The sequence below is a fragment of the Vidua macroura genome, chromosome Z (assembly GCF_024509145.1).
Source record: "Vidua macroura isolate BioBank_ID:100142 chromosome Z, ASM2450914v1, whole genome shotgun sequence".
Lineage (NCBI taxonomy): Eukaryota > Metazoa > Chordata > Aves > Passeriformes > Viduidae > Vidua > Vidua macroura.
Window position 1 is genome coordinate 43235989 of NC_071611.1, and position 271252 is coordinate 43507240.

General features: G+C 37.9%; 1 protein-coding gene across 1 annotated transcript; it reads right to left on the minus strand.

Moving 5' to 3' along the window:
* Nucleotides 1–409: 409 nt before the first annotated feature.
* On the minus strand, nt 410–140664 carry ADAMTS19 (ADAM metallopeptidase with thrombospondin type 1 motif 19). Its single transcript, XM_054003270.1, has 23 exons — nt 140580–140664; nt 138973–139583; nt 111455–111620; nt 104611–104783; nt 103602–103685; nt 102613–102770; nt 93294–93337; nt 62785–62890; nt 50073–50213; nt 49353–49503; nt 42089–42190; nt 39218–39348; nt 37509–37678; nt 34434–34561; nt 33608–33728; nt 31587–31667; nt 25983–26140; nt 25124–25277; nt 22255–22390; nt 19716–19920; nt 17631–17783; nt 2820–2997; nt 410–869 (listed from the first exon to the last, which is right to left on the minus strand). The coding sequence occupies exons 1-23, from the start codon at nt 140662–140664 to the stop codon at nt 718–720; spliced, it is 3588 nt and encodes a 1195-aa protein (XP_053859245.1). The 3' UTR covers nt 410–717.
* Nucleotides 140665–271252: the final 130588 nt, after the last annotated feature.

Consider the following 271252-nt stretch of genomic DNA (forward strand, 5'->3'; position numbering starts at 1 on the left):
TGTTAAAACACTACAGATGTGGATTCATAGGATGGTACAAGTTCTAGGACTGCATTTCTCTACACTACCTCAAACAGTGCAACAGTGATTCAGTGTAAATCTCTACAGTGTTTCATTGATTTAATGCATGTGTTCAAGTATGTGTCCATGAGAATGATCAAAATCTCTACTTAGCTATTTTAATTTTCCTGTTTATAGTATAAGTTACAGTAGAATATCCCCTTCAGTTTGTTTCTAAACCAAATGAACTAATTTCTCAATACATTCTGTAATAACCTATTTAATAATGTTAGCTTGTTCACTTTGACATCTGTTGCAAAAAACACAAGCTCATTCTGACTCCAAATGCAAAAATATGATAAAATTAAAAAGAACTTTATTTTCATATACAACAAAACTATTCAGCTAAATTAAAATAAATTCAAGATAACATGAGTTCTTTTTTTTTTTTTTTTGCAACAGATGGCCTTACTGAAAATAAACATTTAAAATACTAGTTACTATTTTTTTAAAATTCTGATAATGTATAAAAAAATGTTGGCTGTTTAACCAAAACCATTAATGATGTCTGGCAGGCAAAAATAAATTAATTTGATTAAATTATATGTAATCTGATAATATTTGGTCTGAAAAAGCCTGTGTGTGTGTGTGTGTGTGTGTGTGTGTTTATAAATAGTAAGATTGCAAAGAGCTGAGAGACAGCCAGCCTGACTGAGGTCAGCTTTTTTGTTGCATTTTTTGAGCATAAAAGTCCCTGCACGTCTCACAGCATCGCTGATACCACCTCATGTCTTGACAGAGGTTCTTCTCTCTTATCACTCTGCAGTACACAGGCCACTGGTCTCCTAGGCACTTGAATGTCAAAGCAGCTGTGAAAGAACAACAGCAAAATCAAATATACATTACTGTTGCCTTTACTAGTGAAGAATCACATACTAAAAGAGATAAGTACATAAGAAGTGTATCTGGGAAAGAGAAAGGTTTATAGATGTAGATATTTAACAAAAGAAGGAATTCCCCTTGTCCTCCTGTTGTCAATATATTCAACATCAAAAAATTTTAAGGCCAGCTTTATTTACAAATTGGATTAAGTTGCATCGAATTTAATTAGTTTAATGTCATAAGCTGTCTTCTCATGAGTAAGTGGAGCTCATCTTTCTGCCTTGTTTCACTTAGGAAAGACTCTTTACACAGCTTATCATAGAAGGACCATGCTACTGAAGTTGGAACTTTTCACATTTAGTTGTATATATCAAGTATAACGAAGTACTTCCATATGTAGTCTGTAGTACATGGAATTAAAATGGGAACCCAGTCAAAAATGGCACAGGAACAAGATACTGTCCAAAACCCATTGCAAACACTGAAAAAAGAAGTCAATCTCAGATTTGAGTTAATCTCCTCTGCTAACAGAAGAGAAATTTGTAACAGAGTTGGTGGCACAATCCCCATCAGCCTTCACTAGCCCTACTCCCAGTTCAAAAAATCTCTACTGCATGACATGAATAGAACTGGAGGACAAAATTATCAATATATTGAAGAGAAGCATTGCATTATGTATTTCAGAGATGTTAAAGTTTCTACTGGATTGGATTCTGACTCCATGCTGGATGACATTGACTTGTAGATTATTAATATCAGTCCTACATAATCCATGCCATGACAACATAGCCCTATCTTTTTTTTGCACTTCACATTAAGTCAAATTTTAATTGACACTGTATTTTTTGTGTGACTCTTTCTAATTCACTTGACTCTGTGACACAAAGACTCTTATATAACCTCACCAGAGGAAAATCATCGATGATTGGGAGATCGCATCTTGCTTCTGAGAGACCAGCTGAACAAAGAAAGATAAAGTACAAAGGGGAGGAACATTCAAACAGTGAAATAGCAAGGAGAGAACCATAAGCAACAGCAAATTGCAACAATTACTACTGGGCAGAAATGTTCAAAGGTTAAAAACCTAAAAGAGAAATATGCTTCACTGTCTTAAAAGAAGCATTGCATACAGTCTGAAATGCCAGTCTTGTTTTCCACACGGGAGTAATCTATTGGACAGGAGGGTTTATCTTAACAAGCGCTCTGGAAAATCAGCTGGAGAGGGTGTGCTGTCTTACAGCAAGCCTTTGAATATTCCCATCATCCTCAAGATGCAGGTGAATGATTAGGGGAACTAATGGTAATCATCATCAACAATGCACTAGGAAATAAAAACTACCAGAATTAATAGTTCTGTAGTTATATAATAACAAAATTTCTTTAAGAACAGAAGAGACCTGAGTTCTGCCAGGTACAGCAAATCTCTTCATTCAAAGTAATTTTCCTTCACACATCCCAATACATCAGGCATAGATGTAAATTTGAACTAAAGACAAGTGGAAAGAGCTGTTTGTATTTAAAGAACAAATAAGGGCCTCCTTGATCTCACAAATATCAAGAGAACACAGTTTGCAACATTTTTAAACAGAAAAGAAGGTATTTTTTTACTGTAGAAAGATGTGATAAAATTGGGTGAATATATATAAAAGCATATATGTTTATAGTGTCTCTAATATAAATCTATTTTCATATGGGACATTTTGTTCCTTTAATATCATACAGTCTCATAATAAGGTCCTTCCTTGGATAACAAAACCCTTCACCATTCTTAGTTACAGTCTCTGATGTACATACTCAAAACTTGAGGCAGAATGATTAGTCTCTGCATAGAATTTAAATCTCCTGAGTACCTCCTGATTTCTGTTTCTAAACTGGGGTCATCGTAACTGTATGGAGAGAAATATCTGAAAAGAGATTTGTCATCTTTGACTGCTTACCTAACCTGGGTGATGTTATTGTATTAACATTAATTTTCTCATTGCAGGGATGGAGATGACAGGGTCTGTAGGCTGCAGGCTTTTCTGAAGAAAAGCATTCATTGCCATGCCTTCCTGTGATCTTGTGCATGCACTGGATGACTCGAGATTGCATTCCTTTGCCACATGTGACGGAGCACTGGAACACACAGAAGACACATTGATTGGAAAGTTATTTTTGCCGGTAATCAGGAACATGAAATGCCAGTCCATGTGAAGTGAGTGGCTGCTTCTTCAGATGTCAGCATTCCAAGATTTCTGAATTCTATTCCATTAGCTAAATGAAAATCAATTTTAAAAGCACAAATTAATTAATAGTATTAATTGGAGGACTCACTCCAGCATCCTATTGCTGTCCAAGTCCATTTTTTAGAGCCTGTGATGAAACTCAAATACAGCAATGTGTCTGGAGGAAGCAAAGGTTACTCTCTTGTATCTACATACAAATTTACTCTTATTAGAGGTTAAAGTGATGGTAGAGACATTCACAGATATTAACAGGGAGAAGAATTTTTAATAAAGCCATTTATTAACCACAGCAAAAATGCTCTTTCTGCTGAGCATATTTTATGCCTCCTGTCTTTGCATCACATCTTCATGTTTTCACATGTGTCTCACAAATAAAACACACAGTGTGAGACATGATGCCTGGCCTTTAATTAATCTTGACATCTTGTTGACACAGACAATGAGATAAGAAAATAAAACAACTGAGCACTGTAACAATGGAAACATTTTACTTCTATCACAGTAACATAATATATTAGAGTGAAAACGTGAACAGTGCTGCACAGATGCTTAGAAAACCTATTCTAAACAAACAAAAAAAAACCCCAACCAAAATATGGTTTAGCCTTTTCTGATTTTTTGTGAACAAAATTTCATAGGACATGAATTACTTTTCTATCCATTTGACACACATGCTATTTCTTTAACTACAAATCTATTAAAAATTACATATTGGAATTTTCTCCTAGCCTCTAATGATTTTGACTCAAGTACCCAGAAATTTCACAAAGTTTTAAAGAAATTTTCTGTATAGGACACCTTCAAATATTAATCAGTTTCTTGCAATGAATACTGTAAGAACTCAGGCTGCAAATTTTGCCACATAATCCTGAAAATGTTTTTCTAAATAATTTTTATTACATAAATACTGAGAATATATTTCCTTGGGAGGCTTCAAAAAGCAGCTGAAAAAAAAATTGAAATAAGAAAGACAAGGAGAAGGTACTATAACAAAAAATGTTTCCCCGCCACCCTGTCTCGAGATGGAGATGAAGAAGTATAGTTTTCTTCAAAGGATGAATAAACTTTGACTATATGAAACACTAAAGAAATTTTTACTCTTTGGTTTGGTTATCTATGTGCATTTAAGTAACATTTTAAACACTTAACCTGGAAGACTGATTTACACATGCTAAATGGGAAATAGAGGGCTTGTGCCCGCAATATGTGCATCAAGAGAAGGGAGACTCCTGTCTTTTGGACCCATAAGACTCCAAGAGAGGTACAAGAGACTAGGATATACACTTGGATGTTTTCACAAGGGACTGAACTTGTAACCACATGAAATCAAACACTGGCATTTTATAAAGGCAGCAAATGGACTTGATTTTGCTCCTGTTCTCAGTGAGCCAATACAGAACTCCATCTTGCTGAATTAATCAGATACAGCCTCCATGAGCCAAGGCATGTAAAGATAATAAATTATGAATACACATTTGTCTACTCAGTATCAACCACAGTTTAGCACATGAACAAATATATGGTTTATAGGAGGGAAATCAGTTAGTACTGAACTATTTTCAAAGTATGCTATCAAATCTAGTATGCTGCTGTACAATTGCATGAGAAAAGTTTCTCAAGAGAACTCCCTTTCTTGAATTCTCTGCCTTTTCTCTGTGCAGCTAAAAATAATCTGAGTTCCTATAATAGCCAACATTATGCACATGGTCAACATGTAAAAACACACATATACCTACATGAATTTTATCTCCAATAGTAGATGGAACACAGATTTTAATTTTGCCAAAATTCTGGCCATTCTTTGAATTCCTCTCATCATAGTTTCAGAGATATTTAATTTTTGAATATTTTAATGAAGTTAAAATTGAGACAATGGAAAAGCAAAATTTTAAAAGGTGAAAAAAAGGGACAAAACTAAAATAACAACATAAAGAGAAAACAAATGTGAGAGTAAAAGGAAAAAGAAGGTTATATGATGAAGCTAATATGTTGAAGATCTCTAATAAGGAAACATAATCTTTAAATGTTATCATGGTGATAACATTTAGAGTAATATTTAGAGTAATATTGCACACAGTATTACATTTTTTTTTCCTTCAATGATTTATATGTTTATCAACCAGAGTTAGAGTATGTGTGAGCGTGTGGTATTCCTTCAGTCAGCTGCAGAGAAGGAGGATATGGGCTGGAGGACCTGGTACATAAGATCTCCAAAATTCGTTTCTCTGCCCTTAGGTCATTCTAGAGTGAGTAGGTGCAATCCAGCCACTTGGAATACTGGAGGGGAGAATGGGATTTGAAAAACATTAGTCTTTTCCTAACAAAATGGGTTCCAATGGTTTATCTGCTAATTGGTAATGCCAAACAATTCATATAGGTAGGTGCCCTTGTGAAGAGCACTCTGGCAGCAGTCACATCGTCTCTACATTAAATGACCTCTGGCTTGAAAGTTTATTGTGACTGCAACTGACAAAACAAGCAACAAACAGACAAATCTCTCAGCTAATCAGTGTTTAGGTCTGAATTTCTATGGAGAATCTGGTAAGATTTTGGCATTAAAATCTTAACTGGTGAATTAATATACTTTAAATAACTGAGCCTCCACTGGCCTTGATGAGATATTCCAGAGTGTTACGAAGCAATACAATGTAGTTTTCCATCCCAAGATGTAGAGATACTGCAAACAATTAATTTCAGTCTTGCTTGACCTACTTATTAGTATCACAATTTTAGAAACTGACATCAAAGGATGATTAAATGAAATGTCTCAGTTCATATGTGGCAAGGCAGGAAATAGAGACATTTGTGCTCTATGTTCTTTTATTTTCAGAGAAATGTGAAAACTAAATTTTAACAGTGCATTTATTTTTATTTTTTTTAAAAATGTGAACTTACTAAATCTTGTAAGATGCTTGCAGAACATTGGGAAGAAGCAGGGCTACCTCAGTGATTTGCAATCCAAAACTTTTAAACCCAACATGCAAGTAAAGCAAGATTTTTCCAAACACCTATGATTTTAAAATCAATGAGGGATCTGATAAGCATGCTGTGCTCTTCTATGTTCACCTAGCAGCAGCAGCAGCAGTGGTGTCTGACTTTGAAATTAAAAATTCTACCAACTGGAAGCCAGAAAAAAAAAATCTTTTTACCATAAAAGCTCATATTAGCTACTGGCTATGTTAGCTTATATTTAAAATAGTATGAAATAGGGAAAGCTTCAGGCATTTAGCAGTGCACTTGCTAGCTACACAAACAGTGAGGTTTCTTTGTCCATGATGTCTATGTCTTAAATGTGAGTTTGTCTTGCAAACACATCAGCCAACTGTAACTGAGAGCACACACTCAATATAGGAGAATAAAAGTAACTTGTATTTTTCTTGTTTATCCTGAAAAGATATGGACTTGTTCTGACTTCATTAGGAGACACCTCAAGTTCTGCAGATCAGCTAGATGCACCTTAAGAGCAACAGCTGTGACCCTCATTTTGAAACTCATTTTACTGTATACGCATGTGTACATTCAAGCTGAAGCAGACTCTTCCAAAACTGCCTCCCAAACCTGCCTCACCTTTGGATTTGTCTCACTGCAAATATTCAGTCAGAGGTAAATACCTTTCACTGGATACGCGGCTGTCACATTTTAGGTAGTGTTTATGGAATGTATTTGAAACTGTATAGGTTCTCTATATTTCCGGACTTCACATGTTTAAAATTCTAACAAAGCTTTCAATTTCAAAGAAATAAAAAATATTTTCAGTTTTACACATTAATCAGCAAATTTAATCAGAAATAAATTTAACTGTCAAAACTGCTTGTGTGTATATATATATATATATATATATATATATATATATATATATATGATTTACAGAAAATGCCCACTCCCAACCAATATGTAACATTTTCATTAATTCAGCAGGTTTCAGGTTAATTTAAACCCACAGCTTTTTTTATTAGTGAATGAAGAATATATTTCTATCAATCTTATTCCCACCCACTCTATCTCCCACATGTCAGTCTTGAACATGCAGTACTTTATTTTTGTGGAGTTTAATTACATTTTACTTCTCCCTATTCATTTGACCTACACTTTAAGGCCATGTAGCTGATTAGCAAAAAATTCCTGTAGGACAACCATATTTGTAGGTTTAGACTAAATGTTCCAGTACACAGCCAGAGGGGTTTTTTTATATGGCTGTTAATCTGTGCATCTTGGACATAGTCCTAAAGGTACTGTAAAACCATCCAAGCAGCAAGACATGTAAAACATTCTTGTTAAAAATTACAAAAAAATCCTGTGTAAAGATAGTTAACAGCTATTTTTTTAAAATAATTTTTTTCTTAAAAAAAATCTTACCACTCTCTTTGAATTTTGTCCAACTTTTGAACTCCTTTTAGATATAATTTCAAGGACAGAAACCTAGGTGTTAAATACAACAATTCTTACACTTGGCATGCATACCCACTACCCAAGATTCCTTCCTTCTTTTCCCTGCCAAAGATATATATTCTGGAGAGAATACATATTCCCAAGGCCAACAGCTGAGGAAGTTGCTGTAATGTGTTAGCTGCTTCCAGCTGGCCTTCATGAGAAGTAGGAATTCCTAAATTAAGGGAAAAATTGTCACTGGCAGACAGTAATGGTCAAAATGTGTCTTTTTGCCAAGACAACAGGCAATCACTGAAGAGGCTGATACAATCCACAATGAAAAAGCCAATCTGTAACAGTATTAACAGAATTGACTTGGACAATTTATTTTTGAGAATAAGTGGACTGCTCAATAAAGGTTTTACAAGTCTAAGTAGCATTCAAAACAGGCTGACATGCCTCTAAGGAAACTCAGTGATGAGTTTTACTGGAAATTATTAGCAGAGCATTTCTAATCATTTATGTATAGGATCATCAGTTCCAGCTTTTAAGTGGTTTCGACCTTTTTCATGAAGAGAGTGTGAAACAAGAATAGCAAGCAATCAGACTTTAGCAGCAGGATTCGTATTTGCTAACATGCTTGCAAAATCTTCTTCTGTTTTGTCTTTTATGAAGCTTGCATTTGAAGGCAGACAGTAGATAATGTGGTGCATTTTTTTTCAGCAAAGGCTTTGTACTGAGTTTGGCAATATTCTTAAAGATTACCTAAATCAAGCAAATAATCAAATAATCTGCAGTTTATTTAAGTCATTTAAGTCTTTCTTTTTTTTTTTTTTTTTTTTTTTGGTTATAAAAGCATTTCTGAATAGTGTAGCAAAAAGAGGGACTGATGGATACAAGCATAAGATGGAGTCAGAGTTCTCACATGCATCATTTCCAGGAACGTCTTTCTGCCTCTCCCATTTCTGACACACCCAACACCTCAGTATGCCAAATTTAAAATTCAGAACTTGTGCTAAGTTTAGCTAAAAAAGTATCTGCTGTTGGTCTCTTCTAAGTTTAGCAAGTTTGAGTTGTGCCTGTTTATTTTATTTTATAGTCTTGTTTTTCTTCTTCTTCTTCTGCCCACTGCCCCTCCATTTTTTTTGTCTATAGCTCTTCTTTCCAGGGTAAGAAGATATAAGATTCAAAAAGAGATAAGATTTTAAATTAAGACAGACAGAGCTCCAGTTCCCTTGATAAACTAGAGATTGGGGTCCCATAGAGGAAGTCCTCATCACCTCATCTCAAGAATTTGAACCTTTTTTTTTTTTTCCCCCTGAATCCTTTTTAAGGCCCCATATAGAACAATTTGGTTGTTTGGCAGGGGAGGCAAAATTGCCTTTGGTATCAAGACAAGAAACAACTGCAAGTTTATGGGCGGATTACAAAAGGAAATTTATTTTTTCTAGGTCAGTATATATGTATCTATTCTTCAGAATATTATTGACTGTCTACTCTGAATCAATAGTGGGGTTGGGTAGACTTGAATCTGAATGGGCTCTCTGGACTCAGCTTGGAACTGGAAAGTTCTTTGTCTCCATGTGAAACCCAGTTTCCATTGCCCAATTTCTTTCTTGGGTGAATTAATGAAACACAATCATCCACTTAATGGTTTAAAAGCTGGGATTATTCCAATGACAGAAGTTTTTTCTGTTATAGACAACCTGGAGTCCAAACCCATAAAAACTCTCAGACTCTACTACAGCCTGATATTTCCCCTTGATATCATGGAAGGTATCAGCATTTTTCTCTCATCATTAATGACCTATATCAAAGCATGGACAAATCCTGTAATACCATAACAGATCTAGAAAGCCAAGTTCCTCTATGTGCTCCAGATGTATGTACACACCATTTAAAATTTTGTAGTTATACTTTCTATCGATCAATATTTAATACAAAAACACATTCAAGTTTTAAGGCAATTTAAATATATGTGAAATTATTATTTATTCTTATTTAGGTCTTTAGACACACTGCTAAATAGTATTTGATATTATAACACTGGTGGATTTTATAAATTTTAGCCTTGTTTGTGCACCTCTGCCTGGGCACTGCTGCAGGGATGCCCTATTTGCGAGGAAACAAAAATTTTAGCTGTGGATTTGTGGTTGTCCCAGATGCCTGCTTGTGCTGACTCACACATGGATATATTACTGCCACTAGTGCATAGTAATGAACAAGACATTATTACATTACAAACTTTCATATCTGAGATATCATTGCATGGTATTTTGGCAGGAGATGACTGTCCGTTCCTTATGACTATCACACATCCAAACAAGAATCTGGAAACAGTTAAGATTTCATTATATAATTACCTTTATCTTTCTGATTAAATTAGTTGAGTATGCTATTCTGGAATGATGAAAACAAACTCTTAAAATTAACTTGAAATATTAGCCTTTGAGTATATAATTATATTACCATACACGACAATGCTAGCCTGATGCTCAGTAGAAAACCTCGCATGGAAAAGCATAGCTCAACAGAACAAAGAAGTAATTAAAGGATTACAGTATTTCTAATGAAAAGACAGGTCACAGAACCCACTAAGGACACAAAGGAAATTTTAAATGAGGGAAAATGAAACCTCGAAGAAAATACTTTCTTTTTAAAATTTCTATTTCATCTATTTACTTTTCAGAAATCAAAGAAACATATGTCAAAAAGCTCTTCCGTACAACATAGAACTAAGCACTGGCCTTTAAATATGTAGCACTTTCAAGCTTTTCCAGTAGGTTGAATGAATTGAAGAGTTCTTTTCTGATGATGACTTTACTTCCACTCACTGTAGCTACCAAATTTTAAATAATGAAGATCTGAAATAGCAGGTGACTCACCTAAATGGCTATGAAAGATATTAAAAAACCAAAACATAAAAGAACATATGAGTTTACAAGGAAACTGAACTCACAGGACTTTTATTTAACTGAAATACAAGAATAAAATCATAGAATCAGTTAAGCTGGAAAAGACCTTTAAGATCATTGAGGCAAATCATTAACTCAGCACTGCTAAGTTCATAGCTGAACCATGTCCCTAAGTAATGGCAACTCCACTATTTGCCTGGGCAGTCTATTCTAATGCTTGATAACCCTTTTGCTGAGGAACTTTTCCTTAATATTCAATCTGAGCCTCTGCTGGCTCATCTTGAGGCCATTCCCACTCATTCCATCACTTGTTACCTGGGAGAGGAGACTGAACTCACCCCACTACTAACTCAGTGGGAGTTTAGAGAGAGAAAAGGTCTACCCTATGCCTCCTTTCCTCCAGGCTAAACAACATCCTTGTAGTGCTTCTGAATTGTCTGCCCCTTCTTCCAAAGGTCATAAACTCTTTTTTTCTACCCAAGTTACAGCCAAAGCTCTCTGATCAAACAAGACAGTCAGCTCATCTTTCAGCACAAGGGGACATACAACTTTTGCACCTTTAAGATTTCTTTCTTGAAGAGTGTTTAGCCTTCCTGGACTCCTTTGCCATTCAGGATTGCATCTCAAGGGACTCAGTCAATCAGTCTTCTAAACATGCCAAAGTCTGCCCTCTGGAAGTACAAGGTGGCAGTTCTGTTGCCCGCTCTCCTTACTGCTTTGAAAACTGAAAACTCTATCATTTTGTTGTTGCTGTGCTCAAGAACCAATTATTTCAAAAGAATTTTTCAAGATTCAGTTATTTCTTACATTTTTAAAGTATTTTCATACTTTGCCTTATCATAAACTACCAGAAAACAGCAAAAAATTGACAACCCCATAGATTAAAATAAAATAATGAAAACCAAACAATAAATATTTTGAGATAAAATAAGAATTTCATAGAATATCAAGTTTATCACAAGAATGAATACATGAGGCAGTATTTTCTTTAGCTGCATGAAATACAGGATAACAGAAACATGAAATAATAAAAAAAATCCAACAAGAATTAGATCCCACAAGAAAAAATGGATTACATAAATTTTAACAGAACCTAAGTGAATCAGCTGTAAGAGTTATGCGTAAGCAGATGACAGAGTCAGAGATACTGAGGAAAAATTTTGAAACAGAGAGATGACCTTAGATATGAAGATACACCAGGCAAAAGAATACCTAATGCACCAAGTCTGAGCACCAGACCACTTATCTATCTCCTGAAAATACACATCAGCCTTCCAGAAGATCCACTGTTCAAAGATCCCAGTGTCTTCAACAAAAACTAGCAGGCATTTCTGGGAAAGCACATTGCAGATAAAGGATGTGATAAACTTCTCTTCAGCAATTCCCAATAATGGCTTCCTTCATGTATTATCTATGTTATATGCACATGTGTGAATATGTAAATCCCCTGCAGCAGTAATGCATGGCCAAGCACTGTAAAACTCAAAAGCAGAAAAGTTTGGAAATTTGTATCTGCTTGGGTAGAGACTGTACTATAATGACTTGAAAGATATTAGCAGTAAAGGAGGTGATGGAAAGCTGCAAATGCTACTCTCCGTAACTTCTGCATTTGTGTAATATGACATGTGGTGCATGACATAGTTTTTCTCCTTCATCTGGCCTTCTGAGGGGTCACTACACCCAGTCAATCACACTTATCAATTTCAAAGAGTGCCAACATCTGGTACAAGAAATAGCAGCCCCACTGCTTTGCTTATAGCAAAGGTTTCAGTCTGATGGTAGAACCACAGAGTATTGGTGGGAAGGAGCATACAGAAAATTTATAGAGCTGCCTAAAGATTCAAAATCAATGGCTGCATACTAATAGCAACAATATTTGATTCTGAAATATTGCTGGGCAAAAGTAAAAGAAAACAAACTTATTTATAATGTTATCAATTATATATTTTGGCAACATATTTATCATTTTACTTTTACTACCAGGGAGTAAAAAACCCTAGCTTGTTCAAGGATATTTCAGATCTCATTTCTTTTGGAATTTCCTAGACTTTCTCTAACTGTTCAGTTTAAGAAGGTGACTTAGAAATCTATCTTTTCACTACAGATTAGTGTCTATATAGAAGATATCTCAACCTTCTTCCCTGGAAACCACTTTTTAAAATCATCAGAGTTGGAAACAATTTTGTTCAATTGCTGAATGCATCAGTGTTACCCTTTTCTTTCTCTGTCAGGTAGTGTCAGAGACACAAGAGTGTCTCCCATCTGTGGCTGTGTTGGGAGACCTCCTTCTTTCCCGCACTGCTCCTTCAAGTGGCACTGTGCAGCATGCTGTACATTGTGTGGCAAGACTGTGGTTGTACAGACACATTTAAGCACGGAGTTGTATTTGCCTTCACTACATGCTGCCATCTTCCAGGCATCCTCTTCTAGCTATGAGGGTTGGATTTCTGCACATGCACCCTTCTTTCTGCACTATACCATCTCTTGTACTCCATGTTAAGGTCATTTTGGGAACAAACTTGTTCACTTCGTGGTGGAAACGTAAAAGGTAATGTATAATGGTGGTAACTTCAGCTTAAGACCCTCTCCTAGGACACATAGGGAAAAACAGAGTATGTATTAAGAGGTGGATTTAAATTTTTTTTCTTTCTTTCTTTTCCTTTTCATTATTTATTTGATTATATAGTTCTCCCATCACCACGTCACTCATCAAGTACGATGGCGGGAGCTGTTTGCTTCTTTTGTTCTTGTTCATTTGTGCTTTGTTTTTCTTTGAGCCTAGGAAGGTTCAGTCCTGATGGGAACTATTAAGATGTACCACAACTTAATTATTTTCTAATGTAACCACACTTACAGATAATGCAACTTGAGAGACAACAAAACACTCATAATTACATTTTGAGTCCAATTTGGACTCAAACTTCTTACCCTAAAGATGCCTGAAGCAGAAAACCAACAAAGATATCTTAGTAGATCTAAGTGTGAAACAGATACTAGAATTTCCCATTTACATGTGATTTTCTGTGCGTGCAAAATAGGTGATATCTACTTTTAAAATCCTTTCCAGTCTTATTAGTGATTTCTTCTATTATGAAAGATGGTCTCATTCTGTTTTTCTAGAAACTAACATGACATTATATTTATTCCAGCCAGAATTATGCAGTACATTGATCTAAAAAACCCTTTACATGAAAGAAAAGATGTTAATAGGGTTACTATTACAGGACTGTTTAGAAATGTATAAAATCTCCCAATGTCATTTCATTATATTGACACCTTCCATATTATTTGCTCATGCTTTGTTTCTGAAACAAAGACATACCTCATTTGCTGCAAATTAATTATATTTAAGTCAATATGAAAGTTATCGACTTGATTACATTTTAACTTCTATTATTTCACATTGCATAATTGCTTTGTCCATAAATCTACTGATAGTGTTATATTTTGACTCATGCCCAGTACTATTCCATTCCAACAATCCAGAAGAGCTTAAAAATTTTGTAAGGGGATCCAAGGCAAAAAAAAGAAAGGCTAATTCCCTTGTCAGTAAAATCATAACATTAGTATCATCCCTTTTTTTTAATTGGAGGAGATTAGTTGAGTTTGTTTGCTGTGGAAATTTAGAGTCTCTTTAAATATTTAAGCACACAAAATTAAGGTTGAATGTCCTGTGCTCTTGAATAGTTAGTAAAAATTTTGTGGGCATTTACATCTCTCCATTTACATATGTTCTTTGATTGGAGCAGAAGGCAAACAATTCTTATCACTGACATCTGCATTCTCTACCCTTCAGTAGATCCGTTTGTGAAACTGTCTCCCCCTAACAGCTGGAGACTTGACTTCCTCTGACTACACACACACACACGCACATACTTTCTAGGGAGCACTGCATGTAGTTTCTGAAATAAATAATTTGGAATAGGCCATGAATTCTGTGATTCATTGGTGTAAAAACTAAGCAGTTGCCTCAGATGGCCTTCCAGACTCAGTGGAAAAAAAAAAGTAGATTAACCTTTGCTTCGTATTTTTGCTTCTTCAGGCTATAGACAAAATGAACTGCATGTCAACCATTGGGACCACTACCCCAGATATCATATTTGACTCCTCAGCATCTCTGGTCTAATACATAGATACTATTTAGAAATTCTGCTGCTGCTCAATGTTTAGTTTCTACAGAATATATCCATTTTCCAATCTTTTTTACAAGTTATGCCACATTATTTTCTCTGATCTCCTATAGACACATACTATATATCTCTTCATCTTACAAATTGCTGCTCCTAAATTCTAGTTTGTTGTCCAGATTTTTGATCCTATTTTTCCTTGCTGAATGATATAATATTATATCAAAGTTTTAAATTACCATTTTCAATACTCATTTTCTAAATTATTCTCTGTTCCAAAATTCATCCTATTCCTCATGCTTCATTTATTCTGACAGTGGTCTGAAGAGTATGACAGTACCAGAAAAAAAATATATACATTTCCCTACATAAAGTACCATAGACATACCCTTTAAGCACACTATGCTGCTGAAATTTAACTGTTTTTTGGAGAATGACTTCTACAATGATGTGTTCTTTCGGAAGCTGTGCAGATGTGTAAACATGCAGTTCACATGAATTTAATTTCACCTCTCCTCAGCCTATTTGTTTGTACTTAGGTGATGAACGCCTCTGAGCATGATCCTGTCCTTGTATGGCTTTGAAATGGGTAGCCAGTGGACAGTTTAGCAAGGCACACTGTTGCTAACAATACCTTGCCCAGCTGGTGCTAGAATAGCTATGGTCTGTGAGCATTCCTCATTTGAAGGTAACTCACACATATGCCATGGATGGCATTTGCTGGGAAAATAAAATGCCATTGGTAATGTTGCTAGGTACTGGCTCCAGAAGCTCAGTTTGAGCTTTTATTCTTTCCTTTCACATCATACCTATATTCCTCACAAAGGTGGGCACAGAGCTCGAGTGATGTTACAGACAGCAATTTTTAGCATATTGACCCACTGTACTGACTTAAATACCATTACAGAGCTAAATGTTGCACACAGACCAGGTTGTACAGACTTCTTTTAGACTGAGCTTTAGAAGGATTACTATCTCCCTAATTGATCTATTGGAGCTTGGAATTTTGGTCAAATTTTCTTTGATCTTGGTATTGTTAAAACATGGAGCTCAAAACCTATTTGATCTTTATGTGACTAAAGCAATAAAACAAATTAACTTTATTACAGCACTCCATAATTATTAACCATGTTATCTTTTCAGTAATGGTGCAATTCAAGCTTAATTTAAAATTATGTCTTAGCAGTTCAAAGGAAACAGCAAAGCGAGTAAAGATATTAGGCCTCTTGTTTCAATGTATGAGAAGTGTCATCTAAATTTTTCAAGTCAAGTCTTGGCATTAGCTAGAGAGAGCTAGGCTCTGCTCAAAGGAACAGACTTCTGTCAATGTCAAGAGCAATCCTAAAAACTGCGAACAGAGAAGGCTGCATTGAACCTCTGGGTTAGAACCAAACACAGCAAAGATTAACATTTATTTGAGCTTTTTATTTGTTCTCACCATTGCAGACATATTAACATGCATGCCATGACTTCATGTTGCTGTGTACTCCTTCAGTGGAACAGAAGAGTAACAGAGAAAAGAAACTGACACCCAAATATATTTTAAATTAAACTTGTGTCTCTGTAGAGAAATCAAGGTATCTATTTTTTAGTATAAATCTTGGAAAATCTCTGCTGCACAAGTCATAGTCAGACTGTATGTTAACTGTTCAAAAGATTCTGCCAATTCCATAATTCCTTGTGTCCTAATTTTGAAATTCAAAGTGCAGTTTAGTTGAGTGTGTTACAGCTTTCACTCTAGGAGGAGAGCAGGAAATACAAAATTGCCAGTAAATTTTAAACAGGAAGATACAAGTTTTGTACACTCATCTATGACATAGTTGTTTGTGAAAAGTACTGAGAGGATAAAGTTCTTCACTACAGAGGGCACTGGGAACACAGTGTAACTGCCTCAGCATACCGACATAGCCTCAGCAATCCCAATTTGAATGACTGCTTCAATTAAGAAAGCAGATGGTTATTTCTCCATGGTTTACTTCCTACTGGTGCTAGTGCTAAATGAGGCAGGTTTTAACCATAGTTATGTAGTAGAGAAATGGAAATACTAAATGTTATTGCCAAACATATCTTCTTGTAAAAGTAATACTGCTACTGAAAGTTAGATGCTTCTGTTGTTTAAAAAAAATTAATGGTTATACTATGTGCTTTGAAGTAGCTAGTTACTCACAGAGTACTTGCAGCTAATTCTTGGAAGGCTGGCTAGCCATACACTGCTGGCTTTAGTCCTTGTTTCCAGCTCCTACATCACATGAAAGACAACTGAAAATACGTTAAATACTTCTCCATACAAGCAAGTTAAAAAAATGCTGCAATAATGTTAGGTGCTTAAAGTAAAAGTGTTGTGAACAAAGTTATGAAGAGAAACAAAGGAAATAAAAAAAGATTACAATCTTTCTGCTAAAGTGTGGTCGGTGATACAGCAAGAGAAAATCTTTTCAAGGTTCAATTTCAGAATTTCAGTGTGTTTCAGGCTTTACAAATTTTTATCAGATATTGAAGGCCAATCACAGATCTAACCAGTATTGTTTGTTCCTGTTTGGCCTATACTTATCCACCTCTCAGAACACATATGCCAAGGAAATAATGTAATGACAGTTATGTTGAGTGTCCATAATAATAATAATAATAATAAAAAAAAAAAAAAAAAGAAAAAAAAAAGAAAAAAAGAGAAACAGTAATAGATGCTTCCCAGATGCTAAATGGTTTATGTGGAAATTTAATAGGCTAAAGGTGCTACTGTATAAGGCTGGAGGGTGTACTTTATTGGAACCACAAATAAAGTGTGCAAACACAGATTAACGATATATGTGAATTGTAAGCTGCTTGCAGCTGGAGCTGCCTGCAGTTTCTGAAGCTGCTTGTGTGCCTACTGACACAGTAAGATAATACAAATTTGCATTATATTGAAAATTTATCTCACATTTACTTCATATTCCTGATTTTTATTTATATTGTAGGCTCACTGTGACTACCAGTTTAGATTTTTCTTGTTTATAGCCTTATTGTTCCCTCAGCTGGGACATCTGTACACTTTTGATAAGAGTAATTCTTATTAAGAACTCAACTTGCAAAATGTGTGATGCTGGGAGGCACTAGTATCAAGGATTACTCACCTTAGACCAGTCTCCCATTCTCCAGACATAGCATTTGGAATAGTCCTCACAGTCCTCTGCTTCTTTAGGTCTTGTGGACAAAACACATTTTTTGCGTGGATTGGTGCACCTCACAGTCCGATGCCGTACTCCCTTACCACACTTTACAGAGCACTGTTGGAAAAAATGGTTTTTCAGATTTCTACAAAATTCACTTACCCCATTTCATCCCCTTCTATATGACTTCTGCCAGGTCAGCATAAATATTTCAGAGCTTCAATGACCTCCTAACTTCCAACCTTCAATAGCATCAACACTAGATTATTAAAAAACTGAACAAAAATTCCTTATGGGACAGAATGATAATTGATTCATTTTTACCTAAAATTAGATGAAAACATATTTGCTTAAGGAGAAAATAGGCTTTTGAATAACAAAATATCCGAAAGTTATGATAAATGAGTGAAAAATGTTACACTAAAAGTATTAGGCAATCTTCCTTCTTCCAATAAAAGGAAATACAATGAAAGAAAATCACAATAAAGTTCCTAGGAATAAGATATGAAGCAACTTAAGAAAAGCTCTGTTAGTGTCCAACAGCCTTTTTTGGGAGGAGGAAAAAAATGTAGAATGGAAAAGTAAATATTCCAAAACTATGCAAGAATCCAGACTGAACTTGAAAATTCAAAGTCACTATATAGTGAGCATGTAAAAGCTCTTTTCAAGTTGCTCAGAAGGTCCTAATCTATGGGTTTTTCCACCATTCCCATTTACACAGCCAAAAATGATACCATTTCCTTCTCAAAACATTATCACAGCTTTTGATCATCCCGCTGCTTGCAGTTCAAAACTCTCCTCTGCCAAGCTGATTATAACCACAGGAAGCAGTAATGGCTAGCTTCCTACATAATGGTGATAGTAGGAATGGCCATGGGAAATACCTCGCTCTTCAAAAAATATTTATTGCTTCCAACAAAAACATGCTATCTCATTTCTCCTCTCTGAAGTAAAACAAACTGGCTAAATAGTCTGTGTATTTCTTTTACTCATCTCTGTAAATGGATGCCTTTCTTCTCACAACCAGCTCTCGCATCATAAAACTGCTGTACCACACCAGAAACTGCTGTCTCACACCAGAAGTCCTATCTCTACCTTAGCATGTGCTTTTCATCTTTGAAAACATTCTGTATTTGTTAGCTCTTTCTTGCTTGGGGATCAAGTAGTTCTGCTGAGTAGAGCAATTCAAAGAAGGGGCTGCACCCACATTCAGAAGCTGCTATTCATATTGTGATCATAGAGGGATCCATAGCACAGGTTCTAGTATGGGAGGCAATCAGAATTGCCTTTACTCTTTCAATGAAAGAAGAAGTTCCAAATAACCCTTTCATCTTGTCCAGATGGCAGTGAGAACAATACTCTTCTTCCTCCATGGCGAGTTAATTTTAGAAGAAATCAAAGATGAAGAAAGCCAAATGAACAAGCACATTTAAAGATGTGCTTATAAAAAAAAACAAAGCTTTTTGAACAATGATTACATTTTACAGCCATACTTCAGGATGCAACATATGTGAAATTGTGTTATTTACAAGCCCATTTGCCTATTGCTGTTGCTTTGGAAAAAGAGCAGACAAGAAAGAGGAAGGGAAGAAGATATACTTTTTTTGCCAAGGCTCCCCTCAAAGCCTCTCTGAAGCAGGATGGCATCACCCATCTGCTGATCAACATCCCTTGGTATAAAAGTACATCCCAAATGTTTCCACTCTGCTCCCAAGGTCTTGTAGGTGATAAGTGGTTCCTTAATTCTATTTCCCCCTAGTTATTCACTATTACAGACAGGACATACTTGATTATACGTGCTTGAGAACTGGCCAGAAGAGACTGTTGCACAACGTTAACTAGGTAAAATGCAGTAGCTCTACACAGCTGGTTTTCCTAGCCCTTGAACTCTTTGCCAAAATATTGCACGGGGACTGTGAAAAGCATTAGGCTAAGGTGTGCCACTTGATGCTGAAAAAAACCTTATTTCCAAAAAATACCAAGGTACAAATAAAGACTACGGAGTATTTGGAGCATGTGGAGTATATGGAGTATAAATAAATGTAGTACCTCAGACCAAACTCCTGCCTCCCACACTGTCATGCAGTCCTGGCCTTCACAGCGCTGTGCAGAAGCAGGCTTTGGCCCCAGACAATCCTTCTCCCTAGCTCTGATCAGGGTCCCATTTCTGAGCTGCTGTGTGCAGGCTACTTGTCTGTTCTGGGTTCCTTTTCCACATGTCCTTGAACATGGTGTCCATTCTGTCATCATCCATCTGCAAAGAAACATAGGCAGTGTAGTAATATAGAAATCAGGAGGGGAAAAATACCATCACACCTTGTTCTCTTGTATACTATTCTCAGTGTATATACCCAAGACACACACATATTTTCAGCCTCCTTTTTCCTGTCATTTTGTTAATGGAGTATTTATGAATCTAACATCTATTATATTTCATATGGTATTAATGTACATATAAATTCCTTCCCCAGTCCACTACTGCTATGTTTTCAAAGTACTTTCTTCTAATTATAATACCAATTAGAAAATTTCCAAAATATACATCCATTTTAAAGATGACAGATCCTTGATCAGCCTGCCTGTTATTCTCTGTATGTCTGTCTATGTCAAGTGTATGCCAAGCATGTAAAGTCCAGCATTCCTTGAAAAATACTCTGTTGTAAGAAAGAATCACTCAAGTGTAAAAGACTCATTGCCCTGGAAAAAGCACAAAAGCCCAAAATTCTTCACGTTCTTCAGAGTAATGCCTAACAGGGTGCATGGTTTAAATCACAACAGCAAGGAAGGCTGGTGCAGTTTGGCACAGACCACATACCTAGAGAGCAATTGTTTTAGAACATATTTTTCCCCAGATGTTCTATAGATCCAGATTATGGCCATGTAACCTTAAAAAAATCAAACAGTTCTGCCCTTGATGTTCTGTCTCCTGAAAACACAAGAGTTTTCAAGGAGACTTAGTTTGCCAGGAGAGTTTTTAGGAAATGGATATTTAATAAATTTTTTTCAACCTTCTGTCATGCATTTGTAGCAAAAAAATAAAACACTTAACTAAGATTTTTTTTGTTATCTGTCCAGATATATAATTTACAAATCATGACCTGTCAAGATGATGAAATAGACTTTAAGATATTTCTTCACAGGCCAATAGCAAATAAGTACTTATGCAAGTGTATGCTTTGGTAACATTTTAGTTGAAGGCTAGTAATATTTTGTAATCATCACTTACAATGTTTAAAAAATTGGATCATTAAATCTTTCTACATTTGTCAGTACAGCATCTCCATGTATCAATTAGCAAAATTTTAAAACTTTCACTTAATAAGCTGGAAAAAACACAGAATACTGAAAACTTATGGTAGACAATGCCTCAGAAAAAGATCAGATTATTCCATTTCTATCCATTAAATGAACAGTAGTGTTAATAAAACAAAATATAAGTCTTCTCAAATATACATACAATGAAGTAGAAATAATCCCTCCAAAGGATAATGCCCTAGTTTGGGGAAGACCAAATGTCAGTGGTTTTGTCTTACTTAAAATGTATCATACTTCACATTTTATCAATTTCAGTACTTCATCCTTTCCAAGAAAGCTATGTCTTCTAGTTCATTTTACATACTTTCTTCAACAGTATTTGCATTTAATTTATTTTGCATTATTTTGTTTAAAAATGCCATCTACTTGTCCTCCAGATGACTGCAGCAGACTGATCCTAGTGCTTACTCCTGGGGATGCTAGCCAGCTCTTGCTAGTTCCTTTCCCCTCCCTTGAAAGGTGTGGACTTGCTCTAACTTGCTTCAAAAAAGTACATGCAATTCTTGAGGACCTCCTTAATACATAACTTTCAGCTGCCAAGTGGCACGACTCTGTAATGGGCCATTGTGCTGACCTGGTCAGCCACTACAAGGAGCAGGCTGCCAGTTCAGCTTCAGGAACTCCAGTGGTGATGGGTGGGCTTTGCTTGACAGAGGCTGCACATGGAGCTGCCTCCGGCCTCTTGCACTGTTCAACCACCAGAGTATAGTTCAGCCTATTTGCTGATCCACATACAAGGAGTTTCCTCTCATGGAGTGAGAGGAAAGAGAGGAGCGAGGGGCAGGCTCACTAGACTTCAAGTTGCATTAATGTAAAAAAAGTGATTAACATGGATTGATTTCTTTATTTATTTACTATTTAGAGTACCCAGAGTTTATCAAGAGCTTTAAAGACACAAAGCCTTGCTTAAAAAAAAACACCCATTAAAACACATCATTAATTAAGAATATGGGATTAAATCCCATATATGTCTTTATAGAAACACCATTTAAATTTCAGTTTTGTAGCACAGATCAGTCTGTGAGAATACTTCCTGAGGAAAGGAATTAACTGCTTTACTGGATAAGAATTTATTCAGGCATGGTGCTTATGTTCCCTGTTTCATTAAAACTCAGGAGAAACAATTTCCAGGGTTTCTGTTTTCCCTTCATTTTGCATTATAACGTCTTGAATGAATGTATTTACTGCCCATGCATTGCAAGAAGCAGTCCACTGCTTTTACATGGATTTTACGTCTAGATATTATAGTTTAGTTTAACCAAATCACTATTACCTTGTCTGGCAGGGCTGTTCATTGCACTTACGGATCTGTGGTTCAGGTTTTGTTAAATATTTGCACTTCTTGCTGTCCACAAGACTGATATTCTTGTTCATAATCTTTGTGCAAGAGACTGTTGTCTTTCTTTCACCTAGTAAAAAAAAAGGAAGCAGGTTTGTGAGGAAACCAAGAATATGCAAATTGTTAAGGACACAGATACAGCTATTTCATATACAGTTTGGCTAAAAGAACTGCAAAACCAGTGTAAGAAATTCAAAGCTAGCAGGGAATCTGAGAGAAATCCTACAGTTTGTAGGGAACATTGTGAGTTTCTAACCTAGTCTTTGCACACCACCATCAAGAGTTTTCCTGCTTTACTCCTGCAACTAGTTATAGGCCAAACCCTCACTTTTACTGGAATATTATTTTCTTTCTCAACCACTGCAACTCCATCACTGAGCAATGCTTGCAGAAAATTACAAATACGTTTTTTAATTACTACATAAAATGAGGAAAGAAATGACAAATTGTGGCTGGCATTCAGGTAAAGGGAATCAACACATACATCCTTCAGGAGGGAGACTGCACTATTTCCCATGAACTAAAGAGGCCATATGACCTGACCTACAGGGTCAGAAAACCATTTAGGAAGCTGGGTACTTCTGCAGAGATAGAGTGCATACTCTGTACAGAGTCCTTGTCCTGATGGTGGCCTGGACCCTGGTGTCTCTTGAACATGGAACCATTAGAAATTAGAATTTAATGTAATACTGACCACAAGCAGTAACTTGCAATTAGACTGGAGTCTTAATTTTAGAAAACTAGCAATCCTTGCATTCAGGGTTTCAGTTAGAGCCATTTGTTCTTATAGTTACTTTTACTTTGTCTGGAAGTTTACTGGCAAAGGGGCTGTGTGCAGGAGCAGGGCAGGCTTAAGCATGAACATTCACTAGAGGTGAAAAATGAGCCTGTGGATGCAGCAGTTATGTTATAAATACATATTATGAGCATGACCACTGCTGACATTTTTACACAGTGCTTGTGTACATGAGAGCACATACAACTAATCTGTCATATCACAGTGTTTGAAATGTTTAACAATTCTTTCTGCACTTATATATACATCTATGTATTCATATTCTCTCCCATGCAAAGAAAGCTTTTCTGCAACACAGGAGGTCACAGACCAGTCACATACAGAAACATACACAAAACCACATGGCTTCATCAATAGTTTTATCCTGACACACACTTTGAGCATTTAAGCAAAACTATTGATAATTGTATTAATTCAGATTAATGAAAATATTGATGTTAAATTTTAATCACAAATAATTAGACAGGATAAAAGCTGCAGTATTTTGATTTCATTACTGCTTGATATTTAAGCCAGAAAGTAAAAGAAAAGTGAGAACAGTTTTATCTAAAGTAAGAAAAATCATTCAGTAGTATTTCAGAATTTCTAGGGAACTTTGTAATAACTCAGCTATTTAAGACAATAAAATAAAATGAAGACCAGTTACAACAGAAAAAAAAATTTATAAACATTAGAGTAAAACATTTAAATATTTATTTAAGCATTAATGTAGAATAATGTACTGACATACTGCATTTTAAGATTTCTGCAGATGAGAGAAATATTTAGAAATATCTGGTGCAATAATGACAGATCATAGTAGCACTAAAATTATTCTAAAAATACCTTAGGAAACTGTAAAAAGTGTGAATTCACAAGTAAACTGGGATACACTATTAAGAATCAAAGGATACTACTAGCACCATGAACAAAATACCTTCTAGGGAAGAAGCTTTCCTACCAAACCACAAAAACCATGTTTATGGAAACTACAGCAATCTTTCATGACACCAGGATTGTTCACACAGTCAGAGGAGCTAGAACACTGTGTTCTTTATGCTGATGTTATGAGAAGGAAAAGCATTTCCAGGCTTTCCTATTCAATCACAAGGTGCACGGCAGTTGATCAGAGCAACCACGACTGTCAAGGTTGTCAGCATGAAAGACAGGTATCAAAAATCAGTACAGTGTTTGCATACTGACAAACTGCACAAGGTATGAACACATCACTGTACACCACATTTATTTTAAGAAAAGCCCTCTCTGAAGTGTTTTCAAAGTGTAAGTTTCATTTTAAGTAACATCTAGAAAACAGTCTGAAAGACTTTTGTTACATCAATACTGTTCATATTCCAATATTTGTTTTCAGAATCATATTTTATTCTTCTAAAATCACTTTTTTATGTTTAATAAACTTAGGAAAAATATCACATCAGCATACTAATATCTGCTGTTGTAATATTTGTTCCATATGTGTCTGGATCATCCTCAACTCATGTTACTAACTGTACTTATTTGATCTGTGACTGGGATTCAACTTTTCTGTGGTTTGAAATGTCTCTTACAGATCATTTATCTTCAGTAGTTCCAAATACAGAGTGGAATGCACTTTCTATTCTTCTTCTAGCTCTTGCACTTTTATTTCTTTTTGGAAATTGTGTCCTGAATTTGCTTTTTAGTCTAGATTTTGTTCCTTCATTACCATCTTTTGCTACTTTTTATATTTAGTTTGAATCTTTTCCTAGAGCTATCAGAGTATTTTTAATGTAATCAGAAAGCATAAGACTGACATATGTCTACATTGTATGGAAACATACAAACCACAATGAGGATATTTGTTGTGTATTAAATACACAACACTGACCATCAGAATTGTAATTATATATAAACACACAGTGTTTATATATATAGGTGCATATTGCATACACACATTGCACTGTGTATATACATGCATATTGTATACACATATTCATTTTTTATATATATATGTGTGTGTGTGTGTGTTTGTACATTTTTCTTTTATTTTACCTCCTCCACATACAGCATCACAGTCTTCCCAAGTAGAATGTGTCCACATGAAAAGGGGCTCTGGTACTTTAGAGCTCTGATTTTCAGGGAGAGGATCCAATGGGATTGTGTATTCATAGTGTAAACCATAGCTCTGATCGTGGAAGAGCAGCACCTGCAAAATACAAAGAAGGAAAACCTTCCTACATCATAGACGCTAAGGAAGACAAACTCCAAGCTGCAAGTAGATCATCTTGAAAAGCACAACAGAATCACTTGATGCTCTATTGCCTTTCAGCCCTCCTAATGGATTTGCTAGAAGAAATTAATTAGAGTATCCAAACCAAGCCAATGGAAAAAAATATTTTGCTTTATTAAGAAAATTCCTTTAATTTAAAGAATTTGAATTGTGAAGTACTTCACCATCATCTCTCCCTTTTTCTTTATGGTGGCTATTAGCTTTTTCTCTCCTGCGCTGAGACGCATCAAAATTCAACTTTTTCACAGAGAACTTGGTGATTGTAATTCTGGAATGGTGATGCTGTGCTATAGTCAGCCAGAAATTTCAGAAAATCACCTGGAGTTAATTTGAATTTCTCTCCTTACTTGGCATATCAGCTTTTTATGACATTTGGAGGAATGCTGAGACCTTCAATCCTGCCCCAACAACATAAAGATTTCTCTTGGATATAAATGCATTTTTTACAAGCAGGCTGACAGACCTGTCTCCTCACCCCCTCCTTCCCACTTTTGTAGATATATATGTAAACACAAAAGCAGATATATCTTACATAGATCTCATTTTCTTGAGGAGTCTGGAAAAAATATTAGTTACTATGCTATATCATAGGAATCAAGTAAAAAACCTGAATTGTCATACCAGTAAATGTAAGGGTGATGTTGTGGGACCTTTGGCTGATATTTTCTCCCAGAGACCTCTCCGAACATAATGGACTGTGGTCCCAGCAATATTGAATGTTCCAGAATGCTCTATCTTCCAATCACTATTGATTGACTGTTTTCCAGCATCCCTAAGAGCTGTAAAATACATGGAAAAAGCCCAATATAAAAGGTGCCTGTTCAATACTGATTTTCTTCTCCTCTCACTTTCTGTTTGGATAATTTAAAAAGCAGGTCAAATTCACCTAACTCTGATTGCAAAGATATTTATGGATCCTACTTTACATACACTTCAGTTGGTATGTGCTTCAGAAACACCTTCTGGAAGGAATGCCTGGCAAAATTGTGTGTATTTAACATTACTTGAAGTTAATATCAGCATTTTAATGCCTGAGAAGACTGATAAGCTTTAGCATAACTCATAATTTGAACACTGAATTACTTTAAGGCGAAAGGAACTATTCTCTGTTCCGAGGGTGGTAATTGCTATAATCCATAAAAGCATGGGAAACACAATTTTCACAAGAGACTCTTCAAGATTTGTGGAACTAAGCTAAAACTTTTTTAAAAAAAAAATTTTAAAAAACAAATTCTAGTTCAAAATTCTTTCCTCTCTAATAAGTACACTTGCCTTCCCTGCACCTTAGAATTTCACAAGACTTTATACACTTTCACCATGTAATTGCATGCTTCTAATAAATAGGAAAAGCTTGTTCTTTTTGGCTGAATCATTTCTCATGTTGATCTAATTTATATTTAAAAATATGATCAAGCCAGGTAAGATATATTCCATGCACTGAGAACAAAGAATTCTCCAGTTGTAAAATGTACATTTTCTATACTAAATGGAATAGATTCTTCAGCAAATTATTTTATTTTATTTTATTTTATTTTATTTTATTTTATTTTATTTTATTTGGTTTCATTTTGTTTTGAATAATTGTGTCAAGTAGACTTGAAGACACCTTCTGTACAAGAAGTTTTACACGTTTGACTCCATTGAAATTGCATGTTTGGCATCAGATTGTTGTAAGAGAACCTCCACATGTTCCAAAATTCCCATTTTTAAAGTTGTAAGTTAATGTGAGTCACTCCTGTAATCATGTCCTCTCCTATTCATGTTTATACCGTTATGTTTTGTTTCTATGGGAAACAATGGCAACAGGCCTATGGACTGGCAGGAATCCAATTGAATAAGACACCATTGATGTGTACAACTGTAGCACTGTGTAATAGATGTTAAGACTATAAAATCCATTAACACGGTATAACAGTCTTGTACTTACAAGAACCAGTGATTCTACAAGATTTAAAAACCAGTATTTTAGGTTTAAGCATTCAATTGTTAATGGTAATTAAGTTCTACTTAGTGTTCAAACTGTTGGGGCTAATCCTCTTCTCAGTGGAGAAATTAAAAAAAATACACTCGAACATGCCAAGGTCCAGCTGGGTCATGCTGCTCAGAAGGAGCAGCATCCTCTCCCCAGAGAGCAACAGAAATCATTCTGTCTGGTCTTTAAAATGAATGTGTGTGCCATAGCATGCAGATATGTGCAGGAAACTGGAATCCCAGCTCAGAACACAGAAATATGCCAGATCTTGCATCTTCTGCTTTCAGATTCCTCATATGAGTCATTGGTCTTAGACAAAGTCAGAAAGCGTGTCCTCAAGCCTTAAATGTGGATTTGGATTCAGGCAGTGCAGCTTCTGTTCTTGACTCTGTCACACCCCATTTTGTAAGCTAGTTCACTGAGTTTTATTCCATACTGCCTATATTCCTATTCTTCTTAACTTTCGACAGAGGAGTTCACTCTGTACAAGGTAACCCAAAAAAGGAAGAACATTCAGAACACAAGATACCCTCTCTCAGGTAATTCAAACAATTCACCTACACCTGGAAAGACAACCAAAGAAAACTTGGACTGAGAAAGCCTTACCACAACCACAATTTCAGTGCTAAACCAAGGGGACTAATTACAACTGTATCTCTGTAGAGCATAAAACAGCCATCATAACAATGGCATTTAAGTGATGGGGATGAGTGCAATGTGTTTTTAATTACTGTGCTAGGACTATACATCTGTCTAATTTTAATGAGTGTGAGAGGCTACACAGCCTCTCACAACAAATTACAATTCAGCTATTACATCTCCCACTTCTCAGTGGGGAGCAGCAGTGTCCCAGTTCTGGTCCTCCACTTGGCAAATCAGTACCTACTAATAATTTTTATTTTTTTTTTTAATATGGACAAATGACTCTACTGTATTAACTTAATGAATTCTGTTTTCTGCTTTGTTCAAAATATAGTCATATTTTTAGAAAAGTATCAAAGTAATGGCATTTTGACTGACCCTTACTTTTCTATAGAAAATGTAAAAGATATCTGAAATTCAATTCTAAATGAAAGTACATTCACTGATATTTTTTGTCAAGGAAATAATTGCTTCACTTCCATTCAGGTAATCAGGTGTCCCTTCAATCCACATCAAGAACATTAAGACTTGAGATTTAAGTAATTTTTTAAAACAGCAGGGCTAAGGTTGAGTGATTGCTAGTTGCCAGTGTTCTCTTTATTATCCTATCCTTTTCAAAAATGGTGCAATAGTCCTTGTTCTTCAGCCACTGGGGACTTCAGCAGGCTGCCATGATTTTTCAAATATACTTGAGAATGTCTTGATAACTACATCAGCAAGTTCCCTCAGGACCATGGGATGTATCTCATTAGGTCCCATGTATTTGTGTATATTCAGGTTCCTTGGGTGGTCTTAAATCTGAACCATGATGGGAGGAACTTCATTACACCATTCCCTGCCCTGATGTTGAGGGACTTGAAAGATGTGGAAAAAGTGTTTACCACTGAAGCTGAGGCAAAAAACTGTGAAGCACTGCAGCCTTCTCCACACCCATCGTCATTTAGTTTTTCCTGTCTTATTTTTCAGTGTGCATTGTGGGTGTGTGTATTATCTTTACTATCCCCTTTCTGACTAAAAACTTGTAGAAACCCTTATTAATCTCCCCACTCCTTGACAAAATCAGCTCTATCTGTGCCCTAGTTTTCTTGAATGTATCCCCACATATATGAGCAGCATCCTTATATAGTTCCCAGGATATATGTCCCTGGTTGTCCCTGGAATGCCTGTGCATTCCCCTCTTACACTTAGTTTTACCAGGAGGTCCTCACTCATCCATGCTATTCTCCTGCCTTCCTTGCCAGATTTCTTATATGTTGGAATAATCAAGAACTTTTGCAATCTAGGAAAAAGTATTATCCTTAATTGTTACTAAAAACTATTATCCTAAATCTTTAAAGAGCTGCCAGCTCTGTTTTGCTCTGGTACACCCAAGAGCAGTTTCCCAGGTGGTACCATCTATCAATTCCTTACACAACTGAAAGGTCGCTCTCATAAATTCCTGGCTTTAGTCTTCACCTGGCCCATATCCCTAAAAATCATGAGTTCCAGCAGGGCATGATCATGGCAGTCTAGGTTGCCACCAACTCTCTGAACAGCTCATCTCTGTTGGGAAGAAATTAACAAGGTCCAGGAACACTGTTACTCTGGTCTATAGTTTTGATTAAGAAATTATCCTTGATACACTCCAAGAGTCTTCCTGGACTGTTCACAGCTTGGTGTGCTGTTTTTCCAGTAGATATCAGGTTACTGAAATTACTGAGCCAGATCAGAGACTGCAAGCATGATGATTCCTGTAGCTGAAGTAAGAGCGCTTCATCAACAGACTTCACTTGGTTAGGCAGCCTGTTGTAACCTCCCAACAAAGAAGTTTCCTTTGTTGGCCTGGTCTTTAATTTTTACCCCCAGGTAAAAAAATTTCCTGAGGTCCTCTGTAAAGGAAAGTTTTCGACTAAACAGAAATAGTCTTGGCCTGCATTTCAAGACTAATTTCAAGTACAGAACCAAGTATGATGCCACATTAAATTAGCATAAAGAACAGTAAAATAGAAAACCAATCAGAAACATGAAAGAATTTAATCTGTTTTACCTTTTACATTTTTAACCACAGTATTGTGAAGAATCTTGTTTCTAAGATTAAAAACTTAAGCTCTCACCCCAAAATTTTCATTATGCTATGCCTATTCAAAAACTATTCCTTTGCAATTCAAATTCTGATGCTTTCAAAATAACCTATAAATGAAGAAAGTTTAAATACCGTGCACTAGTAACAAAAAAAGGTGCAACAACACAGGTTTTAATTCAAGATGTGGCAACAGACCTGTTACTGGGTCCCTAAAAAGGCTTTAAAAAATAAAAAAATAAGGTATAAGGCTCAACCAAAGATATTGCACAGAAATATTGCAGATCCTCATTCAGATATAAACCAGTAAAATTAATGAAAACAAAATTAAAGTAACAAGCAACTAGGAGCTAATTTGCAACTTTCACAAATGAGCATCATGAATGACATTATTTCGAGGGCATAAAAACAATTTAATTCTTTTTGCCTTTTGTGTGTTAAGGGTAAAATCAGTTTGCTACTTATGAAGAAGGAATAAATTTCCCTAAACACAATGCCAGCATTTATTTATTTTTACATTATTCAAAAATTAGAAAATAATAGCATTTCTATTCTCCACATATGTTAACAGAAAGACAAACTTCAGTTATTGTTTTAACACTCTTACATATCCATATCTGTGGTTCATTGGGGAACAATTGAATATTCCAGATCTCTAATCTTCCTGGGAAGACGCAGGCCTCAAGGCAAACCAGCAATCACCCACTGATAACCTAAACTATTATAATTAAGATTCACTATCTTCAACATTCTCTCATTTGAAGCACTGAGAATACTCAAACACTTCTTAAAATATAAATATTACTTATGAATGTAACTAAGAACAGTGACCAAACCAGGGATTTTTTCATTGTCCCATTTCTCATACTATGCCTCTCTCAATTTAAATTTAAGCATTGCACAAAACAATACCAATTATGAAATTTCATATATTTGCTTAAACTCTGCAACAATGATAACAAAGTGTATTGTCTTACACAACTTCTTTAGACTTCACTAAAAGATAAACATTTTTTAATCAATGAAAGACAATTTCACTTAAATGGAAAATCTAAACGAAAAAAAATCACTGTGATTAAGCTTGTCTATTAGAAGATTCAGACAATTCAAAATAGTGCAAAGAAATAATTTTCTGCTTTTTCAGGCTAATTTTAAAATTTATGTTTGACTTTGTTAGTGAACTGCTACATGATGCCCAGTGTCTTCTTGTTTTCTGAGTACAAATTATTTTATGTTTGAGCACAAAATTCTTTTCAGTAGTTTTAATGTACTTTCCATATGAAAAATTGAAAATGTGGAAGTATACACAGACTTTTTTTACATAATCTAAATACAGTGTTTGTAATATTCTCTAAAAATCATGAAACAAAAGTCCAAAAGAAGACCGATATGAAAAATAGTTCTGTAATAATTTGTTCAGTTCCTTATACAAGTTCTTCACAGATCTATTTTTCTACTCAGAGCTTTGTTCAATGACAAAGGCATGTTTAGCTTGCACTTTTCAGTGTTGAGCAAATCAGGACATTAACACTAAAACATACATAATATTTACCTAAATAACTATGAGCTGGTTTTTCTTCCACAACTTTGATTCTCCTTGCTCCTGCAGGTATTACCAAAGCTTCCACATAACCTAAACATGAGAACAGATGTCCCAAGTTAAGTAGAAAAACAGAAAAGCATAGAAAACTACCTTGTATGCTTTCTCATTTCTTCTCCCCTATTTTGCTTTTTAAGTGTAGCAAGTTATAATTTATATAGCAAGATTCTGAAGATTCTTGCAAAATTGAAGAAAAGATATGGAACTGTGTATTATATGTAATAGATATACAATGCTACATAATTAAAAGAGTAGGGCACAATAAAACATAACAAGAACTAGAGAGGCTTGGATATTGGGGCTGGAGCAGGTGAAGTTATTTCTGGCTAAGTAGTTCAGTGTCATCATGACCACCAGATGGCTGTAAAATAATTCCAACTTCACTCAGCATGCAAAGACAAATGGTATGACACTAAAATCTAAGCATCCTCTTGCTTTTAGCTTGTTTTATATATCTTTTGCTCCTGTCCTTCTTGATTTAACATATTTAAACCCTGTTATGATAGGCTTTGTTTTTGAAATCTATGTATTTGCTTCAAATTGAGATTGCCTCTGGATTGTGTGGGACTAAGAGAGGATGTTGAACAATTTGCTTTAAGTAAAACACGGTGAAAAGGTAACAAAGGTGGAAACCACCGTACAGGCAGGAATGTCATTAATAGAAAACCCCGTATTTTAGATTATCCAGGTAAACTTCACAAAGGAAAAAAGAAATACTCATCTTTTATTATATGTATATATGTGATATTCTACAACAAAATACTTTGCATTTACAATACTTTTTCAATAATCCTAGAACGTGAAAATTAGAGCAGCATCTTTCATTTCTGTAAGAGTTAATAATGCTTTCTAAATTTTGTTTACAGCTTCTTGAGAAGCAAAATAACTTATACAAGCGTTAAGATGGCAATACCACAATATTGAGGATTGACACAGCTCCCCAGAAAAGCTTGAAAGTGTGTGGATATTCACATTAGCAATTGAAGACAGCTAACATAATGTGATTTTATTAGCAGGAACCTTCTTTGCTGTTTTTTATATCTTGTAGTCCTCCAGACTCATCTGGGGTTTGGGATCCTTGATTTGCCTTACATTCTGCTTGAAAGGGTCAGACATAAACATTTGAAGACTAGGCCTAACTTTCTCCTCTTGCCTAAAGTACTGTACTTCAGTCTAAAATCCACTGAAGTCCTTTATTTTTCAAAGATATGCTGTCTGCTTCTAATTACAGTATTTTTGATGTGATTTACTTGCCATCTCTAAATTCTACACATTTTCTACTCTGGAAACTGAAAGTGTAGTGGGCAAACAAATGCTGACAGTTGGTCAAATGCTGTTTCAACAAAAAGATTTGGTGCAAGACACACATTATTAGGATTTCAATTCTCTACTCTGTCAACATTATTGTGCTGGAGCCAGTAAGCTATTCCCATTCACAGGACAGATCACAGCAACATTTGGATATCTGATGTTCATTTTGCATTAGAAAATGAATTGGCTTGTTATGATATGTTATTATTAGAATAAAATAATGAGTAATAAAGAGGTATTAGACTTCTTCATGCATTTGGCTTTATGATTTTTCATTACTCTGGATAAAAAATCATAATTTGGATATTTATTTTGAAGAACATTAAATGAAGCTAAACACAAAAAGAATTTACAACACTCTATTTGCTAAAAATATAAACCTAATTTCTCATACCTCTTAAAAATCACTCTCTCCTATGAAATAGAATGTATCTTAATGTAAGATATTTCCTTCATTTTGCAATTGAAATAATGTGAAATAACTTTGCAGCGAATTTGAAAATACTTCTGCACTCTTATCCTCAATGTCTTATCATCTTAAAAAAAGTTAGATCTAAATTTCTTATGAGGATCTGCATATAGCTTTTTTAATTTCCCAGTGCTCCAAGTAATCAAAAAGCCACTTGTTTCTTTAGTATTTGAAATAAATAAACAGACATTACCTGCTCCTCTGGTATGGTTAAAATCACCTTTAATAACTTTGCATGACTTTCCATTACCATTGCATATACCACAATGATCTTCACGAGCCAGAGATCCTAATATACCATCACAGCCAAATTTCTGTGGGAGAAGAAAATAAAAGCCACTGAGACACAGGCCACGTTTTTCATAAAGTTGCTTTTAGTATCAGGTACCTCACCCTTCCTCAAGATGCCTAGCCAGCATGACCCAGCCCTGCTAAGAATGAGGGTTGCACTAGCTCATGGCAGAGATCTGTCCCATAGAAAACTCTCCTGTGACTTTATGTAGAATGCTGCATTCATTCTTCCTATGTGGTTGGCTAACTCTACCAGCTGCTCTCCAAGAGAAACACAACTGCAGTCTTATCTCCTGGTGGGACCTCTGGCACATCAGACCCACTGTGCAATACACACCCCACAGGCCTTCCTGCTAAGAGAACACAATGTGCCTCTCCTGCATTCTACTCAAAATATGGATAGTTCTTTGCTATGCCTACAATGGTAAAGTGCCATGAATGTCAAAGGACTTTTCTGAATAGGGCATAAGCAGGTCTAGAATATGTAAATATAAATTATACCCATGTTTTGCTAAAAAGCATTCAGTTTAACATAAATTAAGTTTACTCGAGCATCTCCAAATTACTGTTAGACACATTTCTATGAATTAATATAAAGGATAGCTTGACAACAGCAATAAAGTTAATATATATGGGCCTGATATGAAATAAAAACGTTCTAAAGTCTTAACATATATGTATGCTTGGTGTGTGCCTGTATATCCAGGTTCAAAACAAGTAACTCCTACCTGGCATCTACCATCTACACAGACATCTAGTCCATGCTGGCCACAGGACGTCCCGTCCATCACCTTTTCTGTCAGAAGAACAGGTTCATCCTTTCCAGCCGGTGAACAGAATAAAGCACATGGCTTTTCTGTAGCAGCAATGGATGGAAAAATGCACATTATTGGGAAAAGGAAACTTTAGAAATACAGAATTATCATCAACACTCTTGTTAAAACTGATACTTGCTTGTGTGTGGCATGCAGCTACATTAGCGTAAGAAGTTATCTTAGATACAGGGAAAAAAAACAGATTTTGATCCATTTCTTAGCTGTTCAAAAAACTTGAGGTTTTATTCTTCCTTGAGCATGCTGTTGCTATAAAGTTGGCCTACACAGTACTCATGTCATGCTCATTGTTACAATTAAGAATATACACATTACAGCTGTTGGAATATTTTGGTTGTAATCTATACTTTCATTCTCCTATATTTTTGGCAGATCATAAATACTGGTTAAAAAAGAAACTTAACACTTTCCAGACTTCCTAACTGTGCAGGTCAAGAAGAAAAAAATGAAACAACTGACACACCCTGGGAAGAAAAATATATGAATTTATAAAGTTCACATTAAAAAAAACCAGCAAAAAACAAACAAACAAAAAAACCCAACAAAAAACCAAAACAACCCACAAAACCCCTAGAAACAAAATTACTAACATTTTTACAAAGTTCAAGCAATTTTCTAATAAATTTCTAAAATATTCTGTAAATAATTTCTGATTATGAAAGAGCATAAAAATGTAGTAATATCCTATGTATCCATGTATTCCTAATGGCCACATCATAAACAATGAAGTTTGTTTCACCACTGTGAAAGTAACAGCGAATAAAAGAAATGAAGTCTCTTCTCAGTAGTCAACTGAGTACAAAATGACACGATTTTTTCATGTCTTTGTTAGCAAATGTACTGACTCAGCACTTCTTCCTAAATCTGTTGCAGATTTTTAAAAGAATAAAAGTCAATCCTGAACCTGATTTCACTTGGACACAATCTATGCAACTCTGACTTCATACTGACTTCTAGATTCCTGGAGTGCATTTTTATTAGTAAATTAAACAGTTCCAGGAAACATTCAGGGGCACTGGAATTCTACTGTCTATACAGCTGAACTGTAAAACAGTCTATGCCACATTTTTTTGCATTTGCTAACTAGTACCAGCTCAGTCTAGACTAGAAATTGCCATCTGCAAAGGACTGTTTTCAAAAAAGTAGTTTTAGCATGCAAAGGAGCAGCAAAGTACAGACAGAGGAGTTTTTGCCAGCTGACTTACACAACACAGAGTGGTCTGGGCACATTTAAATTACTAAAATTGAGAGCCTCAGGGTATCACTAGAGGACTAGTACAAACAGATGTGATCTATTCTGCCAACATGTGAAGCTAGTCAGACACAAGCCATCTCCAGCTAAAAAGCAGCCTGAGTTTGTGCCCTCTGCATTCCAGTTATCCTCCTTAAACAGTAACCTCAAAGTTCCCTGGGGGCTTTAAGCAGGTATCAGCATTTTTTAAAGGAATACAAGACACTGAACTCAAAGAGACAGTGACTAAACAATACCAGACAACTTCGACAGACTACAGGAGATCACATACAGCAACTATTCTGGACATGGTGCACAGTTAGTGTTAACTAAGAGAGCAAACAATTAAGGATTTGAGAATAATGCATACTGGGATACTGGCATTCTCTGGCTGGTCCACTTTTGTTTTTCCTAAGGGACATCCCAAGATGACAGGATCACTCAGAACAAAAATAGATTTGGACTCATTAACATGGCACAGGACCGTGTCAAGTTTTTTCCATTTGAATGAAATATTATTCAAAGACAAACTTAAACATTTAGATCCTTTAGGATATAAATCTTGTATTCCTGTGCTAAAACAAATTTAGTAAAACAAACCAAAACTAATTGACTTGATAAGTACCTTTGTAACAGTCGGAGAGAATTCTTTTTACAAATAAATGAACTAACATACAAGCCTCATGAAAATAGTATTGAAAGTTTTCCTTTGGCACCCTGAAGTTAGGCATATATTATAATACGTTGATAACAAAACCAGTCTTCAATGTTTTCTAATGTTTTCTGATAAATTGTTTCAAGAGTTAAAACAATTTACAGTAATGAACTCCTTAAAATTTGGTAACACATGCTTACAGTACTCCTATGCCATTCTTGGGTTTTCTTTATTACAGCTTGCTATGATTTTGTGAAGTTCTCAAGTTAACTGTTTTCCTAATTGATGTGTTTTTGTTGTGCTTTTTTCTTTGTTTGCTTCTAATTTAAAGAAATTAAAACACAAGAATTTACAGAAAATTCATTGGGGTGGAAATTACTGTTCACTTTTCTAGCAAGAAGGAATTTGTTTTCTAGTCACTGATGCTTTACACTAACATTATTATTGTAGATAATGTAAGTCTGGTCTTACTATACTTCCATTTGACCATTTTCCTAATGATATAGTATGTAAGCAAGTTCGTTGCATGGAAGCATCCATACAATATGCCAGGACTTCATATGCAATAGGTATTAGGATTTATAGAAATCTTACTGAAGTTTAGAGCATATATTATCAACACATTGCTACCAAATCAAACACTGATATGTGAAATACACCCCATTTTTAACTAGAAGTTTTCTCCTTCCTCAAAAACAAAGGCTCACAACATCTGCATTGTCTCTTTGGCTTTGTAGGTAAAAAATATAACTGATATAGGCATGTTTAATGATGGAGCATTACTCCAGAAAGCTGTATTTCTGAGTCACTTCATACTACAATTCTGATTAAAAAGGAAAAAGCTGACTGGATTTTCATTCAAATGTAGTTATTACCTATTAAGACGGACAAATTCAATAGGAATAAAAGACAAAATATGCTAGAGCATACCTTGTCTATGAAATTAAAATAACTTACCAAAAATACTGGGTTTGAGGTTGGTTTGTTTTAGTTTTAACTACATCTTTCTTGATTAACAACAATATCAACAAGCTATAAGCCATATAAACAGATTATAAGAACAAGGGAGATGGTTTATACTTACCATCATCAATGATAGCTTGCCACTGGTGCACATGCTTCTGATATGAAGATCTGACACTGAAAGCTTGGCACTGCCAGTCCCTAAAGGCAGGTACACCAGCAGGACAAGAAGGATTTTCACATACCCTATACTGCATTGTGGGCCCATGACACTGTCCTTCAAGGCCTGAACTAGAAAAGATAGCATAAATACAACCCTTTACTCTTGGCAACATTTTGTCAAACTTACCATATAGTTTACTTATGCTAGACACAAATTAAAAATGGCAGGCTTTTTTGTTGACATTTAGCATTCAGAAATCACCCATGAAAAATTAAGTCACAGAACAAAACATGTTTGTCTTCTCTTTGTACTGATTACATTACTTATAAGGAGTGATGGGTGCTAAGCCATAATTTACACTTAGCCCCAAGAAAGCACTTGGACTAGTAGGAGTTCAGTCAGGAGAGCCTCAGGTGCAGTTTTGATATAATTGAGTTTTCCTCTATCTGGGCTGAGCCAAAGGGCCTACTGAAAGGAAGCAACACCTGCAGATTTGCTACCTCTCCTTTTTCTAGAAGTGAGGTATTACAGGGTTCAGACAAATGCTTTGTTTCTCTTTGGTCACTCCAGTTGTGCTTGCAGGTGCTAATGAACAAATGCAAAAAAAGAGAGAACTGCAGAAACTGGAGCTCATTATTTGGAACCTTGGCTGGAAAAATGAATTAATGAGCATGAAATTAAGACATCCATAAATTCTGGAAATAGCTTTAAGGTATACAGCTGAAAGTAGTGTTTAGATGGCATGAATTATGAAATAATTCTGCATATCAAAATTTCTGTTAAATCCCCATGCTTTTGTATAGCTATATACAATTTTTCCTCAAAATTCTTTATGCAAATATATGTTTTTAAAACCCTCTGCCTATTTTACACCAGAATCTGCTAAAGAGTCTTCCATAATTCATCATTTCCACCCTTGGATTATTATTTTTTTATAACCATAAGACTCGAGTCTTACCTACTCTCTACTGGATTAGTTCTCCCTATACTTGCCTTCATTACTATACTCTGTTCCCACTCCTATGCCTATATTTTCTTTTCTTTTTCACTTGGTGTATAAATGACAAAAAAAAAATCAAATTGGTACTGAGTAATTAAAAGGAAAACACCTTTTAATTGGTCACTGAGATAGAGTGAAACAAATTTCATTGAAGTGAAAAGTAAAAGCCTTTATCACCAAAGGCAGAAGGTTTTCATTTTCACAGGATAGGGAACCTAAATTCTGTTTTCAGATAATCTATCTAAATGTCTGAGAAACTGGTAGAAAGATCTCTTTGTCAAACTTTCAGTTCCTAGGTTCTCCAGATGAGAAGCAGAAGTCAATCTTCTATAGTTGAAAAATTTAAACACTAGAATTACACACTAACAATATGCAAGTCAGAAATTTTAAATTTAAGTTTCTGTTGCTTCTTCAGGTTAAGCTTAAGAAGAAGTTTTATTCTTCTATTAATGTTATCTAGGGTCTTGACAGAAGCAGAAAAGATGAAACATAGTGTTGCCATGCAATAAAATACCTGAAATACCTATTCTTCTAAGTGTTTTTCAGTACTCATAAAGTATTAATTGCTTAGATAAAGGCCAACTGTATCTTCACGGAGTCCTGTGCTGATGTAAATTTTGTTCAGAAATTCTGATGAACAGCAATGGAAACCTGAACTCATTTTTACCCAGGGCATTTGCGTTGTCGACTGCTGATTCCAGTGTTGCAAGTACGGCTACAAGTGCTCCATGCGCTCCACTCCCCCTCCATATGCTCCGTGAAAGAGATCCGATTGATACAGTCTCCAGCCTTACACCACTATGTAAGAAGTCAACTCTTAGGTAAATAAATCAAGGCATATGCAAAACAATTCACTTCTCCACGAGCACACAGGAAGCACAACATAAACATTTGGTTCAATACATCATTTTCATATCAGTCAGATATATATTTTTGCCTAGCACTTTCCAAAGCTTTTTTATCTGTCCTAGTAAATGCAACAGCCAGAGACCTTTCCATGTTTCAGTGGCCAAGGAGCAGGTTCACTTCTTGTCCACAACCTCAAAAGTAGGCTCATTTCCAGTGAAGGATAGCTCCTTCATTGGAGGTATCCATACTTTGCTGTCTCCATTTTAGATCAGGTATTGCTTAAGAAAGCATTTTAGGGTCCAGTCCAAACCTATCGTAGGGATCATTGTCCAGCTGAACTGTGCAGATGATTACAACACAGTGTCCAGGGCTGTTCTCAGGACTTGCTTGGTTCAGCAGGACCATGACAGCATGACAGTTCCCACCAGCAGGAACTTCATTGTCCCTCATTATCCAGAGACAATTTCAATAGAAAGATATATCACAAGTAACAGAGAAAAAGAGATTTTATTCACCATTTGTATTCAAAGATAAAATGGATGCTTCAAAAAGCTGGTGCTGAGAAAGCCCAGAGAATTTCTGGCATTTATTAAAATAGTAATAATAAATTCAATGATCTTGCATGCATATATCATTTACCAGGAAAACTGCAATTTCTCACTCAAAAACTATCCAATCACTATTGTTATGCTTTGTAACCTATGTTCATATCTTGTACAAATCATCATAAAATGCAGAAATTAGTGCTTTATCATACTATACCAACTTAATATCTGCCCTATGTATTAGGAAGTAGAGGTATTTTCCAGCTTTAGAAATGATTCAATGATTCAGTAATTACAAAGCAGACAAGGATCACTTAATGCCATTAACATCAGTAATTTAATTCATATCTTTTTACCGTTTGAACTCTCAGTGAATCATTGTTACCAAAGGATAACAGACTTCACAAACAAGTTGTATTAATAGCAAATAAAAGGTCAGTAATGTAGTAGATAGACTTCGTCTCTTTTTAGAACACACTTCTGTAACTTTTAATGTCTGCGCTAAATCTTTATCTGGTAACCTTTTCACCTACAGTTTAAAACTGGTCCTTACTGATCAACTGAAGTTAATTTTCTCTCTTTAATCATCACATTACAATAAAGGCAAAATTATTCCACTTTTTAAAAGTCTTCTTGTAGGGTGGCTCCATCTTTATATTACATTTACAACCAGAAAATATAAATTTTATAATGCTCTTGGATGTTTCAAACCAGAAAAGCTCATATACATTTAAAGTTATTGCTTCAGATAAAATACAGATTTTTCTATCAAGATAGCATTTGCCCTCTGTGCAGCCTAAGGGATTTTTTAAAATTCTTGATTTAAACCCCAACCAAATAGTGTTGCTATGCAAATGATATTTCCATCACTTCCTAAGATCCTAAGAAGAGCACAAGGCAACAGTACTTATCTCCACAATACCAATAAAAAAAAAACCCAAAGCCAGTGATTCGTGTAACCTAAACCTAATCCTAGACAGATAATAAAGCAAACAAGAAGAATAATTCTTTCTTATCTTCTGTGATGTTTTGATGATGTATGCTTAGTTTTCTACTGCTATACATAAATAAGTTATCTCTGTTGCCTGGCTCAATGAGCCATTTAAATTACAATCAGTAATTGTGTGTAATCATTGTAAGAGGTTCTACTTTCTTATTCCATAGCATGGGCAGGTGAGTCTCAATGTAAAAATTGTGATATCAAAAAAACTCATGTCTCTTACTTTCCAGGTATTGACAGTATCAACTACAAACTTTATCAGAATTAATATAAGGAAGCAATTGTCATTATTTTAAAGATATGAACAGAAATACAACATGGTTTTCCTTTAGCATGTTATTAGCATATTATGCGAACATTTTATATTAATTGATTGATTTGATTTTAGGAGAATGATGAGAGTCCTGGTGAATGTAATATGACTCAAAGAGTAAATCACTCCTGTGGGAAATGGCTGTCAGCACAGTATCTTGAAAATCCCAAGACATATGTATGTTCTTTCTCTGTTTTCTGTTTGAGGCTATTTATATTAATTTACAGATATATACAAAGAGTACAAATAATTTCAACTGGAAAGCTCTTGAAGGACAATTTATCTAAGTCTGATTGGGTGATCATTTAATTTGTCTGTGATGGCTTGCTTTTAATGGGATTTATCACTCTTTTACATGCATGGGATTACACTCTTTTACATCATATTTATTGATAAAACTTATCCTGAAACGTTTTTACAACAATCTGTATCAGTTCCTTCAAAAAGACTATTTCTAAATCTTAAATCATAGCTGAGAACTCTGTATCTTTGAAAGCTTAAGTTTCTATTTACAGTTGGAAGAGCAACAATTGCATTTGATTCATAAATATGACACAAAATGTGAAGAATTTGAAATAAAACAGTGTAAATATTAAAACATCTGTCTCTTTGGCTAACCTTTTTTTAATTCACTGGTTTTAGGAAAATGTTCTTTTTTCATATCTATATTATAAAATATATCATATATAACACATTCAATTGTACATAGCTTATTTTTACGATAATTGAGGTAAATAGGAACTTTAAAGAACAGAAAAGACTTATTCAGTTTGTTTCCTTAAATGTTAGATGTTTGGTATAATTGATATTGCTTTTCCACCAGAGGCATACCTTTCCAGTGCCACAATCTGTTCCATCCATTGGTGGATCCAGTTTAGTTTTGCATTCCTTCTCACTTTCCACCTTACACCACAACCCAGTGCAAATGACATGCTGAAAACAAAACAAAGAATAAGCATAAAATCTATCTTATGCAAAATTACTTTCTGCATGCAGTCCACTAATGTTGTCTAAATTTACTAGTTTGATGGTACTGAAATACATTTAAAGACATATTAAACATGCAAAAAACCCCTAGTGCGAGTCTGCTTAGACTTTTATTAATTGTGCTTCTCTAGGACTTCCAGGTCCCTCTTGTTTGTGCTACCCCAATGACTGCTGCTGTCATGCTCTTTAATAATAAATAATTCCTCTAGAATTCATTTATTACTCTAGGAAAATAAAATTCCAAAAGTTATCAGACCAGATCTCCACAAAGGAGGACAAAGGAGCACAAAGGATCCCCACAAAGTTACCTGACAAATGAAATATTTTTACTGGAAAGAAGAGAAGGGAGATGACAGGGGTGCAAGTCAGCAATGAATTTTAGAAATGAAAAGAAAAGCCCTCTGAAGTATCAGAACAAAAGAATTTTTACTTTACTCAAAAGAAAGCCAAGCCTTGCAGGATGCTGGCTCACATTTCCCAAATTTCCCTGGCAGCTTTCCCTATTTTTTTCTCTGAAAAGTCCTTCTTCTCCCATGATTTTCAGTCAGGACTGCATTCTCCCTGCTGTCTGCTCCCCCTTAACAATAAACCATGTGGAAGTGAAGAGAGGTCATGTGGGGCTGAACTGTGGCCTGAGTATTACTGCATATGCACAGTGATCCTCCACAATGTATATTGCCCAAAGAGGGGCAAGAAGGATCAGGGGAGGCGTTGCAAGCAGGATAAAAGATAAAAACAGCTGGGTTTTTTAAACTAGGGCTGCCAGAAGACCTGCTTTTTCTGCGTGAAATGATTTGTTATATTGTTACACCCAGTAAGAGTCTCTGTGCCTTTTATAATAGGCATGAAAAACTTGTCATAAATCTTATGCTACCTTAAAAAAAGACTACAAACAGACAAAACACAATTCAACAAAAGATTGACTTTGAACCAAGGAACAGGGCAGTTCCATCAGGAGTCTTACATGTAAAAATGTCTGTAACATCAGTTATCAAAAAAAGAAAAAAAGTCAAAGATTGTAGAGGTCTGAAGCATTGTACAGAAGCATGAGACAGGATGGCAGCAGTCAGACTCATTCCTGACTCATTCTGTAACAGTTTTTTCTGAAGCTGAGCTAGCAACACAACAACCAACTTATGTATCCCTCCAAAAAACAGCTATGGAAGTTCTATCCTGTTGCTGGGTAATTTTAGCAAGCATTTTTCAAGTAACAAACTCTCATTTCTGTTCCTGTTCATTGCTTTTTAAACAATGTAGATGATGACAATAGTAGATGAGATAGAGTATCAGATGTTCATGACAAAGTAGGAAATGAAAGACATACTGTTGGTAGCACTCAACAGAAATATATGTTAATTTAATTGTCCTAATTAATTTTTTTCATATCTTTAAATCCTTATTTATGAGTGAATATAATGAAAGAAAAGCCATCCATATTTATCCAAGTTTTCAAAAAATACTGGCAATTTTTTTCCTGTGTCATCACAGTTTTAAGTATATTATTCTTAGTTTTTTTCCCTAAACACTTAGAGATCAAAGGATCATATGCTTGATTTCACTTGTATATGATTGCAGAATGGCTTACAACAAACAGCTCTTTACAAATCTAGAAACAATTCTTCTTAATATAGAGAGGCATTAAGTCAGATTTACAGGGTTTTGGATATTTTGGGTACCTAAACACAGAGACATACTTCAACCATGTAAACTAAATCAAGAAAATAAAATCAACACCCTTTGTTTGCTAATGTATGTTTTATACATCTACATATTTCTATAAATACTTGTATACCACCCCTCTTCAAACCATGATCTAACTTCCCCAGATAGAAATTACTTTGGGCTTTAAGTGAACTGTATTCTAAAAACACTCACTTCACCAACTGCTAAAATAAGTACTCAATATTAACAGACTTTAATATTCCCCAAACCCAAGAAAAAGGAGGTATGGAATTACTAAAATTGGTGGTTTACATGTAAGGTGTTTTTTTTCCTGGGCTTTTCATTTCAAATCACAAATAGATTCTTTAGTTACTGTTCAGAGTCTGTTTCTGTTGCAGAGATAAGAGATATGGAGATTACTGTCAGCATCTAAGTTCTGACATTTAAGGATTTCTGTATAAGGCCAGGGAAAGACCATAACACATAATATGCGTTTTTCATTAGCAACCTGCAATGAAGCAGATCCAGACTGATTTGAAAGCAAACAGAAATCTGGAGGAGAATGTGGATTTTACAGTTACTCCAAAATCAGGGCACAGACTTCTACACCAGGATTTTACTCCTCTAAAAAGAAACTTTCTTCAGTCAAAATACAGATAGCTAAGCTAACATTCACAGAGGTTTACCAGTTATCTATTATAAGTACAGTTCAACAGCCATTACAGCTTTCTAGATGAGCCAAGGGAAGGAATAGAAATTGGAGATTAAAAACTTATAATTGTGACATTAGCCTATTCACAATCTGTAAAATATTTCTTTATGTGTACACTGGAAAACAAAATATTGCCAAGCACACACAAAGGACTTTTTTTTTGAAAGAACGTGTTAGTCATGAGTTTTTAACAGCAAAAGCTTGTAAAACAGAACATGGAAGTCACAATGCATTACAGAGGTCAGTCCAGTTTTGGAGTTTTGCAGGGGGTTTGTGTCTGTTTCTGTCGATTTAATTAAATTAATGAGGCAGGTCTATGTGAATCAGAATACATTTCCATTCATGTAAGCATACAGAAATAAAGTTCAGTTGAAAGGAATGACCAGAGACAGAAAGGGAATTTTAGAATAGTATTTGTGCAAGGTCAAGTTTGTTTAAAATGTGGTGATTGAGACAAGGACAGATATTTCACCAGGACTGTAGCATTTCCATTACTTTTCTCTTTTTTGTTGTGATCTTTCCCTGAAATGCCTTAAAAATCACCATGAAATATAACCAGTCTCCTACTTCTTTGCAAAGATCACAGCTGTGTTATGACAAGAACTGTTTTAGTGGAACTGACCAGATAGCATTCACATCCTGGACTTTAATCTTAAAATCCGGTATTTAATATTTCAACAATTGCATTAAATTGTCAAGTTTTACAATCCTGTTTAATCAAGAACTACTTCTGGGCCATGATCTCACTATCTATTATGTGAAACAATGTTATGATCTAATTGATTCTTGCATGAGACATCATGGGCATAAAAGCAAACTTGGCTCCCTTACAAGGTAAGCATGGAGACACAGTATAAATCTTGAACCTGGAGATTCACTTATTCTTTTCTAGGGTGTAAAAATTTTACGTAGGATATGAAAGAAAAGGTCTTTGAAATGAAGATGAAAAGAAAAAAATAAAGTCATCATTTATGACAGGGGAGAAGACGGGCTACACTTAGGAAAATGCAGGAGTAGGAACACAGTGGTTCCTTCAGTTCTTTGCTTCATTCATTAAATTAAATAATAAAGAGGAATTCTTGATAGCAAGATACTGCATCGGTCGCATTTTTCAGAGGTTGCCATGTAATGCAACTGTGAATGCAGTCCTGAAGTACCCCTTAGCAATAACAATTGTAGAAAATTGTATCTCAGCAGAAATGCACTATTGATTGTACCAGAGATATTTGTAGAATTAAGATTACTTTTCATCATTATTGAATTGTTTTCTTAGTTAAATAGCTGTTCTATACAAACACAGTTGCTTAATGTAGAACTGTATGGAACTCTATTCATTAAATAATCTTCCAGTCTCAAAAAACATAAGATTGTGACATAGTTCATAATTTATTTTTTACACAGTTTTACTGAAGTGCATGAACTGCTCAGCAAGTAGAACATGTCCAAAAAATCCTGGGCTATAAATTGTTGGATTTACTGACATTTAAATGAACCTTCAAGGAGCACGTTTCTCTCATTTCCTGGCTTGCGAACAACAACTATAACCATAATAAACTTCCAGTTACTGGCAGAGTAGGACAAACTATACAGAGATTAAAGGAAGTAGTCTGGATATCAGGGAATATTCAGTGATTACCTATGCATAATTAAATAATTATTGTAATAAATTAATACAGTAACTATGCAATATGTAATATGTAATAATATGTAATATGTAATATGTAATATGTAATATGTAATATGTAATATGTAATATGTAATATGTAATATGTAATGAAATACCGCATTCAATTTAGAAAGGTATTCTAAATGTTGATTTCTCCAATGGCAGCCATAATAATTTGTACAATCAACACAGAGAAATTTGAGTCATCTTCATATTAAGTAAAATGCAATTATTTGCAAGGTTAGATTCAACATATTTGTTACTTGTATCTAACATATTTTTACTTCTGAAGAAGATGATAAAATTAGCTACTGAGTAACTGTGCTTCACAGTTAGATGATGTTGGTGTTGCACAGTCCATGTGCTAGAACTCATGAAAGATTTCTGGAAAGTTTAAATGGTTTGGTTCTAGCCGAATTCCAGTGGTAACTTTTTTTTCCCCTTTCTTTTCATACATAGGAAAAAAACATGTAAAAGAATGACAACTTTCTTATCCTCTGGGCTGTACTCTATCCAACTGAGTTTCCCCTTCACCATAGAAATATTATTTCTATTATTTAGAAATTCTATATCTAATTGGACTAGCAGTAAACTTCCATAACAAGTGCCTAAGCTTTCTGTAAGTAGCTCTTCATGTCTAGAAACTGAGAATCAAGTCTCTTGAATTTTTTTTTTTTTTTTTTTTTTTTTGTTGGGAGGAAGTTAAGAGTGTAAATTTTGCTTCCAGATAGAAGAACACAGAAGAAAACCAACAAGGTGACTTTACCGAGGTTGGGAAGGAAGCTTTGGAAAAATTCTTTTCTACTCTCACCATGTTTTCTCAATTTTGTCCTTAGTGTCATTTATTCATTTCTAATAGATCCAAGGTTCTTAAAAATTCATTACAGTAATTTCTTCGTTCACTATTTCATTATACAATTTTCAGTTTAGGGTTACCAGTTTTGCAGATGATTTTGGAAAAAATGCAGAAGATTCTTCCCATTGCTGTCTTCTCAGCAACTGTTATTGGGCTGTCTTTTTTTAACTGTTAAGATCATAAGGTCATCAAGTAACACATTTGGTTTTATAACAAGAACTAAAATTAAATTGCAGTTTGTCAGGAAAAAAGCATAGTTGAAACAAACATAGGCCTTTTGTATTGTCCTGCATCATTCTTATGTTCCTTCTTCACAGCAAACTTGGATCATACTTGGATTATAAAGATTAAATTACAAGGTTAAATTTAAAACTAATATTTAATAATATTAAATAGTCTATTAATACTAATATTTAATATTACAGTAAAGTTGTCAGAAAATATAAAGCAATGATCCCAGAGGTAGGAAAAAGCAGACATATTTATTTATCTGAAAATAACTGATTTAGCTGAAAGGTGTTCTCTTACACAAAGAATGTCAGAAGATGATTGAAGATGACTAGAAATGGACAATTAGCTATGAGCACCTACAACCTAAGTAATCTCTGTGCAAACAGTTGAACACCACCCTGGTAATATTCACTGAATTTAATTTCCTAATGTTTCTAAATAAGAATGTAAGCCAAAGAAGCCTCAGAGTTATGATCTCAAAGGAAGAATATTTACTGAATCTATGAAAAAAACACAACAGGCATAGGACAACTTGACTATCTGAATTTAAATACATGAATCAGAACAAAACACAAAGGTAATAAGAAGGGGATTTATCCAGACAAATGAAAACCATATAAAGGTATTATGCAACAGTAAATCTTGACATTTGTCTCTTTCTTCAATTACTTTTGAGAATATTTAATCGTTAAAGAAGATGCACAAGAAATTCTAAACTCACTACCATTTTCTTGTTCAAAATAGGCTTCTAGAGAATGAAAACAAGAAATTACATCCTTCAGTTGAAAGCAATGTACTGAAAAGCAAGACACAGGTTGAAATTCATAAAAAAAGCACTTGGAAGCAATGAAGAATCTTTGTAGAATTGTGACATTGAGATTTACTGTTCATATCCAGAGTAAAAATGTTTTCAATAAGACAGCTAAAACAAAATCCATTAAACTATGTATTATTTTTCCTTTTCTCTTCAACTATCCCACTCTCAGCATGCCTTAGTAGTACATATACTGCAATGTTTCCTTTGAGAATCTTTTAGATAAAGACTAGTTTAAGGAAAAGTCTCTGAAAAAATAGTACTATGTCCAAACTGAAAACAGAAGGAGAACTGAAGAACTAAAGGAGAAAGGAATTATGTTTTCCTGTTTAGTATTCCTAACCTTTTCAGGCTATCTGCCCACTGATTCTGAATAAATTTTATTTCACAGTTCCTCTCATGCCTGCTCCATCAATCCATACTCCATGCTCTTTACATAATTGTATATCATCTTTCCATCTTGTCTTGGTTAGTGTCTTAAAGGCATCAAATATATTTAGTCTCTCCTATTGATGTTAAAAAAGGTTGACTTTTCTCTGTAAAAAATAATTCTTAAACTGCTTCTTCAATCAGATGTCTACTAGTATGAACTCATAAAATTTTATGAAGACCTGTTCAATTTTGTTAACCTGTCTTTTTAAGGCTAATATATAGTGACACTGCTTCACACTGGCATGAAGCAAGGTCAGCAAGCTGACTCAAATACTGGAACTCCTCTTGTCATGGCACTGTACAGCTCCGCCTGGGCTCAGAGGTGCAGAGAGCCCAGTTAACACCACTATTACTCTTCCCAGTTTGCACAGGCATAGCATAATCTTCTGAAGGTCAGAATAGATGTACAGTACCCAAGCCATAATAAAATGGAACCTAAATAATAAATTGCAAATATTCCACTTGCTGCAACAAGGTGTCTTAACGCTATGATATCTTATGTTTCTAAAGTACGAGGGAAGTATCAATAAAACATGCTTCAGGATCTTCAGAAACCTAAAGCAAGACTTACAAGATAAACTAATGAATATGTGCATATTAATTTTTGGAAAGCAAGCGTAAAATCCTTACTTCAAAGATATTATAATCTCTTTCTATCAAACATATGTACAAAAGCTACTCTTACACAAAAACTAGATGGTAGATGCATTTTTTGAAGTACAGACATAGCCTTACCTGCATTTCTTGGCAAAAGGAAGCAGTTGGTCCAAAAAGAATCTGACACTGCTCATCTGCAGTGTACATCATTCCTGGGAGCTTAGAGGGAATAATCACAGAACTGAGGCTCTGAGGATTTGTCTGTACCAGACAGTTACTGGCCTTTGACCTGGTAATATGCAGAGATTCATATGGTGAGAAATCCAAGGGTTTGATTGCCATGCCAACTTAAACTTGCATACAGCATTCAAAGTGCATGGACAACTACAATTTTCTTATTCATCAGCATTGGGCTGCTGCTCATGTTTAAAATGATATGGCCTGCTTCTTAAAGTTAATATGTTCTGTTATTGTACATTTGCAGAAAGACAATATAATTGATCAGCATTTCAGAAAAGTGCTGGACAACATTTTAGCATAAAATTTACTCAATGGATGAAGGTTTTGGTGGCCAAACATTTCAGTACACAGCATATGAATATATAGTAAACATAGTGGCATATATAAAATTTCTATAAAAGTTAATAAAAGTATAATCATGTACAATAAGACATGAAAATATAAAAATCTACATAATTGCTGAAAACATATTTTAATAAATCTAATATTAGATTGTGATGATTTAAAATATTTTGATGGATTTTGCAAAAAAACTTATTATTTGAAAACAGTATTTCAGTATATTAATTGCATCTATTTCTAAATGACATATAGTAAGAGTTCTTCTCTTGAATATACCTGAGAAATCTTTCCAGATCTTCTCTGCTGCACTGAGACCATGAAACATCCCCAAGATTCTGTCCTTTAATCCATTCCCCAGACATGATATGGACACCATCTGCACAGGATGGGTGGTCATTGTCATGGTTTATCCCCATGCTGAATTTTGAAGTTTTTAAAAACAAAACAGAGTGAAACAAAGTAGCAGGTTGTTTTCAGAATTTTTGTAAGTTAAAACTCTTGCAAGGGCTGTAAATAGCTCATATATATTACATGTGGGAAGCCCCTCTTGATTATTTTTTCCATGGTATCTTTCATAGAAGTGCATGGAACTATGTGTAGATGACAATTTTATAATTAAAGATGGAAGTGGAGCTGCATTTATTTGATAAGAAATATTGCATTCTAATCAGTTCAATACATATTTTGGACAACTTTTTGAATTTTCAGAACTGCACAATTGCAAGTTTAATGAATACTATTTCTCTTGTAAATGGGCAACATACTCTTATTTTTTAAGATCAGTGAATATTTTGGCAGTGATTCTATCTTCATTCTATATGGAACTGATTGGTTGAAATTTTATAGAATACTAAAATGATCACTACTTTGATGTGCAATTGTCTCTAAAGAAAAAAAACCTAAATGTGTTTTCAATCTCTTCTTAAAAATAACACTGATGAAGAAATTAAATTGACTTTGATTATTAAGACTTAGCATCCTTATGCTCCCAGTGAATTCTCACATTTAATCACTGCAATGAAAAATTCTACTGAACATCTGTGTTGCATCCTGGATTTGGGTTCAGATTAGGGGTTCTGATTTTTGTTAGTTTGCTGGTTCTGTGTACCCTCATGCATCCCCCATGTTTCCCCCCCCCCCCCCCGCGGTGGTTAGCTCCAGGCTGCCTGCCATGGGAGCTCCCCCCTGCCACTCCCGTGGCAACTCCCTGCCCACTCTTGAGGATTCTGTGTCCATCACCCCATTCCCGTGATCCCACTCGCCCCAAAGCCCCATGTCCGCCCCGCCGTATTCCCGTTGGTCGCTGTGGTCCACGTTATCACCACGGCGTCTGTATTCATTGGGCGGGAGGGCTCCCGTCCTCCCTCTCCCAACCCTATATCATCCCTCTCCCCCCCCAGTGCCACTTTTGTCCATGCAAGGTTGGGAGTGGGCTGCGGCTTCTCCATTGTGGCTCTCGCGGCCAATAAAGCATCCTGCCGCCAGGCGGATGGATTTGGACATTTTCCCTGCCTCTTCATTTCCGCCCTCGTGCTGACGGCAAAGCACCGCTAGCCCACCCCGGAGCACGGCAGCAGAAACACCCAGAAATAGCGGCAAGCACTGGCCCCGGCGAGAAGCCAAGGCACCCAAGCTGGGCACTCGGGAGCTGACTGGGGCTGAGAAAAATAACGCACTGCCGCTCATCTGCTTGAAGCTGCTGTTTCAACTGATGACTCACTGTCACTCTCATTCAGAATTAGCAAACAGAGAGGAAGAAGAAGCACCTAAATAAAACTAAGATTTTCAGAATCAGCTAAGTGGATCATGCTTGACTGATATTACAAGAAATAAATACACTCAGCTGTTTTTGGAGATTTACAAATGGGTGTGAGACTACTCTCCAGAGTATTGGATTTAAAGTAGTGCTGGAATTTTGCAGCATTACTCTACCCTGCAGAAAAGCAAAACTTCAGGTTTAATAAAACTCTATGCCTTGTATTGATTCTTTCACTTACAGACTGCAAAAACAGAGTAAGTTTGCTGTGTCTACAAAAACTGGAGTACATTGTGGTTCTCCTTATTTCACCACCTCACAGTGGCAGATGGCAAAAAAAAGTCTGTCTCCCAACACTTTTATTCTCCACTCTATCCGAAAATCCCTTCATGAATCAAATTATACATAAATTTGCGATTTGCTTTACCTTGTGTTTACTAATGAAATTAATGGAAATATCATGTAGGGTTTTACCTTGCCTATCTCTTGCCTATCTACCTTCCTCTGTCTCTTACACTGATGTGTACACTTCACACTCTAGAGCACTGGAACAGTGGCTTTTGCATAAATTGGATAATTTTGCTATCTGTAAACCATATAACTGAGGCACGCAAATGTGTCTGACTCTGATTTTGGCCTCTGTCTTTTCATGACCTGCCTGAATGGCACAACACAACTACACAGAAGTGCCTCTGCATTTGCCTTACGTTCTTCTTGCATGCCTCATATGCAGAATTCAAGATGTCTCTATCTCCAGAGTTATTTACTCCCATAGGAACTGTGGAGAAAGACACAGGAAAGCTGTGGATATTTAACCTAATGGACTACGTAAGAAAAAATTTTGCTCACAGCTTCCTTATTGCAAAGTATTAATTTAAAAATACTCATTTGTCAGTATCATATAGACTGTAGGATTTTAACTAAAACATTTACAACAAAAATCTTGACAAAATTTATTATATAGTTCATGGCTCCCAGTTATGCAGAGTGGAATCAACACATTTATATGTTATTTTAAATATTTTTAAGACAAAAATTACACCCCCCCCCTGTAATTTCTAATTATGATTATTTCCCTTCACTCTGAAAAACAATTCTTGAAGTTAGACTTTGTCACAAAATATTCTGTAAAGTCAGCCAGAGAAATGTGTGGTGACCTGAACCATGATCTTGACTGTTTCAAAAGACCCTAGCCACCATTGCATACATATATATATAATATATATATTAGTGTATCCCTCTTTTTCCAATCTACTACCACAGAAACATTTAATAAAGTTTATTAGCACAAGAATTCTGAAGAAAACATTGTATTTTAAAGCATGAAGTGGTTAAAACTGTTGTACTTATAACAGCTGTGTTTATCACTACATTAAGCACTAATAAAAAACCTAATTCCAATAATCTTCCAGCACTTTAGCTGTCCATACTTTTGTGACAGTTCTCCTATCTTGCCTTAACATTCAACTGTAGTTCAAAATATCTGTACTAATCCAATGGAATTCATTCCTCAATTCTTTTCCACCTCCAAATTAAGTACACATAAAAAATCCAGAAAACAGTAAGTGCAAGTATTGAAACCTTTGCCTACCTGAATGAATAGGTACTCAAAAATGCCTATTCAAAAGGCAAATACACATTGTAAGTTAACATCAATTAACTAAATTTCAGGACAATATCTGAGAAGTAAGCTAAAGAAGCAACAGAACCTGCTCTTAACAGAACCTGCTCAGGAATGTTTTCTTCAGTGAGTGTTTTTGATCTCTTCTGTAGCATGGTAATGGCTGCATATTTTTATCTGACGTAGTATCAATTACAAGACCACATAAAAGTCAGTGTGCAGCACAACTGACTTCTGATTTCATTCCTCACATCACATTGTGTGTAGTGAAAAAAAGAAGCTGAACAGTCTTATTCAACATGAGAGTAAGTAGTGTAAGCACGTATACCTACTTCTCCATTAACAATCAAGGATATAACATTGCTCAGTGCTTGCAGTGGTGGTCATGATATTTTCTAGCCCCCCCTTGCTGCACATGAAAGACATAACTACATCCTTTCACTGATACAAAGGTACCACAGAAACATGTCTGTGTAAGGTGCTGTTCTGTCTCTTCCTATAGAATGAATGTATTATGACAGCACTCAGCATAGTGCTCCCTCTCCTCTTTCCCACAGCTGTGATCATTCAACCTCATACAAGAGTAGAGCAACACCATGTGCATGTGGGAAGAAGACAAGGAGTTTGGGATTATAAGATAACTTTGTAATAGCCTGAAAAGACACAATTAACAAAGAAGACAGTGCTGTATTTTAACAAGTAGTACTTCATGTCTATATATAGAAATAAATTATATTTTTAAGAAAATAAATGGTATTTATTTGGTGTTGCATAAAAATGCTCTACCCATTCTGGTTAAAGGCTATACAGAGCAGATAAAATATTCAAGTCGGAAGAATTCTATAAAATGTTTTCCCTAAATAAAATATTAGCAATATTTAAGTTCACACTATGCAATTAAACTATATTTTAATAATCTCAGTTTTAAAGTATTTTGACAAAAAGACTTGGTCCAATAAACTCCACTAACAGTATAGATCAAGTCCACTGAAAAAAATGTTTTTATCTAAAAAAAACCCTAAAACTTGTTTAAACGATTTTTAAATGTGATACCATATATAAAACTGGAATAATTTTTGCAAAATTTTTAATATGCAAGTAGAAATATTATAAAGAAACAACATCATTAAATTCTCTGTATTTTGAATTAATAACTTGGGCCACTGAAAGTAGAAGAAAAATGTTAGTTCAATATTTCATTTAAAAAGCAATTCTTTTACAATTAACTACTGTTGCAATTCTATGTGTATTGCAAAAAGGCAATAGAATCTCTCCTGTCATTTTAGAGAACAGCTTATATTCTTGCATTCAAAATGCATTCCAGTGTCAACATACTGAAAAAGTACCAAGTACTACAATTTAACTTATGCTTATTATAGTGGAGTATTACAAAATCAAAGCTCTTTTAAGCCTCAAAAGAAGATCCTCAGTCATTATACTATATTTAAATAAGCTAAATAACGTTATGCACACACCTTCTTGAAATAATTAGGTCTGCATTGCTATTTTATATTTCTTCTCACAGTAGGACATCAAAGTTCTTATGTATCATATGCTATTTTCATGACAATAAGCATTTGCTCAGTCACCCCCCATGCTTCCAGGTGAAAGCTTTTTGTTCTTTATTCATTTTTTTTTTTGTGCTTTGCAAATGGTAGATGATAGTTGTCACCATCCTATCACACATAAAATGCACATAGTGCACCTGAGTAAGAATGATATTGTTAAACCAGAAACAGGCAAAGAATGGAGAAAGATTAAATAGTATTGAAAACTTATTATACAAGCAATTAATTAGGTTAATTCAGATAGATGTGGAGAATTACTTTAGGCTTATCTGTAAACAAAAAGTGAGAGAATCAAAAAAATTAAATAGAACAACTAAAGTTCAGATTTTCATAGTCACTAACAGTGACACAGATTAGGAATAAGAGGTAGATTAAGAAAAGTGCAAGAGCAAGTGCTGGATCAAGGAACCAGCAATGTTCAGTATAATAAATAGAATGTTCAGTATAATAAATAGATTCCCAAATACTAAAGAATCTATTTATTCCAAGTCATATATAGAACAAGAGAATGTTGAGTGCGAATTACAGATCAAGTATAATACTACTAGTATGAGCTCAGGAAAGACTGAAAATTACTAGAAAACTTTCCCCTTGTGAAAGAGAAAGTAAACTTCTGAATGCAATTGCCAGTTTATACCTGTGATGATCACATTCCATTTGATTTGTTAAAAATTCATATTGGTATAAGTGATCATTACACAGTATTTGCAAATTCTCTGCAACCATTATCCTAGATATTTTTCCATTTTGTGAAATAGGTCACTAACATAATAAATTTTATTACCTTAAAAATAAAAAAAACTTTTAAAAGTATTAGTAATAACAAAGTGTTATCTTCCTTATTATTTCCACTGCTTTCTTTTTTTTATCATTTTGCGCAATATTACACTGGAATGATCAAAACTTTTTAAACTTTAAACTTTATTACAATAACTTAAATTACAAGGTTTAAATTACTTAAATTACAAGGTTTAAAAGCTTATATGGAGTTTTATAGTACAATGATTTTCACACAAGTTTGTCTGATCTGAAATTCTGCAGTATCATGAGGACGTATTTCATAAGCAAAAATAACACCCCTTATGTCACTATCACAGACAGACAGAAGTTACACTACTTTCTCAGTACTTTATTTGCACTTTTTCAACAAAATGTTTTATTGCACTGCTATCTTTATAAAGAAAAAATATATAAAAAGACCAGACTAATAGAAGGATTTTATAAGCTGTTATATTTTGGCTTCTTGGTTTTTTTTTAAATCCCAGTTAGAAGGATTTTCATATGTCCTTTAAAACATATGAAGGCATCACAGATGATTGAATAAATGGGATAAGACACAATAAATTAATTATTTAGCTGAAAGTGAAAGGCAATTGACCTGCTACAGAAAAATTATGACGGTAAAAGGTAAAATATGATTTCTTTTGGAAAGAATTTATCTTCAAAGGAAAATCTACCAAACAAGGAAATCTCAATCTTCTTGTTAAAAATTATATTTTCAGAAAAAGTAAAAATAAATAACTTTATGCAGCTATTATTTCCCTTTTGTGAATCATTGCTCATTCTCCACAATGCTGGAAATTCAGATTACATTTTCAGTCTTAAAACAACTGGGTAAAAGTATAACATGTATATTAGTATAGGGATATTAACATACGCTGGACACTGCTGTCCAGCTGACTTGGCAGCTTTTGCAGAACAGCTTTCTTCTCTGTAACTCCAATACTTCTACCACCATGCTTCATGGCGTTGGATCTAGACAAACTAGTGAGCCATGGTCCTTTGACTGAAGTATACAAATAATTTAAAGGTTTGCTATGACAGATATATTTAGCATTATAACATGAAAATATACATTGCCTCTTCCTGAAGGTTTTTTACAGAGATTATATAATACAGAAGAAGTATTGGCCAATACGATACCCATTGTATTTGCCACATCGTTCAGCTATCATAAACTCAGTGAAGAGCTATAAAAAAACAGTTTTTGTATTAACAAAAACATTGACATTGTTATGATCTTTTGTCAATTTTTTCACAGATATTTTAAATGTATCAGACTATCAATTAAGCTTTTGCATCCTGTAGGATGTTTTTCAGTTACTAATTATTTAGTTTACAAATGTTATCCTAAGGAAAATTTAACATAAATCCATCCTGGAACAGTATAGCCTGGTAGCAACACAACCCTTAATACCTTGACAGAGAAAGAGTTGACTAATCTAAATTTCATGTAAAAAAAAAATCCTATCTTTTTACATTACTAAAATGCTGATGCAGTGCTTCTTCCCTGTCTCAGTGCTCCATGTCTTCCTGATCTGTTTCTTCAGCTGTCTTGCTACCAGCAAAAGGGTGGTGATGCTTTATTTCTGCCTGGCATTGCAGTGATGTCATGCAAGAACGTGATTAGAACTGGACCAACAAAACTAATTTTTCTTCATGGTTTTTAATACCAGAAACATTTCGAGTATGAGTAAACATAAATGTGAAGTATGTAACAGACTTCATTATCTTCTGTCATCTGTAATCTTAAATATATTTTGTTGTACAATTTTCAGGCCACTGAAGTTTGGAATTATACACCCATGTGCCCAGTAAGATCCAAAACTGATTTAAGCCAGCATAAGTATACGACTGTGGAACAAAGATGTCTACTTTGATATGGATACAGGTGAAAAAGAGACTATCAATTTTTAAAGAACTTACCCACAAAAGCATGAAAATGAATGTAAGGTAATCTCAAGGAGTTGCATGGTTGAGCATCTAATATATATACTTTGAACTTCATTAAAGTAGTTTAAAAAAATAAAGAAAACCCTTTCAAGACCACTCAGTGCACTGTTGGTTTAACTGCAAGTGTTTAGAGCAGTTACCTTACGGATACTATTCCTGACCTATCAGGAAAAAAAAAGACAGTGATGAAACTAGGGTGATTTTGTATAAATCATGTTTGAAATAGAGAATATGTAATGCTGAAATGCAATACAAAACTAAAGCCTCCTCTAATTTTTATCAAATAAATAAGTATCAAGCATACTTATTACTTATGTCACAGATAGTAAAGCAATACAAAAATAATATAAAAAGAAGAGAACCATAGAATCATAGAATAGAATGGTTTGGGTTGGAAGGGACATTAAAGATAATCTATTTCCAAACCCACTGCCACAGAGAACTTTCCACTACACCACGTTGTGGTCAAAATTCCACCCTGTCTGGTCTCGATCAACTCAACATGGGGAGTGCACAACTGCTCTGGACAACCTGTTCAATGCCTCACTACCATCACAGTAAAAAATTTCTTCCTAATATCTAATCTGAACCTACTCTTGTTCAGTTTAAAACCATTCCCCCTTGTCCTGACACTATGTGCCCTTTTAAAAGGCCCCTCTCCAGGCTCTACTGTAGATTTCCTTTAGGTCTGAAAGGTGCCATAGGCTTCCCCCAGAGCCTTCTCTTCTCCAGGCATGTCCACATCGTATGCAGCTATGCACAAAAAGCAGGGAATTACAACCATTTCTGTGTAAATCTGTCATGACACAAATAAGTATATGGGAAAGATGATTGCCTATATCTGTTGTGAATGCATTTTTAAAATCACGACAAAGCTCAATTTTTCGAACACTACCTGTACTTCTCAAACTGTTTTACTCAAAATTAGGCTCCTGTCTCTACACTTCAGTTGACTTTGATTTGAACAGAAAACTCATTGGTCACAAAACCCAGCCAAAACAGTCAAAGCTCAACATCTCTGATAGTACCTACAGAGAGATTAATATCCATATCTATATATCTTGGACTGAGAAACTCAGCTTTAGACCATTAGCCAAACAGAACAGAAATGTTTAAGAAAGAAACAATCAGAGAGAAATGAGAGCGTCTGAAGCTGGAATAAAGCCACAATGACAAGAATTTTCCCTGCACCTTCTATCCAATAGTCTAAAAGCCCATGGTGTTGCATGGGAGAGAGAAGGAAGCAAGAGTATTTGGGGACAGGTTACCAGCACAGCTTCCACTGACACTGTGGGACTTTTGATAACCTGAGTGAGGATTTCATACAATTTTTTAATATAGTCACAAAGAATATACGCTTTTTGATTATTAACCACTAAATAGGTGATTCAGAAATTCCACAGACTCCCTGTTCATCACTACAAAATATGTGGTAGAATATCCTGAATTTTAGTAACAGTTACCTCTCATATTTCCAAAAATGCTTGTTAGAAAAAGAATGCAGATGTGTATAAAATTAATTCTGAAGAATTCCACCAATTTCTCTTTTAAGTGGCTACATTTAGAGCACTTAATAATTGTAAATTAATCTATTTTGAGATGCAGAAATTTACATCTGTTCTTTATTTCTGCATCCTTCAAAAGGAATCAGAGCCCATAGAGGACCATCATTTAAGTAAAATCATATGTAGCTTGTTAACCTCAATACCAGCAATTCTCACTCTTATCTCTGTTCTCCACACAGAGACAACGTCTTTTAATTAGCTGTTGTTAGTTTTTACTTTGTAATGTGACCTCATTGTGTAATTACCTAATTGCTTAGTAAATTTATTTTAATAAATAGAATATGTTTAATAAAACCAAATCCATTAATGAGATACAATTTTTAATAACTGATTTCACAGATAGAGTTCAAAAATCGACTGTTGACTTACATTAATTCTCAATGTCATTAAAATATCATCTGCATTCAGATACACAAGGCTAGAACAAAGACATTCCATATTGCAAATTGTTTAGTCTGCCATTGTAATATTTAAGAATATTTTCCTTTTAATTCCAAAAACAAAAACAAAAACAAAAAAATCCAACAACACAACACTTTAATAAACATTCATGTATCAGAATGTATTCAATATAAGAGCCCCTTCTCCCAGGCAACTTGCAACAGGACAAGAGGACATGGCCTCAAGCTGTGCCAGTGGAGGTTTAAGTTGGATATCAAGAAAAATTTCAGTGAAAGGAGTTCATCAGAACTTTATATTCATCAATACAATGACAACTGGTAGTGTCTTTGTTTGTATATGCTTTCAGAAAATGAAAATCAACAGCATCTATATTTTGTAAGTTTTGAATCTATTTGATAATTTATGGGCAAGAATAATATTTGTTGTACAGAATGGAACAGAATTGTTTTTTCTTTATCCTTCAAGAAGCAAAATCTTTGAAAAAGCTTTTGGTTCTATGCTGCTGAACAAGACTCTTCACAACAGCAACTAGAATGGTTAAAGATATTACATACAAAACAATCAAGGTAGTAGTTAAATGACCTCAGGATTCAAAAAGAGTCAGTGAAAATTTTCTAGAAAAGATGATGTCTTCAAGGAACTATTTATGACTGGTCTATGGTGAGCATTTAATCTCTGCTTCTGAGGAAGTTAAGAATGAACAAGACAAATCTCTGTAAGAAATATTCTAGATATATTTGAATCTGCACAAGTCCTTTCCAATAGGATCTACATTCAAATGTTTGTCTTCAAACGTTTTTATATTGTCTCTTCACAAAGGTTCAACTGCTTCTACCATCCTCTTTGCAATTGCCAGGACCTGGATGGCAAATAGAGACATTCATGCAGAAAAAACAAATATCTCTAAAATATCACCTCATGCTCCTTGGTGCAAGACCACTCTATTTCAGATTGCGACAGCTAAGGACTCTGACTCCATCATAAAGCAGGGATTTATGCCTTTATGCCTTTGCATCTTTTGCACTGGGGGGATGCTATTTTTTTTTCCTTCTATACACTATGTGATTTGTTACAAGCCTTCATTAGTCTGGATTTCTTGAAGAAATGTCTGGTTCAATCAACATCCTGTCTTTTACACTGACACAATATTTGATTTATTCTTCATTTCTATTTTTTAGAAATACTTATTACATTACTCATAGAAAATTGTGAGGATGTCTCTAAGGACATCCAAATGCCATTATTACTATGAGGATATGATGGCTGGGACACCATCATGATTTGTTTTTCCAAGTTTATTTGAATTAGTACAAAAGGATTTGAAAGCTCTGAAATTTCTTATGTAGCCTTGTAACATTTTTTTTCCCTCAGGATTTATATATCAGCAATGTAAGTTTTATGTTCCTGTAGGAAGATCATGCAAATTCCTTCTCTTTCACAGTCCAGCTGCAATGCAAGGCCATGAAGATATTCCAAGTTTACAAACAAATGCAACATACGTTATAGAGCCTGAACTGTGCTGCAGTCTTGGAAGAACTGCTAGCAGCAACAGTGAGCTTCTCTGTCTACCTTGTTTAATGTACTGCTTGCCATCTAGAAGACCTTAGGAAGTCAAAGAGAGTTTTGATTGTCTTATGCAAGACAAAAACCTTACCACAATGTAACCACATAAACTTTTTAAGATCAGTAGCCCACATTCGCAAATTTGCTATTGCACAATCAACACACCACCCATAACTTTGCAAGAACATTACGTATCACCATTTTTCAGGGAGCATGAGATGATGTATTTCTTGTTGATTGAGATGTCTCTTTTTTCAAATAGGTAATTTTGCAGCAAAGACTTCTATACTCTAAAAATATTTTTATTGTGTTGGTCATAAAGCAGTATATCTTTATTATTATTATATGTGCATCAAATAATTTTCTAATTTACTCTACCAGTGAACTTATCTGCAGATCATAATAAGTGATTGTTTAATTCCCCTTATTCTTGGTTTACTGCCATAGGAATAAGTTTACAGAAAATAATTCTTCTTTTCCCCATTCCCTCTTCCCTCAATACCAGCATACGCTACAGCAAAAAGTAGAAATAGAATTATGTGTAGCTATAAAACACAAATAAATATTTCTTTTTAGGTCTTTCCTTTATTGCAACTATCATGCAAGCAGGCTGGCTTATATTAACCAGGAGTTTTTTTCTGCAGCTATGAAAATGAAAAAAAAAAAAAAACCAACAAAAACAACAAAACAAAACAAAAAAACCAAACCACCAAAAAAACCCTATAAAATATCAATTTCATGCAGCAACTTATGATTGTGTCAATCTTTAAATAATTGCTCTGTATTTGCTTATTTTACACCTAGAAAAAATAAATTAATACAAATATTTTAATTTCTATTTTTTTCTTACAATTAACTTCATTTTTCAACATTAGATGCTAGGATCTCCATTCTCAGGAAGCTTTAACCAAATTTAAACCAAGTCACTTTCAATTCAAAGTATTTGTCCTAAGATACCTAACCACTCCTTTAGTAAAACATCCCTCTCTGTTGTCACTCTGAAACTGACATTATAATACAAATACACAAACACCTGGCACAGACACTGCAGAAAATAGAGCAAATCATACCTCACTTTTATTTTAATTAAAAATAAGAAATTTTCTATTTCTTTTTCTTTACAAGTAGTGAAGCCATGAATGAAGTTCAAATCTTATTAACAGATTTTACTATTGCAAAATATTAATTTTTTACTTTGGGTTAAAATATTTGACACTGAATGAGTAAAAACATCCAGCCCAATTGTGAAATACAGTTAACTTCACTTTAATTTTGCCATCCTTTTGTTCTTCTAAGATGAAAAACATTAATGTTGCAATAACCAATGACTATTCTACACTATAGTGGGATCTATCCTGAGAAAGCCAAATTAAATAACAGCTCTTCCAGCTTATGATCTCATTAAAATTTTTGTTGGCAACAACTGTTAGAGTTGGATCTGTTACACAATACCATAGTCAGCATAGAACAAACATCTTGGGGCACCTGATTTTCCCCAGACAATGGCAGTCTTTCCAGTTAATTTATTTATTTGGTAGCTATAAAGATTTTTGTATTACTTCAAGTCATAAATATTTCCTTAAGCTACATACAATATATTGATACTTCTTCTTCTTATTATTATTACTATTAACAGAAGCACAATTTTTGGAATTTTTCATTTAATTTAAATTCCCTCCTTACAGAAAGAAAGGAAAAACTGAAGTACACAATAAAATTAGTCAAATCGTAGTAGTATTCGATGCAAATGAATACTAGGCTTTAATATCCACATACTTACTTGTGACCCATTTCATGGGCAATTGTAAAAGCCAGATTCAGACCATTGTCCTCTGCAATTATACATTTTCGTTTTTCACTGCACATTCCACTCAGGTATGCTATACCTAGGAAACACAACCACCACATTCAATTATTTTTTGTTATTACTAACTTTATGTATTATGGCATAATTAGACCCAAACAAGACTGAAACCTTGTTGTGGTCAGAACCATCCAAGTATATAAACAGATATCTGACAAAGGTTTACTTACTTGCTTTGCAACCAGTGGTAATATTACCTCACAGTAATGATTACATGGACTGCAATGTACAGAAAATTCATTCTTTAAAAGCATTGCTGGGTACCTTAATGAGATGTGATAGAACACATTTATGGATGTCAGTACTGCTGTAAAGGAAAATAAATGTCTACAACAATGGGAGACAAGTTTGAACAGGTATTTCCTCTGACAGAATAAGAGCACAAGCACAGAGTTGTGCCCCTACAATTATGACTACTAATTACTCATAAAGTGTTCAGCATATTAGTGGTTTTATAAATGTTTAAAAGAGTCAGATGTCTCAGAAGAGTTCACAGGAGACTGCAGCTTGTGAAACATATTTAGTGTAGAAGCTAAAATACCTTAGTTTTCAAAAAACTAAGGTTTCAAAAAAAAATTTTCAAAAAAAATCAAGCCTTAATGGTAGGGTTTTGAGTTCAAGCTCAGCTTCTTAAAAGTAGAGTGTCTCTAATTGTAAAAGCTTGAGGAACATGAAGCTTAATGTGAGTAATGGTAAATTTTTCAGACCACAAACACATTTAGTGGGGACAATTGTCATTGTTCATCATTTGAAAATTTGGAGTAAGCCATCAAAACACTGTTTCAAGTGTTTGGCCTTCTTCCCAGGAACTTCCTTTCAATGAAGTGGTGCCCTCCAGTTCAGCATGTTCACTGGATTTTGCATCTAAAGGTCAAGTTTGAAATGTTTGACAGTATTTGAAATTCAGTCATAATTATCATTCCAATTTAATAAGATAAGCCATTCTTCTTACAATCCAAATATCTGTCAGTCTGTGAGCACAACACTTCACCCACAAGTAGTAGTAAGCCCATCACTATTCTGCCAACTTTTGAATATTGCCCTCAAAAGAACTGGCTGAAAGCTTTTGGATACAGAACTTTTGACAAAAACTGCTGTCCAGGACTGAAAAAAACAATAACAAGTTAAATTTGAATAAGGCAGAGTATTGCAACATTTACTATTTGTTTCCAAAATAGGGAATAGCCATTGGGATACAAAAGAAAAAGCAAACTCTGGTCAAAGAAAAAAATGTAGTCCTTCGAATGAGACCTCATGCTAAATGTAGGTATCACTTATACTAACTTGAATAAAAAAAGAGAAGAAATGCTCTGAAATGTAATGTTTTATTTCAAAAATGTTATGTTGCAATGACTGAACTATAACCAAGAATATTTCTAAAATAATTTTGTGCCTTATAATTCCACAATTATATGCATCCTGTTTTAAGATTTGATGACCCAACTGAAAAAGATAGAAAGACTTTTAATGCTGGAGCTTGAAGTAGTACAACTGGTAACAATAACAGAAGAAGTGAACATCAGGGTCCTGACTTCAACCATCATCAGTGAACTTAAAAATTGGTCCAACAAAATAAAAAAAAATCACTCTTGCCATAGACAAAACCTAGTACTGCATTTTGAAGTGCTGGGAGCAATTCTTTATTATAACACAAAACATTCAGAAATATTCTTCTCGCTGCGCTGGTTTTGGCTGTGATAGAGTTAATTAAAAAGCAGCTGGTAAGGAACTATGTTTTGTGTTTGTGTGAGAACAGTGAGGGTAACACAGGGAGGTGCTACATGTTACTCAGCAGTGGTTACACAGATTCAAGGCCTCTCCTCCTCCTGGCACCACCTCACCACCAAGAGAGCTGGGGCTGGGCAAGACACCAGCAGAGACTCAGCACAGATGACCCCAGATGAGCAGGATATTCCACACCCTGTAGCGCTATGCTCAGCAAAAAGAGGAGGCAGGAGGCTGCCAAGGGGCTGATGCTCTGGAACTGGGCAGCCTTTGTTTGGTTGGTGGTAAGCAATTGTTTTCAGAAGCATCATTTCTCTTGCTTGGCATTTACTTATCTCTGTTATTTTCCTTCTCATTATTGCTATCATTATTACTGTTATTTTTATTTCAATTAGGAAACTATTTTTATCTGAACTCATTGCTTTTTTCACTCTTACCCTTGCAATTCTCTCCTCCCATTTCACTGTGTGGGGAGAGAGCAAGCAGCTATGTGGTGTTTAGTTGCCATCTGGAGCTCAGTCATGACAGTGTTGATGGCTATTCTCAGTTGGATAAAACTTACTTGCTGGGATCTAGAGAAAGAGAATTCCCAAACCTCCCTCTTCCTGATGATGCTCAGTGCTAACAGAAAACTGTATGATAATCTCTAGCTTTCTCAAGGGAAAAGAAGTGCCCTAACCTTCTTCTAACCTCTAAAATGGCAGGTTTTCCATACAACAACGTGAGTACTAACAGTTGCTGTCCACTATTCTGATTGCCCCTCCTGTTTACTCCCAAGGAATTATGAATGTTTCAATTTCATATCTATTCTGCAAAAGAAGCAGTCAGCATTATTAGGAATTTTTAATAATACTCATATATTGATCATATAATACTCATATAGTACTCAAGTAATGCTCATATATATCCTCACATATCGCCAAACATGTTTCCATACTTGGAGTTCTTTGAAGAAAATTGATTATGTTTGAACTTTGTAAGTTTGGCAGATAAAACATAAGATTTAAATTTCATTGAGATTAAATTAAGATTGCTGATTCTAGAAATGCCTGGAAGCATCAAAAGCAATTAATGCTTTATGACTTCTCCCCTATTAACCAAATTCAACCTTTGTACAAGCCACATTCAACAGCAACTACTGAGTGTAAATCAGCCAACTACTAGCTGTGAACTAGTCTTATGTATTGTTTTTGATTATGAATTTCACATGTAGTGAAAAAGAAACTGACTTCAGTAAGCAGCTGCTCTTGCTTGGTTGTCTGTGCATTAGGTAACAGACAGAATTTCTTCTTTAAATATATTTTTATTCACTGAAGCTTCCTGTGGTTTATTAACACAGCTGGAACTGCTCCAAGGTTAAATCCACATTAAAAAAAAAAAGAAGAAAACAAAACCCAACAAAAAAAGAACCCCCCCAAAAAAAAAAAAAAAAAAAAATCAATGAACAATTGCTCCCTTGTTATGATTAAGATATTCCTAGTGAACCCCATAGCCTCAACACACTGTTTCAAATTAAAACATTTAGTATCTGAAAAGTATTAGCTAGAAATCAGTAACTTTATCTCACCAACAATATAAGGAAGGATCTGATTATTTATCTATAAAAAGCTATGGTTTGAAACAAAAAAAACCCACACTTGATTGAATACATGTCAAATGTTATATATTCAAATTACTTCCCTCTGTGGATAACTTTTTCTCAAGTTAATTCAGAAGAAAATACATGCCACATCAATTAGAAGAGTAAAGTTGCAGCTTTGTGCCTGAGGAGAAGCATTTTCTAATCAAATGTGTAAATATCCAAATGAAATAAATGCTGTTTCAAAAAAGTGGAACTTTTCCCCAAGTTATAGCAGTAGTTTATTACTCCTGCTATTAGTGCTACCATTAGAGATGGGCATTTCATTCTACAAACTGTGACAAATGTTCTTGTTTAAATGTTCTTGTTAATAAGCATCTTCATCAAATCACCAACCTACTTATTCTTTCAAATTAGGTGCACATCTACACCCTTTCTGTTGAAAAGTGCTAGTTCATCTGACAGGGATGTTACACTTAACACTTCACCAGCTGAAGTATCTGAACAAGTCTGTTAGCTTTACCTATTCATTCATGGCCAGCTGCCTGTAACATAAATTTCTCTACCCATGTTAAAAAGGCAATTGTCAGCATTGCCCCCAGGAACAAAAACTCCACAGTAAATAAACCCCAAACAGAATCACAGTAAGTGACATGCAGTCAAGCTTACAAACATTGGTCTTCCTTACAGTTACCATAAAACACATAGGTTTGACTGTAATACTGCATTCTAAAAGGCTAAAAAACCGTTCTTTTCCTTGTAGAATGAGCACTGTAAAAATAGAGTTAATATTCTGGAACTCTAACCACCCAGATTACTTACTCATCCCACTTACATTCCTTTTCCTCTGAATTTCCTTGGTTTCACAAGACATTAAAGATTTTTTGTCATGGTATTAGCCATGTGTTTATTCAGAACTTCCAATAGCATGATCTTCATTTGAATTATCAGTGGTGCACAAAACTCACAAGCCACTAAAATTGAAGCATAATTTAAAGCCCAAATACATCTGGCTTTTGATTCACAAATAAATGTCTTAAAGTAAAAAGTACTTTAAAAAATATTTTAAATGAACTGGCAAATCAATGGGCTTGTCAGCATAAAAAACATTATTTAATTGCACTTGATTACTAATCTAACAAATTATTTTTTTAGCAGACCAGATGCTTTTCTTAAAAAGCAGGAGATAAAAGTTTTCCACCAAGCGGACACTTCAAAGTCTAATTTGCACAAGCTGTTCTGAAGAGAGACACAGATGACTTCCAGGAAAAACAAGTTTTGTTAGCTGTCTGTGAATCAGCAGCTCTTAACCACGGCAGTAATCAAAACAAGACAGTTAACAATCAGAAACCTCAAATACAAAATGCAAACAAAGCCCAGGAATATTTATTTTTCTCTTTTTAAGTGAGAGACATAACACTGAGGGCAAATATACCTATATGTGTGTGTGTGTTGTATCTTCACAAACACACATCACTGCAAGACATCAGAAAAAAAAGAGATACAATCAAACAGCTTCTGTTGCATTATTTCCAAATGTAACTTAAATTTTATTCATGTCTTTTGTTATTTTAAGATTTATGTACATCTTAGAAAATCCATGCTTTCAGGAGAACATCAATAACTACACTAATTTATGTGTACTAATAAGTGGGTGGTTTTATGTTTCAGAATAGACTATTAAGCTTACTCTTGCACGTTGAAACAAACTGCTGCACTTTAATCCTTAGAGCGGGGAAAAAGAATAAAAATGGAGAGTGTGTATGCATGCCATACACATAATTGCAAAAATAAATTTTGAATGTGTGTTTATACAGTTTTAGGTTTTTAGTTCTTGTAACATCTGAAGAGTCCACAGCCTGTAAGATGCTATTAGAGGCATAGGACGGCAAAAATACTCGAAGATACTAATTTTCTTCCAAAATGTAGCCCACATGGAAAAAAATTCTTCCAAGATGAATACACAGAGGAGAAAATAAGTAAATTTTCCCCGCTGCCCATTTCTGGCCTTTGCTGACAAGGGATGTAGGGATGCCCTGAGCTAAAGGCTGGCTGCATCAGTACTATACTTTAACAGCCAGCAAAGTACTTATTCTCTGAATTTGGGTATTACTTCTTACCTGCATCTACCTGGGTCCATAACATGTCATGGCAAATAACTCTAGAGTGTATTTGCCTACAACAGTACATATTTCTCTTTTTATGAAGACTGCAGAGGGGGAGTTCTAACTCAAATACAAAGCTCTATTCATCTATTCAAAGTAATTTATGTCCCCCTAGACCTCTGTCAGCAATTGCAATGATCAGCTGAGAAGATCTAATGAATTTAGCAACTCCTCTGGCAGAGGTCATTTACATGTATTTGACATCTTATGTCCCACTGCATACCTTACTTACTCTTGTACTACTACAGTCTTTCAGACAAAAGTATTTATAGACAAAAGAACTATTGTGTCACGGGTTAATAGAAGACCAACATAATGATTTTTCTGTGTTTTCCTCTTCTTTACTACTCGGTCCTAATACTCAGTTTACTCAGCTGATCATGAGGACCAATGGTATCCTGGGTACATTGGGAAGAGCATTGCCAGCAGGCTGAGTGAGGTGATCCTGCCCCTCTACTCAGCTGATGAGGCCACATCTGAGTGCCATGTGCAGTTCTGGCCCCAAGAAAGAGAAAGGGCCAATGCAGAGGGTCCAGTCGAAGACACAGAGATGATTTGTGATCTGAAGCATCTCTCTCATGAGGAGAGACTGCAAGAGCTGGGCGTCTTTAGTCCAGAGAAGAGACAACTGAGAGGGAATCTTATTAGTGAATATAAATATCTCAAAGGCAGATGCCAAGATGATTGTGCCAGACTCTTTTCGATGGTGCCCAGTGACAGGACAAGGAGCAATGGAAATAACCAAAACACAAGAAATTCCACCTCAACATGAGGAAAAACTTCTTTACATTGAGGATTTCAGAGCACAGGAACAGGCTGCCCAGGGAGGTCATGGAGTATCTCTCTCTGAAGACATTCAAACCCACCTGGACGTGTTGCTTTTTCACCAGCTCTAGGTGAACCTGCTTTTGCAGGGGGATTGGACTGGATGATCTCCAGAAGTCCCTTCCAACCCTAACAGTTCTGGGATTTTTGGAGAACTGGCCCTTACCTTTAGAACTAAAAACCTAAAAGATTCTCTGATCTCTTTCCTCAGTGGCAGCAAAGCCCACAACTTCACATATATACACTGAAGACAAGTATTTTTCTTAATATGCATTACCCTGTCTATACTTCCATCTTCTCTTTCACTTCCTTTTCAGTATCTTGCCATCTGTGAACAATTCTTTTTGTCAGTTTTTTACTGAACTATCCAGAATGCTTCAAACCATATGAAAGCATATGCAGGCTACCACTATTCCAAATAGTTTATGAAGTAAGGCAGCTATGAACTCAAGGATACTTTCTTCTAGTGTAAAAACTGACAAATAATTCCCATGTCTTCTTTTTTTACTTAAAAGCCACATACAAAAATTTCTTTAAAATGTAAAGGAAAATATTTAAGGCCATAACACACTGTAACATGGTCACAGTGTACAGTGAGTATACTTTTTAAATCTTTTAATTGTCCCCTTTTTTATTTTTAAAGGCAACATCACCAAGTGGAAAACATGTCCATGAAAATATGCATGAACAGGAAAATACACAGATGGAAAAGAAAACTGCATAGTGTTAAATGAAAAGCAGAAAGTCATAAATTTGGGAAAGTCACAACTTCCTTTTCTCCTCATTTAACCTTCTTTCTGTAATCTAAAGAGAAAAAAAACCCAACTTGAATAGATTGTATATAATTAGTGTTAAAGAGGTCCTAAATGATTCTACTCAGATGAAAAAATGAAAAATTGGATATGAAGTTTTCTGCAATAAAAATTTTCTTTGCTTCATATTTTGTCATACTATGAACATGAAAGAAAAACCAAATGTAGCCTTTCTAAGAAGTAATTCAATTTTCTAAGAAATTGAAACAGTTTAACTTCCTCATGGCATAATTTTCATGAGCTACTTTTCTATATGTTTGTTTTACATGGCATAGAAAATTAATAAGAATCTTGATCTAAATTTATAAATTAAGCATTTGGACCGAAGTAGAAATGTCTACTTTTAGGACTTACACAATGAAGACTTTCAGTTCCTAAATTACCTGGGTAAATTATAAGAGTGCCTTATGAAATCTTCGTGGAACTGCTATATACAATCAAATAAGATGTGACTTTGAAGACACCTCACTTAATTTGGCAACAAAACTGAATGAGGCTCACCTAGTAAAGGGAAAGTTTGTTACTTAAAGAGCCAACAACAAGTTTCAAGCTTAGCATGAGAGCAGCTCTTACCAAACACATGCATAAATAAGTTAATCTTGAGGATATGCTTTTCACTGATGCATTGGATAGACATGACAGATAGGCAGCTTACTTTGAATGATTATCACATGCCCCAGATAATGAGTTTGGGCCTGCTTCCTACCATAAAACTTTATGTACAACAACAAATGTCTTTGTTCTCTACGAAATGGTGAGATGGATGTCAGTGAACTCTGCAGCATACCACAGGAAGCAATTTTAATAAGTAATTCAAACTTGGTTTCTGTTTTACAACTTGTTCTACAATTACATCTTCTTTAAAGGTGGGCAATGTGACAATGCTGCTTGCAAGTCTTTCAGGCTTTCCCACACAGACCCTAAGGAAACACTGCTATGAATGAATTGTCACAATCACTGGGAAATACATAAACCAAAGAATACACTTCCCTTTTACTTCTTTACCTTTGTGACTGCATGCACTACTACTCCAGACTGACACACTTGTGTAGTGCTACAAGGTGCACATGCTATGAAGACTGTATCTTATTCATTTGACTGTCTCTACACTTCTGAGCACGTACATATATTCACTTTTCTTTTTCTTCTCTTTTGGTCTTTATTTAGTTCATCTTTAATTTTTCTTTTTCAAACCTGCTTTTCTTAAATAAACCTGTTTATTAAAAAAAAAAATTACCTTTTAGTTTCTGGTCAGGACACACTTAAAAGAGGTGTGGTTGGCAAGGGTAATGTACTTATGAAGCTGAATGTAGAGAATGACTGACCACAGCTGCTGCTGCAAAGAAAACTGAACCCAAGAGAGACTGGAGAGCGAGTTTTAGATAAATGCCTATATCAGTTTAGTGGATTAACTCCTTGTGGAAATGTTTATGCCTGAGTTAATCAAAAGAAGATGAATGGCTTCTTGAGTTAGCCAGCCCAGCAAGGGGTAAGTGCAGCTCAGCTCAAAAGAGAGTATAAAAACTGAATAATTGACAAAATGAACTTTGAACAGAGCAATGGGCTTGACCAGGCTTTAACACACATATTCCTCCCCAACATCAGGTGATGCTCAGCATCATGGCAGTGAGCCTATGAGGGCCAATAGTGAGAATGAGATTTGTATTGTGATCCCACGGTATATTGCAATGGCTACACAATGGCTTGCGCTGATTCCAGTATATTGTCATATCATTCTGCTAAATCAAAATCCCACATAATATCAAATGTCTTCAGGTAAGTACATTTTGTTTTAAACATTAAACCCTCTTCGTGTGGAATACCTAGTAGAACTGGGTCATAGAATTCTGACCCTCATGAATTCAAAATATGCACAGAGGTAAAAGTTAATTTCTATTATCTTTTTGAAAGATAAAAGAAAAAGTAATACTGTTCTATACACCATCCATACAGAACTAGCCTTTTCTAAAACATTTTCTCTTCCTTGCTGTTTTCAGCTTGAGTCAAGTTCTGTTCAGTTGCTGGAAACTAATCTCATGTCAGAGCAGGCACTAGCTCTTCAAACTATCACAAAACAAGTGGACCGCTGTGAACATCTGGAACATGCAAGTGACTATCTGTGTTTAATAGTGCCACACAAAAGCTTGATAGAGGAGGTCTTGAAACTGAAAATTCTCTCTGAAGTTCTTTTAAGAGACAAGTTATTCCTCAGATCATTTAAAAATAAATTTCCCATTGTAAAAACAGATAACAGGAAAAAAGTATCATGAGACCTGCATTTTTGCTTCTGGAACACTTTTTTAGAAATAAAACACCTGATATATGGGAACAAATCCTCCATGCTTAAACAGCCTGATTAGTGTTGGATGACGTGTATCTGGTATTTGTCCATTCAAAAATCTGTAAGAAATAGAAGGCACATATTTACTAGGACAACTATTTAAAAAGAGTTAACTTAAACAAAAAGAGAGAACAAGTTCATTTTCTATTGCAGTGTCCTGGGTTGACTATATGATGCTTTTATCCCCAATCATCTGTACTGTTTATGTTGAATAATAATTTTTGCACTTCTAAGACTTGTTCTGAGAGTGAAGGGGGGAGACAAGAAGCGCGAAGTTTGTTTTCAGAAAATGGCACTCACTCCTCCACATTCCTGCTCCTCTACTGTGTTGCCTGTGGATGGACAGACAGCAGGACAGAGCTCTCCTTTGCTTTTAGTTAGTTTTAGCTAGCTGAGGCAAAGAAGTTCCCTGGACTGTATTTTTTTTCCCTTTTCTTTGGACCTGTTCAAACCTGCTCTGGACTGAACACCCAGAAGAGCACCAGCAGCTCTCACCTGTGGCCCAGCAGGCCGGGCCAGGGCTGCGGCATTTCCAGCGCCAGAGGGACTGATCAAAGACTGAGTGAACCAAGCTGCAGCCCAGGGAGGGGACTTTCTGAGTTTGTCTCTCTTTTGGAGAGGCAAGAGGTTTCATTGTTTAATATTGTTTAGGTTTTCTTGTTTAGTAAACAGTTTTTTCTACTTTTCTCCCAGGAGGTATTTTTCCTGAACTGGCTGGGGGAGGGGCCAATTGAATCTGCTTCCTAGAGGAATCCCTCTTGGGGCTCTCTCCCGAATTTGTCCTGAACCAGGACACCCAGTATAATTGTAGAAAATGTTTTGGAGGCTTGTAAACTGAAGTTTTTCCTAGGGTATGACTGTAAAAGGGAAAGTAGGAACAAAACTTTCTAGTCTGAATTCAAAGGGACATACCTTTGCCAAAAAGGCAAATACCTGCGACTACTAAGAAAAAGAAACTGACCTCATTTGATGAAGACAACTCTTTCTAATAATTTGTTACAGCTTTTCTCTCAGATGCTTTCTTGCTGCTGCCAGTTTTTAAATTACCTTTTATTTTAAAATTTCATCACAATTCAAACATATTTTTATAAAAATAACATACAGAAAGGCTTGGTCAATTAAAAAAATATATTAAATGCCTGGGATATATGAAAACACCCCAGTATTTCATTTAAAATTTTTTTTTACAGTCTTATCATTTGATGTCATGGGCCCTGGTTTAAGGAAATAGGAAGCACAGTGCACAGAAACAGGATGTTGATGAAAATGCTGATATAAGTCTAAGTTTTAGACTTCCAGGGAACTATGCAGGGGCTTTAAAAGTTACCCTAGTTTCTAAGATCAATTCTGAGGCAGCTTTTATTTTCCAAATGGACATTTGACATCATTTCTGTAACCTTAAAAAAAAATCTGCTGGCCTTAAAATTTGAGTGCATATGTTATTTTAAGATTTAATGTCCTTCGTTATTTGTAAATAGAAAAAACAAAAAAGCAGAAAATACTTATTGCACTCCTATTTTAATGTAAATGCTGTATGTTTATAACTCTCTCTTGCCTCTGATTCTGCCTCTGAAAAAAATTAATTCTCCCCATAAAAAACGTGATGACTATATGTAGTCCTGGAACACCAAATGGTACAATTAGTTTTCAGAACTGCTTCCACTGCTGTGCAGTGTGAGTTCACTTTAACATATTTTAGACTGCTACAAGGCTACAGTTCTATACACTTGGGTCAAAATGTATCAGCATCACAGAGTAAAATACATACTGGAATTAATTAAGAATTATGTCACTCTATCCAACTAGTGAAAATATTCATCCAGGTGATTATCTCTCTTCTTGCCTTCCTGATATCTGGATTTCAGTTCTGACATTCATAAAGTGTGCAGCTGCTAAAGCTGCCGCCATGATCTGTACATCTACACACATTGCAATGCCTTTGAATTCACTTCCTATCTCATTACATCAAATAATTTTTTTCCTGAATCTGTTTCCCAGGCTTGGGTAACATCAATTCCCCCTACCAGTTTAATCTATTCTTAATATATCACTGATGTTTTTCCTGGTCCTTAAAAGAATTACAGCCTTGAACCCTATTAAGCTGATTCTCCTGTAAGTTAGTTTCTGGTGCTTTCTTCCTGGCACTCACATAATTTTCACCCTATAATACATGATTTAGACCTATTTTTGTTCCTGCAACAAACTATGAGGAAAACAAGACTGTCTTGCTTTATTTGCAACTAATTTTATTATACCAATGCTATGGAAATGACCTCTGTTACAGAAACATAAACTTGTTCCTTGACACAGAGGATTTCAGCACAGTAAAACACTTCCTCATTTTCTGCAACCAGAGTGATTCCTGTAAAATACTTCTCAGGTTTTTATGATACACTCAACTTTAAAGTGATATTGTTGCACCCTGTGTTTTGGGTTCAGATTTGGGGTTCTGGTCTTTGTTAGCTTACTGGTTCCATGTATACTCGCGCATCCCTGTGTTATCCCCCCCACGGAAGTTAGCCCCAGGCTGCCTGCCATTGGGTTTTCTCCCCTGCCACTCCTGTGACCTCTCTCCCGTCCGGTCCCCCGGCAGTTCCATGCTTGTCACCTCATTCTTGCAGTCCCACTGGCCCTAAACCCCCGTGTCCGCCCCCGTTGTGTCCCATTGCCTGTTGTGGCAACGTCACCGCCACGGCGTCTGTGTTCATTGTGTGGAGAGCTCCCATCCTCCCCTGTCCCACCCCTATATCCCTCCGCAGCACCCCAGTCTCGGGGCCAGACTCGTCCAAGCGAATCTGGGAGCAGCCACGGCTTCTCCATTGCAGCTTCCACGACCAATAAAGCGCCCAGCCGCAACGTGGATGGGTTTGGACAATTCCCTGCCTCTTTGCTTCCTTCCCTCGCGCCGATGACAAAGCGTGGCCAGCCCCCCCCGGAGCACAGCCACAGAAGCGCCCGGAAGTAGCAGCGGCATTGACCCTGACAAGGAGCCGAGGCACCAAGCCTCGTTCTTGGAAGCTGGTTGGGGCAAGAAAAGTGACACGCCGCCGGAAGTGGCAACCAACGTCGGGGCCGTGGCCAGCGCAGAGTCGTAGCACAGGCAGAGAGCCACCACAGAGCACCCAGGATCCGTGCAGAGAAAGCGCCACAGCTGCGAAGCCACGCCACTGCCGAAACCAGCGAGGGCCACCACCAAGACAAGTGAGTGCGGTCTGCACGGAAACCCGCCGCCACTGCAGAATCGCGGTCCGCGGGAAAAGTGCTCCATGCTGGACTGAAAACAGGAAAAGAGCCCCCAAAGTAAGTCAGTGACGTCTCCGCCACCCATGGGGAAACATGCCGTGTTTTCCCTGTGGGACTGGAAGCATAACTATTCGCAGCCACAGAAAGCCGAAGAACGGACGCTTCCTGGGAAAGAAAACCCTGGTAGCAGTTTCATTTGCAAAGATTTCGGTTTGGTTAGTACTTAGCAGGGAGGGTTCCCGGGCTATACTCGCCATCACTTGGGTGGGCTTTGCCACACTTCCAAGGGTACAGAACATGCAGTGCACAGCGTGAGTGGCGGCTGCCAGGGTCTTTCATGTTTTTTTGGGTTTTTTCCCTCTTTTTCTGCAACGGGGGTGAGGTTGTGGGTAGAAATAGCACGGGGACCATGCTATCGACCCAACAAAGGGAATTTTATACCCAAGTTAAGGGGATTTTATCAGTGAAGGGCCCCTACCCCAAGAGTTCAGTCAAACAGTTTGTACGATGGCTGTGTTTCTCCTTCCCACACTTAACTGCGGAGGATGCCCACAGGGCAGAGTTCTGGGAGCGTGTAGGGGCCAGCCTAGCAGAGGGAATCAACAGGGATCCCTCCATAAAAAGCTGCTTCCCCAAGCTCCATTTATTAATATTGCAGGTTGTAAAAACAGAGTCCGCTTGGAACACGAACCGGGAAGGAAAAAAGCCATCAAGAAAATCCGTTGCTTTCCCTGAAACTGCTTCCCCATCCTCCTCTCCTACCCCTTCTTCCCCTAACCCGGGTGGGCGGGGGGGGGTACCCCATCGATATGAGACGCAGGGAAGCTCCACAAATGTGGACCGTGCTCCTGGCTCCCCTGAGCCCCTCTGGCAACCCCGCCTTAGCAAAATTGGCTACTTCGCTGAGGAACCAACCCCAAGCCCCTTTCCCAATCCCTTTTCCCCGGTCAGGAATCCCAGTTTCGGCACTACCCTGTGCAGTTCGGTTTCCTTGAACCCTTTTCTTTGTTCCCCTGAGGAAGCCGCGGCCATGTGGTTTGGGTCTTTTTCTTCCCAAGATGGAGGGCGGCCACATGGCAGGGCTTCCCCTTCATCCCCTTTGTGCCCATCTTTGACGCCACCCCCTCCTGCTTCCCTGTGGGCGTGGGCACCGCCTACTCAAGGCATTGGGTTGCTACCCCACCCCCTGTTCCCCCTCGGGTGGGCATTCCCTCCTTCCATGTCCTGCCTGCTGCAACATCAGCCCCACCCTCCCCCGACAGGGAGGGTTCTCTCACCTCCACACCATTGTCCCAGGGAGAAGATTCTCCCCGCCCTGTCCGCCCCATCCCTCGCACCCCGCCTCCACATCCTCCTGCTCCTCGGACACCTGGGGGGGGAGGGGGAAGGGGGGGAAGGGGGGAGGGGAGGGGACGGGGCCCAATCTACTAAGTCGAGCAGTTGCTCCGCACTCCAGTCTCCTACACCATGGGAGGAGAGAACCCTACATGGACACCCCTTCCCTATGAATCAGTAAAAGAGGTCTGCAAGACGTTGCGTGAATTCGGCAGAGCAAGCCCTTTCTTTAAGGGCATTCTAAAAGCAACTTTAACATCCAGCACCGTAGTGCCAGCAGACCTTAAGCATCTGTTCAGCTGCCTGCTTGTCCCATCAGAATACAGCCTGTGGGAGAGGAGGTGGAAAAAACTGGCAGCAGACCTGCTTCCCGAAATCCGAGAAGGGCCTTACAGCCTGGATTTTGCGGAAGAACCAATCACCCTAGACCATCTTGTGGGTGAGGGAGAATGGAGTGAAGGGCAACTACAGGCTCAGGGAATTCCAACGGCCGTGCTGGACATGTCCAGGGGTGCAGCAGAGCATGCATTCCTGGGCATGCCCACCAAGGATCCAGCGGTACCCTATACTGCAATTAAACAAGGTGTTGCAAAGCCTTTTGTAGATTTTGTAGACAGATTCCGGGCAGCGGTCGAGAGATGGGTGGAGAGACCCGAACACCAAGACGGACTGGTCCTAGAAGTGGTGCACATGAATGCTAATTCAATGTGCAAGAGAATCATCCTATCACTGCTGGCCTCACCACTGCCGACCGTCGACCAGATCATCGAGGAGTGCACACTGAAAGCACACCTGATGGAGGAGGAGGCCCCAAAGAGACCAAGAGACAAGCTGGTCACATCAGCTGCTGCTACTCCAAGGAACTCAGCTCCAAGGCAATTTCCATCCATGTGCCAGTGCTTCCACTGCCATCAGGAAGGACACTTTCAGGATCGCTGCCCACTTCTAAAAACTGCACCACCTGGGATTGCGGGAGGAGGGAGGGGGGACGGAAACCCCACCATTTCAAAAAACTAGGAAATGAATGTGCACTTGCCTTGCATGTTGATAAAAATGAGGCAAGTCGTGGTGCCATGAGGGAAGCTGCGATTCACCATCTTGTTCCATCTGTAAGCGGCTACCTCTCAACCACTGACATCAGGGAGCCTTATCGGCTCCGACTTACTAATCCCATAAACATTTGTTCCCAGGACTGGTAGTTCTTCATAGCGGACGCAGAGCTTCTATCACACATCTGCCGCTGTGAAACCAGGAGGAAAGAAGACCTTCTGAACTGCAGGTACCTCATGGTTGGGGACACAAAAAGCACCCCACTAGAGACAGAGGTTCATCCGGTGATTTCCACCCTTAATCCGAGGCTCTTCTATCTCGCAGCATGCTGTGTCCACCCCCCCCCCACCCCTTCCTGCCTAAGGGCCAGGTAATTGCACAGGCAATTCCTATTCCTCGTGCTTTGTGCAATGACTTGGAACTCTCAGTCTTTTATGCTGGGAAGTTGGGAGAGGAAAAGCCCCTCATGTGGTGTAAACTCAAGTGCGAGGGGCATTCTACCTATCTTCAGGGGATGCTGGACACAGGGGCAGATGTGACGGTCATACCACCACACAAGTGGCCGTCACACTGGGAGCTGCAGAGCATTGCCATGCCAGTCTTAGGACTAGGCAGGCCACAGCCTGCAAGGCAATCCAAGAATATTGTCCAAATTAAGGGTCCGAACGGGCTGCTGGCCTCAGTATGTCCGTTTGCGATAGATTGCAAATTCACATTATGGGGAAGAGATGCCATGGCTCAGTGGGGGGCCAAATTGGAATTTCTGGCCCCCCAGCATTTTTAGGTGCGGTCACTGAGGAGCGCCCCACTCAGAAATTAACATGGCGCACAGATAAGCCCGTCTGGGTGAAGCAGTGGCCGCTGAGTAAACAGAAACTACAGGCGCTCACAAAATTCATGGAGGAAGAATTGGCAAAGGGTCACATAGTAGAAACAAACAGCCCCTGGAACTCGCTGGTGTTTGTAATTTAAAAACTGGGGAAGGACAGGTGGCGGCTCCTCCACGATTTAAGAAAAATTAATGAAGTAGTAGAAGATATGGGCTCTCTCCAACCAGGTATGCCATCTCCATCGATGCTACCCCAAAATTATAATTTGGCTGTGATTGATTTCTTTCAATTCAAATCCCGTTACATCCGGATGATGTTCCCGTTTTGTCTTCTCTGTACCCTCCATCAACAAAGAAGCCCCCATGAAGTGCTACCACTGGACCGTACTACCTCAGGGGCTTAAATGTTCCCCCACTATATGCCAGTGGTATGTTGTCAGGGTTCTGTCCCCCATGCGTGCCAAGTGAACATCCTGCATTTTCTATCACTACATGGATGACGTACTGATTTGTGCCCCTGACAGCAAGGTCCTGCAAGCAGCTCTGGAGGACACTGTTAGGGCCTTGTCAGCGGTCGGATTTGAGTTGCAAAAAGAGAAGGTACAGTTGCTGCCACCCTGGAAGTACCTGGGCCTGGAAATTAATAATTGAACAATTAGGCCTCAACAAATTCAGATAAGTAACAACCCCAAGACACTGAATGACATCCAGCGCTTGTGCGGATCATTGAATTGGATCAGGCGTTGGCTGGGACTCACCACGAGGGAACTATCCCCCCTTTTTGACTTGTTAACAGAAAGGGAGGGGGATGAGGGTTTAAGTTCCCCAGGAGTCCTGACCCGGGAGGCCAGAGCCGCACTCAAGAAGGTCCAGACCACCATAGCAAGCGGGCAAGCCCATCGCTGTCAACCAGGGCTGCCTTTCCGCTTCATCATCCTAGGTGAGTTACCCCATTTATGATATTCCAGTGGGACAAGGGCCAATGGGACCCCCTCTTGATAATACAGTGGGTGTTCCTTAGCCACAGACAGTCCAAAAGTATCACCAGGCCACAAGAGCTGATGGCGCAGCTCATAATACGGGCCAGGGCTCGTCTGCAAGTACTAGCTGGCTGTGACTCTTCACATGTATCCACCTCCCCATCAAAACATCCACAGGGAAAATGACCAAGGAGACCTTTGAACATCTTTTAAGGCAAAATGAGAATTTGCAGTTTGCTCTAGACAGTTTCTCAGGCCAAATTCAAATTGGACATCCTGGTCATCATCTGTTCAACACAGAATTCAAATTGTTGCCAAAAGAACTACAAAGTAAAAAGCCACTCAGAGCACTAAGGCACTAACAGTGTTCACAGATGGGTCAGGGAAGTCCCACAAATCAGTGGTGACTTGGAGGGACCCAGAGACTCAGCTGTGGGAATCTGATGTTAGGGTAGTGGAAGGTTCCCCACAAGTAGCTGAGTTGGATGCTGTCGTGAGGGTTTTTGAAAAATTTGATCAACCTTTCAATATGGTAACAGATTCTGCGTATGTAGCAGGAGCAGTGTCTAGAGCAGAACATGCAGTCATCAAAGAGGTCCCGAATCAGATCATCTTCGGGTTGCTCACAAAATTGGTACACCTGGTTTCTAACCGTGAGCATCCCTTTTATGTGGTGCATGTGAGATCACACACGGATCTCCCAGGATTTATTGCTGAGGGGAACCGCAGAGGAGACGCCCTGGCAGCCCCAGTACAGCTGGGGGGCCAGCCGAGTATAGTCGAGCAGGCCAGGCTGAGCCATCAGCAATTCCATCAAAATGCCCCAGGTCCGGTATGCCAGTTCCATCTGCGGCGTGACCAAGCCAGGGAAATTGTGGCCTCATGCCCCAACTGTCAGGAGGTATCTTTACCAACACTGGGAGCAGGTGTGAATCCCAGAGGTCTTCTCAGTTGCAAGGTATGGCAGATGGATGTCACAAAAGTCCCCGAATTTGGGAAACTCAATAATGTCCATGTAACAGTGGACACCTTCTCGGGGGCAGTTTTTGCCTCAGCCCACATAAGGGAAAGGGCGTCAGATGTGAGAAAACACCTCATACATGCCTTTGCCACCTTAGGGGTCCCAGCCACAATTAAAACTGATAATGGTCCAGTGTACACTTCCAGGGTGTTCAGTAACTTCCTGCAGGAATGGGGGGTCCAACATAAGACCGGGATTCCTCACTCCCCCACCAGCCAGGCCATAATAGAAAGAACACACCAGACGCTGAAGCAGGTCCTCCGGAAGCAGCGAGGGAATGTGCGAGTGCTGTCACCGCATGAGAGGCTCTGCAAGGCATTGTTTACCATCAATTTTCTAAACTGCTCTTTCGACAGACCAAAACCGCCAGCCCTGAGACACTTCAAACAATGTCAGGAGCTCCAACTGGAAAAGAGGCCTCCAGTGTTAGTGAGGGATCCGGACTCTAAAAAAATCCAGGGTCCATTCCCACTTCTCACCTGGGGACAGGATATGCCTGCATATCCACGCCTTCAGGAGTCAGGTGGATCCCCAGGAGGCATGTCAAACCTTACATTTCGGGACAGTCTGTGAGTCAAAGTAATGCAGTGCCAGTGGATGCAACCAGTGATCCCACCAACCAAGGGGTTGCATCCAATCACAGGTGCCACAGAAAGGAAAGGGACTCAACATCCCCCTAAATAGCATTTTCCATACAACTACCTCAGTCCAGTTATGTCCCCAGTTCACATGTTCATAATAAAGTTGTTGCCCCAGTTCCCCTATCCCCAAACACCCAGGGAAAAACTATCTCCAGGCCCTCTCCACCTGCAAAGCGGCCACCGCAGTCGCCACAGCAGAAGCTGGAAGAAGAGGCCACTGCATGAAGATCCAAGTCAAAGCAACTGTCTTTTTATATATTTTAAAGTGAGGAATTGTTGCACCCTGTGTTTTGGGTTCAGATTTGGGGTTCTGGTCTTTGTTAGCTTACTGGTTCCATGTATCCTCACACATCCCTGTGTTATCCCCCCCACGGAAGTTAGCCCCAGGCTGCCTGCCATTGGGTTTTCTCCCCTGCCACTCCTGTGACCTCTCTCCCGTCCGGTCCCCCGGCAGTTCCATGCTCGTCACCTCATTCTTGCAGTCCCACTGGCCCTAAACCCCCGTGTCCGCCCCCATTGTGTCCCATTGCCCGTTGTGGCAATGTCACCGCCACGGCGTCTGTGTTCATTGTGTGGAGAGCTCCCATCCTCCCCTGTCCCACCCCTATATCCCTCCGCAGCACCCCAGTCTTGCAGCCAGACTCGTCCAAGCGAGGCTGGGAGCAGCCACAGCTTCTCCATTGCAGCTTCCATGACCAATAAAGTGCCCAGCCGCGACGCGGATTGGTTTGGACAATTCCCTGCCTCTTCGTTTCCTTCCCTCGTGCCGACGACAAAGTCCGGCCAGCTCACCCCAGAGCGCAGCCACAGAAGCGCCCGGAAGTAGCGGCAGCATCGACCCTGATGAGGAGCCGAGGCGCCAAGCCGCGTTCTCGGGAGCTGGTCAGGGTGGGAAAAGTGACGCGCCACCGGATGATATGAAAGCGATTATTATACTGTTGCTGAGATCACACTTAAAGAAAATATTCAGGATTTTTTTTCCCATTTTTCATGGGGCGCTCTCTCTTTTATGTGAGACAAGGCAAAGCTAGTGGGATTTAAAGAGGTATTAGTCTGGTTTTTCTTTGATTTTTAACATAATGTATTTTTCTACGGCCAAACCTTTTGCAGTTTGTGCTATTTAAGATTTTTGTGTGAAACTGTACTTTGTTTCACTAAGAGAGAGATGCACTATTTGAAAGTGATTGCTCTTGGGGCTGTTTATAGCATAAAGTACTAGTACATCTTCTAGGAATGTGAATTGAATAGCCAATTGTTCCTTTATACAGAAAACATGGACCACATATGGATGCATAGCTTAGCTAGCATCTTTTGATAAATGAGAACAAAGGAAAAGCTATCTTGAGAAGGGTCTTCCACCATACCTCTTTTCAGCTAAAATAATTTTATTTAAAATTACTATTATCTGCAGATATTCATCCAGTATTTTGTCTACACTGGTATAATTAAGGCTATATTGTTTCAAGCTGTATTATCACATATGATGAAAGCATTTATGCTGCCCCAGTAACTGATGGCACAATCTGATGAGTTTCCTCAAGTCCATGTATCAATGCTCTTGCAAACTGTTTTCAGTTCATAAATTCCTGGATGATTCTCAGGAAGTCTGAGTTCAATGAAAGCAAGCTGAATAGACTGAGAGTATCAGGTCTTTCTTCTTCCAGGGTACTCATTATAACCCAAAATAACGTTTGCAAAGTCTGCAAGATGCAAGGTAATTGAGAGCTAGAATGCAGCATTAGCCCCTGCTTGAGCAATCAGAGTAAAAGGAAGACTTACTTGATGTTTAATTCCGTGTAGAGTACTACCATCCTGAGAACATAAAAACTTCAGTATAGACTCAAAACAAACTACAAAAAAATCCCTTGTTGCCACTTAAATGCCACAAAAGGGAATTATAAAACAGATGCAAACTGAAAGTCTTTCCAAATACTATCAAAGTGTGAGATGTGGCCCTACCCTCTGTTCTATTCTGCCTACATTTGTGGAGCTCTTTTCCTTGTGTTTTGACAAGTTAGATGAAGTTGAATAGATCATCTGCAGTTCTCTCCAAAATATGGAGCACTTTTTGTCTCCTCCTCAGTTAAAGGACTCATGTACCACTGACTTCCAATCCCACTCTTCAAATAAATGTGGTTTTTGTAATCTAATTTCTTTACACTTATTTTCCCCCCACCATTATATAGTTACAGGACACAGAAACTGATGCATTAGTCGCAAGGAGCTACCTTTCTCTCTGAAAACATAGTTCTGAAAACATTTCCACTAAAAAACACCAAGATTCCCTAGTGCACAACACTATATAAAGTTGACTATTCATGCATAACTTTGCAAATATTTCTTTTAAAGGGATAAAGATATTATACCAAGCATATCTATTAAGAGTTGAACATGAGACTAATACTAGCAAAATGGATGCTACCTAGAAAACAGGTATTTTACAGCCATATATGTTTAATGCCTTTAATTTGTAATATGTGACAGCACATTTTATTTTTTTATTTTTTAAATGTAATTGTATGCATGATACATTAAGTGAAGAACTATTCTTTGTACAAACTAATCCAGTAGCATATTCTATATGCTATAATGCCAGTATATACTGATATTATAGCATATAGAGTAACTTATTATTGATGCATGATTATTTACAGCTCCAACCCACATGATTTTATATTTTCATATTAAAAAAAAAAACCATAAAAGATGAGTAGTGAAGTTGTAAAATCCAGGAGACAATGAAGGATTTTTAAGTGCTCACAGCTGCTTGGACCTGATTCAGTTTTTCAACAATTTCAATAAATAGAGTGACACAAAACATAATTCACTGTTTAATGCACTGAGAGGGTCTCTAAATCACTCGTGCTTCTATCTTTTGCAATCTGATTCACAAAAATGATAAATTTTCTCCTGGTGAAAAGATTTTGCCTAATCTTAAATAAGCCATGCCCATTTCTGTCCTCTGCTTTGTGTCTCACTGCCCTGCCTTATCCTTGGCATGAGCATCTCTTGTGTACCATGGCAGTATTGCTCTGAGGCTTCACTCATTTTTCACTTCTGCACCTGGCACGCTTAAGTGAAGGATCCCCACATGAAGTCAAGAAGTACACACTATTCACGAGACAGAGACAAATTACTGTGATAATTACCTTGCAATTTCCTTCTCTTTTCTTTAACACATAATAAATATGCACCATATAATACATGTGATTCCTTTTCCTTATTTTGGAGTGCCTTTTTCTGATTGACACAGGAATTTTGTCTATGGACAAAATTCTGAACTGAAGTTCCAGGTTGAAACATAAATATTTTAAATGCTATTCAGTGTAATGTTAAAATTCTTACATATAGTATGTCTCGCTATATTTCAAATTCCTTTGAAAAAGGAATACCTCAGGTAAGGTGAAACTCAACGCAGAAAACAAAATAAAATTAAAGACATGCCTAGAGATGAACCAGGATAATCTGTAGAAAACGTAAAAGTTTTACTGCATTTTCATAGAAAGAATATGAAATCATGAGGGCCTGTGGATGGTACTGAGGCATATTACACCACCCCTTACTCAAGTCAAGAGCCAAATTCAGAGCTTGATCTTGTAGCTGAATCCACTCGGATTTAAATGTATGTTAAGAACAATGACACCATGTTAACTAAATGAGAAAGAGCGCAACTAAATCTGAACGGGAATGTGCAACAGGAATTAGATATAGGTCTAACCTAATAGTTATTATTTCAATGTAAGAAAAAATCATGTCTAACCTCAGAGATATTTCAAGACAGACGCTATCTGAAAAAGTTTATTTCTTTAGTAACTGAGGATTGATTGCACCTTTAATACTATCTTAACAATAGTGCATATATTTTTTATTTAGAACTATTACACAAAGAAATAGCTATTATACAAATAAATAATATCAAAGACAACCATCCATACCAACATTATCAACAAATACACACAATTATCCTGCACATCAAATGAGCAACATATTTCAGCCTCAAAAATACCTTGAAATAGAACATCCAGAGGCTAATGGAAGCTCAATACAGAATGTCATAGATTTTCTCAACTCTATCTAAGATTTACATAGATTTCATTGTAAAGATCTGAAAGTATATGTAGACATGAAAATTAACCTTCCCATCCTAAACACAGTCAAAGGCCCTACTGCTTCCTAAGACAGACTGTTAACACATACTTAGCAAGAAAGCAGTTAGTGACCTCTGTAGTATAAGCTGAACATCAAAACAGAAAATACCTTTTTTCCATTACATTCAGCTCTCTAAATACATTGGTTAACTTACTTTTACTTTACTTCAAAGTAAAATTGCATAAAATAAAGAAAAGAAAGGAGTTGCCTGCATCAAGTCCTTGATCAATTGTTTAATGAAGACTTGTTTCTTAAGTATGGTAAGGGTCGCTAATTAAAAGCTCAGTGATTATGAAATTGCCATCAAGAGTCCATTCAGACAGATTCATTCTCTGTCACCCTACTACTGTTGAGATTAATTAAGCTTTAAACACTTTAAATAAAGCACTGGAAAATGAAACAATCTGATGTGTTGTAACCCAGTTATTTTGTGTCTGAAGTTACAACATCGCTTGAAAACAAAGGTTTGTATATCTTGATGTGAAAACTTACCTCTCTGGTCTCACTGGAGTCTTGTAATTTATTCCAACTCAGTAAAAGAAGAGGCAAGGTAAGATAGGACTGCATCTTAAGAGTTTTGCCAGAAACATGAAGCTTAGTAAGTTTTAGAACTGAATTTAATACAAAAAGAATAAAGCTGAGGATTGTAACAGCAATGTCTGGAGCACATGTAGTGTAGTCAGCAGTCTGCATTCCTGAGAAACTGCACCAAGCATGCATAATTCATTTCATGTTTTATGACATATGAGGTAAATTCTATTTAATTATTTTGCTTTGGTTTTTCACATTTATTGGAATTCACAATTAATTAGAATCTGTTTTGCTGTACTTACAGCCATATAACTCACTGACAAAACGAAATTTTATTCTGAAGGCTGTAGAAGTCAAAAATTTCCAATTATTTTTTTTAAATCTTGTGTATTAAAGGTACTTGTAGACTAGATACACTAGACTATCTTATGGATATCACTTCCTAGGGAACTTTTGCATTTCTACAGAAGAAAATCAATGTTCAGAAGTAACATGTGAATATTGGAGCTACTGAGGCATTTGCAGCTAGCAACTACATCTGAGCTACAGTGCTTTTCTTTTAGAATAAACAAAAATCCAGGAATTAAATCCAGGAATTAAAACTGAGCGAGGTCTCTTTGGCTAGCTTTTCTATAAAAGCACTTAAAAGATGGTCCTGCTCTCACTGTAAGAGGTGCTCCTCTCTACATAAGTCTGTGAACTATTATTATCATGATTTTGCTGGAAAACAGAATGTTGCATGAATGCAAAAAAAATGTATGCATTGTAAAGGTTATGTGAATGACTTAAGATTAGGTTAGACATTGGAAATCTCTAGAGGAAATCTGCAGATTAAATTGTGAGCCCAGTTCTCTGAATGTCAGCTATCTTACTGAAAAAAAAAAATCCTTAACATAGGAAACATTTTTAGAGTATCTCTTGTTCAGTGGGACAAATCAATTCAAAGAGCAAAACTTGGAGCTTAAAATGCTTTTGCTGTTTTTGCAAATTTTGTCTAGCATCATGCTTGGAGATATGTCAGAGAACATTTAAGACCTAGGAAATTTAACAGACTGTAGTTATGCCTTTGCTGGGAGAAACTTGCTGTAATTGTTTCTCATCATCCAATCTGTCATTCAACTGCCCTCCTCCCACTCTGAATTCCCCATGGCACCAAGAATAGTAACATTCATAACAAAACCAAGCAAATTAATTACACTAGTGATGGATATCTGAAAAAATTGATGGTGTACATCTCTATGTACAGGTAACCTTAGTCAACAGAATTTTAAAATGGTATATACTCAAACAATATTCAGTTACTTAAAATGTAACTCTTTTCACCAATATCCAACTAGTCTGTGAGCAATGCTGAAATGTTAAAAAACCTAAATGTTGCAAAAAATGTTACAAGACTAATTTTTCTAACCTTAACCGACTTCATCCTCTAAGCATTCCTCCTGCACTTCTATCTGCAAGACTGACTGTACTCTGCTATGTACATAGCAGTACCTATACATAGATTCTATATTCCATCCTATATGGTAGTAGTCCTGGCCCATGCCCTAAGGTCAGCTTTACCTGTCTTGTGGAAACACCTGTTTTCAAAAATGCACATCAACTTTAGGACATACCATAAATGACAGGCTCTGGGATTTTTGCATTCCTGTTTGCCTTGACTGATCAGAAACCTTCCCATATTCCACAAGCGACAATACCTGAATAACCCACAATATTGATTTAGAACTGCTTCAAGAGTGTTTCTTCAATAACTGATTCAACAAAAGAGAAGTAACAAGCAAAAAACAAAGCCTAACAAAGACTAACCCTGCCAGCATGGCTTATGTCTGAAGAGTTCCTCTTCTGCAGCCCACAGGCACTTGAACTAGGTTTGAATTAGCAGCATTGAGGGCCTGGGGAAGTCCAGCACACAGCTCAGCATGAGGAGGTTCACTGCAATTCTCAACAGTTACCAGCTAGGCTGAGAGCAGCTGTGCTAGACTACAACAGAGCGGTAGTCTGGATAAGTGGAGGCAAGCCAGATGAATGGATGCAGATGAGGAAGTACAGGTAAACAGACTTCTTCAGTTTACTTCAGCTGTGCTGCTGCCTGTGTTCTGTGCAACTTCTTTGGCTGCTTGTTCATTGGTAACTGGCTCTAAGCATTCAGCTTCAGTATTTCCAGCATTAACTCTCACTGGACATGGGACAGTCTGCCCAATTCCCCATTTCTATCATATCTCTTAATGCATAGGGCTGGTCTAAACCTTTGTCCCTAGGGTAAAAGTTTGGAGGAAAACTCCAAGCTCTTTGTAATAAAGATCGATAGCTTTCATATTAGGATAGAAAAGTAAATAAATCTATCTTAGGTATTTTTCTAAATTGGATTGAAAATAAGTTCTTTCACTTCATTTTGGTTTGTGGTCTTTATTGGGTAGATGTTTGTCTGATTCCTTATTGGTTATGATTTGTATCTACGCCATTGAGTTCCCTTGCAACAGTACAAAAACCTGATGGTGCCTTAATTTTCTGCCTTTTTTTTGTATCTGCAACACTAGATGTTACCAAATTTAGAAATTTTTAATATACTGTATTTATGCCCAAAAACAATCTGACAAGTTTTTAGAGGAATTCTATTTAAATATTGCATTTTATTGGAAAATGCTTTTTAGCAAACAGTTTAGATAGAATCACATGTTTTTATAGCTGTTGTTTTAACTGAAAATGTTATCTAAAAATAAATGACCAAAAAACGAAAGAAGTCACTACCTGAGTTTCAGCAGATTAACAGGGCTCCAAACTGATGCCAATACAAAACAAGTATAATTTTAGAATATTTCCATGCTTGTAATACTGCATGGAAAAGAACTCTCTAGCACAGTGTTTCCTCAGAAGACATTAGCTAGCAGCAAACAACAAATCTAATCCAAAAGAAATATGCCTCAGAGAGTCATAATCTTGATTGCTGAAGTGGAAATGTAGACAACAGGAAGGGAAATTAAAATGTACATACACTTGCTTTATGAAATAGTCTTTCTGTGTTTACTTGTAAGTCTACTTGTTGAGAAAATATCTGTGGATTTCAGTGAGAAAATATCTGTTTATTTTCCTCTCTTAAAGGTTTTTGCAATATCCCAATAACAATTTTCCCTATGAATCATTGCTCTTCTCAGTTTCTTCAATATGATAATACCAAAAGAGTCACACACAGAACAATATAGCATATGCAATGTCCAGTGTGCATTTTATGCTGATTCTATTGCAACGGACTTCTCTGAAAACCAACAAATGAATTACTTCTTAAATTTTTTAGAAATTCACTGGGATGTCTTCACTAGCCCAGTAAAAAGAACAACATTCCAAATCACCAAAAATTCAAAAGGTAGGTTCCTCTGACTAAGTTAACAAAACTCACTTGTAGGAGAAACATGCCATGATCCCAAAACCCAGTTGTCTTCTGGGGGAAAAGAACCTTGGACAATTACATATCTAACACAATCTTTTCATCAGCTAAATTAAATTTAATTCTTATAAAAACATCTTCATATTTTTTCCACCCTCAGAGAAATCCTCTGTTGTAATCATAGGATGGCCCTGATGATCATACTGAAAAATAAGATCTGAAACTTCTCTTTAAACTATAGACAAAGTGTGAGAATCAAAGGAGCAGTATGATATCACTTCTGTGCAGGAATAAGGGACAGAAAGCATACAAATGAGCAGAACAGGAAGGGCAAAAAGAATAAAGAATGCTTCAGACAACCAATCAACCAATCAGAGGAAGCCCAAGAACACTTGGATCTAGTCAATTTTCAGCCTGAAACAACTGCAACAACCCAGAATGAATTCAACAGTGGCTGCAACAATTGGCAATGCTTAAATCAGAATAGCTTTGCAGAAATCAGCTGACCTGGGCTGACTGATACTACATGAGAGTCTATCTTAATGTTACACAGAAACATGGGATTAGATAAGGAAGGTGATTATCTGAGTTACTCTGGATTTACAGTATGAAGTAAGAAAGTAGACCCTCAATTTCCTGGCTACAGCAGAGATTTCCAAACATCTCTTGAAAAGCATAAAATAAATGCATTCTATTTCCTAAATTTCAAGACACTTTGGGGAAATCAAATAAAATTCCTGAAATCATTCTTTCTGTCTACTTTGCAGAACTATAAAATATGAAGTATTAATGAGTTTTGGAATCACAGAATGGTTGGACAGGACCTTAAAGATCATCTAGTTCCAACCCCCCTGCCATGAGCAGGGACACCTTTCACTAGATCAAGTTGTTCAGGGGCCCAACCAACCTGGCCTTGACCTCCCACAATTTCTCTGGGCAACCAGTTCCAGCACTTCACCACCCTCTGAGTAAAGAATTTCTTACCTATACCTAATCTACACCTGACCTTTTTCAGTTTAAAACTATTTCCCCTTGTCCTGACACAATCTGCATGCATAAAAAACTCTTCTTCCTTCTTTTTGTAAGATCCCTTCAGGTACTGGAGGGCCACAATGAGGCTCCCCAAAGCCTTCTCTTCTCCATGATGTTTGGTCTCCAAGATAGACAGATTTTTTTTTCCCTGACTAAGAATGTAGTATTTTGACAATCAATGCAAATAATGTTTTTATCACTATAGAAAAAAAATCTTGTATTTTTCCAACTTAAATGCATTTATGAAGGAATATTTAGAGATTATTACCACATATTTTGTTCAAAATCATTAATGAAATATATTTCAATGTATTTCTAGGGAGGTTTGTCATAGAGTTTTGATTTTGAGTAAATATTTTTTCTGGTTAACAGAGTTCTTGTTTAATTATATCTTTAAACCATTAAATCTTCATATAAATCACTGTTATTTTAAGAGACAATGAAAAAGTACTTTTTGAAGAGTGCGTAAGTCCTTTACTTTCTGTAGAACAAGACCAGAAGTACAGAGAAGTGTGTTATTTCCCACCTAAATACACGAGAACTTTGTCTATATAACAGAATACTGACACTTTCTCTCTCTGGCTTAAGAGGATACTCATGTCCAGTCTGAAAACTGTGAGTCTTGGCATGTAATGACTGGACAATAAATTCAGTATTTGTCTGGTTAGTATCCATCCCTCTGAAAAACAATTATCCAATGTGACAACCCTTTCCAGTAATGAGGTCTGTCCTGTACATGCTCCCTTCTCATAACTTTCATTTCTGGATTGCCTAAAGTGCTACAAAGATCACCTTGACTGCCTCACATTCCTGTACAGTTATATTAATATTTCACAGAGAATTGCTTTATTCCTCTCTTTATGGTAGAGAAAGGTCTGTACTGTGAATTCTTCTGGACTTTTTGAGAGCGGGGAAGGTGAGGCAAGGTCTGGACATTGAGAAATTGTATAGTACATTAGCATGTCTCATTTACTGTCCTTGGCAAATTCTGTAATTTACAGCATGTGATACATCCCTGGAATGTACTGTCTCTTTGTGCTTATAAATTTGTTGCATGAATACAGGAAGATCGAACTGCCCTTCAATTCCTTTCAACAAACTTTTACTCATGATCTAATCTAAAATCTTCCCTTTGGTTTTCCTAGGGGGAAAAAAAAGTCAGAGTAAAGATACCAAAAATGAAACAACCTTCTATATGTACTTTCAACAATTTGGTGTTATAGACCTGTTAGCCTTAAAATAATTGACATAATATATCACTGACAGTAAGATAACTTAAAAATTTCTCTTCAAGGGGAATGTGCAAAGTTTTTCAATACTGTTCCTTAGATGAGCTCCAGAATAATGGTGGAGAAGATCCTCAGAAAATTATCTTCTAAACAGTGAGCATGGACCCACAGTATTATAACTATTTATGGAAGAAATTATACTCTACATTTATGGAAAGGCACTACATTCATCTGGGGAAATATTGATTGAAATTTAAAAAATAAATGATGAAATATAGGGAAAACAATGACTTTTGCTTTTGCTGCACAATTGTACCTATATAGCAAGAACTATACATACATACTGTGGTTCAGTTCCCGAAGAAACCTCCAAACAGGAACACAGAGAATGGAAAATTCCACAATAGCCAACCCACAATACGCCAGATCATTCAGTCAAGGTCTCTACTTCATTTTGCTTATCAATATTAAGAAAATATCAAATTAAAATTCTTTACTTCCTGTGCTTTAACAATTAATAGACTGCCACATTTTCAAGTTTCATCCCAGCTTGTTTACCACAGAACTGTTAATTACTGATACTTGAGTAAGCTTAGTCTTATTCAATTTAAAATTCTATGGACAAATTCAGAGACAAATAGCTCTCCTACTACTTCCAAGCTTCTGCCAAAGAAAAAGCATTGTTCAGGAAAAATCCTTGAATACATTCACTTCAATTCTGAAATTCAGGAAGCAGCCTATTCTGATTTAGATATACTGGAAGTACTCCAGATTTAAATTTCAGTTTAGATCAGCATAAAATGATGAAGACTTCTTGTCACATTGCTTCCTCTTTCAGCTGGAAGTAAATATTTTAGCAGAAGTAAGTCAAAAATAAATGCCTCCATTTATTTTTTCTCTGTATGAGAAACACTCATACAGAATTCACCTAAGACCAATATACCAGTTAGTGAAAGAACACTATGAACTCTTAATCATTTGCTGCTGTGAAACACATTACATCCTTCTTTATAAGGCTTTTTTATTGGTAGCAATCCCACAGACAAACTCACATACACTTGGGATACATCAGTAAAAGAAAAAAGAATAGCAAGTGGTGAGGTAATACAGTTTACATAACAATTCTCCTGAAACCTTTGCAACTGTAATGAAACAGGAAAAAAATCATAAACATAAAAAAATTATAGCTATATTCACACCAAAGATAAATGCATTTCATAAAAAAACAATCATAAGCACAATTTCTTAGCTTCATATTCAAAATTAAAAATAGTAAAACAATTTTCTATTAGTCAGTGAGACTAAAAAGAAAAAAGTTTTAAAGTTTGATCTATGAAAGAGATGGAAATATTGTACTAAAACACAGTATTTTGCTAGAAGCATACACCAATCTAATAGTATTACTAGCATTTAAGATGTATTTCGAATTTTAGCTGCTTGAATTTTACTTATTTTCATGGCTGATTTTGCTGTCATCTTTTATCTTCACATTTCTACTTACATAAAACTATTTTATTATGTAGTTTATGCACAGTCTTTTATGTTTATTTACTTACCAACAGTATCACATGGTTCATCCTTATGTACACAGAAATCCTTCCTAGAATTGGGGGTGAAACAAAAAATGTTAAGCAAGTCAAGCTGTTAGTCGTTAACAACTGTGTAACCTATTTTGAAACATTTTTTACGGCCCAGTGAATAAATACAGAACACCATTATCTCAACAAAGAACAAGGGAAAGCAAAGGTCAGGATTACACAGAGCACTTAAACTCCAGCTTATTCTCAGAGCACATTTTAGAGTAGTCATGTGACAAAACATGTACTGTATATTCAAATTGCATTCCACCTAATTTCTATGTTCTTTTGGGTTTTGTGGTTTTTTTTTCCTTTTTCTGTAAGTATCTTGAAAAGTAACATGTCTAAAGCTAGTCTTCCGATCATTCAAAATGAAGATATTTCCAGTGTTTTACATAAGATTCAAACACAGCATTTAGATCAGTAATAGATTCAGAAAGTTTTTATTCTAGCAAGTCAATAGTTGAAATCACTAATAGGAATATTACAAGAAGCATTTCTGCTAGGGCATGCCCTTATAGTAGTGGAAAACTTATAAAAATTAACTACACCATCTCCAACATGTATTTTAGTCAAGTTATAGGTCTCTAAATAAGAATGCTCTATTGCATAAAGGAGAATAAATATTTCAACTGCGTCTTAAACATCTGCTTGGGATTCATTTTGATTTCACACGTATTTTACTTCTTCTCACAGACACAAGTTATTAAAAGAGCAAAGGGAAAACTGCTTTTTACTAGAGTATTTATAAGTAATGTTTATTTGTTATTTTACATTAAAAAAAAAAAAAAAAAAAGGGCTGCTGAGGTATGCATGTATTTGGGAGGTTGGGAGGGAACCAGTGGGGAAAAAACCAACAAAAGAATCTCAGGTATAGCAATCCCACAAACAAAGAAGTTCTGGTTTTCTGCTGTGCCACAAAGTAAGGGTCTCTGTTTATAAGGAGAGACCATATAAATCAGAGAAATTTAGTTCTTATAATCTGTCTATGAAGGTACACAGATAAGACACACAGATTGATAATGATGAAGACATACATACAGAGAAATACCCATTTTCCAGGAACAAAATGCAGGAATTGTTTGGTGCTTGAAATGAAACATACTGACACTTATTTACAAAGTGTAACTACTCCAAGAGCTGTTTCTTTGTTTCCCACAGACTATTTCTACATTGGTATTTAGACCCAAAAGCAATTTCTAGAAATTGGCAAATTTCTGACAGTTGTTAAAGGCCACACAGATAGATGCACAGGGTTAAATAGCTTTTAATTAACCAGTCACCACTACCAGAAAATTCCATAGAAGTGAAGAAGAATGGCAGTGATATAAATTGATAAAATTGTGAGTAAAGTGATCAGGACAGTCTGGGAATACACTCAAAAGAGCCCGGGAAACTGAGCAAAAGGTGGTGGACAAGAATCTATAAGACACAGACACAGAAGAAAGTTATTTTATTTTTTCAAACCTGCAAGAAATTGCATTAATGCACTGGGTTGTAACACAATTCTTTGTTTTGTGCTGTGTGACACAAGGGACTTATTGTCTTGTTAAGCAACATGACAGAATGATTAGAAATATGGGACTTGAGATAAAGCAAAAGAACATGTGTAAAGACAATCTAAGGACATTGATTGCCTTCCACACTCACCCACCCAACCACCATAAAACTTGATTGATGTATTAATATGAAAAAAAAAAGAAAAAAAAAAGAAAAAGGAAAAAGAGAAAATAAATAGATCATACCTTCAACTGTAAAAGAATGCCACGTTACATTTTAAAACTGCCAATATACAAGAGGTTTCTGCTCATGTAATAGCTTTCTTCTCATATACTTAATGAGCTGTTTTTCTTTTGTTTTCACTTCTTGGCTGAATCTGACTATGGTTATGTTGTGCACTCAGGGTTTCATTATGGGACTTGGGGGAAATGGTACTGCTATGATTTGGCAAGAGGGAAATACAGTAAACCATTCTTAGTTCCCAATTTACACTGAAGGAATGTAATGCCTCCTTTAACTTCCAGGAATATGACTACATTACATACAATTGAGACTAGGTTCCTCAGTAAAGATTCACAGTTCTAGTTAAACCTACCAGTGATTGTCACAAAAACAAAGCACACTACTAAGTCCTCAGACAGATTATTTGCCTTCATCCTTCTCATCCTTTCTCTCAGCAAAGTAGAGCCAAGATACTAAAATTACTGTTACAGCATATAGAAGCTTTAGTGGCACCTTTTGGTAACTGAGTCTGTCAGTGAAAGCAAGAAATGGGTAAAGCCCACCTTCTCCAAGCAGTACCCAGCACATAATGTCCATTACTCTAAATGGTTACTTTCATACACATGGAAGAGAAAATAGGTCCTTACTCAAGTGAAGGAAAGGAGGAGCTTTCACACTATTTACACCTGAATTCTGCACTTGAACAAATTGGCTAACCCCAGAAAAGGATTCTAAGCAAGGACTACTGCATTGTTTCAGAAAATTATGTTTAGTTAGTAGATTTTGGTTCATTACGTATAGCATTAGGAGAGACCTTCATAGCGCACAAAGGCTACTTAATTTCTAAATACAAAGTATCTCAGTACATTGTCTTTGTTAAAATAAATCCTGATGTGTAGGTGGGATGTACAAGAGAAGATGAAAGGAATAAAGGAAGACTAAATTAAAATCCTTATTTTTTGTGAATAATTTCCAGTAATTTATCATTTTAGATAAATTTATTACTTGTTTTTGGCAAGTCAAAATATTCAAAAGATCTATTTTTTTTACTCAGGCTGGTGTATCATTTCTTTCCATATGCTAGATTGGAGAAAAGAAGAAAAAGGACAGGGAACAGTCTACCAGATCTTCATTCTGTTTTCACTCTACTACAATTTCTCTAATGTTTGCCATTTTGAAACATGTAGGTAGCTTGAATAACAGCTGTTATTGATTCCAAGGCTTACAACATTTTTGAGGCTTATTGCTCAAGTAGTAAGTTTCATCAAATCATAGGATTTTTATAATAAATACTTGCAATTAATGGTACTTGTGGCAAGTCAAGTGACATTACCATCAAATTGCAAATGCCTTCACTTGCATTGTGCAAAGTGACTAACTACAATACTGAAGATGTTCTTGTTTCTTCACTTAACAGGACATTCTGAAATAACTCTCATATATAAACAAATCACACATGTACTAAATAATAAATGCACTTTTAATTACAATAATTAAATTTAAAATTATTTCAGTGTAAATGAACAACAAGAAAAAACACTTATATACTATTTATTTGGGAATTTAAATAAATGGAAAATGGTGCTAGTGTAAATGGTATTTCAGAAACTGTTTCTTATTTTGAGGGTAAATCTCAAAGGCACCAGTATGTACTGGTCAATGTATTTTAGGAAAAACAGGAAATAATATACTTAATTATTTAAAATGGTTAACATATCACTTAGGTTTTGTAAAGCTGAATTGAGATTTAAAAGGGTGATATAAATAGTACTTATAAAGCTCACATTTCAATCAGACTGAAAAACAACTGTTTGGAAGTGTGATAAGTAAACTAACAGCTGAATTGAATGTATCATTAACATATCAAAACAGATACAGAGTAGTTAGGAATCGAATGAAGATGCTTTTGAGTGGAGTCTAACAGAACATAGACTTAGCATTAGCATTAAACAACAATGCAGAAGAAAATACAAAAACATTCCTGGTAAAGTTTAAAAATTAAATGAGTTCTGATAGATACAAATAGGAATGAAGACAGATCAAATTTTAAAGATAACTCATTTGAGTAAATTTTCTTTTACTGTAGCCAAAAGTGGCCTCCCAACTTGATCAGACGAAACAACAATAAAAAATGAGTATTTGGAAACAGGCAGTAGAAAGGAACAGCATCCTTGGATAAAGATACAGGAAAATATCAAAATGACACCACTACCTCTGTTCACACAATATAGTGACCAGTTCTGGTGTTTATGCTTGAAAAAAAAAAATTGCGAAGTGGAAAAGTTCTGAAAAAAAGTAAGAGAACAATTACATAGAGTAACCTCTGTAAATTACTCTGAGACAATGAGTTGTGACTTGAGCATTGCCTACCAGTATTTTCACAGGGAGGAGTTTTCCAACAGATTTCAGCAACAAAAGGTACAGAAAGGGTATGGTTGAAAGCTGAACTAAGAAAAATTAGAAATTAGTCCAATTGTCCATTCAGAAAGTAAATAACTGTGCTAATAATCAACTGCTGAACAGTTATCTTCCTTTCTTTAAAATTTTTGTCTAAGACTTGCCTACCTTTCTTAATCACCACAAAATTAAAATGTAAAAATAACTGTCTAAATTTTATGTTTGGGTCTTGCACTAGATACTCAGAGATTTTAAATTCAGTTTAAGTCAATGTCTATGGAACAGATCTGTACTAGTGAATGGAATATATGTAACCTAGTTATTAGAGCTTGAAAGAATAAGCTGACAGCAAAAGGTAAATTCATGCAAATTTTTCTCATACCCATTATTACAAGCATTATCACTTCACAGACTTAAATATCTTAAAAATGAAAAAACTAAAAGAACATATGAAGACTTAAAATTAGTGGGATTTTTTAAAATACACAAGGTAAAAATATAGGACCTAAATTTTACAGGAGATTCTGGCTTCAAAAAAAAAAAAAAAGAAAGGACAAAACTTTTTATTTAAATATGCTCTTTTCAGGTTTCCCTACTTTCTTCTGCATCTGCAATCCTATTACTAAATAATAAGCAGAAAGGCCATGTGAGATTCTCATGTACTTCCTTGATACCTGCTGGTAGTGTCAAATAAAAAAAATTATCAAGAGAGTTGAATACAAAATGATCAAGAGAGTTGGCAGTATTGAAGTCACAGTGGTGAAGACAAAATTAAGAATAATCTCATCTCTCACTGTGCATTTGCAAGAATTCACTTTTCCAAAGCTGAAATTCACTAGGAATTTAAGGACAGCAGTAGCAGCTTAATAACCAATCTCTATCTCAATATGTTTCAGCAATTTTGACTGCCAAACACTCCAGGCTTTTGGGGTGACCTGTAATATCAGTTTTATTCATGCAAGGATCTTTCACATTCTTCCTCCTCTGACTTTCCTGAGGATTTATTTTTGGTTCAGAAAAGTAATAAAAATCAAAGTCAGAAAAATAACTATTTCTTCTGTTCACTGGAAGGTAATAGCAACACTTAAAAAAAAATCTTTTCCAAGGGGAGAGTTCTGAATGGTTAAAACTATTGGAAGTGAAACAATATTTATGAAATCTAAGTGCTGTTTATGGCATTAGGTAGTTTTATAGAACAAGGCACTTTCTTACAGTGAAAGTGCCTAACAGCACTGTTTCAATTATGTGTCACCCAGGGCAAGGAGATCTCAGATACTGAAGATCAGTGGGAATAAATGGCTGATGCACACTATCAACATGGAATATCACTACCTGATTAATATTAGAAGAATCAGGGTCTACTTTCTGTCATAAGGACATGTGAAAATATCAGTTCTGAGAAGGAGAATAAAGAACTTGGTCTTTTTCTGTATTATTCTTCTCACACTTTTTCTACAAACCACTGTGACACAACAGATAGACCAATGCACTAGAAAAGCAGCAAATGCATAATTTTTAGGTGAAGGTAAATTCTGCCTCATTCTTGTAACCGCACCTTTATACACTTCAAAACTTTCATTACCTAATTTGTAATAGAGGCTATATGAGAACTTTGGCACCATCACAGAACAACTGGAAATTCCACAGGCCTTTTCTTGCCTTATTTTCAGTTACCTTATTCAGGTCAAGCAACCTGTGCAGATAAGAACTGGTAATGTCATCTCAGGGGCCACCAAAATCAGGGCTTGTCTCTGCACATTCAGACCCTGTAACTTAAAAGGCAAGGAGGATGTTGATGCAACATGCTGCATTTTTTCCATAGAAAAGTCCTGATGCTGTCTGTCTATAAAGTAACTGCACTAATTTATAACTGTGAAAACAGTAAAACTTACATGATAAAACAGGTAATTTTATCAAGAGAATCCTTAAAACATTTCTTACTTTAATTATCACTTATATCCAACCTCCCTAGTAATCTTTTCTAAACACATTACAAACTTTTTCTGCCTTTCTTCTACTTCATGGCACCACACTTTAAACAAGATATAATTTCATCAAAATAAGCCAATTTAAAGGGAAACTAAACAAAAAACTGATATGAAATAGGGCCAAAGTAAATTGAAATTAATTGGTAGCAGATACGCATCATTACAGTCTGGCTGGGCAGCAGAGAAAGCTGTGGGGAAAGTTGGTTTTACTTTCCTCCTTACAGAACAAATGCAAAAATAAGTTTTGAAAAAGTACCTTTTTCCTGAAAAGGCTATGATGGCCCTTTGGCTGCTGAATACCAATCTCTATAACATCCACATTACACTCTTTGTAGTTAGGCATCAAAAATTAGCTCTGCAGAACACTCAATACTTAATTTCTAACTCTTTTGGTTGCTACACAAAACTGGCATGTGAAAGCACAGGAAAGCTTTTACAAAGAACTCTTGCTGTTCTATTATTATGCGAGACAAAAGAGGAGATGTGGCAACTTTTAGGAGGGCTGCCACAGAATGAGTTGGATACCCAAAACTTTACACATTTACTCAAAAAACACCAACCAGTTGATGTTCATCTGTATAAACAAAACCATTTCTCTCAATAAGCAGACCTGCTGTCCAAATGGAAGTTGTGACAAAGGAGCTTGTTCAATGCTTGCAAAACAGAATGAGACTCTGAATTAACAAAACACACATATAGAGCCACACAGGGTGTTAGCTATACCATAAACCTGATGATGTGTAGAGGTAGCCTGGATTAGCAAAACATTCCCAGTCAGAAAATTGCTCTGGTATGATTTATTACCAGATAAAGCAGCTCTCAGGTGGGAGGCAGTACAGTCTAGAGAATAATACCACTGAAAAATAAAAATGTCAGAAGAATAGATCTTTAATTTCTGGCTCCAGAAATAATCTATTATCTGAAATCTAATCAATCACTTCCCTTCTCTCTACTTCAAGTTCCTTAAAATTGATTACAGACCCTCTGCAGTAGCTCCTTGTCTTTCTTATACTGAGGAGCCCAGAACTGAACACAATACCATGGATGTGGGCTAAGAGAGGGGCAGGATCACCTTCCTCAACCTGTTGGCCACATTCTTCCCAATGCATCCCAGGATCCCATTGGTCCTCCTGACCACAAGGGTACACTACCAGCTCATAGTCAACTTTTCATCCACCGACACTTCAGAAATGCTTCATTAAAACCAAAAAGCTGTGTGGCCAAAAGCACTGACAGTTGAAGACATTTCCAGACCACTGACTCTCGTCAATTTAACTAATGCCTCACTTGCATCAGTTCAGAATGCCTCTGCCTCTTCCCATTAGGGCTCATTAAGCTGAAGATGAAACAATGACAGGAAAAAGGTGTCACATGCTTTATTTATTTTATAGCATCTTACTACTCATGAGATGCACCTTATAAGCTAAAGAATGTAGCCCTATGTTCACTCTCTTAGCCCATACAGGCTTGAAGCATTTGATACTTGCTCTAACTGCTGCTGCTATTGCAAATACTGCTGGCTGCCTCAGCTGTCTCAAATAAGAGAGCCCAAGGTTTCTAGCAAACAAGCACAATGCTGTTGCTCATTATCCTTGAACAGTCACAAGGAACATCTGGATGTAAGGAAGTCTATTCCCATTTAGCCATCCTGATTAACCCAATGCCATATATGATACTCAGGCATCCCTTATCCTTGGCCCAAGTTTACTATTTCTTACTGCTTGCTTCTTTTCTTCCCCCTTCTTTCTTTCCAGACCTTTTTCCCCCACTCTGCCCCAGCCCCACAATGCACTCGCTACTATTAAAATCCGCTTGGGGTGTTAATCTACAAAATTTACTTCTAGTCTGTCACTCCAAGCATGAAAAGTTGCTGAAGAGAACATTATTTCTTGTGTCTTCCACTAGACTTGGAAGGAGCTTGTGAAAAGAACTACAGCTTAGCTCATGTATAAATGTGTAACAAAGAATAATTTGCCCCCTCAGAGCCCCAGCAATCCATAAATCCATCAAATAGAGGAGGGTGACACAGAGTAAGGAGTGTGGCTTTTCTCAGGAAAGTGATTGAACAGAAAACGTAGCAACACAGCTCTCACCACTGACAGTTTGGACTTCTAAATTTCCTGCTTCCTGTAAGTGACTGGCTCTCCAAAGCAGGAAAATTTAGGGAAGCATTTTTCTGCTTCAAAGATTTAAATACACTGTAGATACTGGAGTAATCAGAATGAAATTAATTTCAAGAAGAATGCATTTTTTTTATTTTATATAGGTTCCCAGTGAGAGTGTTCTGAATAAATGGCAAAAGACTGCATGTAGGTGTAAAGATTACACATGGTTTTAGGATATCATATCACTGACCAGCATGGGACTGCACAGCGGTATTCCGCTACAGCACATCACAGGAATTTTCTTCGGAAGGGAGCTCTGAAGGTTATCCAATCCAAGCTCCACCTCAAAAATGGTACTAAATGCAACTCTAGGCTGGTTGAATTATCATTCTGTCCTTTGCTCTGGATCATGCCTGTATGCTGACTGAACACCAACAAGCATCACTGTGCAGCACTTATGGATAAAACCATTATAGTAACTGCTTGGAAGGAAAGAGGTGAACTGGAAGCCTATTTCTTCCTCAATGTGTGAAATGCCTGATACTTAAGAGCTACAAGGAACTGCAGATCTGGAATCATACCCTTGTGGCTGCAGGACACATATTGAAGATGTACATGATGTACCTTCAGCACAAAGTGAATAATACCAGTTCTAGATCAGTTAAGAGGGAAGCATAACTCAGTAATGTGCCTAATGCTGGTCTACCTCTGAATGGTTTAAATATGCTTTTGTGTTTTGACTGAAAGTATCTACAGGTCTGGGGTGCTGCCTCTTTTAAATGAAGACATATGGATGAAGGATTCCAACCTTTGCTATACAGGCAAGGCCTTAGCTATATAGCAAAAAAAAAAAAAAAAAAAACCTAAAGAGTAACCTGTTCATCACTTCAAATACTTACCATCCACGAAATACTGCTTTTTGCACCACCTTTACCAACGCTTTACCACCACCTTCAAGATCTAGATGCCTCAAAATGTTCCCTTCCTTGCTGCAAACTAAATTCTTACTATGTTAGCCATCTACTTTGATCTATGTTCACACTGGCCTTCTGCCTATTTTTTAATGCTCAGCTTTCACTACTTTACCTTGTTATCAGTATGGCTGCATCAACTGAAGTCATGTCTTCTCCCCAGCTTGTCGACATTTCTAAGTGTATATCGTTCTTCTTGCCAAATTCTTCATGTTGCCATTTACAGAAGCTTTCCAGCATTTTTTCACCATGATGTCCAATATACATATCTGCCTGGAAATGAAAAACAATTAATGTTATCAAAAATAGGATTCTATACATAGAATTTGGAAACTTTTTTGACTGAGCTAGCAAAAATATTCTGCTTTTTCTGGCATAATATGTCCATGGCAAAACAACTCAAACTTCAGGTGCCAAGACCTTACATGTTAAAGACACAAATTAAGACAGTGCATTGAGAGTGTACATGTACATGTGTACTAGAGTTCATCCAAACTCTAGTCTTATTTATTTCCTGATTTCTCATTACGCATGGTGAGGAAAAGTATAATGATGTTAAGATTCAGAATGTGAACATGAAATGAGATTACTCCAACTGATGAGAGTAAATGGAGAAATAAATTACTTACTCACTGGAAAATTATATTATTTTAGATTAGAACTATTGGTAAGGGAATTCTACTGCCTTATGAACTAAGTGGTATATCAGTTTTTGTTTGTCTAGGGATTAGACGACAAAGAACATCAGTCCTCCTTCTGCAATGCAATGGATTTAAAGGAGATTATTTTTCTATTGAGATACATGAATGCACAAAAAGCAGAGCAGAAGCAGATTTTGCTAAGATCTACCTGATTTTCACATGGAAACTTAGACTGACTTTTAATTGCAAGCACAGAAAAGTCTCAATACATGCAGCACATAAATTAGGAGAAGATTAATCTTCATTAGGGCTGCTTGTCAGTGGAAATCACTACATAATATATGAAAGCTAACCAAGGAAATTTTTTAGCCATTAAAGTTCATAAATGTTGCAAGCTTTTGCGGAACAACAAGCTAAGTAGCATTACCCTCTACAGGCTAAGACAAATGTCATAAATACCTACTGGAGTCTCATGAAGAAGGACAAGTTTAGTCACCCGAAGATTTACTTGTAATCCTAGACTTTTATGTTGGAAAAGATTAAAAACCTAAGAGAGAAAAAAAATCCCAACAAATAAGATTATGAATTTGTATTGCACATACACTAAAAATAACAGAACCCCAAAGAACCTCAAAAGTTCTCATATTCTACTGTGACTGCTTTTATTTTCTGGAATCTGAACAGAATATTAAGATAATGTACTGTGTTGGTCTTCTGAAGTGAAAACAGAGCTTAGGAAATATTCATTCTGGGAACATAAAAAAAGACCTTTTCCTCTCAATGGCCACAATCACTTTACTGTGGCCTTTTTCTCCAAATACTTACACACACATTTAATACTGTTCACATGAAAATTTCTATTCATTTAAATCCATGTTCTTGGACCAAGTGGTCTGAGCGGACATCTAACTCTCAAAATTTCCTATCATTCAGAATGGTCAAAGCTTATATTAATTTTTCAGTTTATGCTCCTTCTTTAGAACAATCTTTCCTTGTACATTACAGATGCTATTTTTTACTGCTTTATGCACCAAATGAGTATACTACAGATCCAGATAGAACTGAAAAGGAATGTAATTGTCTAAATTCATTATTCTTTCTTTTTTTTCCACCACCACTGACCACACAATGCTTTCCCATAACAATGTCATGTCTTCATAACAAGCACAGGTCACCAAAAACTATCCAATATCCCAACCTTTCCAACAACAGCATGGGCTCCTAACCAAAAAGCCATCTTGTTCTCTCACCTTCAGGCTTCCCCGAGATGTATGACCAGACAGAACAGACAAGCCTGCAGCTCTATGGTTTTCTGCTGCAAAACATATGTACTAAGATTTATACCCTGCTGATGGTCCTGTTTTGACTGTGCCGCACAGGTGCTCAATCAGAATCATTAGAAGGAGCAATGAAATCAGCCTGTAGTGCATGCATTGTTGGCAAAACATCAAAATTAGTTTTAAATTTCCTACCATGTTTAAGATGGTTAGAATAAATCTTCTGGCAGCATCTGTTCCATGATAGGAAACCATAGCTGGATCTGCCACCACGACGGTTTCTATGTTGTACTCCTGAGGCAACTTGTAAGAGTATCGCTTTCCTCTTCCACTTTCAGACACTTTTTGAGTCTTGGATTTTCTTTTATCTGTAAACCAAAACAGTGCTTGAGAAACTCATTCTTCAAACTACCCCTGCAGTACTTTTCAGGATTTGTTACCCTTGGTTATATTGTAACTCTCATTATGTGGAAACTAATAACTATGGACTTTAATATGTTATGCTTATTTGCTACTGCCAACACTAAGGCTCATACTAAAGGTCTCTACCATGTATAATATTAGCTTATACCAAGAAAAGAGAAATTTTATCCATGTTTTCAAAGAAAGCCAGAAAGATTATTTCTATCCTTTCAATTAACATATTTATAAAAAGAATATGTGTCTCTTACTTTGGTTTGTGGAAGAAAACTCAACCCATGTTGGGTCTGAAGGAAAAACAGTCTCACTGATATTGCATAATTTTTATCTGTCCATCTTCATAAATCACAGAGAAAATATCTTGATGTCTTGATATCTTAGCATACAAGACAACAAATACAGAGTTGCCACAAAATCATGTATTTGGTAAAATATACACAACAATTCCATTATTTGCAAAGCAGAAATAATATTTCAGATGAATGACACAGAATGACATTGGTTTGTTAAAAATTAGGAAGTGAATTTTTACTGACATGACTTCAAAATCTGTGCTCCAGTCATTATAAGCAGCTGAAGCAAGGTAACAAAGCCAAACCCTGGAAACAGGCCTCCAAATCTACAGAAAGCTACAAATTTAAAACATGTTATGTTTATTGTAAGGTTGAGGTTATTAATGGCATTAATTTTCAGTTTCCCCTTCAAAAACCCAACAAAATCCTCCTTACTACTACAATACATATGAAACCCTCCCACCTAATTACACAGAAACAGTTCAAGCCAGAAGCTGGTCAGATTTACATATAGCAGTTAGCTATCCATTTTAAATAATCTAATTTAAAACAAAATTAAAAATTAAACTCCTTGTTGTAATAGCCAAATTTTGTTAGATCCTCTTGTGAGGATGTAAAACTGGGATTGATCTCATTGAAACCAAGTGAAGTTTCTTCCAGAATCCACAATGGAATATCAGGCTCTCTGTGATGAAAAAAAGCAATGTTTGAGATGACAATTATGTTCTGGAAACAATCAAATATTCAAAAATTTTGAGACAGTGTTTTGCAATTAAACCAATCTCATCTCTATTAGGAAAGTTTCTTCAGTGTATTTTGTAGTACATGACCACTCTCCAAAAAAAAAGTCACTCCTCAGGACTGTGCTAAAAATGAACTCACAAAGTCAATTAACTCACAAATTAAATTTAAAATACAAAATACCAGTGTATTTTATACCAGTGTATTTTATACACAGTGGTCTGTGATTTAAATATACATGTAATATGGATTTTCTGTAAATATAATGCAGATACATATTTTTCAATTTAATGTATAAATTATGCACACTTAAAAAATTTTTATATCCTTTTCTGAATCATTCATAAAAGATTAAACATTTGAATGATTTAGTCCATCCCACTACATCTGAGAAGGTCTTACTGATTCCTCTACTGACACCTCTACATGGTATCAGTGTAAGACTTACTAACACATTTACTAAAAGAAATAAGTATGTATTCCCCAGAAATAAATGTTTGGTGTTTGATGACCTAGAAGTAGAAACAGCTTATAAATTCAGGTTATCTAAAATTAAAGTTGCTTATTTTGATCCTTCAGACACTTGCTTAGCCTTTTAACTTCTGCTATACTCTACCCTTACTCATGTTTGCTAACTGTGGCTCTACAGCCTAGTTTATAAAATATTATGTGTGTTTTCATCACTCTTTTAAGAATTATTTCTAATGAAACCTCAGTGTTAGTATTTGTGCCAAAAAAACACCTCCTATAAGCTATACAACAATGGCTTAACATAGAAACATCTAATGCTGCAAGGGTAAGCTATAGGTCTAAGTTTAAAAAGTAAGCTTATGTGGGTTAGAAAACATCTCTTATGACAGACTTGGTCAATCTGCCTTCCTCCTAGGCACAGTGCAGTTTCCAGCAACAGTTTATTCACTGTTCACTTCTTTGTAAAAGACAGCAGCTAGTGATTGAAAACTTTAAATTTAATCTTAGCATGTACAGAGAATTCTCTTAACACTTCTCTCTAAAAGTTATAGCTAGTAGTGCATTTCTATTCAGAACTGACAGTCCACAATAAAATACATCATTGTCCTAAACTCTAAGAACACTGTAGTAGCACAAGCTGTTGAAACCTCTGTCTTTTGGGATTGTAGTGAATGAGAAGACTACACAGCTCACTAGACAAGCTGGCTGCCCATCATTTGTGTGCCTTAGATATCTCTCCCGTTAACAAACCAATGGACAATCTGTTCTTGGCCAGCCAACCTTTTCCAAATTGCTGGCAGAAATCCCCATCACAAGATCTCATTTATCTGAAAATTGTAGCTCTTTCCCAAGAACTTCAAATAAATTGAATTAGTAATTTTAGTACTACTGGTATTCAAATAACTGCCACAACTGCTGCCAGATAACAAGCGAAACAGGTTTTAGGCAAAAATTCCTGTTTCTTTACATATTCATAAATCAGAAAAAATTACAAAAACCTGGTCATTATTGAAGGCAAAGCATGTAAGAGATAACTGCTGCAAAAAACCCAGCTACATCAATAATTCATGTACTAACAAGACAAAAGACAGATTAAAGATGCATAAATTCATCTTAAAAATTTAATTACATTGCCAAAATAAAAAATAAATTCTACAGGAGAGTTCTGCGCAATAAGACATCTGTTTGTGCAACTATGTAGAATAAGAAGATTCCATATCCATATACTACTTAAACTCAGTTGACTGAAAGGAAAGCTATGAATACTGCATTACTTCAGTAAGAAGGCTAAAAATACTGCAGCAAATACATTTGATATAAAATAGGCAATTAAGAGAAAACAAGAAGAAATGTTAACAAAACAATAATCCCACCCTAAAAAAATCTACTATAATCACAGGTTACATAAAGTATCTAAGCCAACATTAAGAAGAGGCTGTGACTACAGAACTCCTGGACACCTTCAAGTCCTCAGGCACAAAAGCATTTCCTTAGTATATGCAAATGCAGCCCAGACTACAGAGGAATCACCATCACTTCCCAGGGGGTAACCTAGTCATATGGAAATTGCAGTATTGTGCCTACAGAGGGAATATTCAGGAGCTTAAGAAGCCATGAGCTATAATTTGAATAAGGATTTAAATACTTTCCTACAGAGTGCCAATTTTTTTCAGACCCAAGGAGTAGAAATATCTCAAGAAGCACCAGTTTCCATCTTATGCAATCTCATAGATCCATGACCAAGATTGTTTGCACATTTTATTGCATATTTTATCATATATAAACAGGCTGTAGAGCAGGAATCAACACAGCTCTCCCAGCTGACTGCCCAGTCTACATGCCATAAAGTAAGACTTCTGCTTTTGATTCAGCGAAACTTAGCAGGCTTTTCCTGCAATATTCCATCATTCTAAGAGGAAAAGTGCACTGGTATCTCAGGACAGTATATTGTTTATTGCCAGAACTAAGAAGTAGAAGAGGAGTCTTCCAATCTCACAAATTCAGAAGGGATTCAAAATTCACATTTACCATACCCTGGGTAAGAGATTTCTTTTTTTTCCAACATGCCCCATGCCTTCACCATGAGTTCAAGTTTACTGTACAAACAACTTCAGTTTAGAACAAGTGCTTCAGAGGAGGTAGAAGAAAAAAACCTTAACTTCTCAACATGGCCCTTTGCTCTAATTACAACTGCTTACACCACATATTTTCTGTAGCAGTTCTGTACTGGTTTCTTTTAAAGTTTCATGGGCCATATGCTAAAGAAAGGGGTGGAGTGTAAGGTCTATGTATGTGCAACTGGCTCACATAGGTAAATAAATCATACACACTTTCAACAACAGGATATATGTGCAACTGTCAACAATCAAGAAGGCAACTGCTTCTGCCAGGGTGATTCTCTCCCTTGCCTAATTAATAAGAAAACCACCCCATTCACAAAAACAAGTTCTTTGTTCTCTCCAAACAAGTTTGGCTGCATAGCAGCTTTCAGTCCAGCTCTCAATGGTAATGGACAAAAAACAATACCTTCTTTGACTGCCTCTGCTAGTTATCCATGATGTGCTATTATTCTCAATAGTGATCCTTCAACACCTCCAGCACAGACATTCATTCCTTTTGATAATTACAATTCATCACTGGCAATACACATTTGCTTGATAGGTAGCCAGCCTTTGAGATCAATTTGGATCAAAACCAGCAACAGAAATACCTGTTTCTATCCTGACACACAAGCACTCTAGAAGCAAGAGATATGGTTGTAAGATAGGACCCTATTGCTGAGAATTTGCTGTGTTACCAAGGCTGTAGCTGCTCTATGTCACAAAGTTACACCTCTACCAAAAAGGCAGCTGAGACTATCTCAGAGCTCCACATCCTCATCTGCTTTATTTTTGTTTAATTGATCTACTTAGCTTATTATTTTACTTAGAATTCTGAAATATTTATGTAAAGGATTATTTTTTATGTTTTTATTCACCTTTAAGGCTGTACCATGTGTGCAAACATGCACATATGTAGTATGTGTCAGTAGCATAAATATTTTGCTGATATTAACTAAATTCATGTAACACCAAAAAATTGCTCTCAGCATAGAAGAGCTTTTAAGCAAATAACTTACTGTAGTCATTCTTAGTAAAATAACCTGTAGTAGTGGAGTGAGGGACTGGTCTTGCTGGAACAACAGCATTGGTTAGAAAGTGCAGCTATTTATACTCCCTTGCAATAACGTTGTGTCAGAAGATGCTCCTGAGTTATGCACAGCTTGCACTATTTTGAAATTTTAAACCTTGTTGTAGATATAATAAAACTTCCTTCAAGTAGATATTTGATTCTCTGTTGACAGCTTATTTATAAAAAATCAGAGCTTGGAGTGTAAGTTCATTACGAAAGAATAATCCCTTTTTAGAGCATAAGAGAAAGTAAAAGGATATTTGATAATGAACATCACAGAAGAATCATGTCCTTACGGGCAAGTTTGCATCTTTACTCATTTTCATAACCATCACGGTTTGTTACTTTGTCAGATACTCCTCCCCCCTTTTTTGCAGTGCATACACCATGCATACTTTTCATTTTTTCTTTCTCATTCCCATATACATGCAGGCATGCATACTCTAACTCACTTTTCTCTAATAGGGAGGAATAAACAGCTTTACTTAATGTGAAAAACTTGTGATAATACAGAAAGATTAACTTTCAGATAAGCAGTGTCAATGTAATACAAAGCCTAGAATACTAATATAGAACCCACTGGAGGAAGTTACATGTCATTTATTTAATCCCACTGCAAAAAGAGCCTTGCTTTGCTAATTTATCTTTGATTTCAAACTCTGGATGGATGCCTAACTATAAAAAAAATACTTCCAAAATTGAAAAAAAAAAAAAACCACCACAAAACCTGTCACATTTATTCTGTAACTATATAAAGTGGACAGAGCAGTACGAATGTTCAGGAGGGATCAAACAGCCATGGAAAAGTTTAGGCTGAAAATGATCTCCAGAGGGCAGCTAGTCCAACCTCCTGCACAAGTCAGGCCAAGTGTCAGAGTATGATCAGCTCTCTTAGAGCCATTTCTAGACATGTTTTATAAATACCTGAGGATGTAGACTTGACAGTCTCTCTAAGCAACCTGTTCCAGGGGTAAGCATTCTTGTAGGGATTTTATTTTCCTTACGGAAATTGAAATTTCCTTGAACACAAGCTACAACCATTTTATGTCACAGCATATTTTTAAGGAATGTCTGGCGTCACCTTCTCTCTGCAGACCCTTAGGCACCAGACAACTGCAGCTGCATCCTTCCTTTATCTTTCGTTACCTACTTGAAATAACTTAGCTCCTTTTGCCCCATCCCAAATGTCATATAATCCAGCTTCCTAACCATTTCAGTGCACTTCTGCCATTTTCTTTGCATTTTGCCAAGATTTCACTAACACATGAGAAATAAGCCTAAAAATGTGTGCTCATTCTGGTTTATTTCCTAGGAGAAAAATAATTTCTCACAACAACTTTAGAAACACCCTCAGCTCATGCTGAGGTGAAAGAACTGAGATGTCCTCCATCCTTTGAAGAATGATAGCTGATGATGAAGCAGAAAAAAAACCACCATCTTTCACAAAAGCCATTTTTCTCTAAAACTATGAAGTCATCACTATGTGCCAAACTTCTTTTGAAACCCTTCTAGTTCAACAACTTGTCCTACCTGCCATTGAGGAAGATGCATTAGGATTGTTTCATACACATCTAAATGTCATTAATGGAACAAGAAAACAGAAAATTACGTACAAGCATTGCACATGGTGAGTGATTAAGCAGCCCTGATGACTACAGACAAGAACTAGATTTTAGTTATTAAGTTGAAATAAAAAAATGCCTTAAAGATTTCTACTTTCAAATACAAATGCACATTAAGAAGCAGCATCTATTCCTAATGGACAATTCCTTCTCCCAACAAGTGAGACTGCAGCCTTGGCATGCCACCTCAGAGTCTACCGTCGAGTACTGCTACAAGAATAATCAGTTATGCTTCTGTAAATGTTCTGCTGTAACTACTATCTACTTTTCTTAAAAACATATTTGCTACATTATTACTTCTCATTGTGATTATTATATTACCTGTAACAACACCACAGTACTGGTTCTGAGAAGGTGGCTTTTCAGAAATTTTCTCCTCTATGGATCTTTTTCGTCTGTACACCCTGTGTGCATGTCCTGTCACAGCCAAAGTACGATTGAGTGGCTCAATAAATATGAAGTCCTCATTAATCTGTATAAACCCCATCTGCAAAGGAAAATAAAAGGAACATATAAAGTAAGAATTTATTAAGTTGTGCATAGGACTGCAGGAGAAAAAAACCCCACAACACTCCATTTAAGGAAACACTTTGTTTTAGTAACCTTGTGAGCAAAGTGAGTGCCTGTTGCATGCTGGGTTTGTTCAGTTAGGGGTTTTAATAAATGTTAGTTAGTTGGTTCTATGTACGCCCATTTTCCTTCACAATGGTTCGCTCCAAGTTGTCTATCATAGCAGCTTTCCCGTGTCCATCTTATAGCCACCCCCTGCTCATTCCTGAAAGTTCTGTGTCAGTCACCCCATCCTGGTATTCCTATTTGTCCTGGAACCCTGTACCCACCCCTGTTATGTTTCCGTAGGCTGCCGTGGTCCACGTCATTACCCTGTCGTCTGTACCCATTGGGTGAGGGAGGCTTCCGCCCCTGTCTGCCCACCCCCTATTTAACCCCATGCCTCCTTTGTTCAATTGCCATTTTGTCCACGCGCACGCCTGGGGACAGCCACTCCAGCTATCACAGCAGCCACACGGGAAATAAACATTCTCCAGCCACTCAGGACAAGGTGTGCCTTCTCTCTCCGTTTGTCTCTTCTCAGCGTTCATCTACGAAAGCGGCAAACCCACGCGGAGGCTCAGCCTTAGAGCTCCGCACACGCGGCAGCCCTGGTCTCATCAAAGGGCAGCGCCACTAGCCAGGTGCCCCAGCTGCCCGAGGCCGGGACGAGAAGAACAAAAGCCACGAGTGGCGTCCAACGTTGGGGCCACAGCTGCGAGTGGCGCCCAGCCCAAGCAGCAGGGCAACCAGCAAAGTAGCTGACGCAGGTGGAGATTCACTGTCAGGCACTCTGAAGCCACACGGAGAGATGCGCTGCCGCCAAGCCGCAAGCCAAGCCGCCGTTTCTGTGCGGAAGAGCGCCTCACGCTGGACTGAAAACTGGAGCATGGCTTCACGAAGTAAGTCAGTGAAAACTCCATCACCTCGAAGGAGAGCACACAGACTTTTGTCCTGCTGTGTCTGCAAGGGGCAGAAGCATAACCTCCCACGGTCGAAAGCGACAAAGGGAAGCCATTTCTGAGAGCAAGGACCTTGGCTGCAGTTTTAGTTTGCGAAGACGCTAGTTTGGTGAGTATTCAGTGACAGGGATGGACCCGGCTGAAAGCCACCTTCACTGGGGTGGGCTAGCCACGATCCTGAGGGTAGGGGACGCGTGGTACACAGCACGAGTGGCAGCCACCTGCGGACTTCGCCCTTTTTTCTTTTTTTTTCCTGCTTTTCCTGCAGCTGAGGGTGGGATCATGTGGACAGGTAGCATGGGGGCCATGCTAACCTCCCACCAGAGAGAATTTTATATCCAAGTTAAGGAACTCCTAAAGTTGAAGGGTAGTGGTTTCCCCAAAAGTTCTGTTAAAATTTTTGTTCGGTGGTTGTTCCATTCTCTCCCCACTGTCTCCACGGAAGAAGTTAGAAAAAAGGAAATTTGGGAGCGTGTGGGGGCAAAATTAGTGGAGGGAATTGAACGCAGGGATTCCTCCATTAAAGATTGCTTTACTAAGCTGTATTTGCTAATTTGGGAAGTGGTAAAAATGGAAAGCGTGCAGGATGCGAACTGGTGGAGGGGAAAAGCCGCCAAATGAAACCCCAGTTCTTCCTGACCCATGCTCCTACCCTCCTTTCCTTCCCCTTCTTCCCCTAAACCGGGTGGGCAGGGGGGAGTACTCCGCCATTCAAAGGTGCAGGACAGCTCCCAAAACGTGGACCGTGTTCCTGGCTCCCCCAAGTCCCCCTGGCATCCCCGCCTTAGCGGCATTGTCCACACCGCTGAGGTTCTGACCCCAAACCCTCATTCCAATCCCTTTTTCCCAGTTGAGAATCCCAGTTTTAGCGTGACCCCGCGCAGTTTTGCCTCCCTAAATCCTTTTCTTTATTCCCTTGAGGAAGCCCCACCGACCGCATGGCGGGAAACTGCAGCGCCTTTGTCCTCACAAAATGGAGGGTGGGCGCCTGCGGGCACTTCTTCTTCCCATAATCCCTTTGTCCTCTTTGTTCCCTTTGTTCCCACCTTTGACCCAAACCCCTCCTGCTTTCCTGTGGGCATGGGTGCTGCCCCTCTGAGAGATCAGGTTGCTTCCCCTCCCCCTGTTCCTCCTCATGTGGGCGTTCCCTCCTTGGGTGTTCTCCAGGCAGAGTCATCAGCCCCACCCTCTCCCACCACGGAGGGCTCTGTTGTCTCCGCCCTACTGTCTCAGGAATGGAACAGCCCCCATCCTGTCCCCCGCGCCCCGCCTCTGCGTTCCCACAGTCCCTGGAGATCCGGGGGCGGGGAGGAAGGGGGGAGAAGGGGGAGTGGGAACAGGTTTCTGCAGATTTCACGGATCAGTTCAGGGCGACAGTGGAGAGGCATGTGGAGGGATCAGAACTCCAGGACAATTTTGTCCCAGAAATAACATCCATGAACGCTAAAACACATCTCGAGATAGAAGAGATCCCAGAAAAGCCCAGAGACAACATGGTCACCTCGGCTGCGGTGCCTTCAAAGAATACTGTTCCAAGCCAGTCTCCATCTAAGTGCCGGTGCTTCCACTGCGATGAGAAGGGACATTTTCTAACTCAATGTCAATTTTTGGGGAGGGCACTGCCCAGGACAGCAGGAGGAAGAAGGGGGGAGGGGGACCCCACCTTCCAAAAAAACTAAAAGGAGAGTGCGAATCTGCCTCGCGTGAAGAGAAAAATGAGACAGATCACGGCCCGTCAAGGGGAGCCGCAATTCACCATATACTGCAGGTGGTGAGTCAAAATGATAGGGTGCCTGTGAGTGCAACAGATGATCCCACTAAACAGAGAGTTGCATCCAACCACAGGCGCTGCAAAGAGGAAAGATATACCAGATCTCTTCAAAAAATTGCCTCAAAGCCAAAGAAAAAATCCTTTCAGCTACCTCAGTCTGTTTATGTTCCCAGTCCATTTGTTTACAATAAAGTTGTTTTCTCAATTTCCCTGGCCCCAAACACTCAGAGAAGAATCAGCTCCAGCACCATCTCCAAGCCCTCTCCATCTACAAAAGCTGTCGTCGCAGCAGCAGAAGAAAACACAGAGTGAAGAGGCGACCACACAAGCAGCAAAGAAGTCTAAACAGCTGTCTTTTTTATATAATAAAAAACAGGGAGATGTTGCATCCCGGGTTGGTTCAGTTAGGGGTTTTAATAAATGTTAGTTAGTTATGTACCCCCATTTTCCCCTCACAATGGTTCACTCAAAGTTGTCTATCATAGCAGCTTTCCCGTGTCCATCTTATAGCCACCCCCTGCTCATTCCTGAAAGTTCTGTGTCAGTCACCCCATCCTGGTATTCCTATTTGTCCTGGAACCCTGTACCCACCCCTGTTATGTTTCCGTAGGCTGCCGTGGTCCACGTCATTACCCTGTCGTCTGTACCCATTGGGTGAGGGAGGCTTCCGCCCCTGTCTGCCCGCCCCCTATTTAACCCCATGCCTCCTTGTTCAATCACCATTTTGTCCACGCGCACGCTTGGGGACATCCACTCCAGCTATCACAGCAGCCACATGGGAAATAAACAATCTCCAGCCACTCAGGACAAGGTGTGCCTTCTCTCTCCGTTTGTCTCCTCTCAGTGTTCATCTACGAAAGCGGCAAACCCACGTGGAGGCTCAGCCTTAGAGCTCCGCACACGCGGCAGCCCCGGTCTCACCAAAGAGCAGCGCCACTAGCCAGGTGCCCCAGCTGCCCGAGGCCGGGACGAGAAGAACAAAAGCCTTTGTATTTTACAAGTTTTCTACTTAAATGAACTAGAATGAATTTCATTTATTTCAGATAAATCTGGGTGGGTGGGTGGCTACATGCCAGTAGTATATGCACAGTAAAAGATATGGAATGTTAGTTTACTTTGGGAGACCCAAGAGATCATTTATATATGTACAATATGTACAGAAAAGTCTATACTCTGGTTTTGTTATTTATTATTGTCACATTTTTAGATAACTATATTTAATGAAATAACAGGAACAATGTAAGGCATATGAATACATCCTGAACAAATGTGAGGATGGAAAAGAAATATTGTGGCACTTTTTTTACTCTTTTTCAAAATAAAAGAACCCAAAACTATTCTTAAATGACAGAAATACCTCCTTGGTTTCCAGCAGTTACACCAGAAAAATATTTAAATACAGCCATTTAGTTGGTTAACTCTTCCCCTGTCCCAACATATTTATACACACAAACACACATGAAAAGTTAACACACCAGATGCATATCTAATATTATAAGGGCATGGCCAAAGCTAAAAAAAAAATACTATAAAACATACTTATATAAATACCACACAAATAAAATTCAGCTCAAACTGTTAAGCTGCCAATACACACAAGTTCCTACCAAGAGTAAAGCTGGAGACAGCAAGGTTTGTGGGGCTTTCCCCCCCCCCCCACATCAGCAAGACTGACAGTTAATTTCCTCATTCTCTGAACTTAAAAAATGTATTATACTGTTTTGCTACAGAAACAAAACAATGTGATATATCTGGCTAAGAGAAGCAGAGAGCTAATCTGTATATTTTTATGTAGCATCAATGGAGAAAAATAAAAAATAATTTTCTTTCTTCTGGAATCATGTAGGTGCCATAATCACATTGGATATCCTGTCTGACAGATGAATAAACCACCCAAAAATATTCTGACCCAAGGAAGAAAACAAAATCAAAATTTTTCAGTGGTACAAAACACAATTTCATTGAAACACAACACCTCAAAAAGAAAACCAACAAACTTCCTGCACAATCACATTAAATAAATGTGAATACATACATTCAATTTTTCAATCAATTACAATAGCTAAGGAATGCTGAACAGATATGAAAAGGTCATCATTAGCATTGCACACAAACACAAATGTATCTGGGGATTTGGCTGTTCCTTTTCCTTTTTTCCACTTACTTTTTCGGTTCAGTTCAGCAGGAGCTTTAAATGTCACATACTAAAAGATCAGCTAGTTACGTATTGCTAAGTAGTTTCTGTACATCTACAAGATAACACTGCTTGAAAAGTGTATCTTTAAAAACTGCTACTTTTACGTAACAATTAACTTGTCTTATATAAACTTCAAATTACATTAAATGAATTAATTTAAAAGCATAGTTTTCAAATACTAGTAAAATGCATAAATTACTTTTCATTTGATTTTTATGTCTAATGCTGAATTTCACTCAGGCACAGATTATTTGACTTTTTAAAAATATTATTTAATATATGAAAGATGTTGATAAACTGAATATAGAACAGGAATAGCAGCCCATTAGTGGTGCTGCAAGTATCCCCTGTTCACCAACAAAAAGCAAGGCCTTAGTCCATCCTGAATAGAGTCAAACATAGAATGTTTGTCACATTTCTTCCATCTCCATTCTCTTTGTTGCAAAATGAAACCAGGGCTTTAAGAAGATGCTCTTCAGATTGACACCATTCATCAGACATTCTGAAAAGTTGTGCTAGGATCAACATTTAATGTTTTCTTCCAGCTCCTTGCAGAAACTGAAGTTTAATTCATTGGTAAAGAAATCCAAAATTTAGCACCTGTTTCCTGAGTCAGAAGCTAAAAAACTGAACAGTGATGTAAGATGTAACAGATATGCAAATGGATAATTCTCTGACAAATCTGGATAATCAAATAATCTTTGAGGACATTTTGACTGCTTTTGGGGGAAAAAAAAAAAAAAAAAGACATTATTTCTCCAACTTTTGTATCATTTCAAGGTAGAAAGTGGTAGGTGATACTGTAGTTTTTTCAACCATTCTCTTATATTTTAATAATGGAGCTAAGAAGATCTTTTAATGAAGTAAACACAGAAAGCAGAGAAGTCAAAGCATGAATTAAAGCATTTCAGTTTCAACACATCTTCAGATATTGAATGCCAGGACCAATTACAGCCTTTAGACAGTTCAAAGGGCAAAACTTCCATGTTATGAAAATGCACAGCAAAACAAATATTTAAAAGATGGAAAAGCAAAACCCTAATATCCATCTGGGATAGAACTGGGAGTTCTGACTAACTGACACATCTTCCACCAGTTGAATGTGAAAAAATCATACTGCTCAAAGCTGCAATTGAAAAGCCTACCAGAATGCTGGATATATCTCATGTTCAGGTAACATAGCATGTCATTCTTTCCCCCACTTTATCAAGTTTCTTATATATATATAAAAAAAAACAAAAAACACCAAACACTTAAATGTAGCACACATATTTCAGTAGATTTCAAGCCCAGCCCAATCTCATTTGGCAAAAAAATGCTCATATTTTGTAACTATTCATGAACTCAGTACTTGCTCTGTATTTTATTTATTTAGGAAGTAAAGAGAGACCTTAAGAATAGGGCAAACTTCAGCTGACGGGCAAATAAAACTGTACTTGCAGAAAATTAACTTTTTTGCCAAATTTGGATAGAGGGAAACCAAGACAAATGAAAACAACACCTTTCCCAAGCCCCATGAGTGGCACAGGTCAGGTGGGGAACAGCGAGTGTGGTCAGCATGTTACAGTTTCTCCCTGCTGCAGCCAACTCTCCACTGTCTTGTGAAGCAAATGCACACAGCGAGCAAGGACAGGCTGTACAAGACTCTATTTCTGCCTGCTCCAAACATACTGCCCAAGGCAAGTATCAATGGGAAAAATGCATTCCTATCAGATGCAGAAAATGTATATGTTATTTAGTACACATGTTGCATCCATGAGCACCAAAATATTAATCTCACATTTGCAGTATAAAAATGAAAAGTTCTCTTCACTGTACCATGCAAAAAACGAAATCACCTTTACAAGTTAAATATTTACTTGTTCTGAAACACAATCTGGTAATAGGCTTTGTGCTATTTGTCAAATGTTCCAAAACTGAGCATTAATTTCTGAGTAAACAGGCAAAATCTTTTATTTGTATATCAGTATCCCCCTCTGAAGGTTTTTCTCCATTACTTTAGCAATCCAGATTTAATTTAGTGTCTTGATTCTAACAATGCTATCAGAATCTGACCTGAGCTGAAATATGTCTCCAGCTCTTACTAATGCAAATAATAAAGCAAGATCACATAACTTTTCAAACTGTGTAAACAATAGTGTAAGAACTTTGTAAAAGCTGTTGTTATTCAAATGCACTACCACTTTCCATCTATAAAAACCTTCATTGCTGAAGGCTAAGGAAACATAAATGCCAGCAACTTCTGTCTTCAATTAACCGCATTTCACAGCTGTGCACATCATATACACTGTCCTTTTCCTGGAGGTTTTCTCTACCTGTCTGCTCACTCCACTCTGCTGCACGGAAATAGAGGATATCATAGAGGGAAAAGTCAGTATTATCACTGTTGACTGGCTTTCAGCCGCTGACATAGTGATCAATCCAATCCTTTTTGGGATCTTTTTTAATTATAGGGCTGTGCCTTACTGGAGTACATGTACATGCACAATTCTATACCTTATAGCCCCGACAGAGAAAAAAATGTTTAAGATGTTATGCAGAAATCACTGGGTTCAAAGCATATATTTAGGTACTAGCCCCCAAATTTGAGGTCTGTAGAAACAGTTTTGCATGGCTTTTAAATCCTTCCGAATTCTCCATACTCCTATACAGTCTGGTTTAAGATACATACTGTTTTGAATTCTTAAGAAAATTATTCTTTATAGGATGCTGCTCTCATATTTAAGAAAATAGCTACTTTTTACAAAACAACCTGATGTTGCACAAAGATGCAGGAAAATATTTATGTTGTTACTCTGCAGCACTCACTATGCTACTTACAATTAAATAGGTATTCACAACACTAAGCCATAGGCTGGACTTAATGATCTCAGGAGTCTTTTCCAGCTTAACTGATTCTATGATACACACAAAATGTAACTGCAAACAAAATACATAAAATTTATCAATTCTAAATGTTCTAATTTTTCTAAGTGTCTTTTTTAGTAAAAGCACAAATATGCTTCCTAAATTCATGGTGATGTTTTAAAGTCAGATATTTGGGTCACTGCTATCAGCAGTGAAACTCATGAACCAGACAGGAGTCCCTCCAAGTGCCAGAGCTATCTGTGTAATGCAACAAGCTGGCCATCAGGTTCAGGTGACCAATACTTCTATATGCCAGCTTCTCTCTGTTCTTCTTGTTGCAACTGCCAGCCTCCTGGAGACTGTAAAGTCCTGGAACTTGCACTGTCATGAAGTTCCCTGGTTCAGCTTATACTACTATTTTCAGAAATGTCAGTGCAGTATGAACTACTGCATACTTCCCTTTTGACCATCAGAAGAATTTAGTAGAATGGCAAACCAATTGTAAAATGCTGAAATTATGTGTTCCATCCCCTTTTCTCTTCCCTTGCCCAGGAAGATCTTGCCCACTTTCTGGTTGACTAATCTCTGGCTTAAAAGATCAAAACCACCTGAACTTAAGAAATACCTGTGACGAAGGAAGGCACACCCCAACACGTGAAAAGACTGAAAGACTGTGCATTCTATGAAAATAATAAAAACCCAGCAGAAAAGACCAGTTGCTACCAGTCATCTGGAGTTCCCAATACTGATTGTAGCACCCAGTATTAACACAGCCCATGCACAGTATTCAGAATAAAGGACACTGTCTTGAAAAAAGTACCAGCTCAGAGAAAAATTGGCTGATTCCTCTAGCAACTTACCTAGCACAATGAAATTTCAGCTTTCCCTCAAAGTTATAAACAGCCATTTAATCTTCTTAATCTAGCCAGAAAATCAAACATATTAAAATATATTTATATATCATTCATGAGTTGTAGCTTTGTTTATAGATTTCACTTTACTATTGAAACAAACTCAGCTAAACTCAATACGCTATGTCAAACCAAATTTTCTTTTTATGTCATATGCATCATTAATTTTTTCATTATTTTCATTATACAACCTTAATTTTTACTGCTTGGATCCTGTAGTATTGGAAAAATAATGAATAAGACACAATGCAAATTACTTCTGTATTTTAATGTCTTAGATCCCTGCATAAAGTCCAATCTTCTATGCATTTGAGATTTTGTAAAATTGAGATTTTCTTACACTTATTCTTATAACACAAATCCTTTGTAAGACTACACTTCTTTTCACTTTTCCTTGCTGCTACTGTTAAATAAAATAGTTTCAATAAAACTGCTGCTCTATTATTTCACTATCCTTATTTGAAATGTTTCATATTTTTATCTTTTAACATTTGGAAATCTTTCCAATATTACAACTTTGTTGATTCATGGCTGTTATTTTAGATCTATCTGATCCAGTGTCTACATTGCTTTCCTTCTGGGCCAGCTCTCCAGGCCGGCTTTCCAAGGACCCTTGATACTCACGCCAAAGTTTTTATAAAAGCTAATTATAGTGTACTGCAGTTTCTACTGTGTGATGACAAATACACCAGTCTTTGACTGTTGCTTGATGAAAGAGGCTTACTCTAACTCTGAGATTAGCTCAGCTGGTTAGAGCCAGGTGCATCAAGGTTTGTGGGTTCAACCACGTATGGGCCACTCACTTAAGAGTTGGACCCACTTCCTTGTGGGTCCTTTCCAACTTGGAATACTTTGATCATGTAATTATCCTTGTAACCACAAATTAATTCCTCTCTCTGAACATTAGCAAAGAGAACTGCAACTCAACTGCAACCACACTTCAGCTATCATTTCACAGCAGATTTGTGAAATGAAAATAAAGTTTCTATATCTTCACTTAACATCTTCCACCAATTTCATACACTTGATGGCTCATAATTATCCTGTAATCAGCACATGCACACATCTTTTTTCCCTCCTCTCACTGTCAGCTAATTCACTAGGCTACAAAGCAAATATATAAATGTATAAAACTAGTAAGTCACAAACAGAAGCAACTTACCTTTGGTTTGGCTACAGCGTTTGGTCTGTTTAATTCTTCTGTGCCTCCCAGCTCTGAATGTGCCACTAAAGGAGAGTTGAGCCCCCAGGGATTGTTACTGACCGTACCTCTGGATCATATAAAGCATCCAAACTAGGTTTTTCATGACTACATCTCAAAGGGACCGACCCTTCCAGCCATAGAGGGGTTTACTTCCTTTGAAAATACTTCATCATCTAAAACATTGCCTTCTCTCCACATTAATATGAACAATAGCCACACTGAAAACCAAGCAAAATTTACTGGAACTCTTCCTCTCACACTGTCAGTTAAATTTGTGAGAGTTGGACTTCAGAACAATCATAGGAAGTTACACCAAAAGTACATCTTCCACTGAAAGCCAGACAGCTTCACATGAAGAATGAAGTCTTTAAGAAGTGGGAAAGAATGGAACAACAGACAAAAATATAATAGGATGACTACAGGTAATACAATCCCTACACTTTCCTATTTCCAATTTATTATTTATGGTTATGGTTACACCTGACATTCCGTTTTTATAAAAATACCTTTTTGCATCTCAATTTTCTCGCTCTGCCTAGTTTTATCTGTTAGTTTTTTGGAGCTACTTACTTTTCCTAAGGCATAAGACAAGTAACATGATATGGTTGTGAAAATTGTTTCACCTAAGTAATGTGCCCACAGGTTCATTACAACATCATGTATGCTTTCACAGGTTTTCCTTAACAGAAAAAAAAGGACAAATTTTAAGAAGTTTACTGAAACTCAATATATGTTGCTGTTTTCACAGATTTATTGCTTCAATAGCACATTGTAAATTAACTCCACTGTACACTATTATTTTGGCAGCAGTTACCCTGAAGTGTAGTTTAGCTGTAGTTTGTTTCAGTCAAATTAGTTGGGAAAAACACTGGAATAGCCTCACTGTTTTAAAACACAGAATTAATCTCAAACCCTTTAGAATCTTGCAAGGAGAAGACACAGAATAGTTTAAGCATACATAAAAATTTTCAAAATCACTAAGGCACCATAACTCAAATTGCACAAAACTAAATGAAGATAAATAGACACTGATGTTGAGTGAAACCCTATAGTTCTTATGATGACTTGTTTTGGAACAACTATAGAAACCTTATAAAAAATTACTACCCTACACAGAGTGTCCCATGAACTGTATTTGAGTGTGCTGTTCTTTCTCTCCTTAGATACAAGACTAATCTTTTCCAGTTTGAGGTAACTGAAGTATCTTTAATAACACTTCATTGAAAACTACTTCCACAAGGCAATTCTAAGTTCTATTTTCAAATGCTTAAAACAGAAAAGTAACAAATACGAAACACAAACTCTTAAAGCTAAATGTACCATTTCTGTTGTATGGCCTATTTTTTCTAAAAAAATGAATAGCAACCAAAACAAGTGCATCTAGCTGCAGATAACTTTATCACAAAGTCTCACAGGAAGATAATAATGATATGCATGATATGTACATACATGATATATAATAGTAATCTCCTGAAAATGTAAACTTTCGGGGCTTGAACAGGTGTGACCAAAGAATGTAATCTATGAGCTAGGTAAAAGCATAGAGAACAGCAAAAGCCAGCAAGAATCCCAGGATCTTCATTAAAGCCACAAAATGACAGAAATGTGGGTCTCATGGAGATACCAATAATTCATGTAACCTCATTTTAGTGCCACCAAAAAAAAAAGGAAAAAATATGTGTAAGTATGTATTTATGGAGAGTTATCAGAAGGACGTCAGGAAATTCATCTAGGATTAATGCAAAGCCTAGCTCCAGTCCCTGGGACAGATCTACACCTGGCACTAGTACATATTTCACATTACATGGATGGATGGACGGTGAGAAGATATTCTAAAATGGTCCTGGTGGTCCTTGAGGGCAGTAGATATACAACATAGAATCACAGAATCATACTTGTCTGTGATGTTTTACTAAGTTGTTTATCAGTTGCCCTGACCTCTAAATTCTAGTCCAATTCTATTACTTAGTTTCATTTTGTCTTTGCTTTAAGTTTTGAATTCTCATCTTGTTCTGTCATTGACTTGCAATCTAAATTTTGCCAAGATACTTATGTATTCTTAACTAGCATTCAGTTTGAGCATTATATATGTATATGCTGAATACTGAAAATCTGAGACATTCAGAAATAGTGGCTATATTTTAAAAATTTGACATAAATCACAATTTAAAGCCTACTTTTCAGTTGCAACATCTACAAAACAAAGAACTGCAGTTGCATGGTAATATGCAAAAATATTTGAAAAATATTTGACAGAAGCATAAAACTCTAAATGCTTTTTTCCTTACTATTTCCCATAGCGAAAATTACTGTGTAAATAAATGTATCTTTTTACTAAGTTGGAGCTATCAAGGTACCCTATACACAGATATAGAATAGCTTTACATCTACCAATCTACCAAGTGTTTAAGTTCTACAGTCTTTCAAAGTGGAGGAAAAAGGATAGGGGAGAGAGATTACAGAATATAGAGATGGTCTGGAAATTTGAGTTTGTAGTACATGAACTTCCATTTTCCTTCACCTAAACAGTTTCATGTTCACTCAAGAAAAGTATTCCCCAATTATATCTTTAAAATCATAAATCCAAAATTATTAATACATGAAGATTTATACTTAGCAACTACAAACTAGGAAGTGCAGACTTAATACAGGCATGTTCTCTCACTTTTTTTTTTTTTGTTTTTTTTTTTTTTTATGCAGCATTCTGCAAGTTTATGAGATACAGAAAGCCTACTACTCCCAGCACTGGTAACTTCATTAGAAAGAACAGCACACACAAAAATTTTAAAACCAAATTAGCATTTTTGATCCAAGTGCTACAAGGTATCATCAAAATGAAATTCAATATATGTGACAGTCAATTTAAAACCTGTTTTCAAGACACATAGGATTAATGACACACTGAAAATACCCTTGATTTTTAAACTAACTTAAAATGAAAAACTATTTCATTCATTTGCTACAGGCAACTAAAAAAGGATTGACTAATACTATTAAGAAAAGAGACAGCTATTGGCAAGTCAGACTTCATCAGCAGTGCAGCTATTTAATGTTCAGAATATCCATACCTGTACACAAGACACACTGTAATCCTTAAGAAAATAAATACAATACTTTCATCCTTAGATGCCTAAAACAATGCAGATTTTATGGCAATGATGACTTTTTCACAAAAGACAACAATATGTAATGTGCCACCCCAGCCATTATAAGTTAATGGTCTCTTTCTGATCATTTCTCCCTTCACTCAGTAGCTTCTACCCTTTACCTTAGGAGGTTGAACTGACCTAAAACTAACTAGATCTTGGAATTATTCCTCTCTCTCATACAGTTTTGGTTTCTATTACAGAAGAAACAGAAGCTAAAAGGAAGGGCCAGAAAGCCTTAAAGGCTGTTAGTTCAGTAACATAAGAAGAATTACTAAAATCACAGAATGATTTGGGTTGGGAAGGACCTTAAAGACCATCTCATTCCAACCCCCTGTCATGGGCAGCGACATGTTGCACTAGACCAGGTTGCTCAAAGCCCATCCAGACTGGCCTTGCAGATTGCCAGGTATGGGGCATCCACAGCTTCTCTGGGCAATCTGTTTCAGCACCTTCTGAGTAAAGAATTTAGTCCTAATTTCTAATCTAAACACTCATTCAGTTTTTAAAGCATTTCCCTTATCCTATCACCTCAAGACCTTGCAAAAAGTCCCTCTCCAGCTCTGTTCTAGGCCTACAATCAGATCAGAAGAGACTTTCTCAATTGTAGAATGTTAAAAGGCAAGACAAATGAGGCTGTTGTTCTGGCCACAATAACTCTCAAGCAGCTCTGGGCAATATATGCTTAATAAAGCAAGATACACTATTCCATCTTAGCTGTCTAAACACTAAGATTTAGATCTGATTTCATACTGATTTAGATCAATGGTAGTATTTTGATAATAATATAAAGTTATGTCACATAATTAAGATTCTAAATTTATGCTATGTAGCAAAATCCATTGCCTATAGCTTTATGTTACAAAATTAATTTATTTTGAAATGATATTTAATGCAGGGAGCTAGAGCTACTAAAGAGAAGACAACTAGAAGGCAATGTCTGTGCAAAAATAAAAAACTGGCCACCTTATTCCTCTTCACTTGCATTAAAAAATCACTATTACTGACTCAGAAATAATTAAAATTCTATTAAACGAACATAGAAGATTTCTATACTCACAGCTCTAAATGATGATCTATGGACAGAAACCCTTTTTTTTCCCAACATCTTGGTTTTCAGGTTTCATATTTTGATCTATCCTTACAAGGGCTACAGAATTAGTTTTTCATTTTTCTCAGTTCTCATTTTCATGTAGGCATATGTTCCAAGAAGCTGGAAGTAATAAAAGGGCCATGTCTTCAGTTTGGTTCATTAAAAACACAATGATCAGAGCTGACTGTGGTTCAAGCATAGTCTCCACATGAATAAATCTAACCACCATCACAAAAGGAAGCATTAACCAACTACCAAAGCTGCTAAACCTAGAGGAAAAAAAAAATATCAAATGCTTGCATGCTATGGACAAAGACATTCATTTTGCCCCCTACACAATCCTGTATTAAATATATATTTTATGTGGTTGCATGACCTCAGCTCCATTGTTGGTGCACCAATTGACAAATGAATAAAAATGCTTCCGATCTGTTGCTTGAAATGTTCCAAAAAACCTTATTTTATTTTGCTTCAGGAAGTATGCTAGGGCATTATGTTCAACCATCCACAGATGACTAATATAGGCCAATAAAATAAACTACACTCAAAATGAAAAGCAAAGTACTATTATATTTGAACAAGCTGGATACAGCCCTTTACTTGCAGAACTCAAAGAAGAAGCAACATAAAAATCCATTTTTAAAACAACCATCTAACCTGTAAATTGTGTCTATCATGTTCTCCTAACTAAGGCATGATGTTAACAATCATTTGGTTTTGTTCACCAAGCACATGCTATATAAAATGGAACACAACCACTCACTTACTGTTAAAAAAATAAAACTCAGAAACCCAGCCATAATTCCTTTCCAGAATAAATACAAGAGCTTCTATAAAGTGAGTCAGGATTTTCAAAAAATTTATTCCATAAAACTTAAGCTAAAAGTTCTTTACAATGAACTGGTTTTGTGATATTTCAGATCACTTTTTTCACAACAACTTTTGAGTAGTTATTAATACTGTCCAAGAAAGACTGTTTGCACAGCTAAACATGACTAGTTATGAAAAAAAGCAACACCTATGGTAACATATTACCTAAGGAAAAAAATCCTTGCAATTAAAGAGTCAGTGCTCATAAAGATGTTCCTTTAGAACGTTTTGGTGTAATATGAGTAACTTCAGCAATTCTTATGCTAAGACTAAAAACCACACTTTTGGAGTAAGAATCAAAGTGCTGTACCTTTAACTAATGAAACAGCATTAAATCCATTTCTTTAGAGCAAGTCTGGATTTTATCCCATCAGAATCTGAAATGGTATTTTATGGAGGAAAAATATAATAATACATAAAGGATGAGCACTAAGCATTCTACACCTAGTCCCATGCAGGATGTTAAACAGGAAATACCAACTGTAATCTGCATTACATAAAACACCTAGACTAGTACCAAGATAATAAATACAAGAGATCCAAGTTTAAATTGATTCATCCATGTAAAACACTTAAATAGTGCATACCAATGAATTACCATTGTTCAAACTCGTGCTTTCATGGTAGCCAGAGAAGGATCTGGCACAGTTCCAAAACCCACCATGATTGTCCACAAAGAAATTTAATCTCTGCTAATCCTTACTGAAATACCCATCCACAACTCCATTATCTTGGTTTTTTTTTCTGACAGAGAGGCTGAACTGCTCCTATTATTCTTATTAAACATTATTTAACGCAAGGCAACACTCCATGAAACTCAGTTTCATTCTGATCTGCAATTTGCCAAAATTACTAACTGTAGAAAACAGTAATTCAAGAAAGGAAAATAAAATATATTTATAGGTGTCTTCATTTGAAAAGACAGGAGTCTGTGAAGGAAGGCAAGGGTCTCCCGTGAAATGGAAAAGGTAAACCCCCTCCCTCCAAATTACCACAATTTCAAAATAAAAAGGCTCTTGGGCAAAGATATGGGAATGGAAATAACAGTTCTTTACTATGAAAAAAACTAAATTTAAAAAAATGTAATTAGTACAAACAAAACTACTGATAGAGTCAGAAACCTGACACCCTGAGGAGTCAGGGTGTTGGTGATAGTCCAGTTAAATGGTGGCTGCTCCTCCTGCTCCTGGAGTGGCAGATGAAATGCTGTTGAAGCGATGATCCAGTAGAAGGGTGTAGTTTTCTCTGAAGGTCTAGTGATAGAGTAGATGGGCCTGGTCTTCCTCTGGGAATCCAGTGAATAGGCTGAGCTGCTGTCTCAAGAAATGCTGATTTTATGCAGGTAGGGATGCTTGGCTCCTCCCTCTGGGTGAAGCATCTTACAATGGGATGATGTAACTTTCTCAGTCATGCAGTGAGCCATTCAATGGCCCATTAACAGAAGATATCTCCCCTGAGGGAGACATTGTTCTTGGAAAATATAAGAAAACTGCCCAACAGATGGCAAATAGAATATATGCTTATCTTACAAGCCAGGACAATAGGTATAGAACTACAATTCAACAAATAGTCAGTACTTCTATAAAATAAAGATATACTTAAGAGTTTTTATATCTTTGTCTAGAATTACATTAATCCAAACCAGACAGCTTTAAGAGAAATAAACAAGACTCACACAACATTGTTTTAAAAAGTTGAAAATATATAGAAGCAATATTCTTCTATGACTCCTAACTTTTTTTTCCTAAACTATGCAGTTTTTTGCTTTTAACTACTAAACCTAGACCATACTGTCCTTTTTTGAGGGAAAACAAAAATCAATTTACCTTTTCTTGCGCTATCTGCTACCCTTAGGAAAGAAGGTACAGTATCTAATTATTCTTCAAGAAATATTATTTGAATGAAAAGAAGAAATATAAATTCGGATTAAAGGTTTTTTTTTTTTTTTTCTTTTAAGTTAAAGAGATTGATTTTATGTGCATAAGAAGACAAATGGTGATTAGAATGGAGTTTTGACATTAGCATCTTGAACGAAGTACCATCAGTCTGACTGGTCACTTCCAAACAAAGTTGCTTATATGAAATAAGCAAAGGATTTATTTCCCAACATGAAATACAAAGGATAGAAATAATTTCCTTCCCTTATTTCCAATGCAAATGATTTAGTATGGGAAGCAAAAAGAAAAAAAAAAAAACAAATCTAAAGAGACATCCAAGAAATGTGTTGTTATTATTATGCTTCCTTAGATAGGTTACTACAGACGAAACAGGTAATCAGACAGAAAAAGGGAAACATGCCAGGTCTATCAGCCAGAAACTGGAAAACTAAGCTTTTTATATACCCAATTGCATCCATTTTACTCTATATATCCTCTTCCACTTTAAACTCACTCACTACCCTCATGTATTTTTAAATAAATATTTGAGGTGAGGTCCATTGAGGTCACAAAGGGACAAAAGAGACTGCCCATCTCTTATTTAGACACACCTAAGGAAATTCCTGTCTCCTAACTTACAAGATTGCCAATTCTCAGAAGGTTTCAAAAGTTGTGCAAATTAGAAGAGTTTCACACACAGCTTACAACAGAAACACATAGAGACAGCTTCATGTTTAAGTGTATTTTTCAAAAGAAAATTAAGTAATACCATAATTAAATATTAAGAGAATATGAGTCCCTTATGATGCCCATTTTATCTCCTGTCTCCCAGTTCCAGAAGAAAACCAAAGTACTTCATACATGCCTTGAAACATAATTACATCTGGGTTTTCAGGGTTATAATCCAAATGCCAGGCTAATCAGACAAAATAATAAAAAAAAAAAAAACCAAACAAACAACAACAAAACAAGCAAACAAATAAACAAGAAAAATAAAAAGAAAAAACGTAAAAAAAAAGAGCACTCCAAATTGTAAGGACATCTGAAGCAGAGTTTAACATTTTATATAAAAGATGGCATAACTATAATGTCTGTAGCCATCATTTGGGCACTTCTTCCACCCAACATTCCCTGAAGCCCAGAGGGACAGAGCAGGACATTCACTTTGTCCTGAAGCATAAAAAGTTGTGCTCAGATGAATTAACATCATGTGCAGAAATAGCTGTATTTTCCTTAACTTGCTGCTATCTAAATAAGCTTGCCCTGACTTGACCCAGTTAAACTTCTGACATCTAACGAGAACTTAAGGTAGCACAGCTGAGATCATGAAACAAGCATATGGAATTGCTGGAAGATAATCACACAGAAACTAAATCACTTCACAAGTCGGTTTTGGGCACATTTCTACATTTTTGGATGCAAAACTCATTCAGAAAATAATTCTGACTGAAGTACTGGTAGACCCAAGAAAAACATTCAACAGAACAGGCTTCCAAAAAAATTTTACTTCTATTCACTTACATGCAGTTGTATGTATTATTAGTAGCTAATGTTAGGAGACTGATTTCTCATTCTAAATCAACTGTTCTAAAATTAACACTAGAAGTATTCTTCATTATTTCACTTCCAAATAATACTTATTGCTTATTTATGATGGCATATGAGAAGCAATTAAAAAAAAAAAAAAACCAAGAAGACCAGATTGTCCAGGCAAAGACATGTTAACAACCAAAGGTTAACTGAACTGCTAATGCACTGCAGATGCACATCTGATCTTAAAACTAATATAGATGTTTTGGGCTATTGGTTTATAAAAATTTGACCAGCTACTGTCTGGATCTGCAATATCAGACAGATGTTCATGCTTGGTGTATTTAATGCTATTTCCACAACTTCTTTGCAAGGAGAAACCAACTAGCCCTCCTGATATAACCCTGAAGTCACCTCAGAGATCTGAGTAAACCAAGGAAAGACACACACTCCACAGAAAAATGTCGGCAAAAATATCTCGTTCTGCCACAAATCCAAATCGCTTTGTCTCGCTCCTGTCTATTGAGGTAGTTCTCCTCATCACATAGCAAAGAGATACGTTCACCATTTGAATACTAACTTCTACATGGCCATTGGTTTTCATAGACTCCTCTTGAATATTCTCACTTTCCATCAATCTCACAGATGGCACACCTGATGCTTTCTCTTGGTCTTTCTTTCCCTATTTCCCAGCTCCCTCTATTTTTATCTTACTTAGCATGGAGATCATAGATGCTGCTCTTTTTTCCCCTGTCACAGTCCACCATTAACAACCAAAATAATCTCCACTCCTTCAAGAAAACATTTTGAAAAGAAACACAAAGAGCAGTCCTTTTAACATAATATTACAAGGGTTGCAACATGGAGAACATTTGGTTCTTTTAAAAATCCTGGTTCATTTGCTAGTGAAGAAACAATTGGCAGATATATGAGATATATGAGATATATAAGCCAGGGATATATGTTCTGAAAAAAATGTTGGTTTCACTAATGTTAGCATTTGTAGCTGGAAGACACTCAGTGCTCTGCCTTTTCTTCTTAAAGCAGTTAACATCAAATTAAGAGGTCAAAATGTCACTAATTTACTAATTTAATTAATGGAATTACCCAATTTTTCTGATTTACCATCTCACTTCTGTATCTTGAAAAATAACCTTGATAATTTTATACGTTAATTACAACAAGTAGAGATCTCAGGTGATGCACAATAATCTCTTTTTTTTCCTTTTTTTCTTTAAACGAAGCCACTCTGGAGATAGTGTATTTCTAATTTCTAATTATCACTCAGAAATATATTGCAAAGGAAGTATTTGTACTGAAACTAGGCACTTTAGGAAGAAAGCAGGCTCTTATAAGCAGGATTGAAATCACAAATCAAACCTGTCTCAGGATAGAGCATCGGCATCATTGTAGGATAGCTCTTAGAAGAAAGGAATCATTACCACGTGGGTCTAAGGCATGGTGGCCCAAAATCTCACATACCATGCAACAGTGATTTAATATTAAGGGAAACAAAGTTTGTTACAGTTCAAAGGTAGTCTTGGCCTAAGTCAAACCTAATTTGCTAAATCTTTCACCTTTATATTAACAATATTTTTCCTATGTTTAGGAGATTTATCCTTCTTATGAATTATGATGAGGTCTCAGATACACAAAACAAAAATCTAACCAAAAGATTTCATCCAGAAAGTTAAAGAAGAATAGCAGCAGACTGCAGCATCAGAACCCAGGAGGAAAAATAGAAATAAAGAGGGTTTATTCCTTTATCTTTAAGCAGATCTTTGTTGGTTTATGGCACTTAATGACAGTAATAAAATTTTAAAGGGATACCATCTCCAGTACTCCTTTTCTTTATAATAAAGAAAGAAGGAAAAAGAAAGAAAACAAAACAACCCCCCCCCACGCACACAACCTAGATTTAATAATTCTGTTTGTAATTAACTTCCTGTTCAGCAAGTTTGTTAGTAGTGTTAATAGTGTTTTTCTTGTACATATGTGCTAGTTATTTCAGCTGGCCTCAATCACTCCATTTTAATTTTCTTAGGCTTCTCTACTGTGTGCTGAGCTCTGCTTCATTAGATTTTCAAGGTGATATTTTAATAAAGAGATTTAAATATAACACAGAGATTACGAACACAACAGCTAAACTTTAGCTGGAGGCAAAAATGGGGCAGATGTGCCTCTGCCTAACCATGCCGTAGCAAACTCATGTAAACAACTCGTTTTGTCCTGTTGGAAACCAGACTTCCTACAGGGCTGGCTGCCCTCCTCAGTCACACCTTCCACTGTCATGTAAATCTAGGAGGAACAATCCAGATGAGTTTCAACACAGACACTGAAAGACTTCATTCAGCCAGGAGCACTGACACATCTCATTGGTTCTCCAACCTTATGCAGAGATAGAAAGCACTAATTTTTTTGTCCAATGCTTTATTTTCCCAGGGATGTTTGTTTTGTTTTTTTCTGTTCTGAGGGAAAAAAAGACTCAAAACACTTTCATAACAGATCAAAGCTGCTTTCAGTTCTAGCATTTCCAATCATGCCCTACCTTATCACCAATTTATACTGATCACAAATTTTAATTGCATATTTATGCATGTTTAAAACTCAAATAAGGCACATTTTAAAGTCAAGAAGCAAATCTTGCTGAAGCTGTGAATTCTCAGTATGGGATACTCATAGAGTACCCTCATTCACATATTTATTTCTGTTCTTCTCAGTAAAGTTTCCTTTCTCTAACAAACCCGTAATGAAAGAGTAGGCAGACTGCTTCTATTTGTTCTCCCTTCATTTAAGGATCTCAGGAAGCTGGGTGAACAGGAGAGAGTTTGTACTTAATTTTATCCTGGTAGCCTGTAAGGATAATCCTATTGAATTTTATAATCCTCCTTCTGCAATGTCAAACTTTAGTATGTATGTATCATATGGACCAAAAAGACTGTTAATTTATTTTCTTTACCCTTTTATGAGAAATTGTTGGTGATCTGTCTTCTAATGCTTACCACCAGCATAAAAGAAGCTTTAATTGTCTCAAATTTCTTTTGAGAAGCATCTGGTGTGGAAGTTACTCAATACGGATGTGTAACTGCAAGGGTCACTGAGGTGAGGAGGAAGGGGCACTACATTTGGTTGACAAAAGGCTGGGTATTTAACCCATTTCAGCTTGCATGTGGGTACTGTATGATTCAGGATGTGTAATGGGGTAGTTGCAGTCGAGCCTGATCAAAGCAAGAAGTCTATTTAAGTCTCAGAGCCTTACAGGAGGGGCTCACATCCTTGTAACAGCACAGCTACTCAGGGCAATGTATGAAGCCCTAATGTATGAATTGTTCTGACCACCTGCTCCCAGAAGCGGACAAAAGCAGGGATATCCACAAAAGCAAGATTTTAGCTTGCACGTCCACCACATAGCAAAGACTCATTACTCATACCACATGCAAACAGCCTATTCATCCTTAACCCATCAGATCCTATGCCAGGAAAGGAGTTCCAGCAGGTTAAATATTGCACTGCCACTGAAAGCTGTGCAACCAAAAGGTAGAAGTGCAGTACAACTTTCCAAATCTTTTTGAACTATCCAAAAATTCAAGTATACTTGCCATAACGGGTACTACTCTCACTGCAGGAATCACAAGGAAGTATTACAAAAAATATTATTCACTGTGATTTTTCCCATATAAAAATGTTGAAACACTGTGGTTAAAATCCCTGTCTAGGTAGAAAGATGTCAAAACACAGATTCAGCCTTTTCTCAAGTTGAATCTTATCCCTAAAAGCGACTGCGTGCAGAATTGTAGGAAAACAAAAACTTCTTAATGGATTTTATTACTATTGTTCATTCCAATTTCATTCTGATTGTTCTGAGACGAGCTACAAAGTTAGACTGTCATCAATGGAGAGGTACAAAATAATAATTCCAGTTTTCTAGAAGCTCTAGTGTCCTGAATGTAAAGGACATGTGAAATTAGAACATCCTAAGAAGTCTAAAGTATTTCTAATCCATCATGTGTCATTCAATTACTAGTAGTTAATAACACTAATCTTCAAAACTAATATTCACAAACTTTGTGTCAGAAGCAGAAAAGCCATGCATTTCCTGTAGAGCTGTTTCAGGTTTTTTTCAAATCTCAACCCTTCCATTGTCCAGTAAAGGCACATACATTTTTCACATCCTTATTTACTTGTTTTATTGTAAAAGTAGGACATTACAATTAGAAATATTCACTGAAATGTTGTCCTCCAATGATACCTGACACATTTCTGCATGGCACAGAACAATTGTCATCCATTCTTTTGATGATGCGGCAGCATTGCTTTGGATAGGGCTATTTAAGTACTTGTCTATAAACTATTGATCAGACATTTAAAAACCTGCTTGTCACTAGCAATGATGCCTAATAAAAGCACCACACACTTCTGTAAAGAGCTCTTCCCTGGACTGGAGATATGTTAAAACTTGTTCCAACTCAAGTCACTGTGAAAATGCACATTACTTTTAATTGCAAATTGTATTTTACACAGATTCATCAGAACTATAAAAATGCTATTGCCTGATTCACTTTCTTAAGATCCAGTGAAAATCAGATGAACTTCAAAACTTCTCTCCAGTAAATTAACCCAAATGTCAATGTTGTCTTAGGTAGAGCTACAGAGATGTTCTGTTTGACAACATGCAAGAAGCTGAGATGAACAGCATAGCAGCAAGAAGCTGCATTGTTCTGTCCATTCTCTCTGTCTACATTTGCTCCTGTTTGCACTTCCTGAAAGTCTAAATATGTTCCATTGCTTTAGAAATAAAAAGCCATTCAGATCCTTTCTTGGCCTAAACAGAAATAGTTGTTCTCTATTTATTGCAGACTGCTTCAGTCAAAAGAAGAAGAAACTTTGGGGAAATCCCTGCCTGTCAGTACACAGCCATACTACCTAAGAATACTACCTAAGGAATTAATTACTGAGAAAAAATTGTAGTCATACCTCTCTTTTGAAATTAAATTAGTAGGGGGAAAAGCACATATTTGCCATGTTTACAGCACTCTGTTAAAAGCAGTGAGACTATTTCTTTCATTCTATCAGTAGATAAAGAACCAGCAGTCTGATTTCTTAATTCCATATCCACAGTAAGTTTCTCCTACTCAGACTATCCACAGTAAGTCTCTCCTTGCACACTATACAAAATTACCATATACATATATATGTATTACCAGCCACAAATAAAATGGTTCAATAACCTTTTACACATTTTTTTTCTTATTTCAAATATTACGTTAGAACACAAGCAAACAGAAGAAACAACTATTTAAATAATTAATGGTCCAGCTCTGCAATTCATCACTTTCAGAAGAACAGTCTCAGTGGCATCAGCAGGACTGTTTACATCCTGGTATTTGGCTAACCATGAACAAGAAGTAGGTAGTCAGCATGGAGATGTGAGAATCCTTGGAAACCTCTCCTTATTCATCTTCCCAGAGCACTAGTGCAGAATCCCAAAATGTTCTCAGAATACGTGCCACTAAGCTTTGAAAGATGTAAGCATCCACAAGTGTTTTACCAAGGAGTTGGAGAAGATTGTCACCATGTCCTCTGACTCTCACCATGTGGGCTCTGAGATCACACCAAGGTCACCATGAGGAAGTTTCTAGATAGTCCATGTGTATCTCCAATCTTTAGGTTCATTAGAAAATAACCACGTACTTTTGTTTGTCAAGATTAAGTGGCTGAATGAAGACGCTTCTGAATGCTTGCAGTCAGAATTTGGTTAGCAATTATCTAGGAGTACAGCTTTCATTTCTCACTTGTATTTTGACATGACTTTCATGATACATTAGGAACCCTATTATTATTACCCCTCCAAACTGATTCTTGATGAGCAGCTTAAGAATAAAAACACTACTGAAGCCCTTAAGAACTGTGAATTAATATAGGGAAGCTTTAATGTTGTCCTGTATGTTAGATGCTTTACACAAATGCAACCAGTGAAATATACAAAAAGCATCTAAATTTCAGCTTCAGAGGGTAAGGTCCTTAACAACTGCAGCAATATTCTTCTTTCTGTGTACATAAGTGGATTACTACACAGACCATTTTTTCCCCCTATTTCCTGAATATCACTGGCATGTGAGGTCTCTGTGCCTTGAGAAACTGGAACCGATACCAGCATCCTATATGGATGGAACAACAATTTCACCTAAGGCCTCTCTTTAATTTACTGAAGATGCAGTATCTTTTGACAGCAACAGCCATACATCTGTACTGCCAGGTATGACCTTTCCCTGCATATGACTACACTCTTCACCCTTTCTCCTGCACAGCATAATCACTGTTGTCTGTCAGACTACACCTAATTTCTTCTGTCAGTAAAAAGACTCACTAAAAGACTATTTCTGAAGAGCACAATGGTGTAATCTAAGCTGCATATTAGCCCACATTTGACTTTCCAAAGTTTATGCAGCTTACTAAACCTAACCCAAGGTCAGCAAGGCTTTGAAATGAGAGTGTATCTAAGACATTTGTATTTTCTCTGAAATGTCTTTGTATTTAATGTGAAAAAATGAATTCTAATTTCGGTAACGAAAAAATGAATTCTAATTTCGGTAACGACAATAGAATATTTTTGGGGACAAGTTTCAATGTTATTTTACATATTAAAAAAAAGAAGAAAATGTACTTTGAAATATGGCTTGGCTCTCTTTGCAGGGTCAGGCGTAGATGAAACAGGGTGGAATATCCAACGCATGTTAGGATGTTTTTTCAATACTCTTGAAAATTCAGCAACTTACATATGTAATAGAGCCCAAGCAATGACTGAATAAAGAATGACAAATAGCTTAGGATTTGTTATGACAACTTTGACATAATAGCACTGCGCAATTTTTTTTAACTGTGCCCGACACAGCAACATTTTCAGGAAGAACAGCTGCTTAACTATTTCACCACAAACAAGACAGGACAGTTGAGGATCAAGAAAACCCCAGTCAACATCAACAACAGTTGACAATTTTATTTGAGAAACACAGAATATTTTATGTTTCATCTGCAGTTTTCTAGATTGAGAACATGATCTGGGCACATGCATGCTTAGATGACCAAAGGCTTTGGAGTAAGCTGGTACTCCTAGTAAAGTCTAACAGAATCAAAAATTACTAATGGGGCTGTCTAGAAACTGGGGTCTATCCAAAAAGTGAATCAATTTATATAATAAATCCGAGGTGTTATAGACAAGCAATGATGTACATGGCTTTTGAGTAGGCATAATAGAAAGGTGATAATTATTTCCACCAATTTCTTTACAAATATTTTCCAACCTAATTTTACCCAAACACAATGTAGAAGTAAAACTTTCAAAACAAGAAGGAGCACAGAAGTCAAATGCTTTTCATGAACACAAAACTCTTTTACCTGATTGCTTTCAAACCACCATCAATTGACTTTCAATATTTTTCTCCACAATTAATTCTACTACCTTGCTTCGGAAAATCTGATAAAATATCAATAATTAGATGCCAACCACTTAAGAGTTGTGTGAAACTTGGCAGTTTCACTTTGCAGGAGTGCAGGCAAATATTTTATTTGGTGTCAATCCACCATTTTCAGTTTGTGTTGATTTTTGAATAAGTTCAAATGGGCAAATGAATAAGCAGTCAAAATTTCTACATTTTACCTGGTTTCACTTCATGGCCATACAAATAAAAAGGCATATCTTCATGAATCAGCAATGGAGCAAGTTAGATGTTCAAATTCAGAAAGAAATACAAGCAAAAAATCTATCATGCAGTTTATGGTGAATTACACCCAAACCTCAGGATTAAGGAGGATATTAACCCTCTCCAGCACCATTACCCTTTCTATTCTAATTTCTGTTAAGTTCTGCAAGAATGCTCATTTGTGATGCTACATAAAGGCCCCAAATGAAGAGAATAATAGTAGCAATAATTGGGACTTTAAGATCCTGCCAACATTCTATACCATCACAGGTAAACTTTCTTTCTGCACTTTCCACCCACCTGCAAGTACCTTAGGATTGCAGCTCTTTGGATCATCACTGCTGTTGTACCCAATTCTGCTCTTTATCTAGCAAAAATCATGATTGATGTACCAGAAGTAATAGCAGGGGGAGCTTGTTTTAAATAAGAAAAGTACACCACAAAAGTAATAATCATCAAAAAGGTCTGTCTGTATTAAGATTTCTGCTGAGAACATACTCATTGCATTCTTCTATGGAGGAGTTAAAAGAAAAGAAGTCCCAAATTCAAGTAACTACAGGTACCACATGTGGGAAGCTGTGAGGCAGAGAAAAAAGGCCAGAGGTGAAAGCAAAAGATAATGAAAAGGAGAAAGGAGACACTGGTAAAATACTGCTAGAAATAGAAAAGACAGAAGAGCTTGGAAACTGAGCTGCAGAAGATAATTCAAATGAGGGAAATAACTTTAGAATACAAGATGAGAATGAAGAACAAATGGATTACAGATGGACTGCAGGAGACATGATGAGACAGAGAAAATAAAGGAGAGAGCATGGAGGTATCTAATTACAGAATTCATTGAAGGCAAAATAAAATTACAGATGGAGATGAGAAAAGTTGAAGAAAGGATGGTGTAAGAAGATGGAAATCCACAATCAGAAAGCTATGGATCTGGAAACAGGATAAATAATATCACTATTGTACAGGCTAAAGGCAGAATTAGGATTTGAGAAATGTTATGAGAAGAGTATGAATAGGAAAATGTTAAAAAATGAGGTTAGGTACAGAGGTAGGACCGAAGATGCTACCAAGAAAGAAAGAAGACCTTAGGAAAGGAATGGGAGTGAAAAGCAAAGGGAAGACGAAGCAGGGACTTGGATGGAGACCTGGGTGCTAGGCCAGGTGCATGCAAGGTCATCTTACCAGTCCACCACAGGTACTGAAGGAGGCGAAGGAGCCCGGGTAGCGGAGGACAGCACCACTGTAGTAACAAGCTCTCTCAGGTTGCGACTGTGTGGCACTGGGTGAACTTTTGCCCTCACGCCCAAGCCGTTCTTCAACAGCAAAGCCAGGAGCCAGGAAGCGGCTGTCCCTCTTGAGCAGCAGGTAGAGTTCCCGAGCAAAAGCTGGGATCCTCACCAGCACTTCATCTCCATCCTCTGCTGGAGGTGGTGGTGGGGGAGATGGTGGTGTTGGCAACTGAGAGGCAGCACCAGACCCCTGGGGCAGGGGAGACCAGTGATAAAACTCCTGAGACTCATACTCATCCTCAGTGTCCTCTTCCTCTGCTGCCTCCCCTACAGCCTGCACCTGCCCATCCACCGAGGAGGAGACTGAACGCACCTCACGGGAGCTGCCAGCCACTAGGCTAGGTGTGACTGGGGCACTGAAAGTGCTGCTTTGGTTCCCACTACTGGGGTCAATGTTGCAACCCCCACCACCACCACTGCCACCCGTTGGCTCCTGCTGGCCTGGGCTCCACAGTGCAGGGAAGACAATCTCCCACTCCTCAGTCTCTTCTGAAGCATGGAGACCTGTGGGAAATGCGGCAGATGCTTTAAATGAGTGGAGCACCAAACAGCATCCAGTGCCTGCTAAAAACCTTCCCCTTTGCCCACCACAAGATGGTCCTTCTGAGTCCTAGACCAACAAGTATGCCACACAAAATACAGTGGGCTTCATTTGTCCCTTTCATCTTGTCCTTACACACAGCAGGGGGACCACCTGCTAAATGGGTCTGTTCTGTTGATGTTCTGTTCTGAAACACACCAAGGTTCTGCAGAACACAGAAAAGGCTTGGATCCCAAGCTGGGCAGAAATTGTGTTTGTACTAGTAGCTGGGGATGTCCTTCCTTTTGATCACCACCTCCATGCAAGGAAAGTTGCATAAACCCTTCATCATTTAGACAAAGCAACAACTTTCTCATATAGAAAGAAAAATAAGAAAAAAAAAAAGCTGACCAAAACCTGAACAAATTTGAAAATTTCAACCTTCTTCTCAGCATGCTGTACAAGATCCATTATGGTTCCCAAAGTTCGGCCAAATATACCAAATATACACACACATACACCATGGCTGCACATACAAGTAGCAGTTGCATGCATATGCTGTATCATGATAATTCTTATAATGAAACTGAATTAGAATCACTAACTACTGATATTCGCATACCCTACACATTCTACATCACAATACAACCAAAGTCCAGCATTCCAGCATTATGTTTACAAAGATCTGAGTACACACAACCTCCACTAGCCTGAGACAGGAAACAGTTTTATTTATACATTCATCGCACACTCTAGGAACAGCACAGCCAGGAGGGATGACAGGACTGCTTGTGGAAATCAGGTCTCGTCCAGAGCAGCGCTGCTCAGTGCACCTTCACAGCCTAGGCACGCATTATCTGATCACCCATTGCTTACGGGGGTCGGGCGCGGTTAACAATGGCCAGGTATCGTCACCGGCAGCCGACGGGGCGCGGAGGCCGCCCCGGGCTCGGCCCGTTCCGTGAAAGGCGCGCACTTACCTGCGCCGAGCCCGCTTGACAGCACGCACAGCTGGTAGAACACGCAGCAGACGCGGCTCAGGCGCATCCTTCCTCCCAGCCCCATCGGCTCCACGCCCGCGGGACGCCGGCTGGCAAGACACGCAGGGCCGTGCCGAGTCGTGCCGGTCCCAGCGGGGAGTGCCGTGGGGCGCAGCCAACTGGGCGTCCGCGGAGAAACTCGAGAGAGCGCGAGTAGTGCGTCCCGGAGGGGCGGGCGGGTAGCACCGCCGGCGCGGGATGCGCGGCACACGGCGGCCGGGCGTGTGTATGTGCGCGTGTCTCTGTCTGTGTGTGCGTGTCCGTGTGTGTGCGTGTCTGTGTGTGCGTGGGCGCTGGCAGGCAGGAGCGCGGCCCGTGCGCGCACACAGCGCCCAGCGGCGGGCGGGCAGCTGCACCCCGGCGGCTGCGACCGCGCTGCCCCCGCCCGCCGCTCGCCCCCACGGGGCGGGACGCGCCGGGCCCCGTCCCGTCCGGCCCCGCCCCGCCCGGGCGGGCACCCGCTGCGGCCCCCCTTCTTTCGCCCCGCCACAACCCCACCGCCGGGCCGCGGGCAGGCGCCCGAGCGGGCCCACGAGAAGCCGGGCTACGGTCCTGGGAGACGGCGCTTCGCACCCCGGCCGTCCCTCCCGTCCGTGAGGGGCGCGCACCGCGTGCGCCCCGGCGGCTGGAAGGGTTCCCCTCATCCCCGTCGCCAGCAAGGCGCTGACTGGAGCCTTTGCCTAAATTCAGGGAGCAGCAGACACTGACTGCCTAGTTTTATGTAATTTGATTCTAAACTTCTTTTGCCCCCACCACGCAGCTCTCCATGGAAACCCATCACTTTCCACCCCGGCCCTTTGTCAGCAGAGGAGCGAGTAAATGAGGAGCTGAGCAAAAAGCTTTAGCTGCACATCTAGCATCAGCATGAACTGCAAAAGCAACAGGTAAACACATCCCTCTAAAAGTCGGATTTTGTCATAACTTCTGCTGCTTTACCTACTGTTGTTGGTGTCAAAGGTGATTGCTGAGCCTTAGGGGAAGGTAGAGCAATCCAGTGCGGTGAGGAAAGACATCTGTGCCGTTAAGGGGAAGCTAAGAAGTTGCAAGTATTCTTTCTAGAAGTTAGTTGTGTAAAATGAAAAGCAAAACATACAAACAAACAAAAATCACGTGTTACAGCTCCAAATAAAAAACATGTTTAGACTCCACAGAAGCCAAATGCAGCTGGCTTTTGGTCTCTGCTCTGCTTGATAGCTGCTTGAAATGTATGCTAAATGGATAGGTATTCTATTCTAGCTAACTCCAAATAGGATTATAGTATTTTTTATTAGTTGTTTCATTTTTTAGGGGAAAAAGGTTATCATATCCTGGTCTTTTTGGTTTTTTTTTGGTTGTTTTTTTTTTTTTTTTTTTGGTTTTTTTTTTTTTTTGGGACATTTGAGCCAACTAATACTAAGCTAAATTGGAGCGACTCAGTGAAAACAAGATAAATTGATTAGGAAGAGGGGAGTTTTTCATTCAGAGCTGCAAACTGGTATTTGCCTGATAATTAGGTGACCTTAAAATACATTTCAAGGGAAGCTTTGTTTTCCAAATAAATAAAACATAAGTACTAATTTACAGTGGAATTAGTTAATAGGCCAAATCCTGCAGCCTTTTTGTAGCCACAGCTCTCCTTACAACTGATCAGGAAATGCTGCAAAATGTTGTTTATAAGCTCCTGTGAAAATACTAGATACAAATTCTGGTTTAATTTTGTTATAACAAATTAGAATGTACATGCAAGATGCAAAAATACACAGAGACAACCTTTACATACAGTTACATCACAAAATACATAAATGGATAGCAAGGGGAAATAAGGTAAAAAAGATATGGCATGTCAGTGTGCTTACTTTAAAACTGTGAATGCTGTGACTGTTTCCAATTGCTGAAATTGTTGGTCCCTTTGGACAAAATTCTGCTTCTCTTGTTCACATGTATAATCTTACTAAAAAGACACAAAACACTGGTTTTGACAGTAAGGTAAGGAGAATTTGGCCTTTTCAACACAAACTGCAAAGGATAAAGACATTTTAAAAAAGGCCAATTGAGAAAGACTTCAATATGTTTGACTTCATCACCAGCCAAAGAAAAAAGAACATTTCTAATAATTCTCCACATATGAATACAGCGCAAGCTAAACTCAACAAGAAGGCAGCAACAAATTTCTTTAGTTTATTTTGTGTTTTGTTTTTATCATTTCAATAGTTAAAGTAAAAATATAAGGGGAAATTCTCTATGTTTAAGTCTGGGGAAAGTGCACTATAAAATAGAGCCCCTGCTGGTGTTCATTAGTTTTAACAGAAAGTCTGGTCATAGGTTAATGCTGGTAGATGATATTGTAGCCCACCACATGCTAACTGTATTCACTGTGAGACTAGTGCAAGGAAGCCTATGTTTAAGAGAATAAGAATTAAAGAAACAAAACAATTGTTTCATACCACAGTTAGTTTGCAGAGAGAATAATATTGTGTCCATGTGTACTCTACAATACACTATTTTCTTAGTCACAAAGTCATTCCAACTCTGCAAAACAGTTTTTACTTTACCAAAGATATGGTACAGGAGGCATTATTAACTATGCATTTGTAAAATTGGAAGAATTAGTATCTTCAAACTTGATACAAAGCAAAATGAAAGAAAAATTGTTTGCTCCAGTAAATTGTTAAAACTGCATCACCCATCTGAAAGGTCGAAGCCTTTTTGGCATTTCGCAGGATTTGTGCAGAATGACAAATGTAAAGCATGCGATAATTTGTAAAATACAACGATTCAGACCATCTCAATGACATGAGAAAAAAAAATTACATAAAAGAAAGTAAAGAATGTGTCCTTGTCCGTCCTTCCTGACTGGGATATATCAACCCAATTTTGTTGACATCAATGGAAATTTGGCAATTTCCTTTTGTTTAGTCCTCCCTGATGTTAAATTTATGAAACTGTGCCATCACTCCCTTAAGGACTGTCAGGGCAAGGATTCTTCCAGTCTCCACCACAGGCTGACTTTCTGTTTCTTCAGAATGCCAAGATCATTCATGAACACTGATAACAAAATATAGACGTCTCAAGCCATCTTTTGTAGACATCAGTATGATTTTTCAACTTTCACACCCCTCACCCTATGATTTTATCTAAATCTCTGCTGCTGTTGCTGTTTTACCTTATAAAAGCAAAGGCCAAATCCCTGTTTCCACCAGACCCTCATTTCATTTACTATCTGTTAGGAGTCATTTATTTCTGAGGATTAAGGTAAGTATGGACAGATCATTCTATTGAATTCAAAATATCAGCTTCTAGCAATATAAACACCACCATCAGTCAGAGACTTTCCTTGGTTTGTTTTTTCTCCTTACTTAATCATTTAACTCTAAAAGCTTATACAAGTTTATGCATAAAAAGGGGTTTTAAGATTACCTCAGCTTTGCATTATATACAATATTTCCTCCAGTAATTGTTGCCAAAGAACCACAAACCTTTAATCCTCTTCACAAGGATATAGTTATTAATTATTTTTTGCATATGCTTTATATGTAACTATTGAACTATGACACCATTGATTTTTTAAAAATCCTTAAGTATATTTGCTTCAGATTTTTACAACTAAAGAAAATACTCTGGATGGATGGAAGAAATCAATTATGTTTTGAATGGAGCTGACTACATTAAGGCCACATATCATATGTCCACTGAGATTAGAAACAGAAACTCACATCTTCCCGTTTCTGGGGTGCTTTGCAAATGTTATCTCTATATAAACTTGTAAAATAAACTTGTCTAAATAAACTTGTTTCAAAGAAGATCAAACAAAATATCTTCTGATGTACAAGATACATGTGAACTAATGCTGCAAATTTTCTCCACCTAAGCATGAATGAAAAGAAGTTTTTTCCCTTTTAGAAAACGTTGTGTTCCCTATCTCTTCAACTGAACAGTGAATTTCCACTGTCCGCTAGCTCACAAACTCTGAACATTTAGTCTGTAATTCCATACTGTTATTTACAAGCTCAACATGAAGGTTTATTTAAAAGGTATGCATTCAAGATTACTTCAAACAACTTCTCTTTTGCAGCTCTTACTGCAGAGCAAATCTTATGGTTACATACTTCCTTAAAGTGCATTGACTTTGAAAGGGCAAAGTTCAGCCCATAGCAGCTCAATGTCATTATGCCACACCACTACTTCTTATGATTCAGTTGAATTTAGTAAATTCAACTGAAGCAAAATTTGCTACCAAGTTGTTGCCTTGTGAGTTATTTCTCAAATTCATATTGATCAATTTGTGGATAGTATTAGCTAAAAATATGCTGTCAACACACTATTTACCCTATTTATTCACAATGCTGTAACAGAGGCTACTTATGGAGAATAATTCACATTGTTGATTAACATTGTATGGCTCTTCTTGACAACTACATTTTAAAATAATATAATAACTCTCTTTTAGAATGCATCTTCAAAATAAAAATAGTTTAGAACTGTAGCATAATTTATAAATGTATATGAGCACATGGAAGCATTAACTACTGAAAAAAAGTAATTATAGAAAATACCCTTAAAAAGCGCTTAATGGACACAAATTTTCAGAGTGGAGGGAAGTCTTTCCCCAAAATAAAGATAATGAAACTTAACTCCTCTTCCAAACTGTAGGAATAGGTTAGAAGAGCAAAGAAATTTTTCATCACCAAAAATGGTGGAAATGCTTCCTGTAGGAAAACTCTCATTTGTAGCATTGGTATTAAAAAAAGAAAAAAAAAAAAGAAAAAAAACAAAACAAAAAAAAAAAAAACCATAAAACCTGTTCTAATTCATATCAGCAACAAAATCCAAAAATTTGACAAGGTGACTTCATGATCTCTCTGCCCACACATCCCCCTACATTTAAAGGAGGTGGGGACAGCAGGCAGAAATACAAACCTTATAAGTAAGAAAATTCTTGGTAGGAACTGCAAACATCTGGGACTGAGTATAAAACTGAGCATTTATAATAAAACCAGAATTATTGGCAACTACATTAGTTCATTAGTGAATGTTAGGTCTGCTATGTTTAAATTAGTTAGTTTAAAATATTCAATAAGCCAGTTATCCCAGCCCTACTAATCAGTCAGTCTGTTTCAGAATTTATTCAGGTTTTATGCAGAAAAATGGACCAATCATTTCAAGAGAGTTAAAAATACTTTCCATTGCTTCCATAAACAGTTTAGATGCTAAGTGGTATTACCATCATAATCTATTTATAACATTTTCTCTTCTGAAAATAAAGATCAAACCCCCTACTTTTTCAATCAAGAAATCTGTATAACACAGAAGCCTAAAAACTTGAAAAATGAATGAAGAATATAGGACTGGGAATGATAATCTGAAAGGCAACACAGGAAAATATGGTATGACATGAAATATGGCTCTAAGAGATATTTAAAAAACGGAGTAATTTCTTGAGTTTCAGACAGTTAAACTGCAGTTTATCAGTATAGATGCATTATCATTTTTATTATGTAACAATATCTTTATTATGCTGCTAACTCACACTGAGAAAAAGAAGACAACAGGGAGGAGAATGGATCCAGATCAGGAGAAGCAAGTGTAGGGGTGATTGAAAACTGAGTAAGGAAATGAAATCAAGTAAAACAAGAGAGGATACAGAGAAGATCTTGGGATTCCACTTCAAAAGATGTAAGTAAGTAAAAGGAAGCAATCTATGCAGCAAGGTAATTTCCTTGCTGTTTTGCAAGGTGAGGCATACAAATAGCCTTGCTTTCTGAAACACATCTTTCTTTCTATGTAGGTTTAATGAAAGCATTCAATAACAGCTTAACAAAGACAATCGCTGCTTTCTAGATATCAGCCTTCAGCTTCTTACCTATCTGCAAATACTGAAGATGTCATAAAACCTTAGAAATGAAGTTAACTAGTCTCTCAGTCATTATTCATTTAACTGACAGTGTGAATATCCTATTTGCACTTTCCCTTGCCACAGAAGAGAAAGACTTTATTATATGTACCAAATAAAAAGCAAACATTGTAGAAATTATTTATTTTCTGCTATCTAAAGGATTTATTCATAAGAAATGCTGTGTGGTAGCCTGCAGAACAGGCTGCCTTGCTCTTTTAGCCTCTGTAACTGGGAAACCCATTAAGACCACATGAGTTGTCAAAGTATACTGTATGTTACATACCGTATGAGTACTGTCCACAGGCACTCGCTTTGAAGGCAGGCCAATGGCAAACAGTGGCACCTGGAGACCAGCTAAAATATAGAGAAATGAGGGTGACAGCACATAAAACACATGTTGTGCAAGACCTCTGTTAAACAGGCAAAAAGGCAATAACATGGCTAAAGGGTTTCCAAGCTACTCTCTAGAAGTCTTTTGCTTGAACAGAGGTGGAAAAAAAAATACAGCATCATATAAGATGTTCTAACTTTTGCTTAATAATTCTTAATCTCTGCTTCACTCTCTGTCCCATTAGCTGAGACAGATAATAATCAAAATGCAAAAATTGGTGTATTTAAGTAAGGTCAGGCAGTAGAAATAAACAAATTGACAAGCCATACAATGGTGATCATGTCCTTGGCCAAAACCAGAAAGTGTCAGTCAACAGAGAGCTCAAAAATCTCCATTGTGGAAGAGACATCAGTTTCTGTTTCCAGAGCTCCCTGAAGATTAAATGTGCTATATATCATTACTACCTAAAAATTTAAGTTATCCAGTAAAATGCTATCTATTGTCAGAAAACTTTGGGATTACTTATAAATACTTTTTCTCAACCAGGTGAGGTAAATCTGGCCCATGGTTGCTCCTGAATTTTCTTCCAGTGTAAAAGCTTGTAGACCAAGGATTTTACCTCCATGCCTGAATAGCCATGTAAATCTAACTCATGTCCAATATGAAGGAAACAGGTTTACATGTATTCAAAGTAAATATTACTGTATGACACCTGAGATTGATACTATATCACTGAAAAAAACAGAAGGAATGGTTATCCTGCCAAAAAAGACTAGCAGTTGTTCTGATATTAAGAAATACATGAAATAGTTTTCCTATGAGTAGAAATATTTCTGATAGAACATCAAATTAATTGTTTATTACCAATCCACTTACATTGTATATAATCCTACTTTTAAAGGTCCTACTATTAGCCTTTTTACAGTTTTAATTTACTTACATGACTGAAAGATACCAGAGCATATTTTCATGTTAATTTTTGGTGAAAAAAGCACATAGACACAAACTAGTGATCTGTTGAAAGCTATAGAATTTGAGTTTAAAGTTTCATTCATTATTCTATGATCTCTCACTTCCAAGCTGGTGTCCTAGATAGCAGAACCAGTTATTTTAATATTTATGCTAGGTAAGATAATATCAACCCAAGATATTATAAATTCAGTAATTTCATAAACAAGTAAGATCATCTGCACTTTTCCTCTCCCATTACTTACCTTAATTTTGATATGACAGAGAGGAGCAGACTCTAGAAGCATATTATTAGGGATGGCTGATTTAACAAGATCAGTATCAGTGTGACAGTTTTTCAGAAAAAAATGAAACTGGCTTAATTTTTTGCACAAACCTTTTGTACAAATTGTTCATGAATGCACTCAGAAGATGGGCTTAAAGAGAAAACAGCATATTTTAAACAAATCCTATCTGGCCTGTGCTTCCAAAAGAAAAAAAATAATATATTTTAACACATAGCAATTACCCAGAACAGGTAAATGCTTACAGAATACAGATCAGAGAATGTTGGTGGGGTTTTTTTTTTGCTTCAGGAAATCCATGTTTGGTATTTGCACATAGGTGCCAAAGCAGCACCTCCTGTTTCATTCTAAATGTAGCAGGATTTCTTTGTACTTTACTTACTCATTCATCAGTCTGCACATATTAGAAGAAAGTCTTCCTTTGATCTTTGAAAATAAAGACATCTCTTCTGGAAAACTATTTCAAATGCAAAAAGAAGCTAAAGAAATATTTTTTGCAAAGCCGTAAAGAAACCTGGATGTAGGCAGAGAGATGGAGGCTTTAAAATACAATCTGCAAGGTGCCAAATTCGAAGACTGGGGTCCTTTGCCTGGTTAAATAGCTACCTGCTTTGTAATCAGGTGTTGTAGCACAGACTGCCTCTTACTAATTCAGGCTGGGGGCTGTGAAGGCAAAAACTCACACAGGTAGAACTCTTCCTATTGAAAGCAAAATCCTAAATTCAGCTTTAAACCATTGGTTGCTCAGAGGAAAACTGAGCATTCAGATTTATCTTAGTTCTGACAAGGAAGATAAATATAGTTGTTTATACTGGATTTACCTCCTGATAGCTATTGCTTGTATTTCCCAGTCTATATAAAAGCATCATTGTTATTGGCTATTTTCCACTTGATATTTATAAGAAGGTAGATCAGTTTTGATTCCTCTGTGACTTGAGGTCATGAAGGTTAGAGTGCCTTAAGGAACATATGTAGTTTCACAAGCTAGGAGGATCATATAATTTATATTCTCTTTACATATGACTTCTAGAGAACAAGAGATGCAGGCACAGCAAAAGCAAATAAAGATATAATTTGATTGGAAGAAATTATGTGGAAACTGTACAAATAACAAGCTCTGCCTGTAACTGTTCCTCCTGACCTATGAAATGGCTATCCACTATCAGTAGTGGAAATGCCCCAAATGAACAAGTTGCTCCTCCTCTTCTCCATTTTGGCCAATGAAAAAGCTAGTGAGAATGACTACTGCTTCATTCAGAAAAGGGAAGTACTTAGAGGGCAATTCCCCTACTTTTAGGCACTAATTTAAACAGAACATACTGCACTAAACTGTTAAGTTCTTAGTCCACAGAGGGTCAGCTGCACTTGTGAACAAGCAAAGCACAAATTTGCAGTTCACATGTGGCTGGCAGTGGAGTGTCATCTTGCCCATCTTAGCACATCATAATTTTTCCCAGCTTACTCTTCTTATTTTTTAAATATTTTGTGCTATACAAAATCACGTGGCTATTCTGATAAGAAGTGTGATTTACAAATACAAGCAGAAGTGATAAATGAATGAGGAGACAACTAAAAATATAAGGAAAGGGGGGAAAATGAAGGGAAAAAAAGGGGAAAAGTGAGACACATCCTTTCCCCTTTAATAGTTATGAGTACTGCAAGGTTTCTGTGGTGACTCTACAGCATACCAGCTTTCAGCTGAGGGCTGCTGAAGTTTTGCTCCTGCTTTTGTAAACTACAGAGCTTTGCAAAGGCATCCTATTTTAAGGCATTTTGGACATTATGTCAAACTTCTGCATGTTCTTTTCTAAAATAAAGTTTCTCTTTAGAGAAATTATTCTTACTTCCAGCTTTTAAATTATTAATTTAAAATTCCAAGCATCAATCAGTAGGTTGCATTGTTTAGATTCCTAATATCCATCATTAATTTGTCTAATTTGAGAATAATAATTGATGTCATTGTTTCTAAACAAATACATATGCCTGCAGTGTTGCGTTCTTCTCCCCAGTCCCAGGCGGCCCTGGAGCCCAGCTAGGCTCTGCCCCTTCGGCCGGACCGGGGCTGCCGCTGGTTCGGAGGCTCTAGCGCCGAGCCTCTGCATGGGTTTGCCACGTTCTGTAACCGACGCTGAGAGGAGACAAAGGGGCAAGGGAGGCACACCTTGTCCTGCACGGCTGGAGAACCTTTATTCCCGCGTGTCCACCATGGTGGAGGGCAGCGTCCATCCCAGTGCCTGCATGGTCAAGATGGCGGTGAGAAAAAGGAAGCATGGGATTATATAGGGGGTGGGCAGACAGGGATGGAAGCCCCCCTCACCCAGTGGGGACAGGCAACGGGGCAGTGACGTGAACTACGGCAGCCAATGGGAACTTAACAGGGGTGGATACAGAACAGGGTTCTGGGACAAATAGGAATACAGGGATGGGGTAACTGACATGGAAGTTTCGGGAACGAACAGGGGATGGCTACAAGATTGGCATCTGGATGCTCCAGTGGTAAGTGACCCGGAGCGAACCATCATGGGAGGAAATGGGGGTACATAGAACTGACTAACATTATTAAAATCCCTAACTGAACCAACTTGGGATGCAACGTATGCCCATCATAGAAGATCAGCAGTAGATAATAAAGTTCTAGATGTCTTGGGACTTGACCTTGAAAAAAATTATCTCCTTTTCAGATATAAGTTGTGTGTTTTAATAGCTCAGTGGAGACAGTCATATATTAAAGAGATTGCTCATTTTCTGTTCCTCAAAGCTTCAGGGTGACATTGTTTGAAAGTCATCTTGATATCTTTCATTAACCTGTTAATTTTTTCTTGAGCTTTTCCTATGTCTTCAAGAAAAGATTTCATTAGATATTTATGTCATTTATTTGATTAAGAAAAGTAAGTAAAGCAGCAAGCAAATGATGATTGTAAGAAAACATGCTGCATCATATAAAATATATTTTGATCAATACAAATCATGAAGGTAATATGTATAATGAAGATAAATAAAAACCCCGTTTAAGAAAGCAAATGTCATCAGTTAAGGAGTGTTACAGTCAAGTTTCCCAGCGAAATAAATGCATTTTCAATTTAGTAAAAAGAGAAAGTTCAATTAAATCTATTTTGTATAAAAATAACTTTCATAGAAATACTGAACTCAATTATCTTTAGTTGAGACACCTTCCCAATTTATCAATTACAAAATTCTTAAGAAGCATTTCCAGTTTTATATAGAGTGAAAAAGAATGGTCTGTCTTTTTTGGTGGTAACATAGTTGTCTCTTTTAAGCACAATTGACATGTTCACAGAAGGGTACAAGTGACTGCATATTTCAAAGTTCTTTTCAGGTATCTTTTCAAGATAAGAATGATTTTTCTTAACCTTTTTGTCTGGAATGAAAATAATTTTCCTTAATTGTATAAATCTCTTTCAAAATATTTTTAGAATATCTAGCCTTAGCTTCTGAAAAAAACATGTATGTGAAGCAATGTGTTTTAAGAAAACAGGGAGAAAAGCAGTCATAGAATGACTTCAGAGGACAAGCTGGATAAAATGACCGAGAATAACTGAACTCTGCTAGAGGGAGCTCTGCAGCTACATATTTACTCAAGTGAACTTTAAAAGAATTTGCAGTCTACCTGCTGTTGTAGAGAAAGTTGGTCAAAACTTGGAGCTAGCAGCTTAAACAGTAGTAATAGCTAGAGCAGACAGAGCCTGTAGATTGTGGCATATGATCCACAGCAACCAGATTTCAACATACCAAACAGCTAACCACAGGATCAGATGAAGCCAACTTAACAGGATGAGGTATCATATAAGATGACCGCTTAACCTCATAGTAAAAAAAAAACACCAAAAACCAACACAACAACAACAACACAACAAGAACAACAACAACAAATCAAACCAGTAGAAAACCAAGGGGATCCTGGATCCTAATATTACTATGGGTACAACCTATCCCTTGAGGATGGGACATGGAGCTTAGATGCTAAGAGCTTAATTGCCCAGCAATTTCTTGTTTGAAGTATGTCAGCAGAAGCACCCAGGTCGAGCTTAAACAGCTCAACTTGTTAACAACAACTTTCAGCTTACTGATTCAGTGGAAACCTGGTGTTGAGCCCTGTTATGGTAGCTGGCATGTGTAATTCCTATAACACTACACAAAATTATAAGTTAAACTTGAACTTGAAATGCAATCGTATGTTGCATGTTATTCTGACCACAACATCTAGGTTGCTAGTGATCTCTAAACCATTAGGTTTTGCTTTGAAAATTATTTTTTCAATCATATTAGAGTCTGCTCTTAACAGTTGTATCTTAAAATGGTAGTTCTGTTACAGATTCAAGAATGCAGATAATGTTTTATAAAAATATACAAAATTTCTTTTGTATTTTCAAGCCTAAATATAAATAGAGAACATGCTTCTGCATAAGAAATGCAGTGAAAAGCCTGATACTGTGTTAGGCAAAAAATTAATTGCTTTTAGGGTACAACCAGACAAAGTATATGAGCTCTGATAAAGTTTTGATTTTTACTCATGTGCTTTAAGCTGGTTAAGAATTCAATTCCTTTTCTAATTTAGGCCCATAAATTAGAGTCAAACTGTTTTGGTGCATTTCTTCTGTCCATTCCTTGGGAAGTCTACTTCTTATCCACTGTTCAATTTGCTGCCTCCATACAGCTGTACTGCCGCAACCTCTCAGTGTCTGCTTTGCATTAGCAGGCCCTGGCTTTGCTAGCAGTCAAGGCAGCACTAAATTCTCTTGTGTGAAGCAGCCTCACTGCAAAACCTGTGTGGGGCAAGAAAATGTTCTGACATTTTACCATGGTAAATGTTCTAGTCGCTAAATTGTGCTGCTAGCAGAGCTAGTTAAGGTTTGTTTCAGAGGGCTGTATGCTGCACTGCAGTGCTATGCACAGAGGTGGCCCCTAAACAAAAGAATGTAAAAACTAAATAAGTGTCTTCTCACAAACAGTGAGGAAAAAAAGCTTCCTTGTTAGCTTTTTCTTTTAGTTAATCTCATTACTGACTACTTTCTGAATCTCCCTCCCATATACATATTACTGAGCAGAAGATAGAACTAAGTGTTAAAAATCAGAGAGAAAACTCTGACTATTACAAAATAATGACAGGCTTCAGCTTCCTATGCTGCAAAACTTCATTGAATATAACATATCAAATGGTTCCAGGGAGAGCTATTCCAATGAATAAGAGAGCATATAAGCAATTAAAGGTAAATGAAAGGACAGCATGATCAAATTTCTCCCCCTTTAAAATGGGAAAATACAGACGTTCTAATTTAGAAATTATTTAAATAGGGTATTTTTGCAAAGAATTTGTTGTTAAAAATATCACAGAAAATGATCAAATAACCAGCTGAAACAATGGCCTCTTGAGTCTAAGCATCTCAACAGATGGCTTCTATTAAATTTCTATTGCTTCTTCAAGAAGAATGACTTTAATGTCTACTACAGTTTTATTATTATTTTGAGAACATACCTACAGTATTTTAGACCTATAATATAAAGGCAAAACTATGCCAAAAATCTGACAGAAATATTTCTTACAGCCTTAACGTTTATGCTTTTTTCTGCTGCTGATTTAGGTCACATTTTCATTTACTTTCTACTACTGTTGGACTTGATGAATGATTTTGTTCAACAGGAGTTGAACAACCACAGTTCAGTTTCTTTTCAGTATTTTCTCATGCTTTTCTTCAACATCACATTTGAAGGAAAATGGTTCTAAAATATTTTGTTTCCTTGGATTTTAAAAAGCACAAGTATTTAGGATGTACAAGAAGGCATCCAGCAACCGTTATGGAAACTTGTTGACATAGCATTTGGTCCTGATCCCAGACAAGAAAACTCTCATGACTTTAAATCCTTTGTAAGCATAAGAAATATCTATGTAATGTACTTATCTTGTATTATTTCATAGGAAATGTGTTCCAAAATGACTAAGTGATGTAAGTCAGTATTGGTACATTGTATTCTAGGACAATATACCATTTCTTCTTCTAGAATAAACACTATACAAAAGCAAAGAAACACAGAAATATGCTAGATTTTAATATATTCAGAAGATCAGTGGAAACAAGGCAATGAGCAGAAGAAATGTAGCACACAGAGAGCTCTTTGATTTCCCTTATTTTGCTACTGCAGTCAAATTAAGAACCATAACTAGGGCTTTGTAGTGTCTCTGAGTGATTGTAGGTATTAGCTGGAATTAATTGTATATAAACTTCCATCATTTGTATTTGAGAGAGTGTTCTTTGCCTCTGTATGATTTCCTGTGGTTTTCAGATTCAGCATTAGGAAACATTATGGTGAATCTCCTCAGCAGATTGTGTAGTCATAAGCTAGAGTGATGGGATCCACATAGGCCTTCTATTGACTTGTGACATCTTGAAGTCCTGATTGTTCCAAAGGGCTTTCAATTTCAATTGCTCACAGAAATGGGTAGGTACTATATCTTTAGTAAATCTCTCTCTGTTTAATAGGCAACAAATAAACAGAATGAATTTTGAGAAAGATTAGACTGTAGACTAAAACTGTTAAATAAAAAGAATGCAACAGTTTCACAGAGAGAGCACAAAACTTAGTATTCACCTGTTCTGTAATGATCTCACCTTATCTAGTCCAACTGCAGGCAAATACAATTATCTCACCAAATATCCACCTGCAAAAATATTATAGTTACTACTAGCATTACCTTTTTAGCAATAGTTAATGACACTTGTGTGAAAGGAACTCAAAATGAATTTCATTGGCATCTATTATTCTGGTTTTCACAGCCTCAGGATTATGCAATCAAGAATAGAAAATAGATGTGCCAACAGAGCGCAGGCATATTTTCATGAGCCACAGTCTGGAGGGAAGTGAAATCTTTCATGAGCCACAGTCTGGAGGGATCAGGTTCTCAGGATCTCTAGGGGTGGTTATAAAACTTATCATCATCACCATCCTTTTGTCCTCTTACACATTTATATTTTCCTCTATGTCCTTTTAACTTTCTGTCTTTTCCCCTCACGGTGAAAGGGACAGGTCTCAGCCATGGCTTAGTTAGGCTACTGAGCAGTTTCATTTTGCACTTCTCCAGAGAAACTACTCAGAGCAACCTTCCAGCTCTCCATTGCAACATCCATCACCAAAAGGATTAAAGTAAATATTTAAGACAGAATTAGGTATTGCTGTCCTTTAATCTCTTTGGTTCGTGGGTAGAGCTACAGCCTCTGCAACACATTGATATATTGTGGGCGTGTATTCAATAGCAAAAATAAATTGTGTAGTTTCAAACTTAGAGCTGTAAAATGTTGGAGCAGGTAACAGAAACAATTCATTGTTTTTGTGATAGATATATACCTGAATTAATTGAATAGGAGCATGACATTGAATGATAACAGAGTAAGATCACAGTAACTCTCTCTTACTCTCCAAAATATGGACAAGTACAACAGTCTGGAGGAAAGAAAAAATACAAAAGAAAGAATAAATACAATAATAAAAGAAGAAAAAATACAAAAGATGCCACAATATGACATCAAAACTACTAATTAGAGTAATGGGAGTTTCTAAAAAATACAGAGAGAGAATGCATAACTTTAAGCATAGAAACAAAATAGCCGAAGTGTATCTTTAAAAAATATGGAAAATCAACGTATCAGAAAAAAAAGAGTATTTGTTCTTTTGGGGACAATGCAACTTATGGTACTTACGGAAGCTGTCAAGTAGAATGGAATTTGTAAAGATTAAACCACAGCAAAAACACGAAGGCAAACCCAAAATCAAAACTAATTTAAGAGTCTGGAAGCCATAGAACTAAAATAGAAAATTAGAGTCTTAGTAATAGCTAGAAATAAAATAGCAGGTAGAATGAAAACTGTTGCTAGCCCTCAAGCATTAAAGACTACTTCTATTAGTCATGCAGATAGTAGACTTTTTCATTAGCTTCAGTAGCTGTGGAACTGTGGGATCGAGCACTGATTTTCACTATCCAAAAGCCCAGGCAATTCATGGGACAAAAATTGGGGAAGTATTTCTGAATGAAAGAGGGGGAAAAAAAAAAGTTTGATTAAATAAACACAAAACCAAAGAGATCTGAGACTGAGTCTCTGAACAAGATTGGTTTTGTGCCAACATTGCAGTTCCAAACTTTTATGTACTTGGACATCAAGGAAGACTACTAATGTCTTCTGAGCTATTTATTTATTTATTTTCTTTTTTATATACAGTGGGTCAGCCATTGTCAAACCTGGTGTAGTCCCTTTTTGTCATGGCGGGTGGTGTTCAGAGTGCCATGATCTTCCTGAAGAAGCATCTTGAAAAGGATACCTCGGGGGCACAGCCATGGGTCATTTCAGCTCTTCTGTGATTTGGGCAACGGAGGAGAGACAGGGGTCTTTGTGTGGGGTTCCAAGGAGAGCTTTGTTGAGCTTCTTCCTCAAAGCAGTCCAGGGACAAAAAGCCACTCAGGCAAATCAGGGGTTTATATATGGATTTTGAGGGGTAGGGCAGAATACCAGGGCCAATGGGATGAGGGCACAGGGGTGGAGTGACAGTGAAGGGCCAATGGGATACATTGAATCTGCATGTCACAGCAGGCATGCTGGGAAAAGCCTTTTTCTCCACCCCAAGGAGGTGCTTGTCCCTTGAGGCGTTTTTCCTTCAGGGGAGTGATGTGAATTCTTTCCCTGTTGGCCCACTGGCCTCCACACCTTTCCATAACAGGGAATTGAAAATGGATGATTGTAAGGTCCCTTCCAATCCATACCATTCTGTGGTTTTATGACTATTATGCTATGACACTATGATTTTATGAAACAGACTTTACATGTTATCTCAGTGACAAATTAATTGCATTTCTGTACTGGAAAACCTTCTGTGTCCCTTCACATGCAGGTATCAATCTTTTCATTCACTGCTATCACCTGGAAGCTAATATTGCATCATATTTCTCCACAGCTTTCTGAAATTAAAAGCTTAGTTTTACAAGAGACAAGAATAGGTTGCACCTAGATCAGCCATTTTCATTTACCAATATAATACCAATATAATTCTGGCACTTGCTGGTATCTTTACAAAATTGATTCATGTAGGAAAAGGTTAGATTTGAAATTATTTTATCTCAGAGATTTATCATCTTGATTTTCATCACCAAAGTTGTTTTGCTTCATGAAGTGGTTTTGCTTTCTGTTTGGTGGCAATGAAAGCTTATGTTTTTCAACTTTGGGTGACAAGAAGGTGTGTTTAGAAGGATTCAGTTTTCATTCAATCAACAATACCAAATCTGTATAAGGACAATGTGTTTGTTCATAGTCTGAGAAGAGGCATACCAAAAAATTTGGGTTTTTCTCAGTACAAAAAGAGGTTTCCAGCTCTGAGGTCCCAGGAACAATCTAGAGGCATGACTTAATTGAACAGAAAGATAATTGCCTGAATTGCCATTTTTCTCTTCAATCATAATAAATTGAATTTGTGCCATGGAAGTTAAGAGTGAACTCAGTGTCCAGTTTTATTCTGGATATATATTTGAAGCTTGTGTTACATCATGTTCAACAAAAACAAGGAGACCAGGAACAATTTAAAATCCACTGAGAATGTGAGTATTTCCCCTCAGGCACACCCCCAAGTAAAATACTTCCAGTAGGTCTTAGTGAGTGATTGTGAAAGGCATCTGGACCAGACAGACAGAGACGCAAAGGAAAACAGGATCTAACTATTCACTCCAGAGGAAGGAATAGGATCTGTGCCTCTGAGTGTGTAGGGAAATTTGTCTACCTGGACATTATGGGAAGTGAATATGGGAACAGAAAGAAAAACCATGAAACAGTCATAACAGTCATTAAAATGAAAAAAAAAAAAAAAAAAAAGAGAGAGAGAAAATTTTAGTAATGGATGAGGCAAGAAGATCTAATACTACAAGTGTCAAATAAATGAAAGTTGAATAAAACACACTGGAACAACAGAATTTGCTCTAAAACTGGGTATGTACAATTGGGAAATATACTTAGTCAGAAATCTGCTCATGCAGCAGTAGGCTTGCATGCAGGTAGTCCTGTAAATTCCTTAGGGAAAGGACTGGAAAGTCCTTCAGTATTAAATTTCAAACTTTTGTCAAAAGACTAGGTGCTTTGGTTTCATTATAGCATAACAAAAACAGGATATTGATCATTTGTAACCTGAATTCAAGGCATGTCAGGGATCAGAGGGAAGGAAATACATCAGTCTTCATTAGTTCTGCCAGGATTATCCTAGTCATTTTCGGACAATCAAATTGGAGACCTTTTTGTGAGAAAGATACATTTCTTAAGGATTACACATATACTGATAAGCACAGTCACAAAAGACTGTCAAAAGACTATCTGGGATCTTAAACTTTGGAGAACCTGTCATTAAAAATGGCTTTGGTTCCCATTTCTCATGAATAAACAGTCAATTCTAACTGGAATGCTGAAGATATTCTTACCTACCATGCTATCTTCAGAGGGTAGGTGTCTTTGAGTCACATAGGACCCAATGAAATTAAGGAGATAAAAGTTAAAACCAAAATAACAAAATTAAAATGGAAACAGAACCTTTGTATTACACAAATTAAGTGAAAGCTGAACCTTACAGCCATTCCTTTCTGACAAACTTTTCCTAAAAATCCATATAATCCTCTCAGTTGAAAGCTCCGTGTTGGACTCCCCGGTTACAACTTTTTAGTAGAATAGAAGGTAGGACAAAGCTCTTCTGATGAGCCTTTTTTGCAGGGCTAATTCTGCTTATTTTTATTCCTACAAACTTGTTTGCAGATATGCCCTTACCAAAAGAGATAAGTTGACTATTTTTGTCGTACCTAGTAAATTACAATAAAAGTTGAGTAATAGATACAGACACCACTATTTTATTGCCATCACAAACTGTCTTGAAAACAGGACCCAGGAGATTGTTCTTAGTCCATAAATAATTTAAATAAATTAATCCAAATTAGATTTATCTTTGCATGTTAGACTATGATTATAATCCCTTTTGTTCAATTAGAATCAATGGCTAGGATTTGCATTTTATTCCCATTTATTGCAAGGTAGCAAGCAATCATTGGCGTAGGCATAGTATTTTGCCACAAAACATAAAACATGAGAAAGATGTTTCTATATTTTTTTTTGTTCTGAGTTTTGTTCTATATGTTGTCATAGAAGGAATGTTTGATAGCGAGTTGATAAACAAAAAATTTGTCAGTGCACTAAAGAATTGAGAACAAATGAAGTGATATCTTGCTTTCTCCCTGCAATCTCATTGATCAAAAGCAACTTGTATGTTTGGCTTATTTATCAGTTTGAAACTCCCCCTAGTGCTTCTAGAGTCTCACCAAGGGATACTGTTCACCAAAACTCAAGCCAAAAAAACATTTGTCCTTTCTGAAGCCAGCTTTTAGTTTGCAAGCCAAAAGTCAATTCTGTGTGTTTATCCAAGTATAAAAAATACCCCTCATCATTAAACACTCAGTCAGCCCCAAGAGTAGACAATTACTTGGAACTAGTCAGATGTTACAGATGTCATGGAAAAGAAAACTAATATAATTTTTCTTGAGCAGTCATGGCATTGGACAGTCTTCACCATCATCTTTGTCACTGACACTCTAGTTATCTCTTGTGATACTTCAGGACATTGCTATGCTAAGTCTTGGAAAGGATTATTAGGTAATATTGCACCTACAACTGTGATAACAGTGGCTTACAAGTCTCTTAATAGGCAGCAAAACAATTTTTTTTTCAGAACTTTTTATAGGCAGCCTGGATCAGGAAGTGTTCCAGACAATAATGAGGAAATCCTTAATCATTATGCATTTTGGTGATTTCTAGTTGGAGTTTACATATAATATGGATTCTGTATGCTACATTGTTGTTATCTTCAGTCCTATATGAAAAGCAAGATCCAGAGAAAGGCATGGTAAACAGTGTGGTCCATAACAACCATAATTATTACCTTCATTGCTACCTAAAGAAAATACTAATTTTTTAAGCTGTTCAGAGGATTTGGTGTTCATATAGGTGCTACAATTTCCCAGGGCAATACGTTTATTCACATTTGATCTGTTCAAGTAGAAGCATTTTACCCAGCTGAATGAAATTATTTAGGTATTTAATTTAAAATGAAATCTGGATATTTAGTTAGGTAGGAAATTGAAACGTTCTAAAATAAAATTGTCCGGTAACCTACAGGAGTGAGGAAAGTCCATCTGTCATTTCATTTCACTGGAATTCCACCCATGGTATATATCATCACAGGCCCCCAGCCAGGTAGTAATTAGCATTGACTCCATGATTCTCAGAAAGCTGATCAATCTCTTTATTATACTACACTTATTAAGAAACCCATTGCTTCCACCAATGGCCACAACTGCAGTCCAAACACCATCACCATTGGCTAATCAGGAAACCACCCTTTGGTAAACAAATCTCCATAACACATTCCACGTGTTCACAACAACAGCTCTTCACAAGTGAAGATAAGAATTATTTATCATTCTTTTCTCTGATCTTCTCACAGCCTTTCCCAGAAAGGCCTTGGAAAGCTGTGTGTGCTCTCTGTGGCCAGAGAGCTGCTGCCACAGGTATATACCATGCATGGAGGTAAATTGTACCATAAATCAACAGCAGAATGCTATAAAGATCCTCAGAAAGGCTGAGGATATCTCATGGTTAATAATTAGTTAAGGTCTGTAATTCACTAGTGAGGTTAGTGCACTTATAATGTACCACTTATTAACTAGTGGTGTCTTTGTCTAATATTAAAGTGAATGTTAATGGTCATAACTGTACCTGAAAATATGTTACATTTTGCCACAACTTCCAGCTAATCCAACACCCTAATGTCCAATAAGTGTGTACAGAGTGGAACCAGATTTAATAGATGCTGTTGGGCCCAGCAGTTTGGGATTGGCACCAGAAATGCTAGAAAAGCCCAGCAGAAAAAGAAGCCATAGAAGGAACAGCTGCTGAAGAAGTGGCAGAGATTGTAATGAAACCTATTTTTAATGAATCCTGATGCAGCCTGATAAGCAGGAGAAGGTGACCCAGCTGGACATTAATGAGTTCAAATTTTAATTTTGTTTTTGTAAGCGTACAACAGAGGTACATTACTTCTGCCATGTCTATGCAAAAAATATGTCTATGCTCATTTTGGCTGGGGTAGGGTTAATTTTCTTCATGGTGTCTGGTATGAAGCTTGTTTTGGATTTGTGCTGAACACAGGGTTGATAATGGAGAGATGTTTTTATTATTGCTGAGCAGGGCTTACACAGAGCCAAGACCTTTTCTGCTTTTTGCACTGCCATGATGGCAAGGAAATTGCGGGTACATGGGAGGTTATGAGGAGCCAGGACAGGTCACCCCAACTTTCCAGAAGGATATTCCACATCATACGGCATCATGCTTTTGTATATTGTACTCTTATAAAATGGGGGGAAGAAGGAGAAAGAGGGGGGTCATTTGGAGTGATGGTGTTTGTGTTTCCAAGTAACTTGCATGTAGTGGGGTCCTGCTCTTCTGGGAAAGGCTGAACACCTGTCTGCCCATGGAAGTGGGTGATTAATACCTTGTTTTGCTTTGCTTCTGTGCATGGCTTTTGCTTTCCTTATTAAACTGTCTTTATCTCAGCCTATGGGCTTTCTTCCTTTTACCCTTCCAATTCTCTCCCTGATCCTGCTTGTGGGGGAGTGAGCAAGCAGCTGTGAGGGCCTTGCTTGATGGATGAGGACAAACCGTGATGATATCACAGTGCAATAATCACAGAATGTACAGAATGTACAACTTTTTCTTGGATTTTGTTGTTAAGCTTACGTAAACTAAATGAAATTACACAAGAAATGAATTCTTCATTTTGTGAAGAAGGTGAGAATTTCTTACCATACTGTAAACATTGATTAGGCTTGCATATAAATAATTCACTCATGGATTATAAAAGTACTTTAGACTTCAAGAGAAATTGCCTGTGAGTTCTGCCTGCAGGGTTGGAGCCTTAGAATTTCACTGACAAATTGCTGATGCATCTGCTGTTTTTATTCAGTTTGATTTTTTTTAAAGCTGGAAACCACCCCAAAATGGGTTTCCATACACAAAATGTCATCACCTTTGTTAATTTACACTCTTATCACTATGTCTTAAAGGGAAATTATTTTTAATTAAAACTGCAAGTTTGAAAGAAATTATGGACAGATTCAACTGGCTGAGGTTGGGGTATAGTTAATTTTCTGTATATAGTTTGTTTGATGCTGTTTTGGATTTGTGATGAAAACACCACTGATAACACTCAGATTCTTTAGTTATTGCTGAACAGTGCTCATTCAGTGTAAAGATCATTTTTGTCCCTCATACTGCCCTGCCAGCGGGTAGGCTGGGGTGCACAAGAGTTTTGAGGGGTACTCAGTCGGGAAAACTGACTCCAACTGATCAAAGGGATGTCCTATACCATCAACAGGTTAAACCATGACTGAAGACCGGGAAAGATGCAAGCACCTGAAGATATCCCTAAATATATGTTTTTTAGGGATATGCTAGTACAAGTGCCCTGTTCAAGATTGCTGTACCTCCAGGAAAAATATTAGCACCAGAAAAAAATGTAGTTCAAATGTGGTAGGTAATTCCTCCTTCATGTTTTTTTCTCTACAGTTGATGAAAGCATTCATTTTGTGTCCACTACTGATATCCCTTAAATAACAGCCAACTACATTAGGCATCACATTGGGAAAAAAAAAAAAAAAAAAAAAAAAAAAAGACACCAGTTTATAACATAATGCCACTTACAAGTCATTTTCACAGTGAGAGTTAGACTTTTTGTAAGAAACATCCAGTGCTAGGAGAATGGCTGGACATGAAATTCACACAAACTCATGAATAGTTGTTGAAGTGAAAGAAAGACCATATTATCTTCAGTAATCGAATTTTAATAATAGTTATTTTGAAGCAGGCACTCAAGTGTAAGACAGCCACAAAACAAAAAACATGGAGATGATAGTGATGGAAATCTGAATGCTGAGATTTCTGTGGCTTTGTTCTTGGGGCAGTTATGCTAGCTAAGGACGTTTCATATCTCAAGAAAACCTGATGTTATATCCACTGATCAGTTCTAACAATATAAAAAAAAATCCTCAAAAAAAATTGAAGAGCTTATGTGACTTGTTATTAATATCTTAGTACTGTTCTCTTACATCAAATAAATACATTGTATGAACTGTGAACAACTAGAGCATTGTAATTACTGCTTAGCCTACATTTTAACAGTTGAAGTTACATTGAAATAAGTTTTCAATCACTTCTGATATATTTTTAAATCTATTTGAAAATATTATATGTGGATTTAGCAGAAAAATCACATTTATTTATTCAATTTCACAAATTTATTCATTAATTCCTCCCTAGATGTCTGAAAATTTTAAGTAATTTGCCAACTTTTCCAAGATCTCATGCATACATTTTGGATGAAAATTATTTCATTTAATTTTAACAACTTGAATGTTTCTATCTAGTATTCTTCATTATAAAGCAATTACTTTAAGATGGTATGGAACAAGTAAAATTGATCCCTAATAAAAATAATTCTAGCACCCTTTTTCATGTATTCTTTAGCCACAGATTCCTCTTCCATGTTTTTTGTTTTGCTTTGTTTTGTTTTGTTTTTTATTGTGAAGTACCTATGATTAAAGCTGGTTCTTTAGAATTCCCTCTAGAGACTCAGCCTGGAGACAAAACCACCAGCAGGATGACAATGCCTTCTGGGAAAACAAAACTTACTAGTTACTAGACAATCTGGTACTTTCTTGAACAGTCATCCTTTCAATGTTGAGAGCAATTTAAATCAAGTACAAATCATAGCATTTGGCCCAGTAGATCTTGCTGATTTCCTCTATTTATGTTTTTAATAGAAACAGAGAGTGAGACTGGTAGCTGGGGATTCATACGTCCTGCATACACTGCACTTCTATACAGGTACAGGATTTTGAAGGAATATTGATGGGTTCTTTACACTGTCCAGGAAAGATAATACTCCCTTGGCCAACCTTGAGGAAAAGGTAATTATTCAAACAGTAGGGAAATGCTGGCAATAGCGATGATCTAATAGAAGAGTTCATTGTGGTAGCTCAGGCACTTGTTTTCTCAACCAACATCCTTTTTCAACTTGGACACAAGTAGTGGATATCTGCTAACTGTGAGCATCTAAAGCTGTGTGGGCTAAAGTGCAGCTTACAAGGTTTGTCAAAGCCAAGGTCAGCAGACGCTCCCAAAAAATCTAAAAGAAGTTTTGAATTTGGTTCCCAATAGATTTACAAGGTTAGAAGGGGAGTTTTGTATTGTCCTTTTTTTTTTTTTTCCCTTAGAAGCTAATGAACTCTTCAAAGACAAAAATTAGTTTATTCCCATTGGCAACCAATAACCCAAATGAAATAGATATGTGTGTTCCACTGGGATTTATACCATTTGCTCTATCATTTATATTACTGTCTTGTACAACGGAAAGAAATAGTAGTTTGAGCTCATAATATGTTGGGCAAAATATAAGATTAGGCCACATGGTAGAGCAAGGTCTGATGAAAAACATACATTTACTGCAGAGAAATTTTTATGCCAAAATCTAAGAAATCCTACTGCAAAACAGTGTCTGCCTTGTATCATAGTAATTTACCCCCTCTCCCTCCATAAGATTTTCTTAGGAGGAAACTAGGCCTTAGCAAAAAAGATCTGAATAGCAGATTATTTCAAAAATATTAGGAGAATTAATGTAGGCATAGGGGAAAAAATATAGAAATGGAGAAAATCTAAACAATTTTTTAGCAAAAATATTAATATTTTCCTGTTCCATAAAGTGATGGCTGCCACAAATACTACAGATGTTGAAACTACAGATATTGAAGGAGACTATCAAATGCACTTTAAGATGTTTATGATATTTATTATATGACCTCATTTGAGATTCATTGTAATATTAATTATGCACTGCAGCTGGTAGTCCACCATTCCCCTAGGGAATAAGGAAAATTCTTCCAATACATCACATCCATGAAAAAGAAGCTACATGTTAGAAAAATGTTACTTCACACATTTCAAGGCTGCAACCTTTCTCTCCACTGCTCAGTAAGGAGTTATAACCCAAAACACAGCTGGTCTCTACAAGGATGAACAGCCCCACATCTGACTCCTGACTAGCCAGAACGATATTGATGGCACCCCTTTTTTAACAGTTGTCACCCCAGGGAACGTGTTCCCCAGGGAACAAATGCTGCCAAGAAGGCTGAATAGATGTCAGGGCAGAGCCTTTACTTTCAACTTTTGCTAAGCTGAGCTCACTACTTCTGTGCTGCAGAACTCACCCTCACAAACGCTGTTTCATCCAATGCACTCTTTTCTTCTCAAATACATTTTGGCACATCGGCTAATATTCAGTTTCCTGCTGACACAGAAGAAGCATGCTGGGGACAGTAAAGTCTGTCAAATCTATATAAATTGAACATTTACTTTGATTCTTATTAGCTGAAATCCTTCAGCTCTAATAGCATTTGGTTATGATTCTTTCACTAACTTGCTTTCCATTTTTGTTGTTCTAAGATGTAGACAAAAGTGCCAGAACTATATTGATGGCACTCCTTTTTTCACAGTTGGTTGCATCTCATAAAAGAGCCATACATAGAGGAAAAAACTGAGAAGACAACTGTTAAGAGGAAAGTAAAATAAGATTTATTAATAAAGAAGTTCCCATTCTGGGAATAGCCATGTCTCAGGAGGAAAAAATATATGGACATTTCCCCAGCTGTCAGGGAAGATGAACACAGAGCCAGAACAAACTATTTTAGTCTAGCTATCACAAGAAACAGCATATCAAACCCCTGTAGCAGCATAATGGGATTTTCAAAGTCATATTTTTATGAGAGATAGCACTGCTGTTGCAGGAAAGCCACAAGGTGAGAAACTACATTTACCAGCAGTTTATGAGGATTATTATGGACACAGCTCTGTTGGTGATACTGTGCTGATTTAGTAGAGTTTCAGGCTCTGCTAAGCACAAATAATATGATATATTACATGTAGTTGAGGCAAGTACTCTGTGTGAAAGCTGAGTGCACCATAAAATGTACCAGATACTTTTGATGTATATGTGATGTCTCAGTGACTTGGGTCTATGTATTCCCCCTCAGGCACAGACATCACTATTGCTAAAGATGTTTATGGCATCTCTTGGCTTTGATAGGGGTGCTAGTTCTGGTGTTATCACATTAGGTATTCTTGTACAAATTGGCAGGTTCATACCACCCCTTCTCTTCATTTTTGCAGGATGCTAGGATGAAACTTGGAAGAAGGAATTGTGTCTTCCTGTCCAATTCCAAACTTCCCTCTGTTTGTGTCCATTAAATTTTCAGGACTACCATATAACCTGTTACTGTTGTTTTCCTCTGCTAGATATATAGTACATTTTTTCTGAATGGGAAAACACTTCAGATACTGTACCATATTAATTATTCTGTTTGTCATTGTTTGCTTTTTTGAACTTCTGCACTGCCTTTTTTTCCTCTGGAATCAGTTTTAAATATTACAGGCTCACTGCATCCAGGTTTCTATTAAATATGACAGCTTTGTTCTTGGCTGATGCCAAAATATAATTTGATTGAGCAAAGTATTAATGACACCACATGATTTCTCTAATGATGTTTTGCTACTGAGGAAGTTTTCCTTTTGGATTGGGATGAGTGATTTTACTTGAAGTCCCTGTTGTTGGTCTGTGCGTTACATATAGCTGCTATGTTAGATATATAATGTCTTGAAAAATAGAGTTTCAAAATCTGCTTTCAAGCAAATTTACATTTGGAAAATCAGGTTTCGGGGGTCTTGGAGTAGTTATGGGGTCTGTAGCTTTATTGTGGATGTTGATTGTCAAATTGCTCAGGGTATGGTTCAACTTATCCTTAGTCAATATACTAGTTTTTTTGCCTGCTTAGCTTTGGAGATTGAAAACTTTTTTTCAGACTACAAAACATTATTATTTTTGGGGGGAAAGGGGGGTGTCCCTTTATTTATGGCATATGCAGAAAAATATTAAGGGATTTCTAAATATTTTGCCAAATATTATTTGCGGCTCTAGGACTTTCTCTCTGCTCCTCTTTTTGACAACCTTACAAAGGTCCAAGACAGGCCAAAATTACAGTCTGAATTGCAGGTGAAGAATCAGATTTTTCCAAAATTTTATTTGCCTTGTATTTTCAAACACCTTTTTCCTTTCCTTTAGAAATCAGTCCTAGCTCATAATGTGCATACCAACCTATTACTTTCTGTTTCACTTACTAAACACAATATATGTTTTAGTCCAAGACACTTTTTAAAATAAAGCCACTGTCTGAAAATCTTAGTTTGTACTGGTACCCATTTATTTCTTAAGTACAGAAAGAGGGATTACCCATGGAACCTGATTTTGCAGTTCTGCATCCTCCAGCCTCTCAGTTCCTGTCACCTTGCATCTACATATTAAATGGCTCCACAGCAGTGATATTTTCCTCCAAAGTAGGTATCTTGGTTTGAAAAGACAGGTATGTGCTAAGGAAGACAGGAGTCTTGAAATGGAAAATGTAAACCCCCTCCCTCTTTATTATTATCTAATAATAAAATCATTATAATTTTGAAATTTAGGGGCTCTTAGGCAAAGATATGGGAGTAGGAATAACAGTTCTTTATTAGGAAAAATGAAAATGCAGTAATACAAAACAACACTGACAGAGTCAGAATACAACCCAACACCCTGCTGGTCAGGGTGTTGGTAGCAGTCCAATTGGAATGGTGGCTGCCTCCTGGAGTGACAAATGTGGTTCTGTTGGAGCAGTGATCCTGTAGAAGGGTGCAGTTTTCCTCTGAAGATCCAGTGGTGATGTAGATGGGCCTGGTCTTCCTCTGAGAATCCAGTGGAGAAGAAAGCTGCTCCTCTGGGAATCGAGTGGGAAAAGACTGCCTGTTTTGTTCCAAATCTCAGATTATATCCAGGTAGGAATGTTTGGCTCCTCCCCCTGGGTGAAGCATTTCACAATGGAATGACGTAATTTTATCAGTCATGCCATGACACTCAATGGCCCATTAACAGAAAATATTTCCTGGAAGGAGGATGGGTCATGGAAGAGATAAAGAAAACTACCCCACCTCTAACGGATGGCAATAGAATACACACCCCCGGCCACATCTTGCATTTGCAACCTAAGACAGTAAGAAGTCTTTTAACAGTCATAATAATGTCTCTGACAGCAGGATGTATTTTCTAAGAATATATAGATATGGAATGCTGTGTTAGTATAAGAGAGACATGGAGCTCCTGAAGCAGGCCCAGCAGAGGAAAATACAGATTATTAAAGGACCGGAGGATTTCTATTATGGGGAAAGGCTAGAAAGCTGGGCCTTTTCAGGCTTCAGAAGAGATGAGTGAGAGGGGACCTCAGCAATGTGTATAAATATCTAAAGGGACAGTGTCAGATGATGGAGCCAGGCTCTTCTTGGTGTAACCAATGAGACAAGAGGCAATGGGCAGAAACTGATGCACAGGAAGTTCCACCTGAATATTGTCCAGAGAGGTGGTGCAGTCAGCGTCACTGGAGATATTCAAGAACCATCTGGATGCAATCCTATGCTGTGTATGCTAGGATGCTCTCAATACAATCCATGCCACTTTAGCATGGCATCATTCCTAAAATATGCCATGCTTCAGTCCAAAGCTTTTTAGCTTGGGCTCTGTGATATTCCAATTAAATCAGAATTAATTTAATTAATTAATTAATTAATTACATGGCTCTTCTTGGCCTAGGCTCTCAGAAGAGCATGTTCATGCCTATTGCAGCATACCATTTAGTAATACCTCAGGAAGTAAACATCTCAATTAATAATCCCACTATAAACTAGTGTTTTGTAATTGCAGTTGCTGTCTCTGGGAGCTCCTGTTCTGCCTCTGAGATTGGCTTCCCTGGGGACCCAAGGTGAAATGGTCCAATCTGTTTAATTCTGCACTGAAGGAGTCTGTATAACATCGATTATGTTATGGTAGGTGGAAAGCCTACAAACCAAGCTCAGCAACTGCTTAAACAGTAATCAATACATCTTCATTAAGCTACTGGTTCTTAAGCCTTCTTAGTTTATTGTTATCAAATGTGTTATCAAAACAGTTTCTTTAAAACTGTTTCTTAGGACTATCAGAAAATCTTATGCTACTGTTCATTAGTTTTCAATTTTATCTCTTTTTTTGGTATGATAAAAATTAAATATTTTTTTGTATGTTTGGTTTTGCCTTTTCACATCACATAATATCCAGAAATTTTGGTAGTCTATACCAAAAAGGAGTGAAAAAAAAATCAGTTTCCCATGTTATGTTTTTATATGGAAAAAAGACTGGCCTGTTTTCCCCATTAGGAATTCTAAAATTATAAAATGGTAATTACAGATTAAATTCACCTGCATCCAAAGAACCTTAACCTTTTTTGCTCTAACAGATAAGCTTAAATTATGCAAAGTATGGTTACCCAGGTCTCTGCACTGGCATTTGATGGAAATATATACAGCAATTATGTAACAACCTCCAGAGAAATGACAAATATCTAATACCTTTTTTTAAGATATATTGTGCCCAGTTTTCTGACTTCTAGATGGAATAACAAAAGAAGTCATGAATAACCAACTACTGGCAGTATGCCAAATGTGGATTTGAATAGAAGAAGTTGTGGTGACCTAGCCATTATATTGAAAGAAAACAAAAAGTTATTTAATCTGTCAACCTAACTAGAATTGAAGTTTGTCCACCAGATAGATACTCCGGACTCATATTCTAATTATAAAGTATGTTTCCAGGAATCTGTGTATTCCTCCATGCCTCTATCACACTCATCTGTCATTTGTTCAGTCTCTGAAATATTCCAGACTTGATCTTGTCCCTGTTTTCTGTTTCTGTTTCTCTCTACTACTCTCCTACTGGCAGCTTTCATACACCATGTGATGTTTTGTACCTCATTGAAAAGTCAGGGTGTTTCATAAGTACAATTTTCTAGATTGTAGCATCCTTATTATTTTAAATTAGATCTTACAGATCTGTTCTTCAAGTTTAAACAAACAAACAAATAAACAAAACAAAAACAGTAAACAACAACAAAACAAAAAACAAACAAACAAAAAAAACCCTTCAATTAGCCTGGTAAAAGGAAAGATTCTCCTGTAATGCAATTACTTCCTACTTCAGTTTGCAAATCTACATTTTAAAAAAAGAAAGAGAACAGAGCTCACATGCTATAGATTGGCCTGATTGTGATAGGGGTGATGATTTATTTTAAAAAAAATCTATACTTGAATTTTTGTATTTTTTATATTGTATCAAAGGAAGCTCCCCAGTATACATTTGCCTAAAAGTGGGTGCTGGAATAAATTTAAGGCTTCCCGTCTGAGGAGCGGTATGAGGTGGTTTTGACTGTCACATATCTAGTTTTTCAGACAGCAAATGCAAAATCCCCATAGCCTTACAAATGTCAAATGCTCTTATGAACAACGAAATTGTCTTTACTCAGCTTGGAAGGGACTTAGCCACAAACTCCTCTCTACTAGAAAAATCTAATGTGGATTTTATTTGATTTCTTTATTTAATTTTTTTTTCACCTTCTATAAAGTGTTTCTCACAACTTTTATAATGCTTCATGCTAGAGCCTTTTCATCAATTTCATTTCATGTCTTGATTTAAAATAATTTTATTTTAAATTATTAAAATTATTTTAAAATAATTTTAGAAATCAAGTATTATTTTGCTTAAATCTTTGGTTAAGCAGAATGGTTTATAAAATTAAAAACTTTAAAATTCTTCATGTAGCTATAGGTTTTATCTTTTTACATATGTATATTTAATGTACATCCCCTTTTGCATTTAGGGGATTAAAAAGAACAAATATTGTGGCATGAGTCATGTAAAAAAAAAGCTGCACTGAAGTCACATGTCAGTTTAAGTCATCCAGTGTAAAATGAAAAAGACTTTAAAGTCATTGAGTATTAAATGGAAAAAACCTACAGAATTACATGGCATTATCTTCTTGTTTTATTCTGCAGGACTTTATTGACAAATTCTGAAACACAGTTCTATATAAAATAATATCATACATGGATTTACACAAAATCAATCAACTTACCTTAAAATAAAGAGAGAGATTTAAATGTGAGATTTAAATTTGCTTTGTCACAGAGATACCACAAAGACAGGGAATTTCATTTGGCTCAAATGAGACATTAGTAATCTGCTCAAATGATGATGCAGACACAGAGAAGGTATCAAGAGGAAAGACAACTGGACAACAAGTTAATGTAATGACTTAGAATAATTTATCAACATTTTGAAAAACACCATTTTGAAGTTGATTAGAAGATCAGTTTAAGTAGAAAGCTAGGGTAGAATCTGATGTACCCTTTACTGGGTAGGAAGGACTCTTATGGCTATGGTACTTCAGCTGTGCTGAAGCTGAGATAATAAGGATTTATAAGGACTGTGAAGAGGGAATAGCAATAGTTCAGATAAGAAGTGATTAATTACTGATTGACTTTCTTTTAGCAAAAGAAAGGTCATCATAAGACAATGCAGACAATGTCCTGCATACAATTTCCTCCTAAGAGGAGAAAAACTTAAGAGATAAAAAAGAGGATTAAAGAAAAAAGAAAAAAAGTTTCTTCACAGATCAAAATGATTCACAAGACTTTCTAAATATGAAAACTAAGAAGAATAAAAAGAGTCAGGTATCTTTGGATTAAGTCATTTAAGAAGTACAATTTGAAAGAAGGTATTTATGGAATATTCAGGTTTATACTGAGACAGAGCAACTTTTCTCTGCTTTTACAGTCGTACCTCATAGCAAACATTTATTAAGTTTTCCTTAATGAGCAGCAGCATCATGTCAGATTGTTCATGCATAAAAGTTCCAACATGAGAATATAGTTCCTTTTACACTACTATTGAATTGAGGTATTTGAAGGACATAATGTGCAGCACTCTCAAATTGTGATAGACAAGATTATATGATATGCAGAAACCCTAATCATTAACCTGAAAATCAATATTCAAAAGTTTAAGGTTTGACTGCTTTAACAATTTCAGATTTTCTTTAGAAAATGCAAGCAAATATTCTGTCAGCCTCATACGTACCTATGTAACAGCCTACGAAAGAAGAAATAGCCTTACTTAGATCAAATTCCATTTACAGAATTACTTCGACTTCTTTGAAATTGTACAAAAATGAGAGGAGTGATTTAAAAATGCTGAAAAGCTATATTTTTTCTGGTGAATAAATATAATTTATGCAGACCTAATTAACCCACAGAGCAAAACAAAAACAAACAAACAAAAACCCCACTCCCAAGTAAATAAGAATCAAAACTGTGTAATCTTCAGGGTTTTTAATAACAAGGTAAAGATGAATAGCTAACAACTGACTAGCTACACAGCTGATCCCTTGTTTTAATATGGCTTTAGAGGGAAAATTATCTGGTGCAGGGAGATTATATTAGTAAGAAAAGTAGAAAACACGCAACAAGATCTAAATACAGAATGTTAACAAATCAGCAAAACCAAGTGATTTAGGAAAAGAAAACCAGCAAAGACAAAACCAAAAAAACATTATCTAGATAGTTGAAATAAGTAGTTGTAAGACTACTTGAAAATTTTTATTTTATCAGACAGATGTACAAACCTATAATTTTATGTAGGTCAATGTTCTTGCTAGTCAGTTTGTATGAATTTTTTAAATAAATACTAGTACTAGTTAATAGTCACAGACTGCACGCCTTAATTATTTTTTCAGAATTGCATTTGATATGGATGGCAGCTTTTCTTGAATAAACTACAATTTTCCAGAATCCTAGTCAATGGGCAAACAGAAAATATATTCAATGATGGTACATGTATACCTGTGTACAGTCACATACAGCCGTAAGCAAGAACAGGTCTGTATGACTTTAAGTCCTTTGGGCATATAACTTCTTTTCCTGTGCTTGTTGGCACCATTAACAATAAAAGGAATGGAGAGGGTAGATTATAGCTTCCTCATGTAATTTCATTGTTTTTCTCTTTAATCTACCTTGTGGCATTTCATTATCATGATTATAGTTAGAGAGTAATAAGATTTCTGGACTAGTTTATCTTTCTAAAAATGAAGGTGCAGGATCTAAAGTTCTTCTGGTGAGACCCCATGCAAGTCACACTGGGTGAACTTTGGGTAAGCTGCTGCTGAAGGGAAGCTAGACAGAGTTTTCTGAATGTGGCCCTTAACAGAAGACCCTTGAGCACTCAGAGTTGTATAGCACTGTTTCAAATACTAACTAATCAATTTTAATTTATATTATCTCTCTCCTCTCTTTTTTATTGAATGAAATAATTATGTGGCAAAAAAGAAACAAAATTCAAAATGCAAGCTGGTGGCAAGTTGTAACTACTGCTGCTGTAATTCCATCCAGCTATTTTTGGCATAATTTTTGAAAACCAATATTAACCCTGCATATGAGCTCTTGCATAAACCACCATGTGGACTCTGAAAATATGTGGTTTATCTTTACTTGGTATTTCAATTGCCGGTATCATTCAGCTATCATGTTCAATGAGGTAAAATTTGTATTTGACACTAAATCCTAAACACATAGGTTACTATATATTTCATATTTGAAAACAAGAGAAAAAATCCTGAAGTCATCAAATTACCTGAAACCCTTTGTTTGCTGTCACATGATTGTCCTTCAATCAGATGAATTAATTGACACTGTTCAGGGAGAGATATATCCCAGAAACCTCAGTTCAAGGCATGATATCCTACCATACTATGGTGACAGATAGAATGACTGCAGTATTTAGTAGCCTTTTTGTAAGGATTATACCAATGGCAGAAACAAATCAGATTAAGACATCCTTATCATTGTACATAAACCAGGCAGACCTTAAAACAAATGTTCATTCATCATCTGAATTCAGAAAAACTCTCACTGGGCTGTGAGTGAAGACTACAGCAAGATGTGTTTTCAGCATCCTCAGCAGTCCCAAATCAATCATGGAGCCAGTTCCTCTGACCCTGGCTGCTTGTTGAAGAAAGGACTGCACAGCCCCTGATCAATACCAATACGATCTCACCTGTGAGTGAATTCAGTGAGGCTGTTCAGCAGTGGGGTCCTTGCAGAATATGATCCCATGTCTGTTTAAAACAACATGGTTTCAATCAAAACACTTGATGACAACTGTCCAGGGAGTTTTTACTTCAACAGGCTGACTGGCTACTTAAAGCAGAAGTTTCCAGTACAAAACATTCTACATTTTAGTTCATGAATAAAAACTAGGGGAACAGGCAATTTTTACAAAGTACAGGTGAAGCTCCCTCTCCCCTTTTATCGCCTTTCTGCTATCCTTTCATTGTCACTGTCATTAGTCCAGCATATGCCCAGATGTTTTTAATGCCACATGATAAACATGAAAACAAGTTTGGGCTCTACCCAGTCCTTCTTGGCTCATGATCACACAAAACTTCCATGAAGGGGGAAAAAATTACTTCCAAAGATTAGTGTTACCATTTTACAGACACTCTGAGCAAAACCATGCACCAGGACCACAGGCCACTGAAAGGCATTGCAAAGTTAAAATTTGGGTGATTGTCTTCTGAGTGATTTTAAGTAAAACATTCATTTCCTCTGACATGTCACTGAGCTAAATCTTGTTTACATAAGATTCTTTTAAATGCTCCCTGCTACCCTCTTTATTTTGTTAATCTTAGTCTAGTTTCAGCTTTGTTCATTAAAAACCCATCAGTGAACTATTACGTTTGAATTCTGACTTAAACAGGCCACTTGGGGGTACTGTGCTGTAAAGCCAAGAGAGTAAGCAACATAAAAAGGCAGACATAATCACATTCACAGCCCAGATTTGCAGAAGAACACCTGGAATATAAATGTGTCTGGATAGGTCCAGGGTTTTTGTGATTAGTTGCCAGCTGTTGTCCACAGACGAAAGAACTGTGCTGTGAAACCAAGCTAAAGTGTTCCTTGGAGCTTTTACTGCTTTGCTTCAGATGTATGGGGTGGGAAGGAGCACCCTGAAACTCACAAGAAGAAATAGATCTTTCCAGAGCTAAAAAGAGCCAAATATTGATACACTATTTATTTGTTGCCTTGTTAAGGCTATACCAAATTAAGGGTTTATGCAATGTTGCAACCTGCTTAATCACCTGTGTTTTCCCATAGTCTCCTTGTAGAAAGCATACCTTGCCTAACAATTAATTCAATTAAGAATCAAGATGTGCTATTTAAGCATATAAATATGACAAATGTCTGCTGAGCTGCAAGTTGTGGAGTATTGTCAGGAAAAAAAAATTAGGTTAAAATTTCACTTCAAAACTAGCCTAAAAAATAACAGATAGTAACCAACAATGTTAAAGCAGTAATAAATTTTGATATGTTGATTTGATTAATTGAAGAAATACAGAAATGGCAAAATTGCCCAGTATTTTAGAAATTTGTAGTGCTCTTCATTCAAATGTAGCAATTTTATAGTGTGGCAAAATAGATTACTGATATTTCAGAATTTTCCAATTTAATTAGACATATTAAAATAAGCTGAAACACTATATCAAGTCATATGCTGAATCAAAAACCCCAGAATGTCTTTGTAATTTCCTGCTGTCCTTCAGTAATTTTTTTTAATTTATTTCTCTGATCATGCACTTAGAGAAGCTAATGAGTACAGATTTCTAAAGCAGCCAGATGATTTAAGAAAATAAGTTCCATTTCTAGTAGCATCTTACTTATCTAAGAGAGTGGAACATAAGCTACTAAGTAGCAATTTCTTGAAAATTAGCATTTAACTTTGATACTTCTGAGTATTTTACACACAAACTATTAGTGTGTACTCAGCATACTATGTAATGTGCTGAGTACTATTCCTATCAAAATCAAACTCATACTCCCTTGGGTTAAGGATTTAACACTTGTTCTTGTGTGGAGCTTCAGCAACTGCCTAATAAAAATCATGCACTCCAATAGCTTGCAGTTTTCTCTAATGTGACATAAGAATACAAAACTAGAAAGACTCTCTTGTAATTTTCAAATAATCTTGTAAATTGCAAATAATCTTCTTCTGTCTTGTCCTCCATAAGTATGTAAACTTACATTTTAAAATAACTTGCTCCTTTTTTTCCCTGTAGGAAAATTCCTCCAAAATTCTATTCCTTGAATTCTTAGAAGTATAATTTCACGTCTGTATTTACTCATAAAACATTTACACTCATTTGTTTTTCCTGCTTGTATAAATTCTCCCCATTATTCTTTCCAGTATGTTCAAAAAAGTCAAAATCTGGAGTTTTTAAAGTCACATTAGATGTATGAAAAATATTTCAGAAACATCTTCAGAATTATGTTAACATTCAGAAAGATTTCTAAAGGTCAGCTATTGTAGATACTGAAGCTCTGAAAATTAGTTTAGTTTCAACTGTATGAACCTTACCTAATTAGAATCAACATTAGTGTGCAAGTGCAGGCAAAAAAAAGATGAGACTTTTCTGCTCAGTCACTGAATAGATCATTCATTAATCCCTTTAATGCAATAAATTAAAAAGGGCAAGGCTTTTTCAATGGTTTTCAATAAGCAGTCTTCTTTTTAGTTTAACATTTATTGGTAGATTTTGTGATTTGGGGCAGATCTGTCTTCAATTACTTATTCTTTAACATGTTGCCTACAAATATATATGTACTCTGGATTCTACTCTGTTTTCTCTACACACAGCCGGAACTTCTCACACAGTTCCTTTACTGTTTTCATTTCATGATGAATTTTTACTTTTACTCTCAGATCGTAAATACATTAAAATCTTACTTTTCTCTTTTTGCAGAATATGTTTTATCCTATATAATCTCAAAAATTTAATATTTTCTTTGTTTCACTCAGTGATTGCTGAGACGAATGGCTTCCAACAGTCTCAAGGGAAAAATCCCAGGTCTACAGAGAGTCTCAGAATGGATTGTCCTTATTTTCTAAATCCTGGAAATAGACAAAATTTTTAATTGGTTTGTTAGTTTGTTTGTTTTTGTGGGAGGTTTTTTTTTTTTTTTTTGTCCTTGTCATATAAAAGCCTTTTTTTTTCTTCCAAAAAAATGAATCCATCCATTCTGCCAATAATATAGGTTTTGGCTATGACATGTCAATTCAAGAATCCTCTCTATCTGAATTAGAAATGTTTCAAGAATCATTGCGTTTATTTGTGAATGTCACAGTCTCACATAGCCTGAGGGAAAAGAAACAGATTGAGTTTTTCTGAGCAAATTCATCACTGAACTCTTAAAAACTATTTGCAAAAAGAAGGCTTATAACTTAATTTCATTGATTGTCATTAATATTTACAGACAGTAGATGTAAAAAAAAAACCTCTTAAAAAAGTGTTGCTTATTCAGGTCATGAATCTGAGTGAAAACATGACTTTGTTATGCCTCCTGTAAATCAATTAATGCACTTAAAAAGGAAATAAAAACAACCAATTGTTCTCTTCTCCATCTGCAAATTTTGCATACGGTACAGTATTGTTAAATATTTAATTTTCTAGACATTTCACAGGGACAGCTGAGGAAAGTGGTGTTTTCAACAAAAACTGGTAAATCTGACTAAAGATATATAAAATTGATGGGCCGGAAGACTAATTTGCAGTTTTGCAAATTATTGTACTGAGCAGTTTATGATTATGAAAACACACAAATATTTTAGGGCTTTTTTCCAAGCAGAAATAAATCTTGCATCTATGCTCTGAGTCACTATTGTTCTGAAGTCATAGATAGCATAGTGGCCTTGTTTTGTACAGAGTAGCAACCATAAAAGTATTAGACATAAATACAGTGTTTCAAGGGAAACACTGGTTACTAATGGCCTCTCTTGTCTCTGCAGTCAGCAAAACTGTCTTTAACAGGAAAGCAAGAAATTATTTTGAAAGCAGACTGATTTATTATTTAGAAATTGTGTCCCATTAAAAGAGGGTGGTGTAGAAAGGAGAAGAGTGGAAGAAGGACTTAAAAGTAGAGAAAGACTGAATTGTGTGAGACTTCCAGGGCATTTTTGGTAGGAAAGAGAGATATTTAAGAGATTAAAAATTAGATTTGGGTAAAATATATGCAAGAAATGGACAAATACACATGCTTTCATATTTTTTTTAACTATTGTCATTCTGTGGACGTTTTATACATATAATTTAGTCATTATTTTTCCTAAAAAACAAGTTGCTATGCACATACCTTATATGCATATGGTCTGAAAAGAGAAAAGAAGACATTTTGATGATTTGACATATGCTTTATAAATAAGCAAATCTAATGTGTGCTCTGCAATAAAGTCTCCATTTGTAGCTAACATAAGTTCTTCCTCTTACTTCATAGCTTGCATTTCCCCCTACTCAATAAAGCAGAATGTCTGCAGGGTTGTGTTTAACTAGTATTAGAGATGGTGGAGACCTTTTGTGGCTCAAAAGATCCCCCTCACAACCCAAATGCCAGTTCTCCTGAGGGCTGGAAGGCTGATTAGGAACCTAAGTCTGTGCTCTGTTCTGTACTTTACAACATGTTTCTCACTCCTGAGCCAAGCACAATGTGACACAGACACAGAGTTTATCCCTCAAACTCATTTTTAGGGTGCAGAGAGGGAAAGTATTTGAGTAAATTGTGCCACATAGGTTTGTTATTTTACAGACTATGTTTTGCAGTTGTCTGCGTAGGAAACAGTGCATTTCCAAATGTTTCTGGTAGTCTATACAGAATACAATGTTGATTTGTTTGCACTCAGTGTTTTTCAGAGTCAACGTTATGTTCTGAGTAGTAAATATACTCTTTCTATAACTTTACAGCAAACTTGTAAAACCTCATGCCACCTTGTCCAAAGGCAGTTCCCTAGGAGCAACTTCTCTAAATATTGCATGTTTTCTACTGTATGGCACCAGGAATAGATAGCAGTGACCAGGGATACAAAACAAACTATGAAAAATTCTGAGCAGCAGCAACTACATTTGCATCTTTGTTACACATAGACTCTTCTCTAATTAACATCACATGTCCTGGATTGAATTCCAACACAATTTAAGTATTCTTAGCTATAATGGAGAGAATGTATTAATTAATCTTTTCTTTCTCAGTTTATAGTTCTCTTTCCTCCTTTAGGATTTTGGTCAGGCAATTTGAAGACTTATATCTATTTACATCTATTCTTTTACTATTCCTATCTCCATATATAATATTTGATTCAAAACAAGGAAACATGTCCAACTTCCATACTAAAGAACCACCAAAAATAGATTCTTCAGAGGGTTTGCAGTCATACAGAGACTTCTACAATGCTCAAGTCACCGCAGTTTAGCAGGCCATTTAAGGTAATTTTCTTCACTTACATTCTTCAGAAATTTTCAAAAGTTTGTTAAAAATGTATTTAAACATTGAAACTAAGAAATGGAAAATACATTACAGCCTTCTCCCTCCCACCCCTAAAAAGATCTGGCGATCTGTGATGCGAGTTTGATCATTAGATAATGAGCACTTTTGATCATTAGGTAATGTAAACTGAATCTGGAGTAGATGTATTTTGAATTAATAAGGTGGAGGATATAGCTAGGTGTTTACATAGAATTTGCCACAAAATTTTCACCTATGGCCCTGGTTGCTTGTGTTCATTCTCTTCGAGCATGGTGGTGGTGGGGACTTAGACAGTACTGTCTGTGATGCTGAGTATGTCACCATCAGTATGGTCACCCTTCTGATTTGTCGATTTGTCATAGTTTTCACTGGCTGATCTGGGAACAGACTTTATTTCTAACATCAGTCATTTTGCTGTCAGTAAAAGCTGAAACAAAATTACAAATCCCTATACCAAGATGGGTAGCAGAGGACTGTGCCACAAATACTGGAGTTTGAGAAAAATGTCTAGTTAAAGAAACTTTTTTTCTGTGGACATGAGTGTTTAAGTTCTACCTTAGTAGATAAACTAGTCAACAGGATATTTCAGCTAGGAAAAAAATGCCAGGATTATTTGAAAGCTTTCATTCACAGACTTGTTATGCTGTTTCTAGCATCTCACTATGATTCAGAGGGCAATTTCTGTCATTCAGAAGGCCTTGTTGTCCTGCTAATCGTAGATGGTATACCCACAGAAGAGTGCAACAAGGTTTTATGGACATGTCTTTTCTTATCCATATCAGAACAACCAGTTTGATGTATTATGATGTATACTTATGTCCTCTTTTCTGGCCACTCCTGTTTCCTGTGCAAAGACAGGAAAATGTAATTCTCCATTGCATTTTGACTGAATAATTGTGTTAGAGTGAATGCTTTACCACTATGTCTGTACATTGCAATGTCAGTAGGTACAAGCCCCAGGTAGAGAGCTCGTCCTAGTGCAAACAGGAGAAGAAAAAGCCAGAATGTCCCTGATGATGAATGTCTCGCCATCACCAGCATAGTTACGCTTGCTAATTGACAACTTTTTCAAGTTTACCTGTTGCACTTCAAACAGAACTTCATTTAATTTATTTGAAATTCTATCCCACAGAGAATTAGAGAGGCACAAAGACTTGGCATACTGGGGCAGAGAATCAGAAGCACCTTTTGGAGGTTAGGGAGGAGAAGGGTACACCTTGTTCAACTTTGTTCCCTGAAGAAAGTAGCTATGGATTTGTGTGCCAAGTGCTTCCAGAAAATTGCAAACAAAATAAATTCTGACCAAAAAAATTTAACTTTCCATCTAAATAGTGAAGTTTGAGTATAAGAAACATAATAATTTCATTTGCAGAGCAAAGCAGCATGTGATTTAAATTACTGATCTCAATGACAGAAGTTTAGTCTGAATATCAGATTAATGCTACTACTGTACAGTCAAGCCTGTAGAGTACTGGGAATTATTCCCTTAATTCATATTAATATTTAAATATTAGTGGAAATTATTTTTACTCACAAGATGTAGAAGCTGTGCTAAGGATGATGAAGGTCAGGGACATGAGACAGCCAGCATGGCTTCACCAAGGGCAAGTCCTGCCTGACCAACCCAATGGCCGTGAATGATTGAGTGACTCCATCAGTGGACAAGGGAAAGGCTACAGACTGAGTCTCTCTACGCTGCTCTGGTGAGACCTCACCTGCAGTTCTGCATCCAGCTCTGGGGTCCTCAGCACTGGAAGGATATGGATCTCATCGAGTGAGTTCAGAGGAGGGACACAGAGCTGATTAGAGGGTTGGAGAACCATTCCTATGAGGAAAGGCTGAGAGAATTTGGTTTGTTCAGCCTGGAAAATTAAAGTCTTCAGGTTTTCCCAGCTGTTTTTAAAATTCCATTTTGAAAAGATGAGAACTGTAAGAAGAAATCTTGAATCTGATTGTAATAAGACTAACAGCAACCTCTAGTTTTTCCCTTCTTTTAATCTTTTTTGTTTATGATTAAGGTAGTTTAAGTTTCATGTATGACATCTGTTTTCTTTTCTTTACACTTGAAATAACAAGATTGAATCTCCATGGACTTGATGTTTAGATAGCCTTTTACAATTTTAAAATCTATGTAACATATATGTTATTTGTTTTAGGCATACTATTTTAGTAAAGATTATACAACAGCTATGCTGAATGGGGACAAAGATCCTAGGAAAGTGGCAAAGCTGTTAGAGATAATTCTAAATGTCAAACAGTAGGATTTAACTAGATGACAAATAAGACATGAAACAGAGCACAGTCTTTGCAGAGATCTTGACATTACTTTGTAATTGAAGGAGGATTGCAGACATGAATTGAGCTCAAAGTCTTCTGATGGATGGAGGGTGGGGGAGACTCCATAGTTAATGTCTGTGTGGTTTCTGATTTAACCCTTGAATGGTAAAAGCCTGCATAAATAAAATAAAATAATTTTTAAACCCCAAAACACCAATAACTAAAAGTTTAAAAAAAACAAACCAAACAAAAAAAAAAAAAAAAAAAAAAAAAAAAAAAAAATCCAAAAAACCCAGAAATCAAAAAACCCCCTCAAAACCAAACTGAAACACATATGGAAATGGACATTTAGATTCCTTTTATGATGATTTATCCAGCTCCATTGCCTAAAATATTTATACCAGTATCTTTCCACAATGTGATGCTCTTCATAAGCTAAAAACAAACATGCAGACCTCCAAACTCACAGCTTGAAACAATATTTTTTAGAAGAGGAGACTGCATGCCATTTGGATCAGAACAACCAAGAAAAAAATCAAATGTTAGGAACAACAAAACACCCACTACCTAGTGCAATTGAGTGTGAAGTTCAATTTTATTTATTGTATGGTCTCTGTATTGAATTTGTAACCCCCCAGTACTTTAATTACTATGAAACCAGCTGCACTGAGCTGAAAATGAGAGAATTATTAAAAAGCCAGAATGACTTCCACTATGTTTTTCACCCAAAGAAAACACAGCTATAAAATTTCATGTCTCAGGAGCTTTTCTTGTTGATATTTTACTGACTCTTCAAGGATGAAAAAGAGTTATCATTTTTCATATCCTGTTTATAGATTGACAAAGATTTAAGTACAACTCCCAGTGGCTCAAGGGCAAGTATTGCTTATTATGAAATACAAATAATCCAATTCTACTACTGAACTCTGAATGTAGAAGCATGGCAATATAGAGAAGCTATTTGAATTATAAATAATGACATTATCATTCTACTGACAGGAAATAAATTACATTAAAATGGTAAAAAGAAAAAAAAAAGCATTTCAACTTCTTTGGGAGAAAAGTAATTTCTAATTTGTTTTCTTCTTGACTCAGAACTATAAAAAGTGGAAAAAAGCTGGAGTTGAACCAATTTTGATTTGCTTACTCTTGCAAGCATCCTAAATGAGATTAATTAGCAGTTAGAATATGGCTGAGAAAGGAAAGGCACCCAACTTAACTGGATTTTGCACATTATGACATTATGGAGGATCACAGACTGGTTGAGGATAGAAGGGACCCATGGAAATCCAACACCCGTGCTCAAAACAGGGGTAGCTGGAACAAATTTTTCAAGGCTGTGTCCAGAAAGGCTTTGGATATCTCTAAGGTGGAGTTACTACTAAATCCTTTAATACATGCACACTTAGATGCCCCCTTGCAGCATACAAGCAGAAGGTATTTATTCTTACATGTATCTCAGCTGATTCAAGAGCCTGTTAGGCTGACATTATGAATTGTCTTTCACCTATATCCTTTTATGCACAGTAAGCCACATCACAGGGACTGCTGTTACTGAATACCTGGTTTCCAGCTGAGCAGACAGCTGCTGCTCTTTGGCATCTATAATAGCTTTGTAATCTTCACTTTAAAAAAGTCATGTTTTTATAAATATAGCATAAAACTATTTTAATTTTGAGTAAAGAGACACATGCACATTCCAGACAAATTTCTGAATCCAACACCTATGAATGGCAAGAAACACGCATACCTTTGTAGTGTTTTATATTCATGACAGTAAGCTTCCAAAATAAATATTTACTCGGAAGAAATCCTACAACATTGCCAGCATACTTGACAGCTCATGCAGTCCTGCCTTGCCACAGAGTGCTGTATGCGAAGTATTATTGCTAAACTCTCTGTAGGCATTAGCAAAAGTTCCATTTGGCAGCTTCAAGATTGAAATTATCAAATGAGACAATTAAGTGTTGGAGGGACCTCCCAGTGAGAGGGTCCTCTTGTGAGACTTTTGCTAAAGTCTTCCAGAGCAACCTCCCCCTGCAGATGCACTCAGATGATCCATGCCAGAGATAATGAATCCACTTCAGAGAAAATTTTCCACTTTTGGAAAAGGAAAGACAATAGGGTTTGTGAAATACTTTCTTATAGTCTCCACAGTGAGTATGTGGGTATACCACAGGAGACCCAAGACTTTTAACTGTTCCCCTTTATCTCAACCACCTCTTTCTTGCTTGGAGTCAGAAGAATTGTAACATATGCATAGCTCTGGACTGTGAGGCTGCAAGGGCAAAATGGAAATGTCACATCCATTCAAATGAAGTACATATCACCCACACAAGGTACTGCTATTCTGAGTCATATGGAGAAGAAAACAAGATTATGATCTTTATTTCTCACTCCTATTTTGTGTAGGCTTGTGCACTGTTGTCAGCAATCTTCCATTCCAAGAAGTGAAAGGGTGATGACTTGTCCATTTTCTTGCCTGAGTACCTTCAGGTTAAAACCTGAACTCATACTTTTAAATTTAGGCCAGACTAGGGAAAGGAAAACATAAAGCCAGAAAAACAAGATTTCTTCCATAAAAAGTGGCAGTAGAAGTTCACCATGTTTACTTCATGCAGTAAAAAGTTTTCTAAAGGAACTCTTAATCTTCTTTCTAAATTTTAAACCTGAATACTTTGTGGTAGTAATAAATATTTTTTTCTTGACATTAAATGCAATAATTTGAATTGAGAAAATAAAGTTTGTAAAAATCTGCAACTTCAAATTAGAGTCTCTTTATCCTATTAAAAAGAAAAGCTGGATATCAGATCTTCAAAACTCTTTATTACCCATGGTATTATCTAAACCTCTTTGTAAAAGAAGAAATTCTTATGAGACAAGTGACAGACGATTACTGCATGGGTAGCAGGTGGTGTCAAAGATCCAGTCATCACAGTTATGTGGTCCTACTGAGCTGTCCTTTTAAGTTAACAAAACTTAAAAGGGGGGAGGGGATGGGGGAGACGTTAAAGCTCTTAATATTAAGACAGTGAGTGTTGTAGTATTGACCTCAGTGGAAGAAATTTCTAAGGATTTTAATAATCATCACTGTCATGATCACCATTATCGTCTTGTATCCTTAGTATTTATTAAATAGCATTATGTTTCTGATTTGAGATTTTATTGAATACTTATTAGCATTTACATTTGCTATCCTAAACACTCTTTAATGATAATTTAAGTGGTGTTATTAATTTTATCGGACATTGTCATAATTGTGAGGTGGTAATTTTATTTACCTTAACAATAGATATAATTATGAATGAAAAGAAAATTCCTTACATCTGAGAAAGCAAGAAGTGTCTAAACTCTTTAATATCTTCTGAGCTGAAAGTTCCCCTTAGCAAAAACTTTTAAACTTGACCTAGCTGGTTTGCATTGTGCCAAAGAAAATTAAACAACCCCACGTTGAGTTAGACCAGAACATTTCAGATATTTCCAAGATAGATTGTTATAGGATAAATAAGATTCACAGAATGTATAATGATGCCCTACTACTATTAATCTTTGTGACCACATAATAAATTCCTCCCCCTTCACCAAACTGTGTCAGGCAGCTTTATTTATTTCAAGGTAGGTGTCTGGTAGTGAAATACATGCATAAAAAGCCCAAAGCATGAAAATCTGGAGAAAATTAGTTAAGAAAACAATTAATTTTTATGGTGGGAAATCTTCAAATTATGCAGATATATTACAGACATTTAATTCCACAGGTAACAGACTTACATAGAAATGTCCAGTTTATTCATCTCCCAAACTGGACAAAAAAAAATCTCCACCTCCATTTCTATAATTTTGCTGAAGAGGTTAGAGTTTGTCACACCTGAAGTTTTAAGTATCCCTGACAAATGCGAGACAGAAACCAATGACACTTGGGAAATCTAGTTATTCATGTACTGTCATTATGTGGAAGGATTTTGCTCTGATCATGAGGTTTCAATTAAAACCTCTTATACTTTTATACTAAAAACATTTTTTCTTATAGCCCAAAGTTCCATCTTACCTGTTATGAAATACTTGGGAAATAAACCATGAATATAAGTAAGTCCTGTTACAAGGAACATACTAGGAGTTAAAAGTCTGCTATTGTTTGACTATAGAATCAGGCTCTCAGAGGTCAACTGGGTTTACATCTGCAGCTAAAAAAATCATGAAACGCAAATGCCTGTGGTACAAATTAGTAAGGATTTGAAGAATAGGTAGTGGAAAGAATGAACAATAATATAAAAGCTTAACAATGAAAGACAGTAAAATTCACAGATCTATTCCTCTCTAGTTCACAGAAAATAAGTATGGTTCAAATATTAATTTCAAAATCAATTTTGTCAGGAAAAATATTTACAGATTACCCAAATGGCTTTTGTATGGGGAGCACTTATAACTTCCAGTAATTAACATTGGTGCTATTGCTTTGGTGTTTTGTGTACCAGTTTTATTTAAAAATCCATTTTCCATGGATAGAAGCCCTGAAAACAATGATTTTCCTTGGCAATATTGATGCAATGCAAAACACAAATAGGACCAGTTATGCCTCTAGACATAAGTGATTCATACTGCAGTGAATCACTGTTCCACACAGGCAACTGATTTCCTGGCTCTATCACTCCTCCCTTTATATCCTAAAACATTATGCTAGAATATTTGCCATAATATTAATTTATACAACTACTTTATTAATAAAGATATAGCTTTGTGTAGCTCTACCTACAGAGCTACACAAATTGTTCTTCTGTGTCATGGAATTAGATAGCTATGCCATGCTTCATCTAATGCCTCCCATTCTGTACCTTTGAAGATTAGGTCAGTATGCCATATGGTTAACCTCAAGTTCCCTCAAGAAAAACACTACTTCATAGTCAACATGTCTAAGAAGCTGTAATTACTTGGCCTTAATTCTTTGGGATTATTACAGCTGTACCCTCTTGTGCTTATTTGTTATTTCTTATGGTTTTCTGAGAGCTAGTTGTTTGCTTGATGCTGTGCAGGCATAAAGAAAGATATTGAATAATGCACTTTTTTATTTCTAATTTTTTTTTCTTTTTTTTTCCTTTTTTTTGTGCAATAGAGTATTGTCGTTTTGAGGTTTCACATAACACTTCTAACTCAAATCTGAACTGGGAATTTATACACAATTTTCCAGGATGAATGCGTCATATACAAACAGATATACAAAAGACATTTATTTCATGTAGAGAAATAGTTGGTACTCTCATGGGCTAAAAATCATATAACCAAAATACAAAGCATTTAAATTCCATAATCCCATGTTGTCCTGTTGTTGCAAAGAAAGATAGCTTGTAACAAAACTCCACTTCCAATGTAGAGGCTTTCAAAAATTTTGATTCACATTTGGAGGCTATGACCCTTTCCTAGCCTATTATCCAAATCCTTCCTGATTTTAAGCCAAAATTCAACAGAATTAAATGAAGGTGAGATCTGGCCAGATAATTTTTGTTGTAAAATGAATCTTGTAAAACATTTTGGACTAGCACAATGCTAACCAGTGCTTTATGTTTAGTTAATCGGACTGAATATCTATTTGTTTGCTGATATATTGCTGTCTTTGGTTCAGGGCTTTCTAGGTGCAACAGCAAGAAGTTAGCATTTCTTCAAGCTCATGACTGGGCATCTTTCTGAAAAAGGAAAACCACAAACATGTGATGGAAAGACAGCTATGCCTCACTAAGTAATATGAAGCATGGCAGTCATAGCTGTTCAGTTCTTCCTGCTCAGCGTTACAACAGTAGGAAAAACCTGATGAGGAGAGAAGTTGCCACGTGGTGAATTATCTGTTCCGTGAAATCCTGAAATAAATGAATTATACTTTTCCTAGCAGTTAGACTATTCCTTAAGAAAAGAAAAGAAAAAAAAAAAAAACAACAAAACAAAACAACAAAAAAAACCCCAGTATCAGACACAGCCAAATGCATCAGGCAGATGTGGCTGGAGAAGCTACCTGAGGTGCCAGCTGGATTTATATTAACATTCTTGGAGAGACTGAAGACATAAATCGCTGCTTTGAATTTAATCTATGTTATTTCCTGCCTGCTGGCATTACTTACAGGACATTTGCTGTCCACTCTGTTATGCCCTTCAAATGTTGTTTTTGAGGTTTTTTCTTCAATTTTCCTTCAATTTTATTAATTTTTAATACATATTTTTCATTAAATGATACAAAAATATTAAATTGTTGCCTTAATCGTTTGGCTCCAATCACTTTGTCCTTAACCGAAGACAGACAGCAATTCATGGTAAAGAGCAAAGGCAAATGGTTAACATATTTTGAAAGAGATTTTTGGCAATAAAATAAATTTGTGAAATACTTACTGACTTTTTTCTGAAACAAAGCTGCTTTTTAGAACTACTAGAAAGTTTCTGTGATACCACTGCCCTTGTGAAGCTTATTTGCAGCTCACATTGTAATTATGTAATGTGAGCCCTGCTAGTGAAAAATGACATAGTTTATCCAGAATTTTATTTGGAAAAGCTGAACCAGTAAACTTGATTAAAATTTGTAGAGTTGACCCTAATCTTACTGGCCAAATACTATGCTCCACCATCTAGTAGTGTAGCAGCTAGGTGTTGTGAGGCCAAAATATGCTGGAAATACCAAGGGCACAGAATTTAAGGTTTTTATATGGACTATGTCCATCAGCTTATGAAGATGCAAGGATTAGTGCATTCATATGCAAGTATGCATATATATATCTACATGCACATACATGTTCAAATGCATCCTGGATGTGCGTCTCTGTTTCTGTAGCTTTCAGACACTGTGTGCTTCTTAACAGATGTGTTAAGCACATATTTGGATGGTGGCAAGTCTTGAACCCTGTGTGTTGTTTCATCACTTCAGTAGTTTTGAGACAAATAAAATTCTAGAGGTTTTTTTTTTTTTTTTGGGTTGTTTTTTTTTGTTGTTGTTGTTGTTGTTGTTTCTTTGGGGTTTTGGGCTTTTTTCTTAGTATTTATTTTATAGAATAGTTTAAACCCCAGTTCTTTACAGTTCTGTGCATCTATGTCCATATTCCTGCATGAGTCTGCCCACAACATATCAGGTTCCTACCAATTTTTCCTGTCAGGTTCCTGTAGGAACCTGTCACATCCCAATCAATTTTTTCTTGACCAAATCAGCAAGAAGTATCATGCACTGTGGCTTTGTGAAAATGCAGCTGTGACAACTGACCAGCAGCTTTCTGTGAGCTTACTGCCTGGCTAGTTGCTATTTCTTGACTGCTGGGTGAGCCTAAACAGAACAACTCAACTCTGATGGATCAAACGAGCAGTTCTGGAGCCTGAATGAGGCCCCAGGGCAATATTTTGTGAAGGCTGATTGAAAGAGCTTAATATCTTTGAAAACTCCATGTCTGTCTAATTTTTTTGAAACTGTCCAAGGCACACCAGGGCACCAGTGAGAGCAACCCAGACACACAGACAGCATGACTGCCTAAGCCTTGTTTCCTCAGGAAACCAGGCTAAAAATGTGCCTAGAGATATTTTTAATGTCACAAACTGTTAAGCAGTCCTCAAGATGAGGAAAAGAAATACCTACACTACATATTATTTGGATGAAAATTTCAAATGGGTATGCAAAATGAGAAGAAGAGTAAAAATCCATCCAGTGTTGTATAAACCGATGATTTTGGAGTGAAAAGGAGTGCCTTTGCATCCCACAATTTATACTTAAATGAAATCAGCACCAATAACTACAACAATAGTAAATGTTTTTTGTTTATATGTGCTCACAAACCAGTTTATGGCAATAGCATGTCTCTTGTTGAAGCAAGGTTAATTTTATTAGACCTGCTCAGAATATTGTCCCATATAAATGCTCTGTTGCATGTTGTGGTTTTGTTCTCTTCCAGAAATATTTACAGATGCCTTCCATTTCTACAAAAATATCTTTACAGCACTCACTGCTTATCTGGTCTGATATTTTGTGAGTTTTGCTCATGACTTTCAGATGACATCCTATGTTCCTAAACAAAGAGAAGGCTCATGTATCTTGAATATGGAATACAAATTAACATGCCTGGATGAAAGAATATTATTTTTCTTTTTATGATATTGACTATCCAGACATACACTGTCAAGAACCTGTAATGCAAATATGGACCTGTCCTGAGTACAGGACAGGGGGGTGAAGCTTTAGTGCTCTCTATTCAGTACCACACATGTCACTGCTGGGGAAGCAAGCTTTCCATGGGAAAAAAAAAAAAAAGAGGCCTGGAAATGAAAAGTTGGCCATTTTTTACTTGGCTCTCTGCAGGAAAAGGCACTAGGTCACCCTGGCAGGCCTAGCCCTTCTCTGCCACTGGCAGCTCCTTTGACTTTTCCTCTGAACCACAGTCTTTGTGGATTCGTGCTGAAAGACAGCAATTGCAAGCCCTGATGGCCAAGAAGGCCAATGGCATCCTGGCCTGTATCAGGAATGGTGTGGCCAGCAGGCCTAGGGAGGTCATTCTCCCCCTGTACTCAGCACTGGTGAGGCCACACTTTGAGTGCTGTGTCCAGTTCTGGCCCCTCAGTTTGGGAAGGACATTGTCCAGAGGAGGGCAACGAGGCTGGTGAGGGGCTTGGAACACAAAGCCTGTGAGGAATGGCTGAGGGAGCTAGGGTTGTTTAGCCTGGAGAAGAGGAGACTCAGAGGTGGCCTTATCACTCTCTACAACTCCCTGAAAGGTGGATGTAGTCAGGTGGGGGTTAGTCTCTTTCTCTAGGCAGCTGCTGACAGAACAAGGGGACACAGTCTCAAGCTGCATCAAGAGAAATACAGGTTGGATATTAGGAAGAAGTTTTTTTACAGAAAGGGTGATAAAGTTCTGGAATGGCATTCTTGGGGAGGTGGTGGAGTCACCATCCCTGGATGTGTTTAAGAAAGGACTGGATGTGGCACTCAGTGCCATGGTTTAGTTGAGGTGTTAGGGCATGGGTTGGACTCAATGCTCTTTAAAGTCTCTTCCAACCTTGTGATTCTGTGAGCTGCCACTTGAGAAAAAGAAAAGAGAGAGAGTGGCAGTGGCATAGGACCAAGCTATGTGGAGCCCAAGCCCCAAGTGGAGTGGTGCCAGTGCTGGAAGCAGCTGTGCAGAGTCAAACTAATGGAGTGGATTCATCTGAGAACAAGACATGGAGCAACTGGGATGATCTAGCTTCCAGTGGGGTTTGTTTGATGCAGCTCCTCATTGCTTTCTTGGACTGAAGAGTTGTGAAGGGGTATGGATGCAGGTGTTAAGCCACGAAAACTCTCATTTATTCAGTGATGAATAGCTTTTGGTGGATAAAACACCCTCTCTCTTTTGTACAGTCTTTGTTATTACAATTGTTGTGATTATTGTGATTTTCAGTAAACTGTGATTCCAATTTATAATCTCTCCTAGTGCTCCTCCTTTATTGAAAGAGGGAGGGGGGAAAGGGAGCATCCTGAATGGGTTTAATGTTCCAGTTCTGTTTTAAATAGCACAGCACCTGCTTCCAAACAATGAATGATAATGTCAAAAGCTGGTAAGAGCAGAGAGAAGCATATACTGAAGATACTGCATAGTATCTTCATAACTTTGAAAATGGAAATAGTCCCATTAATGTTAATGAAATTTTCTACAAATTTGAAGTTACAGACCTGCTAAAGAAATCGGATTGAGGCCTGTTTTATCAGATTTACCCAGGAAAATACTCCTAACATAAACTGGTGACTAGATAACTCCTTCTAGAATTGACATATAAGGTTTAAAAATTTATTCAAATCTTCTTTATGACTAGAAAATATTTTACTCTCTTTCATTATATATCTGCATTTCAGTAGGCACAAATTACTTTGTTTCTAACAAGATCATCATTCAAATTAAGGTCCAAACAACTCTCAATCAACTCATTGCAAACCCACAGATCCTGCCCTTTCCACAAGGGCAAGCCTTGAGTGAGTCCTATATCAGGACCTCACAATCTTTCGAGGATCCCAAAGGCAAAAAGAAGGATGTAAGTGCTAACACAGAGAGAGTGTGAGTTTTCCCCATTGCTTGTGTGCCTGAACTGCTTTGTCATTAGGATATTCCCTGGCACTGTTTTGTCTGAGACCAGCTTGTGCTTTCCCAAAAGTAATTTGGGGCATAGCAAACTCCAGAAACTACTCCATTTGGGAAGACTAGTGTGACTGTCCTATTTCCGAGGATCTACCTGCAGACAGGAAAAGCTGAGATGTGTGTACTCAACCCAGACTTTGCTACTTGTCTTTGGATCCAGGATGTGGGCCCTGATCTCTCTTATTTAACAATCCAGATTGGGCCTCGGTGTCTACACCTGGGTACTTAATAGTGATGTAGCAAAAAGCAGTATTTCTTCACAGAGAGACAATTTCAAATATTGCAGGATTTACAAGAGCAGATAAGAGTGTGCAGAACAATCCAGTAATTCAAATGGGCCCCAAAAGTGTTTCACCCTTGTCCACAGACCCCATGGACAGAAAACAACAGTGTGCTGCAGGCACTGAGTCTGTAAATACAGGGTACAGGGTAAAATCTGGACACCTTATTTTGGAGCTGGTAGCTATGCCTTTGGCAGTTTCACAAGTCTGCTTGGCAAAAGAGACAGGAGCTCACTCAAATTTGCAGGAAAAACTGTATTACTTTACATGACTAGGAGAGGTGGTAGAAATGGAAATTTTGATGCATCCCAAGTTGCTTGTAAGGAAATTAATGAAATTTTTTCTTTAATATGTTACAGTTCTGACATTTGATGAGAAGACTCACTTTCACAAATTATTTCATTTTACTTCAAAATGCATTTACTTAGATATAAGTTCTGTGATATGATTTCTCATGCGCATTCATAAGGATACATAAGCAAAGAAGTGAAAGTATTAAATTATTTAGTTAGCTGGTCTGTTAAGATATAGAATCACCCATTTCTCTGAGACTCCAGTGTGCCTTTTTTGGGTGCACTTGAGCTACATTCAAGCTTTCTCCTGTGTTTTTTTTATCTGCTGCTTTATGTTAGATATCCACAGTCCTATTCCCATGTGACTTTAACATACACATTTCCTCTGGATTACTAGGACACTAGATACGTGATATACGATTGCAATAATTCTTTTAGATTGATTCTATACACCAAAAAACCACATTTTTTTCTCTTTTTTTTTTACCACAAGTGTGCCTGTTTTCATGCAGCTGAAACCTCAGTTATTTGAAAATACACAGATGCAGAAATAAGCAATTCTAAAGAATTCAGAAAACATTGGCCAGCAATGCTTCCCTACCATGTCCAAATTAACTTCATTTGTATCTGCAGGTTTGAAAAATGTGAATAAAAACAAATAATAAAAAATAATAGCTATTTTTCAGACAGAAGTTATCTATAAACTTTTTACTGTGATTTTTATCTTGCATAAAGCACTGCTGAATTTTATTTTTTTTTATGTGACAGCATAAATAGACCACAATTAGTGTGTAAATTTGTAAGTTTAAAAATGTTTGAACTATATGATCCACAGGATCACAAAAACAACCAGGTTGCAAAACACCTTTGAGATCATCCAGTCCATCCTAGGACCTAACAGCACTGTGTCAACCAGATCGTGGCACTGAGTGCTGCATCCAGTCTTTTCTTAAACACCTCCAGGGACAGTGATTCCACCACCTCCCTGAGCAGCTCATTCCAATGTCCAGTCACTCTTCCCATGAAGAACTTCTTAAAGTCCAGCCTAAACTTGTCCTGGCACAGAAGGCTAGTGGGAAGGCTATGTCCTCTTGTCCTGTCACTGGTTACATGGAAGAAGAGATGTACCTCACCCAGCTAGACCCTCTTCTCAGGCAGTCAAGGAGAGTGATAAAGGTCACCACTGAGCCTCCTCTTCTCCAGGTTAAATATCCCCAGCTCCTCAGCTACTCCTCATAAGACTTGGGTTCTAAACCCTTCACCACCCTTGTTGTCCTTCTCTGGACATGTTCCAGCATCTCAACAGCCTTCCTGAATTGTGGAGCCCAGAACTGGACACAGAACTTTAGGTGCAGTCTCACCAATGCGAAGCACAGGGGGACAATCCCTGCCCTGGTCCTGCAGGCCACACTATTGCTGCTACAGGCCAGGATGCCATTGGCCTTCTTGGCCACCTGGGCACATTCCTGGCTCATGTTCAGCTGCTGTCAGTCAGCACCCCCAAGTCCCTTTCTGCCTGGCTGCTGTCCAGCACCAATGACCAAATCCCAATGTTCGTATGCCCTGTTTATTTATTATTTCAGTTTGAATAATTGAAACTAAAAAGAAATATGTAAATTTCTTGGGTACTCAGTAATTACACCTTCAGAGAATATGCTTGTAAGACCATTTCTTTGAAGTAGCACTCTGTCTATTTAGCAAATCAGTAATTCCCACACTGAATACTTCCCAGGTACTTCTCAATCAGACCTCTCTTGTACGTAAAATGAGTATAAGTACAAGCAGCCCTGTTTTCCAATGGTTTTGTAACTTGAGAAAATAAACAGTGTTTTATAGTTGGTCATGGGTATCTGCAACTTCTTGTTTGTTTTCTTCCCTTCTTGCTGTGGCTGGTATCTCTTTCTCATCCCCATCTGTTTATCTAATGATATAGGGCAGCTGCAGCAGAAAGTGCATTAATAAATTGAACTGGGCCCATGTACCTCTGGCCCAAGTGCTCGGGGTTATTTCTGTACTGAGCTCCTGCTGTAGGGAATATACAACAGGAACTCTGAAGTTACTTGAAGGCAGGGCATACTTGCTTGAACTCCCCAACCTACCTTAGTATTGCCAGGGTTAACTGCTGCCTTACCTACCTGGAAAGGAGCATAAAGTTTTATATTTCTGTGCTCTCAAAGTAAATTTTTCTGGTTTTATCTTCAGGCATTAAACCTTCTATTAAATATAATTTCAAAGCAAATTAAATACTTTTGTTCTAATATGTACAATATCTAGAGTATATGTAGATGTACAAGATATATATGTACAATATCTATTTTAGTCAAATAGAGAATGACTAATGAATGTTTTTAAATATATTTTTAAGTCAAACTGTTTAACATTACTTCCTTCTTCATTTAAATATCAAAATATAAAAGGCTGTTTGGTGCTTTTTGTTCTGCTGATTATTGCTTGATTTTTTTTGTGGTTTGGTTTTGATGTCATCTCTAACATGCAAAGCAAATACAAAGCAAATTTGTACTGCTGCTTTGGTTGTTAGTGGTGTCTTCTGTAATAAAAGAAGATAATTGCTCTGAATTCATTTTGGCAGATAAAAAAGTTGTTTACAATGATTTTTCCTCTTGCTTTAATTGTGCTGAGAAGACATGGCTATTAGAAACATATTTTTATTTCCATTTGTTTGTTATGACTACAAGATCAGGGTTTGCCTAGTTATTTACAAAGTAATTTTTCCTTGACAAAGAGCTATTTCTGAAGATAATAAATTTCACCCAATTTTTATATGTATTAATGATACTGCAATTTACAGTTCCTTTCACAACAAAAAGGGAATTTTTCTCAAGTAAGTTATGAGCACAGTAGGAGCCAGGTAACAAGCAGCTGCATTTACATTTAAGATTTTTAATTCATAGAAATTATTTGATACTAATAGTTCATGGTAGCAGAAAAATATAATTAACAGTAATTTCCTGAGGACATTTTCTAAGAGCAATACTGAGTACTTGCTGATACTCTTTGCTGTATTTCAATGATACTGGAAATTACCCAAGTCACAATGAATCTAGTTAAAAGATCTAAGAACTGTTAGTTATAAATCAGAAGTATTATATAATATACTTTACTGAGTCAGAGATGGAAGACACAGATTTCCTTTGAAATCCCCACTTGTTAAGGTTACAGTGCCTTTGATAGTGAGATATCTTTTTATTAACATCAACTTAATAAATTCAAGGAGGGTGGTATACAACTGGTATACAACTGAAGTTTTTTTCATACCTGTTAAAAGACTGATTTAAAAATTACAGTTTGTGTGGGTAAAAAATTTGAGATTGATTAGATGCATCATGAAAGAAACAGTGAGACTAGCTTATTGGCTTTTTTTTGTCTGTCCAGTTCATGTGAGACTATCCACAAGCAAATAGAATAATAGGATAGGATTTTTTTTTCAGCATTACATTTCAGTGTCACAAAATTTTTAAATGTGCATATACACTGTTATGTCACTAAGAACATCATTATGGACCCAGTCAAGCACATAAAGAACTTGGATTTCCAAGAGCACATAGACATCTGACAATATAATGCAAAACTTCTTGACTGTAAAGCCAATATATAATATAGAAACACATACATAGGGTGAGATTCCTCATTTCAAAATAGTGTTTCGTAAACAGAAGGGTAAGTTGCTAAGTCCCTTATCTTTCATAAAGGAAAGTAATCTCAGAACCTTTGCAGTTTGTAAGAGTCTCGAGAAGAACTAAAACTGAATAGCCACTAAGAAAAAAAAAATCAGAAAAAGGAGGACAGAACTTGAGTGCATTTTAGTCTGGTTCATTGCTAATCTTTCACTCATGAGTACAAAACCACATGAGTGAGAAGTTTACCAGAATAAAGACTTAAGACAGAGACATAAAAGAGGTGGAATACTGAGGAATGTTATTAGCACAAAATTGATAAACATGACTGATCTTCTACACTAAAACCCTTATGTAAACTTGATTAGTCATTGTCATGAATGCTATTATGTACATACTTTTAGAACAGTAAATTAATTTGTCCAAAAAATATAACGTTTGTGTATTCCTTGAAGAACAACTTTACTCCAAATATATGTTCTTCAATTGTTTTTAGAGCCATCTGTTACAAAACAATTTAACACAATGTTAAAAAATGTCTCTCAAAATTCCAGATGAAATGGTGTTCAACAAAGAAACTGTTTGTTCCCTCCATTGCTTTATTGAAGGAATAATGAATTATGCATATAAAAATTTGAAAAATGTGGATAATGGAAATGTAAGATATGTTTATTGTTAATAAGGATCTGTAAATGTTAATCCAAGTTATGTATTGCTATGTGTTTTATATCATTATAGTCACATACTTGGAATAAATGTGGACCTGGAACACAAATTATGCTTGTCCTCATGCAAACTTTGTGTCTCAATAGAAAAATAGATCATTTCTTTAAAAGTAAGAATAACAATCGGGAAAATATAAGCTAGTTTTCTCAGAATGTTAAAACTGGAAGACAAATAAACTTGAATTATTTAATTATTTTTAAAAAATATGAAATAAGTTTAACAAATCAGTTTTTTACTCTCTACTCTTTGAAGTTAAAGAACATTAATATTTTAGGTCCATTTTCATTCTACTATACAGGATAGCATATCTATTATTTTATTGTCTAGATTTCCAGTAAAAGGGATAATTAGAAAGAGGTATGTCTTGGAAAACCAGCTGCTTTTGATATATAAACTTTATCTCAAGAAACCTTTTTATTGGCTATAAGCCTGTCTTGATGGTTTATGTCATTGTATCCAAATGTTTATTAAAAAATGAAGTCATTAGGTCACCAAGTTAATTCACTCTCTAGAATTTAAATTGGGCGCAAAGATAGAGATTTTAGGAGATGATGAGGAGTGTCTCAGTCAAGTGTTACACTGAAATGTATGTGCTTAATTCCTTGAGGACATATTCCTCATAATAGTTTGAATATAAAGATCATCTTTAAAACTCTTGCCAGGACTTACAACTGAACTCAACAGAATCAAACAACTCAAAATGGAATAGATGGAAAATGCTGAAAATTGTTATAGTATGTAAGAGTTTGGCCCCAATAGGCTGAATGAATGAAGTTCAAGAAGAGAGAGAAGATGATTGATGTTTATACAGGACAGGAGAAGAGCCTCTTCTTTCCCCTGTGTTGCCATAATTCTGTGAAAATTCTATCAAGTCTATATCAGAATTCATCTCAAAACAGTTCATGCAGACTTGAACATACTCCATGTGAGGTTTTCAAATAAGTATAAATTTTTATTTCATGCAAGCAACTAATCCTATCAGCTTCTAAATCCCTCTGGAGTAAAACAACCCTTTCTTAATAACTGAATGAGAAATTCACTCTTTTCTCCACTGAGAAAATTATTTGAGAAATTAGAGATATTATGGGTTACATTCAAATGAGTTCCTTCAGCCTACATGTTTTCTTCCATCTGGACAAAACGAAATTATGATACACTTCACTCTCATTCTACTTGCCCTTAAGGCAAAATAAAAAGGAAAAATGTCAAATCCTGATCTTCCTAAATGTTAGAAATAAAGAAAAATTATGGAAGTTCCATCTGCTTCTTAAACAAAACCCAAAGTCTCTCTCATTTACAAATAACCTCTAAAAATAATAGTGTTTACTTTGCATATACAAAGGAGCAATCACAGACTCTTATCAAAGACATCTGGATTATAAAATTGATTCATTTTCACCTCCTATTTTAGCTAGATAAATCCTTCACCACTTTATTATGTCTCCAGTTTTGAAAGGAGCTGATATTACACATAATCATTCCTTCAGACTGGATATTTTCTGAATGAAATAGAAACATTTTAAATTTTTGTGAGTTTCAGTCAGTTACAGTTCATATCTATAAGAAAAAAAACAAGTATAAAAATTACAAATTAAGTTGCTTAGTCATGTAATTAATTGATCCTACTGCTTCACTTTACCTCTCCAATAAGTCATTAAAATAAACTCCAATCTCTAAATTGTGTTTAAGAGGGACAGATTTTTAAGGGTCCACAAGAAAATCAGAACAGAAAATGGATAAGAATCTCCATCTTTAGCACTATGTCTAAAGATTCATATATATATATATATATATATATATATACACAAAATACCACATCAGAAAACATATCTGAAATATATGTCTATGTAGAATAGTCTGGTAGTCTGGTATTAGCAAAGTAGACAGTGTTCTGAAAGATGTCAAACTTGTTTTAAGAAATACAGCCTTTCAAATTACAAGAAAGACTTATTTTGACCTCTGCAAAGCCCATGGAGAGCAAACCTCCAGCTGCCACATAATGTACAAAATAAGATCACAATGATAAACTGACTTTAGCAGCTGCATAGTGTGTATGAATAAACAACTATTTAATAAAACAAATCCCTTTAAAGTTATAAATGACAGAACATTTATTTCATACTGATATGACCTGGTGAAAAAAGTGTATTATTACCGTTTGTTTCAGCCATGTGTTCTCATTCACAGTATTGCTTACAGAACTAAAAAATATTTATCTTATGGATTAGAATGCAGGTTTCTAGAAGATTCCACAGCTTTACATGATGCTAATGAGAGGAATTCATAATACCAAATATCAGAACCTCTTTACTCAACCCTAGAACTAAAATATTTTTCAAGTACTATTTACCTGAAATATTCTGATTGCAGTAATACATTTATCACTTTCAAAAAGGGGTCAGAGAGAGAAAGAGAGTAAAAGGATGACACACAAAGAAAGAAAATAAAAAGAAAAGGAATCGGGTATATTCTTTCTCTGTCACGTAGCTTTTTACTGTTTTCATTTTCCCTAGCCTCACAATTAACTAGTGTTTTGGGGAATAGCAGAGCCCTGTTATGAAGCCTATAGGGTCATGTAAGAAGTGGCAGCTGATTTCTATCCTTTTCTAGGAACTGACCACTCACTTCACAGGGACTTTAAGGTATTACTAAATTACAGTCAGCTGAAGAGCTAAAAGGAAATAGCAAACTTGTTAGCAACTTTGCAAGACTTTGGATAGGTGAAGAAGTTCATTGTTCTCTTCCAAAATATCTTTATTATTAGATATAAGGAGAGATAAACATTTATCAAGAGGAATCCTGCTGGAAAGAAAAAAAAAAATTAGCCAACAAATGCAACAAACTTTTAACTTACAACCCATAGGACTGAAAATTTTCATTCTACTGAACATTCAAGAATCATTCTAGGATGTGACAAGTAAGACAAGTCCTACAGTAATTTAGCATTCAACATTTAAATTCAACCAGTTGTTCCAAAGTTGACAAAACACCTTAACCCCTTTCTTCCCTCTCCTCAAAGAAAAGATACAGAAACAAAATTAAGCCTTACATTTTCCAGTTTATTACCACTTCCAAAACTTGATTGGCAAACACCAGGTGCATAGTCTGTAAATCCTAGAGATCAAAATCTTCTCTTATCTGATAAAAATTCATAAAGAAACTGTCCACAAATTACAAGAGAGAATAAGAAGAAAGAAAATAAAAACAACTACATCTATTAGAAATAATTCCTTTGACATTTGAAGTCCAGACTCATACCAAGGCATTTCTAAATTATCAAAGGTGGCCTTGATGTTCTAGAGTGAATTCTACATTTTTCTACAGATTTACTGTCAATGTACCCTTTGAAGTTCTGAAGTTCTGCACCTGCAGCTGCAATAGTGAAGGAATTGAAGTGAAGGAATTAGGAGATCGACAGGAAAAACTTCCTCTAAAGCCTGTGATTTTAGTGAAAGTAGCTATGGAGTGAAGAACTGTATGGAGTAGAGTTATTATGCAAACTCTGAGTCTGAAGGAACTCCAATTCTTTTCCCAGTCTATATCAAATCAATCCTTATGACAATATTAAAAGGATTTATTGAATGTTATAAATTAAATAGAATAAAATTGCAGTTGTTAAAATTATCAGCTTTCTTGGTTTGTTATATAAAATATCATTGTGATGACTTGTTCACATAGTCTTCTACCAGTTTTAAAATGCTGAACTGACAATACTGATGCAATCATTTACACCCCTCTCTGATTTGAGTCCTTCATCCTTTTATGGAATAACCATCAACTAGAATAAATATTTAAAATCTAAGATTGTAAAAATGTTCATGAAAAAGGTCTATATATACAAACTAAAATAAATAATATTTTGCTATCAGTTAATGCAGAGTTTTGAAAAATTGCTCCTAAATGACTATTTTCTTATTATGCCCTACAGAGTTTCAAACTTTGGAGTGAATTCTAGGAGGCTGGGGAGAAAACATAGATGGGTAGTGGTAAAATGGAGGTTAGAAACTTATATTCTGAGTTGAAATTTTCATTCAATCACAGGTATTCAGTAATTAGGAATTTAGGAAACATGAACAAATGCTGCAATATAAGGATCATATGAGCTGGTAGCTCTGTTGGGTCATCAAGATTTGTTTTTTAGTCTGTTACAGAAACAGAGTGTTCGCTGCATGTCTTAAATCCTGTCCTGAAGGCTGTTGTCACCCCATGAAGTGTCAGGAGCAGCTGTCACCTCTTTCCGCTATGTCAAACCCCCTCCTTAGGGCCCTACTCAGAAATAAGCCAGCTGAGAAAGTGCTCAGCAGTATGAAATAAAAATAAAAATAATATCAAAAAAGAAGACCACTGGAAAACCAATAAAAATCATGAACAAACTCCACTTCTATAAAGCTCAGCTGTGAGACTAGCCCTAGTCTGTCTTACATTGGATTAAATTTTAATTACTTTTTAACAATAATTTTTGGAGTGAATTTCTTCTTCAAAGAAATCCCTACTACACAATTTTAGTGATTTAATACTTACGACTCTTTGCACACTTGCAGTGCCAGTATGTAGAAGAATGGGTCAAAAGAAGTCAAAAATCCCTCAGCAAAGTGCCATATGCCATATATTCTATATGAACCATATGTGGTTATCCATTACACAGGAAATATCAACATCGTGCAAAAGCTGTAAAATAAATGCATGACATTAAAAATTAGATCCCTATATGCATTACATGTACTTTCTTGCAAGAACTGTACCAAACAGTAAAAGTAAGCAAGTTTTCAGCTATTATGTCACAACTAATTTTTTCTTCAAATGTGGATATTATAAACATAAAGATGGAATAGTGGGAAGGAAAAAAGGGAGGAGCATGGAAAGCAATTTGACCAAAATCCCTAAATGCAAAGTATCACCCATTAGGAGGCTGTGACACGCTAAGAGCTTTGTCCTGCAAAAACAGTACTAACTCTACATCAATAAAACTGTCTGCATGAATACTCACAGCTGGGTGATTAAAAGTGAAGATGAGAAGAGCTGGAGAGCACCTTAGCCTTTCTTCAGTTGTTTATGAACCTCATGCAACAGCTGGGGGCCATTGATCTGGTACCGGTGGGGGATGTCAGGCTGCTCTCCATGCAAGGAGCACTGCACCCCAAACAGCTGGCTTTGCTATGAAGCTTATGTGCTTCATTGACCCCATTTATGTGTCTCCCTCTCACAGAACTCAATATTTGGGGGATGGAAGATACGATCACAATCCTTGTACAAGGTAGTTAATAAATGAATGTGTAGTTGTTAAACCACAGCTGGTTTTTCACATGTGGTATTCTGAGAGTCTTTCACAGCATGACAGGCATCGCAATATCACTGCTTTTCTCCAGGTTTTTCCAGAAAAGCAAAACAACTAATCAAATAATTTTTGAAGAATCTTAGCAAGGACAGCACTAACTAGAATGAAAGCAAAAGCTTCACCTAAAAATCCTTGCAAGCACTAAATGTGTTTAAGCAATATTAATTCAGATTGTTTACTTTACTAAATAAAAAATATTGTCACTTCACTTAGAGCCAGAGAACTTTCTCATAGCCTTACACATGCTTTGTCCTCTATCAGAGTGCATAGATAATCCCCATGTGAAAGCACTCAGTATATTTCTTTACTCAATACGCAACATGTGTACACCTTTACAGATATTTAGGTGCACCCTGTCTAACCAGGAGACAGAAAACTGGTTTCACTACATCAGTCAAAAGATGAGGGCTTTGCCTTTTGGGTTCAGCCATGAGGAATACTGCAAAAAGGAACCAGGAAGAGTTAAACAGAGAAAAAATAGTGTACCACTTACAGAAGCAGAGGAATATGATCAGTTAAAAAGACTAACTGTGCATGCATGTACAACTATGTTAAGGCTACAGTGTCTTTGATAGGCACTGTACAAGACAAGAGGGTAAAATCTAGACAGAGCAAGTCAAGATCCAAAACTTACAAGCGGTTCTCTCCTGTCAAGGGAATCTGAGGTGAGTCCCAGTCTGTATCTGTACTGGCCTGGAGGCCCACTTTCAGGCATCAGTCATCCTTTTTGAAATCTAGCAATGTCAGTGCAGGAAATGAGAATCTTCCACTCTCCTCTCTGAGTCTTCACCTCAGGCAGCACACCCTTTTTCAACCAGTGGTAAGGATGTTCATCTGGTATGCCTTATCCTTTTTATCAGTTAAAATAAGTGGATTCAGGGCACATGCACTACTTAGTAAGTTTAATGTTGCAGAGTATATTTCATCTGAAGTGGATTAAATAGTTGTTATGCAAGGAACTTGGACGGCAGCTTTAAGAAAATGGTACCCCCTAATATGAATGCAGTGATGACCATACTTTCCTTTTTCACAATAAGAAAACAAGAGAAGAGGGATGTGAACATATTGTTTTGTAATTCCTCCAGGAATAAGAGCGATTTTAAAAGCTTTACAGTAAAATTGTTTAAATGACAAAGCTGTACATTTCACCTAAATCCAAGAGTAATTAAAAATAAATATTAAAAATCCAAATTAAAGCACACAGCACATACAAAAAAAGAAGAAAACAAGAAACCATAATCTCCTTGAGGTGTTTCCAGAATTTAAGTGGGCACAAGTTGCAAAAACAGGCTTCATGATTCTACAGTGACATAAGGAGTAAAGGTTGGAAAGAGAACAGTCTTAATCTAATCAAAAGCAGCTACAGAAACGCTGTGTCCCAGCTGTGATCTCTGGGGGACCATATTAACATAGGGGTGTTGCTAAATATATGTGTCCCAAATAGTTGCGTCCCGTAGAGACCAGAGAGGTTAGCAATTGCTGAATATAAGCAGAAAGTAGCAGAGGTCTACATGTATCTATCCCCATACCACCTATAAAACCTGAAGTGCACTGAGCATAACATTTAACTTTGGCTGAACTTGATAAACAACTTGAACAGGGTAAGAAATACATTAGTAACCCCTCTTGCTTTCTGTGCTAACCCACTAATAATTCAAACATATTTAGACAGCTTCAACTGCAAGAGATTCCTGGTATATCTTTAACCATTCTGGTGCTAAATTCTACATCTCAGCTCCACAACAGTATTTATGCACACAAATCCTGCTGGAGTCAGTACTGTACTTCTCTGAGTGTCTAGTTGTCTAGATGCTTGTGTCAACTTTTGGAAAATATTTTCTTTTTCAAATAGGTTTTTGCACAAAAGAGGAATCAAATGTAATACAGTGGTAAAATCACAAAAATGTCACTGTAGTTTGCTTTTTGGTTAATGACACATGAAAAAATATATATCTCTACATATTTTAAAAGATTGTTTCATCTTAGACTTTAGCTCTTCACTCATCCCTCTACCATTCATCTGATCCTTCACATCTGTATATTTTACCATGGGGAAGTTCATTATCTTCTTAAAGAAGAAAGAATGTAAGGCAATAGTTGTGATCTTTACAGTGAATGGGGGGAACATGGAAGGCAACAGAGACCTATGCAGAATTGTGTCTCAAATCTAAGGAGATTATGCCCTGTGGAAGTGCTTTCTCAGGAGATAGAGCAACAGAGGTCTGCCTCCAAATTTTCAGTTCGGATTTGTTAATAAATTTCTTGTTCATATTATTCTGACTTGCTATTATTCTGATTAATATATGCCTAAGCCCATTCACAAAAGTACTGTTAGTGTCTGAGATGAAATAAAGGACAGTAAAAGAAAAGCATAGGATACTTGCTCCCAACCCACTTTTGCAAGTATTTCTAACTTTTAATACTTCTTGTTCTTTCTCATCAGGCAGATGAGATTAAGCAGCTTTAAAATATCCTGCTTGGCTTTGTTCTAGAAAGTGGAAAAGGAGATAAAAACAGAAAGAAAGTCATTTCACTTGGTGCCAGGTGGCCTCTGCACTAGCTGCAAGCAGGCAATGTGCAGCTAAAATTAATGCCCAAACTCTATTTGTAACAGCTGATTAAAGTGAGTGACCTTGATTTTTACCCCCAAAGAAAAACTGTAAACACAGTCTTATCTGTCTTCTCATTCAGTAAAGTGGCACTTTTTTTTTTCCCCTAGACCTGAGCTCTCAATGAGGATGTGAAAAATTATGTAACTTGTAGACACTTCAAAAAATATCCAACAGATCTACCTTGGCCAGAAGTCCAAGGTGCATTTTTAGTAAACTGAAAAAATGTGAAATTATTTTTAAAACTAGTTACCTTAGTTCCATCATTTTTTAAAATATTAATGAAATTTGGTCTCATGAAGTAAGAGCAGCTTCTTTCATAGTTGCGGCAGTTCCTGGAATACAGGTGTACATAAATTCAGTGACACAGTGGCATGATGTTTTAGGTTGGTAGTAGACTTTGTTTCATGGTATCACTGAGAAGAAGAGAAAAGAGTTTACAAAAAAAAAAAAAAAAAAAAGAGCCCATTTTAACCCCATGACTTGAACCTTTATGCCAGATCTCTCATGCCAGATCAAACTCTCTTGCAGCATCAGAAATGTTTGTCTAAGTGTTTTCTTGCCATTATTTCTCATTGTTGCATACTTCTGCACTTGTGTAAGGAGACTTTAGTGACAGCTGAAACACAGCTGAAAAAAGCTGTGAGTTGAAATAAATATGTATGTCAAAGTTTTCCAGTGGGAAGAAAAGTGCCAACAAGTGAAGTAAACTTTAGAGATAAGCAAAAAAACCCTTAGAATACAGCAATTCTAACATACAAAAAATTATTTTAAGAAAATTATTCTTGTAAGAAAATCATGTTAGTTGTTTAAAATACCTTATAAAAATGCTTCTGTTCACAACACAAGCTCCTAAGTCATGACTGTTAGAAGAGATTTCTTCAGCATAAACTGAATTTAATGGTTTAATTTGTTTTGATCTAGCAAAAAGACAGGAATTTAAATCCTTGAGAGGTGCAAATCAGTCTTACAGAATTATTTATTAAACATTGTCATTTTGGGTTTTTTCTCAGAATTCCTTACAGAGCACTATAATAATTTTATATTTCTAAATATCTAAAAGAGTTTATCAGTTTTTACCCATGAAAAATGGGTGAAATTATCCACTCACATTTAAAAATTTTAAAGTGAAAGGATGCCCTTCCCCTGTACAAGCCATTTTCCCCCACTGATTTTATGTGTTATTTTAGATTGGTAAATTTTCTTTTTTTCTGAGCCCAGCTTTCCAGAACAGAGCACACACTGTAGTATGTTATCAAAAAGTTATGTATTACAAATACCCAACACTTGGCTTCCTTTCTCAGAAAAATCCTTTTAAGAAGGTTCAGTTGCATAATTAGCAATAATTAATAAATACAAGTGGTGTTCACAGTTGGCCAAAGCCACTTTTTTGCAAGTTTATTTCAGTACTTCAAGTTTTTCTTCTACAAAGAAAACTTAGCCAGCTTTAATTACTAAAACATTCAAGCTTGACTGCAGATTGGACAACTTGTGAGTTGTGGTGATGACAGTAACAGTGAAACAGAAGGTTGAACTGTTGTTTCAAGGACTGGGCAAGGTTGTAGGAAATGCACATTCTGTTCTTTTTCTGCACCAAACTTCTTTTGTGGTCTTTGGCACATCATTCTAGCACTTTATACAAGTGACCCCACTTGTGAAATGTAATTTAGCCTTTGGAGTGCCCACATGCATTGTGATAGAGATGTGATTTTCACAAGTAACCAAAAATAAAAATTGAGTACCTGGACCAAGAGGAGTCGTTTTTCAGACCATCTGTAAGGACAAAAGCCACATAGTTTTTGGATCCCAATCCCATGATTAGACCCATGTGAATAAAATTCTGAGCTTTTATAGAGTTCTACAGAGTCATCTTATTTTGTTATTTATCTTCAAAGTAGCTACCTACAAGCTTGGGACTCCATTTGTTCTTTTCCAGACTGAGAATCAGGATCATCAATGTACTTTTTTTCTTACAATACTATGTGAATAAACATTGTGAATAAACAGCTAAGACACGGACTAAACTACATTAACTGAGAAAATAACTTTTGGCAGTGTAACAAGACTATTGCAGAAGGCCCACTGAAACGCTGAGGAAAAATGAAAACCCCACAATTCCGATAAAGATTTGTAAGGATGGTATGTTTATTACAGCGCTGGACGCATTTGGGGATCATTCCCCTTGACATGCATGCCCCTGAGAATTCCCAATCCTTCTTTATCACCCCTTACTAGTATACATATGCATAGAATTTCACAATAGGTTCATGCATATTCATTCTACTGATTTCATGTTACACTTGCAGCTAGTTTCACTTGTACCCAGTTTTTTGTCAGAAAGTACAGAAAGAACTCCTAGGTCACCCTGCCCTGTCTGCTTCAAGGTTCTCTTATTTCTTATCTCTTCAGCTTGGAAATTTGCATTCTTTCTCCTCAGCTGGGGCAGTTTTACTAGTGCTGCAGAGTTACCAGACTAAACAGCATATTTTACTTATGCTAGCAAGCTCAAAGCTGTACATTTCACCTAAATCCAAATGGATTTCTACCCTGTTAAATTTTCACTCTGTTTCACCACCAAGAAAACTATTAACAACAAGACAGAACCAAAAAAATAATAATGCTGGTGATAAAAAGAAGATAGTAGTGGTGAGCAACTTCACCTCAGAGAGGTGGATGAGTTCAAGTGTAGTGCTGTAAGATGAATGCAGAAATACCAGTGAATTGGACAGAATAACACAGAGAAACCCAGACAGTTATTGTCTATGCTCTGGCTCACTGGTTAAATCCAAACTCTGCAGTGGCCATTCTCCCAAAAATAACTTTTTTTCTGAAATAACAGTCCTTTTTTGTCTACGTGAAATCTGGACACAAAGATGGGAAAAATCATTATGTAATAATAAGTTAATTTGACTGAATAAAGTTGCATTCACAGACACACAGAGCCCTGTATTTTATATGAGCATAATTACTGTGTTTGCATCTTGTTCCAATATACAGGCCATTTGCTGAAATGAAACACCTAGGGGAAGGACAGCAATTGTTTTTGTTGCTTAGTTTTTGTTATATCTTTCTGCATCCATTTCAAGCTGGAGCCCACAGATCAGACTTAAGAGATACTTTAAAAATAATGTCTCTTAATTTCAGTTATCTCAAAATTCTTTAATTTCTTGGCAAAATTATCAGGATGTTAGCAAAAGGAGTTCTTGTTTGTGTATTGTTCTCATGTTTATGGTGAAAATAGCAGCCTTCAAATGCAGTGAAACAGGACAACAAATACGATCCCCATATACCTAAGCATATCAGGTCTTGTACAGTCAATTCTTTCAAAACTATGTATGATTTGTACCTTTCAAATCTCAGTGTTGCTCATTAAATGCTGGGTCTAACCCAGCAAAGAGTGCTCCTGTCCAAGCCACGGGCTGCCAGCTTTTCCAGCAGTGTGCTGTGGTATTTTGAGGTTTGGGTTTTTTTTCAATTATATAAATATTTATTCATATATTATATATTTATATATATTTATATATGTACAGATATATAAAAGAATATATATATAAAGTGTATATATATATATGTTAAATATAACATATATTTTTATGTTTTATATCTGCCTCTAATATAAGTATAAAATTTTAAAATTATGATTGCTTATTCCTCTAATCCTACTGACTCAATGCTATTTAAAATGTAGTAATAAAAAAGAAGACAACTGGAGATGTTTCCTTGATCCTTTTATTTCATTTCAGCTTGAATTATTTGCAGGTTTTACATGTGAGTGTTTCAATGCGTGTTACTAAATTTTACAGCCTTGTCAGTCAGTGTCAGCCTTTTTTTTCTAAAAGAGTAATTCCTGACTTACTGACCTAAATCTCCAGCCACACTATGTTTGCTTGAAAACTCCTAATCTGGTATGAACACAGCTCATTAGAAGAATACCATATTCATGCTTTCTTCCTCACTTCATCAGTAACAGAATAACACAGCACAGTTCATTAAATAAATGCAAAGAAATAGATTAACTGCTTGTATTGTGATCTAAGGATTACGCTATTTTACATGGTTCACATCCAGGTAAATTACAAGCTAAATTTTCAACACAATAAATACAAAAATTGCAGCTGTTTTCATGTTGCCTGGCCACACCTATCTGGCAGGGGTACCCAATTAATGGCCATAGAGAGAGATTTGAGCTAGAAAGTGCACATAACTTCAAATTCCAGATACCAAGATCAAAGTAGAAGTGCACTTTAGACAACTGTCCTTACAGGAGAAGTTTAGATTATAATCTGCTATGGGTTTAATTTTTTAAAAATAGAGGAAAAAAAAAAGTTTACTATTTTCAGTACCTAAAGATGCTGCTAATATTATTTACAGATTCAGTGGCAATAGGTTTTATTTCTATTTTGAATTTTAGTCTTGCTGTGTTTGCAATTCCTTGTCTTTGAAGAGGGGATTATGTCTCTGCTTAAGGATTTCTGCATAAAAATAGGAGCTGAACAGTATTCAGAGTCATATTATTGAGTCAATTATACAGAGTCATAATTTATTTAACAAGTTTGAATTAATTTGTAAGTTCCCACATTCTCAATGCAGTTCAGTTACAGCATTTTCCTATGTATTTTCACCTCACTACATGATCAAGCATGTTGTAGGGAAGAGCTGTGTATGGGATTGATATGGTTATATTAAAAAAATGCTTAATTCAACATTGACAACTTCACCACATGAGGTCAAGAAGTGCTGACATAATATCCCCACTGGGTTTTTGGAAATAATTAAGGCAAAGACAAGAGAATGGAAACAGTATGTAAGACAGATAGACTGAACAAAAAGAACAAGAGACTATTTTGTAGAAATTATTTCCAGGGTTCAAACAATTACTGCACATCTAACTGAAATTCAATTGTTTTCATCCATAGTCTTGAGAGCATTTCTGCTTCTCACCAAAACTTATACAGAATATTTTTGTTTTCTGTTTTATAATATTTTAAATCAAAAACATATGAATGAGGTTTATGCAATAACATATGTAAGTCATTAATGTTGTTTTCGTTCTCAACTAAGTACTCAGTTCAGTACTCCTTAAGTAAGAAAAACTCTTACTGAAGTCACAGTGAGTTTTCCTTGCATAAAAGGAAAAAAAATGAGTAATAAAAGTAATAATCTGTAGGCTACTAAAATTGCTCACTGACCCCTATGTCAGTCCCTTTAAATAATGTATACTTTTTTGCAGAATATAAATTCTCACTATACAGTGAGTGATTGTTTTCTATTCAACTGGGGACCAATTTGGTTTCCACAAAATCAAATGCAAAACTCCAATCGACCTCTACAGGAAGAAGGATTAAGACTTTTACATAGTTTCTTTAAAAGAAATCTTCTGTTTCAACAGGCTGCCACCTTCTCAGTTAACTACAGGTATGTGTGGGCTGCCGTATCAGTGTCAGTCACACATTTCTTGACAAAGAGAGTGCAGAAAACCTTTTCTGAGTATTGCAAGCTGAAAACTGCAAAAATCAGACACACTCAAACCTCTATATATTGTCTAAAGAAAGACCCCTGTTAGCCATTTAAAGAGATGAGTAAACAAACAAAAAAACAGATATCTTGTTTTTCAATTAACAAATGCTTTGAAGTACTGTTCATCTTGATCTCAGCTCAAGCTCATGGTAGCCAATAGCAAAAGAAACCTCTCACAATAGTAAATGGAGTAGATTCAGAAATACTTTTGCCTTTATGAAGTAAAATGTATACATTAGCATTCCAAAATAAAGATAGAAATATTGTTATATGAAGTCTCAGAATTCAATTCTGCTCACATTCCTTGTTATTGTGAGTTTTTTTACTTGTGTATTATTTTTCCATAAATTGTTCACATTGGTCATTTCTTCAAGCTGTAACATTTTTGTCACTGGAAAATAAAGATAAAAACTGAAGACAGGAAATAATTTTCAGTGAAAATATATTAAACAGAAATATAAAATGGCCTGACCTTTATGTAATCCCTGATCTGTTGAATAAGTGTGTGTATCTCTGATATAACACTATATTTCTGAAAATATATGTTGAAAGGACTACTTCATATAGACTTACATAGTCTCCACAGTACATTAGAGTAAAATCTGTTCTTAGAAATTCGAAAGGGGAATTCAGGTAACACTGCAGTACAATGATTACTTGTTCCAATGTTTTTCTTGGAACTGGCTGATTATTCAAATCTCTGTACATTCATTATCAGCTTTCTTGTTCCTCAGAAATTCATTGCAAGATTTGATATAAAGCAAGAGAGAGAAAAGAACCGGAGAGGAGAGGAGAGGAGAGGAGAGGAGAGGAGAGGAGAGGAGAGGAGAGGAGAGGAGAGGAGAGGAGAGGAGAGGAGAGGAGAGGAGAGGAGAGGAGAGGAGAGGAGAGGAGAGGAGAGGAGAGGAGAGGAGAGGAGAGGAGAGGAGAGGAGAGGAGAGGAGAGGAGAGGAGAGGAGAGGAGAGGAGAGGAGAGGAGAGGAGAGGAGAGGAGAGGAGAGGAGAGGAGAGGAGAGGAGAGGAGAGGAGAGGAGAGGAGAGGAGAGGAGAGGAGAGGAGAGGACACTGCCTTATAGGTGTCTTTTATAATGTGTAACAAGAATTCAATCTGGTGTCATATTGCATATCACTCACACTATAAGTGTTGCCAAAAGCAAGCCTATAAAAATTATTTCCCTAGAACTTAATATGTAATCTGGCTGGTAGTGAAAGAAAACTGTGGAGGTTGGTGCAAAGTTTTATTCTATGTGGAAGGTAATGAATCATCACTAAGTTGAAATGTGTTTTGACTTAATGAATGTGATTTTGTAGGTTGCTTCACAATATGCTGATTTGATTCTTAGTAAAATAAGTGTGAAACGTCAGAATTTCATGGACAATAAAATTTTCTGTATTCACTGGTACAGATGTACTTCACAAATTATAGGAATTCCAATGCGCATTTCCTTTGAATTTTTCTTTTACTGTATTCCTTGTAGTTGTTTCTCTCACATGTCATTGAGTGCAGTGTTCTTCAATTTGTACTTGTTTTGTGAGACTCAGATTTCCTCCAGACAATATTTTGAAGAGTTCTGAGAACTGGAATGGATTATCTTCTCTTCTTTGCCCCCTCAAATAACTCTCAACTGTAAAAAGGCAAGGCTATCAAAGTCTCAAAATACTTTAGTATTCTAAAGTCAGATTTTAACATAATTCTATGCTGTTGTGATTACATATTTACTTAGATTGCATATTTACTTAGATTACATATTTACTTAGATTTACTTACATATTTACTTAGATTACATATTTACTTAGATTTAATTTCTGGATTACACAGAAATCACTGGACAGGAAAAGGCCAACTCAAACAATTTTCCAGCAATCTTTCCAAGTTAAATAAAAGGAAATGTTCAGGCAACAAAGAGTTCTTTACTTTAGCAACTAATGCTTAACTACCTTAGGGACTACTGACTCACATTCCTGTTTCCTGGTAGGTTTCTTATAGATGTTGGAAAGATGTTTCTGGAAGGTCAGGAGGATAACCATTAGTTTGTATGTGAAAAACATACAAACACATGAAATGTGTTTTTCACATGAAATGTCTGTTACTCCTATCCTCCTTCTACTTCAATGAAAGGTTTAGTTGTGTTTGTTTTAGGAACGTGATTATTAGAAACTCAGTTACCAACTAACTTATTAATTTTCAGCAGCATCTAAGCATCTTATCTGCAACTAAAAGTGACAGGAAAAAAATCTGTCTTTTCTAACGCTGACATTGCAAAACTCATGGAGATAACATTTCCTTTAGATGGGGAAAAACAGAAGAGGGTATCCATACATGGAGGATTGCTCCATGTATGCACTCATTGCAATATTTCTTAAGGAAATGCTATTTCCCAAAGTTTACCTTTGCTTGACTGAAGATTTTCTAATACATTGGAACACCAAGCTATGCTGAAAGTAAATAGAAGATACAAAAATATGATTTCTATGCCACTATTTTATTTACTTCACATTTAAAACTGCTTCATGAAAAGTAGGCAAGAATAAACATTGAAAGAGAATGTCTGGAGGTATCAGAGTGGATGTCCTGTTATAGCTTATGAAAATAAGCAGAATTGCTTCTTAAAACAGGATGAGGTTTATCACATCGTTCATTCTCTTGTACCTCTAAAACTGTTGCAGATCAACCTTATTATCCCATTTTGTGGAAACAAAATTAAGTCCCATGGTTGTTATCCAGATGTCGCTGGAGAATCCCTATGTGATGCAACTATAAGTCAAAACACCTCAGAGGAAGGTGGCCCCCTGCTTCAGTCCATAACTACCTTTGTATTTATTTATATATATATGTATAAAAATACTTGTCACACACTCATACCTGTATATATGTGCATATATGCACATGCACAGACTCCCTGAAATCCTAAGAACCTAAATCGCTCCTTTTAATAATTTGGCACTTTTTCCCACACTTCCAGGAAAAAGAACATAATTGTGGTTTGTTCTCCTAGAAACTAGAGTGCTGAGATCAGGTTTCCCATTGACCACTCAAGAAGAGGATTAAAACAATTTACTACCCAGAAAGTGTATAACTATCATTGTATCCCATGCTTCATGTTTCTTCCTTCAACTTTTTCAACTAGCTTGTCCAATGTCATTCATCAGATTTCTTTTTCCTAGAAAAAGAAAGAATCACAGTCATAGTGATACCAGCTTGTACTACAAACATGGGAAAAATCCTACTTCTCACAATTAAAGAACAGTTTTTAATGAGCTTTATAGATTAAAAATTATAACAGCTAAAGACAGCATGTCATATATACTAGCAAGGACACAAGATGAATATCTGAAGATGCAAACAGAGAAAGTCATTATATTTTATGACACATTCTGCTGAATTACCATGGATGGGTGTCATAGGAATACACATATATATATTATATACACAGAAATACAGATTATTTGTCACAGCTATTGGAATGCATGACACACTCATGAAAGGATGGATTAATCAATGGAAACAAGTTTTTTCAAGTTCTCATAGGGTGAGTTGAGTTTATTTGTCCAACTCAGCTAGAGATGTGTCATTGTGGTAGCTTATTCCAAGACAAGTCAGTTCTATATGATACACAGAAGTAAAGAACTGACAGAAACTTTCTTTGACTTTCATTAAATACAAAAATATGCTTAAAACCATTCTTTAGCATCCTGAACATAAGCATCTGTACTGTAGCAAAGAACCTATATAGATTATGGCAGATAGTTTATGAGACATATGTTTTAAATTGCTTTCAATTCTTACTGTAAATGACTGGAATTATTCTGTATGAATTAAATATAATGTAATACAGATGTTGGATGTGTTAAAATTACTGGTTTAGGGACAGCAGTTTCTGAACACATTCTGTCAATGAACCTAATTCACACTCAAGAGTTTCTACTGCTTGTCAAAAGTAATGGCATCAAACGTAACATAGCTGTTCAGGAAGAGATAATTTAATGTGTAACTGGTCAACATTTTAGACCTTATCCGTCCTTTTTGAAAAGTTTAGCTTAAAATTAGGATATAGTTTAGGCTTAACATTCTTCTTTGTCAATAGCACTGATATAAAATATGTTGTAAACCAGAATTTTTTGTTTGTTGAATTAATTAGTTCAACATTTTCTTAGCTACATCTTTCCCTATAAGTAATATAAGTTACTATTCTTGTTTCTGAGCCTTAGATCCACTGAAGATTTCCTCTTCTGCATTGTAGTGCACCCTTCCTTTCTATAAAGGCTTATCATGGGTCTTATCTGGGAGGCATTATCTGACAGGTACCTGCAGAATTGAGCAATAATCGTCCATTAAATCTTTATAGAGGAAGAAAGGCAGTTAGACAAGCTGAACAAAAAGATTTACACTCTTATATTTAAATAGGCAGTCAGTTAGAAAATGTATGCTCCTATTATGAACTGAAAGCTCCTGACACTATTTCTGGGATTAGCATTCTGAAAACTTAATTTTCCAACTTTGCTTAGCATAAAACTATGAAAAAAAAAATGTTTTACACCAGTTCTAGTTTTGGGTAAGCCAGCAAGAATGCACATTTGACTAAGTCTTGAATAGCAATCACACTTATTAAAATTCTCTAAACCTAAAGAAATCAACTTCTTTATTTTATGTCTAATATTTTAAGAATCAAAGACAAAGTTCATTAAATTCCCTCCATTAAACTAAGCTCCAGAAAGGTAAATAGCCCAATTATGAACTTAATTTCCACTAGCCTTACCCCTGTGTCATATCAACCTATTGTTAATCTGGAGTTTGTTTGCTTTGTCATAGTTTTCTGCCCTACTGAGTGATCCTATTAAAGATAATCCCATTTATTTCATCTCCTTTCTGAACAACTATTTTATCCATAGCACTCTCTGCCATGGTCCTGGAAGTCTTAGCCTAGCAGGGTAGTCAGAGCTTTCCAGGTGTGCTACTGCTAGGAAAAATGAGATTAGCTGTTCTTTCCTCTTTTTCTCTGTTCTTTCCTGAGGGAGCCCATTGGTAGGAAACAACAATTTTCCTGGGCATAGAAGAAAAGAGTATTTTATTTTCATAGACCTGGTTACCTTTGCCCTTATTTTGACATTGTCATGAGAAACAACTTAACCATGAAGAATTTTAAATGGGTCTAATAATTACAGAGTACAGGATCAATGCTGCACTTGCCAATTAAAAAATTACATTGCCAAAAGAAAAGATCATCTGCTCTCAAGGTTGTATCTTGTTAAAATCTCAGATCCACTTACATTTGTGGATATATGTTCAACAGTCCAAAAGTACATCTCAACATTGATAAATACTTGCAAAAGAAACCACTGGAATTCCTACAAATTATTCTGTGAAATACTATACCCCTATATACTGTAGCAAAGAAAACTTCTGAAATAATTAATGTCTGCTGGCAAGAGCAACCGGGTGCCTCCCCATCATGAAACAGGAAGTCTGTGTTCCTCATGGTGGAAGCCCTTGTTAGGTTATTACAGTACCCTGGCCTGCTGGCTCTCTCCTTTTCTGGGAGCTGTGATCCATGAGCTGTGAAACTAATAGTCTTGCCATTAGTTGTGTTTCCACCAAAGATGTGAAAAATTAATGGGCCATACAACAAAATTCACACATTCTCCATCTAAGACTCTGATCCTTGCAAATAAATATTTGCTGCATGGTTGGCTTTGTGCCTCCCTGAGCTCTCATGGTATCAATGGGATTCTGCATGGGTCCAACACAGCAAGTTCACGAACAGGACTGAGCCTGAAGCAGCCTCTCTCTAACAGGTCTCACTGTGACACCGTAAGAAGTCCACATGGTCAGAAAGATGCCTTGCAAGTGTAACTCTTGGGCCAAAGCCTTTTTTAAAACTAATACTTATGTTACTTAGGCTGAAACAAATATTTCTGAAATACTTTGATTATCTTCCAAAATAAAGGCTTTTAGGTAGTATTTTAGTTTGCTTTGAGATTTTTATGGCACAAAGTATTGAATGTAGATCATTCTTATATATATTTTTACATTCAAGGAACTTTAGAAGCTAGAGACTCTAGAAGTAATCTAACTCTAGAATTCTTCTAGCCTAGAAGACTATATAGTGTCTTAATTATTTTAAAATACCTACAGATAAAGAATAAAGCATCAAATACACAAAATAAAATGGAAATACAACTGTCAGAGAGACTACAGTTTCAGAGATACCACTCTCCATTTACCTGAATTCTCCTATAATTAATAGGCAGTTAATTTTGTATCTATTTTAAAGGCATTGCAAGACTCAGTTTCAGACATTCTGATAGGAGGTAGGAACATCACAGAGACTATGTACCAATGAAGAATGCAGTACAATAATATTTTTCATATCTATCCAATGGACTGAGCTTTCAAATCTAACAAAGCAGTTCAATAAAGCATGTTAAATACCTAAATACTTCTAGTGTCGTAATTCAATATACCAGGCCAAAGAGCTTTCAGCACAAACAAGGACAGAAGCAGCAAAGGTGCTATGGGGATTTAAGATGCTTTATAATGAGAAAAGGGTACCATAAACTGGCCAAAGATATGCAGGAATAATTCCTTTGAAATCATTAAAGTGTGCCCCTTTTGCACTGAGATTTACTTTAATCCTAAATTTACAGCTACTTTGACACTTTAACAAGTAGATCATTAGTATGGTCACTCGGAAATGACACAATAGCTTGAATGATTTTTGCTTTGGTATGGGATGCCATTATTAGAACAGAATAGCTCTTACATATCCTTATTTAATTACAGCAAAACAGATTAAATAATCCATTTATGATTAATTAGAAAATTAAATATTGTGCTGTATTTATCATTAAAGTACCTCTGGCTGTCACATGAAAGTAATAGGGTAGTGCAATACAAATCAAGCATTTCTGACAACTTAATTAACAAATAATTTGTTAATACAAAACCTGACATTACAATATTTTCACCTCTCAAATACCACTAATTCATTATTTTAAAGGAAATTAATTTGTTCTGTATTTCAATTAATATTCTAGGCTAATTACTTGATAATGATTTTGTTACTGAAAGCTGAATCTTTTAAATCTCTGCTGAAATTTACAGGTAAGGCAGAAAAAGAACCATTTTACATAGACTGAAGGCTAAATTTTTTTCTCAGCACAGGGCTTTTTCATAGAAATCTTTATGACAGCTTTAGAGTTATGTTTACTATCTCCTATAAAGAAAATATCAGAAATTATTCTTTTAATAATACTTTCTTCTAGTTTTCCTAATATTTATTTAGGTTTCCCTACATAAACAACTTCATATCTTACCAGATCCAGAAATTCTGATAACATCTCCTACATAGGCCAATTTTGAAGTTTTAAAATTAATCACATAAGAAGTTGATAATTCCTTGTAACCTTGTGTTTTGCCATGATTTTGTGGTGGAACCACTCTGATTAATCATCTGCTTCTGTTCTCCAGTTCAGACCTCCTTCCTGGCTAAAAGCGAAATTTATAGCAATAGAAAAAAAAAATTAATAGTAATTTTGAATACTAGTTTCTGGGTTTTTTCAACATGTCAGATTTGACCAGCTGGGCTTTTTTCACACATATGGGGGGAAGACACAGAGCCACAGGAACTTCCAAGGTGTTGATCTCATTGAAAAGCAGAAGATGGATGCTGGGACTCTGCAGGGATTTTAAGATCAAAAGTGCATCACCTCTCTATTGATATGAAGATCCCATTTCTGTTCTGGGTCAGGTAAAATAAACCAAATTACTCCTTGTATATACTGTATTATTTTAATCAAGATTGTTGTCCCAGGCTCATCTTTCAAGATGTTTAAGCCTTCAGCTTTGCAGCATCTGTAATCAAATGGGCCTGTTACTTCAGTGCAGTGCTCACTTTGAGGGGGCCCAAGGGTCATGTTGCAATTGCCTTTCTCACATTTAGACTACTATATTTCAGTAAAATGAACTCCTCAGGCAGTGCAGAGCAAACAGTGTGTGACCTCCAAGGCTGCATTGGAAACTAAAGGTTTTTATGTTAGCACTTTTAAGACTTATACCACTGAATTCCCTTCTAGGCAATTCAAAGACAAGGACTGGTAATCTTATTACCTTTGGAAAGCCTTATTTAGTCAAACAAGAAAAGAACTTTATAGGGCCAGTTATTCTCAGAGTTTTAGCATATTTGACTATATTTATCTATAAAGAGATTTTTTTAAATGGATGTTGACATTATGTCTGTCTTTTACACTCCCAAGTTACTTAATGATAGTATTTCCATTTTCTCTATTATGTCTTTTTCTTAATATTTATACATGTTGTCTTTAATACAAGCTGAATAGAATGTGTCTGTCTGTAACACTATATATGTGAAAGCTAATACCGTAGAAAAAGCAAGACATTATGCTGTATTCCTGTATTTCAAATCATCTAATTAAAGGAGTTGCATTCACCTAACACTTCCTGACATAACTGATACATAAACAATGCTCAGTGTTTCATAATTTTTGCAACTGGCATTATATTGAACTCCTATAAGTTCAATAAAAGGCAACCAGTCCAGAGCTAGTGAAAATCAGAGAGGGGTACCCAGCACTCAAAATAATATGAATATTTTCTGTGTAATATTTTTTTAAAAGACAACTTTCATTCCTTAATCTTGGAATTACATGGGGGATTTCCACTGACACAAATAAAATTCCATGCTGAAGTCATAGGGAAGGCATCATCAGGGCTACCTATACCAAGTAATTAATGGCTTCTTTAATTATTATGCCAGATTTAACAAAATGTAAGTTGTTGCATCCCGGGTTGGGTTCAGTTACGGGTCCTGATAAATGTTAGCCGGTTCTATGTACCCCCATTTCCCCTCACAGTGGTTCGCTCCATGTTCTCTGCCATAGAAGGATCCCCATGTCAGTCTTGTGGCCACCCCCCTGTTCATTCCTGTTGCATCCCGGAGTTTGGGTTTAGATTAGGGTTTTTAATTTATGTTAAAATAAGTCAAGTTCTGTAATCCCGCGTTTCCCCCGCGTTGTTCCCCCCCGCGGTTTCTGCCCCCATGTTGCCTGCTGCCGGCTCTTACCCCTCTGCCGCTCCTGTAACCACCCTGCCGTCCGGCCCCGGGAAACCCCGTGCTGGCCACACGATCCCGCTCAGCCCGCGGCTCGGTGCCCGCCCCTGCGGGGTTCTCTGGTTGGTCGCGGTTGCTGGCGTCACCGCCACGGCAGCCACCCCTATTGGGCGGCAGGCCGTGGATCCTCTCGCCCCGCCCCTCTATAAAGCCCTATCCCGCCGGCAGTCAGACGCCATTTGCTCCCATGCGAGTGCCGGGAGCGGTCGCGTCTTTCCATCGAACCGCGCCACGTGACCAATAAACCGTTCCTGCCAAGCACGGAGTAAATGGACAAATTCCTTCCTCTTTGCCGGGTCCCTAGCGCACGGTAACAGCGGTTGGCCAGCCCACGCACCCGAGACATGGAGCCGTGTCCGGGAACCCGCGGCAGCAAACCCCGGCAGCACGTGGAAGCTACGCCACAGCCGGGCTCCCAAGAGCCGCGTGCAGCCGGGGAGAGCGAAAACCCACGCCGCAATTGGCGCCCGAACGTGGTGCCGAGGCCAGCGCTGAGCTGATTGCGTGGACGGAGGTTCACCGCGGAGCTCCAGGAACAGCGCCAGGAGCCGCCGCCGCCGGCCAGGGGCCGCGCTGCCGCCAAGGGGGGAGCGCCGCCGCCAAGCCAGAGCGGGCAGCGATCCGCGCCAGACCACAGCTCCGTGCCGGACGGAAACCGAGAGCAGGGGCTCTCCAAAGTCTCCGTCGCCCACGAGGGACCAGACAATGTGTCCCGCGTGGGACAGGAAGTGCAAACTTTCGCAGCCAGGAGGGCAGAAGAAAGAACACTTCCCGGGACTCCCGGACCCTGGTAGCAGCTTTTCTTTGCAGAGACTTCAGTCTGGTAAGTATTATTCGTGGAAACGTGTCCAGCTAATACGGGGAGGGCTGGCCGTGTTCCCGAGGTTGGGACGTGCAGCGCGCAGCACGAACGGCAGCCGCTGGAGTCGCCTGCGTTTTTTTGCTTTTTTTTTTCTCTTTTTTTACTGCCCCAGGGGTGAGGTGGTTTGGGTGGAAGAAGCATGGGGACCGTGCTATCTGCCCAACAAAAGGAATTTTATTCCCAAGTTAAAGAAATCCTTTCGGTGAAGGGCCCCTACCCAAAAAATTTAGTTAAGAAATTTGTCCGGTGGTTGTTCTTTGCTTTCCCCCGTCTGTCTACCGAGGACGCGCGCAAAACAGAATTTTGGGAGCAAGTGGGAAAAAGGCTAGCAGAGGGGATCGGTAGGGATCCCTCCATAGATGACTGCTTCCCTAAATTCCATTTGCTGATCACGGATGTAGTAAAATCAGACCCCGCGCGAAACTCGGTTGGGGAAAGGAAAGAACCATCCGGAAAATCTGTTACTCCCTCTGAATCTGTTTCCCCATCCCCTTCTCCTACCCCTTCTTTCCCTAACCTGGGTGGGCGAGGGGGGGCACCCCGTCAGTCTGAGACGCAGGGCAGCTCCACAAATGTGGACCGTGCGCCTGGCTCCCCCAAGCCACCCCGGCGTCCCCGCCTTAGCGATATCGGTCGATTCGCTGAGGCCACGACCCTAAACCCCTTTTCCAATCCCTTTTTCCCAGTTGAAAATCCCAGTTTCGGCGCTACCCCGCGCAGTTCTGTTTCTTTAAACCCCTTTCTTTGTTCCTCTGAGGAGGCCGAGGCCACGTGGTCGATCCCTTTGTCTTCCCAAGATGGAGGGCGGCCACATGGCAGGGTCTCTTCTTCCCACAACCCCTTTCTGTTCTTTGTTCCCGGTGTCCCCGCCTTTAACCCAACCCCCACCTGCCTCCCTGTGGGCGTGGGCGCCGCCCCCTCGGGAGTTCAGGTTGCTCCCTCACCCATTGTTCCCCCTCGAATGGGTGTTCCCTCCAGTCCTTTGCATGTCGTCCCTGCTGAGTCATCGACTCCGCCCTCCTCCACCGGGGAGAGCTCTGCCATCTCCACCCCGCTGCCTGAGGGAGGCAGCCCCCGTCCTATTGCCCGTACCCTGTCCCCATCTTCCCATGGGTCCCGGAGATCCGGGCGGGAGGGAAGAGGGGGGAGGGAGGAGCGGGAACCCCTATCCCCATCTTCCCATGGGCCCCGGAGAGCCGGGCGGGAGGGAAGAGGAGAGGGGGGGGGACGGGAACCCCTACCTCCAAGTTCCCATGGGCCCCAGACGTCTGGGCGGGAGGGAAAAGGAGAGGGGGGGGAATCGGAGCCCCTGCCTCTGCAGTCCCAGGGTTCCCGGAGACCCGGGAGGGAGGGAAGCAGGGGGATGTGGGTTTCTGAGCATTTTCCAGATTCCGTGGAATGGGTCGAGCCGACAGATGAGAGGCATGTAGAGGGATCAGAGGTTCAGGACAAGTTTGTCCTGGAAGCGGCATCCATGAACACTGCTGCCTTGGATGCCGTGCCTCCAAAGAACGCTGGTCCGAAGCAGCCTCCAGCAAGACGCCAGTGCTTCCACTGCAATCAAAGAGGACATTTTGTGGTTCAATGTCCGTTTCTGGGCAGGGCACCCCCAGGGACAGTGGGAGGGGGGAGAGGGGGGGAGGGAGATCCCATTCCCCCAAAAAACTGAAGAAACAACGCGCACCTGCCTCGCGTGAAGATAAAAGTAAGGCAGGCCACAGCACCTTAAGGAGAGCTGTGAGTTACCAAGTAACTGTGCAGGTGGTAGTTCAGAACATCAGGGTGCCTTTGAGCGTGGCAGATGACCCCACCAATCGGGGGGTTGCATCAAACCGCAGGCGACGCAAAAGAAAAAGGACCCTACAATCTCCTTAAAAAAAAAAAATGTTTTTCCCCAAAGCCCCAGTCTGTGTGTGTCCCAAATCCCCATGTTTGTAATAAAGTTGTCCCAGTTTCCCTATCCCTAAACACCCTGAGAAGAACCAGCCCCAGCACCATCTCCAGGCCCTCTCCACCTGCATAGCAGTCACCGCAGTTGCAGCAGCAGAAGAAGCTGGGAGAAGAGGCCACCGCTTGAGAGACTGAATCAACACCACTGCTTTCTTTTTATATTTTATTAAGCGGGGAGATGTTGCATCCCGGAGTTTGGGTTTAGATTAGGGTTTTTAATTTATGTTAAAATAAGTCAAGTTCTGTAATCCCGCGTTTCCCCCGCGTTGTTCCCCCCCGCGGTTTCTGCCCCCATGTTGCCTGCTGCCGGCTCTTACCCCTCTGCCGCTCCTGTAACCACCCTGCCGTCCGGCCCCGGGAAACCCCGTGCTGGCCACACGATCCCGCTCAGCCCGCGGCTCGGTGCCCGCCCCTGCGGGGTTCTCTGGTTGGTCGCGGTTGCTGGCGTCACCGCCACGGCAGCCACCCCTATTGGGCGGCAGGCCGTGGATCCTCTCGCCCCGCCCCTCTATAAAGCCCTATCCCGCCGGCAGTCAGACGCCATTTGCTCCCATGCGAGTGCCGGGAGCGGTCGCGTCTTTCCATCGAACCGCGCCACGTGACCAATAAACCGTTCCTGCCAAGCACGGAGTAAATGGACAAATTCCTTCCTCTTTGCCGGGTCCCTAGCGCACGGTAACAGCGGTTGGCCAGCCCACGCGCCCGAGACACGGAGCCGTGTCCGGGAACCCGCGGCAGCAAACCCCGGCAGCACGTGGAAGCTACGCCACAGCCGGGCTCCCAAGAGCCGCGTGCAGCCGGGGAGAGCAAAAACCTACGCCGCAATTCCCTGAGAGTTCCGTGTCAGTTACCCCATCCCTGCATTCCCATTCAACTCGGAACCCTGTATCCACCCTCGTTGTGTCCCCATTGGTTGCCATGGTCCACGTCACTCCCCTGCTGCCCGTCCCCATTGGGCGAGGGGGGCTTCCGCCCCCCTCTGCCCGCCCCCTATATAACTCCGTGGTTCCTTTGTCTTGGCACCATCTTGTCCATGTGGGCGCTAGGAGAGGACGCTGCTCTCCACTGCAGTGACCATGTGGCAATAAACCCTCTCCAGCAAACTGCAAGGCAAGGTGTGCCATTCCTTCGCCCCTTTGTCTCCTCCCAGCATCGGTTACAGAACTCAGCTAGCCCACGCAGAGGCTCAGCGCCAGAGCCTCCAAACCGTGGCCCCAGTCCGGCCAAGAGGCAGAGCCTAGCCGGGCTCCCTAGAGCTGCCCAGGACCAGGGGGAAGAACGCAACACTGCAGTAAGTATGCAATATTATTGATAAAGGACAGGTGGTTTCATTACAGTTATGTTTAGATCTGCATCTGAGCCTTCTCATATCTAGAAATATGAATGAAATATGAAATACTTTAAATACTGCTTATTCAATGATATCAAATAGTTTTACAGGTATCAGTATTATATTCTAAAAAGCAGCTAAAAGTTGTGGTATGCATTTGGAAAGATGAGAAAGTGATTTACCTGGAATAATGCAAAAAATAATTTCAAGAGCCAGGGACAAATGTTAGCAATCTCAGTTGTTAATCATCTACTCTACCCAGGCAAAAATACTTCCAACAGAAAAAAAAAAAGGCCATTACTACTTATAATAAGTCAAACAGTTACACTTTTATGATTAAATAAATCAGCTTACTGAATTAACCAATGGTCTTCAAGTTTATAGCTGAAAGGGTCTTGTTTGTTATCTGCATACAGTAGGTGAAGAGCTAATGGGTCACTTTCCAGACTAGAAAAGCAAATACCATTACCATTTTTGAAATCTATCCAAGAACCAAGTAGTTATAGACTAGTTGGTAGACTGTAATAGTTGGCCTGCTGCTGAACTGAACAGGCTACCTGGTCTAGACATTTAGGCGCAGATGACAGAATCCTAAATTATGCTCTGCTTGTATGTACATTGCATATTTCATACACTTAAACTGCCTATGTAGACTTCAGTGAGCAAAATGCTAGGACAATTCATATATTTTTTCAAGGAAATCAGTTGTTATAGCACTTTCTTTTTAAATTTAATTCTAAAATTACTTTATTCCATATCATTTTTGAAGGAGCAAAACTTAAATGCCGCAGCAATAAACTTCAGAAGTCAGGTTGTTTTTATTTTCAGTCTTTTATTTTATACTAGCATCCTGTAATCTCTACTAAATCCAATTCTTCCTTCTCTCAGCACAGAACATCTGTTCTTCAGGTGAAGATTTTCAGTGGAGTCAGGGAGACCTAACTACTAATCTGACCTCTCCAGCAGAGACAGAGGAGAAAGAGTAACTTGGGATGTCTTTCCTCACAGGGAATTTAATTTGTGCATTACATGGAATTATAACATTCTTGCAGTTAGTTTGATAATACCCAATATTTTATCAAATATTCAATATAAACTATAGCTGAGTAACAACTTCATAGTAGTTGTTCAGGGCATTTATTCATGACTGGCTATCCAAAATGATCTAATGAAAACAGAATTATCATATGAGGACATATGATAGACCTTATTTTCTATATGAAAAGGAGGAAAAGACGTTGCCCTCCAGGTACTCCACTGTACACTGTAACCACAGATGGAGTGCTTGGCAGCAGATAGATAAAAGAGTGGAGTTGCTAGCAGCAACACAAATTTGCTTGCTAGCAGTAGCACAAATTTAGGGATTCTAAATATGATCCTAACATGTTTTCTTCAAGCTAGAATTATGACCTAAAGTTAACTCAGCTTCATTATTTTAACTCAGATTTTCACGTCTGTCAAAACTCCAATTGCAAACTAAGTCTGGAAAGAAAAAAAAGAGGACTGAAAAGGAGAGAGGTAGAGGTGGTATCTCATACAGCTTTTACAGGTGAAGAATGAGATAATTCTCATTCACTTTATTTTTGCCAAGTAAATATTTCCCACAACAGGCTTAATAATTGCAAAGGGGATGGGTTTCCTGAGGATGTTGTGGAGTCTCCTTCCTTAGAGACACTAAAAAACTGTCAGGATTCCACAGAAACTAACTGTGGCCTCACTGAGTTAGGGAGAGGCCTTGATAAGTTGTTGAGGGGGCCTTGCTGTATTGGGTGAATTAGGAGGCTCGGATCAGATGCCCTCCAGAGATATGTACACAGCCCTGAGTTTAACGTCCATGAGGCCAAAGGGAAGAATGAGTAAACATGAAGCAAGTAAATGAATGTTAACCCTTCAAATAAAACAAAACGAGAACAAGCCAAATTGCAAACTCAATCAAAAACCAAACCATGCCAAGGCAATCTCTTTTCTTCCTTAAACAGCCTAATAGTCTCCTGAGCAAAGGAAAGCACTAATCACATGCATCAGGTTTGTCTAGGAAAGCTTTTGATAAAGTTGCACATAATATTACACAAACCTGCAGAAGCATGAGCCAGAAGAAAACAGTATTTGTTAATGCCAAAATGCCAATCGTTATTAATAGCACATTGTCAACACAGCTGCCTTGAGCACATACTTTTTTTAAAACTTTACTCCACCATTACTCAGATTTTGAGGGGGGAATTTGGGGAATACCCTATGTATGTTTATTAGATATAAACCAAAATGAAAGAAAGAATAAGCATGCTAGAGTACAGTATCTGAAAATAAATTTATAAATTTCAAGTCAAGGTCTGAAAGGTACTACTTAGTTATATGAGTCTATCACCCTTGTAAACTCAAAATTTCTTATAGGTAGAAGAGTTTCATATGTGTTTACACAGAGATATATTTATTTGTATATATCTGTGTGTATATAGATTCCCATATGTGTATATGTGGATAGAGGTATATGTATGTAAATACATATTTATATGCTGTATTTATTTGTGTACGTGTACTTAAACATCAGCCAAGGCAGGTGAAAAATAACATCATGGACAAGATCCCCCCAGGGAGGAACAGAAATTATTCCGTTCCATGGGATCTTCTGAACAGGAGTTAAATCAAGGCTTTAGGAAGTTTTGACAATCTGCAAGGTCCCTTAATAAAGTTATCAGCAATGTCTCATTGGAAAAGCTATGATAGATCTGGTAGGCATTTGACCTTTCTGCTGAAGAGATCATTACTATCAAGTAAGATTAAGAGTGGTTTCCTGTTCTAGTCTGACTTGAAGCTTAACCACACCAGGCAAGAACATATGCTGCAGGAATTGATTTACTGTTGGAAACAAAAACATACTGGAAACAGTAACATAGAACAAAATTGAATCCCCCAGCCCTCCACCTGAAAGAAAATAATAGAAAAAAAACACTTGCAAGCATGCCTGCAGCATTTTCATAACAATAAATTAACTAAATAAAAAGCATTTTTATACTTGGATTCCTTTCCTATGGACCAATACAATAAACAGGTCATGTTATCTTCCTTGAATCTTAGCATCTTGATGCTACCCAGGAGGGTTTTATATATATATATATATATATTTATATCTGTTATATACATGAAAATCAGTTTAAAAAAAAGAAAGGAAGATTACTTTTCAATATTCAAAATTACAAGTGAGTCCTAACTTTAGTATATGGACTAAATGGTTTGGCAATACCTGGTATGTTTACTGCACAGAAATTCACTCAGCCTTTCCAGTAGAAGAAGCTATGGCAGGAATGTAAAAGAAAACCTCAAATAAAATTGTCTTACTATGCTCAAGAGGGAATGTCAGTATGGCCTGGCTAACTTTGCTTAGTCACTGTAGAACATGCTGCTGGGAGGAATGCTCGCAATGGGGGCTGTTGATAGGTAAAAAAATGTAGGGAGGGATTAAGTATTTTCACAGAAGTATAGAAATATAGTGAATTAGCCAAACACTTAAGACAGCTGTTGCAAATGTCTGTCCTCTGGGAAGAAGTTTTCTCAACACTACCTAAAGTACAAGACTGTTACGAGATGAAAACAAGAGTGCTCGGAATTGCTTACCAGCTGGCAGTGCACCGTATTTATGAGTCCACATGAGGCACAACTGAAACAGATAATAAACCACCATGTTCAAGTACTGAAGAATTCCAGTCATTTGTATAATTCTTTCTGCAAAGTGAATGTGAAAATTACTTATTAATTGTATAATACATTACTTGTTCTATAGTTAATATCAGGTAATATCGGCAAGTTAAAGAGTTTCAGGAAGCAAGTATTGGTATGAAAGACATCTATAAATTATGATAGAATTCTAGCTGAAATAAATGGAAATGAAAGATCACATGTCAAAGCCTACTTCTTATTCCAGAAATTTACAACCTGAAAACCAGAAAGCATCAAATAACTAAATATTTCAAGTAATAAACATGAAAAAGTCCACTTGAGGACTATATTCAGAAACTTAACAATATAATCTATAAAAAATTTTGTGTTTCTTTTTGCACTTGTGTGGAAAAGCCAATGAAATGCATCAGATATGATCTGCTGATGCAACCCTGTAAATTTTAGGCAACTGAATTTCACCCACCTACTAAGGAAAAATCAGCAAAGGTTTTCTTGTCTACTTGCCACTGAACTCTTAATAAGTTAGCACAGGTAACACATGGTAATTTATGAATTACTTAGTTCAGCTATTGCCTACATTTGCAAGTTTAAGGACAGCCTGTGAACTTGTATGCAAAAGCAAATATTGAACTAAATTCTACCCTAATGATAAGTTTTTGTTTTTCTCTGTTCAAACAACTGCATTTTTCTATTCTTTCTGCTATTAATGGATACAAGACAGTAAAAGAAGTTTTAGTATCACCACTTATAACTAAATTCACACAAGAAAAAGAAAATATTATTGGCAACATACATCTAGGCAGTTTCTTGAATCAAAAGTAAATTTATTACAAAGCATTTTTCAAAGAGAAATAGAAAATAACATAACCTGAAGAAATAAAACATTTTACATAGATTACCAGCAGTAAATGGCAGAGAGGAAGCTGGATTCCCAAAAATGTGGGTAACCCTGCCAAGAGGAGCAGCTCTTAGCAGCTGTATCAGGTTTATACATTGCAACTACTTCTGAAGTACTAAGGACACAAGATCTCTGTTTCTTTTCTTAAGAGGTGTAGCATGTCAAGGCACTGAGAGAAGCTACACATCCCTGTATGGGAACTGTAATATGCTGCTGTACCAGCAAAGCTTTCTGACAGGTATGATACTAAATGTACATTATATGTACATTCTATTCTGGAATATTTTAAGTATCTCTCTAAAATCAAATTATTAATTTATTTTAATGCAGAATAACTGCAGATGATTTATCATGAAATATTCTGTATGCAATGTCTGTGCAAGGCAGCTGTATCAATGTTGTTGAAGCAGAGCCTATTTGTATAAATAAGTGAATATGCCATATAGATAGAACTTAGTAACTGATAAAAGAGGTCACTAGGTACATCACTACAGATCACTACAGATCACAAACCACCTCATCCAAATTCTGAAGGGCTGCCCTGGTGTGCATCAGGCCCAGCATCACCAGCCAGGCAAGGGATGGGATTGTCCTGCTTTGCTCTGCACTGGGGCTGCCTCACTGGGAGTGCTGGGGGCAGTTTTGGTGCCACAATATTTAAAAAAAAAATTAAGTTATAGGGTAGTATTCAAAGGAGGGCCATGAAAAAGGTGAAGGACCTTGAAGGGATGCCATATGAGGAGTGGATGAGGTCACTTGTTCTGCTCAGGCTGGGCAAGAGAAAACTGAGGGGAGACTCCATTGCACTTGTGAGGGGAAGAGGAGGAGCAGGCACTGATCTCTTCTCTGTGGTGGCCAGTGATAGGATCTGACGGATTAGCCTGAACTTGTGTGGGAGGAGGTTTAGGTTGGATATGAGAAAATGGTTTTGTACCCAGAAAAAAACCACTGGGGACTGGAAAAGGCTCTCATAGGGAAATGATCACAGCGCAGTCTAACAGAGTTCAAGGCACACACTGTGATTCTTGGGGATGGTCCTGTGCAAGGTTGAGAGGTGACCTCTATGATCCTTGAGGGTCCTTCCAAGGCACATATTCTGTAATTCTCTGATTCTGTAATTGTTTCAAGGCCCTTTTGTCTGCTGACCTATTGCAGTAGTCTACCATGGCTGTATTTAGATGGTATGTTATGATTAAATCATTCTCTCTTTCCAACTGGTGAGTCAGATTCCTTTTTTTATTCTTTCTTACTGCTTAACTCTCTAGTTTTTCCTCCCCTCTAAAATCAGAGGGAGTACAGAGCACAAAATAGGTTACTGGATCTATTTTACAGTATAAGTTGCTTTCCATTTCTGTCATAATTATATCCTATCAGTCATGCTTTCCCTTCCCATTTTGTGATATTTTGGGTTGCCTATTATGGAGAAGAGCAGTGAATATGCATTAAATACAAAAGATAAGACCTGATATATCATTCATACCTGGTATGTTTTACTTCTTGTTAGTATTTACATAAATGTGGTCAGCTGCTGAAAGGCCCTTAAGTATAATTTGAATGCATTAATTGTAACCTCTTAAAACTGAGGTCTGGGGGATATGCTTTTTTTCCTTCTACTGATCAGTTGACTGTATACATCAGTAATTTCAACACAACCATGCTGTTCTTGGTGATTTTCTAGTATGGATCAAAAGTTCTTACTTAATTAGGGTCACTTACTCAAGAAAAGGTACCTTGCTACGTTGTTGATATCACAAAATTTTCATTAGCAGGCACCCGCCTCAGATATTTTTAAGAAAATTTTCTTTAAAATGGCATTGCTAGAGACTGCCTGTGTCATGACCCAAAATTATCCTATTACAGAAAAGTCCTCCTGTTATAAAAATTGTGTGTGTTACAACAATCAGAGTTCTTATACTGCTTGAAATTATTTATATTAAATACCAAAAGGAATTGCAAAGACATGATTGCATGGGCTGTGTTTCTTTCACTCACTTTAATGACTGTAATAATAGAAGCTAAAAAAAAAAAAAAAGGATAAAGCTGAAATGTACTGGAATTGGAGTGAATATGAAACAAAAAATACAACCTTTGATGTGAACACTGTCAAAACCTTTCTATGTTTTACAGATGCAGAAGAAACGGCAGTGAAATGAGTGAAACTGAAGTACTAGGCTAATACTCCATCCCCTGCCAAAAAACCCAAACCAAACCAGAAAAAAACCAAAACAACAAACCCCCCCCCCCAAAAAAAAAACACAGAACCCACCCCACAACCTGTTAGTCTCATCTGACTATTACTCTGCACATGAAATAGTCTTTGAAATGTCTTAAAGATGTCAACTAAATACCTAATCAATAAAGATGGAAGAACCTTGCCATGAACTTGCAGAGGCATTGACTGTGTGGTCTGTACTCTGAAATATTTTCTCTATGTATTAGTAACTTGCATGATTTATATACCAGTTCTAGAAGTCTTAAACACTGCTACCACCTGCTGGTTAGTTTACATTTGCATCTACTAGCTCATCAGCAAAGAAAGGAAAAAAGGAGGAGAAGCATATTCTGAAATGCTTTTCAAAAATAATTTTGCTTTGCTATTCCATCAACATTATCTAATTAATCTCTTTCTGTTGTCATAGATGAAAAATTTTAGTGTCTAAGTTGAAAAATCTTGTTATTTTCAGAAGGAGTCACTTATAGTAACAGTGGTCTCTTATATTGCTTTCCTCCATTTTCATTTTTATTTCCTATAATACACCTTGTAACTAGGTCACTGTTGTCTGCTGTGTAGTCTTCCATGTTAGAAAAGACAAATATGTCAGTATGCCATACTACTCTTTTACCAGCTTAGACAGTGTTGAATTCATTGTTATGGTGTTTGTAGATCAGAAAAGAAAAATAAATTACGTATCTTGAAAAAATTGAAATAATTGTCAGCAGCATTTCCTTTGTATTAAAAAGACAGACACACAGTAGTTATCATGACAACTGAACTTTGCAGTTCAGGGTTATGCCAGAAAAAGTTCTTATCCCTTAATGTTAATTAAAGTTAATGGTGGCAATATAATCCTCTATTTAAAAGCTTACTGCATCTGCCTTAGCAATTAGCAATTCATACAGAAAACACTACAATCACTGAAAAGTACACTTTTTTCAGTCGAGAAATCTCTCCTAAAATGATTTCTAATAAAGTTGTGTATCAAAAAGTTCAGTTAAATATCCAAAAAAAGAGGAATAGAAGTCCCTCTTTAACTATCTGCTTGCAAAAAACCCAGCCAGTAGCATCCAGCAGTGAAATTCACAGGCAAAAGGACAATGAGGAGTCTAAGACAAGATACTTTGATCAGGATCTATGCTTCTTCACATTTCCTTTATTTTCAAAGCTATGATTATGGTCCAACCCATATTAGAATACCCCTAGATTTCAGGTACTCTTTGCTGACTCCAGCTATTTTTAAATGAGGTATTTGGTCAAAAACTGTGAAAATTATGACCAGGGATGGTGATGCATATTTGTCAAGTTTATCACTGAAGAGCTGTATTGCTGCATATAATAATTTCTTGGTAACATTAAATTCTTCTGTAACTTTTTCCAGAATTCTCTAAAAATTTCAATAATTTGGTATTTTCCTCAGGTTCGCATGAGATGTTAGGCTAGTTCTAAAGTAGAGTTAATGTTTTTTTTAGTTTTATTCCCTATGTTTTATAATGTTAGTGTTCAGCACAAAATACAAGAAAGTCTCTGTGCAAGATTCTAAATTGTCTAATGCTTATGTATGATACAAGTGAAAATTCACTAATTAATACTAGCCAAGTCTTGTTGTGGTATAACCAAGAACAGAATCCAAGCCTTCAGTTTTAGATCAAAGTGGGAAATTTTGCCATTATATCGCGGCCTGAAGTCTTGGGGGTCTGTCTGGCCCCCGGGCAGCAGCCGCTGTAGGTATCCCAGATAGCACTGTGCTGATGAGGTGCAGCCTGTTTGGGCCCTCTGGCTAGCTCCGAGCCACAGGCAACTTTAGCAAGCACTTGAGGAGTGATTTCAGCTCTCAGTGATTTTAGGTCTGTGCCCACAAAGTGCCTCGGCAGACACAGGGATGGAGAGAGGTGAAGGCTGTGTGGAGTTCTGCAGAGATGTCTTTATTGGCAGCTTCTGCAAAGGGTTCCAGTGACAGCTCTTCCGTCTGAACTGGGCAATGGTATGGGTTTATATAGGCTATTGAGGGATCAGGATTTGTCCTATGGCTGAGGTCGAGGAGCATACGACCTATAGCCTTACAGAGAGATAACAGGGGTCTGATGTGCGGAAGAGGGGCAGCTCTGTTCCACTCATCATGACTCTGCATTTCTTATCTTAGGCTAGTGACCGCCATGGAGGCCTTGCAGGGCCTCTGACTGCTACAATTATATTCTTTCTTAATTTATCACTCTGTCAAAAAAGCCCAGACCTGAGCTACAGAAAAAGGTGCATTTAAACCTTACATTTCCAAAACATTTAAGTGCCTATTTTATTTTACCCCTTTAAATATTAGTTTTGGTGAGAAGAGAAGCAATCAGGTGACCAAAAAGAAAAGACAAAAAATATAATTTTTGCTGTCATCCTGCCAGCTGGGTTGAAAGCAAGATATGCTAGCAACATCATAAAAATATCTCACTGCATTTTTAATATTTCTAGACCATTTTGTGTCAGATAGCTCTGACCAATCATCCCTTTTTTAATGCTTATGTTAACAAAACATGTATATTGGTTGTATTAGTCAGTTTTATGCCATGCTGTTTGGATAGCTTCTGAAATTGAATACATTTATCCTACATTTCCTGACATCAGCAAATGTTTATAGTGATGAAGAAACAGAAGTGCCTTTAGCCATTGAATATTCCTGGCTAATCAGTCTGTAGAGTAGTTGAATTAAAATGGACTACCAAATAGAGAGAAGAAAAGAGAAATAACAAGGTGTAATGTCTAAAATGAGGTGTAAGTTCTGCTACAAAACACGTTAAAGAGACAGTTACCTGCATTGGCTTATTTCTGCTCTTGTTTATGTCAGAGGGGCGAAGAGAGGCCACACCTAGGCACTTTCAAAGATTCTATCCTAATGGGTTCATAAACACTTATAACATGGTGACCAGGCCTTTTCTTTCCTCTTTCATCAATGCTAGTTCCAGAGTAACAGTAGTGTATGCAGTTACCATGTTAAAAATATTTTTGTTATGATTTGATGATATGTGGCAGTGCTGAACCTAAAACTGAAAGTTTCCTTTCTTACATCCACACACGTATGTCCTACTGTGGGATCTAGCAATATGTGGTTTACATGGGAACACCAATCACTCTGTCATTTTGTGTTGCTGGACAGAACAAGCTCCAAGAAGCAAACCCTTAAAAATTTGGAAACGTTGTTCCACTGCATCAGTTGTTCCACATCTGGCTCTTTCCAAATATTTCCTGAGGTTGCTACTATGCATACTAACTAACCAGCTTCTCAGCTGAGCCTGTTCAGGGTGGTTTTCATATTCTATAGCTGGAAAAGAACTCAAGCCCCAGCACTTTAACAAGAGTTGGATTGTTTAGACTTGTGTATCAAAGTGAATTTAGAAATAAACTCAGCATATAAATGGTTCTATTTTATTTCTAACAACATCTCAACATCTGATTTATTTCTTCAAATAAATTTATTTTGGCACAATTTGCACATATCTGAAAACCACCATGTAATTTGGCACAAGGCTACACATTTGGCAGCCTCTGCTTAAGAAAGGTCCAGAACAAGAACTGTGTCACAAGCCAGCACTGAGGCGCATTAGGCGGATTGCATGGGGAGGATTTCAGAGTGGTTGCTTGCACCACGTCAAATCAAAGCCATTGCTATTGTTTTCTTGTTTTCAGGAGCATTGAAGCCATGTGGAAAAAATATGTGTGTCTGTCCAAGCCTTTCTCACTCCATTCAGAGTGCCCCTCCCTACCTCAAGTTCACTTAAGACCTAGAATTTTTAATTTCCCAGAAGATGTTTTCAGAGTTGTAACCTTCAGCATATAGGCCTGTGCGGTGTTCTCTCTTTCTCCTCAGTCCGGGGCAGCTCCGATGCCCTCCGGCGCTGCCTCCCCCTGGACTTCCGGGTTTGCCACTTCTCTCTCACGTGCCACTGGCACCAGCACGCGAGTCGGGGTCTGCTGGGTTCTGTCACCCACACTACAGTCCAAGGTAAAGAGTGGAGGAATGTCCAGATCATCCACAAGGAAGGCAGGAAGGCTTTATTGTCGCTGAGAGCTGCAGTGGGGGGGCAGCGACCCGCGCTTCCCACTCTACGTGGGGGAAATGGCGCCAGGACCTGGGAGGGAGCGGGATGATATAGGGGATGTGATAGGGAGGGCAGACGCCGCCCCCCAATCTGTGCGGGTGACGCGATGATGACGTAGAACATACCCCGCAGGGGCGGACACCGAGCCTTGGGCTGAGTGGGATCGTGGGGATGGGGCGGTGGACATGGGGTTTCCCGGGGCTGGATGGGGGAGTGGTTACAGGAGTGGCAGAGGGTATAGCCGGCAGCACGGGGCCAGAAACTGCGGGGAGGGGGGGAACAACATGGGGGAAGTGCAGGGGTACACAGGACTCGGCTAGCTAACACAGATAAGAGCCCCTAAAACCCAATCCCAGGATGCAACAGGCTTGTAAAAGTATTTTTATTTACAAGTAGTCAATACAATCTTTTCAGACATTCAGGCATTTGACATTTTGTTTGGGCATCCATCACATACTCTGCATACACTGAATAAAGTCCTATCTCACAGTCCTTTTGGAAGTTATGTCCAGCAAAGTTTGCATGACGTAAAATAAATTCCATTTTAATTCTGGAAAAAATAATCTCTTCTGTGTATTTATTACCTTAGTGTACAGAAGGGAAAAGTAAAAAAAAAAAAAAACAAAGAAACCCCTCCAAAATACAAACAACCAAACAAAAGAACAACTAAAACCTAAAAACAACAACCTCACAAGCATTTAAATTCTATAGATGATTAAAAGTTCTAGAATTACAATGAATTAACTTCATATTCCAATTTGAGGAAGGAGTAATGTTGTGACCCAACCGGTTGGCTCTAACCCACTTATTCCCAAGGAAAGCACAAAAAGAAGTTGATAGAAGTGACACAACCTCAAGACCAGTGCCAGAAAGCAGCACCACAATTGTAGCAAGAGGATTTTTATTCCACAGATTGTACTCCAAATGATGAATGGAGTTTGCTGAAGTTTGGTTCTCAATAAAATGCTGCTCAACTGCTTTACAATAATTAGGGGAGGGGAGGAAAGGATAATATTTCATATTAGTTTGTTAGTATTCTTTAATTCTTCTTAGGCTCATTGTAATTTGATTATACTTTTTAATGAGACCCCTGAATCTTCACACTGATACTGTGGTCAATGGCAACATTACAGAAATTCTGCACACCTTTTAAAAGAGATGGGATTTTGAAAAGACTCAGCGAAGGGTATGGAAATAAAGCCTTCTCTCTGTAGTTCAGTGGAGATTCTGGACGCTGCTGAGGATTTGAGATAAGGAGGGGAGGTGGCCCTCCAAGCACCTGAACATATAACTTGAACATTCCTCTCAAGTGGTATAGTAAGCGGTTTGATTTCAACCATGTGACATTTTCATTTCCAGTTCTGTTTCTAGGACACATCTTTGAAAGAGAAGAATTCCCCTGAAGGCCAATTGGATCAACTTGAAAGTGCAGTGTTCACCTGGAAAATTTGCATGAAAATTACCACATTATCTACATTATATATTCTCCACTAATATTGTCTGCTATTATTCCAGAGGAGAGACCACAACTAGACCACACTAAGCCATGTGGAATTAGGGATCTGTATCTCTCCTGACCCTTTGTAAATTCTATTTCTCTTAGAAGATGTTATGCACAGAGGTATACATCTGTCAATATATTTCTGCATTTCCTCCAGAAAATAAATCTTGACAATCATAAACCTCTAAGGAGGGAGTGATACTCGGTGAGAAAGATGAAAGGCGACATGGAGGCCTATTTCTGCACCATCTGCTTATTCTTGAGAAGGTACTTGATATTTCATGGACTTTCTCACAAGGTGGAATTTCTATTCCATTGTCTGCGTAGCCTTTATAGGAAAGAATTTTTTACCTTTCTCAATAAATCAGTGTAAAGAGAAAATATGAGCTTCTTAAATGCTCCTAGAGAAGCTGGTTGCCTTTGAAAATTAGTGAGTGGTTCTTTATCAGTGCAGGGAATAGGAAAGCAGCTTATATTAATCCAACTCAATAAGTTCAGGGGAACTTTTTTTTTTTAAGATAAAGCAGTCTCTAAAGTAAAAGCACAATAAATAAAAATTACAATTCCTACACATGCCACCTTTACAAAACTGTTTTGAAAGATTTCTCATGTTTATCTGGTCAAAACAAGATTGTTTAATAAAGTATGTTAATTTTTTAATCACTTACGCTCTCAAATAGCAAATAATATCTCATCCTGTTTTTTATAACTCTAATCCTACCAGCTGCTTTCAAAAGAGGGTTTTTTTCCTTAAACCATTTAATTCTTGAATCTTTTAATCAGATCTAAAAGCTTTTCGTCCCTACTTCTGGACTTCCCTCCAAAGAGATATGTTTAAAACTTTGTTCATTTTATTCCTGTCATTACTCCACCACTACCTTCAATGATGTGGGTTTGTTTTTTAATTATTTGATATTGGACATATCCTCCATCTTCTGGAAGACCACAGAGATGTTTTTTCAATCAAATACTTACATCTGAACCTGTCACTGAAGCAGGACATGTTGTGTAAGTTGCTTCATACGGCACATTATTTCAAAAAGCCATCTTCCAAATAATATTTTCATCTCGGGAACAGACATATTTGGGGGTGTGGTTTAGTTGGTATTTTCTAAATACATATGAAATACAAATTCATATTTCATGATCTATGCCTTTCTCCAAGTTTTAAAAACCATTTTAGCTGTGTGTTTTCCATAGTAAGAAGAGCAAATCAATAAGGGTGTACAAAAAATGTGCTTTTTCATGGGATCTTTCTATAGTAAAGAAGGCTGCTTTTAAGGAAAAATTATATAATACTATAGTAAATTCATACAAAAAAGCAAGTAGCATGAAATATTTTATAATTCTACAATTTTAAGCTGAAAAGTAGCAGAACTCAAAATAATCTTCTGAAATACCCCTAAGACCTTCCACTCCTTTAACTGTATTCATTAGAGGACGCTTGAAACCTCCCTGAAATGTCACATTCTTATTTCAGTGTAAATATAGCCTGTTACTGAATACTAAAGAATAACCACCTGCTTGATATATTTCTCCTGAGACAAATATCTGACCTTTATTGGAATAGTATGCATCAAGTTTTCTAGAAATTGTTAAAATAACAAAGTCATGGGAATTTTGTGAAGCTTGTGCCAAGTAGTCCTTAATAATTACCACTAGAAAACTATTAACAATACAAAGCAGCAACAATTGATGCCTAAATATTTCTGTGTTCAGTTACCTCACATTAGCAAAAACTCACTTCTAATTTAGAGATTCCATTCTTTATCCATGGAAGACCATGTTATCTGTACCTGTCCCTCACAACGCTGCCTTCTTGTCACATGTGCCTTTGGCTTAAGCAGATCACCAGAACTCTCTTGCTGAAAACATTCGGATGTTTGACTGATACTGTGTCAAGAAGTTATCCCAGATAAAGGGCAAGACAAAGCTCTTAATGTAGAGCGATATTTCTGAGTGAAAGAAACTTCTCGGCAAAAAGACACGCAAATGCAAGACTCAAGAGTACTCATTGTCCCCATATAAAACAGGGGAATAACTTAAGCCTCCTTAATTTTTTTTTCCCAGCGAGATTTGCAGCCAAAATTATACCTCAAATCACCTTTTAACCACAGCTGTTAGATGAAGGCTTAGAATATTCACTTTCAGAGACAACATACCCCAGGCTCCTTCTCACATAATTTCCCTTTCTCTGATACAAAATCCTTCTTGGGTTCCTATCTATCTCATCCATGTCACCATGAAAGTAAGGATAAAGTTTTAGCTCATTTTTTCTAGACAAAATTAAAGGAGGGATTGTTATTGCAATGTGGATGGCCTGATCCTTGTCAGTGATTACAAAGGAAAAAGGTGCTCTGGGACCTGATGTCCAAAACTCAGATCTGTGGCAGACAGGTGGCTGCTAGTACAGTCAGGCCTCTCATTCAGCAGAGACCAGATACACAAATGTACACTATACAACAATGAATGTGTTATGCCTTAAAGGATCTGTCCTGATTTTTTTCCACATACCTTTATTGTTCTCTGAAGAAAGCAAGCATAGTTGCCATCAGTGTACCAATTCAGTCACTATCCAAATGGAAAAGCTTTCCTTTAGACACCTTTCACACACATTCTTAAAACAGAGAGGAAGTAAACACCAGGACAGTTTCATACTGCTCACTTGTTTATATATGTAGCTTTTTCTTTAGAAAATATCTCCATAGGGTACTCAAGTAAATATTTAAATTGTTTTGTGGCCTCTGAAAAGCATAAAGCAGTTAAGGTGCTCCACATTTCTCCAGCCTGTGTTTACTGACAGCATCTTGGCAATGAATATGCTGTTTTCCATTGATATTTCTTTGCTAGGTCATAAGTTAAAAGCTTCTTGGTTATATTTCCTTTTAACAAATTTTCCAGAGAGAATCTCATAAATTTTCTGGTGAAGGCCATGCATGGTGGTAACAAAAACTAGATTTTTTTCTAGATTTTTAATTTCCAGTTTATCTTTCAGTCAGAAAACCAGTATATTTTTACTAAAAAAACCCAAAATCAAAAATGCAGAAAACCAAATCAGCTCAAGATAACAGACAGAGCTCATAAGTAACTTAAAAGTAAAATTTTCTCCAAAAGTTAATAACAACTTATTTCTTTGAACTACTATGTACTATCAGATTCTACATCGTTTCCCAAGAAAAGTGTAAAAATAAACTAACATTAGGGATGAATTTAAGTACTTGGCTTATCCATGTGAAGTTCACTGTTTTCAGAAATCATCTTATTACATCAAACACACTCACATGTTTATCACTGTATCTCACATCAGAGCTATGAATCTGGCCCTCATGGCAGGTTCAGCTATAAAGATGCCAAAATTAAGGCCCCAAATGAAAACACCTACAAATCACACTAGTTCATATGTAAATATGGATGTTTTGTAACCTTGGGCTGGTTATACCTCCAAGGGTTAAATATATCCTGTAAAAGCATTGCCCTCTGAATAGAAGTTTACTCATGAAGCATTGCCCAATTGTACTTTGCTCCATCTCTTCACCTTTTCAGCATTTAATGCCTTCCAAAGTACTGCATGTGCCTGTTTCTAGAGTATCCTTCTCACGTGATTAACTTACGAGTGCACTTCAAAGATTATCCTGAGACCCACATACCTTCAAGGCCCTTGTGGCTTTTATCAACAGAATATGGTTTGCCTTTGAATATCACAATCCAGCTGTGGTTTATTATGCAGCTCTGAGCACATTGTTTTTAATTTCTGGAAGTGTGTGAAAAATAGTTAATTGTCCATTACATATATAGATTTCATATATTACAGCAACAATTGGTTGATGTAACTATTACGGCTTGGTGGTCTCCAGGGGTCCGTCTGGCCCCCGGAGCAGCAACCACCGTAGGTGTCCTGGATAGCACTGTGCTGATGAGGTGCAGCCTGTCAGGCTCCTCTGGCTAGCTCCGAGCCGCTGGCTACCTTGCGAGCACTTGAGGAGTGATTTCAGCTCTTAGTGATTTCAGCTCTGTGCTCGCAAAGTGCCTCAGCAGATGCAGGGAAGGAGAGAGGTGAAGGCTGTGTGGAGTTCTGCAGAGATGTCTTTATTGGCAGCTTCTGCAAAGGGTTCCAGTGACAGCTCTTTCGTCTGAACTGGGCAATGGTATGGGTTTATATAGGCTATTGAGGGATCAGGATTTGTCCTATGGCTGAGGTCAAGGAGCATACGACCTATAGCCTTACAGAGAGATACAGGGGTCTGATGTGCAGAAGAGGGGCAGCTCTGTTCCACTCATCATGACTCTGCATTTCTTATCTTAGGCTAGTGACTGCCATGGAGGCCTTGCCAGGCCTCTGACTGCTACAACTCCACTTTCTGTATTTAGTAAAAATGCATGTCCTATAGTTCTTTTGAAACTGTGGACAAGGTGTGAGAACATAGTTAACACAATGACAATTACAATGAAAATCCACAAAATTCCCTTAACCAAAGATGCAACCCATCCCGTTAATCCCCATTGACCGAAAATGTCATTAACCCAGTCTGGGTTGTTTTCTACTTTTAAGTCCTTCAAGTTCCTTCAGTTTCTGGATGTTTGCGTGGATGGATTCCGAGTGTGAAGAGAGGTTGAAACAACACATCCCTTCAAAGTCTTCACAGCCATGTCCGTGGGCTAGCAATAGGAAGTCGATCGCTGCTCGATTTTGAAGTGATGCATGTCTCGTGGTTTCTTCTTCCTTTAAAAGATCGCTTAGGGCGGCAGAGGTAGCATTGGCTTGTTTGCTGAGCCAGCACCCTAAGTGATTTATTTCCCCAAGAGCTTTAGCTGCAGCTACCCAGGGTAGGAATAGGGAGACTGCAATCCTTTTTGTTTTATTCCAATCGTATAATTTTGGATTGCAATTTTCATCAAATTCTGTGTAGGATCTTTTGTGGCGTTTTAATTGCTTTCTTTTTTCCAATTATGTAACAAGGTAATATTTGGAGTGAGGGTGGAAAGTTTTCCAAGGCTACAGGGACCTCCCTGAAGGCAGGAGGGAATCCCAGCCCATACTCTGTCACCACAGATGAGAAACATTCCCTTGGGTAATACTTTGGGGTGGAGAGAGGATACAGAGATCACCTGAGCAGTGTAATTGCACCAACCCGGATAGTTATAGGCTTTATTAACGGGCGATACATCCTTTCTGTATGTGTTTTTTGTCTGTTCAATTTCTGGCCAATTGCTCTTTGGACGTCTAAAGTAAAATTTGATGCAGTATGTTGCCTTGGAGGACCCCAACAGGTCCAATTCTTGGGGTTCCTCTTGAGCATTGGGCAACATTTTTGTCCACTCGTCCCAAGTATCTACCATGTTGGGTCTCTTACCTGTGGTGCGGAGAAGCTCTGAATTGAAGGTGGGCCAATCATCTGCTACAAATGGAATCCCTACTAAACATGTGGAAAGTGGGTTATCAATGCTCCCCATGGATAAGCACATGTTATCCTGTTTTAATGTTTTCACTAAGGTTACCCAAACATTGTGGCTAGGCTGTGGGCTAATCCAACTGTAGGCATACTGTATGTTGAAGAACATCCAGGCAGGGGTGAGGATAGCACTGATGGAGATAATTTTCATCTTTGTATAAGGATGGGGCTTCTGATAGGGAATATACGCGACATTTGTTATCTTTATGGTGGTAGGAGAGGGTTTTCTCCCTTGTTCCTTTCCTTCCCTTCCCTCCCCCTTTTCTTTTTTTTTTTCTTCTATAAGCTAAGGATGGAGGAGTGGGTGTAAGGTTAGAGGTTTTTTGGTAAGAGTTAACAAGTTAGGAAGGGAAAGCAATAGGGTTTTTTAGGGTAAACAAAGTTAATAACATCTCATTCAGAGAACAATTTGTGTTCAGTCTGTTTCTAGCTTATGGCTTAACTGCTACAGCAGAACGTTTTTTCCACTTTCTGTTTTGTCTGCTGTCACGTAATGGGATGGTCTTTTCTTCTTTATGTGGACATTCAGTGACGTCTTGTCTCCAGGCAGAGCTTGTCTGATTTTGAGGTGGTCTTGTATTTGACTCCGGAGAATTCTTGTCGCTGTTTGTGGGAGTAGTGTTTGCAGTGCCTAGGTATGGCTTTATGTTGTTTCCTGGGTACCATCTTGGACCAGATGTTAGTAGAACACATGCATACCCTCTACCCTAAGTAATCAACTGGAAAGGCCCAGAAATTTGATGTGTTTCCAGGTCCTTCACTAGCACTGGTGGTTTCTCAGTGAGCTTTACTTGGGTGGTATTTGCAAAGTGGCGAAGTATTGGCGGGTCAAGCTCTGATGTTGTACCATTTAGAAAATTGATGACGTAGAGAGCCTTGCAAAGTCTCTCAACTGGAGATATGATTTTTGTCTCTCTTCACTGCTGATTGAGGACTCTTTTGAGTGTTTGATGTGTCCTTTCCACGATTGATTGTCCTGTGGGATTTGCTGGTATACCTTTCTTGTGTTCTATTCCCCATTCACTGAAGAACTCTCTTAATTTTCGAGAGGTATAGGCAGGTCCATTGTCCGTTTTGATTTGTTTCGGTACTCCCAGGGTGGCGAATGCAAGGAGGAAGTGCTTTATGGTGTGCTGTGTAGTTTCTCCTGGATGAGCTGATGCAAATATTGCTCCCGAAAATGTGTCGACCGATACATGCACGTATTTGAACCTTCCAAAAGGTGTGAAATGAGTTACGTCCATCTGCCACAGCTGGCAGCTGTTCAGTCCTCGGGGGTTGACTCCTGTCCCCATTGAGGGTATCTGGTAATTTTGACAGTTTGGGCATGTGGCGACAATAGCTTTTGCTTGATCTTTTGAAAGCTTGAACATTCTAATAAGGGCAGGTACATTTTGATGGTAGAATGCATGTGACAACTTTGCCTGGGCAAAGATGTCAGGAACGTTAGCAGTTTCTATTGCAATGGCCAATGCGTCCGTTTTCCTATTCCCTTCTGTGATGAAACCTGGGAGATCAGTGTGCGACCTCACATGCATTATATGGTAAGGTTTCTTTCGGTGAGAGATTAAACGTGTTAATGCCGAAATCAATTGATGTAACTTTGGATTGGAAACCTCTTTGAGAAGCGCGTGTTCTGCTCTCATAGCTATACCTGCAACATATGCAAAATCTGTGACCAGATTAAAAGGTTCGTCTTTGAATTTCTCAAAGGCTCTGACAACTGCTGCTAATTCTGCAATCTGCGGAGATCCCTCCACTATTTGGATATCAGACTCCCAATTTTGAGTCTTAGAGTCCTTCCAAGTCATTACAGATTTGTGGGATGACCCTGAGCCATCTGTAAAGATTGTTAGAGCTTTGAGAGGTGTTTTACTTTGGACTAATTTTGGGGTCAGATTAAAGACTGCATTAAAAAGTTTGTGTTTTGGGATATGAATGGAAATTTGGCCTGTATAGCTGTCTAGGGTGGTTTTCATTGGTCTGGAGCAAATATAGTTCCAGATCCCCAGTGGTTAGTGGCAAATATATGCATGTGAAGTCACACCCAGAAAGGGAGCGGAGGTGAGTTCTGACCTTTTTTATTAAATGTCCCATTATTTCCTGGAAGGTGGTAATTGTCTTTGAAGGTTGGTTGTTTGTAAAGATCCATTCCAGTATCAATAAAGGGTCTCGGAGTTGAAGATCCCATTGGAAGATCAGTCCACAGAACCGAGGTGCTTTTCCGAGGATGACAAACTGGAAGGGCAGTGTGGGCTCGAAGCGATGGGCTTGGCGTGAAGACAGGGCTTCTTGGACTTTGGCGATGGTGTCTCGGGCTTCTGTTGTGAGCATGCATGGAGAGTCTAGGTCTTCGTTGCCATGAAGAAGGTTGAACAGGGGAGCGAGGTCCTCTGTTTTAATTCCTAGCAGGGGACGTACCCAGTTAATGGATCTGCACAGACTGTGTAAGTCTCTCAAGGCTTTTGGGTCATCTCGGATAGCAAGCTGCTGGAGTACGATTGTCCTTTCTCGGATCAGGAATCCAAGATAAGTCCATGGGTTGGTGTATTATATTTTGTCCTCACGGATCTCGAACCCTGCTTTTTCTGTGGTTTCAATTGTCCCTTTAACTGCTTTTTCTAAGTAAGTTTTTTCTGATGCACAGACCAGGATATCATCCATATAGTGGTAGATGATTGCATCTGGAAAGAAGTTCCGAACAGGAGACAGGATGTGAGCGATGTACCACTGGCGTATGGTGGGTGAGACTTTTAGTCTTTGGGGAAGATACAACCAATGGTATCTTTTGAGTGGAGCCTCTCTGTTAAGAGAGGAACGGAAAAAGCGAACAGTGGAGTGTCCTGGGGTGCAGCGGAATGCTGAAGAAGCAGTCCTTAATGTCTCTGATGGCAAGTGTCCAGTCTCGGGGCAGCATCGATGGTGAAGGCAGGCCAGGCTGGAGGGCACCCATGTCCTCGAGTACTGCATTAATTTTGCGAAGGTCATGGAGGAGCCTCCACCTGTCCGTCCCAGGTTTTTGCAGTACGAAGACTGGAGAATTCCAAGGACTGGTGGTCTCAACGATGTGACCTTTGGTGAGCTGTTCTTCCACAAGGGCTTGTAGTGCATGCAGTTTTACTTTAGAGAGGGGCCACTGGTCAGTCCAGATTGGGTCTTGGCATTTCCAGGTGAGCTGAGGTGTATCTGGTAGTGCGCGCTCCTCAGTGGCCCCAGTCAGAAATCCTGACTGGGAATATGTAGGGTGGCCCCCCATTGGGATAGAACATCCCTTCCCCAAAGGGTGATGGGGGCTCTTACCACGAATGGGCAGATGGTTGCCAGCTTGCCTTCCGGCCCTTCAACGAGGACGTTGTGCTTGCTTCGCATGGACACTGTGGCTCCACCGATCCCTGAAATCATTCCTGCTACTGGTTGTAGTCCCCAGTGTGCTGGCCATTCCGAGTGGGCGATGATGGTCACGTCCACACTGGTGTCCAGCATCCCTGCTAGGTGGAACTTTTCTCCTCTGTAGGATAGACCACACTCGATGGTAGGCTTGCTTGGTCCCACAACTTGTGCCCACATTACTGTCGGATTGAGAGGAAGCTGTTCCCTGTGATTCTTTGGAAGTAGAAAGGCTTGTGCGATAGGAGTTCCCTTTGAAAGAAAAAATGGTAAGTGTTGCATCCCGGAGTTTGGGTTTAGATTAGGGCTTTTAATTTATGTTAAGATAAGTCAAGTTCTGTAATCCCACGCACCCCCCGTGTTGTTCCCCCCCGCGGTTTCTGGCCCCACGCTGCCTGCTGCCGGACATTACCCCTGTGCCGCTCCTGTAACCACCCTGCCGTCCGGCCCCAGGAAACCCCGTGCTGGCCACCCCAAGCCACACGATCCCGCTCAGCCCGCGGCTCGGTGCCCGCCCCTGCGGCAGTTCTCTGGTTGGTCGCTGTTGTGGCGTCACTGCCACGGCAGCCGCCCCTATTGGCCGGCAGGCCGTGGATCCTCTCGCCCCGCCCCTCCATAAAACCCTATCCCGCCGGCACCCAGGCGCCATTTTCTCCCATGCGAGTGCCGGGAGTGGTCGCATCTTTCCATCGAACCGTGCCATGTGTGACCAATAAACGGTTCCTGCCAAGCATGGAGTAAATGGACAAATTCCTTACCTCTTTGCCGGACCCCTAGCGTACGGTAACAGAGGCTGGCCAGCCCACGTGCCTGAGACACGGAGCCGTGTCCGGGAACCCACGGCAGCAAACCCCAGCAGCATGTGGAAGCTACGCCACAGCCGGGCTCCCAAGAGCCGCGTGCAGCTGGGGAGAGCGAAAACCCACGCCGCAGGTAAGTCCGTGCAACACAGCTGAACAGAGATTTCTTGTCCTGGGTGCACTGTTTGTACCTCTGGAATGACCAAGATTTCCTCTGGGCCATGGAGAGTGTCCCCTATAATTAGATGTTAAAAGGACCACCTTTTGGCCCATGCTTGCCTATGGGAACACGATAGACATCCTTATTATTAAAGTCAATGGATAAAGCAGTTACCAACTGGCGCCTTGTTCCCATCTGTATCTCTCCGTGGGTTGGATCTTCTCCACGTGGCCTGGAATCTGCTGGGATGACGCATGACTGGATCTGGGTGGCTTCTGATTTGCTGTCTTTGCGCAGGGCCTGGCCGTGCTCTGCTGGAAGTTTCCCGAACGCTGCTGGTATCGCTGCTGGTTCTGGGGTCTTTGGTAGGTGTTACGGGGGTTTCGGGTAGGTGACCTGTCTGGACAGTCCTTCATGAAATGTCCAAATTCCCCACAGTAATAGCAGCGGTCCTGGTCTTTGGAAGTTACTACTGCATACACACCAGAAACTCCATCTGCAATACCCTGAGAGACTGCTTGGGCCACTGTGTTTTCAGTGGACAGATGACGTGTGCAGCTTTCCACCATTTGCTCTATGGTGGGTTCTGTATCCAAGGGTAAAGCCCTCAGAATTGTTTTACATTGTTCGTTTGCATTTGACAAAGCAAGCTTGCACAACAGTTCTTTTCTTGCTTCTGTGCTCTCTATCTGTTTTTCCAGAGCATCTTTAATTCTGTCTACAAACTTGATAAAACATCTCCGGACAGCTGTTGGACTGTAAAATCTGGCTTATTTGCATCTTGAGCATAGGTGTCTGATAATGTTTTTAATTGCCTTTTCCACTATCTTTCCCATAGCATATATTCTGCCAGGGAAAGAAGGCAGTTGGCAACGTTTTTAAAGTCATGAGGGACCAGAATATGTGCCGAAAAAAAGCGCTTCAAGGAAGTTTCTGAAAATATGTGAACTTCTACCATGTTCTTTGGCTATATTTCATAGTTGTATCAATTCTTTATTTGTGTTAGGTTCCCACGTTGTTCTAGTAGTGGTCCCCCCTTTTTTCCCCTTTATATAATTTACTGGGAAGGCAGTAATTCTCTGAGCTAGTTCCCAATCTCCTGCCTGAGTCGCTTCCATTTTAATTAAAGCCCATGGACCAATTTCGGCTGTGTCAGATTCAGACTCACTGTCCTCTGATGAGGTGTGGTCAGGAGGTGCTCTATGCTTTTTTGGGCGTGTTGGAGCGACCTTTTGCAGGGGTGTGGGAGACTGGACAGAGTGTGGGGGCCTGCTGTTAGGGGGGCATTGAGGGTGGGTGGGTGGATGCATCGCTTCGGAATGCAGGCAGGGGAGAAGCGGGGGAGAGGAGGCGGTGGGGTTGAGGGGTGCTGCTGCCACTGGCACCATGGCAGACAGGCAGGTAGGGGTTGTAACGGAGGTGGGGAGAGTCTCGGCGGCGGGAAGAGTCACAGCGGCGGGGGGGAGAGGCGGGGACGCGGCGGGCTGCGTGGCGGGCTGCAGGGCGGCGTTGGGGCAGGGCGGGGCGGACCCGATCGAGACCGATGTGATTATACCCGAACGTGAGGAGGGGGTGCAGTGCCAGCACCGTGCTGTGCATTGCGTAACCGAAGGAACTGAGTTCTGGCTTGCCGCGTCCGGAATGGGGGCGGAGGGATGGGGGGAGGTAGAGGGACGGGCGGGCTCTGCGGACCCCGCGGGTGCAGGAAGGGTGGGTGGGGGCGGCGCGGTTCCCCTGATCCCCCCACCAGGAAAGAGGGAGTCGACAGAGAGAGGACTGTTATCTGAGAGATTAGCATTTGGAGGATCTGCTATAGGAGATAAGTTTGGAATTTCCTCAGCTGCTGTTAAGCTGCTTGTGTTAGCTTTTTCTACCGCTTTTGCAATGTAGTGAAAGAGAAATTTAGTAACAGAAAAGTCTTCTTTGGTTTGGAAAAGATATATTCTTGTCCCTACTAAGTCCCAAGAAGAGTCTGAAGCAGTCATGCTTATGTTAAAGTCTGGAAACTGAGAAAGGATCCATGTTATAAATTTTTTCAAGTTAGTTTTTGAAAGATTGCCTTTAGAGAAAGAAAAGTTGTTAGCATTTAGGATTTCTAGGATTTGTAAATATATATCTCTCGTTCTGGGATTGTTTTAATTTACTAGAATTTGATCCCATTGGTGTAAGTTCCTTTGCCCCCCCCAGCAGTGAAAAAGAGAAAAAAAAGAAAAAAAACCCAAAAACTGAGACCCAAGTTAAAAGTACGCAGAAAGGCTGTTTTAAACTTACACTTTTTTCAGCCGAAACTGGGGCAGAAACTGCTGGGTGAGTGGTCTGCTCTGTCCAACTCCTGAGGACTTTCATCCCAGATGGTGATGTTCAAGTTCGTTGGACCCAGATAGCTTCTTCTATAACGGAGAAGTTACCCTCAGAGGGTCGTGGCAGGCCGAGGCAGTAATGATCCCCAAAGGAATGCTGCTCTCAGGAGTACCAGGATGTCCGTTCTCCAGTTCGGGCTGCCACGTATTAGGGCTTGGTGGTCCCCAAGGGTCCGTCTGGCCCCCAGGGTAGCAACCACCGTAGGTGTCCTGGATAGCACTGTGCTGATGAGGCGCAGCCTGTCAGGCTCCTCTGGCTAGCTCCGAGCCGCTGGCTACCTTGCGAGCACTTGAGGAGTGATTTCAGCTCTTAGTGATTTCAGCTCTGTGCTCACAAAGTGCTTCGGCAGACACAGGGATGGAGAGAGGTGAAGGCTGTGTGGAGTTCTGCAGAGATGTCTTTATTGGCAGCTTCTGCAAAGGGTTCCAGTGACAGTTCTTCCGTCTGAACTGGGCAATGGTATGGGTTTATATAGGCTATTGAGGGATCAGGATTTGTCCTATGGCTGAGGTCGAGGAGCATACGACCTATAGCCTTACAGAGAGATAACAGGGGTCTGATGTGCGGAAGAGGAGTAGCTCTGTTCCACTCATCATGACTCTGCATTTCTTATCTTAGGCTAGTGACCGCCATGGAGGCCTTGCAGGGCCTCTGACTGCTACATGTAACTTCTGTTATCTTATCTTTAAGCAAAAAATAACTGCTTTTTAGATGTGTGGGCAGCCTAGCTCTCCATTATGAAAAGAACATCATATGTTCATTAAATTTTAGGATCAAAATTGTTATGGACAAATTCAATTGGGGAGGCTAATTATAGATAAATCAATTAACAAGAATTTATTAAGCAAGCGGTATTAAGCAAAAAACAGCGCTGGGCGGCCGGGGAATTTCCACTCTGCCACGGCGCACCTTCCCCCTTTGACCTTTTTGTTTTTATAGTCCCCCCTCTTTTTCGGTTGACGTATTTTCTCTCGATGTACTCTGCGCCGGTGCAATTGGTTGCTAGGGGGTCCTTTTTCTCTCTGCCCTTGGTGATCATAGGGATGAAGGCTCCTTATCTTCTTTGCCGGTTGTCCTTGGGCTAAAAGTTAGCTTGTATATAGTTAGTTACACAGTCTTCTGTGCTAGCTGCATTTGCACAATTCTTAAGCAGAATACTTGTTGTTTATCAAACCCCCCCACCTTTTTTTTTCTCCTCTTTCTCTTCTCACAGTCTGAAATTCTCTATTCAGTTTAAATTCTTATTTTCTTTCAATGTTCGTTTTGATGAACAAAGACCTTTTTATTACAAAAATCTTTACATTACAGACAGAGCATATACAATCCTTTACTTTTAAAAATGTTCTTTAAGTTGTTGTTTATGTCCACTCAGCCTGAATTTGCAAGCATAATATTGTTTTGCATCTTGCTGGGTATCTATTAATTAGTGGTTTTAAAATCCCCAAAAGCACCATCAAATATATTGATAAAAAGAAATATCACTCTTAAATTCAAGAAATTGTAGTGACTTGCCATAAGTAAGTGAAGAATAACATAGCTGTTTCATAAGTAGTTCAAGAGACTGCTTACAAAGCAACAAGCAGAATAACAACATTATGATCATGTGATCCCCTCTCCATTATCATATTTATTTGTATTTTGTGAAGTGGCAATCCCATGGCCACTGGTCTGCTAAACTACAATTTGAACATGACATCTGTCTCTCCCCTATTTACTCCTCACATGGTGCCTCTGGCTGGCTGCTGAGTTTCTATTACAGTATGCTGGGGGAATTGGCAATGGAGGTGTTATAGGTAAAAATTGACTCAGCCGAATTAAAAAAAAAATAATAATTTTTATTATAAAGATAAAATTCTATCTGAGCCAGCCACAAAAGAGGACAGTGCCGAGCCCGGGATCGGCACTGGGTGAGACACAGGTTCCACCACTCTAGCAGGGGGTCTCTCCTATGCTTCACACCATCCATCCTGTGCGAGCAGTTTTTATACAGTTTATTTTGCTCGAGGCTGGGATTTTGGTGATCAGCTTTTTCTTTCTACTCAAAGTCCCACATATTTATGACGAGGTCCGGAAAGCGATGTACATCGATGATGGAGTTAAGGGAACCCAACATTGAGATGTATCTCCCAGAGATTCCAAACCCTCTCCGAGCAAGCCACTTACATTGACTTGTAAATGAAGCCTTGTCTGCAATGGTTTCGACATATATGAGACAGCCTTCCCCCCCCTGCCGCCACTCCTGCCCTGGCTCGCTTGCTTTGAGTCTATATTTTTTATCATATAAAAACTCCTATCTATATATATTACTCTATAGGCATGAATTATGCCTATTACATATAGCAGAGGCAACTGTGCATTCTTTGGTTTGCTTCTGCTATTTAATACCCTTCCCGATCATGTTTTCTTCAGGGTCAGCCTCAAAGCAGACCTCATGTAGCCTGTTGTGTATCTGTCTGTGTCTTCCAGCTGCTAGGCACTCAACTCTTAAATGCCTCCCCTGCATGGCTGCTTAGTGAACAGAGTCAGAATGAACTATTGTCCACAATCAGACTATGTGGACTCACATTTCCTGTGCTGCTACCTTTTCCAATCAGCTGTGCAACTGATTGTAAAGGCAGCAGAAAATGCTATTATCATCTGCAAGATGACAGAAGAGGTATTAACATGGGGGCTGCACGCTAAAGTGTCCGAGTGATACATGTGCAATGCCATTATTACAATGGAACCAATATGTCACAAAATTGAACAGCATGTGGAAAGTAGAATTTGCATTTAAACACAAAGATTTATAACAGACATTAAGTTTTTTAAAAGTACTTAAGGCCTTATCACTAAGTCAAGCTGCTAAGAAATAATTGTTATCACTGTCAAGGCACTGTCATTGAAATGCTAACCCATGCTAACCCATGCTAACCAATGCTAATGGGATCATCAATCATGCAAGTTAGGAGTGAACTGGCCGGAGATTTGCAACATTGAGGTTTTTGTGCAAAAAGCTATGAAGGTAAATGAATAATCAGAGGACAGTTTCGACTGCGAAGTACTTTTAAAGATCATCTAGTCCAACCTCTTACCACGGATCTATGATCCATAATCTGCAGGAAAGGACACTGTCTTCTGAAGCTGAGACATTCTAGAACTACAAAAATGCTATGAAGTGTCACCAAAACCCCCCAGTTAAGATGTGTGAGTGAGTGTATGTGTGCTTGGGTGCATGCTGGGAGGATTTAAAAATAGAAAACGTAGTAACTTTATATTGAGCCTTGAAAATTCAGAGTTTTCAATTCAGGACTCCTACAGTAAATATGCTTTACCTATGCCAAGTATCCAAGCAAGTTAGGAATGAACATTAAGAATAAATTAAATTTACACTTCCCTATGGGATAAACCACACTTGTAATGAGATGTTCCAAAGAAACACTAGTGCTTGAAATGTTCAGGAGCACATGTAATTTTGAAATATTAAAAAAAAAGGCAGGCTGTAAAGCAGTATACCTGAAGTTTAATTGGCTTACTTTAACACAACTGAGGTCCATTCTGCTTAAAATTAATTTTTTTTATCCAAGACCTCAAAATGTGATACCTTGCTTTAATGATGACATATGTTTCAATTTACATATGAAAAATTTAAATATTAATAATCCTGCAAAAATACCCTTGAAGCAGAATTATTGTAATGTCATGAAAAAGAACACATACAACATAAGTAACTGTTACTCTTGTGGAAATACATGTTTACTTTGAATGCTAATACTGTTTAACATAGTTTAAAAATAATAATGTATTAATTAAAAATCTCCATTACAAAGCCAGCATGAAATAAGTAAGCAATCTCTACCTTCCTTTTAACTCAGGTACTTAGAAAACAGAAGAAAAATTGAAGGGAACATAAATGATTGCTGTTCTTCATAGGACTAGAGGTACCAAATGGACTGATTTTGTCAAATGTCTTCTTGTTTTAATGGGTTTTAAGTCTTTTATCAACCTTGCCTGTTCAACTCAGATTTTCCAGTTTATAAGTCATGCAGAAACTTTTTCCCCAGGTTGAATATTTATTAACTACCATTCTCTTCTTCTCAGACAATAGTAAACTATGCCAAGAGAGTCAATTCTTAAAAACCAGCAATGAAGCAGTATGGGGGAAATAATGGCAGACTTACCAGAACTGGTAACCCTGGAAAAAAAGAAAGCATTGCCTCCTTCTTTTGTCACCTTTACTTGCTTTCTTGGAAGCAAAGATGAAAGACTTCAATGCAACAAGTCACTTCGCTGTAGTGCTATGTGGGTGTTCACAGGCATGTGAGTTGAAAGATAAATCAATTTGTCATCAAATTTTTGTTGGTGCTTGCTTTCTTTATCTATGGAATGTTGCAAAGATCTGATTACTGAACTGATTTTGTTAGGCTACACAACAAAGCTGGTATGGACACCCACCAAACAGCGCAGGATTACAACAGCATGAGGGGGACTCCCCAGATAATATCGTGTCCTGGCTGCACCCACTCATCAGAGGCCCACAGCCAAGCCCAGTGAGGAGCCCAGTGGCAGGATGGCAGGCAGAAACTCAAACAAGGCTTCCTGAGGAACAAACCACTTTGCCATGGCCCCCCCCAGGGCTGCCACAGGACCTATCACACTCCTGTCTGCATCCAGCAGGAAACCCATGGCTAGCCATCAGGAGCGCCTCCAGGCCATGCTTCTCACTCTCTCTTACAGATTGGTGTCACTGAGGGAATTTTGGCTGTTTTGATCATGGGATAATTCCTATGGCACCAGGACTGCTGCAGGCAGGTGGGATTCACCTATGAAAAAGGGGGGAAAATATTCTAGCCCATGAGCTGACAGCGATGACTGAAGGGTCAAAGGGACTTTGAGGGCTTAAAGCGGGAAAGGGACTAGATCAGGCTAGCTAGAGATGATCCTGGGGTGACGCACCAGTGTTGTGGGTGGCATGGACAGCCCAGGTGAAGTGCATCTGCACCACTGCACCCAGCACAGATAGCAAACAATGGAAGCCATTGGCAGCAGGAAGCTGTGATGCAGTTATCACCATAGGAATGTGGTGGGATGACTGGAGTGCTGCAGTGGATGGCTACAAGCTCTCAGAAGGGACAGGTGAGGAAGGAGGGGCTGTGGGGTGGCTCTGTGCACTGGGGAGGGTTTTGGCTCTGCAGAGCTCAGGGACAGTGGGCATAAAGCTGAGTGCCTGTGGGCAGAGATCCTGCTGAGAGCCTGTCACAGACCACCCAGCCAGGATGAAGTGAAATATTCTATCAGTGGATGTTTCATGATCACTAGCCCTTCTTGTGCGAGACTTTAACTTGCCAGATGTCTGCTGGAAACTCAGCAGCGGAGACGAGAGAGTCTAGGAGGTTCCTGCAGTGTGTGGAAGGTAAATTCCAGACACAGCTGTTAGGGGAACCTACCAGGGCATGCCCTGCCAGACCTGCTGTTCACAACCAGAGAAGGGCTGTGGGACATGTGGTGGTCAGAGGCCATCTTGGGCATACTGACCATGGAATCAATCACAGAGTTTTGGATTCTTGGAGAAGTAAGGAAGGGGATCAGCAAAATGGTTGGACCTTGGACTTCCAGTGGGTGGACCTTGGCCTGTTCAGGGCACAGGTTCAGAGAGTCCCCTGGGAAAGAGCATTTAATAACAAAAGGGTCCAGGAAGGCTGGACATACTTTAGGAAGGAACTCTTAAAGGTGTAGAAGCAGGCCATCCCCACGTGCCAATAGATGAGCTGGCAGGGAAAAGAACCAGGCTGGCGGAACAGAGAGCTTTAGCAGTAACTCAGAGAAAAAAAAAGTTTATGAGCTTTGTATGAAGATGCAGGCAGCTGAAGGAGAGTACAAGGTTGTTTGTAGGTCAAGTAGAGGCAAAACTAGAAAGGGAAAAGCTGAGCTAGAACTTAATCTGTCCACTGCTGTGAAAAACAATAAAAACTGTGTTTATAAATAGATTAATAACAAAAGGAGTGCCAAGGAAAATGCCATCCTTTATTGGAGCCAGGTTGGAATATTGTAACCAAGTGTAAGGAAAAGGCTTAATGCCTGCCAAGTCTTTAGCAGTAAGACCAGTTATCCCCAGGCAACCTGCCCTCTGAGCTGGTCAACAGGGGCAGGGAACAGCACAGTCCTTGTGCAATCCAGGAAGAAATCATTGGTGATCTCCTATAGCACTTAGTCCTCACAATTCTGTGGGACTGGATGGATTCCTCCAAGGGAACTGAGGGAGCTCACCAAGACACCTCACCAAGAGAGGCTGAGGGAGCTGGGGTGTTCAGCTTGGAGAAAAGAATGGTCAAGGAAGATTTTTGCACTCTTTGAAACTACTTGAAAGGAGATTATAGCCAGGTGGGAGTCGGTCTCTTTAATCAACTAGCTATTGCACAAGAGATCATAGTCTCAAGCTACACCAACAAAGTTCAGGTTGGACATCAGGTAGAATTTCTTCACTGAAAGGGTAGTTAAGTGTCAGAATGGGCTTCAGCCCAGGGAAGTGGTGGCATCACCACCCTTGAAAGTGTTCAAGAAACTACTAGATGTGACACTTAGTGCATTGGTCTAGTTAACATGATGGTGTTTGGTCACAGGTTGGACTCAATGACCTTGAAGGTCTTTTCCAGCTTTAATTATTCTATCATTCTATGATTCTGACTGGCGCTGCTGCCAAGGGTTGGGAACACATTTTTCACACAAGGGTAGGGCAGCTTGGTGTTCCATAGGATTTACTATGAGATATTTGGGAAAGGATCAGAAGTTGAGGTGATTTCAGGAAGACCAGGAAGAGAAAAAAGAGGAGAAAGGAGGCAAAAAGGGCTGATGACAGGTGAGTAGCTGGCCAGTGAGTGTGCTTGTCAGCTATGCCCCTTCCTAGGTAGTGCAGCCTGTCCAGCTGCTCACCAGAGTCCTTCCTTGCTTTGTCACACTTACAACTCTATGTTTATATATGAGAGTGTGTGTGTGTGTGTGTGCACTGCATATGTGCACATGTATGTGCATACATATGGAGTCTCAGTGCAGCAGCTGGAGTCAGAGGGTGAACAGGCACCTACATCTGTGGTGTAGCAGCCATAGTAGGAGTGGGTGTGCAAACACCAGTGAGAATCATGCTGGATGACAAGCTTGGCTGGTGAAGTGGACAGGAGTAAGTGTGTGTGGGGTCCTCTGAGGGCAAGAGCACAGGGGAGTTGGCTACGGGGACAGAGGAGTCCCAGCCAGGTGTGTGTGTGGTTTTTTTTTTCTGTGTCTGTGTGTGTGTGTGTGTGTGTGTGTGTGTGTGTGTGCACATGTGTGTGTGTGTTTGTGTGCGTGCAACACACAGCAGCTGTTGTGATACCAAAACCTCAGGCTGTGTTGGCAGCTGATGTTAGCAGCTCGGGAGACTGGGATAAGGAGATTGTGGCTGCTCAGACTCAGGGTCTAAGAGAGCTGCCAGAGGGACACACCTCATCCACATATGTGTGTATTTTGTCACTCACTGACCCCCATCCCCTGGAGAGGGGAGTGGAATGACACACTCAGTGTAGTCTGTGTCTGTGTGAGGATGCCAGGGCTCTGCCTGGATGTGTGTATTGGCAGGTATGTGGTGTGTACATACACTCTATGTGCTTCTGCCTTCTGGAAACTCATCTTCAGCCACATGCTGGTTGGATACAGGGACAGCAGCCTTGTCTCTCCAAGGCTTTTGGATCAGGCAGGTTATACTGCCCTGCAAAATAAATACAAAATTTTTAAAAGTGATAAAATAATTAAACAGGTAATGACTTACCTATCCATACAAAAACAAAAAAAAAATGTATATATTTAACATTTATTAAACCTATTAGGGGATTTGGATTCAGGCCCTGGACTGATTTTTTTTCTCATAAAAGTCTTCTAGTTTGTTGGGAGTTTTGTCTGAAACAATGCTGGTTGAGTACTATGGTCTTGACCCACTGATGATTCAATACACATGTGAGGAGGCCCATCAGCCTCAGGTTGTCTGTGCAGATTCAAAGTTCTTGTCTCTGTGAAGTGGCAAATATTCAGAGTTTGGGTCAACATTTAAATTTTAACCAGCCACTGACTTTTGGAAGCAAATATATCCCTATTTATTAGCAGGATTTGATATGCAGGAAACACATGTATATGTTATTAGAAACTAGTCAGAATTTGTGCTGCCATTTACACTGGAGGAATATTTAAAAAACACATTCTTCTGATGATTTGCAATTGTCTTTAATTTCCTGTTTGAACCCACTCCTGGCTGATGTCTTTTTCTTTGTGATTATGACTCTTAAAGTTCTGATGGCTTTCTTTTTTTGCTGGGATTTACCCCTGTATGCTCTTCTAGAGAGCAAGTATTGCCTTTCACCCCACTAGTTTAAAAATGTCAACCATTTAAAAGTTATGTTCACACTGAATATTTGGCCGGTGCCTGGGACTACTAAATTTTTACAACATCCAAAATAAGACACAGACAGACACCAGCCTTTCATTTTCAAACTAATGGTTAACAAATGAAAAACAATGAGGAACAGCTTTCCAAGCTGTCAACTGTGGCCAACTGAGGTCTCCATTATAGTGCAGTTAGATCTAGCCAGACTGGACCTTTTACTATATCGCTGAATATAAGAAGCAAATAATGCCTGCCTACAACTTTCTGGACTCCCTTTTCACTGATCCTTGAATACTATTGATTTTTTTTTTTCAAGGATGCAATGTGAAAATGCAGATGTGACCTTTCATCTTACAGAGCAGCAATAGGTAATACTCTGTACAGAAGAGTCTACTCCATCAGGTTTTAAAAAGACTAGAAGAATAATTGAGTCTTTGCAAGGTTGCACATAAGAATAAAAAGAATGCAACTAGCATTTTCAGAAAAAAATGCTTTGGCTATTAATAACAATTGCTAAAAAATAATAATTATTCTGAGAGAATGTAATTGCTTCTGTTTATTCCACACATTATTCAGGAAAGTAAAGATTAATTACTTTCCCTGGGAAAAATGAATTTAACTCAATAAAGACTGTGGAAACAGTGAAAGATCTTGATAACCAGTAAAGAGTATTTTAGCTTGTTTAAAGGAACACATGGTGAAACTACTGCATTTCATGTAATGGCTAATCTCTTTGCAATCAAGGGGATTAGCCATGATTTAATCAAATCATTAACCCAAATAAACTAGAATCATAATCTGGATTCCAGAATGATGTCCTTAACCCAAATAAACTGGTGTCGTGATCTGGATTCCAGAATGAAATCCTCAGAGAAACTAAGTATCAGGAGAGTGATATCCAGCAATTTCAATGATGATGAGTGGCCAGTGGGGAGACATCTCATGTGCCTCTTAGCTACAGAACAAAAGATGACATGAAAATAAGTCCACTTGAATAATAGAAATATATACTTGTGAAAGGGCAAAGATTTTAATAAATATTTACTTGTGTGCTTATGCAGGTAATAGACTTAAAATACTGATAACCTAGGAGGATCAGTGTCACATTGCAGCTGATCTGAAGCTGTCCCCCCCAAATTCAACCAGCCTAGACATAAAAACAAGTCCCTGGGTGAACAAGGATAGGTTGGATTCCTAGCTAATGTCATTCAGCCCTAAATGCAGATGTATCACTGGTCAGAGAGCTGGACTGTGCTAAGACCTCAACCAATCACATGTGTAAGTGAGGGAAATTTGAAGCTCCTATAAAAGGAGCTGCAAGAATAAACTCGAGGTTGTTTGTCACAAGGACCTTTGAGAGTTGTGTTGTTTGTATGTCTCCAATGAACTACCCCACCATAACAGATCAGTGCAAAACTCAGTAGTTTGAAATATCCCACATTTTTAAAACAACTGACATTTCTAAAGAATCAAAATAAAGTGATTTCCCTTATCTGCAAAGTGAAGGTTTTCAATACTTCTAGTATGTATTCGAACCCAAGTTACATTTGAAAATTCTATTCTAATTGCTTTCTACTGCATTTTTTCTATTGGTATTCAGAAACAGGTTGTGGTGTGAGACAATCAATAGAATACTGCCCCATACTTTACCTGAATGCCTGCAAAAACCCTGCTAGGAAGAATTAGTCTCTGCACATATGTGTTTTGTTTCCAGATGTTATGCACTCAGAAATTTTTCTTTGTTGGCTTTTATTCCAGTAAGGAATGATCTCTTATTGTTCCCTACACATGCAAAGAAAAGAGAAGACATATTCATTAAAAGTATTTATGGGAGCAGAGGGTTATATCAGGCATCAATGATAGTAGGGTTTCTCTAAGAACGTTGTTTTGTGTGAATGCCACTATAAAGTCACAATTACTTCCTATTTTTTCCTCATTCACATCAATTTCTTTCTGTGGACAAATTAGGTGTGTAAGTACTGCATTCCAGGGCTAAAGCCTGCAAGACAACACTGGCACTTGGATTTGAATTCTATTATTCTTCTTTGTTTGATTCATATCCTGGATTTCTGACATTCAATGACAAAATTCCCTATAAGATTTAAAATGTGAAACAAGTCTATGATAGCAGAAATTCTTACCATTCCTATGCCAATGTTAAGGTTTGGCTACAGTGATTTCCTCTTCAATATATTACAGAAGTTTTGAAGGATCATCTTAAATTAACACATTACAAAAAGAGTCTGGTGCTGTGCCCAAATTTGTGCCCAAATTCCACTTAGCCACCAGATTCTTTTTGAGAATTAATGCGTTTTCTTCAGATCTATAATGTCAGGAGGTAAGCAATGTGTTGAGCAGTCATCTCCTATGGCAGAACAGACAAGAAGACCTTTCAGAACTACATGAGGCAGGAATTCAGCCCTTAACAATCTTTTCTTGAAGGCATGTAATTCAAAAGGCCTGATTGCTGTCTCTGCTCAGTCATCAGAATAACAGGTGTGACAAAAGCTATTTCAAAAGCAGTTCAGATGTCTTATCTCAGTCCACTTTATGTGGCATCTGTCACGAACACATTTTTGCACCAGCAGCTGGACTAGAGCTGCCTCAGTTTCCTGGTGCAGCTGTGCAGCACTGGTGCAGGATAACCAAGGGAATGGTGATCTATCTGAATCTATCTCAAATCAGGCTGGTCTCTGTGACACTTGTTTGTATGTCAGTGTAAAGCCATAATGAAGGCAATGTTGAGAAAATCTGAAGATTCTTTTCAATACTAGTGATGTTAAAAAACATGCTCTAAACTCTATTTGGAGCACAAGTTAAAAATTGTGCAGAAATTATTTCCCATGTAATGAAAACTACTGATAATGAGGAGTGGAAATACAGATTATCTACATTAACTAACCTATCTAGCAGAAAAAAAAGTCACATTCAAATAATTTTAACCACCTTTACATTACTGTCCTTCACTGCTATCCCTGCACATCCCTGCTATCCCTGCATATCCCTGCAAGGTTTGGTATTTTGTTACACATCCTAATCTTCTTCTACCACAATGCATTACAATAAATATTTTCAGTTATTACTCTTTGCAAGCTCAGAACAGGTTTTTCATAGAGGAAATTACTTCAGCACAGCATTTCAGCAGTCGTTAGTCAGTTTTCCACTGAGAATGTATAGATTTTAGGTAATTAATAACATGGAATGCAAATATTGCTGCTCTTCTTTCCATATGTGGAATATGAAATACAGATGGTTTTTAACATGAAAACATGTTTCTATAAGGAGATCACATTAGCTATTCCCATCAGAAAGCACACTATGTAAACCTGCTAAATGCTACCCAGTTGTTTTAAACTAATGATAATATGAACATAATTTTTAATATTAGTAAAATATACTAAAATATGCCATCTGGAATGAACTTATGACACTTTTTATAGGAGGAACCATGGTTCATAGATACATGATTAGAGGGAAGCATTTAATATAATACAGTGACATCCACAAATCATGACTTTTCAGGAAAATTTTCTAACCCCATCTCACTTTACAGACTGGAGATTGGTAGATCTTCAGTATTTGGGGAACTTTGGACTGTCATTCACTACTGGGCTCAATTCCTGTAGATTGAGTATCCTCCCGAGTACTCATTAAAATAACTGTCTAAAACAATAAAATTGATGTTCTTCAGCTTTTCAGTCTCAGTCTTCTGCTTGACCTTCAGGTAATTACGAGATGTTTAACACTGAGGAGGGGAAGAGTGGTTCCGTAGCAGACTTTAGCCTCTCCTCCCTTTAATGTGACTCCAGAAGAGAGATGAAAGCATTCAACTACTTCTGGTTCCTAGGAAGAAACTTGCTTTTCTGCTCACACAGGCTTCTTGCAATGTTTCCCTGGAGTGACCAATACTATGCATTGCAAAGGTCTGTCTACTGGAGATAGCAAAGGCTGCTCTGAGCCTTTGGATGGTCCTAGCATTGATGCTCCTTGTCACCTCCAGTTACAGTCACCCATGGATCAAGTAGCTCACTGCTATCAGCACCAACAGAGTTGACTGTTGCTAGCAAACAACACAGTAATCAATACATTCCTTGGGTAAAAGAATTTTTACTAAGAAAATCCAGCAGGGTTATTCAAAATTACAAACCCCCAAGATTTTTAGTGCCTGAGTAGAAATAGAAGAAAATTGAACAATGCCACCATGCGAATACACACACAAACAGAAGATAGATAATGGCTGAAATGACTCTAAGTTTGTGGGTTTTAAGCTATCCAGAGACCTAAAGTGGAAATACTGATGCCACAAGTTGACTAAACACTTTGCTGAACAGTTAGCTTATTCCCATTAGAAAAGATTCCTACATTATAAGTCTTCCCTATCTGCAATACCTCAATTCATGTCCCCTTGAAATTATTAGCATACTAAATGAAATCCTTAAAATCTGAATCAAAATCTGAAAGTCGGAATGCTATAGCACAGGTAATACCTGCCTTGGGAACATCAGTACCAAGTATGTGGTGATCTTTAGTCTTTCTCCAACAACTTCTTCTTTTTTATTTGATAGCAGAAAATTTGCCCTTCCAGTTGGCAATTTTTGTGTTACTTAAAGCCAAAATAAGCTTATCAGAGTCTGTTTTTTGGACAGTTATAATGAAAACTAGGTAAAATCAGTACAGGAAGAAAATAAAGGGCACATGACATAGAGGCAATGACTCCTGTGACCTACTCAGTTTTTGAAAATTAAGGTATGTAACTCTGTATTAACAATGTTCCAGCTTCCTAACACCCCCATAAAAAAAAAAAAAAAAAAAAAAAAAGAAGCAAACCAGTAATAATTAGATAACTTTTTCTTTCCCATTTTGCCTTTGCACTTCACCATCTATTCTCTATTAACTGTTCTCTTCATTTGTTTGCTCAATCATCTCTCTTGAGCAGATAAAAAGGTTTCATTAAAGTAAAGCCTAATGCTGTCAGTGGCAGGAGAGCTGCCAACCCTGGCAGTTTTCTTAAGTCTATTAAGCTGACCTAAGCATGCTAATACTTAATAAATTCCTTCTATTCACAGCAGTCCTTTGCAAATATCCTTTTATCTCATATGGAAAGCTAGGTTATGCAATTTAAATGAGTAATAAAGGACCAGACCCCATACTTTGGGGTATATATATGTATAGACACAGTTGCATTGAAGAGGAGCAGTACATACCATCAACTGCAATCTCAGCTGTACCAGAAGTACTACTTGAGACTACAGAAAGGGCTAACAACAGCTTGATGAAAGTATTCCAATTTCTAAGATGAAACTGGCACTGGACAAACAAAACAGATTTTTTTTCATGGATTTCCTTCAATAGTTCATTTGCTGAGCAGATTTTCTAAATCTATTTGAAGGACATCTGCTATACCTATTGAGTACATTTTATCGTTAGTTTATCCAGCAAGCAAAAAAACCCCAAACCCCAGATTCTAGAAATCACTGCTTCTTCTGCCACTACCAGTTAAAGTGGTAAAGAAACACTCTGAAGAACAAGTGGACTACAAAGCACTACTAGTCAGCATCACCCCTTACCAAAGGAAAAACCTTTAGCATCATTTGCCAATCTTCAGGGCTCCAGAGGTTCAGGAATGACTTTTTAATTCAAACAAAGCTTTTAAAGCAACAAAGTATCTAGCCTGCAGCGTTAGCTTTCCCTCTCCCCGGCTGCACGCAGCTCTTGGGAGCCTGGCTGTGGCGTAGCTTCCACATGCTGCTGGGGTTTTCTGACGCAGGTTCCTGGACACGGCTCCGTGTCTCAGGCGCGCAGGCTGGCCAGCCTCTGTTACCGTGCGCTAGGGATCTGGTAAAGAGGTAAGGAATTTGTCCATTTACTCCGTGCTTGGCAGGAACCGTTTATTGGTCACATGGGACGGCTTGATGGAAAGACACAACCACTCCCGGCACTCGCATGGGAGAAAATGGTGCCTGGGTGCCAGCGGGGTAGGGTTTTATGGAGGGGCGGGGCGAGAGGATCCACGGCCTGCCGGCCAATAGGGGCGGCTGCCGTGGCAGTGACGCCAGCAACAGCGACCAACCAGAGAATGCCGCAGGGGCGGGCACCGAGCCTCGGGCTGAGCGGGATCATGTGGATTGGGGTGGCAGGCACGGGGTTTCCTGGGGCCGGACAGGGGGGTGGTTACAGGAGCGGCAGAGGGGGAAGTTCTGGCAGCAGGCAGCGTGGGGCCAGAAGCTGCAGGGGGGGAAACAACATGGGGGGTGCGTGGGATTACAGAACTTGATTTATTTTAACATAAATTAAAAACCCTAATCTAAACCCAAACTCCAGGATGCAACATCTCCCTGCTTAATAAAATATAAAAAGAAAGCAGTGGTGTTGACTCAGTCTCTCGAGCGGTGGTCTCTTCTCCCAGCTTCTTCTGCTGCTGCAACTGCGGTGACTGCTATGCAGGTGGAGAGGGCCTGGAGATGGTACTGGGGCTGGTTCTTCTCAATGTGTTCAGGGATAGGGAAACTAGGGAAACAACTTTATTATAAACACAGAACTGGGGGTATAATTGGGCTGAGGTAGTTGTAAGGGAAGTATTGGTTAGGGAGAGGTAGAATAGTTTCCTTCCTTGCAGTGTCTGCAACTGGATGCAACCCCTAGGTTTGTGGGATCACAGGTTGCATCCACTGGCACCGTATCACTCCGACTCACTGACTGCTCTGCTATGTAGGGTTTAACATGCCTCCTGGGGATCCACCTGACTCCTGAAGGCGTGGACACGCAGGCGTATCCCCGTCCCCAAGTCAAAAGTAGAAATGGACCCTGGATTTCTTTAGAGTCCGGATCCCTCACTAACACTGGAGGCCGCTCCTCTGGCTGGAGCTCCTGATGCTGTTTGAAATGACTCAGGGCTGGCGGTTCCGGTCTGTCAAAAGAACAGTTCAGGAAATTGATGGTAAACAATGCCTTGCAGAGCCTCTCGTGCGGTGACAGCACTTGCACATCTTTTCACTGTTTTTGGAGGACTTGCTTTAGCGTCTGGTGGGTTCGCTCTATTATGGCCTGGCCGGTGGGGGAGTGGGGAATCCTGGTCTTATGTTGAACCCCCCAATCTTGCAGGTAGCTGCGGAACACCCTGGAAGTATAGGCTGGACCATTGTCTGTTTTAATTGTGGCGGGAAGCCCTAAGGTGGCAAAAGCCTGGACAAGATGTTTCCTGACAGCTGTGGCCCTTTCCCCTATGTGTGCTGAAGCAAAAACTGTCCCTGAGAAGGTGTCCACAGTTACATGGACATTCTTGAGCTTACCGAACTCAGGGACCTTGGTGACATCCATTTGCCACACCTCACAACTGCGGAGACCTCTGGGATTCACACCTGCTCCCAGTGTTGGTAAGGCTGCCTCCTGACAGTTGGGGTATGAGGCCACAATTTCCCTGGCTTGGTCACGCTGCAGATTAAACTGGCGTACCAGCCCCAGGACATTCTGATGGAACTGCTGATGGCTCAGCCTGGCCTGCGTGACTATGCTAGGCTGGCCTCCTAGTTGTACAGGGGCTGCCAAGGCGTCTGCTCTGTGGTGTCCCTCGGCAATAAAGCCTGGGAGATCTGTGTGTGATCTCACATGTACCACATAAAAGGGATGCTCACGGTTAGACCCCAGGTGTACTAATTTTGTGAGCAACCCGAAGATGACCTGATTTGGCACCTCTTTTACAACTGCATGTTCAGCTCTAGACACTGCTCCAGCCACATATGCCGAATCTGTTACCAAATTAAACGGTTGTTCAAACCTCTCAAAAGCTCTCATTACAGCATCCAACTCAGCCACCTGTGGGGAACCTTCTACTACCTTAATATCTGATTCCCACACCTGAGTCTCTGGGTCCCTCCAAGTCACCACTGACTTGTGGGACTTCCCTGACCCATCCGTGAATACTGTTAGAGCTCGGAGGGGTTTTTTGCACTGTAATTCTTTAGGTAACAATTTGAATTCAGTATTGAACAAATAATGGCCAGGATGTCCGATCTTAATTTGGCCTGAGAAGCTGTCTAGAGCAAACTGTAAATTCTCATTCTGCCTTAGCAAGTGTTCAAAGCCTCCTTGGTCATCCTCCCCGTGGATGTTTTGATGGGGAGGTGGATACATGTAAAGTCACAGCCAGCTAGTCTTTGCAGACGAGCCCTGGCCCGTATTACGAGCTGCGCCATCAGCTCCTGTGGCCTGGTGATACTCTTGGACTGCCTGTGGCCAAGGAACACCCACTCTATTATTAAGAGGGGGTCCCGTTGACCCTTGTCCCACTGAAATATCACACCATACAAATGGGGCAACTCACCCAAGACGATGAATCAGAAAGGCAGCCCTGGTTGGCAACAGTGGGCCTGCCTGCTCATGATGGCTTTCTGGACCTTCTCGAGCGCTGCTCTGGCCTCTCGGGTCAGGACTCTCGGGGAACCTAAACCCTCATCTCCCTCCCTTTCTGCTAACAAATCAAAGAGGGGGGATAGTTCCCCCGTAGTGAGTCCCAGCCATGGCCTGATCCAATTTAATGACCTGCACAGGCGCTGGAGATTATTCAGCGTCTTGGGGTTATCATTTATCTGTATCTGTTGGGGCCTGATTGTCCGGTTGTTAATTTCCAGGCCCAGATACTTCCAGGGTGGCAGCAACTGTACCTTTTCTTTCTGAAGCTCAAATCCGGCCACCGACAAGGCCTTAACAGTGTCCTCCAGTGCTACTTGCAGGATCTTGCTGTCAGGGGCACAAATCAGCACATCATCCATGTAATGATAGAAAATACAGGATGTCCACTTGGCACACATTGGGGATAGAACCCTAGCGACATACCACTGGCATATAGTAGGGGAACATTTGAAACCCTGTGGTAGTACTGTCCAGTGGTAGCGCTTCATTGGGGCTTCTCAATTGATGGAAGGCACAGAGAATGCGAAACGGGGAGCATCATCCGGACGGAGTGGGATTTGGGAGAAACAATCTTTAATGTCAATTACAGCCAAATTGTAATTCTGGGGTAGCATAGATTGAGATGGCATACCTGGTTGGAGGGAGCCCATATCTTGCACTGCCTCATTAATTTTTCTCAAATCGTGGAGGAGTCGCCACTTGTCTCTCCCTGTTTTTTTTATTACAAACACAGGAGAGTTCCAGGGGCTGTTTGTTTCTACAAGGTGTCCTTTTGCTAACTCCTCGTTAACCAATTTTGTGAGCGCCTGCAGCTTTTGCTTACTCAGCGGCCACTGCTCCACCCAGATGGGCTTATCTGTGAGCCATGTTACTTTCTGTGTGGGGTGCTCTTCAGTGGCCGCACCAAAAAATGCTGGGGGACTGGAAATTCCAATTTGGCTCCCCATTGCAACATGGCATCCCTCCCCCATAATGTAAATTTGCAGTTGATCACGAATGGACGCACTGAGGCCAGCAGCCCATTCGGATCCTTAACTGGGACAATGTTTTTAGATTGTCTTGCCAGCTGTGGCCCGCCTAGTCCTAAGACTGGTGTGGCCAAGCTTTGCAGCTCCCAGTGTGATGGTCACTTGTGTGGTGGAATGACCGTCACATCTGCCCGTGTCCAACATCCCCTGTAGGTGTACAGATCGCCCCTCGCATTTGAGTTTGCACCATACGAGGGGTTTTTCCTCTCCCAACTTCCCAGCATAAAACACTGAGAGTTCCAGGTCATTGCACAGAGCACGAGGAATGGGAATTGCCTATGCAATTACCTGGCCCTTAGACAGGAAGAAGGGGGGGGTGGACACAGCGTGCTGCGAGATAGAAGAGCCTCGGATTGAGGATGGATATTACCGGAGGGACTTCTATCTCCAGTGGAGTGCTCTTTGTGTCCCCAACAACGAGGTACCTGCAGTTTAAGAGATCTTCCTTTTTCCTGGTCTCACAGCGGCAGATGTGCGATAGAAACTCTGCATCTGCTATGAAAACCTGCCAGTCCTGGGAACGGAAAAGAACAGAGTCAGTGAGTCGGAGTCGATAAGGCTCCCGGTTGTCACTAGTCGAGAGGCAACCGCTTACTGATGGTACTAGATGGTGCATTGCGGCTCCTCTTGCAGCACCACGACTTGCCTCATTTTTGTCTGAATGCGCATTCATGGGTCAGTTTTTTTGGACCGTGGGGTTCCCACCCCCCATCCCTCCTCCCGCAGCCCTGGGCGGCACAGTCCCTAGAAGTGGGCATTGAGCCTGGAAGTGTCCCTCCTGATGGCAATGGTAACACCGGCGTGTGGATGGAAGTTGCTTCAGTGCTGGGTTCCTCGAAGGAGCAGCAGCTGAGGCGACTTGCTTTTCTTTTTTCTTTGGGGCCTCTTCCTCATCCATCAGGTGTGCCTTCAGCATGCATTCCTCGATGATCTGGCTGAAGGTTGGCGGTGGTGAGGCCGGCATTGACATGATGACTCTTTTGCACATGGCGTTGGCATTCATGTGCACCACTTCTAGGACCATTCCTTCCCGGGGTTCAGGTACCTCTATGCATCTCTCCACGGCTGCCCGGATCTGATCTACAAAATCTAACATAGGCTCCCCCACGGCTTGCTTGATTGCCATGTAGGGTATCCCCGGATCCCTGGTGGGCATGCCTAGGAACGCACGCTCTTCTGCACTCCTGGACATGTCCAACACAGCTGTGGGAATTCCCCGAGCTTGCAGTCGCCCCTCACTCCATTCTCCCTCGCCCACAAGATGGTCTAGGGTGATTTGTTCTTCCGCGAAATCCAGGCTATAAGGCCCCTCATGGATTTTGGGAAGCAGGTCTGCTGCTGGCCTTTTCCACCTCCTCTCCCACAGGTTGTATTCAGACAGGAGAAGCAGGCAGTTAAATAGAAGCTTAAGGTCAGCCGGCACTATAGTTTTAGATGTTAAAGTGGCTTTTAGAATCCCTTTAAAAAACGGACTCTTTCTGCCAAATTTTTGCAATGTCTTGCAGACCTCTTTGACTGAATCGTAGGAGAGGGGTGTCCACGGAGGGTTTTCCCCTCCCCTTGTGTAGGGGACTGGAGTGTGGATCGACTGCTCGATCTCATGGACCGGGCTCCGTTGCACCCCCCCTCCTCCCTGTCCCCCCGCTCCCCCCACCCTGGGTCTCTGAGGAGCGGGAGGACGTGGGGGCGGAGCGCAAGGGAGAGGACAGACAGGGCGTGGAGAATCCTCCTCCTTGGAAGGTGGGGAGGAGGCTACTGAGCCCTCCTGGCTGGGAGAGGGTGGGGCCGCTGACGCGGCAGGTAGAACATGCAAGGAGGGAATGCCTACGCCTACCTGAGGAGAGACAGGAGGAGGGGTGGTAACCCGATGCCTTGAGTGGGTGGTGCCCGCGCCCACCGGGAAGCAGGAGGGGGTGGGGTCATAGGGAACGAAGGGAAGAAAGGGATTGTGGGAAGGGGAAGCCTTGCCATGTGGCTGCTCTCCATCTTGGGAAGACAAAGTGATCGACCACGAGACTTCAGCCTCCTCAGGGGGACAAAGGAAGGGGTTCAAAGAAACAGAACTGCGCGGGGTAGCACCGAAACTGGGATTTTCAACTGGGAAAAAAGGATTGGAAAAGGGGTTTAGGGTCGTGGCCTCAGCGATTTGACCGATCTCGCCAAGACGGGGACGCCGGGATGGCTTGGGGGAGCCAGGAGCACGGTCCACGTCTGTGGAGCTGCCCTGTGTCTCAGATCAACGGGGTGCCCCCCACTGCCTACCCGGGCCAGGGGAAGAAGGGGTAGGAGAAGGGGATGGGGAAACAGATTCAGGGGGAGTAACAGACTTTCTGGATGGTTCTTTCCCTTCCCCAACCGAGTTACGCACAAGGTCTGACTTTACCACATCTGAGATCAACAAATGGAATTTAGGGAAGCAGTCATCTATGGAGGGATCCATACCGATCCCCTCTGCTAGCCTTTTTCCCACTTGCTCCCAAAATTCTCTTTTGCACACGTCCTCAGCAGACAGACGGGGGAAAGCAAAGAACAACCACCGGACAAATTTCTTCACTTAATTTTTTGGGTAGGGGCCCTTCACCGAAAGGATTTCCTTAACTTGGGAATAAAATTAGTTTTGTTGGGCAGATAGCACGGTCCCCATGCTTCTTCCACCCAACCCACCTCACCCCTGGGGCACTAAAAAAGAAAAAAAAAGCAAAAAAACGCAGGCGACTCCAGCGGCTGCCGTTCGTGCTGCGCGCACATCCCAACCTCGGGAACATGGCCAGCCCTCCCCGTATTAGTTGGACACGTTTCCATGACTAATACTTACCAGACGGAAGTCTCTGCAAAGAAAAGCTGCCACCAGGGTCTGGGAGTCCCGAGAAGTGTCCTTTCTGCTGCCCTCTTGGCTGCAAAAGTTTGCACTTCCTGTCCCACGCAGGACACACTGTCTGGTCCCCCGTCGGCGACAGAGACTTCATTGACGTACTTTGGAGAGCCCCTGCTCTCGGTTTCTGTCCGGCACGGAGTGGTGATCCGGCGTGGACCACTGCCCGCTCTAGCTTGGCAGCGGTGCTCCCCCCTTGGCGGCGCGCAGCCCCAGGCCGTCTGCATCGGCTCCCGGCACTGTTTCTGGAGCTCCGCGGTGAACCTCCGTCCACGCAATCAGCTAAGCACTGGCCTCGGCCCCGCGTTCGGACACCAATTACGGTGTGGGCTTTCGCTCTCCCCAGCTGCACGCAGCTCTTGGGAACCCGGCTGTGGCGTAGCTTCCACATGCTGCCGGGGTTTTCTGACGCGGGTTTCTGGACACGGCTCCGTGTCTCAGGCGTGCAGGCTGGCCAGCCTCTGTTACCGTGCGCTAGGGATCCGGTAAAGAGGTAAGGAATTTGTCCATTTACTCCGTGCTTGGCAGGAACCGTTTATTGGTCACATGGGACGGCTTGATGGAAAGACGCAACCACTCCCGGCACTCGCATGGGAGAAAATGGCACCTGGTTGCCGGCGGGGTAGGATTTTATGGAGGGGTGGGGCGAGAGGATCCACAGCCTGCTGGCCAATAGGGGCGGCTGCTGTGGCGGTGACGCCAGCAACAGCGACCAACCAGAGAACCGTGCAGGGGCGGGCACCGAGCCTCGGGCTGAGCGGGATCGTGTGGATTGGGGTGGCAGGCACGGGGTTTCCCGGGGCCGGACGGGGGGGCGGTTACAGGAGCAGCAGAGGGGGAAGTTCCGGCAGCAGGCAGCGTGGGGCCAGAAGCCGCGGGGGGGGAAACAACAGGGGGGAGTGCGCGGGATTACAGAACTTGATTTATTTTAACATAAATTAAAAACCCTAATCTAAACCCAAACTCCAGGATGCAACACTAGCCTTCCTCTCTTTCCTAAGAGGAAAACAGTCTATAGCAATAGAAAATGACTGATTGGAATTCTCTCCCGAAAGGCTAATGTAATTGTTCAGATAAAGTAGTAAATATGGGGGCAGAGCGGGGAGTTAAAAGAGGGTTTCCTATGTCTAATAGGAAATGTACTCAATAAGCAGCATGATTTAAGTGAACATGTGCCTGATAGCTACTAACAAGCAAGTGCAAAAATGATGGTGGAACGGTCCCACAGTATAATTTCTTCAGCCATAATAGAAAACATTGCCTCATAATAGCTGATACTTTATTCATTCTGTTTTTGGGTTTTGCAAAGGTTACTGGAAACCCTACTCAGTTTAGTTCATACAAAATAATCATGCATGTGGAAATATAATAAAAGGACCATGGTTCTGTGAATAAACAGGATCACATTTTAAACTCAAAACCTAAACTGTCCTAATAAGAAAAAAAATATTCATCTTTGTAAGGATTTAGCAGATTAAAACTGATCACACACATATCTTACTGTACTTAATGCAGCATTATATGTATCAGCTACTGCAGAACCAGAACTCCTACAAGGGAAAATAAACACCCTTCTCCATCAAGAAGTGTATTTCTGCTTCCCCCAAAAAAGAGAAATTATGCTGAAGCCATCTATAGTAGGTGACAATTGTATTGCTCAGCCATAGTTGTAGTGAAGTCTTCAAAAATGAAAAGCTTGACAGAGAGCTTCTTCACCATCAGTTGAGTATACCCTTAAGCAATCCTCCTCCATTTTATTTCATTAATTCATTTCCTATCCTTGCAGAACAAAACAGTACTTACTCTACACAGCACAACCGCCCACAGATCTCAAACAACTCACTTCTCTTCTGCCGCATTAGAATACCCACTTGTCAGAGAAGAGAAAATACAGACAAGTGAGAGCAATGAAGAAGCAAAGGAAATTATGTCCTGTGAATAAACTTACTTTACATACGAGTAAGGTAGCAACATTTTTTTTTTTGTCTCTTTTTAAATAAACACTCTTACAATCTCATCTGAACAACCCATGTGATGCTGAATAATGCATCCGAAATACAGGAGTGTATTTCGCCCCTACATTCACATCTAAGAGCTCAGTTTTATAAGATAACACTGGGTATTTCTGCATTCTTATAATTTAAGCTTATGGGAAAAAAAACCCACAAATTAAGGATCTTGACAAAATCTAGTGTGCTACAGAAGGCAATGCAAATTAAAGAAAAGAAAAAAGTAGAATCATCATGGGGACTATCAATGTATTTTATAGCTTCTTCTTTAGTGCCATATTGCTACCCAATGATTCCCAATGTGGCAAAAGAGGAATGTAAAGGAAGATGTGACATCTGTCCTCCAACTTACTTTTCTATCAAAGTGGTAAAATTTTAGTAACAATACCATTACCTCATAAAAATACATGTATTTGTTTTTGAGGCAATTGAT

Bases quoted from the DNA above. Each gene is read 5' to 3' on its own strand.
- ADAMTS19 (XM_054003270.1), bottom strand. From the start codon at position 140,664: ATGGGGCTGGGAGGAAGGATGCGCCTGAGCCGCGTCTGCTGCGTGTTC. The intron at 33,729-34,433 runs GTAGGAGTTACT...CTTCTCCCACAG, and splicing joins GTGTAGATGGTAGATGCCAG to AAATTTGGCTGTGATGGTAT. The intron at 26,141-31,586 runs GTAAATATTATG...TGTATTTTACAG, and splicing joins ACCAGCTCATAGTTATTTAG to CTCTTAGGGATGCTGGAAAA.